General features: G+C 41.8%; 5 protein-coding genes and 1 long non-coding RNA gene across 25 annotated transcripts; 4 read left to right on the top strand and 2 right to left on the bottom strand.

Moving 5' to 3' along the window:
* Positions 1-9,762: 9,762 nt before the first annotated feature.
* Positions 9,763-19,886, top strand: CDC25B (cell division cycle 25B). Of its 3 annotated transcripts, XM_069548071.1 has the most exons (16): positions 9,763-10,674; positions 11,471-11,577; positions 12,224-12,275; positions 14,038-14,079; positions 14,235-14,271; positions 14,525-14,647; positions 14,751-14,873; positions 15,072-15,206; positions 15,655-15,735; positions 15,854-16,033; positions 16,212-16,307; positions 17,010-17,072; positions 17,215-17,313; positions 17,504-17,637; positions 18,338-18,449; positions 18,604-19,886. In XM_069548071.1, exons 1-16 carry the CDS (start codon positions 10,475-10,477, stop codon positions 18,742-18,744), a joined length of 1,725 nt encoding a protein of 574 aa, XP_069404172.1. In that variant the 5' UTR covers positions 9,763-10,474; the 3' UTR covers positions 18,745-19,886. The 3 variants fall into 3 exon arrangements, with proteins under 3 accessions (XP_069404172.1, XP_069404173.1, XP_069404174.1); XM_069548073.1 differs by lacking the exon at positions 11,471-11,577 and having other exon boundaries at positions 10,275-10,674; XM_069548072.1 differs by lacking the exons at positions 11,471-11,577; positions 12,224-12,275 and having other exon boundaries at positions 10,227-10,674.
* A 4,538-nt stretch (positions 19,887-24,424) lies between these two features.
* LOC138417563 (uncharacterized) lies at positions 24,425-27,189 on the bottom strand. Its single transcript, XR_011248199.1, has 2 exons — positions 27,000-27,189; positions 24,425-25,325 (listed from the first exon to the last, which is right to left on the bottom strand). It is a non-coding gene; the product is annotated as an uncharacterized lncRNA (long non-coding RNA).
* A 1,643-nt stretch (positions 27,190-28,832) lies between these two features.
* On the top strand, positions 28,833-32,730 carry AP5S1 (adaptor related protein complex 5 subunit sigma 1). Of its 5 annotated transcripts, none has more exons than XM_069548069.1 (4): positions 28,833-29,147; positions 29,631-29,716; positions 30,150-30,326; positions 31,639-32,730. In XM_069548069.1, the coding sequence occupies exons 3-4, from the start codon at positions 30,154-30,156 to the stop codon at positions 32,066-32,068; spliced, it is 603 nt and encodes a 200-aa protein (XP_069404170.1). In that variant the 5' UTR covers positions 28,833-29,147; positions 29,631-29,716; positions 30,150-30,153; the 3' UTR covers positions 32,069-32,730. The 5 variants fall into 5 exon arrangements, with proteins under 5 accessions (XP_069404170.1, XP_069404167.1, XP_069404166.1 ...); XM_069548066.1 differs by having other exon boundaries at positions 28,839-29,147; positions 29,621-29,716; XM_069548067.1 differs by having other exon boundaries at positions 29,141-29,400; positions 29,621-29,716.
* Positions 32,731-59,973: 27,243 nt separating this feature from the next.
* On the top strand, positions 59,974-71,809 carry MAVS (mitochondrial antiviral signaling protein). 6 transcript variants are annotated; one of them, XM_069548050.1, is made up of 7 exons: positions 59,974-60,088; positions 63,971-64,157; positions 65,070-65,244; positions 65,967-66,139; positions 66,861-67,017; positions 68,854-69,356; positions 70,202-71,809. In XM_069548050.1, exons 1-7 carry the CDS (start codon positions 59,991-59,993, stop codon positions 70,646-70,648), a joined length of 1,740 nt encoding a protein of 579 aa, XP_069404151.1. In that variant the 5' UTR covers positions 59,974-59,990; the 3' UTR covers positions 70,649-71,809. The 6 variants fall into 6 exon arrangements, with proteins under 6 accessions (XP_069404151.1, XP_069404152.1, XP_069404156.1 ...); XM_069548051.1 differs by having other exon boundaries at positions 60,007-60,088; positions 70,205-71,809; XM_069548055.1 differs by having other exon boundaries at positions 60,068-60,309; positions 70,205-71,809.
* Positions 71,810-99,721: 27,912 nt separating this feature from the next.
* Positions 99,722-129,732, top strand: PANK2 (pantothenate kinase 2). 5 transcript variants are annotated; one of them, XM_069548059.1, is made up of 8 exons: positions 100,255-100,627; positions 109,714-109,783; positions 113,644-113,996; positions 119,027-119,280; positions 120,311-120,487; positions 122,670-122,793; positions 125,273-125,398; positions 129,287-129,732. In XM_069548059.1, exons 3-8 carry the CDS (start codon positions 113,889-113,891, stop codon positions 129,335-129,337), a joined length of 840 nt encoding a protein of 279 aa, XP_069404160.1. In that variant the 5' UTR covers positions 100,255-100,627; positions 109,714-109,783; positions 113,644-113,888; the 3' UTR covers positions 129,338-129,732. The 5 variants fall into 5 exon arrangements, 4 of the variants coding, with proteins under 4 accessions (XP_069404157.1, XP_069404161.1, XP_069404160.1 ...); XR_011248197.1 differs by lacking the exons at positions 100,255-100,627; positions 109,714-109,783 and adding an exon at positions 99,722-100,151 and having other exon boundaries at positions 122,670-122,904; XM_069548056.1 differs by lacking the exons at positions 100,255-100,627; positions 109,714-109,783 and adding an exon at positions 99,722-100,151.
* RNF24 (ring finger protein 24) lies at positions 117,354-247,814 on the bottom strand. Of its 5 annotated transcripts, XR_011248198.1 has the most exons (8): positions 247,681-247,814; positions 180,987-181,136; positions 163,272-163,314; positions 161,104-161,145; positions 139,586-139,665; positions 138,305-138,804; positions 134,664-134,730; positions 117,354-118,887 (listed from the first exon to the last, which is right to left on the bottom strand). XR_011248198.1 is itself a non-coding variant. In XM_069548064.1 (6 exons), the coding sequence occupies exons 2-6, from the start codon at positions 181,127-181,129 to the stop codon at positions 138,666-138,668; spliced, it is 447 nt and encodes a 148-aa protein (XP_069404165.1). In that variant the 5' UTR covers positions 181,130-181,136; positions 247,681-247,814; the 3' UTR covers positions 132,839-138,665. The 5 variants fall into 5 exon arrangements, 4 of the variants coding, with proteins under 4 accessions (XP_069404165.1, XP_069404164.1, XP_069404163.1 ...); XM_069548064.1 differs by lacking the exon at positions 117,354-118,887 and having other exon boundaries at positions 132,839-138,804; XM_069548062.1 differs by lacking the exons at positions 117,354-118,887; positions 134,664-134,730; positions 138,305-138,804; positions 139,586-139,665 and adding exons at positions 148,244-150,493; positions 159,726-160,024.
* Between the last annotated feature and the right edge of the window lie 10,906 nt (positions 247,815-258,720).

The raw sequence follows: 258,720 nt of genomic DNA, 5'->3' as shown, positions 1-258,720 counted from the left end.
GTTGAGTGTTAAGCCAGCTTTTTTGCTCTCCTTTTATACCTTCATCAAGAGCCTCTTTAGTTCCTCTTCTCTTTCTGCCATAAGGGTAGTGTCATCTGCATATCTGAGGTTATTGATATTTCTCCCAGAAATATTGATTCCAGCTTCTGCTTCATCCAGCCTGGCATTTCGCATGATGTACTCTGTGAAATTAAGTTATATAAGCAGGGTCTTCTTTCCCAGTTTTGAACCAGTCCACTGTTCCATATTCAGTTCTAACTTGCTACTTGACCTGTGTACAGGTTTCTCAGGAAGCAGGTAAGATGGTCTGGTATTCCCATCTTCTTTAAGAATTTTCCAGTTTGTTGTGATCACACAGTCAAAGGCTTTAGCATAGTCAATGAAGCAGAAGTAGATGTTTTTCTGTAATTCTCTTGCTTTTTCTATGATCCAACAGATGGTAGCAATTTGATCTCTGGTTCTCTGCCTTTTCTAAATCCAACCTGTACATCTGGAAGTTGTTGGTTCACATACTGTTGAAGCCTAACTTAAAGGATTTTGAACATTACCTTGCTATCATGTGAAATGAGTGCAATTGTGGGGTAGTTTGAACATTCTTTGGCATTGCCCTTCTTGGGGTTGGGATGAAAAGTGACCTTTTCCAGTCAAGTGGCCACTGCTGAATTTTCTAAATGCTTCTTTACCTGGCATCAAGTGATGAGAATTTTGCCTTATTGATAAAGTACTGCAAACTTTTTAATGGTTGTATATTGTCCCAACTATGGTTGAATATTAATCAGTGAAGCCTATTGATACACATTTAGGTTATTTTTATAAGCAACACTATAGTTTTAAATGTGTTTGATGATAATCCTACAATCCATATATAAACACTGATAACATCTCAGGGGGTCACTTTCTGTGCTGTTCCATACATTTAGCCATAAATGTATGTGTTTGCACTTACAGAAATAATGTCATGTATGTACATAAGCATACATACATATATACATACATACAAATCCCTGAAACCTCTTCCTCCACCAAATGCATAAAAATGACAAGTTCTTAAAACAATGAATTGTAGTGTTTGTTTGTTTGTTTTTTTCAATCTTAAAGTACCATGAGGAGTAGGCAGAGAGGAAGGCTGTGACCCAGAGGGATAGGCTGAGGATCTGGAGCTTCAAGGAAATGGGTGTAGACAAAACAGAAAGGAGGACCAAAGACAGTGCCCTGGGTTCTCCAAGGTTAAGGGCTCAAGAAAGGCTAACAAGAAATTTGGTAGGAACAGCTAAAACAGTAGGAGGAAATTCACTCTGCTGTGTGTTGTTTTAGTGTGCATTTCTCTTTTCATATGTATATTGGCCATCTGAAGCCTGAGAATTTTCTAGTCATGTCTTTTGCCTTTTTTCTCTTGTATTTGTCATTTTGTTGACTTTTGGGAACTCTTCATATGCTCTGAACATAAAATCTTTTTGTATATTGAAAATACTTTCTCCCAATCTGGCGCTGTCCTTTAACTTAGCCTAAGAAATCTCACAACTGAGCCACTGAGCAACAAATAACGAATCTCAGATATGAGAATTTTAAAAAATCTTTTCAAATAGGCAGGTCTGTCAGTTTTTTCCTTTATTGCTTCTGGATTTGATGTCTTACTTAGAGAGGGTTTCTCTCCCTGCCCCCCTCCTCCCATCTCAACATAAAAAATATCCTTCTAATTGCAAGGTCCAGAAGAAAACTTGGGAGACTTTTTCTCATAAGAGCCAGATCAGTGCTTGGCCCATAATGGGTTTGTGGTCCCTATGCAGAAGTAAATGTAGGTACACCTAGCTGAGGATGTGCGTGCTCAGTTGCTTCAGTCGTGTCTGACTCTTTGCAACCCCATGGACTGTAGCTTGCCAGGTTCCTCTGTCCGTAGGATTCTCCAGGCAAGAACACTGGAGGGGATAGCAGGGATCTTCCCGACCCAGGGATTGAACCTGCATCTCTTATGTCTCCTGCATTGGCAGGTGGTTTCTTTACCACTAGCGCCACCAGCACTCCTTCCCATAAATCCTCAGGAAACCAAGTCGACATTTTGGAAGGTTCTTCCATGTGCACTTATGTCCTCCTACCCCCTCACCTATCCTGGCTTATAATCAATGGATGTTTGGGTGAAATCACTGTGGCTGAGCTTTTTTCTTATTTTCTACTTTGCTGAATTTTCCAAGTTTTCTTCAATAGCAAATACTATAGGTTCTTGAAAATGAAAATGAAAAGTTTGCTGAGAGGCACAAAGAATAGTGATGAGCTAAGAGGAATGGGTATAGGCCTGGTGGGCAACGTTGAACAGCCTGGGCCAAAAGAAAGGAAGGTGGACTGTGGACTTCCCTAAGGTGGAAAATTGGAAAGATGGCACATTTTTGTCACTTTATAAAGGAATCTCATACTCTAGCTATTATCTCCCTATCCACTCCCTATCCTTTGCCTAGCCCTAAACAACCACTCATTTACTTTCCATCTATAAATTTCCCTGTTCTGAACCTTTCGTATGAATAGAATCATATAATATGTATCTTTTATGACTGGCTTCTTTCACTTAGTTTCATGTTTCAAAATTCATCCATTATGTAGCATCTATTAAGATTTCATTATTTTTTATGGCTGAATAATATTCTGTTGTACAGATTTATGACATTTTGCTTATCAAAATGTCAGCTTGATGGGCATTTATGTTGTTTCTACCTTTTGGCAATCATAAATAACTGCTATAAATACTTATTTGCAAGAATATATGTTTTCATTTCTCTTGGGTTATATGAGTGGTATTTCTGGGTCTCATGGTATTTCAGTTCAGTCACTCAGGTGTGTCTGACTATTTGTGACCACATAAACTGCAGCACGCCAGGCCTCCCTGTCTATCACCAACTTCCGGAGTTCCCTCAAATTCATGTCCATTGAGTCGGTGATGCCATCCAACCATCTCATCCTCTGTCATCCCCTTCTCCTGCCCTCAATCTTTCCCAGCATCAGGGTCTTTTCAAACGAGTCAGCTCTTTGCATCAGGTGGCCAAAGTATTGGAGTTTCAGCTTCGACATCAGTCCCTCCAATGAACACCCAGGACTGATCTCCTTTAGGATGGGCTGGTTGGATCTCCTTGCAGTCCAAGGGACTCTCAAGAGTCTTCTCCTACACCACAGTTCAAAAGCATCAATTCTTCGGCACTCAGTTTTCTTTATAGTCCAACTCTCACGTCCATACATGACCACTGGAAGAACCATAGCCTTGACTGGATGGACCTTTGTTGGCAAAGTAATGTCTCTGCTTTTCAATATGCTGTCTAGGTTGGTCACAACTTCCCTTCCAAGGAGTAAGCGTCTTTTAATTTCATGGCTGCAGTCACCATCTGCAGTGATTTTGGAGCCCAGAAAAATAAAGTCAGCCACTGTTTCCACTGTTTCCTCATCTATTTGCCATGAACTGATGGGACTGGATGCCATGATCTTAGTTTTCTGAATGTTGAGCTTCAAGCCAACTTTTTCACTCTCCTCTTTCACTTTCATCAAGAGGCTTTTTAGTTCTTCTTCCCTTTCTGCCATAAGGGTGGTACCATCTGCATATCTGAGGTTATTGATATTTCTCCTGGCAATCTTGATTCCAAGATTGGAATCAAGCTGATTCCAGCTTGTGCTTCTTCCAGCCCAGTGTTTCTCATGATGTACTCTGCATGTAAGTTAAATAAGCAGGGTGACAATATATATCCTTGACGTACTCCTATTCCTATTTGGAACCAGTCCGTTGTTCCATGTCCAGTTCTAACTGTTGCTTCCTGACCTGCATACAGATTTCTCAAGAGGCAGGTCAGGTGGTTTGATATGCCTATCTCTTTCAGAATTTTCCACAGTTTATTGTGATCCACACAGTCAAAAGCTTTGGCATAATCAATAAAGCAGAAGTAGATGTTTTTCTGGAACTATCTTGCTTTTTCTGTGATCCAGCAGATGTTGGCAATTTGATCTCTGGTTCCTCTGCCTTTTCTAAAACCAGCTTGAACATCTGGAAGTTCATGGTTCATGTATTGCTGAAGCCTGGCTTGGAGAATTTTAAGCATTACTATACTAGTGTGTGAGATGAGTGCAATTGTGCGGTAGTTTGAGCATTCTTTGGCATTGCCTTTCTTTGGGATTGGAATGGAATTGGAATGGAATGAAAACTGACCTTTTCCAGTCCTGTGGCCACTGCTGAGTTTTCCACATTTGCTGGCATAGTGAGTGCAGCACTTTCACAGCATCATCTTTCAGGATTTGAAATAGCTCAACTGGAATTCCATCACCTCCACTAGCTTTGTTCGTAGTGATGGTTTCTAAGGCCCACTTGACTTCACATTCCAGGATGTCTGGCTCTAGGTGAGTGATCACACCATCGTGATTATCTGGGTCGTGAAGATCTTTTTTGTACAGTTCTTCTGTGTATTCTTGCCACCTCTTCTTAATATCTTCTGTTTCTGTTGGGTCCCTACCATTTCTGTCCTTTATCGAGCCCATCTTTGCATGAAACGTTCCCTTGGTATCTCTAATTTTCTTGAAGAGATCTCTAGTCTTTCCCATTCTATTGTTTTTGTATATTTCTTTGCATTGATCGCTGAGGAAGGCTTTCTTATCTCTCCTTACTATTCTTTGGAACTCTGCATTCAAATGGGTATATCTTTCCTTTTCTCCTTTTCTCATGGTAACTTTATGTTTAATCATTTGAGGAATGGCCAGATGGAGATCATGTTCTTTTCCGTTCTTTTTTGGTGGCACTGGGTCTTCATTGTGGTGAGCAAGTTGGGCTCTTCGTTGAGGCATGTGCACTTCTGTAGCTGAGGCCTGTGAGCTCAGTAGTTGTGTTGCTGCATGTGGAATCTTCATTCCCTGAGCGGAGATTGAACTTTAATCCCCTGCATTGGAAGGCAGATTAAGTACTTCTTGATTTTTTAAAAATTTATTTGTTTAGTTTTGGTTGCTGCCTGTGGGATTTCTCTAGTTGCAGCACATGGTGTCTACTCTTCATCGCAGTGCACGGGCTTCCAGTTGGGGTGGCTTCTCTTCTTGCATAGCATGAGCTTCAGTAGTTGCTGAGTGTGGGCTCTAGAGCACAGGGCCTCAGTAGTTGTGTTGTGTGGGCTTAGTTGCTCCATGGCATGTGGAATCTTCTGGGACCAGGGATAGAACCTGTGTTCCCTGTGTTGGCTGGAAGATTCTAATCCGCTGTACTACCATGTTCTTTTAATTAGTCTAAAAATTATACCTGTTCTTTGGAAGATATTTTAAAATACAGAAAAATTTTAAGATAAACCATTTAATTACCATTCATTCCACCACTCAGAGAATACCCTTGTAGGATACTTATCTGTGCATATTGTTTTTAATGGGACCACACTTGGCATAATATTTTAGCCCATATTATAAATATTTTCTCATATCAATAAATATGTGCATCAATGAGATTCAAAATTCTTTTAGTCTAGGAACCCTTTCTGTAAGAGACTATTTTCCAAAGCCCAATGAGTAATCATTCCATAATCAGTGGAAAATTCTTAAAGAGATGGGAATACCAGACCACCTTACCTTCCTCCTAAGAAACTTGTATGCAGATCAAGAAACAAGAGAACTGGACATGGAACAACAGACTGGTTCCAAACTGAGAAAGGAGTACATCACGGCTGTATATTGTCACCCTGCTTATTTAACTTATATGGAGAGTACATCATGTGAAATGCTGGGCTGGATGAAGCGCAAGCTGTAATCAAGATTTCTGGGAGAAATATCAATAACCTCAGATATGCAGATGACACAACCCTTATGGCAGAAAGCAAAGAAGAACTGAAAAGCCTCTTGATGAAGGTGAAAGAGGAGAGTGAAAAAGCTGGCTTGACACTCAACATTTAAACAAACTAAAAACAAAGATCATGGCATCTAGTCCCATCACTTCATGGCAAATGGATAGGGTAACAATGGAAACAGTGACAGACTTTATTTTTTTGGGCTCCAAAATCACTGTGGATGGTGACTGCAGCCTTGAAATTAAAAGATGCTTGCTCCTTGGAAGAAAAGCTATGACAAACCTAGACAGCATATTAAAAAGCAGAGATGTTATTTTGCAGACAAAGGTCTGTCTAGTCAAAGCTATGGTTTTTCCAGTAGTCATGTATGGATGTGAGAGTTGGACTATAAAGAAAGCTAAGCACCAAAGAATTGATACTTTGAAACGGTGGTATTGGAGAAGACTCTTGAGAGTCCCTTGGACTGCAAGGAGATCAAACCAGTCAATCCTAAAGGAAATCAACCCTGAATTTACATTGGAAGGACTGATGCTGAAGCTGAAGTTCCAATATTTTGGCTTCCTGATACAAGGAGCTGACATATTGGAAAAGACCCTGATGCTGGGAAAGATTGAAGGCTGGAGGAGAAGGGCACGACAGAGGAGGACATGGTTGGATGGCATCACCGACTCCATGGACATGAATTCCAGTGAGCTCCAGGAGATGGTGAAGGACAGGGAAGCCTAGCATGCTGCAGTCCATGGGGTCACCGAGTCAGACATGACTGAGTGACTGAACAACAAGAATTATTGGGCCTGCCGGGTTTCAAGCATCCCTATTCTCCCAATGCCTGTTCTCTTTAGATGCTTCAGGTATTGCACAGTGTACGGGAACCACCCTCATTGCCCTAGGCCCCTATTGAAGGACACTCAGCTTACTCTTCATTTTTCATTGTTATTCAATATTATAAACATGCATCTGTATGTACTTTTATCATCTTAAAAGAAATTTCTAGAAGTAGGATATTGGGGTTAGAGAGACCAACCTCGGGCTTGGGCCTATTTGAGGTACTAGGAGACAGGGGAGAGGTAAGTGATCTGCTACCTGTTCTTCAAAAACAGTCAGCTTCAGAAAATGAGATTTAGGAAAAGGAGAAGAAGATTTCAATAAAGCCCATTCTGTCCAGCAATTTCTCTTTAGGAATTCATTCTGTGCATATCTGTTGCATCACTTAAAAGCTAATAAATGTACAGCATTAGGGAATTGAGTAAATATATCTTCAAATAAAAGAAAGCAAGGTATAAAACATTGTTTTATATACTGTTTGTAGATTTATAAAAATATGGGCATACAATTGAATATATAGATACACACTGTCCACTAGAGTAGCCATACTGAGCACTTGAAATATGGCAGTTCCAAACTGAGATGTGCTGTGTGTATAAGATGCACATTGGACTTTGAAGGCTTAGTATCAGGAAAAAAGTATGTAAAACATTTCATTAATAATTTTTATATTGATAACATGTTGAAATGATAACTTTAAAAATCCATTACATTAGGGACTTCCCTGGTGGTCACTAGCAAAGTAATGCTCAAAATTATCCAAGTGAGGCTTCAACAGTACATGAACTGAAAACTTCCAAATATTCAAGCTGGATTTAGAAAAGGCAGAGGAACCAAAGATCAAATTGTCAACTTCTGTGGAATCATAGAAAAAGCAAGAGAATTCCAGAAAAACATCTACTTCTGCTTTATTTACTATGCCAAAGCCTTTGACTGTGTAGATCACAACAAACTGTGGAAAATTCTTAAAGAGTTGGGAATTCCAGACCACCTTACCTGCCTCCTGAGAAATCTGTATGCAGGTCAAGAAGCAACAGTTAGAACTGGACATGGAACAATGGACTGGTTCCAAACTGGAAAGGAGTATGTCAAGGCTGTATATATAACATATACACCCTGCTTATATAACATATGCAGAGTACATCATGCGAAATGCCAGACTGGATGAAGCACAAGCTGGAATCAAGATTGCTAGGAAAAATATCAGTAACCTCAGATACACAAATGACACCACCCTTATGGCAGAAAGTGAAGAGCAAGTAAAGAGCCTCTTGATGAAAATGAAAGAGGAGAGTGAAAAAGCTGGCTTAACACTCAACATTCAAAAAACAAAGATCATGGCATCCAGTCCCATCACTTCATGGCAAATAAATGGAGTAACAATGGAAACAGTGACAGACTTTATTTTCTTGGGTTCCAAAATCACTGCAGATGGTGACTGCAGCCATGAAATTAAAAGACGCTTGCTCCTTGGAAGTAAAGCTATGACAAACCTTGAGAGCCTATTAAAAAGCAGAGACATTACTTTGTGGACAAAGGTCCGTCTAGTCAAAACTATGGTTTTTCCAGTAGTCAGGTATGGATGTGAGAGTTGGACCATAACAAAAGCTGAGTGTGAAGAATTGATGCCTTTGAACTGTGGTGTTGGAGAACACTCTTGAGAGTCCCTTGAATTGCAAGCAGATCAATCTAGTCAATCCTAAAGGAAATCAACCCTGAATATTCATTGGAAGAACTGATGCTGAAGTGGAAGCTCCAATACTTTGGCCATCTCATGAGAAGAACTGACTCATTGGAAAAGACCCTGATGCTGGGAAAGATGGAAGGCAGGCGGAGAAGGCGATGACAGAGGATGAGATGATTGGAAGGCATCACTGACTCAATGGACATGAGTTTGAGCAGGCTCTGGGAGATGGTGATGGACAGGGAAGCCTGGCATGCTGCAGTCCATGGGGTCACAAAGAGCTGGACATGGCTGAGCGACTGAAGTGACTGGTGGTCCCTGTGGCTGGGACTCCATGCTCCCAATGTGTAGAGGTGATAGGTTTGGTCCCTGGTTGGGGACCTGGATCCTACATGCCATGGCTGAAGATCCTGCATGCCACAGCAAAGATCCAAGATCCCACGTGCTCCAATTGAGAGCTTGCATAACCAAATAAATAAAAATATTAAAAAGTTCCCAAGCTGAAATTAAAAACAATATATTAGGTTAAATAAAATATTAAAGTTTCATCTGTTTCTTGTTACGTTTTTAAATTTGCCTACTGCTGCTGCTAGAAAATTTTAAATTACCTATGTGTCTCCCATTTTGTTTCTATTGCCTAGGACTGTTCAGACTAAACTTGGGAAGAATATGCAACACATTCACTACAGTGACTGGGGAAGGGTCCTGAAGATTTATCTGGGGTTCAGGATCTACTTTTGTCACATCCCCACCCTCCTCATCCCTCTCAGATGGGACTGGGGTCTTCTCATTCCCTTCCATGTTTCTCCTGGCCTGCCCCAGCCCTCAGTGCCCGGCTCTCCTTTCTGCCACCCCCCTCCCACCCCCGGCTACTGCTCCTTGGCCTGAAGGATTGGAGTTGTATGGGAAGGGGCTCAAGGCTGCAGTGCCAGCATTCTTGAGCTGTGACATGAAAAGCTGGAGGCCACTTCTTCCCTGGAAAGATGGGGTGCAAAAACAGCTTACTCCCCACTAGCTTTTGAGTGCAGCCTTCCCACCACAGTCAAGGACAGTGAGCTCACTAGCACTATCACTAATTAGAAGATGCTCAGTTAAAACCAGTGACAAATTCAGCCTCCCTGATCAAAGAAACACCAATTAAACACTGGCACCAAATTAGCCAAACCATCAATAGGCATTCCATAACTGGGTTCGGAGATTGCTGACACTCTCCTTTGTCCTCACTGCCAAAACTCACGACTAGACCAATCATTAGAGCCTCCTCTGGAGCTGCCGGGAAAAACTGGGCGGCTTGGGATCACATCTAACCGGGGACCCCCGGAAAGACTGGCTAGTTATGTGTCGGCCCCCACCGCAGGTCCGCCTCCAGCACTGGCGGCTCCACGTCCCCAGGAGCTGCCAGTCGCGGGGTCAGGGAAGCTGGCAGAGTAGATGTATCTAGGGTGAATCTCAACTCTATCTTCTGCACAGTCATGTGACCTTGAACGAGTTAATGAACTTCTCTACGCCTCATCGTCTCTGTCGGTAAAGTGGACCGGCGAACACAGACCGCACTGCACAGCTGTATTCCGCAGATTCCTGGAACGGAGGCTCTCATGATGCCAGCCGGTACTTGTAAGTGATGTTAAACGGTGGGGTCCCTCTGAGGCTACTCTACGGAGTTGTTGCATCTCCTGAGGCCCTCTTCCCTGCGAGGGTGGGTAGCTCCAAACCACATACTGAGAATCGGAATTTGAGAAGCCCGGTTCCTTGAACCCTGGCTGGGAGGGAGTGCCGGGGTTAATTCCTTGGTTCCTTCACTCGACCCAAAGCCTGGAACTGGGCGAGGCCGGGCTGGTCCAGCCTCGGCGCCTTCCAACATACTAGCCCCGCCCTCCGTCCCGCCTCTCTTCTTTACTGCGCCCCCATTGGTGGCGTCCGGCGGCGCGGCCGCTGTTATTTTTCGAATATATAAGGAGGTGGAGGTGGCAGCCTCTGCTAGAGGCTTCCTGGGCTGGTGGCTTGTCCCCGTGTCCCTCCTCCCTTCCCCACCCTCCCCACTTCCCTCTCCTCTCTCTCTCCTGCCCCGTTGCTCTTCCTCCCTCCCTTCCCCTCCACCCCGGGCCGGCTCCCTACCTCGCCCAGGCCAGCTGTGCCCGGCGTCTGTCGGTCGCCCTACGCCAGGCCCGCCCGCCGCACCGCGATGGAGCTGCCCCAGCCGGAGCCCGTGGCAGGCTCGGCTCTCAGTCCGGCCGACATGCGCGGTGGCGCCCAGCGTCCTGACCACCTCCCGGGCCTCCGGCTGGGGGCTCATGGCCTCCTGGGGTCTCCGGAGCGCGCGGCCGCTTCCTCGCCGGTCACCACCCTTACCCAGACTATGCACCATCTCGCTGGGCTCGGCAGGTAGGGGGCCCCAGGGATGCTCGGTGTGGGGTGGGAGGCCTGCACTAGGGTTTGGTCCCAGGCCTCTCTGGAACCGGGCATGGATGCCAAACGGAGAGGCATCCCAGACACAGCCTGCTTCAAGGCTCAGGACCGAGCTGTGCTGCTCACACCCTCCAGGTGACTTGTTCTTGGCTGCCACAATTCTCTGGAGACCCTCTTCCCTACCTCCACCATGCTGCCTCCCTAATCTTGGCTCAGATCTCCACCATTTTGCCCCAGGCAGGGGATCCTGAGCCTGGAGGGGGAATTTGAGGGTGGTCCTGTTCCCTCCACCCTCAGTTCTTTCCTGGGGTAAAGGGGTTAAACACTGGTCCTGTTCCCTGAGCAAGTGTGCAGCTCCAGGCTGGGTTGTCCTTGAAGCAATAAAGGCCAAAGGCTTGGCCACTCCTCCAGAAAGGCTTGTGGGTGGGTGGGGACCTTTAGAGTTTAGGGGACGGCCCTCTAGGGCTGTCTGCTGCCCCACCATTCCCCAGGATGGTCCCAGCCCACCTCCTTGCTCTTGCTCTGGGTTCACCTTCCCTGCACCCAGGAGAACCTTTAATCAATCAACAAAGAGAAGACACTAGGGCCTCTGTAGAAGGCCTGAGAAGAGGGTAGATCCTTGATGCCATCACCTCCTTGAGACAGTGCAGTGACTGGAAGGGCCTTTCAGAGGTTGGGGGGCGGGGTGCGGTGTTGGTGGGAACATGGGCCAGCCAGCCCTTGAGCCCCACATTTACCTTTCTCCTTCCCTGGGTCCCTGCTCCCTTCTCAGCGAGACCCCAAAGAGTCAGGTAGGCAGCCTGCTCACATGCCTATCCCTGTCCCGTCGGGCGTCTGAATCCTCCCTGTCGTCTGAGTCCTCTGAATCTTCTGATGCAGGTGAGGCCCAGGGGTGCCAGGGGAGTTTGGGGGGCTACCCGAGCCTCCCCACTTCCCTGCTGATCAGACTAACATCCTCACCACAACCTGATGGGACCCCAGCAGGCTCCCCCTGCTCACTTCTGGTGGGGAATACCACACCCAGCATAGACTGGCTGAGTGATGGGGTGCTGGGTGGGGTCCTCCAAGTGAGATGAGATCTTACTATTTAAAACTAGGCGCCGAAGTCCTAACCCACAGCCCCACCTGGGAGGCAATTAGGCTGAAAGTCTGTCATTTTATAACATTCACTTGCCTTCAGCTTTAACTTTCATTAAAAGCTGTAATCTCTTCTAGGACAAATTATTTTAAATCAGTTCAAGAAAAATGCTTAGCAGAATTTTGGTTTAAAGCCTAAACTTTAGGCTTTAAAGTTTCCATAGTAATAGGTGATTCCAGAGAGAATAGTAAATAGGGAATGGAGCCCTGTGTAACTTGGCAGTGTGTCAGCCCTTGGGGTCTATGGGTGGATTTTGTTTCAGATTTTAATGTGTCAAGACCTAAGATAAAACAGGTTTCCCCCCTTCTCTGAATAGGGTTGGGACATGGTAAGGAAAAGTGTGCAGGAAATGCCACCACTTTCAAACCAAGGCACTCTGTCTCTCAGGTCTGTGCATGGACTCTCCCAGCCCTATGGACCCCAACATGGCAGAGCAGACGTGAGTAGAGAAGAGGGACCACACGGTCAAGGAGGGGAACCTGCCCTTGGAACCTGCCCTTAGTTCCACCCTAAACTCACTAGGGGAGCTTGGGAGAGCAAACAGACCTCCCTGAACCCCTGTATAGGGGCGATCATTGACCTTCCCGTGTCCTGGCATTCTGCTTGTCTCAGGGAAGGGTCTACTATCATGGGAGCAGCTTAGAATGGGTTCAAGACCAGGGTGGAAGGAACAGTAGCCACAGGGAGCCTCTTGCAGGAATACAGGACTGTATGTGCCCTTTCTGCCTATACACATATTTTTCTTTCCTGTGAATTATCACAATTTAAAAATATGGTCCAACTAATTCAAAGTTTTTAATTTACTCTAGGCCAAACAATACAGTTGCTGCAAGCTGGTTTGGCCCTTGGCTCTCCTATCAGTAACCACTGGTTTCAGTGACATTTCACCTGCTGGCCAACCCTTGGAACAGGCCCTTTGTGAAGGAGAGTGGAGAAGTTTGGGGGCTCTGCTCAACACAGTTCTCTGCTTGGTTGTGGGGCATGAGTAGTACCTTCCAGAGCACAGCTGTTCCCATCCAGCTGTTCAGGCCCCAGCATGGAGAGCAGCTGTCAGGCATTACTGGGAACAATGGGCATCCCCGGCCTGGGCTGAAGGACTGTGGATTTGGGTTTAGGGTGGTGGCTGTCTTTCCTCCCATTGCCTTTGATCAGACTGGGCTGGGCTGCAGGTTTGTTCATAAACAGGAAATGGGGAGAGCATTGGGTGGTGGTGTGGGGACTGCAGGTTGGGTTTTGATGAAACACAGAGCTGAACCTGCTTTACCCCTAGGGCCCAGGTGCAGACTGAAAACCAAGCCAATTAAATTGGTCATCCTGGTGCCAGGTTGGCTGCATACAGCCACCCTCGGGGGGTGAGGGGGGGGCGGTGGGTTATCCTCCTGACACTTTAGCCCTCAGTTTCCCACCACCAACACTGCACCTGTCTTAACGGTTACACAGAAAGAGGTGTGTGTGTGTGTGTGTGTGTGTGTGTACACATAGACACACAAAAGCCCTTCCTGGCAGGTGGTCCCTGGTAACATAGCTAGGCTCAAAAGGAACATCTGTTGGAATTCTTTGCCTGCTGGTCTCTTCTAAGGCAGGAGGAGGGGGTGGGACAGAGGCTGGGTTCTAAAATTCCACAGGAGGGAGGAGAGGTTATGACTTTGGACATTTGTCACTAGGGGGTCTGACATGGCAGACCAGGGCTGATCCAGGGGCACACTGAACCAGGCCCCTGTTTTGGAGGAGCCAGGACTATCCCACACAAGGGGAGGGAAGCCCTGCCTTGCTGGTATCCAGGCCCTGGAGACACCCACATTTTCAGGACAAGGCTTGTCATGGGATGGATGGATGCCTTTCCTGGCAGCCATATGGCCCTGCTGAGGTGATTTGCATACAGGTGGAAGGCCTGTGGGCAGGCTGGTGAGACCGTTGCCTTGGTAACTCCTCAGCTACCCCAAGACCTACCCCAGCTGTCTCTGTCACTGCCATTCTTCAGGCCTCTTCCATTCAGGGCAGCTTTTAAAATCCCAGGCTGCCTCTTATCTCCCTCTTCCCCTATACCTGGGCTCATGATAGGTGCTGCTTTCTTCTTACCTCCTCTTTCCCCTGGCCTGAGCTCTGGCTCCCCTGGGCCTTGTGGACTGAGGACCCAAGGCTGGGGATAGGCAATGGGCTGTGAGGAGACCTAGGTTGAATGGGACCCTTCTCTGTCCTAGGTTCGAACAGGCCATCCAGGCAGCCAGCCGCGTTATTCAAAAGTAAGTGCTCTGGCCTTCGTTGCACAGGCTCCCCTGCCCTGTGTGGGTGGAGTAGGCCCCAGGATGTACAGGGCTCTGTGGTGGAGGGGCACCTGGCATGTTCTCCGGCACAGCCTGACTCTCCAGCCCTGAGGTGTCCCCGTTTCCTTCTGCAGTGAGCAGTTTGCCATCCGACGTTTCCAGTCCTTGCCGGTGAGTGTCCTCTGAGGCCCATTGGGAGACTTGGGCCTGCTGGCCAGGATTGTAGAGGGCAGGAGGGACCTGGATTGGCTCTCAGAGGGTGGACTTGAAGCAGTTGGGTGTCCCTTGTCTGGCTATGGGAGACGGGGCTTTGGAGGTGGACCAGGGATCTGGGGGAGTTGGAGCAGGGATGGGAGAAGGTAGGGCCTGGGCTGGCACTAGAGGAATGCAGCCTTCTCTATCTACTGCCCTCCTGGCTGTCTAGGGGAGGCTTCTGGGCCACAGTCCTGTGCTACGGAACATCACCAACTCCCAAGCGTCTGGCACCTGGAGGAAGACTGAGCCATGTGACCAAGCTGCCCACGGCTCTGGGGAGGACAAAGAGAATGTGCGTTTCCAGAAGGCCTGAGTTGAAGCACTTCAGGGAGAGAGGGGCTTACTGGAGTGGTTTTTCTGGCATCTGATCATGCATCCCCCTGTATTGCCCACAGGATGGATTTGTCTTCAAGATGCCAGGGAAACCCACACATCCCAGCCACTCCCGTGCTCTTGGGGAGTGGGCCAGCCGCAGAGAAGCCTTTGCCCAGAGGCCAAGCTCAGCTCCCGACCTGATGGTATACCAGGAGAGCTGACCCATGCAGGGCAGGCATGCACGCAGGGCAGGTGCCTGTGAAGGCAGCCCGGGAAATGGGGGTGATCCTGAGCCCTGAGGCAGTGGGAACCTTATTTCTCAGAAGGTTAGGGTGGAGACTTGTCTCGGGGCCCCATGTTGAGTCTCCTCTGTCTCCTCTCCTTCTTCGTCACCCGTGCAGTGTCTCACCCCTGAGCGGAAGATGGAAGTAGAGGAACTGATCCCCCTGGCCCGATGCCACTTCTCCCTGACCCCCTCCACAGGGGCTGTTGAGGAAGACGATGGATTTGTGGATATCCTGGAGACTGACTTAAAGGTAAACAGGCTTGCCTTGTCAGGCCCCCTACCTCTCCCTTCCTGAGATCTGAAAGAGGTAAGCTCTGAGCTCCTACAACAAGACTATGACCTCATTTCAATGTCAGAAGAAGAACTGGAGGTAACTGAGTCACAGCCTGATCTCTGGCCAATCAGAGAAGAGGAAGTGGCTGGTGCTGCAATGGAGGGTGGATGGACAGGGCAAAGGGAAGCCTGGTCTTCCTGTATCACCATGCTTCTCATATCTATGCAAGTCCCTCTGGCGAGTGGGGCCCCACAGTTTCCTGGTCCTGGGGGCTGCCCTGTGTGGAGGTGTGAGCAGGGTCACCAAGGGCTACTGGCCTGGAATTTTGCTGGGAGAACTGGGAAAACTGCCCTGGAGGACTTGGGGCCTTAGGTGTTGGATCTGTGCCTACGGTGTGACCATACCCTTGCTGATCTGGCCTCAGGAGAATGATGTAGTTCCCCCAGGCATGGAGAGCCTCATCAGTGCCCCACTGGTCAAGACCTCAGAAAAGGAAGAGGAACAGGTGAGCCCCTGGAGAGGCCCCTCAAAACTTGGGAGTGGTGGGGCCCTACCCTCTGAGTGAGACTGGTATGGAAAGCAGGGGCTAGGAACGCTGACCCTAGACCTGCTGCCTCTGCCAGGACCTCATCATGTACAGCAAGTGCCAGCGGCTCTTCCGCTCTCCGTCCATGCCCTGCGGTGTGATCCGGCCCATCCTCAAGAGGCTGGAGCGCCCGCAGGACCAGGATCTGCCTGTACAGAACAAGCGGAAAAGGAGTGTGACCCCTCCAGAGGAGGAGCTGCGGGAGACTGAGGAACCTGTGAGTACCCCACTCGTGGGCTGGGACTGGGCTGGACTGCCACCCTCCAAGTCTACCCTGTAAGCCCTTCTCAGCTGGGTTTGTAGAGGGGGGCAGGGTGCAAGGAAGGGGGATACTAACCAGACAGGGCACTGAGGGACAGCCTCACCCCTGACCCTGGCTGCCACTTGCCTCACAGAAAGCCCGCATTCTCCGCTCAAAGTCTCTGTGTCATGATGAGATTGAGAATATCCTGGACAGTGACCACCGAGAACTGATCGGGGATTACTCCAAGGTACCAGCAGTGGGACCCTCTGGAGGCTCGGTCCCATGTGGCCCCTGAGCCCAGCAACTGCTTCAGTGACTCCCATTCTCCCAGAAGCGCCTTATTTGATCCTTTGCATCTTATCCTGTAGTCTCACCCAGACTTCTCTCTCTAGGCTCTCTTTGATCTCCTATCTCAAATCTGTCCAGGGCATCATTGGTATCTCCACCTTGGAGAAGATTTCCATCTTGCCTGGGGCCTCCTGGGGCCTGCTTGGCAAAGCTTGGGGACAGGAGGCATGGAGGGTTCATAGCCTCTGCTCCCCATCTTCATTTCCCCTTGGAAGCTTGTTTTCTGGGGATCAGACCCTAGAGGCACCTCTTGGTTGCAATGGGAACCAGAGCTTAATTTGAAAGTCGAAGCAGACACTTCCCTGGTGGTCCAGGGGCTAAGACTCCACGCTACCAATGCAGGGGGCCCAGGTTGGATTCCTGGTCAGGGAACTAGATCCCGCATGGCACAATTAAGAGTTCATGTGCTGCAAAAAATCCCACATGCAGCGGTGAAGATCAAAGATCCCATGCAACTAAGCCTGGATGCAGCCAAATAAAACAAGTAAATATTAGAAAAAGGGAAAGTCAAGCAAGTTTGGCTTTCAGACTTGAGGAAAAATTCATTTTTCTCAGGTTCCTAGTTTTGCCAATGTCACTGTCTCTCTCCCCTTCCTTTCAGGCCTTCCTCCTACAAACTGTGGATGGAAAGCACCAAGATCTCAAGTACATCTCACCAGAAACGGTATGCAGGGATGAGCTGTTTTTGGGTTCCTTTGGGACTTCTGTTTGCTTGTTAACCTCCCCTGGAGTCAGGCTACAAGTACTGGGTCAGCCCCTGCCTGCCAGCCTGAACCACTGGGACCCACCTCTGTGGCCTCCTGCAGGTGGTGGCTCTGCTGACAGGCAAGTTCAGCCACATTGTGGAGAAGTTTGTGATTGTCGACTGCAGATACCCCTATGAGTATGAAGGCGGTCACATCAAGGTGAGGCAGGGTGATGGGAGAGGCCCTGAAGACTCATCCAGTTCTGTCCTTCCTCTGCCCAAAGGATGCACCCTCTCATGGGGTAGGATCTGCCCTTCAAGAGGCGGAGTCACTCACCTGAAAGATGGGGGCCGCACAGGGCAGGGTCAGCCACGCACAGCTGTGGCCTGACCTCTGGCTTCTCTGGCAGACTGCTGTGAACCTGCCTCTGGAACGGGATGCCGAGACCTTCCTGCTACAGAGCCCCATCACACCCTGCAGCCTGGATAAGAGAATCATCCTCATTTTCCACTGTGAATTTTCATCTGAGCGGGGCCCCCGCATGTGAGTCCCAGCTTTGCCCAGCCAGCTAGTGCTGCTCCTCACCTTCCCTTCTTAGGCTTTCGGGTGCTAGAACCATCCAGTGGCCAAGAGGCGTGAGCCAAGCCCTGGCCCCTCCTTGATCTGGGCCTCTTATCTCACCTTGGAGCTTGGAGCAGACCGTATCCCTGCTTCCCTGTGCATGACACTGTCCTCCTGTCTCCTCTCATCCTTTCTGTCAGGCCTCTCATCTTCCCTTTGTCCATTGCCGCCATCCCCACAAAACCTAATTCTAACTCTCCAGCAGTGTCCTTAAAATCCAGAGGTCCTGTCCCAGTCCTCAATGACGCTGACCTTCCAGGGTTCGATTGTTCTTTCCTCTCTCCATCTCCTCACCAAGCCTTGTCCAGACCTTCTGACTCTTACCTCTTGAACTTGGTTCACTTGTCTCCCTTCTGCCTTCACTTTCCTGGCCCAGAAGAAATGTCTCGAACAGAGATTGTGTAACTCTCTTCTGAACATAGAGCCCCTTTGATTTGCTTTTGTCTGTCTCCCCACCCTCTTGTGAACCCAGTTAGCTAGACTGAAGTAAAAGTGTTCCTGTGGCTGACATTCCTGCACTCAAGCCTTCTGTGGTTCCCAGAGGAGTGGGTGCAGGGAGCAGGTCCCCTGATACCTCCCACTGCACACCCAGCTCTCACCCCGACACCCCTTCTGGTCCCAGGTGCCGTTTCATTAGGGAACGAGACAGAGCCTCCAACGACTACCCCAGCCTCTACTATCCTGAGATGTATATACTCAAAGGCGGCTACAAGGACTTCTTCCCACAGCACCCGGTACGTCGGGTGGGGGTGGCCATAGCCTCCGTGGGAGGGTTGGGCTACAGGGAAAGGGGTTGACCAGGCAGTAGCCCTCGGATAAAGGAGGACAGGGTCCTCCTTGAAGTTGCCCAGTTCCCCATGTTGATTGCCCCATCCCATCCTGCCCTAGACCTTCTGTGAGCCTCAAGACTACCGGCCCATGAATCATGAGGACTTCAAAGATGAAATGAAGACCTTCCGCCTCAAGACACGCAGCTGGGCTGGCGAGCGGAGCCGGCGAGAGCTCTGCAGCCGCCTGCAGGACCAGTGAAGGGCCAGCAACTGTCCCACCCACCTTCCTTGCTTTGTGCGGCCTGGGCATCAGCCACCCTGTGGCCTCCGGGGCTGAGGGTCTGCTGTCCAGGGAAAAGACGGTGAGGGTGTCCTGTCTGCCTGCACCAGCCCTGATCCACTGTCTCACTCCAGTCATGTTCCATATCCTGGTGACACCCCCACCCTCACTCCAGCAGAGTCCAGCCTGCTGACTAAGTGAGATTGGATTAAGTCTAGCTCAAAGGAAGTATTTGTGTCTAACAGGAGCCTTTTTGGTGTCTTTTTCTTCCTTGTTTGGGTTAACCCTTTGTCTTGCTGTATTCAGAAAAGCCTCTTTTTTCCTAAGAGCCTTGTTTATATGTATGTGGCTGAGAGAAAGCTCCAGCCTCCTAGGAGGAGCCACCGCTACCCTCGGAGTTAGCACCGTGTCCCAGGTGCTAACACACTCCTAAGTATGTGTGCCACACTCCCCTTTCTCCTTCCCGTCTCTCCATGTGAACATCTCCAGCACAGGCATGAGCTCTTCCTCTTTCCTGTTTCGGTGTTGTTTGTATGCTTGATTTCTTTTTTTTCCATCTCAGGATAGTTACAGGCTAAGGTTTAGGTTTTCCCTGTCCAGTTGTTAAAGATACAAATATTCATAACCCACTTGGCCCTGGCTTCTGTGGCTCGGAAAGGGATGTTATTATCCATGGAGGCCCCTGGGTGAGGGTTAAGGCCTGCATCCTGAGCCCACTGGAAACCTAGCCCTCACTGCTGTGAACCCTGGGGGCTGAACCCATGTCAGAACTTGCTACTGTCTCGTCACGGACGGACAGAGGGACGAATGGAAGTGTGGATGGATGGTGGATGTATGGATGGCCATAGACCCACAATGCCTTGTCCACAAACCACTGAACTGAAGGCATTTTGGTGAGTGTGACTGCCTGCAGCAGGAGTATACATGTGCCTGTCTGTAACAAAATCTTTACACTTTAAGATTTGGAGATATTCAAAAGGAAATGTTATGGAAGCAGCTAAACTAAGGCCAACCACCTCTGGATTCTGAATCTCGGGATATGGGCAGGGCTTCTTGAAGGCTCTGCTGAGTCATCTGGAAGGGTCTTGGTTCAATAAAGCACTGAGCAAGTTGAGTAAGTAGCATTGTGTCCTGTGGAGCCCTTAATAAGACTATGGCAGACCCTGATGGTGTAATACAGCAGAGGCAAGTCACCGGATTGGGGCTGGAAGACTCCTGGGGAGGTGGCCTCATACTCTCTTCCCAAGTCTTGCCAAGATTTTGGATTCAGCTTCCCTGTTTCCCTCATCTGGCTTCTCAAGCACTTCTGGGGTCCACCTTCCTAAACTAGCTCTCCATTCTTAAATTCTGCACCAAGAAGGCAAGAATGATGTCATCATGTCTGTTCTCTAGAACTGTCAGTGGCTCACCATTGCCTTCGGAAACCTAAAAGTCTTGTAGCCTTTAGGACCTAGACCCTCTCCTGCCTCATTCCTCACCTCTAGCTGAATTAAATCCCCCATAGTTGCTGTTCACATTTCCTTGTCCTTGAATCTGCAATATTATGCTCAGGCGTGCTCTCCTCAAGCTGCTATTTCTCTTAAGATTCAATTTCAAATGTTAATGCCTCCCAGAAGCCTCCCTGCTCTATTAGGGAAATGACTTTCATTATCCCCAGCACTCCAGCAAAGGTTCCACCACTTAGGAGATGCCAAGGTCAAGGTAAAAGAGTGGGAAAGGGCCGATCTGGGAGAACCAGAAACCTGGATGTGTCAGGAAATCCCCCTGGAATACCACAGCAAATGACTCTCCCACACCAGCCCAAATATGAGCTATGATGGTAGGGGCTCCTTTGCAAATGTACAACTAAGACACTGCCTGATACAGAGTGCTCACGCAACATGTCATGTGTCATCCCCACTTTTTGTTAAAGTTCTACCTTGCTGTGATTATTTGCTCCATTCTGCAGTGGGAAAACAGGCTGTTTCTTGCCAGAGCAATAAGAGACTTGAGAGTCCTAGGCTGAGTCTAAAGGACACTTACCCTGTCTCTAGCTTGTCCCCTCGACCCCAAGTTTCTTAAGCTCCTTGGTCTTCAATCTTGGTCTTGAGCCTGCTGCAAGGGCACAATAGGTAGGAGGGATGATATTGGCCAGGGGGGTGGGGGCAGCGGGGCTGGGCTTCTACTCAAGAAGTGTAGCCCAGAATCCCCCTCCACTGAGCAGGCAGCTGGCAACAAGCCAGCCTTATCTGGGTGAGGGGATTTACCCCAGAAAAGGGAAAATACTTGTGCAGACCCCTGAGAAAGAGGAAGAAGGAGAGGGAGAGGAGAGGGAGAGCCCTGGGCACAGTTCTGAGATTTGCCTGCACCACCCTGAATGCTCAAGTGGTCTGGTTTTATGAGGAGGAAGGCCCCTGGATACTCAAAGGGCACTCACCTGCCCCAGGCCACACAGCAGATACAAGCAGAGTAGATATTCCAGCTGCCCAGGACTCCCACTCTTCACCTTCCCACCTCCGAAAGAGGCAAGAAGGTGGGGCTAGGCTGCCTAACTTCTGCTCTAAGAGTCCTCTTACCACCCTGGCCATGTGGATCAGATCACATGGGGAGGAGAAAGCAATGGGGGCTGAGTGTCCTAACACCATCCAGACTGAGCTAGGTGCTGACAGCTGTGGCTACCTCTGCCCCACTCATAACCCATCACAGTCAGTTGTGATCACTTAGTCTGCCCTAAACACTTACCTAGTGTCTCCTAACCACACCAGGTCACACATTTAGCTCATTTTGCAGGGGAAACAAAAGAAAGGGACCTTGATCAAGTGAGGACAAGAGTCTTCCCTGAGAGAAGGCCTTGGTGCCTGGGCCCGGTAGAGAGGGTGCTAGGGTTCACCTCTCCAATTTGGGTTGGGCCAAGACCTCCCTGTCCTGGGAATTTCAGAGGATAGGGCAGAGGTGCTGCAGTCCCTACCAGAAATAGAAGATATAACTTTATTCCTGGATGATCAAAAAGAGGGGTGGATCAGGCAAGGAAGCGGTTTAAAATCCTGGGCTGTCAGCCAGTTTTAAAGGTTGTTTTGCTTATGCCAAGTCAGGGCAGGAATTCCCACCTCTGGCTAGGAGCCTGGGAGCAGCCACATGCAGCCTACTCACATGGTTTAAGAGTCGCACAGGATCCTGACAGAGTCGGGGCTGGGGATCATTGGATTTGCTTGCTATTTGTCACTTGCAATGACAATTTTAAAAATGTTTTCTTTTTAAATTGGGGAAAGACTGACATTTCCTCAAAGGTACATATCTTAAACATAGGGCACAGATGTGAGAAGGCACCACACAGCTCAACGTGTTGACATGTCTAGCATCGCAGAAGCTTTCCTCCTGCTCTCTCCCAGTTACCTACACTCTGGAGTCACCACTGCTGCTGCTGCTGCTGCTAAGTCGCTTCAGTCGTGTCCGATTCTGTGCGACCCCATAGACGGCAGCCCACCAGGCTCCCCCATCCCTGGGATTCTCCAGGCAAGAACACTGGAGTGGGTTGCCATTTCCTTCTCCAATGCATGAAAGTGAAAAGTGAAAGTGAAGTCGCTCAGTCGTGCCTGACTCTTAGCGACTAGTTGACCTCAACTGTAGTAGATTAGTTTTACCTGTTCTTGAGTTCACACAGTTTTGTGTCTGACTGTTTTCACTCAGCATAATGATTCGAGGTCCATCCTGTTTCTTTTACCAATAGTTTATTCTCACTATATGGATATATTCCTAAATTAAATTGTTCATTCTACTTTTTTTCTTCTGGCCTTTAAATTTTGGGGGGTTGGGGGCTTGCCATGCAGGATCTTAGTTACCCAACCAGGAATTGAACCTGAGCCATGGCAGTGAAAGAGCAGAGTCCTAATCACTGGATTTGTTTACTTATTTGGCTGCACCAGGTCTTAGCTGTGGCCTATGAGATCTAGTTTCCTGACCAGGGATTGAACCTGGGCCCCCTGCATTGGGAACATGGAGTCAGTCACTGGACCACCAGGGAAGTCCCTCCCTAGTCTTTAAATCTTTTAAAAATTAAAGCAAAAAAATAATAATAATAAAGCAAAGATTCACTCTTTTGTGTATATATTTCTGTGAGTTTTGATGGATGTACAGTTTGGTAACTGCCACCACAGTTAAGAGATAGAACATTTTCATTCTGCCCTTAGATTATCTGAGACTATTTCAAGATGGAACTATACCAGGGGTGGAACTGTTGGATCATGCCGTGTGTATTTTCCACATAGATCTCCAAGGTTGCTATACCAACTTAGCTCCCACCGGCTGTGTCTGAGAGTCTTGTTGCTCCATACTTTCATTAGGATTGGTAAATTTTAATTTCTCTCTTGACCAGAAAATGTGATTGTTTATAGCAAAGAGCTCTGTTCACTGTCCAGTGCTGCATGCATCTACATGCCGTGGTATGGCAGTTGCAGGAATTGCAGCCTGTTTTCTGACTCTCCTATGTTGAAATGCTAATATTAATCTTAATTTTTTCTCAAGTCAGATTCTTTAAAAAGTTAAAGTGACTCTTTAGGTCACTGGTTTGTAGGTCACTGGCTTGAGTCCATCCAGTGACCACCGCTCACAGCCATCTAGAAGACTTCATGATTTTTTAGACGTTTTTATCCCTGGGATTGAACACACAAGCACCCTACTTTCCAGAAGCAATAAAACTGTTGGTACAGAAAGGAAGGATGTTTAGACAAGGTCTGTAGTCATGTGGAATCTGGAAACAATCAGGAGAGGGAAGTTGAGCAATGATGGAGAAGTTGCTGTTCTGCAGCCTTGAAATTCATGCCTTGAGAGAATGTTGGATAATATGAAGTTACTCAGCCTATTGTTCAAAAGAGACAGTTGGTTCTGAGACAGAAGCTAAGAAGCATTCCCACCCAACAGGAGCTTGTGTGGATGCCAAGCAGTACTGCTAGGATTGCCTCCTCCCCCACCCTGCCCACACTAGCACTCACACCCCGGGGAAGGGTGGTGACCGCAGCTGCCAGGCTCTGAGTCATCGGGGCCTGGGGCAGCGGGAAGGGAAGGGGCCTCACGTGGCTGGGTCTGAGCTGCCTCGTGGGGCCTCCTGGCTCTCAGCCCTGCAGGAAGAGCAGCCTTTGAAAGGACAAATCACAGACTGCCTAGTCCTTCTGGGGCCTAGCCAAACATAGGGTCTGGGGCTCCCTGAGGGGAGGGTTCTGGAAGGGGCCTTCTGGGTTGGGGTTGGGAATACCAGGGAAGGAGGTTATCCAAACTGGGTGGGAAGGGAGCTCCCAGGGTTAGATTATTGTGGGTAAGCAGGGCTGGGGTTATGGCCTCTAGAAGTTGGAGGTGGGGGCTGCCAGTCTCTGTGGTGACCCTGAGGGGATGGGGGAGAAGGGGACACATGGGGAGAGCATGAAACACACTGAAATGTATGGACAAGGACACCTCACTCAGTACACGTGTGGTATCAGGAATGTTTCTTGATCTCAGTGCCTCAATTTCCTCATCTGCAAAATGGAGATAGTAAAGCCCCGCCATCAAAGGCTTGTGAATTGGATCAAATGAGTTGGTGCATATAAAGCACTGAGAACAGGGCTTGCCTACTCCAAGTGCCATACAAGAGTCTGCTATGGCTGCTATTACTTAGAGCCAACATGGGGATTACAAGACCAGATGGGTAAAAAGGATAATCCTAAAAATGTTTAATTAAAAGAAAGGGGCCAACTTGAGGGTTTGAGCCTTTTCTGCACATGGACATGCCCTTAGTAGGCAGTGACCAAAACCATCCAAAAGGAAAAGGAATACTAGAAGGCAAAATGGTTGTCTGAGGAGGATTTACAAATAGCAGAGGAAAGAAGAGAAGTGAAAGGCAAAGGAGAAAGGGAAAGATATACCAAACAATGCAAAATTTCAGAGAATAGAAAAGGAGAGATAAGAAGGCCTTCTTAAATGAACAATACAAAGAAATAGAGGGAAATAATAGAATGGGAAAGACTAGAGCTCTCTTCAAGAAAATTGGAGATATTAAGGAAACATTTCATGCAAGGATGGGCATGATAAAGGACAGAAATGGTAAGGAAGGACCTAACAGAAGCAGAAGAGATTAAGAAGAGGCAGCAAGAATATACAGAACCATGCAGAATGAATATACAGAAGAATATACAGAATATAAGACCAAAAGGGTCTTAATGACCTGGATAACCACAATGGTGTGGTCACTCACCTAGAGCCAGACATCCTGGAGTGTGAAGTCAAGTGGGCCTTAGGAAGGATTCAGTTCAGTTCAGTTCAGCCGCTCAGTCATGTCTGACTCTTTACGACCCCATGGACTGCAGCAACACCAGGCTTCCCTGTTCACCAGCAACTCCTGGAACTTGCTCAAACTCATGTCCATTGAGTCGGTGATGCCATCCAACCATTTCATCCTTTGTCATCCCCTTCTGCCTTCAATGTTTCCCAGCGTCAGGGTCTTTTCCAGTGAGTCAGTTCTTCGCATCAGGTGGCCACAGTATTGGAGCTTCAGCTTCAACATCAGTCCTTCCAATGATTGAATATTCAGGACTGATTGCCTTTAGGATTGACTGGTAGAAAGCATTAAACAAACAAAGCTAGCAGAGGTGACAGAATTCCAGCTGAGCTATTTCAAATCTTAAAAGATGATGCTGTTAAAGTGCTGCACTCAGTATACCTGCAAATTTGGAAAACTCAGCAGTGGCCATAAGACTGGAAAAAAATTTCATTCCAATCCCAAAGAAGGACAATGGCAAAGAATGATCAAACTGCTGCACAACTGTGTGCATTTCACAAGCTGGCAAGGTTATACTCAACATCCTTCAAGCTAGGCTTCAGCAGTATATGAACTGAGAACTTCCAGATGTACAAGCTAGGTTTAGAAAAGGCAGGGGAGCCGGAGATAAAATTTCCAGCATTCACTGGATTGTGCAGAAAGCAAAGCAATTCCAGAAAAATATCTACTTCTGCTTCATTCATTACGCTATCGTCTTTGACTTTGTGGATCACAACAAACTGGAAAATTCTCAGAGAGATTAGAGTACCAGATCACCTCACCTGTCTCCTGAGAACCTGTATTCAGGTCAATAAGTAACAGAACTGGACATAGACAAATGGACTGGTTCAAAGTTTGAAAAGTATTATGACAATGCTGTATATTGTCAGCTTGCTTATTCAATTTATATGCAGAGTACATCATACAAAATGCCAGGCTGGATGAATCATAAGCTGGAATCAAGATTGCCAGCAGAAATAGCAAAAACCTCAGGTATGCAAGTGATATCACTCTAATGGTAGAAAGCAAAAAGGAACTAAGGAGCCTCTTGATGAAAGTGAAAAAGGAGAGTGAAAAAGCTGGCTTGAAATGCAACATTCAAAAAACTAAGATCATGGCATCCAGTCTCATAACTTCATGGTAAATAGGAAGGGAAAAAGTGGAAACAGTGACAGATTTTTATTTTCTTGGGCTCCAAAATCACTGCAGATGGTGACTGCAGCTATGAAATTAAAAGATGCTTACTCCTTGGAAGGAAAGGACAAACCTAGACAGCTATTAAAAAGCAGAGACATCACTTTGCCAACAAAGGTCCATATGTTCAAAGCTATGGTTCTTCCAGTAGTCATGTATGGATGTAAAAGTTGGACCATAAAGAAAGCTGAGCGCTGAAGAAGTGGTGCTTTCGAACTGTGGTGTTGGAGAAGGTTCTTGAGAGTCCCTTGGACAGCAAGATCAAACTAGTCAACCCTAAAGGAAATAAACCCTGAATATTCATTGGAAGGACTGATGCTGAAGCTGAAGCTGCAATACTTTGGCTACGTGATGTGAAGAGCTGACTCACTGGAAAAAATCCTGATGCTGGGAAAGATTGAAGGCAGGAGAAGAAGGGGAACACAGAGGATGAGATAGTTAGATAGCATTGCTGATTCAATAGACATGAATTTGAGCAACTCACAGAGATAATGGAGGACAGAGTAGCCTGGAGTGCTGCAGTCCATGGGATGGCAAAGATTCATCCACAACTTAGCAACTGAACAACAGCAGCATCTAACAGAAACCCCACATGGCAGTTGAACAAACAAATATATGTGCTCTTCATTCATCAAGAAGTTTCTGCAGTCTTTGGGGACCCAGGCCCCTTACTGTCTCACTGTCTCAGCACCTTGCTTTGACCTTGGGAGCACAAGTTGGCCTATGACACAAGTTACCAAAAGTTGAAAATGGCATCTGAGCCTGCTATACTTACCTTGACACCACCTCCATCTTGGTCACCCCTGACCTCCAGAAGCTCAGGCCAGCTTCTCACTGCTGTCTCCTCCATGTACCTCACACTAGCCTGGGACCTGAGTGGACTCACTCCCTGAGGAGTGGACTGAGGCCAGAATAGTGTGTTCCAGATGTCAGTTGGCCCCCAGCAAACAGTGCCCTCGGTCAGCTCTTTGCTGTAATCAGCTGGCAGACATGAGTCCTGGCTGAGAGTGATAGGGACCAGGAACTGAGCCAATATCCTCCCAGGCTATTGGCTGAGGCCCCACTATCTCTGGGATTGTCCCTCCACATACACAAATATTTACACATTGCATCTGTGACCAGAATGCCCACATGCTCTTGCCAGCACCCAGGCCATCTCCTCTAGCTTCCCTTCCCTGCCTCTTTGCCTGAATTCTATGGCCGGAGGAGGCCCGTCTGCACACCAGGTTCTCTGCCTGAGCTGCACTGCCCTTCTTTCTTCAGTCACCAAGGAGTGTGTTTGGGTTGCCTGCAGGTCGACCTTGTGTTTGGCCCTGGTGACTGAAACTGGGGATCACAGCCAGGGTGTGTCCCATAGGAGACATCAGCACCCTAGGCAGACCCTCACAGTGGGTGTAAACGGGACAGCAGACCGCTAATGGGCAGTCTAGAAGGAAGGCTTCCCCTAAGTTTTGGTCTGAGTACTTTTGAAGGGCTAATAAAGGGGAGGAAAGGGCAGGCCAGGCAGAGGGAATCACCAGTGTCGGGTTCTGAGGCACAGAGCACATCTGGGTAGGTTGCAGCCGTTGACCTGCCGAGAAGTAAAATGATTATGTGTCGGGAGGTAGGGGGCTGGGGAGACCAGGGCAAGCCACGTGGCCCAGAGAAGTCTTCCAGGGCCCCAAACACTTCTAAGCCAAGACTCCAATAGGGAAGTACTTACACACACACACACGTGCACACACGCCTTTTAACATATATTTATTTGGCTTCACCAGGGCTTAGCTGTGGCACACAGGATCTTCCAATGCTTTGGCATGTCCACTCAGTTGGAGGACATGAGATCTAGTTTCCTAACCAGGGATGGAACCCAGCCCCCCGCATTAGAAGCACCGAGTCTTGGCCACTAGACCACCAGAGAAGTCCCCTTTATATACTTTTGATAGCCTCCCTCAAAGAGGGGGCAAGGAAGAAGCTTGATAGAGGCAGGAGTGTGAAAGGAAAAATTAATCGGTCTATAAAATCCTATGGGGCTTCACTGGGGCCCAGTAAATTGACTGAACTGTCAGTGACAGATAGCTGGAGACGGGATTGGGACCAGTTTTAACCGGCCCACTCCAAGCCAAACCCTAATCTTCCCGCCCCCGCACCCCCCACCCCAAGCCCTAGTCTTAACCCATCAGAGGAACACACAACACAGAAGCCCTGCTCCCTCAACTTCCTAACTATGCTTATTTTCCCCCAAGGCTTCATTCTCTGGGCCAAAGTCCAGCAACCTGAATTTTAACAGGTGCCCCCAAGATTCACTGGGGCTTCCCTAGTGGCTCAGACGGTAAAGAATCTGCCTGCAACGCGGGAGTCCTGGTTTCGATCCCTGGGTTGGCAAGATGCCCTGGAGGAGGACATGACAACCCACTCCAGTATTCTTGCTTGAAGAATCCCAATGGACAGAGGAGTCTGGCAGGCTACAGTCCATGGGGTCGCAAAGAGTCGGACAGGACTGAGCGACTAAGCACACACGCATCGCGGATTCCCACGCGCGTGGGCCAGTTTGAGATCCACTGCCCTGCACCTTCAGACCCTGCCTCTTCCGGAAGCTCCACGAGCCGGGTCGCTACGCCCCCTCGCGGCCGCCGGGGAAAATGGCCTGGGACTCGGCTGGTGTAGGACTACCAGTGGGAGCCTCGCGTACTCAGTCAGCGAGTGACCAGCATAGGCCGCACAGTGAACTCGCGGCTAGGGGTCTTTGTCAGACAGTGCAAGTCGCCTACACCCCGCCCTCGGAGCGCATCTCCGGAAATGAGACCTCGCACACCCTAAGAATGTCACGCTCTGACGCGCGCCCGCTATTGGCGTGCGCAGGCGCCCAGGTGCAGCCGCCATTTTGCCCCTTTACCCGAGGGACTTGGCCCGTTATTAGAAGTTTGCAGGCACGAAAGGAAAGGTGAGTACCACGCTTTGAGGACAGCGGCCCGCGGTTGCGGTGCACACTCAGTCCGCCCCACCCCGCCCCACACAGTTGGTTAGCTGGGGGCAAGCAACTACAACCCCCCAGATGCACTGCGCCTCGGGGTTGCGCGAGGCCCGTGGCGAAGGTTGATGACGTAATCTTCTCGTGGCTAGAGGGTCATGGGAGGTCAGCTCAGGTCTTCGGGCTCCGGTTTTAAAGCGCCTTCTGGAACCTTCATTTTTAACAGGTTTAAACTGACGATCTATTTACCCTTAGTCACAGATCCCTGCTACCTTTCAATCCCGGGCTGGTCACTTAGCCAGTCAGACATCATTATTTCTATTTCATGGTCTTTGTTTTGACGTGATCTCAGGCTTACAAATTTCAAGACTGAAAGAAACCTTTTATAAAATTTCTTCTGTAAACTTTTTATAAAGAAGTCCTGTATACGTAATATTCTAATTCAGTTTTTTGCAGATATGATGCTCCTTCACCTGTGTATTTAGAAGTACTTAAGTGTGTATTTTCTAAAAACAAGGACATTCCCCTACATTCAAAACCAGGTAATATTGATCAAGACGATTCTTTAACCTGTAATCCATATTTAAATGCTTCCAGGTATCCCAATAATGCTGTAATTTGAAGCTACCTATTTCTCTGCCAGGGTTGTATTCTTCTGTCCTGTGTCTTTGGCCTTCTTCAGTCTGGAACATCTCTTCAGTGTCCCTTTACTCTGATAACTTAAGAGTTTTAAAAATTCCTGGCCAGCAGTTTGTAGATTTGACTTCGGGGTTGTCCAGGATATCTTAGCCACTAGACTCTGTTGTGGGCAGAGGTGCTGGCCAGAGCTGGGCATGTGTCTTGGGTGGCTAAGGAGGACCAGTGGCCAGCCGCACTGCCCTCCAGACGGAGCTAGGCCAAATGCTTTCTGTGCATTTGCTGGGGTCATACACTCATCTCACTGAAGTGTCTGACTTCTCTGTGTCATCATCCCAGAGCCATGGTCCACGCCTTCCTCATCCACACCCTGCGGGCCGCCAAGGCTGAGGAGGGCTTTTGCCGAGTGCTCTACTCCTGCTTCTTCGGGGCCGAGAATTCACCCAATGACTCACAGCCACACGGTGCTGAGAGGGACAGACTTCTCCGAAAGGAGCAGATTTTGGCAGTGGCCAGGTAACCACACCATCCATCCCAGGCCCAGGGCTTCCTGGTCAGTGATTATGATAGTTTTTCTGGGAAGGCAGAGAAACAGGAGGACTAAGAAGCAGAGAGAAAGTTTTTAGAATAGTGCTTTCAAAGAGTCTTCCCTGTTGTTCACAAGTATTACATGAAAAGGGGTTAAAGAAATAATGCTATTATCATGATTATTTATTATAGTTATTTAGCATTTACTATAACTTTTTTGTAGTTAATATTATTTAGCCTGTATGTAGTAAGCATTTTATGTTCTGAGTATTTCATGGATGTGAACTCATTTTATCTTTGAAACAGTAATTTGAGGTAGATATATTATTCCCATTTTACAGATGAGTATATAGTGAGTTAAAGGAATTTGAAGATTACAGATGAGCTATAGAGAGTCTAGAAAGTGAAAGAGTTGGGATTTGAGTGTAAACAGTACAGATTAAACATGCTTTGAGTGCAGGACTTTACAGGGCCCTTAGTGTGCCTTTAAGCTTTATGAATCCCTAAAGAGGAGAGAGAATGTAGTTTGTGGGAATCTGCACCAAAGGCCTCCTGAAAGCCTGGGATCCAGAGAGTATACAGTTGGGAAACACTGTTCCAGATTGGCTAGCTGGCCTGGGACCTTTTCCTCCCAGACCCAGACTGAACCAACAGGTGCCAGAGTCTCCTGGCCCCTCTGCATTTTGGGTGGAGGGTTAACACTGGGACAACCCTGGGCCAGCCTCTTGTTACCTCTTTGTTTCTCTGGGCCTCCTCCCCTTTATGTGGCACAGAAAACCGAACAGATGTCTTTAAGAGCAGCCTGTACATGGCCCAGATTGAAAGGTGATTTCATGAGAGGTCAGAGGGTGATTTCAAAAGCCTGGATGTCCAAGGGGAAGGTTTTTCTTTTCTATTTGGAGAAGGCTTCAGGATGGAGTGACGGTGTGGAGTTTACAGAAATCCTGGGTTGGATGTAGCTTACACTCCACTTCTCATCTCTTATTGAGATGTTGAGGAGGCCTCTGTGAATCAGTTAGGGGAGGGATCTTCTTCCCCTGATGCCCCTTCCCAGCCCAAGGAGCTGTATTCAGTGCCTGCCTTCTCTTGGTTGCATAGAGTGAAATGGTTCAGGACCTGGAGGCTGGAGCCTAAATTCCTATCTGGGCTCATGCTTTCTGTACTGTGGCCCTGGGCAGGGTCACTGCACTTAGTCTTTCCAGGGCTCAGTCTCTACATCTAGTTAGGGGGATAATGGCAGCTCCTAGCTCCAGGGGTGATCCTGAGGATGACAAGTCCATGACCCACCTGTTTTCCATAGGCAGGTGGAGTCCATGTTCCAGCTGCAGCAGCAGGCTTGTGGCCGGCATGCTGTGGACCTGCAGCCCCAGTCCTCAGATGACCCGGTTGCCCTTCATGAGGCCCCATGTGGGGTCTTCCGCCTGGCGCCAGGGGACCCTTTCCAGGAGCCTCGGACAGTGGTGTGGCTAGGCGTGCTCTCTATAGGCTTTGCCCTGGTGCTGGATACTCACGAGAACCTGCTGCTGGTGGAGAGCACTCTTCGATTGCTGGCTCGCCTTCTCCTTGACCACCTCCGACTGCTGGTTCCAGGAGGTGCCAACCTCTTGCTGAGGGCTGACCTCATCGAGGGCATCCTCACCCGCTTCTTGCCCCATGGTCAGCTCCTCTTCCTCAATGACCAGTTTGTCCAGGGTCTAGAGAAAGAATTCAGTGCTGCCTGGTCCCACTGACCCACACCGGGATGGGAGTCCTCACAAGGTCAAGGAGATGGTGTTAAAGGGACTCACAGTCAGGTAAAGTTTGGCATCTGCCTCCTCCTTCCCAGCCTGCTCTCAGCTCTGGTGTACTGCCACACTCGGAACAAATGGATGGGACAAGCTGGCAGAAAAGGGGTCTGGGGAGAGGGTAGAGAGGCGGAATCACAGAACATCCTGTGCCTGGAGCTACCTTGTGACTTCTTCAGACCTCCGCATTGGGCCAGCCCTGTTTGTCCTTGACCCCATTTTTCCCCATCCCTGCCAGCCAGCCCTCAGTCCACCAGTCCCTAGTGCTGGGGTAGTAAGGAACAGCTACTTGGAATTCAGCCCACTTTCTTCTTCTAAACCCATTGTCATCACAGTACAAAAGGAGTCTCTTGAGACTTTCAGAGTTGGGGAGCTGGCCTCTGCCTTTGCACCTACTTAGGCACCATCATCAAGGATTTTGTTTGTGGGTGTCCAGCCCTGCTGCAGTTCACAGAGTGAGTTGTTCAGCAGAGAGGCTCCATAACTCCTTTAGAGCCAGCCCATGCCCACCAGCAGTCTATGGGAAGAGAAGGTGGTGTCAGGTGGATGTTAGAGATCTGATGATGTTGTTTTCATTTTGAATTAAAAACACCGAGTATGTGATTTCACCTTCTGTTTGTGTGAGTTTGATCAATGCACGTCTCCTGTACTACCCTGAGTTGGGTATCTGAGCCTTTGTGGTCAAGTATGTCCTCAGGAGGCTTCTTGGGAGGTCTCCACCTCTTGTCCTTCTTATCACCTCTGTCTCCTTATATGCCTCCTTTGGATGGTAGCACTTGCTTCCTCTACTACAATGTGGTGAGTTGGTGTGGATCCCTGAGGAGGAGCTCCTGAGACAGGATTAGGTACAAGCAGTTTATGTTGGAGGTGATCACAGAAAGCCCTGGAAGGGGAGGCAGATTATGTGTTAAGAAGAGTAGTTAGGGGGCTTAGTGCACCAAGTGCTTCTGGGGCCCAGTGTACAACAGTTGCCTCTGAATGACCTCACCTAAGGGTTGAAGGACTGTGGTTGTTTGCCTGGAGTTCCCTTCCATTTGATTGTGAGGTGCTCCCAGGGGCAAATTCCGTGGTTCTTTCTATACCAACAAAAAGCCACTGGGCCTACCCTATGGTCAGGCCCAAAAAGTTAAGGGGGGAGGCTACCCAGCTGCTGTAAGGGAGACTTTACTCAGCAGTTCCTAGTGATGGTTTAAGATGATTCAGCGGAGGTCTTCCTTGGTGGTCCAGTGTTTAAGACTCCGTCCTCTTCAGGGTTCAATCCTTGGTCAGGGAACCAGATCCCACATGCCACAGCTAAGACCTGGCACAGCCAAATAAATAATTTTTTTTTAAAGAGTATGAACATTATCTCTCAACTTAATGAACACCTATTACACAAATGATTCAATTGGACAAAACTTCAGTTACATCTATTTTCTTTTTTTTTTTTTTTTTTTAGTTACATCCATTTTCATGATCTACTTGTGACCTGTGAGGTTTGGCTTTCCTACATGGGCAGAATGGGCCCCTCTAATGTGGTCAGTCTGCAGGTGTGGGCCCAGTCTCATGTTTACCAAATGTCAGTTGCCCTTTGGCACCCAGGAAGGACCCACCAATATTCGTTTAGGAGGCAGCATTTGTAGTTGGAGTTTTGCCCTTCCAAGTGGAGCCAAGGCCATCAGCCATGCCATGCCTTCCACTACCACCATCACTGTTGGGACAAGGCCATGTTCTCCACCCTAGGGTGCCACAAATTATGTTCTGTCCTTGAAGCCCTAAAGGGATCCCAGTATGTATCTGCGGCAAGCTATGCCATTGGAAATGTCTCAGAGGCCCCCGTTATGACACCCCTGCCCCTCCCCTCCAAGCTGGTGGTCCTGGTGGAGTGGCTATATTCTTACAAAAACAGGCCCTTTCGACTTTGGTTTAGGGCTCAAGCTTGGCTGGCCTGAAACTTTTCTGCCTATTTTTCAAACTGAACTTGAGGATGAGTTGTTGTTTAGTTGCTAAGTCATGTCTGACTCTTTTGTCATCCACAGTCTGCAGCATGCCAGGCTTCTCTGTCCTCCATTGTCTCCTGGAGTTTGCTCAAACTCATCTCCATTGTGTTGATGATGCTGTCTAACCATCTCATCCTCTGTCACCCCTTCTCCTGCCCTAAGTCTTTCCCAGCATCCATTCCATGAGTCAGCTCTTCACATCACATAGCCAAAATATTGGAGCTTCAGCAGCAGTCCTTCCAATGAATATTCAGGGTTGATTTTTTTAGGACTGACTGGTTTGATATCCTTGCTGTCCAAGGGACTCTCAAGAGTCTTCTCCAGCACCACAGTTTGAAAGCATCAATTTTTCAGTGCTCATCCTTCTTTATGGTCCAACTCACATTTGTACATGACTACTGGAAGAACCATAGCTTTGAACATACGGACCTTTGTTGGCAAAGTGATGTCTCTGCTTTTTAATAGCTGTCTAGGTTTGTCATAGCTTTCCTTCCAAGGAGTAAGCATGTTGAGTTTTAAGCCAGCTTTTACACTCTCCTCTTACCACCTTCATCAAGAGGCTCTTTGGTTCTTTTCTGCTTTCTGCCATTAGGGTGCTATCATCTGCATATCTGAGGTTGTTTATATTTCTGCTGGCAGTCTTGATTCCAGCTTATGATTCATCCAGCCTGGCATTTCACATAATGTACTCTGCATATAAGTTAAATAAGCAAGGTGACAGAGTACAGCCTTAACTTACTCCTTTCCCAAATTTGAACCAGTCCTTTATTCTATGTTGGGTTCTAACTGTTGCTTCTTGACCTACATACAGGTTTCTCAGGAGGCAGGTAAGGTGGTCTGGTATTCTCATCTTTAAGAATATTTTACAGTTTGTTGTGATCCACACAGTCAAAGGCTTTAGTCATAGTCAATGAAGCAGAAGTAGATGTTCTTCTAGAACTCTGTTACTTTTTCTATAATCCAGCAGATGTTGGCAATTTGATCTCTGGTTCCTCTGCCTTTTCTAAATCCAGCTTGTACATCTGTAAGTTCTAGGTTCATGTACTGTTGAAGCCTAGCTTGAAGGATTTTGAGCATTACCTTGCTAGCATGTGAAATGAGTGCAGTTGTACAGTAGTTTGAATATTTTTTGCCATTCCCCTTCTTTGGGATTGTAATGAAAGCTGAAATAAAAACCTTTTCCAGTCCTATGGTCATTGCTGAGTTTTCCAAGGTTGCTGGCATATTGAGTACAGAACTTTAACAGCATCATTTTTTTTTAGGATTTGAAATAGCTCAGTTGGAATTCCATCATCTCTGCTAGCTTTGTTCATAGTAATGCTTCCTAAGGCCCACTTGACTTCACACTCCAGGATGTCTGGCTCTTAAGTGAGTGACCACACCATGAGGATGAGAGTGAGACCTTCTTCTCCAAGAAGCTGTGGGAAGTTGGGGTTAGGTGAGGCTTCTGGTGTTGGTTCCCATCAGGTAGAGGAAACTGATATGCAGAGAACGACAGAGGTGAGACACATCTGTAAGGTCACTGAGTCCTTGGTTTCTGTTCAAGATGTCCAGTTAGTATTAGGATTTTCTTAATCATGCAAGTTTGTCCAGCGCACTTTCTGTATATTCCCACTTTTGCCCCAGGACTTCTGAGCTGGGTTTCCACCACAACTTTTGCTTGCTTCACTTTCATCGAGCCTACCTTGGACCTGACACTCTGCTAGGTGCTATGCAAGGTGAAAGATGACTGGCTTAGATTTTGATTGGGATTGCCTTGAATAGAGGTGGATGAAGCTGGGAAGAACTGAGATCTTGACGGCATTGAGTCTTTTATCCGTGAATAGGGAATATCTCACTACTTATTTACTTCTTAGATTTAAAAAAAAAAATTACTTGGCTAAATTATTTGACTGTCAGATCTTTGTTGCGGGACACAGGATCTTCGTTTCATCATGAGGGATCTTTCTTTTCGGTGCATGGACTCCAGCTGTGATGTGTAGGCTCTCTAGTTGTGTTGAATGGGCTCAGTAATTGCAGTGTATGGGTTTAGTTGCTCTCTGACATGTGGGATCTTAGTTCCCCGGTCAGGGATTGAACCCACATCCCCTGCATTGCAACTGGACTACCAGGGAAGTCCCAGGTCTTTGATTCTGTCATCATAGTTTTCTTCAAGGAGATTTTGTACATATTTTGTTAGACTTATACTTAAGTATTTCATTTTGGAGTGTTAATGTAAATGGTAATTATTCATTTTAAAAATATTATTGAAGACCCTATTACCTGAGAAGCTGTGGGAAGTTGGGGTATTAGATGAGGCTTGTGGTGTTGGTTCCCATCAGGTTGATTTACAGTGTTGCATTAGTTTCTGGTGTACACCAAAGTGGTTCAGTTATATATATCTGTTCATAGATATTTAGGTTGCTTCCATGTCTTGGCAATTGTAAATAGTGCTGCTGGGAACATAGGGGTACATGTTTCTTTTCACACTAAGTTTTCTCTGGATATACACCCAGGAGTGGGATTGCTGGATCATATGGTAACGCTTTTTTAGTGTTAGGGGAACTTCCACACTGTTTTCCATTTGTGTGTGCTCAGTTGCGTATGACTCTTGGTGACCCCACAGACTGTAGCCCGTAAGGCTCCTCTATCGATGGCTACAACTTTGCTGTGATTGTTTATTAGTTCCAAGAGTCTTTTGGTTGATTCTTACAGATTTTCTTCATAGACAATCACATCAAATGCTAACAAATACAGTTTTATTTCTTCCTTCCCAGTTTACTGTGGGGTCCCCCGGTGGCTCAGTTGGTAAAAAATCCCCTGCAATGCAGGAGTCACAGGAGACGCAGGTTCAGTGGCTCAGTCAGGAAGATCCCCTGGAGGAGGGCATGGCAACCTGCTCTGGTACTCTTGCCAGGAAACTTCCATAGTCCATAAGGTTGCAAAGAGTCAGACATGACGGAAGCAACTGAGCACACACTATTTACTTACCTTTTATTTCCTTTTCTTATCTTATTGCATTCCTTGCCTTGTTCCTGATCTTAGTGGGAAAGCTGGTTTCTCACCATTAGGTATGATGTTTCTTGTAGGTTTTTATAGACATTCTTTATCAGATTGAGGAAGTTCCCCTCTGTTTCTGGTTTGGTGAGAGTTTTTATCATGAATGGATGTTGAATTTTGTAAAATGTTTTTCTCTTGTCTATTGGTATGATCATGTGATTTTTCAGTCTGTTGATGTGATGCCATTAATTAATTTTCAAATGTTGAGCCAGCTTTGCATACCTGGGATAAATCCCACGTGACCATGGTGTATAATTCTTTATACATTGTTGGATTCTATTTACTAGTATCTTGTTGAGGAGTTTTGCGTCTGTGTTCACGAGTGATGTTGGTCTGCAGTTTTCTTGTCTGCTCTTGTCAGGTTGTGGTATTATGGTAATGCTGGTTTCATAGAATGAGTTAGGAAGTGTTTCCTCTGCTTTTCCATCTTCAGGAGCAGATGTTAACAAATTGGTGTGTTTTCTTTCCTAAACGTTTGGCAGACTACTAGTGGACCCATTTTGGCCAGCCTTGAATTAAAAAAAAAATTTTTTTTTTTTTCTAAAATTAAATTCTGTGGGATTTGCTTAGTGGTTCAGTGGCTAAGACTCTGCACTCCCAATGCAGGGGACCTGGTTCAATCCCTGGTCAGGGAGCTAGATCCCACATGCCTCAACTAAAAAAGAAAATCCCACATGCTGTAACCAAGACCTGGTGCAGCCAAATAAATAAATATTAAAAAAATTAAATTTTGTTTTCTAAATAGGTAACATGGTTTAGAAATCAAAACGATAAAAACATTTTTATTGAAAAACTTGGTCCTGCCTCCTCATCTACCTTGTTTCACTCTCTGCTTTGTTGGATAATAGCCTTCTAGGTTTCCTGCATATGTTTCTGTTTCTCTTTATACAAATATAAGCAAATGTGTACATTATGTACATATGTACAAGTATGTGTTTTTATTCAATTTAATACTTCCTGCAGTGTTTTCTTACACAGTCGGTTACCTGCTGTATATAGGATTCTGCACTTGTTTGTTTGCCTTAACAGTATATCCTGGTGATGTTTTCATAGTAGTGCATAACATTCTTATTCTTATCCATTGTGTGGATCCCTCGAGAAGGGCATGGCAACCCACTCCAGTATTGTTGCCTGGAGAATCCCCATGGAGCCTGGTGGCCTACAGTGCGTGGGGTCACAGAGTCAGACATGACTGAGCGAATAACACACATATTGTGTGGATATATTGTAGTTCATTTATTTAACAAGCTAAAAATTACTGTGAAATAGTTCAGGTTTAAAAAAAAGTGCAGAGGGGGACTTCCCAGGTAGTCCAGTTGTTAAGACTGTGCTTCTGCTGTAGGGGGTGTGGGTTCGATCCCTGGTTGGAGAACTAGGATCCCACATATTGCACAGCACAGCCAAAAAAAAAAATTTGATATTAGTTTTTAAGTTTTGAATTTTCCTCTCACTGATGCTTCCCTCTCACAAACATCAGAACATTTGGTGTTTTCAGTGTTGATATTTTCTAGAAAATCCGCATCTTAAAAAAAAAAATTTCTTTTTTTTCCTTCCTCTGATTCCCTATTTCTGTACGATTTCTTAAGAACACTATTCCTGAATTCTTGTATGTTCAAAAGCAATTTTTTTTGGAGCCTTTATATTTGTTCTTTTTGCCTGAATACCTCAAGGATTCTTTGTTTTTTAGTATTTTTTTTTCTGTATTTGTAATATTTTTAAAAAATTTTCAAATTGTGTTTTATTTTTAATTGGAGGATAATTACTTTACAATATTGAGATGGTTTCATCAGCATGAATCAGGGAACCCAAAGCCTGTGCTCTGTGACAACCTAGAGGGGTGGGATGGGGAGGGAGGTTCAAGAGGAAGGGGACGTATGTTTATCTATAGAATATGTCTTTTAATATAAACATTGTGATTTTTTTCAAATGTAGATTGAAATCCTTTATTATTTCAGAAACATTTTCCTAAATTATTTTTTTAAATGGCTATTGTATTTGATTGTTTTTGTTCCTTTCAGGCATTTCAGTTAGGCACTACTTGGCTCTCCTTTGCCTATCATGCATAACTATCTTTTTTCTCCATAATCCTGTTAACATGGCAGATCCCAGAAAGCACAAAAAAGAAAGAATACTTCCTGAAGATGAATCTCATGTTTCAGTGAGGCAGGAACTATATCACAGTGGCCTCAATGGACTCAGTTTAGCTTAACCTGGGAGAGAGCCTGCATACTATGAAGTTCATGAGGCTCATGCATGTGACTCAGATCTCTGCCTTCTGGGTGGTTCCAGGTCTTCCACCCCTGTGGAACTGGTCTGTCCCTTAGTATTCCAATACCAATTGCTTGACGTACTCCTTTCCCAATTTTGAACTAGTCCATTGTTCCACGTCTGGTTCTAACTGTTGCTTCTTGACCTGCATACAGGTATCTTAGGAGGCAAGTAGGGTGGTCTGGTATTCCCATCTCTTAAGAATTTTCCACAGTTTGTTATGATCCACACAGTCAAAGGCTTTAGCATAGTCAGTGGAGCAGTAGATGTTTTTCTGGAACTCTCTTCCTTTTTCTCTGATCCAGTGGATGTTGGGAATTTGATCACTGGTTCCTCTGCCTTTTCTAAATCCAGCTTGAACATCTGGAAGTTCATGTACTTTTGAAGCTTCCCTTGGAGAATTTTGAACATTACTAGCATGTGAAATGAGTGCAGTTGTATGGTAGTGTGAACATTCTTTAGCATCTCCTTTCTTTGGGATTGGAATGAAAACTGACCTTTTCCAGTCCTGTGGCCACTGCTGAGTTTTCCACATTTGCTGGCATAGTGAGTGCAGCACTTTCACAGCATCATCTTTTAGGATTTGAAACAGCTCAGCTGGAATTCCATCACCTCCACTAGCTTTGTTCGTAGTGATGCTTCCTAAGGCCCACTTGACTTCACATTCCAGGATGTCTGGCTCTAGATGAGTGGTTACACCATCATGGTTATCTGGGTCATTAAGATCTTTTTGTACAGTTCTTCTGTGTATTCTTGCCACCTCTTCTTAATATCTTCTGCTTCTGATAGGTCCATACTGTTTCTGTCCTTTATTGTGCCCATCTTTGCATGAGATTTTCCCTTGGTATCTCTAATTTTCTTGAAGAGATGTCTAGTCTTTCCCATTCTATTGTTTTCCTCTATTTCTTTGCATGTTCACTAAGGACTTCCCTGGTAGCTCAGTTGATAAAGAATCTGTGTGCAATTCAGGAGACCTGGGTTCAATCCCTGGGTCAGGAAGATCCCCTGGAGATGGGAATAGCAATCCACTCCAGTATTCTTACCTGGAGAATCCCATGGACAGAGGAGCTTGGAAGGCTACAGTCCATGGGATGGCAAAGAGCTGGACAGACTGAGTGACTAACACTTCCACTTTCACTTAGGAAGGGTTTCTTATCTCTCCTTGCTTTTCTTTGGAACTCTGCATTCAGATGGTTATATCTTTCCTTTTCTCCTTTGCCTTTCACTTCTCTTCTTTTCTCAGGTATTTGTAAGGCCTCCTCAGACAACCATTTTGCCTTTTTGCATTTCTTTTTCTTGGGGATGGTTTTGATCACTCCTTGGGGAAAGGAGTACATCAAGGCTGTATATTGTCACCTTGCTTATTTAGCTTATATGCAGAGTATATCATGAGCAATGCTGGCCTGGATGAAGCAGAAGCTGGAATCAAGATTGCTGGGAGAAATATCAATAACCTCATATACACAGATGACACCACCCATATGGCAGAAAACAAGGAGGAACTAAAGAGCCTCTTGATGAAGGTGAAAGAGGTGAAAAAGCTGGCTTAAAACTCAATATTCAAAAAACTAAGATCATGGCATCCAATCCCATCACTTCATGGCAAATAGACAGGGAAACAGTAGAAACAGTGACAGACTTTATTTTCTTGGGCTCCAAAATCATTGCAGATGGTGACTGCAGCCAGAAAATTAAAAGATGCTTGCTCCTTGGAAGAAAAGCTATGACAAACCTAAGAGAGCCTATTAAAAAGTAGAGACATTACTTTGCCGGCAAAGGTCCATCTAGTCAAAAACTACTGGCTTTTCCAGTAGTCATGTACATATATGAGAGTTGGACTCATAAAGAAGGCTGAGCACTGAAGAATTGATGCTTTTGAGCTGTTATGTTGGAGAAGACCCTTAAGAGTCGCTTGGACAGCAAGCAGATCAAACCAGTCAATCCTGAATATTCATTGGAAAGACTGGTGCTGAAGCTGAAGCTCCAGTACTTCGGCCACCTGATGCAAAGAGCCGACTCACTAGAAAAGACCCTGATGCTGGGAAAGATTGAAGGTAGGAGTTAGGGACGACAGAGGATGAGATGGTTGCATGGCATCGCCAACTCAATGGATATGAGTTTGAGCAAACTCCATGAGATGGTGAAGGACAGGGAAGCCTGGCGTGCTGCAGTCCATGGGGTCGCGAAGAGTCGGACATGACTGAGCGACTGAACAACAGTAACAATTGCTTGAGTCCTCATCCTGCCTGAAGTGGGACACTCAGTATTGCCCCAGCACATCATATGTGTCTCATGAGCGTCACTTGTCCTTGTCCTCATCTGCGACATTGTCCCTCTTACTTGGGTCTCAGTGCATGTGACTTCTCCCTCTCCCTGCCCTGATATATTTGCATAGGTGCAGAATACACGTTCTTTGCCTTGATGCCACCAAAGAATCAGATTTTTGAGCACAACAGACTTTTTCTAAACTGTGGGGGATAGTGGACAGTTATCTTATAGGATGACAAAGCAAAAAACTTAAGATTTAGTGTTAGACACTCATGTTTCCTGAGTCTCTTGACCATAATCCCCAAGGGGGTCTTTTTTTTTTTTTACTTTATTTTAATTTACAATACTGTATTGGTTTTGCCATACATTGACATGAATCCACCACGGGTGTACATGCGTTCCCAAACATGAACCCCCCACCCACCTCCCTCCCCATAACGTCTCTGGGTCATCACCGTGCACCAGCCCCAAGCATGCTGTATCCTGCATCGGACATAGACTGGCGATTCGATTCTTACATGATAGTATACATGTTACATTGCCATTCTCCCAAATCATCCCACCCTCTCCCTCTCCCTCTGAGTCCAAAAGTCCGCTATACACATCTGTGTCTTTTTTGCTGTCTTGCATACAGGGTCGTCATTGCCATCTTTCTAAATTCCATATATATGTGTTAGTATACTATATTGGTGTTTTTCTTTCTGGCTTACTTCACTCTGTATAATCGGCTCCAGTTTCATCCATCTCATCAGAACTGATTCAAATGAATTCTTTTTAACAGCTGAGTAATACTCCATTGTGTATATGTACCACAGCTTTCTTATCCATTCATCTGCTGATGGACATCTAGGTTGTTTCCATGTCCTGGCTATTATAAACAGTGCTGCGATGAACATTGGGGTACACGTGTCTCTTTCAATTCTGGTTTCCTCAGTGTGTATGCCCAGCAGTGGGATTGCTGGGTCATAAGGCAGTTCTATTTGCAATTTTTAAAGGAATCTCCACACTGTTCTCCATAGTGGCTGTACTAGTTTGCATTCCCACCAACAGTGTAGGAGGGTTCCCTTTTCTCCACACCCTCTCCAGCATTTATTGCTTGCAGATTTTTGGATCGCAGCCATTCTGACTGGTGTGAAGTGGTACCTCATTGTGGTTTTGATTTGCATTTCTCTAATAATAATCTTTTCATGTGTTTGTTAGCCATCCATATGTCTTCTTTGGAGAAATATCTATTTAGTTCTTTGGCCCATTTTTTGATTGGGTCATTTATTTTTCTGGAATTGAGCTGCATAAGTTGCTTGTATATTTTTGAGATGAGTTGTTTGTCAGTTGCTTCATTTGCTATTATTTTCTCCCATTCAGAAGGCTGTCTTTTCACCTTGCTTATGTTTTCCTTTGTTGTGCAGAAGCTTTTAATTTTAATTAGATCCCATTTGTTTATTTTTGCTTTTATTTCCAGTATTCTGGGAGGTGGATCATAGAGGATCCTGCTGTGATTTATGTCGGAGAGTATTTTGCCTATATTCTCCTCTAGGAGTTTTATAGTTTATGGTCTTACATTTAGATCTTTAATCCATTTTGAGTTTATTTTTGTGTATGGTGTTAGAAAGTGATCTAGTTTCATTCTTTTACAAGTGGTTGACCAGTTTTCCCAGCACCACTTGTTAAAGAGACTGTCTTTAATCCATTGTATATTCTTGCCTCCTTTGTCAAAGATATGCTGTCCATATGTGTGTGGATTTACCTCTGGGCTTTCTATTTTGTTCCATTGATCTATATGTCTGTCTTTGTGCCAGTACCATACTGTCTTGATGACTGTGGCTTTGTAGTAGAGCCTGAAGTCAGGCAAGTTGATTCCTCCAGTTCCATTCTTCTTTCTCAAGATTGCTTTGGCTATTCTAGGTTTTTTGTATTTCCATACAAATCTTGAAATTGTTTGTTCTAGTTCTGTGAAAAATATGGCTGGTAGCTTAATAGGGATTGCGTTGAATTTGTAAATTGCTTTGGGTAGTATACTCATTTTCACTATATTGATTCTTCTGATCCATGAACATGGTATATTTCTCCATCTATTAGTGTCCTCTTTGATTTCTTTCACCAGTGTTTTATAGTTTTCTATGTATAGGTCTTTAGTTTCTTTAGGTAGATATATTCCTAAGTATTTTATTCTTTTCGTTGCATTGGTGAATGGAATTGTTCCCAAGGGGGTCTTATCACTCCTAGTTCCCCCTTGTCCTTGGCCTCCCATCAACTTTCAGGCTGCTCCCTTCTGCTTTATTATTATTATTATATTTACTGAAAACTTTTTTCATTTTTTATTATAAAATATACATAACATAAAGTTGAACATTTTAACCACTTTAAAAAAATTTGTATTTCTTTAAAATTATGAAAGTATAATAATACATTTACAGGAGACTTGGAAAATGCAGAACAAGGTTCCGCTGTATATTACAGTTGTTTTATTTAAGTAGATAAATTAAGATTTTTAGTTGGAGTTTTAATATCAAACTTTCAAAAATTAATATAGTGAATATACAGAGAAGTAGAAGGGTATAGTAGACCTGAAATGCACTGTCAACCAATATAACATAATGAAGATTTATACAATCTTCATAGAACAGGAGGAAACAAATTCTATTTAAGTTCCCATAGACTGTAAACTAGGAGATACTGGAAAATATCCAGGAATATAAAACAAAGGGCAAAACTTTCATGGTCTAAAGGTATTGAAATCATATAGAATCAAAAAAATCATACAGAATCTGTTCTCTTATCACTGTGGAATTATATTAGAAGCCTATCAAAATATTTGAAAATAACCCACATATTTTCAAATGAAATGTGATATTTACCAAGAGAGATCTTCAACTTAGCCATTGAAAGCCTCAATAAAGTTAGACTGAAAAAAACACAGAAGATAACTGCAGAGAAGAAAGCATTTGAATGAGAAATTAGGATCAAAATGAGAAATTAATGCTAAGAATACTTAAAATCCCATGTATTTGGGAATGTCCACTTTTAAATGATGGGTATATCTAAGAAGCCATAACAAGGAAAATTAGAGAATATTTGTAATAGAAATGAAAAGAAAATTTATAAAATTGAAAATGAAAGAATTTATCAGAATTTATTACATGCAGCTAAGCTGCTCAATGCAATTAAATATAGTGTGGATGCTTGAATAAGGTATGCAAATAAATGATGGACACTAGCATAAAATTTTGTGAAATTTGAACAAAATCTATAGTTAATAATACTATATCACTTGTTAATTTCCTGTTTTTTCTTTTTTTTTTTTACAACATAGTATTTCTAATCCGATTCTCAGAATTGGATCAGAGGTTTCAAGCCTGATTCAAATTTTTTTTTTAATCACTAAGATTATAAATTTTCTAGAATTTTAGCAGTAATACTAGATGCCAAAATACTAGGAACTATATCAAAGTTTTGAGTAAATATAAATGAAAAATCTAGCATTCTATTCATACCTAGTCAAACAAGTGGAATCAAAATGTCATAAATTTTTTTAGGCAAAAATTCATAAATTTTCAAAAATATATACATTTGCAAGTGAAAGTTGCTCAGTGATGTCCGACTCTTTGTGACCCTTAGTCCATGGAATTCTCCAGGCCAGAATACTGGAGTGGGTAGCCTTTCCCTTCTCCAGGGGGAGTCTTCCCAATCCAGAGATCAAACCCAGGTCTCCCACATTGCAGGCGGATTCTTTACCAGCTGAGCGACAGGCAAAGCCTAAGAATACTCGAGTGGGTAGCCTATCCCTTCTCCAGTGGATTTTCCTGACCCAGAAATCAAACCAGGGTCTCCCGCATTGCAGGCAGATTCTTTATCAACTGAGCTATAAGGGAAGCCCCATACTCTATTATACATGCTATGCATATATATACAAAAGCTTTTTTACTATGCTTGATAAAGGCTTGAGAAAAAACAACAACAAAAAGAGACGGATAAATTGGAAAACAAACTGAATGAAATAGGAACACTGAATATGAAATAGAAAAAGTGAAACAAATGAGATAAAAGCAAAAAAAATCATCATATAGTCCAGTTGTTTTTAAACATGGATGCTCTTTAGAAACACATACAGAGCTTTGGAGAAAAATAGCGATACCTGGGCATTTGTATTTTTCAAAAAATTACAAGATAATTGTGTATGCATCTGGATTTTAAAAAGCAATTACAAGGTTTTCTATTAAATGGTAGTTTTAGTGATAGATAATTCTCTTATTTTCTGTTGACCAATCGTGATATTGTGTGCTTAGTCATTCAGTCATGTTTGACTCTTTGTGACCCCATGGACTACAGTCCACCAGGCTCCTCTGTCCATGGGGATTCTCCAGGCAAGATACTGGAGTGAGTTTCCATGCCCTCCTCCAGGGGATCTCTCAACCCAGGGATCAGACCCAGGTCTCCCGTGTTGCAGGTGGATTCTTTACCGTCCGAGCCACCAGGGAATCCCATCATGATATTAAGCAAATAATAGGTACATAATAAAAATAGTAATAGTAATTGACAGTTTTCACAGTCAATACCCAAAGTAGAAATAAAAGGTAATTACATTGCAAGCCATAATGGAAACATGATTAACCTAACGATATAAAATAATTACATACAGTTTGAGGGGTTAGGTTGAGTGATGTGGTAAGTGAAAGTGCACACACACACATGTTCTCATCTGCCCAGCTGCTGCTGCTGCTGCTGCTGCTAAGTCGCTTCAGTCGTGTCCGACTCTGTGTGACCCCATATATAGCAGCCCCTCAGGCTCCCCGTTCCCTGGGATTCTCCAGGCAAGAACATTGGGTTGCCAACAGTGGGTTGCCAACAGTGGGTTGCCATTTCCTTCTCCAGTGCATGAAAGTGAAAAGTGAAAGTGAAATTGCTCAGTCGTGTCTGACTCTTCCTGACCCGACGGACTGCAGCCTACCAGGCTCCTCCGTCCATGGGATTTGCCAGGCAAAAGTACTGGAGTGGGTTGCCATTGCCTTCTCTGCATCTGCCCAGCTAGTCTACTCTATTGGATGGTGCATTTAATCCATTTACAGTTAAGGTAATTATCGATGTGTATGATCCTGTTACAATTTTCCTAATGTTTTGGGTTTATTTTGTGTAGGTAGTGAAGACAAGAAGGCGAACTTCTCTTTTATTTCCTGTCTAGAGAAGTTCCTTTAGCATTTATTGCAAAGCTGGTTTGGTGGTTCTGAATTCTGTTAACTTTTGCTTGTCTGGAAAGTTTTTGATTTCTCCATCAAATCTGAAGGAGAGTTTTGCTGATAGAGTATTCTTGGTTGTAGGTTCTTCCCTTTCATCACCTTAAATATATCGTGCCATTCCTTTCTGGCTTGTAGAGTTTCTGTTGAGAAATCAGCTGATAACCTTATGGGAGTTTCCTCCTATGTTATTTGTTGTTTTCCCTTTGTTGCTTTTAATTGTTTGTTTGTCCTTAATTTTCATCATTTTGATTACTATGTATCTTAGTGTGTTCCTCCTTGGGTTTATCCTTTCTGGGACTCTCTGTGCTTCCTGGACTTGGTTGACTATTTCCTTTCCCATATTTTCCTTGCCCTTTCAGCTATTACCTCTTCAAATATTTTCTGGAGTCCTTTCTCCCTTCTCCTTCTGGGACCCCTATAATGAGAATGTTGGTGCATTTCATGTTATCCCAGAGGTCTTTTAGGCTGTCTTCATTTTTTTTTTTCATTCTTTTTTCTGTATTCTGTTCTGCTGCAGTGATTTCCACCATTTTGTTCTCTAGGTCATTTATCCGTTCTGCATCAGTTATTCTGATATTGATTCCTTCTAGTGTATTGTTCATCTCTGTTTGTTCTTTAGTTCTTCCAGGTCTTTGGTAAAAATTTCTTGCATCCTCTCAATCTTTGCCTCCATTCTTTTTCTGAGATCCTGGATCATCTTCACCATCATTATTCTGAATTCTTTTTCTGGAAGGCTGCCTATCTTCACTTCATTTGATTGTTTTTCTGGGGTTTTATCTCGTCCCTTCAAAGATCTGGGACAAAACCTTTTGCTTTTTCATCCTGACTAACTTTCTATAATGTGATTTTGTTTCTAGCTGCTGCAGGATTGTGGTTCTTTTTGCTTCTTCTATCTGCCCTCTATTGGATGAGGCTAAGAGACTTGTATAAGCTTGCTGATGGGAGGGACTGATGGTGGAAAAACTGGGTCTTACTCTGGTGGGCAGGGCTGTGCTCAGTTCAGTCAGTCCAGTTGCTCAGTCGTATCCGACTCTTTGTGACACCATGGACTGCAGCATGCCAGGCTTCCCTGTCCATCACCAACTCCCAAAGCTTTCGCAAACTCATGTCCATCGAGTCGATGATGCCATCCAACCATCTCTTCCTCTGTTGGTCCCCTTCTCCTGCCTTTATTCTTTCCCAGCATCGGTCTTTTCCAGTGAGTCAGTTCTTCACATCAGGTGGCCAAAGTATTGGAGTTTCAGCTTCAGCATCAGTCCTTCCAATGACTATTTAAGGTTGATTTCCTTTAGGATTGACTAGTTTGATCTCCTTGCAGTCCAAGAGACTCTTGAGAGTCTTCTCCAACACCACAGTTCAAAAGCGTCAATTCTTCAGCGCTCAGCTTTCTTTATAGTCAGACTCTCACATTCATACATGACTATTGGAAAAACCATAGCTTTGACTAGATGGACCTTTGTTGGCAAAGTAATGTCTCTGCTTTTTAATATGCTAAGTTTGTCATAGCTTTTCTTCCAAGGAGCAAGCGTCTTTTAATTTTATGGCTGCAGTCACCATATGCAGTGATTTTAGAGCCCCCCAAAATCAAGCCTCTCACTGTTTCCGTTGTTTCCCTATCTATTTAGCATGAAGTGATGGGATTGGATGCCTTGATCTTAGTTTTTTGAATGGTGAGTTTTAAGCCAACTTTTTCACTGTCCTCTTTCACTTTCATCAAGAGGCTCTTTAGTTCTTCTTCACTTTCTGCCAGAAGGGTAGTGTCATCTGGGTATCTGAGGTTATTGACATTTCTCCCGGCAATCTTGATTCTAGGTTGTGTTTTGTTTAGCCCAGCATTTCGCATGATATATTCTACATATAAGTTTAATAAGCAGGGTGACAATATACATCCTTGACATACTCCTTTCCCAATTTGGAACTGGTATGTTGTTACATGTCCAGTTCTAACTGCTGCTTCTCAGTAAAACTTTAATCCAGTTATCTGGTGATTGGTGGGGTTGTGCTCCCTCCCTGTTAATTCTTTGGCCTGAGGGGCCCAGCCCTGGGCTCTGTGGTAGGGTTAATGGTGACCTCCTAGAGGACTTAAACTAAGGGGCCCCTTCCAGGACTGCTGTTGCCAGTGCCTCCATCCCCATGGCAAGCCACTGCTGACCCAAATCTCCATAAGGGACACTCCAACACTAGCAGGTAGGTCTGGTTCAGTCTTCGGTGAGGTCACTGTGCCGTTCCCCTGGGTCTTGGCACACACAGGATTTTGTTTGTGTCCTCCAAGAGTGGAGTCTCTTGTTTTCCCCAGTTCTTTGAAAGTTCTGTAATCAAATCCCACTGGCTTTCAAAGTCAGATTCTCTGGGGATTCCCAGTCCCTTTGCATGATCCTCAGGCTGGGAAGCCTGACATGGGGCTCTTCTCCAGATTGTGAGTCATCCGCCCAGCTGGTATGGGATTTTATTTTATCATGTTGGGCCCCTCCTACTATCTTGTTTCAGCTTCTTCTTTGCCCTTGGACATAGTGTATCCTTTTTTGGTGGGTTCCAGCATCCTCTTGATGGTGGTTCAATAACTAGTTGCAATTTTGGTCCTCTCGCAGAAGGAGATAAGCACATGTCCTTCTACTCTGCCATCTTGAACTGGAAGCCCTTAACCATTTTTGAGTCCAATTTAGTGGCATTAAGTACACTCATATGATTGTATCTATCTTTTTTTTTTTTTTTTGCCAAGCTACACATGCAGGATCTTAGTTCCCTGACCAGGGATTGAACCCATGACCCCTGCAGTGGAAGCACAGTCTTAATCACTGGACCATCAGAGAAGTCCCTATTATATTTATCTTTAGAAGGTTTTCATCATTCAAAATAGGAATTCTATACCCATTAAGCAATAACTCTCTGTGTTCCCTTGTATACCCTCTGGTCTCCAGCACCTCGTTTTTCATTCCTTCTTCTCTGTTCATATTAAGCAGTTCAGGTCTCCATCCCCATCCAACTTGGTTCCACACCTAACTTTAATAGCATAGCTGTGCCCACCTAAAAATGAGAAAGACTATTGTGGGGCTCCATCTTCAGCAGCTCAAAGCGTATTTTGAATTCTGTTTTGAAATCCCAAACTTATGGGATGTGATTAAATTCTCAGGGAAGACTTGCTTTGTCACTAACATACGTAAGCTGAAGAGGATCATAGAAAGGTATATCTTCGAGAGATGAATCGTGTTATATATTCCCCTGAAGAGGCACTATAGCTGTACTAATTTTTTTCTTCTTGGTTTGCATCACAAGCCTTTCAGAATCTTGTTTCCCTGACTGAGGATCAAACTGGTGCCCCCAGCAGTGGGAAGCATGGGGTCTTAATTGCTGGACCACTAAGGAAGTCCCTGTATTAATTTTTACTAGCTCTGTTCACTCCTCTACGATTGCGTGTTTTATTTGTGTGTTTTATAGTTTAATGTTTCTTTTTCCCATCACGTTATAGCCTCCAAGAGGGTTTATATTGTGCTCTTGTTTTCTACATTATACTTACACCTGGCACATAGCAGCCACCCAATATAGAATGAATGAATGAAAATTGGTTTACAGAAGTCTCCTGGGGCCAGAAATTCTGCAACATCACCATGTAACAACTTTTTCTTTCTCCTGGGGAGCAGAGAGAAACAATGGACTGTGTCTGATATCTCTCAAGGTTGGTAGTGCCCAGGATCAAAGGCCCCTTTCACCGAGGATAAGCTGCTTGTTACAGCAAAGGAAGCATCGTGCAACATCTGCAAGTTTCCTGCTGCAAGGTCCCCTGTGTTCAGAAGTTATACTGGCTTGCTTTCACATTTCTGTTAATGAATAGGAGATTTCCCCTCAGTGTTTTGAAAGAGGTCAGAGTTATGATCGACTGTTACTACAGGCCTATAATTTCTGCCCCTAGGAAAAATGAGTAAACAGGTGGGCAGAAATCTTCCTCTTTCTGAAAGTCACCTGGAGATGGCTTTGTCCACCCTAGTTATACAAGCCATATCCGCTTGAGGGCCAAAAAAGTCTTTGGACCAGTAGAGACTCCACCTTCAGCTAGAGCTGGGAGCAGAGCATTTACTATATGGACATTATTTGCGATTGATATTTAATCAGAAGCAAAAGGGCATTAAAACCCTTTGATAGGTCTCTGGCTCATATGGCCCTGTAATATCCATGTAATGAAAACCAAGTAAATCATGGTCAAGAGGAGCCCTCTCTGATCCAGAAAGGTCCTAAGGTAGGTGGTGGATAACAAAACGATCAGTAAAAATAACTTTCCTATGTCCATGAATCATGAGTTAGTAAATGTAATGAAAGGCAAGATCTCACTCAGGATAAAGACAAAAATTATAAAATGCTTAGATCCAATATAATTACAAATACATTTGTCTATACAAAGAAGATGTATGAACTATGCTGAGATGCTATTATAAAACTGGTCGGTGAAAGATTTATGAGCAACAGGATTTTTATGTAGCCTTTCTGTGAATTACTTATTAGTTATAAACGAGGAAATAGTAATTCTGTGGTGGAGAAACTGGAGGACACCCCCTTTATCAAGTGATTGAAGTGAATATCCTTGGTAGTGGGACAAATGGACATCCAGTGCCTCCTGATGTGCAAAAGGACTTACCCTGAATCTGATTAGGAGGATGAAACCAGACAAACCCAAGAAGAGGAAAATTCTGACATACAGTTTTCAAAAATAACAAGGCAATTAAAGGCTGAGGAACTGCTTCATCTAAAAGGAGAAAAAAAGAAACAAGACAACTCAAGGCAATGGGTGATCACAAGTTGGATCCTGAATCTGGAAAAAATTGTTACTGTCAGGACATTATTGGGACAGTGATGGGACCTGGAAGCCCAGGACCCTCAGTGGATCCATGGATAGAATTCATGGGATTCTGCAATTCAGATGAGGAAGAAATGCATCTTTTTTACTAATTACTAGCTAAAATTAAGTTTTAATTGTTCTTTTTTCCACGTTATTATATAAAATGTGTGAAATGCTGCCCAGACTTTGTAGTGTCTTGTGAAGTACCTGCATGTTTTTAACTGATTGCATTTTCAGTGTTTTCTCTCTCCTCTGTGTTGGTGCATAAAGGTGTTTCCCCAACACTACAGATATTTAAAGTGTGCGATTGATGAGATTTGACATATGTATACCCATGAAACAATCACCACAAACATGATAATGAACATATCTATCACTCCTCCCCAAAAGTGTGCTCTGTGTAATTTCCTTCCATTTGAAATGTTGGCTAAAAATGAATGCTATTAGCAGGATCTAAGACTGGGTCACCAAAAGAAATTATGGGTATTTTGGTATTACGATAGAATTGATGCAGATACCTGAGATTATCATCTATGCATGACACTGCTTACATATTTTATTTATTTACTGAAACAATTGTTTAATACTTTAATGTATTTCAGTAGTGAGGTTTTTTTTTTTTGTAACCCTATATATCTTTAAATGCCTTTAAAAACATTTTTCTGGCCTATGAATGTTACCAGATAGCCCAAGGAAACATTGGCCCACACCAAGTTAAGTGCTCATGTTTTAAAGATGAGCAGCTCCGTGTGTAAAGACCCTCCTGTTCCGGCCTGTGTGACTCTTCTGCAGGCCAGTCCCTATCTGGCTCCTTCAAAAGCAAGCCAACCCGTGGATGTGCACAGAACTTTCCTGATGCTTCTTAAAAATATTTATTTATTTGGCTGTGTTGGATCTTAGCTGTGGCACTGGGGCTTACTTGCCCTATGGCATGTGGGGTCTTAGTTCCCTGACCAGGAATTGAAGTCACAACTCTTGTACTGCAAGGCAGATTCTTAACCACTAAACTACCAGATAAGTGGTGGGTCATCTTAATATGAGCAAAGTTCACCAGACATTTGGGGAAAGCCTCCAGTGTAAAAAAGAAACTTTATTTAGTTTTTTTGCAAACAGCAAGAAATGGCTTCAGAGAAAAACCATGTAGGAACATGAAAGAATTTTTTTTTTAAGAAGATGTTTTAATTTTTCTTCTCAGTAATGAGATTCAGGAATAGATCACATCCATAAAGCAACACCAGGAAGAACAGATAATGAGTTCTCAATAAATTGTTGTTCCTTAAAAATCAATTAGAAGATTTAGAAAATAAGGTTAAGGAACCTAAGAAACATGATACAATAAAGGGACAGAAAAAGGTAATACAGGGAATCTTGTTGCTTTGCACAAAAGAGAATCCAGGTACTTGGGATTTGCTAGCTAGTTCCAGAAGTGGGAGACATGGCAGGGTGTGGACTAGTGTAGGTTACCCTAACTTTTCAACCCACCGTTATTCTCACTCTTGCAATGTGGCTTTACATCACCTTCTGGAAAAGGTGGAGTCTATTTCCACTACCCTTGAATCTGGGTTAATCTTGTAACTTGTTTTGGTCAATAGAATGTGGCTGAAGTGATGTGCCATTTGGAGCCTAGGCCTAAAGAGCATTTTTCTCTCTCTTGGAAACCTGCCCAACCACCATAAAAAACAAGCCTCGGCTAGCCTGCTGGAGGATGAGATACCACGTGGAGCTGAGATGATCCATTTCAGCACAACACATCCAAACCAGTCAGTTCCCAACAGACTGGCAACTGACTGCAAAGTCATGAATGAGTCAGAGAAGAACTACCTAGCTAAGCCCAACCTCAAAGCACCAACCCACGAAATGTGAGCTAAATAAGTAGTTGCTGTTTTACTCTAACATTTTGGGGTAGTTTTTTAATCAGCAAAAGTTAACTGATAAAACTGGCTTCCTCTGTCTCCTTACAGAATGCTTTCTTATATTGGGCAGAGGCTACAAAGTAAGAAACTACATTTCCCAGATTCTTTTGCAGCTAGAATTAAAAATACTAAGATCTGACAATTAGATGCCCCACCAGAGTTTGGGGTTGGGGGCAGAGGCCATTTTCTTGCTGAGACAATGCTCACTGCAGGAGATGGAAAGGTGAGGATTTTGAGCCAGTCTCAGTTGCCAGACTCAACCAGATGTTGAGACAGAGTTATGTGGAACTGGAGGTGGCATCTGTGGCCTTCTTGCTTCCGACTGTGTTTATGGTGATGTGCTCTTGAACCCAGTTACTCCAGTGGCAGCCTTCTGACTCCTGCTCCTCCAGTCCCCTTCACTTATTTTGCACCAATTCCTTGCATGAAATTCCTTACTGTGAAAAAATTGAGCATGTCAAGTGTTGGTGAAGTAGCAACCTGGAGCACCTGGAACCATTGATATACTTGCTGGTGGTAGTGTAAAGTGGTGCATGCATTTTGGAGAATTGATTGGAAACTTCTAATAAAGTTAAACATACCTTACCCTATTGTCCAGCAATTAAAAATAATTATTTACTTTTGTTATATATTTTTGATTGCGCTGAGTCTTCATTGCTGTTTGTGGGCTTTCTGTAACTGTGATGCACTGGCTTCTTCTTGTGGCTTCTCACTGCAGAGCTCTAGGGTGCAAGGGCTCAGTAGTTGTGGCTCACAGGCTTAGTTGCCTTGCAGCATGTGGAATCTTCCTGGACCAGGGATCTAACCCATGTCCCCTGCATTGGCAGGTAGATTCTTAACCATTGGGCCACTAGGGAAAATTTTAACCACTGAACCACCTGTCCATCAATTTTTAAATGAGTGCATAACTCCACAAAAAGACTTACATGTGAATATTCACAGCAATTTTTTAAAAATATAAAGCATTTCTATTAAAAATTTATTTATTTGGCTCTGTCAGATCTTAGTTGTGTCATGCAGGATCTTTCGTTGTGCACAAAGTCTCCCATTCTGAGGGATTTCTGTTTTCTTCACTGAGTTCCAGATTCTGGGGGAAGGGCCCTAGGAAAGCAGATGGCAAGAGGGGCTGGATGCAAGTTGGGCACCAAGAAGTGTGACAAGTGGACTTCCCTGGTGGTTCAGTAGTTGAGAATCTGCCTTCCAGTGCAGGGGATGTGGCTTTGATTCCTGATTAGGGAGCTAAGATCTCACGTGCTATGAGGCAACTAAGCTTGAATGTCCCAACTACAGAGCCCTCACCACAACAGAAGATTCTGCACACTGCAAAGAAGATCCTGCATGCCAATTAAGACCTGAAGCAACCAAATAATAATAATAAGTTGATTTAAAAGAAGAGTGGCAGGAAGCTGGGGTCTTGGAGGGATGTGTCTCCAGGGAGGGCCAGGGAATGTCTTCTGCACTGGGAGATGTGTATGAATTTTAGGAACTCCAATTTGTAACTTCAAAGGCATGTCCTACCCATGCACTTATTTTCCTGTTTTTGTCGCAACTCCGAGTAAATGTCTGTTGCCAAACAACTTAGGTCAGTAGTTTTCAGAAAGGAAGGGCAGGATGGCAGCCCCTGAGTGGCAGGTGATGGATGAGCAACATGATCTCCTGAGCCTGATGAGGCCATACTGACCATAGAGGGCTGGATAGCCCCAGAGGAGCTTGGGTGCAGCAGGGAACTGACCCACAAGCTGACACAGACCAAGCCCCTGCCTTCTCCTGAGACCCTTGAGAGGTAAGGTGGATTCATACCAGACCCTTTTATGTCCTTCCTATGCAGCTAGGTGAGGCAACGGTGATTCCACAACTGAAGACTCAGAGGTCTCATATTGCAGAAGAGAAAATACTAGAAGAAAAGACACCAGAGTGTCACCAGTTTTTCTCTGGGTGGTGGCATTATGAATATGAATTTTTATTTTCTTCATCAAATATTTCTGGTTTTCTCCACACTAAATATGTAAGCATATATTAATTTTTTTACAATAAAATTGACAGTGTGAAAAAATAGTTTAAAGAAATGCAGTTTAAAAACTTATCTGAAATGAAATTTTAAAGGCAAGGATTGTATTTTGTTTTTCAGTTTGGAGAGTCCCCTGAAGGGACTTAGACATAAAAAATGTCCCTTTTTGGGGCACTCTGGGACTATCTTTGGGTTTGACTCTGCTCTCTGGTGGGAAACATGAGCTAGGTCGTTGTCGACTTATTACATGTGAGCCACAGCCCTCCTTGGAGCACTGGTTTGGAGACCTGGGCCACTTTTACTAGGGAAGGGGCCTCCAAGGATGCTCTCTGGACTTGCCCTTCCCCTAATAAATGGAAAATGATCAATAAATCCTATTCATGAAATAGGGTGGGATGCAATCAACAGTAAAATATAAATAGCTTGATGATTTTTAAATTTTATTTCACTTAAAATTTTCATTTTGAAATAATTTCAGACTTAGGAACAGTTGCAAAAATAATACAAATGTTCACATCTTATGTAACTACACAGTACAATGACCAAGACCATAAAATTAACTGTAATAGAATATTAATTAATTTCAGGGTCTGACCAAGAATCCCACATTGCTTTTAGCTGTTCAGTCTCTTTATTCTCCTTTAATCTGGAGCAGTTCCTCAGTCTTTCCGTGTCTTTCATGGCCTTCACATCTTTGGAAAGTTGTTCTGTAGATGAGTGCTGTCCAATACACACACAAAAAAAACTAATAGAACTCTCTGTGATGATAGAAATACTCTCTATCTGTGCTGTCCAATATGATAGCCATTAGCCATGTGAAAATAGCATTTGAAATATGGCTATGAGGGTTGAGGAACTGAATTTTACATTTTATTTAATTTTGATTAAAGTGTGTGTGTGTATGTGTGTGTGTGTGTGTGTGTGTGTGTGAAAGTCACTCCATTTTGTCCGACTCTGTGACCCAATGGACTATACAGTCCATGGAATTCTCCAGGCCAGAACACTGGAGTGGGTATCTGTTCCCTTCTCCAGGGGATCTTCCCAACCCAGGGAGGGATTGAACTGGGGTCTCCTGCATTGCAGGCAGATTCTTTACCAGCTGAGCCACCATTAATTTTATTTAATAGTGGCAACTGGCTACTGTACTGTATTGGAGAGCTGTTGAATGTTATTTTGGGTTGTTTACTGTTTCCTCATAATTCACTTCAGATAATAAGTTTTAGTAAAAATACCATAGATGTGATGTTGTGCCCTTTTGGTTCCCTGACAAAGGTGGCAGGAAACCACCTAGATCTGGATTTGTGTGTGTGTGTGACAAAATATATGTAATGTAAAAGTTACCATTTTAATCATTTTTAATTATAAAGTTCTGTAGTATTAAGTACATTTACATTTTGGGCATTCCACCATCCATTTCCAGAACTTTTTCTTCTTCCCCAGCTGAAACTCTCTACCCATTAGACACTAACTCTCCATTCTACAATGCTTCAAGACCCTGGCAACCACCACTCTACCTTCTATTCTATGAATTTGACTACTCTAGATCCCACTCCAGTACTCTTGCCTGGAAAATCCCATGGATGGAGGAGCCTGGTAGGCTGCAGTCTATGGGGTCGCAAAGAGTCGGACATGACTGAGCAACTTCACTTTCACTTTTCACTTTCATGCATTGAAGAAGGAAATGGCAACCCACTCCAGTGTTCTTGCCTGGAGAATCCCAGGGACAGGGGATTCTCTGTTGGGCTGCCATCTATGGGGTCGCACAAGTCGGACACGACTGAAGCGACTTAGCAGCAGCAGCAGATACCTCCTGTAAGTGGAATCATACAGTTGTCCTTTTGTGACTGGCTTATTTCACTTAGCCTAATGCCTTCAAAGTTCAACCTTTTATAGCATGTGTTAGAATTTTTTTCCTTAAGGCTGAATAATATTCCACTGTTTGTATATACTATATTTTATTTTATCCATTCATCCATCAATAGACACTTGGGTTGCTTCTTTTGGCTGTTGTGAATAAGGCTTCTGTGAACATAGATGTACTGTTTGAGTCTCTGCTTTTACTTTGGGTTGTATATCTATAAGTGGAATTCCTGGATCATATTGTAATTCTGTTTACTTTTTTGAGGAACTTCCATACTATTTTCCATAGCAGCTGTACCATCTCACATTCCCACCAGTGATGTATAGGGGTTCCAGTTTCTCCATAGCCTTGTTGATATGCCATTTTGTTTGTTCTGAAATATCCATGCTAATGGTTGATATTTCTATAGACCGAATGCTTATGTCTACTCCTCCCATTCATATATCAAAAACTAATCCCCAATGTGATGATATTTGGAGGTAGCATCTGTGGGAGGTGATTAGGTCATAAGGGTGAAGCTCTAATGAATAGAATTAGTGCTCTTTTAACAGGCCCCAGATAGCTGCCTTGCTCCTGCTGTCTGAGGACACAGTAAGAAGACTGCATTTGTGATCCAGGAAGACAGCCCTTCAGTTTAGTACAGTTGCTCAGTCGTGTCCGACTCTTTTCGACCCCATGGATCACAGACAGGCTTTATCAGATACCTAATCTGTTGGACCTTGATCTTGGACTTCCCAGCCTCCAGTAATAAATGTTTGTTGTATAAGCCACCCAGCCTATGGTATCTTTGTTAGATAGACCCAAATGGATTGAGGCAATATCTCATAGTGTTTTTGAAAAAGCTGTATTTTTTAATGCCCTGCAAGGTCCAGCAGACAGAGGGTGACAACTGCATTTGGAACTCAGTCACCATATTCCCAATAGTTTTCTTGTGAGAATTAGATACGAGGTAACTGAATTTGGGGTGCATAGCAGGCAGGAGTAAACTCTCAAACTAACCAACACTGATCCTGTCTTGGCTAAACAAGGCAGAGGTGGCTTTATCACAGTTCAGGTGTGATATTAACATTTTGTAAATGCTGTATGTTGTGAAATAGCCAGAGTTACTACATAAAGTAATAAAATCTTATCTGAAAGGTGTTCAGGTATCTTTCTACAATTCAGTTTTGGAGCACTGATTTTGGAGACAGTTATGTGCTCAGGCATTTGCAAGTGATCTCAGCCAAACCTCTCAGCCCTCAGTTGTCCTTCTTTATAAAGTCGCAATATAAAATGTAACGACCTTAAGTGTACAGCTGATGCATTTTTGCATATGTGCAAGCCCAGGTACTCACCAGCATATCAAGATATTGAACAGTTCCATCACTCCAGAAGGCTCTCTTGTATGCAGCCCTTCAGCATTCCCCAGAGGTATGAATTCTATTTATATAGATGAGTTTTGCATGTTTTTGAACCTTATCTTACCTTGTGACTGGGAACAGACAGCATGTTCTTTTTGTACTTAGCTTGGTTAGCCATAGTGCCCATTCATCCTGGGAAGATTCATGCTGTTGTCTGTATCAATAGTTCTTGTCCTCTGTTACTTTTCACTACTACAGTACACCAGGTTTGTCTCTCCCTTCTGTCCATGGGCATTTGGGTTGCTTTCAGAGTTTGCCTATTGTGAATAAAGCCACCATGAACAGTATAGTGAGCGTTTCTAGGTGGACTCATAGGTCAACCAGGAGAGGTTGCTGGGTGATAGGGTTGGCATATGTTTAAAAATTGCAAACATTTCCCCAGATCTTTAAACCTCTCTTTAAAACAGGAAAAAATAAACTTCTATGTGGTTATTTTGAGAATATTTAATGGGCCCTAAGATATAAAACTTTAAGTCTGTACCTGGAACAGAGTGGGCAGTCGGTAATTGTCCTTTGGCCCAGGAGAGGAAGGGCGAGCACTGTCGGGAGGTACCGCCCTAAATCCTTGAGCCTAGAGGCCTTTCCCACGCAGCACTCAAGGCCCACACCCTGTGTGCAGAGCGAGCCAACCTTGGCGCCCTTGCCCTGCATATACCTACACATCCCGATCCTGCCTTCTCAGGCCCAGAAAGGGTGTCACTTGGTTAAGCACTCGAACCCTTGTGACACCCGACATTTATTGAACACTGTGTGCTAGGCCCTGTGAGTCCAGGAGCGAACGACATAAAAGCCCTCAACCCTCAAATTATTCCTCGGAGGAGGGTAGCTTCGTGTAGGAAGTGCTGGGACTGAGCCCAGCTCGGTTTCTACTTGGTTTCTATCCAGACCCTAGATTTCCCCCTGGAAGAGAGAAAGAAGGAAAGATCATCTGCCCCTCCGATCACGCAGTAGAAAACCAGGTCAGTTTTGATCCTAGGTCCAGCGCCGATAGGCTTGCCAACCGAGGTCAAGCGCGGGCCCACGCTGACCAGCCGCAACAGCAGGCCGCGAAGCCCCGCCCCCGTGTCTGGCCAATGGCCGCGCGGTCTCGGCCTTTCTCCTCCCTCCCAGCTGGGGAAGGTGCCCCGCAGGCGCAGCTGAAGGCAGGTCGCCGGGTCGCGGCTTACCCAAGGTAAGATCGCCGACTCAGGAGCTCGGTCCTCTGGGCTCAGGGAGCACGGACGGCTTTCGGGGAGGTGGTCCGCGGCGCAGAAGCCGAGTGGGACTCGGAGTCCGTCGGGGCGCAAGAGGCTTAGGGCGCGCGGGGGACTGGGAACAGCATGTCCTAATGCATAGCGGGGTTCGCGGCAGCGAGAGCTCCGCGTGCCGCATCCAGCACCCGGGGCTCTGGAGGTGGGTGGCGCGGACGTCTGCCCGGGCTGGAGGGGAAGTTGGGGCGGAAGGAGGGGGACGGGCTCTGGTTACTTAGTTCCTCCAGCCGTCCGCAGGCCCAAGGTGACACAAGGCTAGGCCTAGCCCGGTTGCGCCAATCTCAGCGGCCGCGCCTTTAGTGGTCGCGACTGCTGCCCTCCCCGGGTCTTGGCTGTTCTCGGCGATGACACCTCAGAAGAGCCTCCTGGCCCTCGGCGGACCTGACCCTGGCCCAGGAATTCTGGATTCCGAGCAGAGGTTGTGAGGCCTCGTCCCTTCCGGGATGGGGGCGGGGGGTGGTGCTCTCTGAGCCTCTGGTGCCCTCCTAGCGGTGACGGTCAGGAACACTCCAGAACACTCCGAGCACAATCTTCCCTGAGACCCGGAAGGAGGTGCCAGGAAAACCTTGGAAAAAACAAAACTGACATCCTTATTTTGAGGACTCAAAAATATCTGGAAGGACCTGAGAACTGGCTCCTGTGGAGGGCAGGGCTAAAACGTCCTCAGACCTGGCCGAAAGGCTTCCATTTCTCACAAGAGAAGGGACTAAATATTGCGTCTTAGGCACACTCTCACTTAGCGACCTCTCCTCACCCAGGCCGTGTCCTTCGCCTCTCCGAGGGCTTGAAGGCAGGGGGCTGTGTGAGTCTCACTTGCCACAGAGGTCTCTATGCCCCCAAGATGTATGGTGAGACATGCAATGAAGCAGCAAGTCCTGGGTTCCAATTCTGTTAGGCCACTGGTCAGCTGGACAACTTGGCATCACTTCTCTTAGCATTATGGCAAGAATTAATGAAAGAAATTTAGGGTGTGCCTGCCTATAGTAGAGGGCTTACGTGATAGCTCAGTTGGTAAAGAATCCGTCTGCAACGCAGGAGATCCCGGTTGGATTCCTGAGTGGGGAAGATCCCCTAGAGAAGGGAAAGGCTACCCACTCCAGTATTCTGGCCTGGAGAATTCCATGGGCTGTGTAGTCCATGGGGTTGCAAAGCGTTGGACATGACTGAGTGACTTTCACTTTGCCTATAGTAGACCTTCAGTAAGTGTGAACAAATATGAGCTTCCTTTCTTTTTGGTGGAGACATCCATATTTTATACATCCATATTTCCCAAACTCTATGCCTTGAGGGCTGAGGCTGGAATGCAGAAGAATTTGTCACTCTCCTGGGGCCTCCCTGGATCCCGTGGGAGGGAAGGAGTAATCTGGCCCCACCACAGAGTTCTCTGTTCCTCTCTTGAAGGCTCAGAGGACCCCCGCCCCACCTCCTTGATCCTCTTGACTTCTGTTGTTGGTTCTCGCTCCACAAGAGGTATAGCACTTGTGGTTGGCAAAGGAAGTCATGCAGCAGGCGGCCATAGGGCCAGTGGGCAGCAGGTAGGCAGGACAGCTGCACCATTTCCCATGTGGCAGGGGACTGGGAGCCTCAGCAACTTTTGGGCACTCTCTGCTTTGCAACACTGTCTCCTAGAGTTCTCACCAAGCTTGACACCCATGTTTCAACTCCAGTCTCCCTCTCTGTCCTCTGCCCAATTCTCTCCCTGAAAACCCCTTTGAATATCTGATAGCATCTCAAGCTTCACTTGTTGAAAATGGAGTTCTGGAGTCTTCTCTGCACCACTGCTTCTCCCCTGGATTTTCTGGCTTGCTAAGTGACACTCTCCATCCACCCAGTGCCTAAGAAGTAATCTTTGATTCTTCTCTCTCCTTCACCTCTCATATCCACAAAATATCAGAATCCAGTCACCTGTCGCCACCCCATGGTTATCATCCTGGCCATACCTGTCATGTATTCCCTGCTGTGACCTCCTGACTTGTCTCCCTGCTTCCATCATGACCCCGCCACAGCCCAGCGTCCTTACAACCACCACAGAAGTCTTTAACATAAATCAAATCCTCTCCTTTTCCTGCTTAGAACCCTCCAACGGCTCCCTGTTTCACTCCAAATAAAACACAAAGTCCTTTCCTATAATGTCCTGCATTAGCAGTCCTTCCCAACCTTCTTGACCTTGATATCTGCCCCTCCCCCTCGCTTTCTAAACCTGGACAACTCCAGTCTACTTTCTATTCTTTAAACATGTCAAGCTTGTTCCCATCTTAGGACTTCTAACTTGCTGTGTCCTATGCCCAAAATACTGATCTCCTTACAGCCAAGAACCATTCAGCTCAAATGTCAATTCAAAAAGGCTTCCTTCCCCACCCCAGTTCAAGAAGCATCCCCATCTTCAGGGACTGTCTCATCTGCTTTATTTTCTCTATAACCTTTATTGCTATCTGAAATCCTTATTTATGTATATTTTTACTGATTTGTCTATCCCATTCTAGTAGAATGTAAATTGGATGATGGCAGAGATCTTGTCTGTCTTATTCCCTACAGCTCTCTCCCATGAGAAAGGCAAATAAGAAACAAGCAGGTACTTCCCTGGTGGTCCAATGGTTAAGAGTCCATGCTACCACTGTAGGGGACACAGGTTTGATCCTAGTTGGGGAACTAAGATCCCTCATGCCACTTGGAGAGCAAAAATAAATAAAATAGAAATTTTTCTTAAAAAAGGAGCAAGCAAACAAACAGATCTATAATTGAAAATTGCGGTAAGTGCTACATAAGCAACCGGCAGCAATTGATTGTATTTGGAGCACTTTTATGTGTGTGTTTTTTTTTTTTGGCCATGCCCTGTGGCATGTGAAATCTTTGTTCCCACCAGTGACCCCTGCAGTGGAGGCATGGAGTCTTAACCACTGTACTGCCAGGGAAGTCCCTGAGGCATTTTAAAATTTCAGGCTTATAAGACTGAACTACTGTATTTTCAGAACAACCTCTCTGAGCCATTTTAGGGGTGAGGATAATCCTGGGAAAGGCTGATAACTTTCCTGGAGTCACACCCAGGAATGGAACTTAGCCTCCTACCTGAAAGTCTGTACATGGCAAGTTTTAATGTAATGATGGGCCTGCAGTCAAGTTCTGGGAAGAACCTGATCCCAGATCCTAAAGACCTCAGTTCTTTGCTCTTCTACTAACTAGCAAGCCCCCTTAATTCCTTGGTACTGCATTTTCTTCATGGTAAGAACAGGATAGATCCTATTATTATGTTGGGTGCCTTGTTCTCCTCCTCCTCTCCCTCTACCCCTTCTCCTCCCCCATTTCTTCCCCTTCCTCCCTGTCTTCTTCCCCCTCAGTGTTCTCCAAAGAAGCAGCCCTGTTGCTCTCAGCAGCTGGGGGCACATTCAGACCTGGGGATGATGAGGCAGGAGCCAGAGCTCTTCCCAAACACTGACCAACCTGATGGGCAGAATTGGGCCCTAGGTCTTCTGAATCTGATTTTTTTTCCCCCATCAGTTTGTTTTTAAGCAAATTCACTGAGGGCCTCTGATACTAAGACAATAATAAAGTAGGATGGTGACTTCCTTGGTGGTCCAGTGGTTAAGAATCTGCCTTCCAATGCAGGGCTCGCGGGTTTTATCCCTTGTCAGGGAACTAAGATCCCACATGCTGTTACTAAGACCCGGCGCAGCCAAATAAAAATGTGATAAAGTAGGATGATTAAAGAAAAAAGCAAACGTTCCAAAGAGGTGGAAAAGAAAGAATTGCCTTTTGTCCAACCCTACCCCCAACCTGGTTGCCATGAATGCTCTGCTTTCTTCCAGCCTTTATTCCTCTCAGTCTATCCACCCTTCATGGGCCAGAGCCCTCTGCCAGTTCAGAACCCAGACAGTGATGACGTTTGCCGAGGACAGAACTTATCAGTATATCCGCAACAATCACAGCAATTTTTGCAATATTCATGTTCTGGATATTCTGCCTCACCTGTCCTGCCTCACAACAAGTGACCAGGTAAGCCAGGGCCCGACAGTCAGGCACTGACTGGGGGCAGGGTTGTGGAATTCACAGTTTCTCCCAGGCCAGGACCAACTCCTTCCTTCTCTGTCATCTGTATCCTGCTTCCCATTCTTGACAGTTTTCTAACCTTCAGAATGACGTGTGACTCAGGGTGTCCTTTCCAACCCTACTGAGGTTCTTGTGTTGTTTTGGTATAGTGCTCCAAAATATAGCACTGAGATTTCTGGGCTCAGGCCCCCATACTCGCTTTCGCTGGAACCTTCTCCATCTCTTGTCCTTCTTCCTGCTTAGTCTCAATTCCTTTCTCCTGGTCATGGGACCCATCCTGGCAGAGTCCCAGGGCTCAGCTTTCAGAGTCCTTGGGAGCCAGATGGTGCTAGCCCCTTTGGCACTTGCTGTGGGCTCCTAGTGAGGTGAGCCCAGCCCCTCCTAGTTTTAGCTGTCTCCACATTGAACCCCGAGGCCTCCCTCTGCTTCCTGCATGCAGATGCTGGTGGTATTTGAGTTTGTGGCTGGTGAAGTTTGGCTCCTTTCTCTTGTATTTTGGTGTTTGCAGGAATTCCTTATCATTTAGTTCCGCTGTAAATGTTTTCTGTGGGTTTCTGCTATCTGGTCACTTGTTTGTATGTGCTAAGCCTTAAGTTTCCTCATCAGTTGAGTAGGGATAATGATAGCATTAAATAAGACAATTCACGCAAAGCCCTGAGAAGAGAGCCTGGGACACAGTAAAGACCTATTTCCTGGGTCTGGGAACTTGGGCTCAAAACTCTGGCCTTGTCCTGGGCTCTGACCCAGCTTCAGATGGCTGCCTCCATCTTGTAGCTTTCTAGGTACCTCCACTTGCAGCTGTGGGGAGGGGGTCAGGGCTACCTGACTTGATCTGGGTGGCGGGGCTGTGTCTTTCAGGACCGACTTCGGGCCACCTATGAGCGCAGGGGGAACCAGGGCACCCTCTGGGACCTCTTCGACAGTCTTCGGCGGAGGAATGGCTGGGTGCATACCTTCATCAGGGCACTGAGGATCTGTGAGCATACTGGTCTCGCTGATGAAGTGGCCCGTGTCTACCAGAGCAACCTGCCACGTGAGCCATGCTCCGTCCAACCCCGAGTTGCCCCGCTATCCCTCAGTGCGCTCTCAATGCTCCCTGCCAAGCCAAGTACTCAGGGGGTCCACTGAGGCCAGGGTCTCAGGGTCTGAGGCAGGAAGAAAACTCACACAAGACCTATATTTCCGATAGAGACAATTCCTGACACACTGCTCAGCCTTAAAAATATCACCATGTTTGCCTTTCTTTCTCCCCACACCCCTTCTTTCCTTCCTTCCTACCTCATCTCTTCATTTGTGGAGATTAACAATTTGTGATTTCCCCAGACACAGCTATGGTAGGACCAGGCATGGTTGGTGGGGGCAAAGGGCAGAGGTTAAGGAAGCAGCTTTAGGTCAAGGGTCAGTTAGTGGTGAAAGCCACCCACAAGGGGGAGAAGAAAGCCACTGCGTCCAGAATGCCTGGGGACAGAGAAGTGGTGACTGCTGATACAGGCAGGTGGTGAGAGGCTTCTGAGGCACCCCCCACACTCTCCCCTCTCCTGCCTGTACTGCTCCTTGCCCTCTCCATCTCCACTCTCCCTCTAGTACCTGCCTCCCCCTTGGTGACACGGGTCTCCTCTGAGGGGTGCCTTCCACCTCAGGGTAGCTTTTGATGCTGTGGGGGAACTGATAACCATGACCTGGGAGCACCCAGGCCTCTCCTGTCCCTGAGAGTCTCCATTTCCTCCTTGACATCATTTTATCTTTATCCTTCAGTGAATCCAAACCACCCTCCAGCCCCGCTGGAGGCACCACCAGTTCCTGCTGAGATTCCAAGGCCCTCCACACGTGCTGTGGCCCCCAGCATCCCTGGCAATGGCCACACAGAGTACGAGCCAAGTTACCCTCTGCCTGTCCAGGATACCCAGCTACCAGAGTCCCTGGGAGAGGTGCGGCCACACGCCTTCTGCTGTTGTGTTCCTGTCTTCGTGCTTCTGCCCACCCAGCTTTCTGGAAGCCCCCCACAGATCCTGCCTAAACTCTGCTCAGAACCCCAAGCTCTCGCAATGTGAATCTGCCCCAGACCAGCTGCCAGACTGTCGACCAGGTCTTCACCACATGGCAGCCTTACCCCTTTGTCATCAGTCAGCTGTGAGGTCACAATTTTGAGGTCTTTGCAATGGTCCATTTGAGATATTGAGCTGAGTCAAGGGATCAGGGTATGACCAGATAGGGGGAGTGAGGGAGCAGGAGGTGGTGGGGTAAGGGATGGATGGTTGGAGCTGTAATCATCACCAGTAAAGCCATGTTTTGGGGAAATATGGCTGATTCTATTGGGATATGATGAATGGGCAGTTAGATGTCCAGGAGACACTGAATCGTGAACTTGAAGCCTGAGAAAGGGTCTGTGCAGTGGCCCCAGAGAGGGAGACTTTTCTTTAGGGCCAGACAGATGAGTAGAGACTCCCCCATACTATGATTTTCTATGAAGGAGGTTCACAGTCACCTGTAGACAGACGTTCTAGCAATGGCCAAGGCCGAGGTAAAGGCTTCCTTGGTCCCGTTCCTTGCGGCATGGACTGTGGCCTGTAGGAGCTGTCTCAAGCACAAGTTGCCCTTTGCCAGCTCCCAGAAGAAGCGACTGCCTTATTCCTATATTCCCTCTTGCAGAATTCAGAGAAAGCCCCACAACCATCCCATTCTGGGGCTGTCCTGAAGAGGCTGGGTGGCCCCCTGGAGCCCTTGTCTGACACGGTGGCCCTCAGCACTCTGACCTCCAGTGTACATCAGGAGCAAGACACAGAACTGGGCAGTACCCACACAGCAGGTATGCGTGGACTCTGGAATTAGAGGGCCTTTCTGACCTCCCAGTGAGGGTAAGCGGGTTGTCCCTGTGGCTTTCTTGGACAGGAGGCAAAGGTGGTATTCCCCAGGGAATGACCTTCCTCAGAGGACATATTGGTTAGTATCTGCTTTGTAAGATAGTCCCAGAACTTGGTAGCTTAAAATAAGAACTATTTATTCAGCTCATGATTGTGTGGGTCAGCAGTTTGGGCTGGCTCAGCTGGGCTGAATTCCCTCTTGTATACACATCAGTTTACATATAAGTTGTTTATGGTTCTTGGCTAGAGCATCTCAGTTCTCTTCCATGAACCTCTCATTTCCCATAGACAAGCCCATTAAATATACGTGAGCCAAGCTCTGTTCTGAGAGAGGGAGAGAGGACTCCTGGGTCATAGGTTCAAAACTGATACAGTTTTCCTCCTGCCTCTTTCTGTGGGACAAAGCAAATTACCAGGCCAGCCCAGCATCGAGGAGTAGAAAGATAGACTCCATCCCTCGATGAGAGGACTGATAAGGTCACATTGCAGAGGGTGTGGATACAGGTAGAAGAAGTGAATTAGGGCCACGTCTGCACTATGCCTAAGGGCCTATATAAGGGATCCGCCAGGACCTAGAGGACAGTGTAAGGGGAGTACAGGGCTAGGCCAGCTGTTGGCAGGGAGCACTGCCCCATCCCAAAGGGGTCTCCAGCTCCCAGCAAATCACTCAAACATTTCAGTGTCCAGAGGAATTATATTCTTCATCATCCAAGGGCCTGGACCCTGACATCAGACGTCTCAGGAGTATAATACTGTCTACTCTGATCTTTCAGGCTGGCATATTTCCTCAACTGAGTTCCACATAACATTGGTGCCCAGCCAGCCCCCAGTGCCCATGGAACAGCCACAAGGCACATGAGCAGTTAAAGGTTCAGAGAAGCCATCCTTAGTGTTCCATGCTCCTGTCACTCTATCTCAAGCATCCTTTTGCACTTGGCAGTGCCAGCCTGCTGTGGAACACCTTTTCAGAAAATACTGCTGTGGACCAGGGAGACGATGGGCACTTTGATTTCAGTATAAGTATGGACACAGGTCCCATGAGATGTTATGGTGGTAGATTTGGGGTAGGAGTAGGGTGGACATCAGAATCACTCCTGATCTTTGTCAGATGTAGGGCCTGGCATGTGTGTTTTCAGAGTTCCGTGGCAAATCCTTATATAACTGCCTTTATGGACCATCACCACCTACTCCGTCCTGCTTTCCCCAGTTCAGGCCCTCCTCCCAGGGATGGTTTTGTCCCTGCACGCACAAGCCCTTAGGCCTCCTAGAAGGGGGGCGGTCACTGGGCCTCTGGTGCCCTATGACTGGTGTGAGCTCTTCTACTTGAGTCATCCTGCTGCCCCTGGTCCTGGCCTCTGATTGTTCCTGCTGAGAAGAAAGATGGCAGTGGGAGAAACATCCAGGATTCTGCTAGTCTAAGCAGAGGTTGAAAGAGGCAGACAAGAGAAAAGAGGGTGTCCCAGGCAGGAGAAAAAAATGCAGAGAGGAAAACTAATAATGATTTTCAGGCTCCTAGACCCTGTTAGAGGGAGGGATCATTTTTCTCTTGTGAGACAACAGGTCAGGGACTGAGAAGGGACAGGACCAAGGATTTATCTGCAACCATTAGGCCTTCAGCCCTGGGATCAGCGACTAAAGGGACTGGAGACTCCTCCATGGGTGGGAGGTTGGATGCAGTAGGGATAGTGTGAGTTGGGACAGAGAGACCCTTCTCTATCCCTCTGATCCAAGAATAACATTCCTGTGGGTTTGTGTTTCTCATTTTCTTTCACCAACTGCAGGCGTGGTCTCCAGTTCCACGTCACTCCATGGGCCTGTGTCTCCGACTGTCTCCTTCCAGCCCTTGGCCCGTTCTACGCCCAGGGCAAGCCGCTTGCCTGGACCCCCAGTGTCAGCTCCATCTGTTGGCACCTCCTCCTCCTCCATTGGCTTGACCTCTGCAGGAGGTGCTGGTGACCAGGCTGAAGGTACCATCTGCTCCAGTGGGGCAGGGGTGCCCAACAACCCTATGACTGCTAGCACAGTGCCCTCCAAGGTGCCCACCAATTCAGCATTTGGAAGCTCAGTGCCTTCCAAGTTGCCCACAAGCTTGAAGCCCCCTGGTGCAATGCCCACCAGTCTAGCACCATCCAGGTTGCCCATCAACTCAGTGCGTTCTGGCATGGTGCCACCCAAAGTGCCTACTAGTGGGAAACCTGACCACAGGATGCCTGCAAGCACAGTGGCCAGTAAGGTGCCTGCCGACACAAGGCTCACCATCAGGAGCAGCAATAGACTCGTGAAGGTGAGTTCTTACCCCTCCCAGCACTGATCCAAGCCTCTCCCCCCAGCCCCTCTCCAGTCTCCATTCTGACTCCAGCCTGATCCAGGGCTGCTTTTTGAGGGAATAGGGAGAACTGAGACCCAATCTCATCCAGACCTAATACCTTGTTCTTTAGAATTAGAGCTGTCAAGTGTGGATGCTTCAGGAGGGTCAGGCTTGCTGAACCACCTCTGCTGGTCATGTGCATTAACCCATTTAGAGCTCACAGCTCCCCTTTAAGCTCAGCAGTGTTATTTTGCAGATGAAGAAACATTCCTGTTTGCCTCAACACCTTGCTCTTCACTGCTGGGATATCTGGCTTGCCCCACCGTGACCAAGGTTTTACAGACTCTAGTCCCAGCCCATCTACTCTGACCTAGTAGCCTCCGCAGTTGCCTCTGAGTCTGCTTATCTGACCCTCCTGCTGCTGTCTGCCTGGAGGAACCAAGTCCATGGCCCAACCTCTGACCCTGTGGCTACTTCATGGCCATCAAGACCAGGCAGAAAGTCAAAGTAGAGCGGACCACACATGACCAAGGGCTCCCTGGGGTAGAAGTGAGTTCAGAAGCAGGCCAGTGAGTAGAGGTCTCAGCCCTGGAGGAAGTCTCACCACTGATGCTCCTGCAGGGCCTTAGTCCCCTCTTCCCCGACTGTCTGCCTGCACCATCAGTGAGTTGAGTCCCCAAGAGAAGATTACCTTTTGGCACTGTGGGCTGGCTACTGAGGGGTTGGGGTGTCAGTTTTTGGCCTGTCCTGGGAGTGGGGCTATCCAACCTGGCTTGTCCCCTACCATCCTCAGTCCCTCTAGTTCCTCCTTTCTTTCCCAGGAGACTCCAGCATCACCAGTGCCCACAGGCACTGCCACTGGAGGCACATCACTCTTGCCAGACAGCAGCTCTGACTGCTGTGGCTCAGAGCTGGAGCTGAGCAAGCCTGGAAGGCTGGTATCTAGGATGGACAGCCAGCCGTTCTCAGGCTGCTCCGCGGATCTCGCCATCAGCCACAGTAACTCCCTGGGCATGGGGCCTGACAATGCCCCCGAGGAGAACGAGTATGTGTCAGAAGACACCATTAGGATCCATGAGAACCCCAGCACCTCCCTCCTGGGGGACAGCCCCGGGACACACACTACCCAGAACTTCCAGGCAGAGGAAGATGGGGAGGAATTGCCTGTGGTCAGGACCTTGCCCTGGGCTCCGTGGCTCGGGGTGGCCATGGCCGGGGCACTTCTAGTGCTCCTGGTTTCACTGTACCGGCGGCGCCTACCCCAGTGAAGCTCCTGGGTCCTTCTTGCCATTCATCTTCTCTCTTTCCCATTGTACATCTGCCTGAGTCACAGAGCCGAGCTGTCTCACCATCCTTGACCCTTTTTTCAGGGCTGGCAGAAGCTGGGTCAGAAGGGAGGCAGGGGGCCACAGGCCTAGTCCTTGGGGGCAGTATTTCTGTCCCATCTCATGCCCTTGGTGGCTCCCCCACCATCCTTGGCTTACCAGGCCCTGGGCTGCTTCTGGTGCTCCAGTCCTCACCCAGCTGGCCATCTGGTTGTTGCCCTTAACCCCTGGAGAAGGTGCTCCCATCTAGGCCTTATCCCTCTTTACCCAAGTGCAAGAATCAGGAGGTGCCACTGGGGACCACAGTGGGTCGGAAACCTTCCCCATCCTGCCTGGTCCCTGCAACCAATAGATGGGGTAGGGGACATTGCTCTAGCCCCCAGTGGCCCAGTAGCCCCCCTGCAGAGCAGCAGGGAGGCCCATCTTTAAGGACTTAGTCCCCTGTCTCTCTGGTTCCCCTCCCTACCACACAAGGATGGGAGGAGGTCCAGAGATTCCCATGGACCCCTGGGAAGCCTGATGAGGTGCTAGACCTGAGGAGCACCTAAAGAGCCCCTCTCCAGCCTCCTCATCCTAGTCTCTGTTCTCTTCAGCTCCCTATGGGGGTTGGAGAGGGAGAACCTGCAGGACAGAGCTCAGGTCAAGGTTTGGATTTCAGCTCCACCTCTTTGTGGGCTGTGTGGCCTTGGCAGATAATCAGACTTCTCTGGTCTTGCTTACCCATGTGGACAATGAGGATTGTGTCTCATCCTTCACTGAATTCTCCTGAGACTGGAGCATACAGATCTTTGTTAAGTGCCTGGTCCAAAGCAGGTGGCCGCTAAATGCTCCTCTCAGCTTTCCCTGCCTAGCCAGGTGGAGATGAGGGCATGAGAGGCAGAGTGCCCAGTGGGTGAGTATACACCGCTGCAGTGTAGGGTAAGTTAGGCCCTGTTCTGTCTCTTACTATCTCTGTGCTCTTGGGCAAGGTGTTAATCTCTCTATGCCTCAGTTTTCTCACCTGTATAATTGGTATGAATAGTAAAATTATGTAGATATCCTATACATCTATACATGTCCTAGTATTGTGAGGATTAAATGAGTTTATCTATATAAACCTTAGAATGGTTCCTGGCATTTTACTTACTGAAGTTTGCATGCATGTTGGTTTTGTTGCTATTCAAACGTGGAGGGGCTGGAGCACTCGGCCACACATTTAGAAGCAGACCCAGCCCCTACTGCCTATGCCCCTTTCATATTTGTCCCTTATTTTGTTCCATGCACTGGGGATTGTTGGGGAGTAAGGAGGGAGACATGTCTACTGGGGCATCTGTGCAGGGTGGCGGCCAGGGTGCCCCCCTGCAGCAGCCAGATGGATTGAAGGATATCCTTGTGAGTGCTTTCCAGGCAGCCATTGCTGGACAAGGGCCAGGCACAGGAGCCTTGGGGAGCTACCCTCATTTCTGGGCTCTGCAAGGGACAGGGACTAGAGCTCTAAGGAGGCATAAGAGTTAGGGTGTCACTGTGGCCCACCCCCAAGCTGTCAGTCTGCAGAGTCCTGCACCCTGCTTTGGCTACTACAGTCTTTCTTTGCACTGCCCTCAGGGACTTCAGCAACCTAATGGCTTCTACCTCTACCTCTGAACTTATCTTTAGCCCTCTCTCCAGGCCGAACCACCTGTACCCTGAAGCCACGAATGGTCCCTAGTGAAGCTGTCTGCAACCACTCCATGTCATCTTTACTCTTAACCAGCCTTCTGGGCTCCTTCTTCCTAGGTACCTAGGTCAGTGAACAATTCATGAACAGGTATTGGTTTTAATGTGTTACCCTCCCAAGATAGCTTTGGGAAAAAGTATCTCCAGAAAGCAGTTTGTAAACCCAAAGAATGCTTCTTAAATTGTAGGATTTCAAACAGAGTGACCAGCTGTTTTGGAGAGATCTGTGGATAAGGTGTGTAGGAAATATTCAGGGAATGTCCTGGCACTTTTCAAATTATGCAGCCCAGAAGTCCTGACTTAGCCTGCATTGTGCAGCATTCCTATTTTAGCTGTTGTAACTAAAATGCCAACTTCAGGCAGGATTAAGATTGGCTGTTGGCAAGGAGAAGGCTTGGAGTAGTTGATGAGATGCATCAGATCTCAAGAGTCCTGGGTTTGGAGTATGGTTTCAGTTGCAGGAGGTTGCATGTAGGAGGGAAACCCAGGCAGGTCCCCATGGCCTGGATGATGTGAAGGGAGTGAGGAAGGACCTCTACACCCAGACAGGGGTCTAGTCACCTATACCTGGAGATGGGGAAGTACCTTCACCTTGGGGTAAAATCAGGGGTGAGGTCAGAGGGCCCTTACCTAAGCATTTAGGGCAGACTTAGCAACAGGTATCTGCATATAAATCTCTCTCCATCTTTCCTCTCCCCTGTTGAAGCATTTCCTTCAAAGCCCAAGAGTCACCACTGCTTCTCTTTCCCTGGGAAACACCTGCCAACTTTGCTTGATGACCCACTGGAGGCAGACTAATACCACGTTCTCACCTTGTTTCCTTTTTTGGACATGGTCAGATTTAGTTGATTCGGGAATTTCTAGTCAGAGAGCAGTATGCCCTTTACTTTTTCAGGCCTTGGATTATTCATAGTCTCTTTTATGAAACTTTTTTATTATGGAAAACTTTTAAGGACACACAGAAGTATAGAAAATAGAATAATTACTCCTCCCCTCCATATGCCCATTGTGCTTTGTACTGTCGCTTCAGTCATGTCCAACTCTTGCGACCCTATGGACTGTAGCCCGCCAGGCTCCTCTGTCCCTGGGATTCTCCGAGGCAAGAATACTGGAGTGGGTTGCCCTGCCCTCCTCCAGGGGATCTTCCTGACCCAGAGATAGAAACTGTCTCCTTCATTGAAAGGTGGGTTCTTTACCACTAGTGCCACCTGGGAAGGCCATATGCCCATTACCCAGCTTCAGTAGTTATGGACTCGGGACTTCCCTGGGGGGCCAGTAGTTAAAACTCCATGCTTCCATTGCAGGGAGCGTGAGTTCAAACTGTGGTTGGGGAACATGCTGTGGTCATGGTGGTGGTTTAGTCACCAAGTCATGTCTTACTGTTTGCAACCCCATGAACTATAACCTGTCAGGCTCCTCTGTCCCTGGGATTTTCCAGGCAAGAATACTGGAGTGGGTTGCCATTTCCTTCTCCAGGGGATCTTCCTCACCCAGGGATCAAACCTGGGTCTTCTGCATTGCAGATGGATTCTTTACCAACTGAGCCACCAGGGAAGCCCCCACATGCCATAGGGTAAAGCCAAAAATATTTAAAAAAAGTAATTATGACTCCTGTCTTGTTCATCCCTGCCTGATCCCTCATTTTTTGTACAAGTTCTTTTTGTAAGTCAGAAAGTGAAGAGTTCAGAAAGTCAAGGGAAAGACTTAGGACAGGAAGATTTTGTAGCCAAGGCCCTTTTAAAAAAAATTTTTTTCCCAAGGCATTCTCCACTTGTCTTTTTAGCCTCAGTGGGTGACATCCCTTTTGAACCAGTTCAGAGTATGAGCAGCACTGGTTCTCTGTCTTAGGAGGAGAGAACCCAAGGAGTTTCCTTCACTGACAAGCTCCTTGAAGCTGTTTGGCTACTGCTCCTGTCCCAGAGAGGTGGGGCCCAATGGGTGTGTCCAATGGCAATTTGCTCCATTGCATTAAGGGTCTCCTTTAGGCTTTCACAGAGCCCTTCCATCTGGCAGAAATTCCCATCCTTGGCCAGATTCAAACTTCACAGCATGTCTCCTGATCTTATAGGAGTCTCCTTGGGATGGAGTCATTCAGGCCTTAAGGTCCCTTGCTTCTTGCCGTACACTATGGTAACGTTCAGGATCCCTGGGCTAATCTATGCTGTGATAACTCATTATGGGTGGAAAGCACATGCTCCCTTGTGCTCCCCTTTCTGCCTTTTTCCCTATAGTCCAGGCTCATGAAGTTCACATTTGGTGCAAGGCATGGTCGGTCACTCAGTATTCCTCACTCCTGCTGCTGCTGCTGTTAATAACAGCAAAAATAAAAAGAGCTACCACTTACCCCATACCTTGTTGCATGCCAGGTACTAGGCAAAGTGCCTTACATGTATTAACTTATTTAGTCCTCGCAATTACCCTATGAAGGGGATATAATTGTGACCCAGTTTACAGCTGATCTGCAAGACCGAGAGGGAGGAAGGGTCAGAGAGGACAATGCAAGGGAAAACTGGCCCCTGAGCCTGAGTTGGATGCTTTCCATGCCCCTGACCCTCAGCTGATCAGGTGTCTGTAAAACCTGGGGCTCCATTTCAGGTGAGATTTCACACATCTCTTCCTGTTGTTCCAAGAACTGCCACCTGCTATAATAGTATAATATTCAACATATAATTTAATATAGTCTCAGGGATTTGTGACAGTATGAATATAATCATATGTGTGTCCAGGCTCAATGGCCTGAGGCTGCATGAGGCGAGGCAGCAGGCACAAGCCGGTCCTCCGGAGGCCAGTTTGGTTTAATAGATGTTGTTAAGGATTCCAGTGTGCCAGGTCGAAGGCCTAAATTGAGTAAGTCAATTGTACCCTTCAGAGCTCAGGAGTGACTCACAAAGTATGGTGGAGACAAATAGGCTTTCATGTCATTTTTTTTTTCCATGTATTTACAACAAATATTTATTTTGCTCCAACTGAGTGCAGAGTATGAGGATAGGCCTTGGAGACACATAGTAATAAAGCAAAAAGCCTACCTTCAGTACCTCCTTCTATCACTTACTGTCTTCAATTTAATTGTGAGTGGCTTAAAAGCATGAGCAGGAGTGGGGTGGAGGGAGAGAAAAATGTTTTGATTAGTCATGTACTATTAACAATTATAACAATGAAATCCAGGAAAACAGTAAAAGTTAGAGCCTCTAGGGAACAAGAAAAATATTAAGTATAAATTTACAGACACCTCCCAGGAAGGCTAAAATGAAAGTGTCTGACAAGATCAAGTGTTGATGAGGACCTCCCTGGTAGTCCAGTGGTTAAGAATCCACCTACCAATGCAGGGCACATGGGTTCCATCCCCTAGTCCAGGAAGATCCCACATGCCATAGAGCAGCTAAGCCCGTGTGCCACAACTTCTGAGCCTGTGCTCCACAAGAGAAGCTACCAAGATAAGCCTGCGCACCCCAGTGAGCCCCGGCTCGTGACAGCTGGAGAAAGCCTGTGCAAAGGAACGAAGACCCAGCACAGCTGAAAAAATAAAAAAAAGATCACATGTTGATGGAAATACAGAGCAATTAAAACTCTTAAACTTTAGGAGGAATGTAAGTTAGTAAAACCCTGTTGGAAAATTGGCAGTATCTACTAAAGCTAAACACATGTATAACTTATGACCCAGCAGTTCTACCTTGGGTGTATACATGACAGAAACAAGAACTCATGTCTACCAAGATATGTGCAAGAAGTTTTCTAGCTGCGCTGTTCATAATAGCCTCAAACTGGAACCAATCCACAAGGCCTATCCATAGTAGAATGCATATATAAGTTGGGGTAAAGTCATACAGCAGAATATTGTTATTGTTCAGTCACTCAGTCCTGTCCGACTCTGCGACCCTATGGACTGCTGCATGCCAGGCTTCCCTGTCCTTCACCATCTCCCGGAGCTTGCTCAAACTCATATCCATTGAGTCGGTGATGCCACCCAAACATCTTGTCCTCTCTTGTTCCCTTCTCCCGGCTTCAATCTTTCCCAGCATCAGGATCTCTTCAAATGAGTCAGTTCTTCGTATCAGGTGGCCAAAGTACTGGAGCTTCAGCTTCACCATCAGTCCTTCCAATGAAAATTCAGGGTTGATTTCCTTTAGGATTGACTGGTTTGATCTCCTTGCAGTCCAAGGGACTCTCAAGAGTCTTCTGCAACACCACAGATCAAAAGCATCAATTTTTCAATGCTCAGCCTTCTTTATAGTCCGAATCTCACTTCCATACATGACTACTGGAAAAACCATAGATTTGGTGATATGGACCTTTGTCAGCAAAGTAATGTCATAGCTTTTCTTCCAAGGAGCAAGTGTCTTTTAACAATGAGTTTGAATGAAAATATTGCTACATACAGCATGGATATATCTTACAGACATGATATTGAGAAACACATCAGTATACACAGAATAGAATATGTGATTCTATTCCTATAAAAAATACAGAAATAAAACTGATCTATGGCACTGAAAGTTTACCTTTGTTACATTTGATCTGGGTGTCGACTTTCATGAGTACTTTGAGTTTGTGTCCAGACTTGCTGTTAGAGATAATGGAGGTAAACCAAGGTCATCCAAGTGAGAATAAACAGAGGCTGTTCATTCTGAGCTTGCAAAAGCACCTACTATCACTTGCATTTGGCAGGGAGGGACTCAAAGACAGGCAGGGACTAGGAAAACATTATGGTAAGTGAAAGAAAGGGAGGGCTTCAGAAGTCCTATGATTGGAGGTTGTTTGCCTGGGACACTGGAGGTTGGCTTAACTAGAAGAGAGGCATCTTATTATGATTTGTTGGGGAGCATATTTGGCTTCCTCTGGTTGGTCCTGAACTGGAAAAGAGGGAAGAGATTGTTGTGGATTGAGAAGAAGGTGGCACACTTTAACCAAGACCTGATGATTCTGGGATGATTGCTGCAGAAGTGGTCTGGCTTTCCAGGCTGGTTACTGCAGACTTCTGTGGTCATATATGGTCTGGCCACAGTCCTTTTGTGTATTCAGTCTCTCAGAGGGAAAGAACTGCTGGAATGGAATGGGAGTGGGCACATACACACTTTATCCAGCTCCCCATCCCTCGCTGAGGTCAGTGGTGCTGCCTGTGAAGATAAGGCCAATGCCTAGAGGACTGTGCTCCAATTCATTGCTTATCTACTGCACACACTAAAGTTGTTTTCTTTAAGGCCTAGCTTAAAGCCCAGCTCCTATTGGAAGTTTCCTTTGAATAGATCCCTCTCACTTATTAGCCTTCCTAATTCTCGTGGCTTACCTCAGATTCTTCAGAGCAAATTCTCATCTTCCTGCCTGCGTTTTGAAAACTTACGTTGACTATCTTCCTTCCATTTACTCAATGCTGTTTCTATAAAAACAGCAACAAAACCAAAATACCCCCTCAACCCCACAGCTTTTTATTGAAGTAAAATATACATGCTGAAAAGGGCACTCAGAGACAGAAGGGAGGCGGTGGGGGAGGCAGCCAGAAGGGTGGTGGTGGAGAGAGAAAATGGAGGGTGGGTGTTGAGAAAGACGAAGAAGGGAAGGAGCCCTGTGTTCTAGTTTTGGGTCCACAGCCAACTTCTGGCATCTCTTTCCTCCCTGGATCCATAAACTGTGAGGCTAGACCAGGTGATGTCAAATTCTCTCTCCTCCAGAGCTCAGTCCCATCAGCCCTTGAGTGTCCTTGGCACAGCCGGGCTGTCCTGGCTTCTTCCCCTGTTGTGTCCCCCCTTCCCCATCCCCAGGTGCCATTGCCATACTGTCTGAATGGCTGACTTCCTAGCAATCAGATGCTGTTTCCTATTTAATCAATTTACTTGTATTTAACATAAGAAGAAAGAAAAATCCTTTCATTATCACATGCAGCTGGAAATGAGCTTCTTGCAGGAGGTCTGTTCAAAGGAAACAGAAAAGAGAGAAACTGTGGTAATTGTTGAAAGAATGCTTTTTTCCCTACTTGCTGTCAGGACAATGTCTTTAGAATTATGGGCACATGTTTGCAGAAATTCAGCTATTATTACCTCTATGACTTAAGATCCTTTAACATTTTCTTTATGCAAGCCCACAGTTCTGAGAATCTACCCTGGCCAGATATCTGCTTCAAGTGAGGCTTCTGCAGTGAATGTAAACAGAACTTTCAATCTGGGGGGCTTGTTCAGGACCCCACCCCTGTTTCCCTCCTGCCTTCACTTTCAAGAATCTCTCAATAGACCGGCACCTCTGTTCCTTACATGTGGCCCTCACCTTTTGGCCTCAGTAGACTCCTTCCTTCCCACCCAGTGCAGGCCGGGGGTGGAGGGGGTCAGTCTCTCGTCAGGATTTTCACCTTCCTTATAAGCTAGTGTCTTTATTTATTTATTTATACTTAATATCAAGTCCATAGAGTGTATTTATTATTTTGGCTCTGCTGGGTCTTCAGTGCTGCACACGGGCTTCCTCTAGTTGTGAGTAGGGGGCTACTCTTCAGTTGCAGTGAGTGGGCTTCTCACTGTAGTGGCCTCTCTCGTTGCAGAGCATGGGCTGTAGGTGCTTGGGCTTCAGCAGTTGCAGCACAAGGGCCCGGCAGTTGTAGCGCGCAGGCTTAGTTGCTCTGCCTCATGTGGCATGTGGGATCTTCCTGGACCAACGATTAAATCTGTGTGTCTGCATTGGCAGGTGGATTCTTAACCACTGGACCACCAGGGGACTCCCATAATCCAGTCTCTTTAAATCATCTTCTAATTACACAGGTAATACATGAATATGTGCTCACAGTAAAAAAATTAAAATTCCAGAGATTTCCCTGGTAGCCTCGTGGATCCCAGCTTTTCACGGCCATGGCCTGGTTTCAGTCTCTGGTTAGGGAACTAAGATCCCGTAAGCTGCACAGCATGGCCAAAAAATAAGCAAATAAATAAATAAAATTCCACAGCTAGAGAAAGAGAAAGACTAATACCATATGATATCACTTATCATATCTAAATAAATATGATCTAAATATTTAAATATTTAGAGTCTAAATATGGAATCTAAAATGAAGTTTATATAGATGAAATAATAGATGCAAACTATTATGTATAGAATGGATAAACAACAAGGTCCTACTGTATAGCGCAGGAAACTGTATTCAGTATCTTGGGGATAAACCATCATGGAAAAGAATATAAAAAAGAACGTATATATGTGTATAAGTGAATCACTTTGCTGTACAGAAGAAATGAACACATTGTAAGTCAACTATATTTCAATTTTAAAAAGTGAGATAAAAAATTCGAAATTATACTGAGTTATATAGGCCAGAGTTTCTCAGACTTCAGTAGAGATACAGATCCTTTGGTGATCTTAAAAGCAAGTGCTGACTCATTGAGTCACTGCGTTTCTAAGAGTTTTGTGACTTAGGACAAAAGAGCAACAATTGATAATGTCCTTCAATCCCTTGCAATTCTGTTTCCTTTTTAAGGGGATTGATAGACATCACTCCTGGCCTCTCTCTTGTACTTCTGTGCCATTTGGTAGTCCTGACTTAATCCCATCTTTGGCCTAGGGCTGGGGATGCTCTCTGAAGTCCTTTTCATAGCAGTTGGGGTGCAGGGCCTTCTGGCCTCTGGCTTTCTCTTCAGCTCCCTGTAGTGCTCCACAAACTATTGTTACCAAACTTAATGAGTCTTTGTTGAGTTGAATTTAGCTCATGCAACAATCAAAACAATTTGGTTATTATTTCAGTTGGTTGAGGGCCCTCTGATTCTGGATTTTTCTTCACCATGTGTAGGATAAGCCACCAATCACTAATGAAATGGAGAAGAGGACAAAGCCAGAGCCCCCCCCCTCGCCCCCCCCCCCCCACACACACACAATGCTACTCAAGACCATTGGTCAACTGACCTCATCATTTATTGATTAAGCAACACTCTACTTTCCCTACTCATCTAAAAGCTAAGAGTATATATAACACAACCTCTGTGGAGGTGTACTCATTAACTAATGCTGCAAGAGAAATTATTCCAAAACTTTATAGCTTAAAACAACACATTTAGTATCTCAGATTCTGTGGGTTAAGATTTCAGGTGCAGGTTTGATGAGTCCTGTGGCTCAGGGTCTCTTACAAGGCTGCAGTCAAGGTGCTGGCCAGGGCTGCAGCTATCTCAAGGCTCAGTTTGGGGAGGATCACTTTCAAGCTTACTCACGTGGTTGTTGCAGGGTTTAGTTTCTCATTGAATTGTTGCTCTGAGGGCTGCACTTCCTTTTTGGCTGTTGACCAGAGGTGGTGCTCAGTCCCTTACCACATGGGTTGGTCCATTATTATTGTTCAGTCTCTCAGTCATGTCCGACTCTGTGCAATTCCATGGACTGCAGCACGCCAGGCTTCCCTGTCCTTCATCATCTCCTGGAGCTTGCTCAAACTCATGTCCATTGAGTTGATGATGCCATCAACCAACTCATCCTCTGTCATCCCCTTCTCCTGTCTTCAAACTTTCCCAGCATTAGGGTCTTTTCTAATGAGTCAGCTCTTCATGTCAGGAAGCCAAAGTATTGGAACTTCAGCTTCAGCATCAGTCCTTCCAATGAATATTCAGGACTGATTTCCATGAGGATTGACTGGTTTGATCTCCTTGCAGTCCAAGGGAAGAGTCTTCTCCAACACCACATTTCAAAAGCATCAATTCTTTGGCACTCAGCTTTCTTTATGGTCCAGTTCTCACATCCTTACATGACCATAGCTTTGACTATATGGACCTTTGTCCACAAAGTAATGTCTCTGCTTTTTAATATGCCGTCTAGTTTTGCTTCCAAGAAGCAAGCATCTTTTAATTTCATGGCTGCAGTCACCATCTGCAGTGATTTTGGAGCCCAAGAAAATAAAGTCTGTCACTATTTCCCCATTTATTTGCCATGAAGTGATGGGACTGGATGCCATGATCTTAGTTTTCTGAATGTTGAATTTTAAGCCAGCTTTTTCACCCTTCTCTTTCACTTTCATCAAGAGGCTTTTTAGTTCCTCTTCACTTTCTGCCATGAGGGTGGTATCATCTGGATTTCTAAGGTTATTGATATTTCTCCCAGCAGTCTTGATTCCACCTTGTGCTTCATTCAGCCCAGCTTTTTGCATGATGTACTCTGCATATGTTAAATAAGCAAGGTGACAATATACAGCCTTGGTGTACTCCTTTCCCAATTTTGAACCAGTCTGTTATTCCATGTCCAGTTTTAACTGTTGCTTCTTGACCTGCATACTGGTTTCTCAGGAGGCAAGTAAGGTGGTCCAGTATTCCCATCTCTTTAAGCATTTTCCAGTTTGTTATGATCCATACAGTCAAAGGCTTTAGTGTAGTCAATGAAGCAAAAGTAGATGTTTTTCTGGTATTCTCTTGCTTTTTCTGTGATCCAGCAGATGTTGGTGATTTGATCTCTGGTTCCTCTACCTTTCTAAATGCAACTTGTATATCTGGAAGTTCTTGGTTCATGTACTTTTGAAGCCTGGCTTGGAGAATTTTGAGCATTACTTTGCTAGCATGTGAAATGAGTACAATTATGCGGTAGTTTGAACATTCTTTGGCATTGTCCTTCTTTGGGATTGGAATGAAGTCTGACCTTTTCCAGTCCTGTGGCCATTGCTGAGTTTTCCAAATTTGCTGGCATATTGAGTGCAGCACTTTAACAGCATTATCTTTTAGGATTTGAGTAGCTCGGCTGGAATTCCATCACCTCCACTAGCTTTGTTTGTAGTGATGCTTCCTAAGGCCCACTTGACTTCGCACTCCAAGATGTCTGGGTCTAGGTGAGTGAGTGATCACACCATCATGGTTATCTGGGTCATGAAGATCTTTTTTGTATAGTTCTGTGTATTCTTGCCACCTCTTCTTAATATCTTCTGCTTCTGTTATGTGCTATAGGGTGGCATGTAACATGGGAGCTTGCTTCATTAGAGCAAGCAAGAAGAAATTTAAATCTCTAAAAATAGAATCAAAATTAAAAAAAAATGGACACAGTTATATATTGGGTTGTTGGCTGAACTACACAGAAAGAAATTATTTCAAATGGCTTTAAACCACAATTTGCTTTTTCATTCCTAGTAGAAGGCATTCTAAGGACAGAAAGGACTGTATAAAAATCTTAAATAGTATTTAGTAATTACATTGTTGATGATATTGATAGTTTTACTCTGAAACTATTATCTATATATTTAAAGATAAAGCAAATAAGTAGAGAATGTTGTTAAGTCCTTTGATTTTTAGGTTAAAAAAAATTAAATAAAAACTCTGTAACCTTAAAAGTGAATGCAAATTAGTATAAATCCATGATATATTTTCTCTTTAAAATTTTCTAGCTCTATCCATCAAGATGGCCTAGAAAAAATGAACAGCCCAGTAGCAATGCTCACTCTGAGTGTCCAAATTGTAGCTTTTAAATACCATGTTCCATTGAAAGGAACAATTACTCCTTGAAGAAATGGCTGATTCAAGATCTGGACTAAAAATTTAGAGTTGAAGTTGGAACTTCTTGTTATACAAGGCAGCTGTTTAAGACTGCTAGAGTCACTTCTTTTGTTTGCTTTTTAAGTTTTTAAAATTAATTAAAAAAATTTTGGTCATGTCGTATGGCATGTGGGATCCTGGTTCCCTGAACAAGGGTCAAATCCATGACCCCTGCAAAGGAAGCATGGAGTCCCAACCACTGAATTACCAGGGAAGTGTCTAGAGTCGTGTTTAAATGACCAAGGAGTCAATCTAAAGGGCAAATATGGAACAATTTGAACTCAAAAGGGAGAGTGACTCTAATGTATTGAAATTCATCAAATACATTTTTAAAAGGCTTAAGTTCATAATAATACTTAAAATAATTCATTGGTCACCTCTAGAAGATGCTAGAAAATAAATTCATTCCAAAATACCATGTTCATTGTCAATAAAAGGAAAGAGTCAATCCTGCATTTTCCATATAAGTTGTACTTCAGGATACCATAGAGTTGATGGAGGGAAGTTTCTTGTTTAATTAGATAGTTCCAGTTAATCAAAGGCAGAAGAGACAACAGAATTAAAATATCACAATTTTGTAGCCCTTAATCAAATAACATATATCACCATTAGGCAGTATCACCAACAGGTAATAGGTAAAACCAGTAGGTGGAAAGCTGGGATGGGGAACTTTATAATGGATGGACCAGGCTGATGATCCCTGAACCAAATCAAGAAGAGATCATAGGGGCTTCCCTGGTGGTCTTGTGGCTAAGATTCCATGCTCCTAATGCAGGGGCACAGATTCAATCCCTGGTCAGGGAACTAGATCCCTCATGCCCTAACTAAGACCCAGTGCAACCAAAAAATTAAACATTTAGTATATGTGATGCTGAAGCAAGCAGTAAACAAATATATTTTAAAAAAGAGGTAGTGATGCAAAGTAGTTAATGTTATGAACTAGAATTTTTCTGTTCTCCTGATGAGATGAATAGGAAGTAAATAGCTCCACCTATGAGGAATTATTTTAAAGAAAGCAAACCTAAATCTAATCAAACCTCTAGCTCTATCAGATTATAAGAACTATAGGGGAGAGAAGAACAGGTTAAATTACAAAAATTCAGCCATCAAGATCCTTCAAACAAACAACCTGGTTTCTTCAATCAATAAAATGCAAAGGAAAAATAGAGGGAAAACCTATAGGTTAAAAAAGATTAAGAGACAGAATGATCAGATGCAATATGTTGACCTTATTTGGAAACTAATTTGAGCAAAACAATTGTTTAAACAAAGACTGACAATAATGTAAGTTTAAACACTGACTGTAGTTAATGATATTGGAAAAATTAATTTTTTGTGTTATAATGTGCTCTGTGAAAGTGTTATAAAACAGTGTTTATCCTTTAAGAGTATCCATAAGAGTACTTATGATGAAGGAAATCTGTGGCAGTTCTAGTGGACAGGTTAGGACCCAGTGCTTTGGGGCCCAGGTTCGATCCCTAATTGGGACCTAAGATCTCATAAGCTGCAACTTGCAGCCAAAAAGAAAATAGAGTATTTATGACAAAGTGATGTGTCTTGGATTTACTTCAAAATAATCTATGCAGGCATAGAAGGGGTAAGGGCAAAGATGAAACAAGAGAGACTATGAATTGAATATTGTTGAAGTTGCATGACAGGAAGTAAGTGTTCATGATGTTTGGCTTTTGTACAGTTTTGATGTTTTCCAGAATAAAATCTTAAGTGTTAATCACTCAGTCGTGTCTGACTCTTTGTGACCCCATAGACTGTAGCCCACTAGGTTACTCTGTCCATGGAATTCTTCAGGCAAGAATATTGGAGTGGGCAGCCATTCCCTTCTCTAGGAGATATTCTCAACCTAGGAATCGAACCCAGGTCTTGGGCATTAGCAGGTGGACTCTTTAATGTCTGAGTACCAGGAACCCACATTTTTTTTGTGTTCTGACAGCATGACTTCCCAAATCAATTTGCTGAAACCAGAGAGCCATGTTCCCATGCCATTTATGGCGGAGTAGAAGGATGTGGGCTTATCTCCTGTGAGAACACCAAAATTGCAGCTAGCTGCTGAACAACCATCCACAGGAGGATGTTGGAACCCATCACTAAAAGATACCACACATCCAGGGACGAAGGAGAAGCTGCAAGATGGTAGGAGGGGTGCAATCACAATAAAATCAAATACCAAGCCTGCTGAGTGGGCGACTCACAGACTGGAGAACAAGGGTAGCAAAGTAGTTCTCCCATTGTGAGGGTTCTAGGGCCCACATCAGATTTCCCAACCTGGGGATCCAGCAAAGGGACTGGAAATCCCCAAGGAATCTGAAACACAGCAGGATTTGATTATAGAGCTTCCACAGGATTGGGGGAAACAGAAATTCCTGGCAGGCACAAAAAAAATCTTGTGTGAATCAGGACCCAGGGGAAAGGAGCAGTGACCCCACAAAAGAATGAGCCACACCTACCTGCGAGTCTTTGAGGATCTCCTGTGGAGGGAGAAAAAGTTGATGCCATTAAAGTGCTGCACTCAATATGCCAGCAAATTTGGAAAATGCAGCAGTGGCCACAGGACTGGAAAAGGTCAGTTTTCATTCCAATCCCAAAGAAGGACAATGCCAAAGAATGTTCAAACTACTGCTTAATTGTACTCATTTCACACACTAGCAAAGTAATGCTCAAAATTCTCCAAGCCAGGCTTCAACAGTATGTGAACAATGAACTTACAAATGTTCAAGCTGGATTTAGAAAAAGCAGAGGAACCAGAGATCAAATTGCCAACAACCATTGGATCATCGAAAAAGCCAGAGAGTTCCAGAAAAACATCTATTTCTGCTTTATTGACTATGCCAAAATCTTTGACTTTGTGGATCACAACAAACTGTGGAAAGTACTTCAAGAGATGGGAATACCAGACCATCTGACCTGCCTCCTGAGAAATCTGCATGCAGGTCAAGAAGCAACAGTTAGAACTGGACATGGAACAATAGGCTGGCTCAAAACTGGGAAAGGAGTACGTCAAGGCTGTATATTGTCACCCTGATTATTTAACTTATATGCAGAGTACATCATGGGGAATGCCGGACTGGATGAAGCACAAGCTGGAATTAAGATTGCTGGGAAAAATATCAGTAACCTCAGACATACAGATGACACCAGCCTTATGGCAGAAAGCGAAGAAGAACTAAAGAGGCTCTTGATGAAAGTGAAAGAAGAGAGTGAAAAAGTGGGCTTAAAACTCAACATTCAGAAAACTAAGATCATGGCATCTGGTCCCATGACTTCATGGCAAATAGATGGGAGAACAATGGAAACAGTGACAGACTTTATTTTCTTGGGCTCCGAAATCATTGCAGATGGTGACTGCAACCATGAAATTAAAAGATGCTTGCTCCTTGGAAGAAAAGCTATGACCAACCTAGACAGCATATTAAAGAAGAGTCATTACTTTGCCAGCAGAGGTCCATCTTTTCAAAGCTATGGTTTTTCCAATAGTCATGTATAGATGTGAGAGTTGGACTATAAAGAAAGCTGAGTGCCAAAGAATTGATGATTTTGAACTGTGGTGTTGTAGAAGACTCTTGAGAGTCCCTTGGACTGCAAGGAGATCAAACCAGTCAATCCTCAAGGAAATCAGTCTTGAATATTCATTGGAAGGACTCATGCTGAAGCTGAAACTCTAATACTTTGGCCACCTGATGTGAAGAACTGACTCACTGGAAAAGACCCTGATGCAGGGAAAGACTGAAAGTACAGGAGAAGGGCATGACAGAGGATGAGATGGTTGGATGGCATCACTGACTTGATGGACATGAGTTTGAGCAAACTCTGGGAGCTGGTGATGGACAGGGAAGCCTGGTGTGCTGCAGTCCATGGGGTCACAAGGAGTCGGACACAACTTAGTGACTGAACTGAACTGAACTGTGGAGGGAGGATCAAAAGTGGCCTTCAGGAAGGACAGGGGCTCTGGCAGCAACAGTCCTGGCAGGCATGTGTTGGCATAAGTCCTTTTTGGAGGTCAACAGTAGCCCTACCACGGGGCCTGTAGACTCCAGGACTGGGTCGCCTCACGCCAAACAGCTAACATGGAGGGAGCACGGCCCCATCCACTCAGCAGACAACTGGATTAGAGATTTACTGAGCATGGCCCTGCCCACCAGAGAAAGACCCAGTTTTCCCCACAGCCAGTCTCCCACCATCAGGAAGCTTGCATAAGCCTCTTATCCTCATCCATCAGAGGGCAGACAGAAGAAGCAAGAACAGTAATCCTATAGTCTCCAGAACAAAAACCACAATCACAGAATGTTAACTGAAATGATCACATGGATCACAGCCTTGTGTGACTCAGTGAAGCTCTGAGCCATGCTGTGCAGGGCCATCCAAGATGGATGGGTCATGGTGGAGCGTTCTGACAAAATGTGGTTCTACTGGGGAAAGGAATGGCAAACCATTTCAGTGTTCTTGTCTCGAGAACCCCATGAACAGTATGAAAAGGCAAAAAGATAACACCAGAAGATGAGTCACCCAGGCTGGTAGGTGTCCAATTTGGTACTGGGGAAGAGTGGAGAAATAGCTTGAGAATGATGTGTCTGTTGGTGAAAGTAAAGCCTGATGCTGTAAAGAACAATATTGCATAGGAATCTGGAATGTTAGTTCTATGAATCAAGTTAAATAGGACTTGGTCAAGCAGGCGATAGCAAGAGTAAACACTGACATTTTAGGAATCAGTGAACTGATGGACTGGGTGAAGGGTATGGTTTTAGGTCTATGGCTCGTGGTCAAGCCTTGATTTTGACAGTCTTGTCCATCTGTTCACAGGGTTCTGTATTCTTCAGGCCTCCCCCTCATCCCCACAGGGGTGACTTCTTACTGGGTGGTAGGTAGCAGAGCAGAAAGGACACACCCCACAAGCCCTTGACACTGGCCCTAGGGAGTAAGGGCCCAGCCAAGCCTCCCCAGTTCCTTCTTTCAAATTTATCAGTGAGACGATGCATTCCTCCTTCTATGGGGAGAGAAGCATCCTTATCTTGTACCACATGGGTAGCTGCCATCTCTGGCCATGCCCAGTGCCAGCCCCAGTGCCACGGATAGCTGTGCACATGACTGGAGCTTACTGGCTCTTAGAGTCTGTCAGGTTTATTTGTTAACTCCCCAGAACCTTAGCTGCTCTGACTTTTGTGGTCTTCAGGAAAAGTAGGTCACTATGCATGCTTCATCCTTGAGTATTGATAGGTGGTTTTGGAAGAGTTTTGTTTTTGCTTTGTTTTACAAATCATTTGATTCCTTTGGGGTTTATAGTCAAGGCCTCATTCATTTGGAGACCTTTGATTTCAAATTCAAGATATTTCAGGCAGAGGCCAATCTGATTTTTCTTCTGCTCAGATAGTAAAAAATATTTATTAAGAGCACTGTACTAGGCCCTCTGGGCTCAGTGACAAATCAGTGACACAGGGTCCCTGCCTCGTGGAATTTCAGTCTAGTAGAGAGCTGAGTGGGAAATGAAAAAAGAAACAAGTATGCAACAGAAAGGAGTTTTAAGTTATTGAAAGCTGTAATGAAGAGTAAATGAGGGAAAGTTTCTTTCTTTCTTTTTTTTTTTTTGGCATCATGACTTGTGGGACCTCAGTTCCTTAACTAGAGATTGAACCTGGGCCCTTAGCAGTAAGAATACGGTGTCCTAACCACTGGACAGCCAGGGAATTTCAAAGGGAAAGTTTCTTTTCTTTTTTTTAACTTTTTATTTTGTATTGAGGTATAGCTAATTAACAATGTTGTGATAGTTTCAGGTGAACAGTGAAGGGACTCAACCATTCATATACATGTATCCATTCTCCCCCAAACGCTCCTCCCATCCAGGCTGCCATGTAACACTGAGCAAGAGTTCTATGTGCTATACAATAGGTCCTTGTTGACTATCCATTTTAAACATAGTAGTGTGTACATGACCATCCTAAATTCCCTGTTTGAAGGGAAACTTTCTTATAAACAATTGCCATATGACTCAGTCTTTGGGATAAAATCACATACACACAAAAAGACTTGTACACAAATTTCATAGTAGTTTTGTTTGCAATAGTCAACAACTGGAAACAATCCAAAGATGCCCACCAGGTGGTGAAAAGAGGTATTTTCTGCATAGTGGAATACTACTCAGCAATAAAAATGAACGAACTACTGATACATCAACATGGATGCGTCTCGAAAACATTATGCTGAGAAAAAGAATTTGGCCTGAAAAGAATATATTCTGAATGATTCTCTATATATGAAAGCCTGGAAAAATCAAATATAACACAAAGAGATGGAAATCAGATCAGTGATTGCCTGGGTCCAGGGGTGGGAATGCTTGGGAAGGGGTACGAGGGAATCTTTAGGATGATGAAAAAGTTGTTTATTTTGGTGATGGTGGCTACATTTATCAAAAATCATCAACCTGTGCATTTAAAATGGGTGGACTTTATTATATAAATTATGCCTCCAATATTTTGGCCACCTAATGCGAAGAGCTGAGTCATTTGAAAAGACCCTAATGTTGGGAAAGATTGAAGGCAGGAGGAGAAAGGGAAGACAGAGGATGAGAGGGTTAGATGGCATCACTGACTTAATGGACACGAGTTTGGGTAAACTCCAGGAGTTGGTGATGGACAGGGAGGGCTGGCATGCTGCGGTTCATGGGGTCCCAGAGAGTCAGACGTGACTGAGCGACTGAGCTGAACTGAACTGAACTGAACTGAAATTTGATCAAAATGCAATTAGAGTAGAGAGGAAGGAAGTGAAAAAAAGAAATGAAGAATGGGCAGGAAAGGGAATAATACCTATTTAGAGGGTGGTGGTGGTAGGATTCTCTGAGGGAGAACTTTTAAGCTGAATGTTCTGCTTAAATGTATCTGCCTGCCAATGCAGGAGACACAGGAGATGCGGGTTTGATCCCTGGTTCAGGAAGAACCCTTGGAGGAGGAAATAACAACCTACTCCAGTATTCTTGCCTGGAGAATCCAATGAAAAGAGGAGTCTGGTGGGCTATAGTCCACGGGTCACAAAGAGACATGACTGAGCTTCTGAGCACACCATGCTATGCATGGAAAGGGCTAAAGGAATAAAGGATGAAGATAGTTGGGCTGGGGTGGGGGAAGGGGTGCTCCAGGCAGGAAGAATAGCAGATACAAAGGTCTTGAGGTAGGGAAGAGAAAGTAAAACTGCTTTGGCTGTGATAGTTAATTGGATGAAGAAGACTGACTGGGAGATGTCTGGCCTACTTAAAGTAACAACATATCTGAGAAATTTGAGTTGCACCCCCATAACCTGCAAACATTAATGATTAATAACAAAGCATCTTCATCTATTCACTGGTACAGGTCCCATAAAGACCTCTTGATACTTTATAAGCCACTCATTTAAGTCAATGTAAGAGGGTAGTTGAGAGTAGTGAAAATAGTTTTCATTAAAATAACTTTCATTAATGTAGATTGGTGTTCTCTTTCAGTGACTATGACCAGTAGTAGGGATTCTGAGAGGAGGGCATAATAGAGAAAGTTCTGCAGAACACTCTATTTGCCAAAATAAAGTAGATATTTCTTTTGTGCATTTCAGTCTCTTCAGCTGCCTGAAATTTAAGGTTCCTTCAGAAATGGATTCTTAGCCCTTATGGTTGTTGTTAAATCATATCTGACTCTTTTGTGACCCCATGGACTGTAGCCCACCAGGCTCCTCTGTTCATGGGATTTCCCAGGCAAGAATGCTGGAGTGGGTTGCCATTTCCTTCTCCAGGGGATCTTCCTAACCCAGGGATTGAACCCTAGTCACCTGCATTTCAGGCAGATTCTTTATCATAAAGCCACCAGGGAAGCCTCAGCCCTTAAGGTAGGAAAGTTATAATTCAGGACATTAGATCTAGGGAGAGGACAGGTAAGTGGCGTTGACAATGAGGGCTTGGTCTCCATCATTATTATTTTAAAGCTCTGGTTTCAGGAAACAATGAAAGCTAGATTAAGAAAAAAGGGGGGGATAGGGTGACTTTAGAAGTGTCTTTGAATGTTATGGAAAGAACCAAGAGACATGCATGTGTTTAGTTCAGGAAAAGATGAAAATAGGCAGGACTGGGAGAGCTGGAAAAGCATTCTGTTTTGATTTGTATATCTGTTTATTCTTGGGTTTATTTGCAGACCAGCTTTCTCTGTTTCTTTGCCTTCATGGGGAATACGGCATTACACTTTCAGAAGTGAGTCCTCATTTCAAAGTGGTAGGGTTATGAAGTATACAAACTTGGCTGTTGGGGCCTAATCTATACAAAGATAGGGGGATTTCTTGGAGAAGAGTGGATGGTTGGAAGCTAGGCAGATACCAAACTTGTTTACTACAAAGATGTTAGTATTTTAAAGAATTTCAAAGTTGCTCTGTTGGCTTCCCAGGTAGTACAGTGGTAAAGAATCTGCCTACCAATGCAGGAGACCTAAGAGATGCGGGTTTGATCCCTGGGTTGGGAATATTCCCTGGAGGAGGAAATGGCAACCCACTGCAGTATTCTTGCCTGGAAAATCCCATGGTCAGAGGAACCTGGTGGCCTACAGTTCAGGGGGTCGCAGAGTCGGACACAACTTAGTGACTGAGCACGCAAAGTCGCTATTGCCACTGTAATTATTTCATTATCAACACATTTGTGTGTGTGTGTATTACTCTGTGACAGGCACTGTAGGTGATAGGAAGATGCAAACTGTTATTTTAGTAGTTCTCATAATCTAGCTGGGATTACTATGTACACCAAGAATTTTAAGACACGGAATTGTTGTAAATGCCATTAAGAGTGACATAACATCTCTTCATAATTAATTAAAATTTGAGATGTTTCCCTTTTTATTATTTCTAGTTTTGTCTATTTGAATAAATTTTTTATTTAGTTAATACTATGAAAGTTCAGTTTATTTTATTTTATTTTTTTAAAAATTATTTATTTGGCTGCACTGGGTCTTAGTTGCAGCATATGGGATCTAGTTACCTGACCAAGGATTGAACCTTGGCCCTCTGCATTGGGCCTACAGTCTTAACCACTAGACCACCAGGGAAGTCCCTGAAAGTTCAGTTTAGTTCAGTTCAGTTGCTCAGTCGTGTCCGACTCTTTGCGACCCAATGAATCGCAGCATGCCAGGCCTCCCTGTCCACCACCAACTCCCGGAGTTCACTCAAACTCACGTCCATCCAGTCGGTGATGCCATCCAGCCATCTCATCCTCTGTCGTCCTCTTCTCCTCCTGCGCCCAATCCCTCCCAGCATCAGAGTCTTTTCCAGTGAGTCAACTCTTCGCATGAGGTGGCCAAAGTACTGGAATTTCAGTTTTAGCATCATTCCTTCCAAAGAACACCCAGGACCGATCTCCTTTAGAATGGACTGGTTGGATCTCCTTGCAGTCCAAGGGACTCTCAAGAGTCTTCTTCAACACCACAGTTCAAAAGCATCAATTCTTTGGCACTCAGCTTTCTTCACAGTCCAACTCTCACATCCATACATGACTACTGGAAAAACCATAGCCTTGACTAGATGGACCTTTGTTGGCAAAGTAATGTCTCTGCTTTTGAATATGCTATCTAGGTTGGTCATAACTTTCCTTCCAAGGAGTAAGCGTCTTTTAATTTCATGGCTGCAATCACCATCTGTGATTTTGGAGCCCCAAAAATTAAAGTCTGACCCTGTTTCCACTGTTTCCCCATCTATTTCCCATGAAGTGATGGGACTATGAAAGTATTAACTTTTAATTTTTTCATTTTGATCCCTATACTGTGGTTGTGCAGGATGTTAACATTAGGAGTAGCTGAGTAGTGGTATATGGGAACTCTGTATTATTCCTGAAACTTTTCTGTAACTTGAAAAATTGTTCAAAATAAAAGTTTTTTTAAAAGCAAAAAAGGTGAGATATTATAAAAGATCAGAAGATTTTCAGCTAATTGTAATCAATGAAGACTTTAAGGAGGAAGTATTATTTGGACTAAGCCATGAAAGTTGGATTGGATTTCAATAAGCAGAAATATGGTGGGGAGGAATTTCATGTTGGATGAACAAAGCCTTAGAGCAGAATAAAAGTAAAGTGTCTTATCTGGAGAACTGTGAAATTTACTTTGCTGCATGTTGTATAAGCATATGAGAAGTAATGAGGAAAAGTGGAAAGATGCCAAATAATGGGGTTCTTTGGATATTAAGTTGTTTGGACTTTACTCTGTAGGCAAAGAAGCCACCAAAACCTTTTAAACAGAGGAGAGATTATAAATAGGACAATGGGGACTTCCTTGGTGGTCCAGTGGTTAACTCCAAAGCAGGGGGCACAGGTTTGATCCCCGATTGGGAAAATAAGATCCCACATGATGTGCAGCATGTCCAAAAGATTTAAAATAACAGCACAGTGGTTTAGTAAGATTGACCAGTAGTCTGGAAAGTAGAAAAACTAGAAGTGGAGCACACATTTAGGAGGTAACTGAAATAAATGACTGATTAGATAATGCCTCTTTGTCCAATATGATAGCCACTAGGCACTGTGGCGTTTGACCACTTGTCATATGTTGAAATGATAGTATTTGGGATATACTGGATTAAACAAAATATAATATTAAAATGAATTCAACCTGTTTCTTTTTACTTTTTAAAACATGGCTACTAGAAATTTTACTTTTTTTGAGGGGTGGGGGCTGTGCGGCTTGTGGGATGTTAATTCCCCAACCAGGGATTGAACCTCACTCTCCACAGTGAAAGCATGTAGTCCTATCCACTGAACCCCCAGGGAATTCCTTAGAAATTTTAAATTACACACATGATTTGCATTATATTTCTATTGAACACTGCTGCCTTCAAAGAAAGAGGGAAATAAATCAAGTTACTCAGGGCAATGGAAATGGTACTATCTTTAAGAGAACTAAGGAAAGTGGGACTGTGAGAAAAGAGGATAAGCTTGTTTTCAGAAAAAAATGCTTTTACATAGATTTATTTGGGAGTGAAATAAGAAGTTGTACTTAACGTTACCTTAAATTGCTCAAGCTTATTTGACCATAGATGGCTTTTATAACAACTATTAAGTGCTGAAATCTTAGTGCTTATCTAGTGTGCGTTGTGTTCAGTCGCTAGATTGCGTCCGACTCTGTGACCCCCATGGACTGTAAGCCACCAGGCTCCTCTGTCCATGGGATTTTCTGGGCAAGAACACTGGAATGGGTTGCCATTTTCTCCTCCAGGGGATCTTTCTGACCTAGGGATCGAACCTGCATCTCTTGTGTCGGTAGGTGGATTCCTTATCGCTGCTGGGAAGCCAATCCACATCAGAGACATTCAGTCAAAGATAAGATAGGCCTTGAGCTTGCAAACTAGGAGAAAATTTCAGTCCTTTCAATACCTGGGAAGGAATAGAATCTTCCATATCTAGGATCTCTGTCCCTCCTCAATAGTAGATTCTGGGCCAGGGGTCAGGCCTTGGAAGACTGTCTAGGAGCTTAAGAACTTCCTGTTCTATATATCTTTGTCCTTCGGGAAAGACTGTAGGCAAGGGTTTCCCAAACTCCCTACACTATTATACTCTGAAAAAAGTTCTTGTGCTTGAAAGAGGCCTGATCTACTCTTTTTATTTCCTTGGCACTAATGGAGTCCAGTGAAAGGAGAAAGAACTTGTGGCTTGACATGCTTGTAATCATATTTTCCTTTTTACTTTCCAGTGATGCTTTACTTTAGTTGCAAGAAAATTCAGTGGAAACTCAGAGAGTCTGTCCCCTGGGTTTTGAAAAGTATTTAAGAGGACATGACTCATTAGGAACCAGAAGACATACTGCGGGTTCCAAGATGGTTTCCAGTGATCCTTTCCTGGTATTCTTATCCTCGTGTATTACCAACTCATATTGGGCTGGTCTGTGTAATATGTAGAATACTGTAGAAATGACAGAATATGACTTCACACGCTAGATCTTAAGACATTGCAACTTCTACCTTGTTTTCTCTTGGATCACTAGCTCTAGAAGCTAGCTGCCATGTTGTGAGGACACTCAGACAATCCTATGGAAATCTCCCATGTTGTGAGAGCTGAGGCCCGCTGCCAACAGCCAGTTTTGTGAGTAAGTCATGTTGGAAGTGGATACTGAAGCCTGTTATGCCCTCAAATGAAAGACGCTAAGCCAGAACCATACAGCTAAGTCACTCCCAAATTCTTGACCTACAGAAAGTGTGATAATATGTATTACTATTTTAAGCTACTAAGTTTGGTGTTATTTTGCCTAATAATCAAATTCCCACACGTGTGTGTGTATATATATATATAAATATGTATATAGTCTCTTGATTTTTCTTGATTTCTCTGTCCTATAACTGGGTGAATTACTCATATATTGGGCTTTCTTCACAGCTCAGTTGGAAGAATCTGCCTGCGATGTAGAAGACCCAGGTTCAATCCCTGGGTCAGGAAGATCCCCTGGAGAAGGACATGGCAACCCACTCCAGTATTCTTGCCTGGAGAACTGAATGGACAAAGGAGCCTGGTGGGCTACAGTCCATGGGGTCGCAAGAGTCAGACATGGCTTAGCGACTAAACCACCAATGTGGTAGAAGTGTGTTTTGAATGACGTTTTGTTGCTGAAATGGCTCTAAATTTGCAAGTCATTACTTTAGAATTTGATTAGTTCTTCTGAAGCACTATGCTTACCATGACCCCTGTTCTTCTTATTCTGGTGTGTACATCACAATATTCACTTCTCCCCAAGGGTAAACAATTGAGAGAAATGATAAAGAACTTAATAACTGAGAGAAGTGATAAAGAACTTACTAATGCTCTCCCTATAAAACAAATTAATAATCACAGAGAAAGAAAACCTCTTACTTGCTACTTTCATTTTCTTTTTGCAAACCGCCCTCCTCCGAAGCTTAATCATGGATTTACTTTGCTCCAAGTCAAATCTTCAATTAAAAAAAAATAAGTTTTACTCAAATACACATACAAAAACAGTGAACATCTTGATGAAATGTTACAAAGCGGATACACTCATGTAACCACCATCCAGACCAAAGAAACCAAACATTACCAGCCTTTTAGAAGCCTATCTGGTATCTTCTACCTACTACTCTTTTTTCACCCCTCAAAGTAACAGGTATTCTGCCTTCTAAATCATTTATTTATTTATTTTATTTTTATTATTTTTTTAACACCGAAAACACTTTGTATTGAGGTATAGCCAATTAACAATGTTGTGATAGTTTCAGGTGAACAGTGAAGGGACTCAGCCATACATATACATGTATCCATTCTCCCCTAAACCCCCTCCCATCCAGGCTGGCACGCAACATTGAGCAGAGTTCCATGTACTATACAAAAGGTTTTTGTTAGTTATCCATTTTATTTTATTTTATTTTTTAAATTAATTTAATTTTTTTACTGTTTAAATCTTTTTTTTTCCCGCATTTTACTTATTTATTTATTTTTATTTTACTTTACAATACTGTATTGGTTTTGCCATACATTGACATGAATCCGCCACGGGTGTACATGAGTTCCCAATCCTGAGCCCCCCTCCCACCTCTCTCCCCATATCATCTCTCTGGGTCATCCCAGTGCACCAGCCCCAAGCATCCTGTATCCTGTATTGAACCTAGACTGGCGATTCATTTATAGCAGTAGGTACGTGACCTTCCCAAAGTCCTTAACTATCCCTTCCTACGCCAGGAACCTTGAGTTCCTTTTCTAAGTCTGTGAGTCTCTTTCTGTTTTGTAAGGAAGTTCTTTTGTATCATTTCTTTTTAGATTCCACATACAAGGGGTGTCATATGATATTTCTCCTTCTCTGACTTACTTCACTCAGTATGACACTCTCTAGGTCCATCCATGTTGCTGTAAATGGCCTTATTTCATTCTTTTTAATGGCTGAGTATTATTCCATTGTTTATATATACCACATCTTGTTTATCGATTTCTCTGTCGATGGACATTTAGGTTGCTTCCATCTCTTGGCCATTGTAAACAGTGATGCAATGAACATTGGGGGTACATGTATCTTTTCAGGCCATGTTTTTCTCTGGATATATGCCAAGGAGTGGGGTTCCAGGGTCACATGGTAGCTGTTTTTTCAGGAATGTCCATACTGTTCTCCATAGTGGCTGTACCAAGTTACATTTCCACCAACAGTGCAGGAGGGTTCCCTTCTTTCCACATCCTCTCCAGCATTTGTTGTTGGGGGATTTTTGATTATTTTTAATTTTTACTTTTCCTGGTTTTGGCACACAGCTTGCAGGATCTTGATTCCCTCACCAGGGACAACCTTGAGTTCCCTGTGGTGGAAGCATGGAGTCCTAACCACTGGACCACCAGGGAAGTCCCTAACATTTTTTATCAATGTTGAACTTCACATAAGTGGAGACATATAGTATGTATTCTTTCATGTATGATTTCTTTTCCCCAATTTATTTACATTTTCTTAACTTAGGATTATAAACACCTTGCCTAATTGTCATTTGTGTCTGCTTCATCTTTTATTTTGGATAAACTCTAATGACAGCTACAGACCGCAAGTCCACACTAGTGAGTGAAGCTGTGTGTATGTATTTGAGACGAGAAAAAGCCTCCCAGTAATTTATTGGAATGTCACTGAATCTGTGCCTTTTGGTTATCATAAGGCAGAGAGTAGTAGAATTTCTCAGGAATCCAGACTGTCAATTTTTCAAGCTGTATGCCTCTGGATAAGTTACATCATCCAAATGTCCCTAGGAGGATTAAGTAACACGTTAAGACATGTAAAGCTCAACATTCAGAAAACTAAGATCATGGCATCTGGTCCCATCACTTCATGGGAAATAGATGGGGAAACAGTGTCAGACTTTATTTTTTGGGCCTCCAAAATCACTGCAGATGGTGACTGCAGCCATGAAATTAAAAGACACTTACTCCTTGGAAGAAAAGTTTTGACCAACCTAGAGAGCATATTCAAAAGCAGAGACATTACTTTGCCAACAAAGGTCCGTCTAGTCAAGGCTATGGATTTTCCAGTGGTCATGTATGGACGTGAGAGTTGGACTGTGAAGAAAGCTGAGTGCCAAAGAATTGATGCTTTTGAACTGTGATGTTGGAAAAGACTCTTGAGAGTCCCTTGGACTGCAAGGAGATCCAACCAGTCCATTCTAAAGGAGATCAGTCCGGGTGTTCTTTGGAAGGACTGATGCTAAAGCTGAAACTCCAATATTTTGGCCACCTCATGCGAAGAGTTGACTCACTGGAAAAGACTCTGATGCTGGGAGGGATTGGGGGCAGGAGAAGGGGACGACAGAGGATGAGATGGCTGGATGGCATCACCGACTGGATGGACGTGAGTTTGAGTGAACTCCGGGAGTTGGTGGGTGGACAGGGAGGCCTGGCGTGCTGCGATTCATTGGGTGGCAAAGAGCTGGACACGACTGAACAACTGAACTGAAAGACATATAAAAAAGAAAGGGTACACATATTTCAAGTGTTGTTTTTGATGTTGGGTTTGTCTTGGCGTCTCAGGTGATGATTCTTGATTCTTCAGAATGGTCTATTGTAGCTCAGATACTTGATGGAAAGGCCCTCAAGCCAAGGAAAACCATATTATTTTTTGTTGGGGGAGGCAGAAACATATGCATCGTTGGGCAGCGAGATTTAGAAGAGTAGCTATGGGTTTTCTTGGTTCTTGTAGGATCCCTATGGTGTAGCTTCCTGCAGGAGACAGAATTTCCAGATTTCTAGTTATTCCTACAGTGAGGGGAGCTAGTTTTGGGTGAACATGGTAATTCTATTCAGCAAGCAAGAGAAAAGCTCATCCTTCTTGTTCAACCTACTACTAGCTGTCTTAACAGGAAAGATGAACACAAGGGGCATTACAGTCTCTGAGGGGAAGCACTTACGATATAATTAGTGAGCCAGATTCCACTAAACTTGACGGGGTGCCTAGGGGAAACAGCGTTGTGGATCATTTCAGGTGTGGGCAACCTATGGGAGAAGAGCTGCTTGGATGGCCCTTCAGTATCTCAGGTGAGTATCTCAGGGCTGGAGGTGAACCACGTTCTCGCCCCCCAAAAGGTGATGATTCAAAAAACAAAAAACCAACTAAAAATCCCCAACAACCCAGGCCCCGAGGCGACCATCAAACCCTTCTACGTCCCGCAGGGCACACCACACAGAAAGAGGGTCCAGATTTCATACAAAAGCCAACCGTACTTCCTGGCTCCCACACCCTCCCTCCTTCACTACAGGAGGGTGGTGAAGGATTTATAACCCCCTCTTTCTTCCAGTTGCCATGGATACCAACCCCAGTCCTTTCATTCCTTCTGGTACTGGGAACAGTCTCTAACGCAGGAGAAATGGAGGGCTATTTACTCAAACCCGCCAGTGGGAGTGCTGGGGGAGGGGGTGGCGGTTAAACAGAGCGCGAAGGACTGGTGGTCTAGACTGCAGCGGTAGAATCAGGACAAAAGCTAAGCTCAGCCGCGGTTCAAGCCCTTTCGTTCGCTAACACCTGCGACCAGACCTTGCGGGACACTGCTGGGCTTAGGGGAGGGGCAAGCCGAGACGACAGGGCGCAGCAGCGGGGTGCGGCTCGGGGCGCGAGGCGGCTCCCGGGAGAGTTCCGGGGACCGGAGCGCCGACCTGTGCACTAGCTCAGGAGCGTGCAGCGGCTGGAAGAAGGTGCAGGCCCCTCCACCCACTTGTCCATTGGGCGGCGGCACCACCACGCTCGGCTCTGCAACACCGCTCTCCACCTCCACCCAGCTAGGATCCCCTCCCCCGCCGTCCTCTGCACCGCCCCGTCCTGGGAGCTTTTCATTGGACGGAGGCGCGGTCGATTCGCCTCGAGTCAGAGAGCCGATTGGACAGGAGGCCGTCGGGCCGCCCCCAACCAGCTTGGATTGGCTTGCTGCGCGTTGGCGCAACGGAAGAGGCGGCCTGGCGAAGGTGCTCTTTTGCTCCGACTGGCTTGCCGCGGAGGAGGCGAAGAGGGGACCAGCGCTGGGGGGCTGGCTCGGGCGGCAGCGGTGGCTGCTGCGGATGGGAGCCGGTTGGCTTGCCGCACCCATGGAGCGCCACGGCAGGGCCGCCGCCACCTCTGCCTCGTCGGCCCGGGAGCCGGTGCCCGGGGGCCCCGATGGGCGGCGGCGGGAGCCACTGCGGCGCCGGGCGAACAGCGCGTCAGCTCCTGCCGTCGGGGCCTCGGCTTCGGCCTCGCCTTCGGCCTCGCCTTCGGCGGAGGGCGTAAGGCGGGATCGGCCAGGCTCCTACAGCGGCGCTACCTCGGCCTCCCGTCAGCGCGTCGAAAGCCTCAAGAAGAAGCGGCCGCGTAAGTGCCCGGCGGGGCGCCTTCGCGCCTCGCCCTGCCCCCTTCCGGCCCGGCCGCCGTTTTTCCCGCGCGCGCCGGCGCGGAGACAGTGCCCCCGCACGGTGGTCCCAGTTGGTGCTTGAGGCTGCAGGCCTCAGGTCCCCCGAACACGCGGGCCTCGTGTTCGGCTCCGTCCGCCCTTTTTGTGCAGTGGTTCGCTCTTCTGCTTCTCAGTTGTCCGAGTGGAGCATCTTTTCTCAGGACCTTTTCTCCGGTTCTTAGCTCCTTGTGCATTCTTTGTCCGAGAATCACATGATTTTTTTCCTCGAGAAGGCTGCTTTTTGACTCTCTTCACCACCTCCCTTCCCCCCACCCCCGAGTTGTTTGAATCACCAATGTCTCTCCAAGACGTTACATCCTTTTTATCTGGAGATTTTGGGCTCAAGGGAGATGGTTGAGTTGTTGCAAGCCTAAAACTGGATCCCGTGTTCTGTGCGGTAAGCTTTGGCTGCTTTTCTTCCCATGAGAATTCGGGTCTTCTCTCATCCAGATCTCTCTCTATTTTCTTACCATCTCATTGCCGATGTTCATAATTCAGTACTGTAGCATTCTGGGCTTTTTAGGGAATTTTTATTTTGAGGGAAAAAGACATCTTCCTGAATATCGTCTAGGCGATTGCACATGCCTTTATCAAAGAATCGGTTTCCCTGTTTTATTATAACGTCTCTTTTTCTGCTTTGTGATCTAGTTCATATATATATATATGTATACACACACACACATATATATATATATTTTTTCCTCTTTACGGGTCTTCAGTTCAAGTCCTCTATCAAGCAGCCATTGCAACTCTCGAAAATATCCACTGTCTTGATACTCTTTCAGGAAACCAGCTTGTTTAAAATGCAGAATTTGAGAGTGAGAAAGTGGCAGTATGTCTTTATTGGATAGTACTTCAGTCTTTATTGGATAGTACCTCAGCCCAACAACCCATTTGCTTTACTCTTCTGTGATTTGGATGATTAAATATTAAATGCAGGTCTAGTTGGCTATGAAAAGTTTGAGAGTTTTCGGTTCTTTTGTCTTTTCCCTGTGTTGTTGAAAGAAAGAAAAGAGATTATCTACTCTCAGCCTATGCCATTTTTAGAGCCTGGTGTTGAGAAGCACCTGATTTTTTTTTTTTTTTTTTTTGAGGTGGAAAGATTTGCTTTATTGGATAGAAAGATTTACTGTTTTTTTTTTTTTTTAAATTTTAAAATCTTTAATTCTTACATGCATTCTCAAACATGAACCCCCCTCCCAGCTCCCTCCCCATAACATCTTTCTGGGTCATCCCCATGCACCAGCCCCAAGCATGCTGCATCCTGCGTCAGACATAGACTGGCGATTCAATTCACATGATAGTATACATGTTAGAATGTCATTCTCCCAAATCATCCCACCCTCTCCCTCTCCCTCTGAGTCCAAAAGTCCGTTATACACATCTGTGTCTCTTTCCCTGTCTTGCATACAGGGTCGTCATTGCCATCTTCCTAAATTCCATATATATGTGTTAGTATACTGTATTGGTGTTTTTCTTTCTGGCTTACTTCACTCTGTATAATCGGCTCCAGTTTCATCCATCTCAACAGAACTGATTCAAATGAATTCTTTTTAACGGCTGAGTAATACTCCATTGTGTATATGTACCACAGCTTTCTTATCCATCCATCTGCTGATGGACATCTAGGTTGTTTCCATGTCCTGGCTATTATAAACAGTGCTGCGATGAACATTGGGGTACATGTGTCTCTTTCAATTCTGGTTTCCTCGGTGTGTATGCCCAGAAGTGGGATTGCTGGGTCATAAGGTAGTTCTATTTGCAATTTTTTAAGGAATCTCCACACTGTTCTCCATAGTGGCTGTACTAGTTTGCATTCCCACCAACAGTGTAGGAGGGTTCCCTTTTCTCCACACCCTCTCCAGCATTTATTGCTTGCAGATTTTTGGATCGCAGCCATTCTGACTGGTGTGAAGTGGTACCTCATTGTGGTTTTGATTTGCATTTCTCTAATAATGAGTGATGTTGAGCATCTTTTCATGTGTTTGTTAGCCATCCGTATGTCTTCTTTGGAGAAATGTCTATTTAGTTCTTTGGCCCATTTTTTGATTGGGTCGTTTATTTTTCTGGAGTTGAGCTGCATAAGTTGCTTGTATATTTTTGAGATTAGTTGTTTGTCAGTTGGAGAAGCACCTGATTTTTAAGTGATGCAAAACTCCTTCATGGTTTTGAACTGCCTTAATTCCAGAGATTCAGCAAATAATCGCAGCCAGGCAGCCAGCTCTTTGTGACTGTTGACTTTAAAGATTCTAAGTAAGTATTGTAATTTGGGTGTTTGCCACAAGTCAGGCACTCTAAAAATATTTTTCATGTACTCTTCTGAAAGCTTTAAAAAACTCCTTGTGACTCCGTGGACGTCTGTGGAATTCTCTGGGCCAGAATACTGGGGTGGGTATTCTTTCCATTCTCCAGGGGATCTTCCCAATCCAGGGATTGAACCCAGGTCTCTGCGTTGCAGGCGGATTCTTTACCAGCTGAGCCACAAGGGAAGTCCGCTAACAGGTGTACTACTGGACAGTACAGAAAGAACAAATGGAAGGAAAAACAATATCTTGTCTATTTCTTTAGGTCTCGTTATCTGAGAGATGGCTTTTCATGATTTTTATAAGGACTAGTGAGTTCATTAAGGGCTTTCCCAGGTGGCTTAGTGGTAAAGAACCTGCTCGCCAACGCAGGAGACACAGGGGATGCAGGTTTGATCCCTGAGTCGGGAAGATGCCCTAGAGAAGGGAATGGCAATCCACTCCAGTATTCCTGCCAGGAGAATTCCATGGACAGAGGAGCCTGGTGGGCTATAGTTCATGGGGACATGACTGAGTGACTTTGACTTCACTTCACACCAGTTAGCTGTATTAACTGCTGATCCCTTCAAGAGTTATGCTTTGGTATTAACTTTGAGACAATTCAATAAAGGTGAGATCTTTGTAAGTTTTACTAAAATTAGGTATAGGGTGGTGCCACCTTTCTTTTGTTTGGAAACCTCATTCTGCTTACCTAAAGGTATAGGAGGCTAGTTGTTATTAGAAATTAGAAAGAGCTGTTTGGTTTATCTTAGGAATTATGAACCCTGACTATAGTCATGTTCTGCCACACATGTTCCCTAGAGCAGTGTGATTCCCAAATCTGTCCTTGTCTCAGACTTAACACCACACATCGCAGTCATTAGAGAGATGGCTAGGTGTGTGTGTGTCTAAAGAAGTTCTTTGAACATTTTAGATTAGTTGGTGTGTGTTTCATAAGTCTGCTGCTGCTGCTAAGTCGTGACCGACTCTGTGACCCCATAGGTGGCAGCCCACCAAGCTCCTTCATCCCTGGGCCTCTCCAGACAAGAATACTGGAGTGGGTTGCCATTTCCTTCTCCAATGCATGAAAGTGAAAAGTGAAAGTGAAGTCACTCAGTTGTGTCCGACTCTTAGCAACCCCGTGGACTGCAGCCTACCAGGCTCCTCCATCCATGGGATTTTCCAGGCAAAGAGTAATGGAGTGGGTTGCCATTTCCTTTCATAGGTCTGAGAGAAATATAAAGATTGGTTTAAAATGATGGAAACAAAGATGCTAATGATAGTAACATAATACTTAGGTGTTTATATTAAACGCTGTGCCAAATGCTTTATAAACATTCTTTTGAGTCTTGCAGTTATTCTCTGAGATGGGTATTTGTGATCTCCAGTTTCCAGATGAGGAAACAGGCTCAAAAATTTTCCCTTGGTCCAAGGCCATATAGAGAGTTAGTAAGGGAGCTGTGTTTTGATTCTAGTTGTGGGTGTCTGACGTCAGACCTGGTGTTTCTTGGACTTTCCCCATCTTGGAAGGTACAGGCGATATAATCCAGAGTAGCGGTGAAATCACTCAGAAGCTAAAAAACAAAAACTCTGATCTGCAGAGAGGTCCAAGAACATCTTTTAATTTTTAAAATTTTATTTTTTTAAGTTTATTTTGGTTGTGCTGGGTCTTCATTGCTGCATGGGGTTTTCACTAGTTACAGCAGGAAAGGGCTACTCTCATTGTGGTGCACAGGTTTCTTACTGCCATGGTTTCTCTTGTTGAGAAGCAGGGACTCTAGGGTGCTCAGGCTTCAGTAGTTTTGGCTCCTTAGAGCGCAGGCTCAGTAGTTTTGGCACGCGGACTTTAGTTGCTCCAAGGCATATGGGGTCTTCCCGGGTCAGGGTTCAAACCGTGTCTCTTGCATTGATAGGTGGATTCTTTGCCACTTAGCCACCAGGGAAGCTCCAATTTAAAAAATTTTATTGAGGCATAATTACATACAGTAAAATGTGCTATTTTGACAAATGTAACAAGAGAACATACGTTTTAATCTGGAGCCCCAGATGTACAGCAGATGTTCAGGAGGTGTGTGGAACTTGGGGATCACAGTGCTTTTTGGCAGTGTTGGGATGAGCTGGATCTTGGAAGGTGATGTTTAAGCATGTGAAGCATGTTTCAGCACTCCAAGGAAAGCTTCCTGACGTGCTGATTTTGAACTCATACCAATTATTGAATGTCCTTAACCTCCATTAGTCTAGAAAATAAAGCTTTTGTTTGTAGCTTGATAGTACTAATCTAGAAAATAGTTAGCTTTTCCTTGGTATTTGAGGGAACATCAGTGTTGTCAGAATGAAACTGGTGCTTGGGTCCTGTGAGGCTGCCTTTTATCTGGTGCAGTGTTTCATCTTCAGTTAGGGAATTAGAAAGGGCCACCACCAGGAGCTCAGGAAAAAAGTTAGATTTCTATTTCTTTGTAGCCCATTTTTGAGGGACAGTTGGAGAGGATGCTTTTTTTTTAAAAAAAATTAAATTTGCCTGCATCTGGTCTTAATTGCGGCACGAGTGTCTTCCCTTGTGGTACGTGAACTGTCTAGTTGTGGCATGGGCTGGGTAGTTGCTGTACTCTGGCTCAGTTGCTCTGTGGTGTGTGGGATCTTAGTTCCTCCACCAGGGATAGAACCTGCATCCCTGGCATTGCAAGGTGATTCTTAACCACTGGACCACCAGGGAAGTTCATTGACTGGTCATTGATTGAGGGATTTCCCTGGTGGTGTAGTGCTTAAGAATCTCCCTGCCAGTGCAGAGAACAGGGGTTTGATCCCTGGTCCTGGGAAGATTTCACATGCTGCAGGGCAGCTAAACCTGTGTGCCCTAGAGCCTGTGCTCCACAACGAGAGATGCCACCACAGTGAGAAGCAGGCGCTGCAACTAGAGAGTAGTCCCCTCTTGCAGCAACTAGAGAAAGCCCTCAAGCAGCAAGGAAGACCCAGCGCAGCCAAAAATAAATACATTAAAAAAAAAGGTATTGAGGTTCTTTGGGCTTAAATTTGTAACCTTGTGAGCTCTTTTCAGGTTTATAACTTGGGGGTATGAATTTCGTAACTTTAAACACTTCTTTCTCAATGTTTTTTCTCTGTTTTTGTCAGCAAGGTAGACTAAGATGTGAAAGTCCTTTATAATGGCTTAAAGTTTGCTTTCTAAAGGTGAAAGCTATCTTGCAGTTTTTAGTTGGCTATTAGGTTTTGTTATTCATACTTCTTGAATGTAAAATTTATTATTGAGTCTGCTGGTTTTATAGTAGATAGTATTTTATAAGTATCTGGTCCCTGAGTTAAACTATTTTGGGAATACTTTTGAGGTCTATCTTTTAATCTGAGGCCAAAGCTTTCTGCTTAGAGCAGCGTAGGGGTTTGGGTTTGCAGTGTCTTAACCATGTGTGGTCTGGTAAAGATGTAGTTCATAATGTTGAAAAACGCACACTTTTATAAATCATATATTTCTCGTTGGAAAGCATTTCAGTTGTTGGCACCTATTATCAGAGTGCTAATGATGATTTTACATAGATTTGTGAGAGAAAGTTTAAATTCTTTTTAGGAAAGTATCCTAAGTCAAGTGCACTTTGTCTAGACAGAGTGCCTTGGAGGAAATATATCATAAAATATGCTGAAGGCTGAAAACAGACTCAAATATCTGTGAAAATTGAAAGTGATAAAATAGGCCTTCATTTAAGAGATGAGGAGTGTGATGGCATAGCAAGAGCTACTTTTCCCATGTCTTTTCTTGCCAGAAATACATAATTTTTGAATGAGAATTCCAGTTATGTTATAGTATATGGGGCAGTCTCTCAGTCATTGACAAGAATCTAACCCCCCTTTGATAGGCTGAATGTTTAGAAATAATGGAATGTATGGCCTGAGAGATTATCAGAGCGCATGCTTCTAATGGACCTCCCATGTCTTTCATTGTCTTTCAGTTCTTATGGGTATGTAAATGGTGCGATTAGTAGTATAATGGAAAATCCAGAAACCAGTGCAGTCTGAAACCAGTGAATAAGGATATGAACTAAGACTCCTTACTTTTTCTTATAGATTGTTGGTCCTCTTTTCCTAAATTATGTGTATTTTTTTAAACTACTTTTTACTTAAAAAAAAATTAACCCCAAAATACGTGTTTTGTGCTCTTAGGTTTGTATAGATACTGGTTAAAAGATACTTGTTAAAGGATTTAGGAAATCTGGGCTTGAGTCCCACCTTTTCCTTTTCTTGACCGTGACCCTGGGCTCCTTCCTTTGTGCTTGTTTCCTAACTGAAAGTAAAGTGGGGTGATTACCTTGCATGGTTATTGTAAACATTAAATAAGTTCATGCAGTGAAGTGCTTGGCTATTAATAGATGATCATTTAAAACATAATAGCTGTAAACTAATGTTTCAACGTTTTAATCTAAGGAAAGGGGAAAAAGACTTAATTTGTTTTAAGCCTTGCAATCGAAAGACCATTGGTGTTAGATATGTCCAAAACTTCAGATTCCAGTGCTGTTGATGAGATATGTTTGTTAGTAGAGTGCTGTGTCTTTGCTATCCACAAGGTTGGCATCGTCTTAAAGTTGATGCTTAAAGAATGGTGCTATTAGTAGGAAAACAGGAATTGAATCTCCTTGCTTCAGTCATACCTAACGTTGTTTTCATGATTGGAGAAACTTTTTATTCTTCCAGTCAGGGCAGTCCCTCATCACTGGGAATGGAGTTTCTGTGGGTATTTAAAAAAAGAAGTAATCATGACTCCCTGCAGCTGAGGTGAATGGCTGCTGGGGAGTCAGCCGCAGTGTTCTCTTTAGAATTGCATTGACATTGTTAGATTAATTTGGGGGAGAATTGGTGTTTAATAGTATTTAAGTTTTCCTTTCTGGAATATGGTATGTCTTCCCATTATTATGTCTTTCAGTATACCATTTTAATAATAGTCGTACATGTTTTAGTATTTATTTCTAAATACTTTGTGGGTTTTGTGTATGCATGACATTTTTTCATTATTTTAGTATTTATTTCTAAATATTTTATGTTTTTATGCATGGCATTTTTTTCATATTGTTTTCTTGCTGGATTTTGCTTATATAGGAAAAGCTATTGATATGTGTGTTTTTTTGGTGTGTCCAGTTAAAAATTTTTAAATTCTGTTGGCTTAATTGATTTATCATAATTTTTATTTTATGGAGTCTTATTGAGATAATCATAGTTTTTCTCCTTCAATGTACTAATGTAAGCAAGCCTCCTTAAGTGGAATTTTAATTGTGAAAACCGTCGTCCTTGCCTTCCAGAGAAGAATCCCTTTTGGCCATGGTGTATTACTTTTACTGCACAACTGGATTCTGTTGTTTAATACTTCAATGTTTTTGCATTTGTGTTGTGGGACACTTCTTTTCTAGTTTTGATGAGGCTAGAATGACTTGAGAATCTTTCTAGATTTGTTTGTGTGTGTGCCCCAGGAGCTGTTAGTGGTTTGCCTGGAAACTGTCAGGGCCTGGTACTTTTTTGTTGTTGTTTGTGTGGTAGATTTTTGACCTTTTAAAAATTTTTAGTGCTTTGGACTGAGTTTTCTACTTCATTTTGAGTCTCTCTTTGTATTCATTTTTTCTCGCTAATCCTTTGTTTATGGTACATTTTAAATTCACTGTTACATATTTGTAAGTTGGCTTATTTGTACAATTTCTGGTTATGTACATTCATCTTCCTTGACTTTTTTTTTGGTCTAAAGAAAAGCTATATCTTCTTTTTCTTGGATATACTTAGCAGAAATTTGTTTGTTTAATGGCTTTTTCAAAGCTTGATTTTACTGATTAGCTCTGTTGTGGCTTTGTTCACAATGATGTTTTTCTAATTACATTTGCTTCTTGCTTTCATCTTTAATAACTTTCTTCTGCTTATTTTGGGTCTGTTTTATTTTTCTAGCATTTCAAATTGTATGTGACATTCTCTTTCATTTAGACTTCCATATTTTGAATACATTTGATATCTAAGGCTAGAAGTTTTCATCTGAGTTCCACCTTGGGTAGATACCCTATTCTTTTTGACACATAGTGTTCTTGTTGTCATTCATTTAAAAACACATTTTGTTTTGATTTCATCTTCAATCTCAGAATTAATAGAAGTGAGTTTGAAGATTTCCAGGTGGATAGACTTATTTCTTTGTGTCTGTTGGGTTCATTTCTTTTTAAGAAAATATTTATTTATTTGGCTGTGTCGGGTCTTCATTGTGGCGTGTGGGCTTAATTGCTCTGTGGCATGTGGAATCTTTGTTCCCCAACCAGGGATTGAACCCTCATCCCTGCATTGCAAGGTGGATTCTTAGTTATTGGACCACCAGAGAAGTCCCCTTAATTTCTAATTTTGAGGTATTGTGGAAAGTGTGTGTGGTTTTGTTATTTGGAATTTTAGATCTGCTGATTTGTAGATTTGATAATTTCTTGTTTTTAATATTTTTTGAATCATATGTCAGGGTCATATGAATTATACTTTTATATGCACTTGACAATTTCTTTTTGTCCCCTTATAATGCTTTTTGTTTTGAATGCTTTGTAGACTTCTAGTATTGTATTTGCTTTCTGTTAATATTTGCTTGATAAGAGTGGAGTAACACTGTCCAGGCATTTGTTTTGCTTACCCGAATTCAGCTGTATAAATGTGACAAAGCATGGGGCTGATGACTCTGCTTACTGCTTTAGTCAGTGAATATGTGATTGCAGGTGAGTTTAGGGATGGTAGACCACTGTTTGGAGGGGCACCCCTTATACTGTGAGCCCTTGATAAATGCATTGTTGGTCTTGAAACATGAGGTTTGACTTTTACTATATCATGTTTCCTAAATATAAGTCAGCTGCTCTAGTGAGGTGCTTAAGATTTTGATTTACTCATTTTTGACTGAATGTCATTTTCATCTGAAAGCATCCAGCTCCTCCTTATGGGACTCCATTGTGAGTGTTTTACTGTTTGTTTACCTTCAACCTATTTGTATTATCTTATTTTAGATGTCTTTTTTTATGTAAGCATATAGTTGAATTCTCTTTGTTTTTGAACTGATTTTTTTCCCCCTAGTTGTTTGAAGGTCATATGTTCATTTTCTCTTCTTCTGGAGTTGCCTGTAAATTTTTAACACATTTAAACCATCACTTCTTTATTCTTGTCTAGAAATAATCAGAATTTATATCTTCTGTTCCCCCACAAGACTGAGCTGCTGCTTGCTTTGGCTTCCCTCTCCTTTCTCTTCCCTCTTCGACTTCCTCTGTTGAAATCATGTAAGTATTTTAGTTCCATGTTGCTTATTTTCCTAAAAGTCAGCACGTATTGCTTCCTGTGCTTATCATTGTTCCTTATAACTCATATCATCTTGGGTGATTTAAAATATTATATTGGAGTATATCTACTAACTGTTTTAGAGAAGGTCTTTGAATAGTAAATGTTGAGCTCTTTTATGCGTGGAATTGTCTTTATCTTGTACTCCCATTTGAGAGCTGATTTGACTGAATGTGAGTTTCAAATTCTTTCCTTATAACTTTGCTAGTGTTCTGTTGTCATCTAGTGTCTGTGTTACTGATGTGAAGTCTAATTTTACCGTCATGTGGTCTATGTATCTTTGTAGGAGTTCACTTTTTTCCTTTGGGAGTTTTTAGGATGTCCTGAAATTTCAATAAGATGTCACTGTAAATCTTCCCTTAATCCCCCCAGAAAGTTTCTAGAACTCCTAAAACATAGATGTTGGCTTTCTGGTTCTGTGTTTTATATATCTACCTTTCTTTCATACTTGAGGCATTTTGGGAGAATTTGTTTCCCATTTGTTTTTTTCTGCATCTTTTTTGTTATTAAATGTATCTGTTGAACTTTATTTTGGAAGTAAATATTTTAACTTTTCTGTTATAAAAGTTGTCTTTATTGAATATAATTTACATATAATTATATCCACTTGAAGTGTACAGTTCCGTGCATTTTGATAGATATATATGGCCATAAACCTCCCCTCTTGCCCCCAACAGTTAAGATTTGGGTTATCACAGAGAGTTTTCTCCTACCCCTGTACAGTCCTTCCCTCTCTCCTTCCCTAAGCCAGTGATTGGCTTTCTATCAGATGCAGAAAGGGTTAGTTTGCATTTTCTAGCGTTTCATATAAATGGACTCATATATTTGCGGAGAATTTTTTTCACTCAGCCTTTTTTTTTTTTTTAAAGTAAGTATTTAGTTATTTGGCTGTGTTGGGTCTTAGTTGCCACTTGCAAAGTCTTAGTTGTGGCGTGTGGGATCTAGTTCCCACACAGGACCAGGGTTCAAACCCGGGCCCCCTGCATTGGAGCCTGGAGTCTTAGCCACTGAACCACCAGGGATATCCCCACTTACCCTGTTTTTGAGAGTTACTTGTAGCTCAGGAGGTAAAGAATCCACCTGCAATGTGGGAGACCTGGGTTCGATCCCTGAGTTGGGAAGATCCTCTGGAGAAAGGAAAGGCTACCTACTCCAGTATTCTGGCCTGGAGAATTCCATGGACTATACAAGTCCACGGGGTTGCAAAGAGTTGGACACGACTGAGCTACTTTCTTATTTATTCTTATTATTACCTTAAGTGTATTGTTACCACCCCCCAGAATCCTTTTTTGGTTTTGAAAGCTTCATATATCATGCAAAAGGCTGGGTTGGATGAAGCATAAACTGGAATCAGCATTGCTGAGAGAAATATCAATAACCTCAGATATGCAGATGATACCACCCTTACGGCAAAAAGTGAAGAGGAACTAAAAGACCTCTTGAAGAAAGTGAAAGAGAAGAGTGAAAAACTTGGCTTAAAACTCAACATTCAGAAAACTAAGCTCATGGCATCCGGTTCCTTCACTTCATGGCAGATAGATGGGGAAACAAGGGAAATAATGACAGACTTTTATTTTCTTGGGCTCCAAAATCACTGCAGATGGTGACTGCAGCCATGAAATTAAAAGATGCTTGCTCCTTGGAAGAAAAGCTATGACAGACTTAGAAAGTGTATTAAAAAGCCGAGACATTGCTGACAAAGGTACATCTAGTCAGAGCTAGTAGTCATCTAGTAGTCATGTATGGATGTGAGAGTCGCACCATAATGAAGTCTGAGCACCAAAGAATTGATGCTTTTGAACTGTGGTGTTGGAGAAGACTCTCGAGATTCCCTTGGACTGCACAGAGGTCTAACCAGTCAATCCTAAAAGAAATCAAACCTTGAATACTCATTGGAAGGACTGATGCTAAATCTCCATACTTTGGCCACCTGATGCGAAGAGTTGATTCATTAGAAAAGACCCTGATGCTGGAAAAGATTGAAGGTAGGAAGAGAAAGAGACAACAGAGGCCGAGATGATTGGATGGCATCACTGACTCAATGTACATGCGTTTGAGCAAGCTCTGGGAGATGGTGAAGGACAGGGAAGCCTGGCATGCTGCAGTCCGTGTGGTCGCGAAGAGTTGGGCATGACAGCGACAAAACAGCAACCCTCCACCCCCAACTAGGAGATTAACATTGATACCACAGACCTTATTTAGATGGGACCAGTTTTACCTTAGCTCTTTTGTGAATGTGTATTTAGTTCTGTGTTCTTTTATCACACGTGTAGATTCTTGCAGCCAAAACCATACTTGGCAATTAATTTCTAATTTTTCTTTATAGCAGCTTATTCATTTTTAAAATTAATTTTTTTATTGATGTATAATTGATTTACAATAGCTTATTTTTCATGGAAGAAATCTCCTTTTACCTTGGTCAATATTTATGATTCTTTTAAAGCCTCCTCTTTGTTCCTGCAACTGTTTCTTCAGATGTTAGTGTCTTGTTTTTGTGGTGTTGATTCCCCTTTTGGTAATCTGGTTTGTAGAGTGATAGTCTCTGGTTTAAGGAATGCTGTTCTGTCAGTGGGTGCACTGTGAGCTTACTCGTCCGTCAGGATGGATTGTAGGGGAGAGATGGGGAGTGTGGCCAGATGTAGGGCTCCCCGCTTCTGGGTGGTAGTAGCTGTGTGGATGCCATACTGACTGTTGAGCTCAAGTGCCTGTGCTCAGTGAAGAATTTGCCTCCTTGGAGGTCGAGGAGGGGAGTGACTGGCCTGTGCAGCTGTGCCAAATGCATTTTCCTGCCATATGACTTACAACTGCACCAGAGCCTGCTTCTGTTTCCCCATGGCAGCTACCCCATTGACACCTTGAATGGAGCACCCCTCTGCTTCCCCCACCTTCATAGCTGCTCCCCATTTTAATAGCGTTTTTCTCTTGAGCGTTCTGGACAGTTACTGCCTCTGTCAGCTTAGTTCTGGTGATAGTGTCACTTCTTGTTTCTCAGAATTACTTTAGAAAATCAATACATCTGTCTTTAGTCATTTCTAGGATTTAAGATGGGAGGAGAAGACGTGTATAGCTAATGCGGTTTTATCTTGATCCAGTCTCCTTAAGGCATTTTTTTGGGGATAGTTTTTTTTGGGATGCTGTGCTGCATGGCACATGGGATCCTAGTTCCCCGATCGGGGCTTGAGCCTGCACCCCCTGCATTGGAATCATGGGAGTCTTAACCACTGAACCTTCAGGGGAGTCTTGGGGTGGATTTTTGGAGATGGATATTTGAGTCACTGGTAAAGAATCCACCTTACCAACGTAGGAGATGCGAGTTTGATTCCTGGATCAGGAAGATCCCCTGGAGAAGGAAACAGCAACCCTCTCCAGTATTCTTGCCTGGGAAATCCCATAGACAGAGGAGCCTGGCCATGGACTCACAGAAGAGCTGGACACAACTTAGCGACTGAACAACAAATTTGGGTCTTAACTTTGAAATACCTGTTCTATTGATGGCCATTTAACCCTGATTGATTGACATTGACCGGTGGAGCGTATATGTTACACAGGATTTGGAATTTCCTCTGCCCATAAGTTGGGTTGGCTATCACTGTGATATTTTTCTTTTCGATGTTTGTGTGTTTTTTTTTTAAATAGATTTGCTTCCAGATCAGACAATCATATTTCTTCTCCCCCAGATCTTTTTGTTTATATTTTGTATGGTTCTTGGAAACCTCAGGGTATGAAATGGTTAATAAGTGTGAATTTAGTTTTCAAGGAGAGAAAAGCTGTTTTGACTTTTCTTTTTCCTTTCCTCATTTAGTTTTTCCTTGGTTTGGCTTGGATATTGGTGGAACCCTGGTCAAGCTGGTTTATTTTGAACCCAAAGACATCACTGCTGAAGAAGAAGAGGAAGAAGTGGAAAGTCTTAAAAGCATTCGGAAGTACCTGACCTCCAATGTGGCTTATGGGTCCACTGGTATTCGGGACGTGCACCTGGAGCTGAAGGACCTGACTCTGTGTGGACGCAAAGGCAATCTGCACTTTATACGCTTTCCCACTCATGACATGCCTGCTTTTATTCAAATGGGCAGAGATAAAAACTTCTCGAGTCTCCACACTGTCTTTTGTGCCACTGGAGGTGGAGCGTACAAATTTGAGCAGGATTTTCTCACAGTATGCATTTTTTAGCTTATATACAATTTATGGTAATTTATTGTTAAAAATAATACCAATAGCAAGTGGTGGAATTGTTTCCATCTCTAATGGAATTTGAATTTTCTTGAGTCAAATTAAGATTAGTGATAGGAATTGCCATTTAGAGATTGTTGTATAGTTTACTTTTTGCCCAATTCAGGTGAGTTGAGAATCAGAACCACTGAAAGCATAGCATTTTGTTGTTATTTTAGTATGAAAAAACAATAAAATTGTAATAAGCAGAGTACGGAACTACCAGTGAGGAGCTAATATCATTGTTTTGAACAACTAAATTGAAAAATAATTTTAAAAAATTAATGTCATTTCAAGTTATAAAGTTGTTTCCAGTCTTATCTACCACATATGTTTTCTTAACCTCCTTAATTGTTTCTTGGCAGTTTTACTATTTAGAAATATGAGGAGCTCGGGTCCAAAGCAGTGCTTTTTCCAGGCCTCAGGGCTAGTCAGAGATGTTGACAGTGGTCTCTGTGCTTAGTTGCTCAGTTGTGTCTGACTCTTAGCAACCCATGGACTGCAGCCCGCCAGGCTCCTCTGTCCTTTCAGATTCTCCTGGCAAGGATATTGGAGTGGGTTGCCATGCTCTCCTCCAGGGGATCTTCCCATCCCAGGTCTTCTGCATTCCAGGCGGATTTTTTACCGACTGAGCCACTGGGGAAGCACCATTCTGTTTAATGCTTTTTGACGTGTCCTGAGCTGCATGCTTGTTACCAGGAGTCCAGACACTAGGGGGAGTGCCAGTGGGCACTTGATTTTGTTTTCATTCAGTAAGTGTCTGTAAGGGCTTGAGGCTAGGTCTTTTGAGGGTGGATGTGGGAATAGATGGGAGAATTGATAAATGAATTTGACTCTGATCTTCAGGGTGCAGTGTAGATTTAAAATATCTTCAGTGACCATGGTTTTTATGCCACCAATGAAGATGTTATTGCAGAGATTCTGTCTTTGCTTATGTTATTTTTCATCCATCCCCCCGCTTGAGTGTCATTGTGTATTTGTGACCTCTTTCTTTGTCCTCTATCTTCTTTCTCCCATAACCTGAGTATAATCATAATATAGGATTGACATGAATTTTTAAAATGAGGTTTTGCTTGAATTTTTCGTGGTTTCTTTTCTACCTGTGAGTTAATGGGAAGATGGCAGGAGGAGAGGAGGTCCCCTTCCTTTGAGGTCGTAGTGGACTCTGGATTGTAACTGATAGGGTGAAACTGATAGGGATCACCACCTCGATGGACATAAGTTTGAGCAAGCTCCAGCAGTTGTTGATGGATGGGGAAGCCTGTTGTGCTGCAGTCCATGGGGTCGCAGAGTTAGACACGACTGAGCGACTGAACTGACTGAAAGAAGAAAACCTACATATTTCTCTAACCTAGAGAGGTGCCTTTGGAGCATATTAAAAAACCATTCAGAGAGAATAAGGGCTTCCCTCATAGCTTAGTTGGTAAAGAATCTGCCTACAATGCAGGAGACCCGGGTTCAATCCCTGGGTCCGGAAGATCCCCTGGAGGAGGAAATGGCAACCCATTCAGGTATTCTTGCCTGGAGAATCTCATGGACAGAGGAGCCTGGCAGGCTGCAGTCCATGGGGTCACTAGAGTCAGATGTGACTTAGCAACTAAACCACCAGCAGAGGTTGTGTGGTGATCCAAGGAGAGAGGCAGAGTAGATTTTAGACCTCAGTTGCCTCCTAGGCTATTGGGGTTTCTAATCTGTATGCATCAGTGCTGTTCTTGAAAGCTGTATGAAAATGAAATGCCTTACAAATCCTGCTTGTGCATTGGGAGTGATGATTATTTAATAAACCACAGTGAAATATTTCTAATAATATGGAGTTTATCCTGTCTCTTTTTTAATGTGAATCAGATTTCCTTGTGTTGAGTTTTCTTGTTGGTACTTAACACCTACATTATGAGTAATTTGATGAAATAACCTATGTATTAGACATATAACTATGTCAATTAGGCTGAGATTCATTAGGAATAATGGCACAACAGGACGGGAAAGATAAAAGGAGGTCTTAGCATACAGTGGCAGAAAACTACTTTGTTTTCAGTTAGGCCACTAGTGTAAAACAATTTAGCTTTGAAATGAAAATGCTGACACTTGAGATTCAAGTGTCAGGAAGTCAAAATTGAATTCATTGTGACAGGGAGGGCATGAGCAGATGAAATAAGGACAACGATGAACATTTTCAAGGGTTTGGGTTTTATCAGAGGAGTGGCTTAATATTCTTAATTAGGGATTAATTAAGGATTAAAATAAAGTTACCTGTTAACTTCCATCTCCTCTGGATCAGAATAAATTGAATATAAATGTAATCAAACAAGAGTTGAATTAAAGTGGGAGGACTTAACAGGGCTAAACTTGGTTGTAAACAGAAATAGTTGTTTTATGGAGTTGAGGCATCTTTGTTGCATATTTGAATAGATATGCTGGTAGCATTTGTTTGAAGGTTGGGGTAGACGTTCATAAGTAAAAAGTGAAAGTTTATATCATCTATCCAAAGTTACCACTGTTAAAGGTTTGTGTATCTTTTTTGTTTTTCTGTGCATGACTGTGTATGACATACACATGGGCATCTAAACGTGGTTTTAAAGATAGGCAGATTGAATCATATTTTATAAAATATTTCTCAGCTTACTTACTTTTTTTGACTTGTCTTGGAGTTCTTCCCACTTCATCTTAACTGAGTAAAGATCCTCTTCATTCTTGGGATTTCCCTGGTGGTGTCCAGTAGTTAAGACTTCACACTTCGACTGCGCAGGGCGTGAGTTCTGTCCCTAGTTGGGGGGCTAAGATCCCACACACTGCATAGCATGCCCAAGAGAAAAACAAATGCGCATAAGGATCCTCTTCATTCTTAATTACTATACAGTGTTCCATAATATGAATAATAATTTAATCATTCTTTCGGAATTATTTAAATGAAGTTAAGTCGATAGCACTTATTTATGTATTTATGGCCCAAGAAAGACTTATTTTACTTATACACCCACAGTACAAATAACGTTCCTTTCTAGTGGTGGTTTCATTGCTTCTTTTGTCCTTTTTATGGACAACATCCAGTAATTATTTACATGCAGTCATTTAGATCATAAAGCAGACAACAGTAACGTTATTTGCCTCTATCACAGGGACTCCAGTATCTGGAATTTTTATTAAGAAGGCTTAATTTGAGTGGTGAATTCTCAACTGTGTGATCTTATGACTAAAAGATGACACTTTTAACTTTTGATTGTGCTGAACTCCCTCCACCCCCTGCAGGTTATCACCAGTTTAAATAGTGAAATATTTTACTTTCTTATTGGACACTTTCAGTCCTTTGTTTTTTTGTCCACACTGTGTGGCATGTGGGATCTTAATGCCATGACCAGGGATTGGACCTGGGCCCCCTGTGTTGGGAGGTGGAATCTTAACCACTGGATACCGGGGAAGTCCCCTGGCCACTTTCAGTCCTTTGGCTGGTTGTTATTAATACAAATTGTGGCCTACTTTAATACTGCTGTGTAGCCTTGAAGGTAGTCTTTGAAAGGCAGATGTTAAGAGTGCTTGTTGCTCGCACCATGTGTTTCTAGGTCCTTGCGTCTTAGATTTCTTAGGATTTGATTTCTGATGGGACTGTGGCCTTAGCTGTGCTCCTGCCCTGTGGTCCCTGTAACAGGTATCTTGATTTCTGCTTGGTTTTTGGCACATTTCTTCAGCTCCTATGGTGGTTTATAGGTAGAGTGTATTGGATCTGTGCGAGCAGGAATCTTGTCAGTCCTTCCCTATATTTGTTGTCTCCAGACAACAAAAGCAGATCTGTTGTGCAGTTCAGTTCAGTGACTCAGTCATGTCCGACTCTTTGCGACCCCATGGACTGCAGCACGCCAGGCCTCCCTGTCCTGCTCACTAACTCCTGGAGTTTACTCTAACTCATGTCCATTGAGTCGGTGATGCCATCCAACCATTGTATCCTCTGTCATCCCCTTCTCCTGCCTTCAATCTTTCCCAGCATCCGGGTCTTTTCCAATGAGTCAGTTCTTTGCATAAGGTGGCCAAACTATTGGAGTTTCAGCTTCAGCATCAGTCCTTTCAATGAATATTCAGGACTGATTTCCTCTAGGATGGACTGGTTGGGTCTCCTTGCAGTCCAAGGGACTCTCAACACTACAGTTCAAAAGCATCAATTCTTTGGTGCTCAGCTTTCTGTATATAGTCCAACTCTCACATCCATACATGACTACTGGAAAAACTGTAGCTTTTACTAGACGGACCTTTTTGGCAAAGTAATGTCTCTGCTTTTTAATAAGCTGTCTAGGTTGGTCATGACTTTTATTCCAGGGAGCAAGCAAGCATCTTTTAATTTCATGGCTGCAGTCACCATCTGCAGTGATTTTTGAGCCCCCCAAAATAAAGTCTGTCACTGTTTTCATTATTTGCCCATCTCTTTGCCATGAAGTGATGTGACCGGATGCCATGATCTTAGTTTTCTGAATGTTGACTTTTAAGCCAACTTTCTCACTCTCCTCTTTCACTTTCATCAAGAGGCTCTTTAGTTCTTCGCTTTCTGCCATAAGGGTGGTGTCATCTGCATAACTGAGGTTATTGATATTTCTCCTAGCAGTCTTGATTCCAGCTTGTGCTTCATCCAGTCCAGTGTTTCTCATGATGTACTGTGCATATAAGTTAAATAAGTAGGGTGACAATACAGAGCCTTGCCATACTCCTTTTCCTATTTGGAACCAGTTTGTTGTTCCATGTCCAATTCTAACTGTTGATTCTTGACCTGTATACACATTTCTCAAGAGGCAGGTTGGGTGGTCTGGTATTTCCATCTCTTGTAAGAATTTTCCATAGTTTGTTGTGATCTGTTCTATAAAGAATGCACAAATAATACACATCAATGAGCACTTTTATGGTTTGTCTTATGTAAAGAAGATGCCTTATTAAATGGAATTTTTATTGCTGTTTGGCTTGTTAAAAAATCTGCATATATTTTTATTTCATTACAGATAGGTGATCTTCAGCTTTGCAAACTTGATGAACTAGATTGCTTAATAAAAGGAATTTTATATATTGACTCAGTTGGATTCAATGGACGGTCACAGTGCTATTACTTTGAAAACCCTGCTGATTGTGAGAAATGTCAGAAGTTACCATTTGATTTGAAAAATCCATACCCCCTGCTGCTGGTGAACATTGGCTCTGGGGTTAGCATCTTAGCAGTATATTCCAAAGATAATTATAAGAGGGTCACAGGTACCAGGTAGGTCTTTTATATACAGGTCATTGTTTATTCTTGATATCATAATGGCTTAAAACTGAGTTTTCCAGGATTGTGTATCAGTACATCTTCAAGAACTTGTTAAAATTATGTGAAAGGTATATTTCTATGGGAGTATGCAAGCAAATATTGTTACTCTTTGAAAATTACGATTTCATGATCTACTTTTCTTTAATCTCTAATCCTGAAGTTTCATTGCCATAGTTTTACAAAATATCTCATCAGCCTCATTGTGCCCATGGTCCCTGTCCTCAGATAGTATATGCTGTGTCTATATCATAAAGTAACCAAAGCTACTAGGTGGCATTTATAGGGAGAGGGCAAGGTAAGATCCAACCTTTGAAACTGGTCTAGATTTTACATGTATACATACACATATATAGCTAGGGGATGTTGTGAGATCTAGAAGTTGAGGTACTGAGCAGTGGAAAGATAATTGGGGGAAGGTAGGTGAAAGGGAGGATTAGGTGGCAGATGAATATAAATACTTTTTGGTTTAAGGATTAGCGATCACTTGAAAAACAGGAGCTGGAGATTGGGATAAACAAGTTTCAAACATGTGTGAGTTAAAGAAAGAAAGGAATAATTTTGAGAGAGAAAACATTTGTGGAGGAGTTCTAGTAGGGTAGAGGGGGCTAAAGACCCTGGATGATAAGACTCTTGGATGAGGATGATGTGGGGCTTGTAGAAAGAGGTGCCACCATGGCCCTGGTGGGCTGATCTGTACCTGAGGCTCCTGGTACCCAGCAGGTGCCCAGCCCACATTGGGAACATGAGGTGGGCCCTGTGTTTTGCCACTTTGTTGGCTTATGTGAATATGTTATCCTCAAAGTGTCTATTAGGCGCTTTGTTCTTATCTTTTCACAGACTTGTTTTCTGCTAGTGGCATCTGCATGATGGAGATGGGGGCAAGCTTGGATTGATACATAAACATGGTTTTCAGTTCATAAATTCTACTTTCCTCTTCTTATGTTGAAAAATGTTTCAGTACTATGTTTGTTTTTAATCACAGTCTTGGAGGAGGAACTTTTTTTGGCCTTTGCTGTCTTCTTACTGGTTGTACCACATTTGAAGAAGCTCTGGAAATGGCATCACGTGGAGATAGCACCAAAGTGGATAAACTAGTGCGAGACATTTATGGAGGGGACTATGAGAGGTTTGGACTGCCAGGCTGGGCTGTGGCTTCAAGGTAAGGGAAGGGGGCGTGTGTGCTCCAAGAAATACAGGATGTACAATGGAATGTTATCAGCCATAAAAAAGAACAAAATCATTTGCAGTAACATGGATGGACCTAGAGAGTCTCATGCTGAGGTCAGTCAGTCAGAGAAGAACAAATACATGATATTTCTTACATGTAGAATCTTAAAAAAAAGCTACAAATGAACTTACCTACAAAACCAAAACAGAGTTGCAGATGTAGGAAATAAACAACGTTATGATGGGGGGCGGCGGTAGGAGGAGGGAGGGGATAAATTGAAAGATTGGGATTGATACATACACACTACTATACATAAAATAGACAACTGGTAAGGACCTACTGTATAGCACAGGGAACTCTACTCAGTACTCTGTAATGTCCTATATGGAAAAAGAATCTAAAAAAGTAGATATGTGTGTTTGTATAACAAACTGACTTTGCTGTACATCTGAAACTAACACAGTATTGTAAATCAATTATATATACTCCAATCAAAATTTTAAAATAATATGGAAATATTAAGTATTGGGTCTGTTTTTTACTCTTTAAATAGCTTTGCATACTATGAAGTCAGCTGTTTAAAGTGTACAATTTAGTAGTTTCTAGTATATTTATAGAATTTTGCAGTCATCTTTGTAATGTAATTTTGGAATATTTCCATCATCCCAGAAAGAAACCTTGTTTCCATTAGCTCTCCCCATTCCCTCCCTCTTCCCATAGTTCCTGGTAAACACTAGTCTGTTTTTTGTCTCTATATGGCATCATACAAGTGGTTTGTGACTGGCTTCTTTAACTTAGCGTAACATTTTCAATGTTCATCCATGTTGTAGCATAAATCAGTACTTTGTTCCTTTTATTTGAATAACATTCCATTGTATTGATATACAACATGTATCTTTTGGGTTTTAACTGCCTTAACAGGTGTACAAGGAAGTCTCATTTTGATTTGTATTTTAATGATGACTAATGATGATCACCATTTTTAAATGTTTAATAAGTTTAATATTTTAATAAACATTTTTAATATTTAATAAGATTTGGCTTATGGGATCTTCCTGGACCAGGGGTGGAGCCCGTGGCCTCTGCATTGTCAGGCGGATTCTTATCCACTGTACCACCAGGGAAGTCTGGGTGCAAGGCTTTTAATACTAAGAAAAGGCACTTGTATACTTGCTTGTTTACTAATTTTAGGTATTTTGTAAATTCTGTAGATTTCACTTTCTGTGTTTGTAACATTTGGTCAATGATAAGATCCCTTTTCTGATTGGTTAGGTTTGTGATCAAGTCATAGTTATTTATGTATCAGTTTTGTTCATCAGGCTTCCCTGGTGGCTCAGATGGTAAAGTGTCTGCCTGCAGTGTGGGAGACCTGGGTTCGATCCCTGGGTCAGGAAGATCCCCTGGAGAAGGAAATGGCAACCCACTCCAGTACTCTTGCCTGAAAAATCCCATGGATGGAGGAACCTGGTAGGCTACAGTCCATGGGGTCGTAAAGAGTCAGACATGACTGAGTGACTTCTCTCTGTGCTCATCAGGTACTTTGAAATACTTGATCTTCTAGGGAAATTGGAAACTCTTACTCAGGGACTCAGCTGTCTGTACTTTGCTTTGCTCAGATAAAGCAATTTGCTAGATGTGAATGTGACCATTCAGCTGAGTGGAACAGCTCTCCAGTTGGGAGCGGATTGCTAATTGAGGCGTGTTCCTGGAATTAAGCCTGGTTTCAGAAGGAGCATGGTGCCTTCAGGGGATCTTAATGTGTGTGCTTAGTTGCTCAGTCGGGTCCAACTCTTTGCAACCCCATGGACTGCAACCCGCCAGGCTACGTAAGAATACTGGAGTGGGTTGGCATGCCTTCCCCCACCTCCTCCAGGGGATCTTCCCAACCCAGGAATCGAACTTGGGTCTCCCCATTGCAGGCTGAACCTGGTGTCAAAGCTGGATTTCATAGAAACCTCAGGGAAGGCCATTTGCTCATTCAGAATGCTTGAATGAATTCTTGAAGTTGTGTTTCTTTTTGAGCAGATGTTCTGTTATTTTGTAATAAAAGTTCGAAGATTTGAACAGTGTTGCCCTGAAAGTTACTTTTATCTTAGTAAAGTAACATTAAGTTCTGTTACGCTGTTTTACCTTTGGTTTAGGAACCAGTTACTTATTTTTTTTTCCATCACAGCTTTGGAAACATGATGAGCAAGGAGAAGCGAGAGGCTGTGAGTAAAGAGGACCTTGCCAGAGCGACTTTGATCACCATCACCAACAACATCGGCTCAATAGCAAGAATGTGTGCCCTTAATGAAGTAAGGGGACATGGATTTCTTTAGTTGCTCTGAGGAAAATACAGAACTTACTATGTGGGCCCCACCTTGTATACAACGTCTGTCTTCTCCGAACAGTGCCTAAATGTAGTTGTAAGTGGTGGATTTTGTTTCATTGGTGTAGTTAAACTGCTTCACATGTAGATTAATCTTAAAAGATTTTTATTTTCTTACTCAAGATAAACACTGCTACTGTCTAGAAGTAGAGCAGAAAGCAGAGGAAGGTAGGGAAGGTAGCCAGTTTTGCAGATAATGGGGACAGTTGGGTGGTGGTGAAGGGTGGTGATGCTGAATAAAGATACCACGCTCACTGTTGACCTCAAGAGTCCCTGGGAATGAATCCAGAGGAAGGCACTGAAGCTGGGAGAAACTGAGTGGGCCGAGGAGTGCCCACCCTGCTCCGCTCCCGCTGACTGCAGCAGAGCTGTCTTTGTGCTTTCAGCTTCTTTACAGTGCTGCCTTGTAGCATTCAGGTCAAGCAGCATTGTACAGGGCTATGAAAGAACTAAGAATGGCCTTCCCTTGGGGATCCAGTTGGTATAACTTGTCCCTGTTTATACACTTTTGTTTAAAATAAGGCTTTTAAATAGATAATGCAGGCATGTGACTTAAAGAAATCTCAAGTTACAAAAGGACTGTCTCATTTTTAATGAAAAAGAGACAGTATTTTCATGAAGAAATTCAAAATATTTGGATGTTTTAACACTTCTGTTTTCTTTGTTGCACGTTCCTTTTCCTGTGCTTATGTATTTTAAGATATTTTAGTTGATGTACATACAATTCTGTTTTTTACTTATGTATTATAAATTGCAGGGTTGTGTATGTGATTTCTTTTTATATCATAAGTCATTCGCATAGAACTGGGCATTTGGTTGCTTGTCAGCGATCACTCTGCGATAAAGCATTTTTTAGTGTGAAACTGTTTCCTTGGATGGATTTATTCTTTTTTTTTTTTAATGTTTATTTTTGTTTATTTGACTGCAGTGGGGTCTTCTTGCGGCGTGTGGGATCTGGTTCCTTGACCAGGGATGGAACCCAGGCCCCCTGCATTGGGAGTTTGATGTCTTACCACTGGACCATCAGGGAAGTCCTTGGATTTATTCTTGATAAGGGATTTATTCAGGAGTGAGATTTCTCATCTAAAGAATATCATACTTGTGGGACTTCCGTGGTGGTCCCGTGGCTGGGACTCCACGCTCCCGATGTAGGAGGCCCAGGTTTGCCGCTTAGTCAGGGAACTAGATCCCACATGATGCAGCTAAGACGTGGAGCTGCTAAATAAAGAGGTAAAATAAAATTTAAAAAAAGAACCCTTGGTTATGAATCTTGATGGATGTTGCCCAGAAGCTTTGCACGAGGGCCACACTGTTTCAGATCATTTTCAGCAGTGAATGAATGAGTCGGTTTTACCACAGCTTGACTAATATTGGGGGTTAGTTAGAATTTGTTAGTTGTTTTGCTGACTTTTTTTTCTTTTAGTGCCTATTTAGAATACAGTTTTATTTAAGGCTGTGTTTTCCACTTTCAGTGCTTATAAAGTACAATGTTATTTCCTTTCCCTGTGCCTATATTCAGCATTGTCAAGAATGCCCAGTTGTTCACTGTAGGAGCTCAGCTTTAAAACTGCCTTGTGCTTATAAAGTACAATGTTATTTCCTTTCCCTGTGTATATATTCAGCATTATCAAGAATGCCCAACTGTTCACTGTAGGAGCTCAACTTTAAAACTGCCTTGGAATTTGCTTGTCCTTCAGTGTTTTGTGTGAAACAGTGCTAAATCCATACTAAGTTGGTGTAATCAAGCTTCAGTGGTGGGCCCAGATGGAGGTGCTCCGCCACCAGGGACGCCCCCAGGCATTCCTCCTGGCTGGCCTCCAGTGCCCTGGTACAGCTTGGTAATGACAGACTTGCAGACTTTTTTCCAGCTCCATCTGCCTCTGTTTAGATTCTTCCTTCACAGGATGTAGTATGTAAGATCTTGGGTCATTCAGACATCCAAGGAAGGAAACTGTCAACATCTAGAGTCTTTGCTAACTTTTAATGGCTCTAAAATTTTACTTTTTTTGCTCATTAGTGAGGTTGAATTTTTTTGTGTGATATTTTCTGTTGTAATTTGCCTGTGTGTTACTTTTCTTCTTTGAATTGGTCTTAGTATTTTTTTTAACTTATCTGTATAAAATTTTGTATTTAATTATAGTTATGGTTTGTCATGTTAATTCAAATGCTTTTCTAATCTTTATTCTCCTGTGACATTTACTGGCATGCTTTGAAGTGGGTTTAGAGTTGTCTGGGGCTCAAATTTAAGTAGCCCTGCATCAACTGAAGTAAATGTAAATACTTTTTTTGGATCAACAGTCAACTAACTAACAGAAATTATGTACATGATACTGTCTTTGGGGTAGCTTTTATGAGAGAACAGAAATTAACGTGAAAACTAATTGCCTTTTTTTTGATGTGCTCAGAACATTAACCAGGTGGTATTTGTTGGAAATTTCTTGAGAATTAATACGATTGCCATGCGGCTTTTGGCATATGCTTTGGATTATTGGTCCAAGGGACAGTTGAAAGCACTTTTTTCGGAACATGAGGTAAGCGGAGTTATTTCCTGTGACATGTTAACCTTCATAAAGGGCATGCTGTTCATGCTATGCTAGAATTTAAAGCAGTACTTATTATTTGTTTCTGTACTTGTATAATATGGTTAACTTTGTTCATGTTCAAAAGCTGTTTCTTACCTGATTTAACGTAAGGTAAATATTTGGTTAATTTCATTGTGAGCTTTAGCAATTTTAAAGAAAGTCTTGACAAACATCCAGCTATATTCCTGATGCCATTTTCTTTTCTGAACCATCCTTTGTATTTTCCCCGTTGCAGTTTGTACTTAGGTTGTAAGTGTACTTAACTCAGTTCTTTTTTCATTTTTTGATGTCAGTTTTTATCATGTTAATATAGTTCTTGTGCCAGTTATTTTATTTAAGATGTATGTCCTAAAACCAACTCCATCAGTAAAAAGCATTCCAGGATTAGAGCCACACTGTTGTAAGAACTTAACACAGAGGCTGTGTGAAAAAGAATAATTGAATTGCTCAACCTGATATCCTGTTTTGGAAAATTGTCTTTCTGACTTGAGGAACAGTAAAACCAGAGCTATGAAAGGGACTTTGTCTTTCCTCCCCTTGGTTTTGGGGCAGTTGGACTCTTTCAAGTGTTACAGTGGATTGTAGATAGTGTTAGCAGGAATAGTTTTCAGAATTGTGTTTGCATACTTACTTTATGATATGAGTCCTTTATGAAGTTTGGTTTTCCTCTCTGGCTAGCCTGTTTGCTGTTTGTCCGTGTATTTTCCATTTTCATTTAGACCTCTGGCTCTAATGTTGATCTCTGTACTTGTGGAGCTCTGATTATTTTAGGTTCTCTGAGTCATGAAATATACTCCTGCCTGCACACTGAAGTCATTGTGAATACTGTTGTGAAAGCTTTGTATAGATTGTTTTCAAGCCTTTCTTTTTCATTGTTCACTATTCTCATCTTACACTTCTTGGCTTGTAACAACCTCTGTCTTTTACTAGATAGTAGCTTGGGTCTGGAGTGGAACTCAGTATAATGGCTAACTTTATCCCTTCTTTTGTTGTAAAATGAAACCCAGATATAGAAAATCATGTAAAACAAAGTGTGTAACTAACTGTTACGACGCTGTATTTCCCCTGCAGGAGGCTCTGGTTTAATCCCTGGACTGGGAACTAAGTCTGCATGCTGCAGGGCATGGCCAGAAATTTAATAATAATAACGAAGTGAACGCCCTTGGCCTCTGCCCTCTGGCTGGCCGAGGGTTTCTGAGTGCTGTGGAGTCTGCTCGCCTACAGTTTCTGACTTTGTCATAACACGTCTGTGTGGCCGCTTTTTTTCCTTTAATTTGCTTTTAATTGAAGAATAATTGGTTTACAGTATTGTTGATTTCTACCATACATGAACATGAATCAGCCTTCGGTGTAGTATGTGCCCTCGTGGAGCCTCCCTCCCACCTCCCCTCGCTCTAGGCTGTCACAGAGCAGAGTTGGGGCGCTCCGAGTCTCAGAGCAGTTCCCCCGGCAGCTTCGCGTGTGGTGGCTCCACCATGTGTGTCCTGCTCTCCCCACCCAGCCCCGTCCACACATCTGTTCTCTGCATCTGCGTCTCTGTTGCTGCCCCGCATATAGATTCATCAGTACCACCTTTCTAGTTTCTATATATATGCGTTAATATGCAATATTTGTTTTTTCTCATTCTGACTTCAGTCTGTATAATAGGGTCTAGATTCATCCACTTAATTAGAACTGACTGAAATGTGTTCCTTTGTATGGCTGAGTAATATTCCATTGTGTGTATGTACCACAGCTGCTTTATCCGTTCATCTGTTGGTGAACATCTGGGTTGCATCCATGTTATTGTAAATAGCGCTGCAGTGAACATTGGGGTACATGTGTCTCTTTCAGTTCTGGTTTCCTTAGGATATTTGCCTCGTAAAGGGATTTCATATGGAAATTTTATTCCTAGTCTTTTAAGGAATCTCCATACTGTTCTTTGTGGTGTTTGTATCAATATAAATTTCCACCAACAATACAAGAGGGTTCCCTTTTCTCCACACCCTCTCCAACATTTATTGTGTGTAGACTCTTTGATGATGGGCATTCTGACTGGTATAAGGTGATAGGTATCTCACTGAAGTTTTGATTTGCATTTCTCTAAAAATGAGTGATGTTGAGCATCTTTTCATGTGCTTGTTAGCCATCTGTTAATGGCTATGGCTATGTATGTCTTCTTTAGAGAAATGTCTTTTTAGGTCTTTTTCCCACTTTTTGATTGGGTTGTTTGTTTTTCTGTTACTGAGTTGTATGAGCTGCTTGTATATTTTGGAAAATAATTCCTTGTCAGTTGTTTCCTTTGCTATTATTTCCCATTCTGAGGGTTTTCTTTTCTCCTTGTTTGTAGTTTCCTTTGCTGTGCAAAAGCTTTTAAGTTTAATTTTTAAATTTTTGTTTATTGTAGTTTTTGTTTTTATTTCCATTACGCTAGGAGATGGGTCATAGAAGACCTTGGTTTGGTTTATGGCATCGGGTGTTCTGCCTATGTTTTCCTCTAAGAGTTTTATAGTTTCTGGTCTTACGTTAAGGTCTTCAATCCCTTTAGAGTTTATCTTTGTGTGTGGCGTTAGGAAGTGTTCTGATTTCATACTTTCACACATAGCAGTGCAGTTTCCCCAGCACCGCTTTTTGAAGAGACTGTCTTTTCTCTATTGTGTACTCTTGTGGCTGCTTTTTCTTTTAAAGCCAACAAATAGAGTGAAAGGGCAGGCCTCTCGTGCGTGGGCACATGTTCTTTGGAGAAGCTTTTCTTGGAAAATAGAACCTTAGTTATCTATAGTATTTCAGAGACCTGTCATATGGTCTGCACTGCAGCAAGCCTTTCAGGACCGTCCCCCTCCTTCTGTGCTCACCTCTCTCTCGCAGTGCGTTACTGTGTGATCGCATCCTTTGGAGACTGATAGATTCTGTGTCATTGTACGATTATCCTCTGATTCTTACTGGCAGTTTCTTTCTGCCAGTATGGGTTTTGTCTCATTTTCTGTTTTCTTTTTAATTTATTCACGTCTTGGTTGTTTTTGACCTAGATTGCTTGCTTCAGGAGATGGTCCAGCATGGTCTTCCTTCAGCTGCTGCTTCTCTGTCTGACATCTCTGCCTTCCCCTCCGGTGCCTCTGTTCTTCAGATGTTGCTCCTCTGACCTCACCCCTCTCTCCATGTTGCCTGAGGGTTCTGTTGTCCTTCTGGCTGCTGCCCTGCTCCAGATCTAGACATCCGGTGGGTGTGGCTGCTTGGCTGCCTCGGGTACCTCAGCTTTGCACATCCTGCATGGAGCTGCCTTCCTTGCTCTCTACATCTCTTGCTCCTGTGTCTTTGTTCTCAGGGGTGGTGTGACCGGATGTGCAGGAGGGACCTCAACTTCCCTGCCACCTTTCTTCTCTTCTTCAGGCCAAGTCTTGAACCCATTCCACCCCATTCTTTGCTCTCCACCTCCAGCCCAACAGGGCCCTCACCCTCTGTGACTTGTCCCTGCTCCTCCTCCATTGCACTTTATGTCTCATCTTCCCTTCATTCTGGAATTATGTTGAAATGCTCCAGGTCCCCATTGCTTCTCATCGCCTCATTCCCCAGGAGATGGCCCAGGTACTGTCTCTTAACCAGAGGTAATGGCCACGGCAGGCCTCAGAGCTTGTGGGGCCCTCACTGAGGGCTCTGGTCTGATGTGCCAGAGTGCCCTCCCCTGCCTGGGAGCTCCTCAGAACTTCTCTGCTGGCCTTGGGCTCAGCAAAATGGGCGTCAGGAAATGAGTGGCAGGAATTAAGGGCCATGTTAGCTTTAATACTAGTAATCATATTTATGGTAATATAAGTAAGTCTAAGGAGAATTGCTCTTATTTTTCTTTCTTTTTGTTTTCAGGGTTATTTTGGAGCTGTTGGAGCACTCCTTGAGCTATTGAAGATCCCCTGACTGTTACCTGGGGCGGGGTTCCTGGAACCTTCCACAGGGGGATCTGTGGATGGACTCTTTTTTAAAGACTTACTCAGTTTTATGATTGTCTACTACCTGAATCAAAGCAAGAAAGGACAAGTGTAATTTTCTAAGTCATCAAGATGAATTCTTAAAAATTCAATCTGAACTAATAACCAGTAAGGAAATATATATGTATTAAAAAAAAAAAAGTGGACCATGTTGGTGAGGATTCTCTGTATTTAAGTTGCTCTTCAGTATAGTGTAGTTTTGAAATTCAGCATCACTCAGTGGAGCTACTTCAGGAGAGAACTGTTCTTTGTTCAGCTGGCTTTGGTTTTGTGTCCTGTTGAATTTGGTAAATATAAGGCAAGCAACTCTGTATTACAATCTAATCACATTTTTGTCAGTGTGGCTTTGGAGAGCGTCGTCTTTGCATTAACTTTGGTGTGTATAGCCTGGTATGAACATTGAAAAGCGTTTCAAGGTTCTGCAAACTTACTGGTAGATGAATTCTTAATTCTGTGCCTGTAACTTCTAACAAGCCACTTTTGGAGGGGCAGTTTCAGGTTGTTACATTGTAGATCCTGGGAAGGTCTGTTTGGAATGACAGGACTTCTGCCCTGGGCAGGATTGCCCTGGGTATTGGACGGATTATGGATGTGACAGAAGTGAATAAGCTAGTAGAAAAAGCATATCTGGAAGGGCCAGACAGAAAAAACAGAGAGGGCCGCTAGTATTGACATCTTTTCAGGGAATGGGGGGAATCTGGTTATTTCAGGCCAGTAGAAAGGGAGGAATGGAGCTGTCCATCGATTAGCTCATGGAGAACAGGGCGGGGCTTCTACTTGCCTTGTGCTTGTTGAAACTGCCTGGGAGTTTGCCTCAGTTGGATATAGTAGTGGAGGGGCTGTATGTGGGAGGCTCAAAAGGCTGCTTGAGGAGAGGCAGATTTTTAGATGGAGGCTTGGTGGAGGTTGGCTTTGAATATTTTGTTTCTGCTGTGCAAAATGATTTAAAAACCTCCTAGGAGAGAGAGCAACATTTGTATGTTCTGCGTCCCTGGTGAAGGCAGTGAAGGTTTTATATAAAGCAGCCTTTGAAACAGAAGGAAATCCCAAGGCTCTCTGGCCTCTTTGTGCCCCTTGGCTTCAGGCGATGAGACTGGCCTGGGAGGGACCACATATGGGAGGCAGTGTTCCAAGGGACAAAGGGGCACAGGAGAGTGGGGTTGGATCACCGAGGGAGGAGGGAGTTTGACCCCACAGTCCCCTCCCTCTCTTGGCTGTTTTCAAGAGTCATGGTCTACCCACCTGCAGGGAGGGCACATCCTGCGTGGGGTCAGCCCAGTGCCATTTCCCAAGGGTGGCCACCTTTGCACACTTTCCTGGGTACATGTAGGCTGTGGTGCTCCTGGCCAGTGCAGGCTGTGGAGCTGGAGGGACACGGGGGGATGGGAATTGCAGCCCAGGGCCATGTGATCAGCTTCCTCTGCTGCTGCTGCCCTTCCTGGGCCTCAGCCTGAGTCACTTCCAGTCCTGTCCTTCTGCCTTCGGCCTGTTCCAACCATGTGCTTGTAGCCCCAACGTCCCCCCGTGGCCGCCAGAGTCAGTGCCACCACCCACTCACTGGTATCATAGTGGTCATGCTTTTTAAGCCCCTTGCACTCCAGATCCTCTTTCCTGCTTCCACTGGGCAGAGGAAGGGAGCCTGCCTAAGCCTGGTTGCTGCCTGTGGACACCCAGGTTGGCCTCTGAGGCCTCGTGGGGTCCTGCCTTTTCTCCTTGGACATAACTGTTCGTGAAGCTGTGCCAGTGCTTTTTGTGGGTCATGTCACGCAGCCCTTGTCATCCCTACCATTTAAACAGAAGAAGGAGCCTGCCCAAAGTCACAGTTAGGATCCAGCAGAGTCCCCTCTCCTCTTATGCCTTGCAGTTGCCTTCCACCTCCATGGATTCACCACTTCCGCTCTTGAGAAACTGCTTCTGTGGCTACACTTTGTGCTTCTGATTAGCCCATCCTTTTACTACAGTGAATCTCATTGCTGAATCTGATGGACATTTCATGTTCTCATCATCTTTAGTTCTGTCATTACAGACCACACTTGCTTTTCCTTCTATCTCCTAGGCCACTTTGTCTCTGCCAGTTTATTCTCCACTGAAGACAGAGATCACTAGCTCTCAGGCTAAATCCTGGATCTACTTAAGCAGACATCACTCTTTGATTTCCAGGGTAGCATGTCTGGCTCAGCCTTTGCTTCTAAGCTCGTCTTAAGGTAGTGACTGCATTTTTCCTTTGCCCCCTTCCCCCTTTTCTTCTGTATCTCCAGGTCTTTATACAGAAATGTCTCCATCCTCTCCCCTGAACCTCCACCAGCATGCTCTCCCAGTTACTGCTACTTCACTAAACTCCAATTTGTAAGATGTGTGGAAGTTCAACCTCTCATCACCACAGGCACCACCCTGATCTAAATCACTGCCCTGTCTCATCTCAGGAGTTAGCCCTTCCAGTCTGCCAGCCTGGGTGGCCTGAGGGTCTCACCCCACACTCCCCCACTAGAGGCAGTGGGCGTGGTAGTGGCTATAACAATGGTCCAGGTGTGAAAGGAAGGTGGCCAGCCTAAGATGGGAGCAGTGTATGGTCAGGTAGAGAGGGGTGTTTTAGTGGGTTTAGAGATGTGGAGATTGGAAGTGGGGGAAGGAGGTTCTGTGAGGGTACTTAGGCTTGCTGGGGGGGGCTTGGTCTTGGGCTGCTTGAATTTTAATGCCAAATAGGCAGCCGGATATTTAGGTTGGAGACAATAGACCTGAGAATGATGTGCATGTAGGTGGGGATTTAGTGAGTCCCAAGGTAGAGTGAGGAAACCAGAGATGGGCAGAGGAGAACACTGAAGAGGGGACTAGCGCAGGGGGCCCGCTGCTCAGGAGACTGGAGGGGAGAGGAGCCCTGCAGGCACCCGCATTAGGAGGTTTCAGAGTTGGCACAGATTTGGTTGCAGGTCATGCATGACCATGAGGAGAGCAGTTTCCCTGAAGCTGTGGAGCCAAAGTTGAGCTGTGCAGAGGTCCTAGTGAGTGAGGGTTGGTGAGTAGAAACAGTAGCTGCCACAGGATGGCTTTGGACTGAGATTTTGTTTCTCCTTCAACAGAATAGTTGGTATTTCCAGGCCTGGGATATAGCTAGAGGAGTGAGATGTGGGCTGGTTCCACCATGGCAACCCTCCTGAGTATTGGCATCTGCGTTTGGGAGACTGCTTGACTGTGTCCCCGCCCATCTCCGGTGCTGAGGCCAGGGTGGCAGGGAGCCCTTGGCCTCTCCCCTACTCATCCCTGACTGGCGCCCCATACCACAAGGAGACAAGCTGGCTCCTCTGTCAGTCACCTGTTGCTGGTGATCAGTTCCATTTGTTCAGAAGCACTTACCTTGACTTTTCAGCTCTTGCCACATGGGCTTAAAGGGAATGTGGGTGACCAAGGGTATGTATGTGCTCAGCACAAAGTATTTTTAAAATCTGCTTTTTATTTACATTTAAGTCAATTACATGCATGTTTTATTTTTTAAACAAGTAATTAGCAAAATGCATTAAAATTTTAAAATAGCAATTAAATATACAAAAATATATAGCTTATAAAAAAACTGCAAATGTTTAAAAATATTCTGCTGCAGAATTCATAGTGTACAAACATGTCTATGAAACCTGAGGCTCAGCATTTCATAAACTTCTTTTTTTGAAGGAGTTATATACAATATCTAGTGAATAAACCCCAGTAGGCTTAAAACTACAAGACTGATATCCCCTCTTTCTGGCAAAGATCTGTCAAGAGACCAAGAGAGGACAGTTCAGGAACACTTTCTTGGAAGACTGAGTTATCATCAGGAAAGAAACACTAGCCCCATCTTATTCTCCTGTTCTAGGCCTGAGAGGGAAGGATGGATGGAAGGATGGTGTGCACCTGGCCTGAGATGCAGATTTTCCAGGCTTATACTAGCTCAGGGAACTGCGAGGGGCTTCATCGAAGTATAGCCAAGGCCCTTGACACTGGTAGGTATGTGTCTCTGGAGCAGGGAGCCCCTGGCTGTATAGCCACAGAAGTGATTTCTGGGTTGGTAAGCAACACGTGCTGATGCTTGGTCTAAAAGTGGAATAAAACTCTGCATCTTGCAACAATTCAGGCTGTGAAGCTGAACTGGGACAATAACAGATTTAATGAATAAGCCTCTCTATTTTCCTCCTCATGTTCCAATCAAATGGAAGCACATTCTGTGGCACACGGGAGCCTTCATTAATCTAGACACCAAAGGAACGTGGCCCAGCATTTTCCAGTTATCAACTGCAGATTTCATCAGAATTTAGACACATTCATCTCCTTTGCTCAAATTCCTAAATACTAATAATGAAAGAGGTTCATTGATGGAAGAAGGGTGGTTTCACATATAGTTCCTTTCCAAATTTCTGGTCACAGGCTTAAGTTACACTTTTAATCCAGGGAATCCCTGGGCTGCTGCTGTGGGTGGCAGGATACTGGGGGGAGAGGGGGTAGAGGTGGGTAAAGAAGGAGAGGCACAGGTCGCTGCCCCTACCCCCAAGGGCTGCCTGGAGGAAGCTTTAACTTTGATCTGCAGAGGGAAGAATGAACTTTTTAAAAAAAAACTGTTGGTGGGGTAATTTCTCATTGGCTGGAAAAAATGTTGGGTGAGGAGAAAATTCTGTGGGAACATTTGTTCTTTAGTGTGTGCACAGAGTGGGGAGGGAAAGGGAATAGGTTCATGAACTTGAACATGGACATTCAGCTATGAGGCAGCTGACCACCTATTTGCTTAGCAACATTTGAGACATCTGCCCCACAAAATGAATTGCTCAGCCTGCTGCTCCAACTCCCGCCTCAGAAACATGGGTCTGCCTAAGAAACCATGGCAGTTGTAGCCAGATGTCACTGCTGGGGTGTCAGTCCTCGCTGGAAACTGGGTTGGGGGCTGGGGTGGGCCTGCAGCCTGCGCTGCTGCTGCTCTGGAGTGTCCTGCCAGACTCAGACATAGGCTGGGGACTTCCCTGGTCGTCCAGTTTCTAAGACTTCGCTCTCCCAGTGCAGGGGGCCTGGGTTCAATTCCTGGTCAGGGAACTAGATCTTACATCCCACACCGGGGGGAAAGAAGAAAAAAATGGTTGTGCTCTCTTGTTATTTGGGCATCTATAGTTAAGAGTCAGGGAGGGACTGAAGTTCGATTTGTGTAGGAAACGAAGATTTCATCATGCTGCAATCAGTGGAAAATATGCCTTATTCAAAAGGAATGTAGTTACAAAAACATCCCCCAATTCTGGGCTCACCTTTTACAGATATTCTGACTTCTGGGATGGGTCTTCCCATGACTACGAATGGTTGAGTAGTACTTGTCTGGTATTACATAAGTGGAAAAAGAAAAAAATTACACAGTTGATTCTTGAACAGATGGATTTGAACTGAGGTCTACTTACACATGGATTTTTTTCAATAAATACATTCTACATGGTCCAAGCTTGGTTGAATCCACAGATGCAGAACCACAGATATGGATAGCTGACTGTCAGGTTACATGCAGGCCATACAGGGTGTCAGCACACCTAACCTGTGTTGTTCAAGAGTCAGCTGGGTATATAATATAGATACATATACACACACATACCCCTACATACATGTACATGTGTGTGTACTTGCTTGTATATGCATGAATGAACAGGGAACCAGCTAATAGTGTGTACTCAAGGGGTGGGAAACTTGGCTTACTGGAGTTCAGGAATGCAAGGACGACATAACTTTATGATTTGTGAACCACGTGAAGGGATTACCTATTCAAAGAATGTAGAAGGAATATTCAGCACTGAGTGAAACCACATTGAGGAGCACAGTGGGCAAAGGTAAATGGAAGTGACTGAGGCAGATCAGGAGGGGAAAGGGAAGGGAGCCAGGTGAACTGGGGCTCAGTGGAGAGCCCCTAAATCTCAGGACAACAGGGGAGTCCCACGTGGCTAGCATGATGTCACTTAGTAGCACCAGCTCCTATGACCCCCCCAGGCCTGCCTGCTGGGCTCCAGACATGGTAGTCAATGCCCATAACGGCTGGTGGGGACACCCTTAGTACACCTGGGTGAGCAGCGAAGGAAACAGGCTTTGAGAGGCTAACTTGTAGAAAGGCACATGGCTAGTGAGTGGCAAGGGGGTGGCTGAAAAACCTGAGCAGCTTTTCTGTCCAGAGCTCTGGGGATGTCTCCTTGTGTGCATTTCATAATTCCCAGAAAACATCTCAGAAACAGTTACTACAGTTGTTCAAAGTAACTTAAGAGTAGAATCAGGCCATGAAGATGATAGGCTTTGGAATAGGGATGTGGAAAGAAAGGATCTTTGTTAAGAAGAGGGCATTTAGCCACGGTGGGAGGTCCTCAGTAGCCCTCAGCCCAGAACTCTCCATGGGCTACCTGCTCCTATCTGACCATTACTTTCTTGGCCTGACCAAATCTTTGTACCTACTCGGCCAGGAATCAGGTCAGGCTGGTTTTGTTTCCTGTTCCTGCAGCCAGCTGAATTCAGCTGTACCCCTAGTAACAACTAGATAATGATTGACCCACCTGTGGAGTTGAGTTGAGGCTAAGTTCTGCTCCTCTAGCCCATGGTACACAAGCCACACTCACTCTGAGCTGCTTAAGACATGTTTTAAGACCAAGTTAAAAAACCATGTCACCTGCCAGCTGCCCAAAAGCAGACCAGAGTCCTCACACAGGTTAACAAAAGGTGAATAACTCATGGAGATAGGTCTGGACAGGGCAGCCTCACTGAGCTGTGAGCCTGATGAAAGAGTATTAAGGAATCTTTAACTTTAATAGTGGAGGTTTGACCTTGTCCCTCACACAAAACTGATTTTAATCAGAATTAAAGGAAGATGTAAATTAAACCCTGGCCACTCAGTTAATGTGGGGAGCAAACATTTGTGTTGCGTTGTTATGAGGCGTAAGAATGCATGAGTGACACTGGCCGTGTTCCAGTAGGACACTAAGCCAGCAAAGCGAAGATGGACACTCGGCCACTTCAGTGTCAGGCCCCACCTTAGTGAAGAGCTGAGTTTTTAAAAGCCCTGCACGTTCACAAACGCTGAGATTACTACAAATACAGGGACTTTGTGAGCCTGTCTCCTTGGTACTGACACTGAAATCCTATGAAAGCTGTGAGATGAAAATAATTTGCAAGCACAGAACACAAGAATTCCTCCTCTGAAGGGAAAGATTCTTTTTCCTATTTGAACTCTTTAACGAAGATGTGACATTTGTCCCAAGGCTGTTACATGAAAATGTGAGTGTTGGCTATTAATGAGGCAAGTCCAGAAGCAAGCCTACCTCTGACATTGGTCACTGAAAACATTTCACTGTAAACTGAGTGCTTTCCAGCATTCAATTCTATTGTGCTACAAATAGTGAATGCAGAAACAGGGTGAAAGTAGGAGCGTACAAATAGTTCTTTTCATGGGTGCCAGACAGGCTAATAAGGCTTTCATATAAAAATATTCCACACTTCCCTTGCCCTGTTTAAAGAAGCAGTCCAGCTGGCATACCACAAATAGGTCACATAGGGTACAGCCAATTCTGACCAATGGATTTGTAATTTTCCGAACTGGATTCCGCCCAGCACTTTTCTAGGCTAATGGGAATTTTCCTCCTCATCTGGTCCCAGCCATCTGAGCCAAGGATAGGTTCCCTCTCCCATCCTAAGACAGTAGAGGCTGGATTCCAAAAATATTCCTGGAGACATTCCCTGAACGGAGTAGCAAAGTTTCCTCCAGCCCCGCTCCGTGTCATAAACGCTGCATTTCCCATGAGAAGCTGCCCCTAATCACACCTGTGGGGTAGAGCAGAAGCAGTGCTGTTGAGGAGGCCACCCCTAATCTGGAAGGAGGTGGAGAGCAGGGCTGTGGAAGAGAACTTGCTGTCTGACCCAATGCTGCTTCACATAGTGAACTTATAAAGTAGTCATGAATCCTGCTGGACTCTGAGTCATTTCTAGAAAAGTAGGACAAAGAACCAAAGAGCAGCATGCGGTTTTTCTCCTGTAACGACACTCTCAACTAGTTATTGTTAAGTCTGAATACTGAGGCACACGCCAATGATGAATAGCCCTGCAGGAGCTTCCTGAAACTATTAACAATTGCAGGTGCCTCCCTGGCTTCAGAATTACATAGGGTTCTTATTTGGGATGCTTTAAATAGTTAAGATGTCAACGACAGGCATTTTCTCTTGAGGAGAAATAGAGACAGGGAAGGGAAGGGAGGGAAGAGAACAGAGGGCAGGACAGGGAGAGGCAAGGGGTTAGCATCCTCCTCAGCTCAGCAAGGCCAGGAGGACTGGCCCATTATCAGAGAGATGCTCCTTTCCGGAGCCATGTGAAAGGCTCACAGCAGCTTCCTACTGGGGCAGTGGGCCAAGACTGGCAGCTACACTGGAGCCACATTGTATATGTGGGGATGTGGGCAGCACCCTGGGGCCCTCGGGTCATACAGGGACAGCATGGGCTCAGAGACCCGCCCCCTGCTGGGGCTCCTGATGGTGGCTTGACTGTGCCTCACTGGTGAGTAGGAGGGGAAATAAGAGGAAATGGCTTTTGACCAGACCTTTCCAAGCACATCTACTGTTTTTAGCTCAGATGATTTGATAAGCAAATGTGAACTTGAGGAAGAATCCGTGGTGGCAGGTACTGCTGCTGTGTTGTAACCAAGCCCCTGGGTTTCCAAGATGGCCTTATCAAAGGAACACAATGTGAACAGCCTTGTTGGCACTGCCTCCGGCATTGCAACCAGCTGTGCTTGGGCTGAGGTAACCGCTGTTTTCACTTGGCTTAGAGGCTGCTGGGAGGGTTTGCTGCTGCAAAGGTGTGCAGGGTCTGCAGAGAAGCTCATGTGTTCCCAGGGTGTGTGTGTGGGGGGAGGGTAGGGGCTTTAAAGACCTGCCTTGAGTTCCTTTCTGTAACACTTGGGTTTATCTTCCCTTCTGGTTGATAAAAGATTCATCTTGGCATGGAGATGAGTGTCTGGGAGACAGAATGTAATGGAGTTAGCAAGAGATCCTCATGAGGTTTCTTGAACCAAATTGTGGGCTCATCCATTCCTCTTGGCACGGGGTAGTGTCAGAGTACTTTGGTTGTCACAAGACGCAGAAGTCTGGGTTCCCAGCCTCGCTGGCCCGAGGGTTCTTTATGAGACAAGGAAGCAGCAGCTGGTGCTCCTGCGAGAGCAGCCAACACAGAGACCACTTGTGTTCCTCCCAGCTCTGCTCCTCCCAGATCCTGCAACAGTTTGATCCTGTGGAGAGCTATACAATGTTCTCTGCCCCGGGGAGGGGTCCCTGTAGGGGTCCGCGGTCCTGCTTACTGTGCAACTGGGCCAGCTGCAGAACTGGCATGTTGCACAGTGGACATACTTTGCGAACTTCCAGCCATTTAATAAGGCACCTGCAGAATGAGACGCCACAAGAGGCAAGATGTCAGTCCCGAGTCTGTGGCACCACCTGCCCACACATCTCACATGCTGAACATGTTGGAAACCCAGATCTGGGGAGTGGAGTGAACAGCCAGGTCCCAAAGAGTTCTACCACTGGGTGGAGAATGCATTTCATTCTCTGGAGGAACCAGAGACTCCAGTTTTCCAAGAGGCTACAGTCAGCATATATCCTCAGTCATCCATGACTTCTTAAAGAATGAAGTACACTGAGGAGGGTGGTGGGAAGGAGGAGGAATAGGTTTTCTAGTACACATACAAAACATAGAATTGTAAGAGAGGGAGGGATATTAAACATGTCTGTAGGAAGGGGGAAGATATGGTCCTACACTACTACTTACACTGACTTATTTATTTTGATTTAAAATAATTATGGTTTTGATTAAAATAAACTTTTAGGAAAGGAAATTCTTACTGAAAAGTTCCAGTAAAATAGCTTTTTATAGCCTGTGTCTCCAAGGAGGTATGGGCTTGTCTGACTGCCTTAAGTCCTGCCTTGGTAGTCATGTTTCCATTACCCTGATCCCTCCTAATGTCTGTCTGTCTGTATCTTTGTCTCTTACACACATGCACACACAAATACAAATGCCACTCAGTAGGGTGCTTTCAGCTTTCTACATTACAAACTAATCATGAAGTCATCAAGCTTGTCTGCCACTGCCCCAAGCCCATGGGTGAGTTGGTCAATGTACCTCAAACTCAGGTCCTCTTAAATAATCCCATGCCAATACTCACTTTCTGTGGAAGGCATGCTTACATGGACAAATCCCCAACTCATCTCGAGGCTTGAAGTCTTCTAGACACACTGCACAGAGCTGAAAGACAGATTTGCAAATGAGGCAAAGTATCTGCTAAGTCATTGCCCAGGCCAATGTAAAGTGCAGACCCCTGAGACCCAGCCATTTGAAAGGACTTTCAGTATCCCACAAGTCTTTGAAAGAAACAGGATCAAATGGGCAAGGTCTTCTGAAGAAGAGTCTCCTGCTCTTCCTGCACATATCTCAGAATTTGAGGGCAGATGGGAGAAGACAAAGCAAGAGGCAGGTTCCTTTACTTCAGTCCATCAGAAGAGTCTGACTTAGGTTTCTTCGTATCAGATAGACTGAACATAATTTTTTGTGCTGTGCCAAGGAGCTGACTTTTTGTAGGAAATGCTCTGCCTACTAGCAGTAGAGCCCCTGAAAGGACCTCGGATCCTGAGGCAGGTGCTGGGGCTCTCCTTTTTCTGCTCTTCATAATGTGGAATCTGTAAACCATAGCACAGCCTTTGGTAATATGCTGCTTGTAGTTCCTGGGGTCCCTTACTCTGACACTGTCCTGTCAGTGTCTGTCTTTGTCATATAAAAAGTGATTCAGGAGTCACTGAATTTAAACTTAGGAAAATGTACAGATGGGGCCAGGATTGCTCTGATAGGTGGCTAGCCTCAACTGCTTGGAAAGAAGCCTTATTCAAACCCAGATGCTGGGTTCCAACCACTTCTTCTTCAGCACTTACCAGGGCCAAGGGACACCAAGTATCGTCCCATTTACTCAATTTACAGATGGGGAAACAGAAACTCAGAGCAGTAACCATGTTGCCTGGAGGCAATGCAGTTGGTGAGTGGCCAGGCCTGGGTGAGAATCCAGGTCTGTAAACACTTTGATTTGCCCAAAGCTTGAACTCCTCCCTGCTTGCTTCCCTGTCCATCTCCAGCGGTCCTGGTTAAGCCATCACCATTTCTTGTTCAGACTGCTGACCAGCCTCCCCATCACCCATTTCTTAACCTATAATATGTAATCCAATATTCTTAGGTTTTGTGACAGGACATGTGGCTCTTTGTGCCCTGTGGCCAGTGCTATGAATGTTGGTCTTCCATCACCCTTCTCCACAGAACTCTCAGGGCCTTGTGTAACAAGATCTTCACAGGAGGAGGAGAATGGATAAGTGTCTTATCAGTTTGGATTACTGCTGAGACAGCACGAGAGGAGGGAGGAGAGCAGGACAGATGGCTGGCCTCGGCTGGGACACCCAAGCTCTGTGACTTCTGCCATCGTGTTGCCCCTCAAGCTCTCTTCCTTTATCTGCAGGGTAAGGACATTATGTGCCTCTCCCTCCCTCCACCTGAGACTGTCATCATGTCATCAGCTCAGGTTGGGGGCAGGCCTGAGGAGGTAGGAAGGCATTCTACCGATACCAGTTTTTATTCATATTTAAATTTAGTGATGGGAACACTATTTTCAAGCCCATTTTTGTTTTCTGGAGGAAGGTTAAGAACAAGCTGTGGGTAAAGATGAGAAACTAGCAGTTTTGGTCTTGGGCTTCAGCTTCCCATCTGTAAAGGGGGAATGATGTTCCCACCTCCTACACTGTGTGAACAGGTCCTCTGGCCTTAACATCGAGCTTTCTTCCTGGCATAACCTTCTGGAAAAAAAAACAAACATTGAGGACTGCTGGCTCTGCCTTGTAGAGATTCAGTGCTGATCCTACCAAAGGGCAAGATGATGGATGAGTCATTCATTTTTATTTGGTTATTTTCCCAGAATCCAAAATTAGATTTGTAGCCTTTTCAAATGGAGTTACTATTAATGGCTATTATGTTCTTTTAAAAAAATTCTAAAACCATAGTCAACTTGAAAAAAAAGAACAAGATAAACTCTGACATGTTAAGTGCTAAAGGTGACCAAAAGCCAAGGGCAGTCATGATGAGAGAAGCTTAGATCTGACTACTTAGCAGTTCCCTCAAGGGTCAAACTAATTTTACAAATTTACAGACTGTACTTTGCAAATAAGCTTTATTCTGCAGTATTTCAACGAGATTGTTTTTTTTTCACTCCTTCTTTTAAAATGGAGATATAATTCATACTCCATAATATTCACCCTGTAAAGCATACAATTCAGTGCATGCTAAGTCACTTCAGTTGTGTCTGAGTCTTTGCAACCACATGGACTGTAGCCCATAAGGCTCCTCTGTCCATGGGCTTCTCCAGGCAACATACTGGAGTGGGTTGCCAATTCCTCCTTAGGGGATCTTCCTGACACAGGGATTGAACCTGGGTCTCCTGCATTGCAGGTAGATTCTTTACTGTCTGTGCCACCAGGAAAGCAATTCAGTAGTTTTTTTTTTTTTTTAATATATTCACAGAGTTGTGCAACCATCACCACTATCTAATTTTATGTCAGCAAATTTGGAAAACTCAGCAGTGGCCACAGGACTGGAAAAGGTCAGTTTTCACTCCAATCCCAAAGAAGGGCAATGCCAAAGAATGTTCAAATTACTGTACAGTTGTGCTCATTTGACATGCTAGCTGGTGGCTCAGATGGTAAAGAATCTTCCTGCACTGCAGGAGACCTGGGTCGGGAAGATCCCCTGGAGAAGGAAATGGCTACCCACTCCAGTATTCTTGCCTTGAGATCTCCATGGACAGAGGAACTTGGGACTACAGTTCATGGAGTCACAAAGAGTTGGACACAACTGAGCGACTAACACACTCATACATGCTAGCAATATTATGCTCAAAATCCTTCATGCGAGGCTTCAGCAGTACATGAACTAAAAAATTCCAGATGTATAAGCTGGGTGTAGAAAAGGCAGAGGAACCACAGATCAAATTGCCAACATTTGCTGGATCCCAAAGAAAGCAAGGGAATTCCAGAAAAACATCTATTCCTGCTTCATTGACTATTCTAAAGCCTTTGACTGTGCAGATCACAACAAACTGTGGAAATTTCTTAAAGAGATGGGAATACCAGACCACCATACCTGTCTCCTGAGAAACCTGTATGCAGGTCAGGAAGCAACAGTTAGAACCGGACATGGAACAACAGACTGTTTCAAAATTGGGAAAGGAGTACATCAGGGCTGTGTATTGTCACCTTGCTTATTTAACTTACATGCAGAGTACATCATGTGAAATGCTGGGTTGGATGACTTATAAGCTGGAGTCAAGATTACCGGGAGAAATAACAACCACCTCAGATATACAGATAATGATGGCACTCCAAAGGCAGAAAGTGAAGAGGAACTAGAGAGCCTCTTGATGAGGGTGAAAGAGGAAAGTGAAAAAGCTGGCTTAAAACTCAACATTCAAAAAATAAGATCATGTCATCTAGTCCCATCACTTCATAGCAAATAGATGGGAAAAAATGTAAATAATGAGAGGCTTTATTTTTTTGGGCTCCAAAGTCACTGCAGGTGGTGACTGCAGCTAGGAAATTAAAAGATGCTTGCTCCTTGGAAGGAAAGCTATGACAAACCTAGACAGCATATTAAAAAGCAGAGACATCACTTTGCTGACAAAGGTCCGTCTAGTCAAAGCTATGGTTTTTCCAGTAGTCATGTATGGATGTGAGAGTTGGACCATAGAGAAAGTTGAGCACCAAAGAAGTGATGCTTTCAAATTGTGGTACTGAAGAAGACTCTTGAGATTCCCTCAGACTGCAAGGAGGTCAAACCAGTCAATCCTCAAGGAAATCAACCCTGAATATTCATTGGAAGGACTGATACTGTAGCTGAAACTCCAATACTTTTGGCCACCTGATGTGAACAGCCGACTCATTGCAAAAGACCCTGGTGCTGGGAAGGATTCAGAGCATGAGAAGTGGGCAACAGAGAATGAGATGGTTGGAGAGCATCACCAACTTAATGGACATGAGTTTGAGCGAACTCCAGGAGATAGTGAAGGACAGGGAAGCCTGGTGTGCTGCATGCAGTTCATGGGGTCGCAAAGAGTTGAACATTACTTAGTAACTGAACAACAACAAGTAAGCAGTCACTATCCATTCTGCCTTTTTCCCCTGGTAACCACTGATTAATTTCCTGGCTTAATGTATTTGTTTATTCTGGTCATTTAAAAATGGACTGGAATCACGAAATGGCATTCATACAATGTGTGGTCTGTTGTGTCTGTCTCCTTTCACTTAGTATGATACCTTCATGGCTCATCCATATTGCAGCATGAATCAACACCTCATTTTAATGGCAAGATGGTATTCTGTTATATTGAATATACCACCTTTGTTTATCCAGTCATCTGTTGATAGCAACTTGGGTTGTTTCTACCTTTTGGCTATTGTGAATAATGTTGTTCGAAACAAGTGTACAAGCATCTGTTAGAGTTTTCAATTCTCTTGGAGTTTTCAGTTAGGAGTAGAATTGCTGGATCATACGGTAACTCTGTGTTTAAGTTTTTGAGGAACTACTAAACTGTTCTCCAAAGTGGCCAAACCATTCACATTCCCATCAGCAGTGTATTAGGGCCCCAATCTCTCTGTATCTTCAGGTTATTATATCTTGTTGATTTATATACAGTCTAGATGGTATGAAGAGATACTTTATGTTTGAACTGGATTGCCCTAATGACTAACAATGTGTTTATTGACCATTCATACACCTTCTTTGGAGAAATGTCTTTTCAGATTCTTTGCCAATTTTTTAGTTGGGTAATTTTTCTTTTTATTTTTGAGTTGTATGAGTTTTTTATATATTCTAGACACAAATCCTTTATCAGATAGCCAGCTGACTTTGACAAGGATGCAAAAGAGTTTCTGTGGCAGAAGGATGGCCTTTTGGCAAATGGTGTTGGAGCAACTGGACATCCAGAGGCACCAGAAGTATGATAGGATCCCTAAAGCAACCAAAAAAAAAAAAAACATTGGTAAACTGGACTTCATCAAATTTAAAAACTTTTATTCTATGAAAGATCTGTTAGGATAAAAATACTGGGAAAAAGTGTTTGCAGATCTTTTAAATTTTTAATTAATGAGTGAATGAATGCCTGTGTTGGGTTTTTGTTGCTGAACATATAGGTATAGGCAAGTGGGAGCTACTCTTTGTTGGCATGCACAGGCTTCTCATTGTGCTGGCTTCTCATGTTGCAAAGCACAGGCTTTAGGCATGTGAGCTTCAGTAGTTGCAGCACACAGGCCCTAGAAAGCATAGGCTCCTGTAGTTGTGGTGCATGGGCTTAGTTGCCCTGCAGCATGTGGAATCGTCCTGGAACCAGGGATTGAACCCACATCTTCTGCATTGGCAGGTGGATTCTTTTTTAAATATAAAAAAATTTTAATCAGAGGATAATTGCTTTACAATGTTGTGCTGGTTTGTGCCATTCATCAACATGAATCAGCCATAGGTATACATATATCCCTTCCCTCTTGAACCTCAGTAGCACGTAGATTCTTAACCACTGAACCACCAGGAAAGTCCCAGATCTTTTTATTTTGTAGGCTTTTTATTATTGAGTTGTAAAAGTTATTTATATACGCTGAATACCAAACTTTTCAGATAAAAGATTTGCAAATATTTCCTTCCTGTGATTTGTCTCTTTACTTTCTTGATAATGTTCTTTGAAGCACAGAAGTTTTAAGTTTTGATGAAGTTCAGTTTATCTAGGTTTTTCTTTGGCTGCTTGTGCTTTAGGTGTCATACCTAAGAAACCACTGTCTAGTCCAAAGCCATGAAGATATATATTTATGTTTAATTCTAAGAGTTTGGTTATTTTAGTTGTTACATTTAGGTTTTTGATTCATTTTTGAGTTATTTTGTGTATGGTGTGAAGCAGGGCTCCAATTTCATTCTTTCTTTTCTTTTGTAAAAACTTTTATAGTTAAAACCCCCAATATGACTTCTAAGTTATTATTTTAAAAACTTTTATTTGACTATAGTAAGAATAATATAATCAAATCAATATAATTCAGTCAACATCCTTTGACTTATTTTCATTTCCAAGGAAAGAAAAATACTTTGCACATGAGTAAATATTAGCAAGTTGAGCACAAAGTTATATATGATGACCGATTTCATTCTTTTGTGTGTGGGTATCTAGTTATCCCAGGACCATTTATTCTCCCCACTTTTTCAAATTATGGGAGTAAGGCAACACATTTACAAGAGACTTGGAAAATACAAAGTTACATATAGTTCTATATATTATAATTATTTAAGTAGATAAATTAAGATTTTAATTGGAGTTTCAATATCAAACACTCAAAAATTAATAGAATGAAAACACAGAAAAGTAGAAGGATGTAGTAGACCTGAAAAGCCTTATGAACCAATTCAACATGATTAAGATTTATACAATTTTCACACAACAGCAGGATACAAATTCTATTCCAGTTCCCATAGACTATAAACTAGGAGACACTGGAACATATCCAGAGACATACAACAAGGTGCAAAAGTTTCATGGTCTAAAGGTATTGAAATCATATAATCTGTTCTCTTATCACTGTAGAATTATGCTGGAAATCAAAATCAAAAGATACTCGAAAATAACCCACATATTTTCAAGTGCAATGTGACATTTACCAAGAGAGACCTTTGACTTAGCCATTGAAAGCTTCAATGAAGTTAAAAGACTAAAAAACCAGAGGGCGATTGCAGAGAAGAAAACATTTAAATGAGAAATTAGTATCAAAATGAGAAGTTAATATTAAAAATACTTTAACAAAATCCCATGTTATTCAGAAATTAAATGTCCACTTTTAAGTGATGGGTGTATCTAAGAAGCCATGACAAGGAAAATTAGAAAAATATTTGTAGTAGAATAAAAATGAAAAGAATTTATCAGAATTTGTTTCATGAAGCTGAAGCTGCTCAATGCAGCTAAATACAATGTGGAATTTTAAATAAGCTATGAAAACAGATAATGGACACTAGCATAAAATTTGGTGAAATTTGAACAAAATCTGTAATTAATAATCCTGTATCACATATTAATTTTTTTTTACAACAGAGTATTTTTTTTATATTCTCAGAATTGGATTAGAAGTTTCAAGCCTCATTCACATTAAAAAAAATCACCAAGATAATAAGCTTTCTAGACTTTTATCAGTAATACTAAGTGGAACTCTATCAAAGTTTTGAGTGAATATAAATTAGAAATCTGGCATTCTACTCATACTTAGTCAAACAAGTGAAACCAAAATGTCATAAAATTTTTAGCTAGGCAAAAATAGGATCCTAAGTTTCTTAAAATGTATATATTATATATACTATATATATACATATATATACACATATACACACACACACAAAAGCTTTCTTACTATACTAGGTATTATGAAAGAACAGAGGAGAAATTGGAAAACATAAACTAAATGAAATGGCAATACTGAATATGAAATAGAGAAATGAAACAAACTAGATAAAAGTAAAAGATCATCATATAATCCAGTTGTTTTTAAAGATAGCTGTTCATTGGAGTCACATCCAGAGCTCTGGAGAAAAAACAATACCTGGGTATTTGTATTTTTCAAAAAATTCCAAGTAATGTGCATCTGGATTTTAAAAAGTGATTACAGGTTTTTCTATTTCATGGTAATTTTGGTGATATAGGGTTCTATTATTATTATTTTTTTGACCAATCATGATTTAATGGTACTAAGTGAATAACAGTTACATAATCACAACAGTAAAAGATGATTATTAGTTTTCACAGTCAATATCCAGACAAAAGATAATTACAGTTGAAAGCCATAATGGAAACATGACTAACCTAACAATATAAAATAATTACATACAATTTAGGGGATTAAGTAGAGTGATGTGGTAACTGGAAGTGCTTATGACATGCATATGTTTTCATCCATCCAACAAGTCTATGTCCTGTGGTTGGCACATTTAATCCATTTACAGTTAAGGTCATTATCAATATGTATGATCCTATTACCATTTTCTTAATTGTTTTGTTTTTTTGTAGGTCTTTTCCTTTTCTTGTGTTTCTTGCCTAGAGAAGTTCTTTTGCATTAGTTGAAAAGCTGGTTTGGTGGTGCTGAATTCTCTTAACTTTTGCTTGTCTGTTAAGCTTCTGATTTTTCCATCAAATCTGAATGAGTCTTCTTGGTTGTAGGTTCTTCCCTTTCATCACTTTAAATACATTGTGCCATTCCCTTCTGGCATAGATTTCTGTTGAGAAATCAGCTGATAACCTTATGTGAGTTCTCTTGTATGCTATTTGTTGTTTTTCCCTTGTTGCTTTTAATATTTTGTCTTTAATTTTTGTCAATTTGATTACTGTGTGTCTCAGTATGTTCCTCCTTGGGTTTATCCTTCCTGGGACTCTCTGTGCTTCCTGCACTTGGTTGACTATTTCCTTTTCGGTGTTAGGGAAGTTTTCAGCTATTAGCTCCTCAAATATTTTCTCGAGTCTTCTGTCTTCTCCTTCTGGGACTTCTATAATGCTAACGTTGGTGCATTTAATGTTGTCCTAGAGGTCTCTTAGGCTGTCTTCATTTTTTTCCTCTATGTTCTGCTTTGTGGCAGTGATTTCCACCATTCAGTCTTCCAGGTCACTTATCCATTCTTCTGCTCCGTTATTCTGTTGATCCTTCTAGTGTATTGTTCATCTCTGTTTGTTTATTCTGTAGTTCTTGTTGGTCTTTGGTAAACATTTCTTGGATCTTTTCCATTCTTTTTCTGAGACTGTGGATCGTCTAAGCTATCATTCTGAATTCTTTTTCGAGAAGATTGCCTGTCTCCATTTCATTTAGTTGTTTTTCTGGGCTTTTATCTTGTCCCTTCATCTGGGACATAACCTCTGCCTTTTCATTTTGATTAACTTTCTGTGATGTGGTTTTCGTTTTGGTGGCTGTGGGATTGTAGTTCTTGCTTATTCTGTCTGTCCTCTGGTGGATGAGGTTAAGAGGCTTGTATAGGCTTCCTGATGGGAGGGACTAGAGGTGGGAAAAACTAGGTCTTGCTCTGGTGGGCAGGGCTGTGCTCAGTAAAACTTTAGTCTGATTGTCTGCTGATGGGTGAGGCTGTACTCCCTCCCTGGCAGTTTTTTGGACTGAGGTGACCCCATCCTGGAGTCTATAAGCTAGGGTTAATGGTGAACTCCAAGATGGCTCATGTGCCAAGGGACACCTCTTTGGACTGCTGCTCCCAGTGCCCCTATCCCTGCAGCGAGCCGTGGCCAAGGCCACGGAGACCCTCCAGCACTAAGCAGGTAGTCTTCTATGAGGTGACTGTTCCTTTCCCCTGGGTCTTGGCACACATAAGATTTTGTTTGTACCCTCCAAGAGTGGAGTCTCTGTTCCCCCCAGTTCTGTGGAAGTTCTGTAATCAAATTCCACTGGCCTTCAAAGTCAGTTTCTGTGGGGATTCCTAGTCCCTTTGCCAGATACCCAGGCTGGGAAGCCTGACATAGGTCTCAGAACCTTCACAACAGTAGGAGAACTTTTTTGGTATTACTGTCCTCCAGTTTGTGAGTCACTCACCCCATGAGGATGGGATTTGATTTTATGGTGACTGCAGCTCTCCTTACCATCTTGTTACAGCTTCTCCTTTGTCTTTGGACATGGGGTATCTCTTTTTGGTGGGTTCCTGCATCCTCCTGTAGATGGTTGTTCAACAGCCAGTTGTGATTCTGGTGCTTTTTGCAGGAGGAGATGAGCACATGTCCTTCTGCTCCACCACCTTGAACCAATCTACAGCACCATTTGTTGAATAGACTATTCTTTTCCTATTGAATGTCTTGGCACCCTTGTTGAAAATCAATTGACCATAAATGTATTGGTTTATTTCTGAACTCTCAATTCTATTCCATTGATTTTTATGTCTATCCATCTGCTTGTATCACACTGTCTTAAATACTGTAGGCTTGTGGTAAGTTCTGATATTGGGAAGTGTGAATCCTCCAGTTCTCTTCCTTTTTGAGATTGTATTTGGCCATTTGGGGCTGTTACATTTCCATGTGAATTTTAAGTTCTGCTTGTTAATTTCTACAAAAAAAGGGCAGCTGTGATTTTGATAGGAGTTGTGCTGGTTTTGTAAATATTGGGGGGAATACTGCTGTGTTTAACAATAGTAAGGACTTCCCTGGTGGTCCAGTGCAGTGGTTAAGACTCCACCTGCCAATGGACACAGGTTCGATTCCTGGAGACTCCACATACCACAGGGCAGCTAAGCCTGTGCACCACAGTTTGAGCACCCTAGAGCCTGTGCTCTGCCACAAGGGAATCCATTGCAATTAGATGCCTGTGCACTGTAACCAGAGAGTAGCCACAGCTAGAGAAAACCTGCAGCAGACATCCAGCACAGAAAAAACAAACAAACCCAAAACAGTAGGTCTTCCAAGTCATGGATACAGGAAGTCTTTCCATTCATTTATGTCTTCTCTAATGTCTTTCAATGATGTTTTATAGTTTTCAGTGTACAAGTCCGAGCATCTTTCTTTTGTCAAATTCATTCCCAGGAATCTTACCCTTTTTGGTGCCATTACAATTGGAATAGTTTTCTTAATTTCATTTTCAGATTGTTCATTGCCACTACAAAGCTGATTTTGTATATTGATCTTTATTCTGAAAAATTTCTGAACTCATTTACCTCTTGATTTTAGGTGGATTCTTTTGGGGTTTCTGTAGCTACAAAATCATATCTACAAATACAGTGTTACTTCTTACCTTCCTATCTGGATGCCTTTTACTACTTTTTCCTGCTCAACTGCTCTGGCTTGACTCCTCCAGTATAATGTTGAATAAAAGCGATTAGAGTAGGCATCCTTGTCTAATTTCCTCTTAGGAGGAAAAGCTTCCAGTCTTTCAATAAGTATGAAGTTAGTTGTGGGTTTTTCATAGAAACCTTGATCAAGTTGCAGAGGCTCCCTTCTGCTCCTAGTATATTGAGTATTTTTATCCTCTGTGATCCACCTCCCAGAATACTGGAAATAAAAGCAAAAATAAACAAATGGGATCTAATTAAAATTAAAAGCTTCTGCACAACAAAAGAAACTATAAGCAAGGTGAAAAGACAGACTTCTGAATGGGAGAAAATAATAGCAAATGAAGCAACTGACAAACAACTCATCTCAAAAATATACAAGCAACTTATGCAGCTCAATTCCAGAAAAATAAATGACCCAATCAAAAAATGGGCCAAAGAACTAAATAGACATTTCTCCAAAGAAGACATATGGATGGCTAACAAACACATGAAAAGATGCTCAACATCACTCATTATCAGAGAAATACAAATCAAGACCACAATGAGGTACCATTTCACACCAGTCAGAATGGCTGTGATCCAAAAGTCCACAAGCAATAAATGCTTGAAAGGGTGTGGAGAAAAGGGAACCCTCTTACACTGTTGGTGGGAATGCAAACTAGTACAGCCACTATGGAGAACAGTGTGGAGATTCCTTAAAAAATTGCAAATAGAACTGCCTTATGACCCAGAAATCCCACTGCTGGGCATACACACCGAGGAAACCAGAATTGAAAGAGACACGTGTACCCCAGTGTTCATCGCAGCACTGTTTATAATAGCCAGGACATGGAAGCAACCTAGATGTCCATCAGCAGATGAATGGATAAGAAAGCTGTGGTACATATACACAATGGAGTATTACTCAGCCCTTAAAAAGAATACATTTGAATCAGTTCTAATGAGGTGGATGAAACTGGAGCTGATTATACAGAGTGAAGTAAGCCAGAAAGAAAAACACCAATACAGGATACTAACACATATACATGGAATTTAGAAAGATGGTAATGATAACCCTGTATGCAAGACAGCAAAAGAGACACAGATGTATAGAGCAGACTTTTGGACTCAGAGGGAGAGGGAGAGGGTGGGATGATTTGGGAGAATGGCATTGAAACATGTATACTATCATGTAAGAAACGAATCGCTAGTCTAGGGTTTGATACAGGATACAGGATGCTTGGGGCTGGTGCACTGGGATGACCCAGAGAGATGTTATGGGGAGGGAGGTGGGAGGGGGGTTCAGGGTTGGGAACTCATGTACACCTGTGGTGGATTCATGTCAATGTATGGCAAAACCAATACAGTATTGTAAAGTAAAAAAATAAAATTTAAATAAAAAAAAAGAAATCATAAAAAAAAAGAATGTTGAATTTTGTCAAATGCTTTTTCTGCATCTATTCAGGTGGTCATGTGTTCTCCCTACCCCTTTATTCTATCAATTGGGTATATTACATTGACTGATTTTCCTTTGTTGAACCAACTCTGTATTCCTGGGACAAATTATAATCCTTTTTATATGCTGCTGATTTTGGTTTGCTGGTGTTTGTTGAAGATTTTTGCAACTATATTCATAAGTGATACTGATTTGGAGCTTTTTTCTTTTTTATGATATCACTGACTGGTCCTGATATCAAGATGACACTGGCCTTACAAAATGAGACAGGAAATCACTCTTCATTTTTCAAAGTCAAAGAACAGATCCTATCAGCTCTGTCAGAAATTGGGCTAGGACATACATTTACTGATTGGTCATTGCATAGATACTTGAGTCCATTTGTTTTACATGATAAAAGGCAGAAAGGTCCTTAACACATTATTGACTAGAGATATATTAATTCATCTTTTCTTACCTGAACATTATTGACCGGAGATGTATTAATACATTTTTTGAGAGTGATACAATTAACATTACCATGTGAAGTTGTTAGAGTTTAAAATTGATCAAGGGTTCATTATACAACGTAAGATTGTCATGATCATTCACATTTTGCTCTGTTGGATTTTTCTTCCAACTTTGTGTATGTTATAACTGCAAGTTTATTACCATAAAATTTTCAAAAATGACACATTGTGAAATTTTGAGTAAATAAGAATTTTCCAGTAAATTTTATGCAGATACTTTCTCTGTTGTCTGTGCAACATATATAATAGTGTATCAGAAGATGATTTTTCAGAATACACTTCTAATTCAGATATGAATATTCAGTTCAGTTCAGTCACTCAGTCATGTCCGACTCCTTGTGACCCCATGAATTGCAGCACGCCAGGTCTCCCTGTCCATCACCAATACCTGGAGTTCACCCAAACTCATGTCCATCAAGTCGGTGATGCCATCCAGCCATCTCATCCTCTGTTGTCCCCCTCTCCTCCTGTCCCCGATCCCTCCCAGCATCAAAGTCTTTTCCAATGAGTCAACTCTTCACATGAGGTGGCCAAAGTACTGGAGTTTCAGCTTTAGCATCATTCCTTCCAAAGAACACCCAGGACTGATCTCCTTTAGAATGGACTGGTTGGATCTCCTTGCAGTCCAAGGGACTCTCAAGAATCTTCTCCAACACCACAGTTCAAAGGCATCAGTCCTTTGGTGCTCAGCTTTCTTCACAGTCCAACTCTCACATCCATACATGACCACTGGAAAATCCATAGTCTTGACTAGATGGACCTTTGTTGGAAAAGTAATGTCTGCTTTTGAATATGCCATCTCGGTTGGTCATAACTTTCCTTCCAAGGAGAAGCGTCTTTTAATTTCATGGCTGCAATCAGCATCTGCAGTGATTTTGGAGTCCCCCAAAATAAAGTCTGACACTGTTTCCACTGTTTCCCCATCTATTTCCCGTGAAGTGATGGGACTAGATGCCATGATCTTAGTTTTCTGAATGTTGAGCTTTAAACCAAATTTTTCACTGTCCTTTTTCACTTTCATCAAGAGGCTCTTTAGTTCCTCTTCACTTTCTGCCATAAGGGTGGTGTCATCTGCATATCTGAGGTTATTGATATTTCTCTCAGAAATCTTGATTCCAGCTTGTGCTTCTTCCAGCCCAGCGTTTTTCATGATGTACTCTGCACAGAAGTTAAATAAGCAGGGTGACAATATACAGCCTTGATGTACTCCTTTTCCTATTTGGAACCAGTCTACTGTTCTGTCCAGTTCTAACTGTTGCTTCCTGACCTGCATAGAGGTTTCTCAAGAGACAGGTTAGGTGGTCTGGTATTCCCATCTCTTACAGAATTTTCCACAGTTTATTGTGATCCACACAGTCAAAGGCTTTGGCATAGTCAATAAAACAGAAATAGATGTTTTTCTGGAACTCTCTTGCTTTTTCAATGATCCAGCAGATGTTGGCAATTTGATCTCTGGTTCCTCTGCCTTTTCTAAAACCAGCTTGAACATCTGGAAGTTCACGGTTCACATATTGCTGAAGCCTGACTTGGAGAATTTTAAGCATTACTTTACTAGCATGTGAGATGAGTGCAATTGTGCGGTAGTTTGAGCATTCTTTGGTATTGCCTTTCTTTGGGACTGGAATGAAAACTGACCTTTTCCAGTCCTGTGGCCACTGCTGAGTTTTCCACATTTGCTGGCATATTGAGTCCAGCACTTTCACAGCATCATCTTTCAGGATTTGAAATAGCTCAACTGGAATTCCATCACCTCCACTAGCTTTGTTCATATTGATGCTTTCTAAGGCCCACGTCACTTCACATTCCAGGATGTCTGGCTCTAGGTGAGTGATCACACCATTGTGATGATCTTGTTCGTGAAGATCTTTTTTTGTACAGTTCTTTTGTGTATTCTTGCCACCTCTTCTTAATATCTTCTGCTTCTGTTAGGTCCAGACCATTTCTGTCCTTTACTGAGCCCATCTTTGCATGAAATGTTCCCTTGGTATCTCTAATTTTCTTGAAGAGATCTCTAGTCTTTCCCATTCTGTTGTTTTCCTCTATTTCTTTGCACTGATCGCTGAAGAAGGCTCTTTTTGCTAGTCTTTGGAACTCTGCATTCAGATGCTTATATCTTTCCTTTTCTCCTTTGCTTTTGTTCTCTCCAACAAAAATGACAAAAACCTTAGTGATTGATTCTGATATGGAAAGTGAAAATGAAGCTCGTGGTGCTGCAGAAGACTTTACAGGTGTGTCAGGTGTAACTATTGAATGTAATAACCTGAAAAGTGTTAGTGAGACAACAGAACTGATTTTTGGCCAGCCAAAATAAAGGCATTAGTTTTGGCAAAAATCCACTAGTCAATAGCAAGTTAAAAAAAAAAAATAGCAAGTTAACTGACAGCTCGTTATAGAATAGAAGGGAGCTGGCATTCCAGAGTAATTTTTGCAGCTTGGGGAACAGCAGAAGCTTCAAGTTTGTGGGTACAATAGGGGCATCATAACATGAAGGCTCCAGACTAAAAAAGATAAAGGGCCACCTTTTTTCCTCCATACTCAGAAGTTGGAGGATATGTCCATTCTCTTCAACTTTTAAAACCTCAACTGCTATAAAAGCAAAACAAGGAATAACACTTACCTTACCTAACCTAATTTTTTTATAGTGTGAGTTCCCTTGCTCCTGAGATAAACTATATGAAGAAACAGACATCTAATCCTGCCACCTGGAATACATGATTACATTTTTTTTAACATTGACATTATACTCATAAATAAAACAACATCAAGGGAAAATGGCTTTGGGGGCCACAGCACACTGGGCAGAAGACTAATTTTCTAGTGCTCACAGAGTACATGGTCCCTTAGATGCCCAAGAAGGAAGGGCTTGACATTTTCCAAGGGGCTGACACAATCTGTAAATTTACCTCAAATGTGAGCTAGGGAATGGAGAGTCACATGGGGAAGACAATGTCCTACAATGAAAATGACCCACAGCTTATGTAATTTAGCCAAAATGATTTTCTTTTAAATAGACAATCATTCTTTGATGGTGGTAGTGGACAATAATTATTATACTTTTCCTTGAATAGTTACAAGGATAATCATATATTTGCAAAGGCAGCATTCCCAATTCAGAGGTGTCATTTAATGTTGGAATCTGAAAGCTATGAAAGCAACCTACACATGGCTGTGCTGCTCAGGAGAGATCTGACTTTCTTGCTCCAAACAAGTACAATGGGCAGGCCCTTCCATGGCCTTCATGTATCCGTGTTCTCAGCCCATACTGTCCTAGCCTCACTGGCTTATGACTTTCTCCCCTGTGGGAACAGTGCTCTGAGGGAAGGGAAGGACTATACTCTACTCACTCAGTCTCTAGGGTCCTGAATATTGTCAGTTCCCCATACATGCTTTGGGCTTTTTTTCTTTTTAAACAATTTTTTACAATGTAAACTTGGGACAAACCTCAGTTGGGTTCTAAGTATTTATAATTTAAAAATAAATTTCAGTAATGTGATTTATAAGAAGATTGATCAGTAATCTCAGAAAGATGAGTGGGTTTAAAATCTCCTCCCACATAAGAAAGGGAGATAGCAAAACTTGTAGCAACAGAGTCACCTCCTCACTCGACCAAAGGGAAAGGAGTGGGCTTGTGGGGAAGTGAGAAGGAAAAGATACTCTTTAAAAAAAAAATTATTTCATTTATTTTTGGCTGTGCTGGGTCTTTGTTGCTGCCCAGGGGCTTTCTCTAGTTGCAGTGAGTGGGGGCTACTCTAGCTGTGGTGTGCAGACTTCTCATTGCTGTGGCTTCTCTTGTAGAGCATGGGCTCTAGGCGCTCTGGCTTCAGCAGTTGTGGCACTTGGGCTCAGTAGTGGTGCTGCATGGGCTGAGTTGCCCTGTGGCATGTGGGATCTTCTTGGACCAGGGATCAAACTGTGTCCCCTGCATTGACAGCAGATTCTTTTTTTTTTTTAATTAAAAAATATTTATTTTATTATTTGGCTGTACCAGGTCTTAATTGTGACCTGTAGGATCTGGTTCCCTCAAGAGGGACTGAACCCTCTACTTTGGGAGCATAGAGTCTTAGCCACTGGACCACCACGGAAGTCCCTAAAATTTTTTTTAATGTTAATTTTTAAAATTGAAATATAGTTGATTTGCAGTGTTTCAGGTATACAGCAAAGTGACTCAGTTTTTTATATATATGTGTACGTATATGTATATAGATATTAAAGGTGGCGCTAGTGGTAAAGAACTTGTCTGGCAGGCAGATTCTTAACCACTAGACCATCAGGGAAGTCTGGAAAAGATGTTTTTAACTTCCTTTTACACAAGGGGTGACTTCATGGGGTTACCTTCCTAGAGTCTCTTCCTGTGGAAACTAAGGTAGAGCAAGGCCATAGCATGTTTGCTACATGACTCCTCATTCACTCTCTGCCTGACCCAGGAGTTTTCCTGGTCCTTGTGCAGCTAGGATCCTAGCTGCTGAGATGCAGGAAGTAGATTCTCCTTTCCTTTATGCAATATCACCCTAACAGAAAAGGGAATGGACCCAAACGTGCTCAAATTTGGAAGCTACATAAATGTCTGTATCACTGTATTGTAATGTTGTAGATACAGGCCTAAGGTTCTGACTGGCCCACATGGCCACAGAAGGTGGATGGGGCCTTCTCTGGGAGAGTGGCAGGATAGAAAGAGTACAATACAGAAAAAATATTTGAAGAAATAATAGCTAAAAAGCTTGGTGAAAGACAAATCTACATATTTATGAAGCTGAGTAAACTCCAAATAGGAAAAACCCAAAGAAATCCATGCTGAGACAAATCATAATCAAAATGTTGAAAACAAAAGGCAAAGAAAAAAATCTTGAAAGCAGCCTGAGAAAAATGACACATTACTGACAGGAGACCAGTGAGCTGAATGACTACGTTTTTCTCATCAGACACCACAGAGGTCAGAAGGAACAGGCACAACATTTTAAAAGCGCTGAGGGAAAAGAAATGTCAACCTAGGGATAAAGGTGAAATGAAGATATTCTCAGCTGAAAGCAAAGTAACAGAATTCATAGCCAGCAGATCTGCTCTAAAAGAATTGCTAAACCAGATTCATCAGATAGAAGGAAAATTACATAAGAAGGAAACTTGGAACAAGAAACTATTTTTCCCCTCCAGAATTCTTTAAAATATATCTAATGGTTGAAAGTAAAAAATACAACACTGTCTGATGGGATTTTCCATGTATATAGATGCTATATACTTACTATATATAGGGGTAAAAGTAAAGATCTATATGGAGGGAAGGTTTCTACATTGCAACTGAAGTGCTAAAAAACTGATTCTAGGTATTTATTTTGTAATCCCTAAGCAACCACTACAAAATTATACAAAAAGATAAAATCATAATATGATTTTATGAATGTTTAAATGACCCAAAAGAAGGTAAGAAAGGGAAACAAAGGAATAAAAAAGAGGGGGAAAAGCAGATGATAAAAAAGAGTTGACCTAGGTCCAAACATAGCAATAATTGCATTAAACATAAATAGTCTAAGCACATCTATTAAAAGATAGATTGGCAGGGTGGATTAAAAAACATAACTATATGCTGTTTATAAAAACACTATTTCAAATATAAATAGACATAATGTGTTTACAGATTAGATGACTCAACATAGTAAAGATGCCAATTTCCCCCTAACTGATTTACATATTTAATGCAAATAATAATGAAAAAGCAAGATGTTTGTGTCTCTGTGTGTGTGTAGTTATAGACAAGTTGCTACTACAATTTACATGAAAGAGCAAAGGAACTAAACCAGCTAAAACAGTTTTGGGAAAAAAAAATAAAGTTGGCAGAATCATATACCTGATTTTAAGACTTGCTATAAAGGTACAATAATTAAAACTGTGGTACTGGTGAAGGGAAATAGGCACAAAAATCAATAGAACAGAATACAGAATATAGAAATAGACTCATAAAAATATGGCCCTTTGATTTTTGATAACGGTGAAAAAAGATTTAATAGAGAAAGCAACCACTCACCATAACCAGATCTGGGGATACTGTGGTGAACAAATCAAAGACTAAATGCAAATGACAAGGCTCTCAGGCTTTTCTTAAAACTCAGATCTGGCAAAAGCTGGCCTATATTTCCCTGGAGCTGAGTGCTGACAATTTCTTTAACACAAGACCTTGCATTCCCCAGTGTGTCACAGCTTCCAGGGCACCTTTCTGTTTCTCTTGATACCAAGATTCCATTAGATGTAATTTATTATCCCACTTACATGACTGTCCTATTATTTTCTCTCAGAAATCTGTTTCTCTGGATCTATGTCTCTATTAAAAGATGGAGGAAGAAAAGATAAACAAGGAAGGCTATGGGTTTTAAAAGAAGGTATTTTTTCTTTACAGAAGGGCAATATATTCTCATAATTTTAATATGTACACATCATCTCCTTAGTTTCACATGTTGAGTGTTGCTTGACTCCTAGACTGGTAGAACAATGTAAACAAAAAGTGATATAAATAATTGTAGCTGTAGAGTGGTCTAAGAAGTTGGAGGAGTGGGTGGTGTTTGGGCAGCTGAGTCTACAGGTCCCAGGAAGGTTCCATTAGGGGAGCAAAAGCCAAGAAGAAGCAATTGTGCAATAGCGGACCCCTCAAGAGCTTCTCACTGTTACTTCAGATAACACAAGGCACCCTTCTGTATACTCTTGTGTGACTCTCATTTATAGTCTTCTGTAACAGATGGGTAATGTCTTAAAAGCAGAGATTAATTATATTTCTTTGTGTCTCCAGGGTTTATTACAATGTCTGATATGTTTTATGTATTCAGTAACTTTTAAAATTACAGTTGACCCTGGAACATAATGCAGGGGGCTATGGGTGCTGACCCTCCATGCAGCTGAAAAATCCAGGTATAATTTCTAGTCAGCCCTCTGTATCCATGGTTCCTTTGTATCTTTAGCTCATCTGTATCCACAGATTCAAACAACACAAAGAAGTTTGACAAAAAATAGTTTCAACACAAAGAAATGCATCCAAAAAGAACCAAATGAATTGTGAAAAATATATAATCGGCCTCTGAAAACAGCTGTACAGCCAGGTTGGGTTTTCTTAGTTACAGTGAAACTGGAATTGATAGGTGCAGCTGGGATAACAATTCTGATACAAAATGATACACCACAATGTACTTATTCAGGATAAAAATTCTAAACTAATGGGTCAAACCAATAAGGAAGACTTCTATTCCTGACAAACATGGTTATTCAATATTGTTAATGTGTGTTAGAATTTGATCTTTTCAATTATGATCATCAAAATGACCCCAAACAGAAGAGGATCACTTTCTATTACTGTTTTGGGAAAATTTTTAAAGTCAAATAGTAACTGATGCTTGAGTTTAATCCATGATTAGGTCTGAAATGCTGTACAGATTCTATACCAGCTGAGCTACCAGGGAAGCCCAAAGGGCGTGTTGCCTCCCGGATGGGGAACCCTGGTCTCCCGCATCACAGGCGGGGATACTCACCACTATGCAATGAGGATGGTGTACCATATCAACTCTTTGATAAAATATATGCAGAAAGAGCAAAGACGCAGTGTGTGTGTGAGTTGCTCAGTTGTGTCCAACTCTGCGACTCCATGGACTGTAACCTGCCAGGCTCCTCTGTCCATGGAATTCTCCAGGCAAGAACACTGGAATGGGTTGCCATTCCCTTCTCCAGGGGATCTGCCTGATCCAGGAAATGAACTCAGGTCTCTTGCATTGCAGGCAGATTCCTTTTTACCGTCTGAGCCACCAGGGAAGCCCAAAAAAGCAGCAGATGACTTCAAAGTGTTCAACAATAACATAAATCATTATTTTTATTATTATTCAAATACTTTTACAAATTAACTCTCTTTGAAGAGATAGCAATGTAGCTTCACCACAGTTAGGTTATATAAAACATAAGTATTATAATGTGAAGCTTTTCAAGTCCTTACTTTAAACACCAATTAAAAAACTCAGTAAGGGTAGAAGAGATAGGGCTCTAAAAATAAAAATTCTGAACATCTATAATCAGAGGCAACACAGGAATAAAATAAACAAGAATTATTATAGATTATTTGTCTTAAGGTGTACAGCAGGACACACACACACTTTTGCATTTAATTTAGAAAGCATAACAACATAGTGAATATCCCAACCCCACAACCTCATCACTAGGTAACTGCAAGAGTTCTTATCTCTCCTTGTATGTTCTTCCCCATTCTATCTTTCCATCTCACCTCCCCAAATCCCCACTGTCATGAAGCAATCACTGCCTTTTTTGTGGCATTGGTGAGAAAAAACTGGGAACATTTTTAAGAGTGAAATTAATGCAAGTCACCTTGAGTAGAAAAACTTGTTTAGATCTGTCTCCTACTCACATAGTATGGACAGAAAGCAGCATCCCTGCTGCTATGAAATCTTATGTTGGCAACAACCCCATTAAAAATGAGTTATTTTACTCCCTTGTAAGTCTTTACAAAATGGATTTTTATGTGACCTCACCTTGAAATATTATATTAAGCTGATCAAAATAAGCCTATTTTTTTCCCAGCTTCTGAAAATAAAGATGTTTCAGCATACCACAGCATACCATTTCTATTAGAATATACTTAGTGGTGGTGTGTGTGCTCAGTTGTGTCTGACTCTTTGCAACTCCATGGACTGTAGCCCACCAGGCTCCTCAGTCCATGGAATTTTCCAGGTAAGAATACTGGAGTGGGTTGCTATTTCCTACTCCAGGTGCTCTTCTGACCTAGGGATCAAACATGAGTCTTCCATGTCTACTGTATTAGCAGGCGGATTCTTTACCACTGAGCCACCTGGGAAGCCCCCAAATATACTCAAGAACAGATTAAAACACTTATAGGCGACTTACCTCATGTAAATTCAGTTCTTTTACTTTTTCTTTTAATATAACCTGTAAGACAAAAATGTATGCTTTTATGCCTGTTTATATCTGTAATTTAAAATATGTCTCATTTTACTCACAAATATTTTTCTTTTATATTCTTGTGTATATAGCTCATATCACCTCATTTTCAGTAATGGGGAGAATCTCTTTTACAGTTTGAGACAGAACATTTCAGCAATATTCTTTTAACTTGAGCAATGGTGAAATATTCTTACAGGCACTTTTAAAATCTCTTTGAGAACAGATTAAATTCTGAGAGACAACATTAATACACACCAATCTGGAGTAATTGCTAATATGGGGGGAAAGTAAATGAGATTGCTTGCCTCATGATTTGGTAAAACACAGTTTTGACTCATGGGACTGACTGGTAATTTGTAAGAGAATGAAAGGTAAGGTCAACCTTAATTTTTGAAGCTTTGCTTATTATTACACATCACTATCCTCAGAAAACTTTAGCTCTATCTAGAGTTATATAAATGGGCTTGAAATTCATCCAGGTGTTGTCCCTAACCTAACTTTACGGAGACTGCATGCATGCATGCGTGCTCAGTTGTGGCCAACTCTTTGCCACCCCATGGACAGCAGCCCAACAGGTTCCTCTGTCCATGGGATTCTACCCTAAGAATATTGGAGTGAGTTGCCATTTCCTCCTCCAGGGCATCTTCCCAACCCAGGGATCAAATCCCTGTCTCCTGCATTGGTCGGTAGATTCTTTACCACTGAGTCACCTGAGAAGCCCAAAGGAAACCATAAACAAAATGAAAAGATAACCTACAGACTGGGAGAAAATGTGTGTCACAACTGACATTTCAGTCACAAATGACGTGACTGAAAAGGGCTTAATTTCCAAAATATATAAACAACTCATACAACTCAGTAATAAAAAACAATCCAATTGAAAAATGGACAGAAGACCTAAACAGACATTTCTCCAAAGAAGACATACAGATGGCCAACAGTCATGTGAAAAGATGCTCAACATTACTAATTATCAGAGAAATGCAAATCAAAACTACAATGAGTGCCACCTCACACCAGTCAGAAAGGCCAGCATTAAGAAATCTACAAATAACAAATGTTGGAGAGGGTGTGGAAAAAAAGGGAATTCTTCTATGCTGTTGGTGGGAACGTAAGTTGGTGCAGCCACTAACTGTGGAAAACCGTATAAAGGTTTCTCAAAAAACAATCTGAGACAAAATTGAGCCAAACAGATTAATTCCATTAGAAAACTAAGACATTTATCTCTGTAAATGAATCCTATGGGACCCATGGAGAAGAGTGGGGTTACCTATGAATATCAGTGTGGACATCTAAGGAACTCACCAATGAGCTCAGATTTCAAAGCAACACAGACAAAAGATGGACAAAAAGATATGTTATTCTAAAATGATGACATGGTTCTGTAACATCAGTATCAGCAAGAGTAAAGACCCAAATAAACTGAAGTTTGTGCCCTCCCTTCTTCCCCCCTCCCAAACTACTAAGAATGACAAAAATAATTTCAAAGGAAAATTAAGGAACACCTAGGCCCACTGTTTGGTGTCAGTGGTAAAATATTAATGGAAGACACATGGAAGAAAAAAAAAAATTTACGGGCCTTCAAGAAAAGCTAGATTTATTACCTTAAAGAACAAATCAGCAAAGGGACAGTACTAAGGGCAAGAAATTAACAACAATGACAGAAGTATCTGGACTTCTCAGTGGTATGATGTGAATTAATATTTAAAGTAAAAGGGGAGGAGATGAGGTCAGTATAATACAACTGGTTACCTCCAAGGAACTAGTATGTCTTTTAACAAGGAGGAAGGTAAAAAATTCATTTACTGGACCTCTGAACTCCATTAGAATAATAGTAACTTTAGGATTTTAATCTACAACATTTCCCTTTAGCAAAATGTTTGCCAGAGTTCCCTGTTAAATTGTATTATTTTATCATTTGAACTCTCTATAACTTCAAGTAATACTTAAGAATACTTAAAGTGAAGTGTATTGTACTGCAAACTGACAAGCAAAATGCTAAAATGAACACAAGCAAATCCAGTTTCAGTTCAAAATATGCGTGGAAATCTGAGCCCTCATTATTTGGTGAAAAACAAGATCAAAGCTAGTCTTAAGTAAATCTCTCTCACCTGTTTGTAGGCATAAAATTCTTTGTGTGCTTGATGTCTTAGCCTAAAAGACAGAAATGAGCAATACAATATTGAGATTTCCATATGACTTTGAAAAAAATTTTAAACTTCCTATTTTTGGTATTAATTTGTATCATTTATGGTTTAAAATCTAGAATCTTTATTCTAGAATACACTTAAATGACATACCCACTACTATGTTATGAGAAAGAGACCAGTGAACCATAAAACATTATCCAAACATATAAGATCAAGTACAATCTCATTAAAATCTAAAATATTTTAATGAAGCCTCAATTCTTTTTCTATTTATAATATTTAATATATCACATTTTCCTTAATTAAAAATTGAAGTATAATATACATCTAATAATGAACAAAAGACTCAAGAATACACATGTTAAAAAAATTTAATTATACACACTAGTTTATCACCCAGATCAGTACATAGAACATTTCCAGCATCCCTGAAATGACTCTTCCCAATCAACATTCACCCCTAAAACTCCTAATTTTTATCACTGTAGATTAACTATGATTGTTTTTGACCTTCACATAAATGGGTCATTTGGTGTATACTTTTCTGTGTTGACTTCTGTCAGTCAACAATTACTTGAGAAATGCATCCATGTTGCTGCAGTAATTGTTATTTTTGACTGACATAGTGTTCCATTTTATGAATAAATATGAAACTATCCATTTCACTGTTGACAAATATTTAGGTTACTTTCAGTTTGGGGCTATTACAAATAAAGCTGATATACAAATTCTTCTGCATGTCTTTTAGTGGACACATAGACTCATTTCTGTTGAGTGTATACCTAGGAGTAGAACTGCTGCTCCAAAGTGCTTGTACAAATTTTACTTCTATGGGTAGGTAGTATACATGAAAGTTCTAGTTGTTCCACATCTTTGCCACAGCTTGGTAAGGTCAGTTTAAAACTTTCTGGCCAGTCTTCCAGGAGGGAATGGCAAGACATACTTAAAAGTGATGAAAGAAAATAACCTACAGCCCAGATTACTGTACCCAGCAAGGATCTCATTCAAATATGAAGGAGAAATCAAAAGCTTTACAGACAAGCAAAAGCTGAGAGAATTCAGCACCACCAAACCAGCTCTCCAACAAATGCTAAAGGATATTCTCTAGACAGGAAACACAAAAAGGGTGTATAAACCCAAACCCAAAACAATAAAGTAAATGGTAACGGGATCATACTTATCAGTAATTACCTTAAACGTAAATGAGTTGAATGCCCCAACCAAAAGGCAAAGACTGGCCGAATGGATACAAAACAAGACCCCTCTATATGCTGCTTACAAGATACCCATCTCAAAACAAGGGACACATACAGACTGAAAGTGAAGGGCTGGAAAAAGATATTCCACGCAAATAGAGACCAAAAGAAAGCAGGAGTGGCAATACTCATATCTGATAAAATAGACTTTAAAACAAACGCTGTGAAAAGAGACAAAGAAGGCCACTCCATAATGATCAAAGGATCAATCCAAGAAGAAGATATAACAATTATAAATATATATGCACCCAATATAGGAGCACCGCAATATGTAAGACAAATGCTGACAAGTATGAAAGGAGAAATTAACAATAACACAATAATAGTGGGAGACTTTAATACCCCACTCACACCTATGGACAGATCAACTAAACAGAAAATTAACAAAGAAACGCAAACTTTAAATGATACATTAGACCAGTTAGACCTAATTGATATCTATAGGACATTTCACCCCAAAACAATGAATTTCACCTTTTTCTCAAGTGCTCATGGAAACTTCTCCAGGATAGATCACATCCTGGGCCATAAATCTAACCTTGATAAATTAAAAAAAATCGAAATCATCCCAAGCATCTTTTCTGACCACAGTGCATTAAGATTAGATCTCAATTACAGGAGAAAAACTATTAAAAATTCCAACATATGGAGGTTGAACAACACACTTCTGAATAACCAACAAATCACAGAAGAAATCAAAAAAGAAATCAAAATATGCATAGAAACTAATGAAAATGAAAACACAACAACCCAAAACCTGTGGGACACTATAAAAGCAGTGCTAAGAGGAAAGTTCATAGCAATACAGGCATACCTCAAGAAACAAGAAAAAAGTCAAATAAATAACCTAACTCTACAACTAAAGCAACTAGAAAAGGAAGAATTGGAGAACCCCAGAGTTAGTAGAAGGAAAGAAATCTTAAAAATTAGGGCAGAAATAAATTCAAAAGAAACAAAAGAGACCATAGCAAAAATCAACAAAGCCAAAAGCTGGTTCTTTGAAAGAATAAATAAAATTGACAAACCATTAGCCAGACTCATCAAGAAGCAAAGAGAGAAAAATCCAATCAATAAAATTAGAAATGAAAATGGAGAGATCACAACAGACAACACAGAAATACAAAGGATCATAAGAGACTACTATCAGCAATTATATGCCAATAAAATGGACAACGTGGAAGAAATGGACAAATTCTTAGAAAAGTACAATTTTCCAAAACTGAACCAGGAAGAAATAGAAAATCTTAACAGACCCATCACAAGCACGGAAATTGAAACTGTAATCAGAAATCTTCCAGCAAACAAAAGCCCAGGTCCAGACGGCTTCACAGCTGAATTCTACCAAAAATTTCGAGAAGAGTTAACACCTATCCTACTCAAACTCTTCCAGAAAATTGCAGAGGAAGGTAAACTTCCAAACTCATTCTATGAGGCTACCATCACCCTAATACCAAAACCTGACAAAGATACTACAAAAAAAGAAAACTGCAGGCCAATATCACTGATGAACATAGATGCAAAAATCCTCAAAAAAATTCTAGCAATCAGAATCCAACAACACAATGAGGTACCACTTCACACCAGTCAGAATGGCTGCGATCCAAAAATCTGCAAGCAATAAATGCTGGAGAGGGTGTGGAGAAAAGGGAACCCTCCTACACTGTTGGTGGGAATGCAAACTAGTACAGCCACTATGGAGAACAGTGTGGAGATTCCTTAAAAAACTACAAATAGAACTGCCTTATGACCCAGCAATCCCACTTCTGGGCATACACACTGAGGAAACCAGAATTGAAGAGACACGTGTACCCCAATGATCATCGCAGCACTGTTTATAATAGCCAGGACATGGAAACAACCTAGATGTCCATCAGCAGATGAATGGATAAGAAAGCTGTGGTACACATACACAATGGAGTATTACTCAGCCCTTAAAAAGAATACATTTGAATCAGTTCTAATGAGATGGATGAAACTGGAGCCGATTATACAGAGTGAAGTAAGCCAGAAAGAAAAACACCAATACAGGATACTAACACATATATATGGAATTTAGAAAGATGGCAATGATGACCCTGTATGCAAGACAGCAAAAAAGACACAGATGTGTATAGCGGACTTTTGGACTCAGAGGGAGAGGGAGAGGGTGGGATGATTTGGGAGAATGGCATTGAAACATGTATACTATCATGTAAGAATTGAATCACCAGTCTATGTCCGATGCAGGATACAGGATGCTTGGGGCTGGTGCATGGGGATGACCCAGAGAGATGTTATGGGGAGGCAGGTGGGAGGGGGGTTCATGTTTGGGAACGCATGTACACCCGTGGCGCATTCATGTCAATGTATGGTGAAACCAATACAGTATTGTAAAGTAAAATAAAGAAAAAATTAAAAAAAAAAAAGAGTCTAGAGACAAAGGTACTTGTGAAACCACTTAAGGGAATAAACAGTTTTAAACCTTTCAGACCTCACACTGATGTATCAACAATAAAAGTTAATTACCTATCATTCTGATACATTCACACAGAGATCTATATTTGGCAAAACACCCTGGCAACATTTTGTTAGCCTAGCATATTTACTGTGCCCGTCTGAAAGTAATAAAAATGGCATTTCTGAAAAACTATCCCATAATTCAAACTATTCACTGCCCCCACCCCCCGAGCACAGGAGATTTCCCTGTAAATCTTGAGAAAAATTTCTCCCTTGTAAAAAAAAAAATAAATAAAAATAAAACTTTTTGGCCAATCTGGTGAGTGTTCGGTGATATCTCATTTTGGTTTTCTTTTTCTTTTTTTTTGATGTGGACTTTTAAATATATATATATATATTTAAAATATTTTAAATATATATATATATATATAAATTATTATCATTATTATTTTGGCCATGCGGCATGTGAGATCTTAGTTCCCTGACCAGGGATTGAACCAGCATTCCCCTGCAGTGGAAGCGGGGAGTCTTAACCAACTAGACTGCCAGGAAAGTCCCTGATGTGGACTTTTTGAAAAAAATCTTAATTGAATTTGTTAGAATACTGCTTCTGTTTTATGTTTTGTTTTTTTGGCTACAAGGCATGTGGGATCTTAGCTCCCTGACCAGGGACTAAACTCACATCCCCTGCATTAGAAGGTGAAGTCCTAACCACTGGCCTGCCAGAGAAGTACCCTCTCATTTTGGTTTTAATTTTGCATTTCCCAAATGACGTTTAGGACACTTTCATATGCCTGTTGCCTGATTGGATACTTCTTTTTGAGGTGGGGCAGTGAAGCAGAAAAGGATAGCTTTATTGTTTTGTCAGGCAAAGAGAGACAGGACAGGTTTCTGCCTTGAAAAACTATGTGTCTCAACCCCAGAGAACTTGATGAGGGTTTTTATAAGGGCTCAAAGGTGGTATCGAACAAGATGAGGGTGTGAGCAGGGCTTGCACTTCTGTAATCTCAATAATCCTGCAGTGCAGGAGACCTGGGTTTGATTCCTGGGTTGGGAAGATGTGCTGGAGAAGGGATAGGCTACCCACTCTAGTATTCTTGGGCTTTCCTGGTGGCTCAGCTGGTAAAGAATCCACCTGCAACGTGGGAGACCTGGGTTCTGTCCCTGGGTTGGGAAGATCCCCTGGAGAAGGGAACGGCTACCCACTCCAGTATTCTGGCCTGGAGAATTCCATGGACTGTATAGTCCATGGGGTCGTAGAGTCAGACATGAGAGACTTTCACTTAATCTCATCTCAGGTGATGGGTCTCCTAATCCTGATGGGCTTCACTGGTCCCTTTAATCTTGCCTCACTGGTTTCTCGGCTGCTGCTCCTCCTTTGATTAGCATCTGTTTTAATCCACCCTTTGGAACTCAGGGAAGGTCATGGGAGACTGAAGTCTTGCCTACAAGAAACAGGAGACAGGGACGGGACATATGTATACCTATGGCTGATTCATGTTGATGTTTGACAGACAACAAAATTCTGTAAAGCAGTTATCCTTCAACCAAAAAATAAATAAATTTAAAAAAAAGAAATGGGAGACAGAAAGGCCTCCATCCTTGGGAGCCCCATAGGGCCCTGCCTGGTTTCAAGATCACACCTGGTCTCTGGATGTAATGAAGCTCTGCTTCATTACAATGAGACTTTAAAGTTTCATTGCAGAAAGACTTTAGTGAGAGAAAGTAATCGGTAAGAAGTGGGTTTATTTAGAGAGAAACACACTCCACAGACAGAGTGTGGGCCAACTCAGAAGGTGAGAGCTGCCTGGATATATTCTTTTATGAAATGCCTACTCAAGTATTTTGTCCATTTAAGAAAATGAGTTGACTGTCTTTTCCTTATTGATTTGTAGAAGTTCTTTAAATATTTTAGATGCAAGTCTTTTGTTGGGTACTGCAATTATTTTCTCCTACTCTATGGCTTTTTTCATTCTCTTAATGTTATCTTTTGATGAACAACAGCTTTTAATTTAATAAGCCCAGTTGGGTTTCCCAGGTGGCTCAGTGATAAAGAATCTGCCTGCTGATGGAGGAGACTCAGGTTCGATTCCTGAGTCAGGAAGATCCCCTGGAGGAGGAAATAGCAACCCACTCCAGTGTTCTTGCCTGGATAATGCCATGGACAGAGGAGCCTGGCAGGCTACAGTCCATGGGGTTGCAAAGAGTTGGACAGTGACTGAGCACCCATGCACCAGTTCATCAACTCTTCCCTGTTTATAAACTCTTTGCAATGACATCAGTTCTTTTTGTGTGCAGTTAAGGAAATCTTCATCAACCTCCAGATCATGAAGATAATCTTGTGTGTGTACTGTGAAAATAATTTATTTTACCTATCACATTTAGGTTTATGATCCATCTGAAATTTGTATGTATGACATGAAATAGAGGTCAAGATTCTTTTTACCCAGATGCAGATTTTCATTTGACTCATTTATTGAAAAGATCCTTCCCCACTGTGTTGCCATGATGTATCTGCTGTTTAAGTCAGACTAGTATGTGGTTCTGTTTCTAGAGTTTCTGTTCTGTCCCATTGGTTTATTTGTCAATTCTTGTGTACTAGATTGAACAGAGACCCCTCAAAATTAATATAAAACTACTTCAGAATGTAACCTTAACTGGAAATATAATTTTTGCAGACTATATTAGTTAAAATGAGGTCATATTATGATGAAGGTGGACCATAAACCCAATATGACTGTTGTTCTTAGAGGAAGATGAGAGGACATACAGAGGCACAGGGAAGAAGGCCAGGTGAAGACAAAGGCAGAAACAGAAGTGATGCCCCTACCAGTCAAAAAACATCAAGGATTGCTGATAACCACCAGGAACTAGGAAGAGGCAAGGAAAGATCCTCCCCAGGTAGCCTTCAGAGGTAGCATGGCCCTGCCAACACCTTAATTTTGAACTCCTAGCCTTTAGAACTGTAAGAGATTAATACACTTCTATTGTTTTAAGCCATCTAGCTTGTGGTTCTTTGTTATAGAAACCCTGGGAAACTAATGCACCTTGTGTCAATACCATGCCAGTTAAAAAAAAATAATAATTTTGGACTTACAGGAAAGCTGCAAAAAATATCAGAGTTCGCATATACTTCTCTCCCTAGTTTTCCAATATTCACATCTTATACAACCATAGTACAATGATCAAAAGCAGGAAATTAACACTGATATTTTGATATTAATACTCATACAGTATTAACTAAGGAGAAGGCAATGGCACCCCACTCCAGTACTCTTGCCTGGAAAATCCCATGGGCAGAGGAGCCTGGTAGGCTGCAGTCCATGGGGTCGCAAAGAGTCGGACACAACTGGGCGACTTCACTTTGACTTTTCACTTTCATGCATTGGAGAAGGAAATGGCAACCCACTCCAGTCTTGCCTGGAGAATCCCAGGGACGGGGGAGCCTGGTGGGCTGCCATCTATGGGATCGCACAGAGTTGGACATGACTGAAGTGACTTAGCAGTAGCAGTATTAACCAAACAGATTTTATTTGAATTTCACCAGTTTTTTCACTAATATTTTTTTCCTATCTTGTGATCCAATTCAGGATCCCAGCTTGCCTCTAGTTACATCTCTTTAGCTTTTACTAATCTGTGACAGTTCCTTAGTTTTTCCTTGTTTTTCAGGATTCTGATGTATCAAACATGATCACTTGGTTATGGCAGTGTCTACTGGGTCTCCCCATCGTAAAGTTACTATTTTCCCCTTTGCAACTGATCGATACCAGTTGCAAATATCAGTATCAGTTGGGGGAGAGATGTTGAAATTATGAAAATTTATTTTTTCTCAAGCTTGTGCCCACTGATTTTAGCATCAAGACATCCTGCTTGCAACAATTCTGTATTGTCTGCCTAGCGGTGGTTTCATGGTTTCCTAATTCCTTGTCCATTAACTGGGATTATTCTGTAAGGAAAAGATGCCCTTTCTCCCTCATTTGTTTATATCAGCATGGACTCATGGATTTTATTTTGCTTTACAATACTGTATTGGTTTTGCCATACACTGACATGGATCCACCACGGGTATAGATGAGTTCCCAATCCTGAACCCCCCTCCCACCTCTCACCTCCCACCCCATATCATCTCTCTGGATCATCCCCGTGCACCAGTCCCAAGCATCCTGTATCGAACACAGACTGGTGATTCGTTTCTTACATGATAGTATACGTTTCAATGCCATTCTCCCAAATCATCCCACCCTCTCCCTCTCCCCCAGAGTCCAAAAATCCGTTCTATACATCGGTGTCTCTTTTGCTGTCTCGCATACAGGGTTATCATTACCATCTTTCTAAATTCCATATATATGTGTTAGTATCCTGTATTGGTGTTTTTCTTTCTGGCTTACTTCACTCTGTATAATCAGCTCCAGTTTCATCCACCTCATTAGAACTGATTCAAATGTATTCTTTTTAAGGGCTGAGTAATACTCCATTGTGTATATGTACCACAGCTTTCTTATCCATTCATCTGCTGATGGACATCTAGGTTGTTTCCATGTCCTGGCTATTATAAACAGTGCTGCGATGAACACTGGGGTACACGTGTCTCTTTCAATTCTGGTTTCCTCGGTGTGTATGCCCAGCAGTGGGATTGCTGGGTCATAAGGCAGTTCTATTTGCAATTTTTTAAGGAATCTCCACACTGTTCTCCATAGTGGCCGTACTAGTTTGCATTCCCACCAACAGTGTAAGAGGGTTCCCTTTTCTCCACACCCTCTCAAGCATTTATTGCTTGTGGACTTTTGGATCGTAGCCATTCTGGCTGGTGTGAAATGGTACCTCATTGTGGTCTTGATTTGCATTTCTCTGATAATGAGTGATGTTGAGCATCTTTTCATGTGTTTGTTAGCCATCCATATGTCTTCTTTGGAGAAATGTCTATTTAGTTCTTTGGCCCACTTTTTGATTGGGTCATTTATTTTTCTGGAATTGAGCTGCATAAGTTGCTTGTATATTTTTGAGATTAGTTGTTTGTCAGTTGCTTCATTTGCTATTATTTTCTCCCATTCAGAAGGCTGTCTTTTCACCTTGCTTATATTTTCCTTTGTTGTGCAGAAGCTTTTAATTTTAATTAGATCCCATTTGTTTATTTTTGCTTTTATTTCCAGTATTCTGGGAGATGGATCATAGAGGATCCTGTTGTGATGTATGTCAGAGAGTGTTTTGCCTATGTTCTCCTCTAGGAGTTTTATAGTTTCTGGTCTTATGTTTAGATCTTTAATCCACTTTGAGTTTATTTTTGTGTATGGTGTTAGAAAGTGATCTAGTTTCATTCTTTTACAAGTGGTTGACCAGTTTTCCCAGCACCACTTGTTAAAGAGATTGTTTTTAATCAGTACTGGACCTTTGTAACAAATTTTGGAGTCTGGTAGTGTAAGTCCTCAACCTTTGTTCTTCTTAACTATTTTGGTTATTTTGGGGCCTTTGCATTTTCATATAAATTTCATGAGCTCATCAATTTCCACAAAAAACCTGTTGCGATTTTGACTGTGATTGTGTTTAATTTTTAGATTAACTGGGGAGAACTGACATCTTTGTAAGATTGAATTTCCAACCTATGAATATAGCATACTCTATGTATTAAGTCTTCTATCTCTGTACACATTTCTATGTATAACACTTACATATCCTTCACTAAATTTATTCCTAGGTATTTGATAATTTTTGATTTACTGTAAATGGTATTTAAAATTTTTAAAATTCTAATTCTTTGTTGCTACTACATAGAAAAAAATTCAATTTTTGTACATTGATCCTGTATCTAGTGACTTGCAAAGTTCACTTATTAATTCTTAACAGCTTATCTGCAGAAGTTTTTGGATTTTAAAATATACAATTATTTTGTCTGCAAGCAGTAACATAACTTCACAGATTTTGTTCTTTATTCTTTATTTTACTTTTTTCCCTCTGCACTGGCTAGGACCTTGAGTACAATATTAAATAAAAGTGGTGACAGTGAATGTCCTTATCAATAGTTCACTATTATTACAATGTTTTCTCTAAATTTTTTGTAGATATCTTTATTCAAATAAACAAAGTTCCCTGTATCCTAGTTTTAGATTAAAAAAAAATCATGAATAGGTATTAATTTTTGTCAAGTGCTTTTTTTTTCCCATCATACTTTTCCTTTTTACTATTACTGTGGTACACTGTACTGATTGATTTTCAGATGTTAAAACAACCTTCATTCCTGGAACAAAACTCCATTTGGTTGTGATGTACCACCAGTTTGCACACCCTTGAATCTGATTTACTAATATTTTGTTCATGAGAGAGATTAGTTTATAATTTTCATTCTTATAATGTCTCTGTCAGGCTTTGGAATCAAAATTAATGGCCTCATTATTTGAGTTAAGAAATATTTCTTCTACTTCTGTTCTCTGGAAAAGTCATAGAAGAGTAGTATTTTTTCCTTAAATGGAGAAATTCACTGGTGAAGCTACCTGGCTTGCAGTTTCTTTGTGGGAATGCTTTTCTTATTAGATATATAGTTATTAATACTTTCTATTTCTTCTTGACTCATTTAAAAATACTATCATTCTTTTACTTGTATTCATATAACACACAATTAACCATCCTAAAGTGTATAATCCAGTAGTACTTAGTATAGTCACAACATTGTGAAACCACTCAGTTCAGTTCAGTTCAGTTCAGTCACTCAGTCATGTCTGACTCTTTGCGACCCCATGAATTGCAGCACGCCAGGCCTCTCTGTCCATCACCAACTCCCGGAGTTCACTCAAACTCACGTCCATTGAGTCAGTGATGCCATCCAGCCATCTCATCCTCTGTCGTCCCCTTCTCCTCCTGCCCCCAATCCCTCCCAGCATCAGAGTCTTTTCCAATGAGTCAACTCTTCGCATGAGGTGGCCAAAGTACTGGAGTTTCAGCTTCAGCATAATTCCTTCCAAAGAACACCCAGGACTGATCTCCTTTAGGATGGACTGGTTGGATCTCCTTGCAGTCCAAGGGACTCTCAAGAGTCTTTTCCAACACCACAGTTTAAAAGCATCAATTCTTCGGCGCTCAGCTTTCTTCACAGTCCAACTCTCACATCCATATATGACCACTGGAAAAACCATAGCCTTGACTAGACGGACCTTTGTTGGCAAAGTAATGTCTCTGCTTTTTAATATGCTATCTATGTTGGTCATAACTTTCCTTCCAAGGAGTAAGTGTCTTTTAACTAGTTCACTTTAATTTCAAAACATTTTTGGGCTTCCCTGGTGGTCCAGTAGTTAAGAATATGCTTTACAATGCAAGGGACACCAGTTCAATCCCTGGTTCAGGAAGAGTCAGGCTGTGGAGGAACTAAGCCAGAAAGCTGCAACTACTGAGCTCATACACTGCAACCACTGAAGCTTGTGTGTTTAGAGCCCATGCTCCACAAGAAAAGCCACTGTAATGAGAAGCACACTGCAATGAAGAGTAGCCCTGACTTGCCACAACTAGAGAAAGCCTGAGTGCAGCAACAAAGACCCATCACAGCCAAAAATTAAAATAAATAAATAAATCTTTAAAAAAACCCACATTTATTCATCAAAAATATCTGGTACTCATTAAGTAGTTGGTCCCCATCCCACCTTCCCTGCTTTCTGTCTCTATGAATTTGTCTATTATAGATACATTACATAAAATAAATCATACAACATATGACCTTTCTGGCTTTTCATTTACTATAATGTTTTCAAGCCTCTTTCTAGTTATAGCAAGTATCAGTACACTGCTACTTTCTTATGGCTGAATAATATTTCACTGTATGTATATGCCACAATTTGATTATGCATTTATCTGCTGATGAGCATTTGGGTTGTTTACACCTTTTGGCTCTCATGAATAATGCTTTAAACATAGTATACAAACTTCCTTGTGGACACACTTCTTCATTTGTCTTGGGTATATACCTAGGAGTGAAATTTCTGGGTCTTATGGTAATTCTATGTTTAACTTTCAAAGAGTTGATGAACTCTTTTTCACAGTGACCATACCATTTTACATTCCCACCAGCGATGTATGAGTGTTTCTATTTCTCCATATCCTTATCAACACTTATCATTTTCCATATTTTTGACTATAGCATCTATCTGTTGTGAATTTTGTTGTGGTTTTAACTTACATTTCCTTAATGACCAATGCTGTTGAACATCTTTTCATGTGCTTGTTGACCGTCTATATATCTTCTTTAGAGAAATGGCTATTTAAGCCCTTCACCTATTTTTTTAAAAAATATTCATTTATTTAGGCTGAGAAGCTGTGGTGGCTTCTCTTGTTGGGGAGCATGGGCTCTCGGCCACACAGGTTTCAGTAGTTGTGGTGTTTGGGCTCAGTATTTGTGGTGCATGGGCTTTAGTTGCCCTGCAGCATGTGGGATCTTCTTGGACCAGGGGTTGAACTGGTGTCCCTTGCATTGCAAGGTGGATTCTTAACCACTGGATCATCAGGGCAATCCCTTTTACTCATTTTTAAATTCAGCTATCTTCTTGCTGTTAAGAAAAATCTTATTTTTCCTTATTTTCTAAAATTAAGGAGAATATGTTTAAAAAAAATTTATAATGCATTTTGAAAGCCTAAATAGGTAACATTCTTCCTTAGTTTAAACTGTTTTACAAAAAATTAAGGTTAGACATAAGAATAAATCTTCCTCATGTCTGACACCACAGTAGATTTTTAATAGAACAATCACCATTAAATATGCATAATAATAGTACTATGCTACACTAAATGTAAAATAACACCAGTAATACAGTCATTATCCCTGGGAACCTCAGTCAAAAGCAGTCACCAAGTTTCAGTTCAGTCGCTCAGTTGTGTCCGACTCTTTGCGACCCCATGGACTGCAGCACACTGGGCTTCCCTGTCCATTGCCAACTCCTGGAGCTACTCAAACTCATGTTCATCAAGTCGGTGATGCCATCCATCCATCTCATCCTTTGTCATCCCCTTCTCCTCCTGCCTTCAATCCTTCCCAGCATCAGGGTCTTTTCCAATGAGTCAGTTCTTCCCATCAGGTGGCCAAAGTATTGGAGTTTCAGCTTTAGCACGAGTCCTTCCAATGAATATTCAGGACTGATTTCCTTTAGGATGGACTGGTTGGATCTCCTTGCAGTCCAAGGGACTCTCAAGAGTCTTCTCCAACACCACAGTTCAGAAGCATCAATTCTTCAGCACTCAGCCTTCTTTATAGTCCAGCTCTCACATCCATACATGACTTCTGGAAAAACGATAGCTTTGACTATATGGACCTTTGTTGGCAAAGTAACGACTCTGCTTTTGAATATGCTATCTAGGTTTGCCAGAGCTTTCCTTCCAAGGAACAAAGGTCTTTTAATTTCACAACTGCAGTCACCATCTGCAATGATTTTGGAGCCCGAAAAAATAAAGTCTGTCACTGTTTCCATTGTTTCTCCATCTATTTGCCATGAAGTGATGGGACTGGATGCCATGATCTTCGGTTTTTGAATGTTGAGTTTTAAGCCAGCCTTTTCACTCTCCTCTTTCACCTTCACCAAGAGGCTCTTTAGTTCCTCTTCATCTTTTGCTACCACGGTGGTATCATCTGCATATCTGAGGTTATTGATATTTCTTCTAGCAATCTTGATTCCAGCATGTGCTTCATCCAGCCTAGCATTTTGCATGATACACTCTGCATATAAGTTAAAATTAAATAAGCGTGGTGACAATATACAGCTATGATGTACTCTTTTCCCAATTTTAAACCAGTCCGTTGTTCCATGTCTGGTTCTAACTAGTGCTTCTTGATCTGCATACAGGTTTCTAAGCAGGCAGGTATGGTGGTGTGGCATTTGTTCACAGTAAAATTTCCTAAAGTGAAGTGAAGTTGCTCAGTTGTATCTGACTCTTTGCAACCCTGTGGACTGTAGCCCACCAAGCTCCTCTGTCCATGGGATTCTCCAGGCAAGAATACTGGAGTGGGTTGCCATTTCCTTCCCCAGGGGATCTTCCCAACCCAGGGATCGAACCCAGGTCTCCCGCATTGCAGGCAGACACTTTAACCTCTGAGCCACCAGGGAAGCCCCAAAATTTCCTAAGGCCCCCTTAACTTCACACTCCAGGATGTCTGGCTCTAAGTGAGTGATCACATGATTGTGGTTATCCAGGTCATTAAGACCTCCAAGGATCAGTTTTTCCATTTTGGTATCAAAGGTTATTAGAATTTTGAGTCTTTGCACTGAATCTGTTGATTGCTTTGAGGAATACTGCCATATTAATAATATCAAGTCTTCCAGTTCCTGAAATCTTTCCATTAATTTAGTTTTTTTTAAATTTCTGCAATATTTTATAGTTCTCAGTGTATAAGTCTTTCACCTCCTTGGTTAAAGTTATTCCTAGGATTTTAATTCTTTTGGATGCTACTGTAAATGTTTCATCTATTTCCTTTTCAGATTATCCCTTGCTGGTGAACAGAAATATAACTGATTTTTTTGGTGTTACTTCTATATTCTCAAAGTTTGCTTGTCTGTTACTCCTAGATTTTTTTTTTTTTTGTGTGTGTATATATTCTATGGGATTGTCTATATATAGAATCAGGTCATCTTCAAAAAGAGACAGTTTTACTTCTTTCTTTTCAATTGAATACCCTCTATTTCTTTGTCTTGCCTAAATCTTCTGGCTAGAACTTCTAGTACAATGTTGAATGGTAATGGTGAAAGTGAGCCTCTTTTTTTCTTTTTAAATGAATATCAATGCTTTTATTTTTTTCCCCCACTGTTTCTGTTGAGAAATCAGATCCTTTTTTTTTTTTACAAAAACCCCCACAATGACAGGTATCTACCACTATGCTGTGCTTAGTCACTCAGTTGTGTCTGACTGTTTGCAACCCCATGGACTATAGCCTGCCAGGCTCATCTGTCCATGGGGATTCCCCAGGCAAGAATACTGGAGTGGGTTGCCATGCCCTCCTCCAGGGGATCTTCCCAACCCATGGATTGAACCCAGGTCTCTGGCACTGCAGGTGGATTCTTTACCATCTGAGCCCCCAGGGAAACTCAATGGAGTGAACTAGCCATCCATGCATGAGATGGAAGAAAAAGAAGGAATGCTACTGAGAAACTGTAATGACTACTTCATTCAAACGGTTATTCAGCAAAGTCTGAGATGCTTCCCAAATGAGAGTTACTCAGTTAACAATGACTCAGTTTATCAAGGAACAGGGTATGACCACTACTACAAATCTATTAAGATCCAATCTTGTTAGTTTTAAGCTAAACATAACATTTGCCTGATTGCAAATACTATCCTCAAAGCACTATCAGTCCTCCATCGTACCCTTGGTGTGCTCAGTTGTGTGCAACTCTGTGATCCCACGGACTGTGGCCCACCAGCTCCTTTGTCTGTGGAATTTTCCAGACAATACTGGAGTGGGTTGCTATTTACTACTCCAATCATACTCTTATTATGATGGAAATAATCAGAATAAGCTGAATAAGAAAAAAAAAGAGAGAGAGAGAAAGCTGATTCACTGTGTCACAGAAAAACAAAATAACCAAAGTCATAGCAATTACATGCATACATATATATGTATAACAATCACTGTGCTGTACACCTGAAACTAACATGACACTGTTAACCAACTATATCCAATATACAATTTAAACATTTTAATAAATAAATAAAACATACATGCTTTTACTGGATATGCTAGAAATACTCCTTATGGATAACAAAATGAAGATGTCCTAAGGGACTTTCCTATGGTCCAGTGGTTAAGACTCTGTGCTTCTAACGCAAGGGGCTCAGGTTCAATCCCTGGTAGGGGAACTAAGATCTCACATACTACGTGGCATGGTCAAAAATAAATAAATAAATGAAGATGTCCTAGACCATGCAAACGAAATCCACCATTATAGGAACATATAAAATAGCCTTACTGATCTACACATTCTTGTGCTCCACCTGTTCATCCTGCCCTCTCCCCTAGCTCCTGGCATCAAGTGATCTTTTTACTGTCTCCATAGTTTTACCTTTTTCAGTATGTCATATAGTTAGAATCATCTAGTATGTAGCATTTTCAAGTTGGCTTCTTTCACTTAGAAATATGCATTCAAGATCCCTCTATGTCTTTTCAATGCTAGCTGAATAACATTCTATTATCTAGATCACTACAATTCATTCATTCAATGAAAAATATCTTGGTTGCTTCTAAGTTTTGGTAATTATGGTTACAGCTTCTTTCTACAAACATCAGTGTGTTGGTTTTTGTGAGGATGTAAGTTTTCAAATATTTTAGATATGCCATGTAGCAAAATTCTCTTTTTACAGAAATTAATTTCTCTCTCTTTGTGTATATACGTGCATGCATGCATGTATGTAATACTTGCTCTTAGTCATGGACTGTCAATCATTTTACAAGAAAACACTCCCCGCCAAAAGTCCACTTTTCTGTGGTTTGTTGAACTTCTTTATTATTATTTTTAAAATTTTATTTATTTATTTTTGGCTGTGCTGGGTTTTTGTTGCACGGGCTTTTCTCTAGTTGTGAGCAGATGCTACTCTCAAATTGCAGTGTGTGGGCTTCTCACTGCAGTGGCTTCTGTTGTTGTGGAGCATGGGCTCTAGAGTGAGCAGGCTTCAGCAGTTGCAATTCCCAGGCTCTAGAGCACAGGCTCAACAGTTGTGGCTCATGGGCTTAGTTGCTCCATGGTACGTGGGATCTTCTTGGACAAGGCTGGATTATGTATCACGGAGCCACCAGGGAAGCCTTAACGAATATTTTAGATTGCACTATTTTATCTTGCATTTGCTATGGCAGATGCATTTAACAGAAATATCTTTTTGCTATTCTTCCAGGAAACATTCTAGTAATAATAAATTGTGACTTATTTAGCCATTCCCTTCTCTGGGGATCTTCCTGACCCAGGGATCAAACCTGGGTCTTCTGCATTGCAGGCAGATTCTTTACTATCTGAGTCACCAGGGAAGCTCGAAAGGAGGTAAGAATGGGGAATATTTTGTTTTTCTTAAGTATTGGGTTGACAAAAAAATTCGTTTGTTTTTTTCTGTAGCAACTTATGGGCAAACCTGAATGAACTTTTTGGCCAACCTAACAGCTTGCTATCTGTTACTAAAAGAAAAGTAAAGTAGGTTCTTGTCTTCATTTAAAAAATCCAGGTTCAAAAATGTTTTAATATTATAAATCAACTGTACTTTAATAGAAAAGTTTTAGAATATCCTTAGTGTACAAATCCGTCCTTTTGAGTGTGATTATGAAATTCTGAAATGGTTATTTTGGAAATGAAGCCAATATGATTGGCGATAAAGCTGATGAAGCCAAATGAAGCCGATAAATATGATTTATTTTTATTTTTTCAGTGGTTAAGAGCACATGCTCTAAGGTTAGACACAACTAGGTTTGGGTCCCAAGTCTAACTAATTTTTTATCTGTGTGACTATCGAGAAATTATTTAACTTCTGAAAAATAAAGATAATAAGGTTACCCTGTTAACCTTGTTAAGGTTACCCAGTGCACACACAGCACAGGGTCTGGCACACAGTAAGTATCTAATAAATATCGATTCCTAAAATGTATCGAAGTGGTAAAGAATCTGTCTGCCAAGCAGGAGATGAGGGTTCAATCCCTGGATTGGGAAGATCCTTTGGAGAAAGAAATGGCAACCCAATCCAGTATTCTTGCCTGGGAAGGCCCATGAACAGAGGAGCCTTGCAGGCTACCGTCTAGGGGGTCGCAAAGAGTCAGACATGGCTTAGTGACTAACAAAAATTTATAAATATTATATCTATAAATATAATATTAAAGAGAATGAGCTAGTTGTGGAGGATTTGTGAGAATGAATGAATCATGGACTCACCTTAATTTTAGAACATTTGTTAATTACCATAGGTTTAACACACTTTAAGGGCAAAAGCTGATTTATTATTGACTGCTTAACATATATTAGGGCAACATAGAATGAAAATTGATTACCTAATCAAGTAGCAACAGAAGAGTAAACTAAGGATGAAGACAAATATAGCAGTGCCGAAAACCACAATATATATGTTGAGTGGCAGGTTCTGGAATCCAATATTAGGCATCCTGAAGTTGTAATGTGGGAAATCCGAGCTCATGGATGAACTGTGGGGAAACAAAGGAATGAAAAAAAATTAGGTTATAAAGACTAAGAACCATGATCACATTATTTTGTATAATACATGTATAGAGGAACATTTTTTCATAAGGCTTGATCCCATTTAAAACAATATGATAGATGAGGGTTAATATCCTTGCTATTAATTCATTTATCACACCACAAATACTTATCTAGTACTTACTATGTATCTGGCATTATTCCAGAAGTTTGTGATCCTACCTAAAATGCTTTACAAAAAGGTATTCACAGGTACTTCACTGAAATAAAGGCAATAATCAATAAATACATGAAAATGTTCACCTCAAAGAAGTGGAAAGGGAAATAAAAGCAGTTTAAAGATTTTAAAAAACTCTTAAGCTCTTAAAGTAATAATATTTATAATGCTAAAATACTGGAAAAAACTTAATGTCTCACAAGAAGATAATGATTAATTATATAGAGTCATATGTTACAATATTATTTGGTCATGAAAAGCTGTTTTCATTAACTTTGAAATTTTAATAAACATATGCAGGAAAAATTAAGCAATATATAAATTGTATACAAAATATGATCCCAATTTGGTGGATTACATATGTAAATACACGTGTATATGTAGGTGTGGACATGTGTGGCAGAAAAAAGCCTTAAAGCTAACATAGCAAAATGTTTTTTTTAACTTGTGTTTTTCTCTTAACATTTATATTTTATTGATGTATAGTTGACTTACAGTGTTTCAAGTGCACAGCAAGGTGAATACACACATATATTATTTTTGAAACTATTTTCCATTATAGGTTATTACAAGATTACAAGATATTAACTATACTTCCCTGTGCTATACAGTGAACCTCTGTTGCTTGTTGCATATCTTTTTTTAAAAATTAGAAATCTAGCACTCTATTCATACTAAGTCAAACAGGTGGAATCAAAATGTCATACATTTTTTAGTTAGGCAAAAATTCATAAGTTTTATAAAATATATATATTATGCATATTATGTATATATAATATGCAAAAGCTTTTATACTACATTTGATAAAGGCTTGAGAAAGAACAGCAGCAAAAAAAGAGATGGGGAAATTGAAAAACATAAACTGAAATGGGAGGGCTGAATATGACAGAAAAAGTGAAACAAACTAGATAAAAGTAAAAGATCATCATATAATTCAGTTGGTTTTAAACATGGCTGATCATTAGAAACATATCTAGAGCTCTGGTGAAAAAAAAAGCAATACTTCGGCACTTGCATTTTTCAAAAAATTCCTATATAATTCAGATATGCATCTGGATTTTAAAAAGTGATTGCAGGTTTTTCTATTACATGGTAATTTTGGTGATATAGAGTTCTGTTATTTTTTTGTTAACCAATCATGATACAATGGTATTAAGTGAATAATAGTTACATAATCACAATAGTAAAAGATGTTTATTAGTTTTCACAATCAATATCCAGAAAAAAATAAAAGATAATTATAATTGCAAGCCATAATGGGAATATGATTAACATAATATAAAATAATTACATACAATTTGGGGGGTTAAGCAAAGTGATGTGGTAAGTGGAAGTGCATACACGAACATGTTTTCATCCACCCAGCCAGTCTATGTCTTTTGGTTGGTGCATTTATATTTAAGGTAATTATCAATATATATGATCCATTTTCTTAACTGTTTTGCGTTTATTTTCTCTTCTCCTTCTCTTGTGTTTCCTGCTTAGAGAAATTCCTTTAGCATTTGTTTTAAAGCTGGTTTGGTGGTACTGGATTCTCTTAACTTTGGCTTGTCTGGAAAACTTTTGATTTCTTCATCAAATCTGAAGGAGAGTCTTGCTGGGTAAAGTATTCCTGGTTATAGGTTCTTCCCTTTCATTACTTTAAATATATCGTGCCATTCCTTCCTGGCTTGTAGAGTTTCAGTTGAGAAATCAGCTGATAGGCTGATGGGAATTCTCTTGTTGCTTTTAATATTTTATCCTTGTTTTAAATTTTTGTCAGTTCGATTACTATGTGATTTGGTGTGTTCCTCCTTGGGTTTATCCTGCCTGGACTCCCTGTGCTGCCTGGACTTGGTTGACAATTTCCTTTCCCATGTTAGGGAAGTTTTCAGCTATTATCTCTTCAAATATTTTCTCAGGTCCTTTCTTTCTTCTCCTTCTGGGACCCTATAGTAAATTCACCCTACGGTGTGAATGCTGGGGCATTTAATGTTGCCCCAGACGTCTCCTAAGCTGTCTTCATTTCTTTTCATTCTTTTTTTTTATATTCTGTTCTTCAGCACTGATTTCCACCATTCTGTCCTCCAGGTCACTTATCTGTTCTTCTGCCTCAGCTATTCTGCTACTGATTCTTTTCACTGTATTATTCATCTCTGTTCTTTAGTTTTTCTAGGTCTTTGGTAAACATTTCTTGCATCTTCTTCATTATTTTTCCGAGATCCTGGATCATCTTCATTATCATTATTCCGAATTCTTTTTCTGGAAGTTGCCTATCTCCAATTCATTTAATTATTTTTCTGGGGTTTTATCTTGTCCCTTCTTCTGGGACATAACTTTCTGCTTGTTTAAGCCACTGTGGGACTGTGGTTCTTCTTGCTTCTGTCTGCCCACTGATGGAGGAGGCTAAGAGACTTGTGTATGTTTCCTGATGGGAGGGACTGGGGGCGGGAAAAACTGAGTCTTGCTCTGGTGGGCAGGGCCTTGCTCAGTAAAACTTTAATACAATTATCTGCTGACGGGTGGGGCTGCACTCCATCCCTGGTAGTTGTCTGGCTGAGGTGACTCAGCCCTTGGGTCTACAGGCTCTATGGTAGGGTTTATGGTGACCTCCAAGAAGGCTTACACCAAGGGGGACCTTCCTGCCCCACTGCTGCTGGTGCCCCTGTTCCTGTGGTGAGCCCTTGCTGACCCATGCCTCCTCAGGAGACTCCAACACTAGAAGGCAGTTTTGGTTGTCTCCTATGGGGTCACTGCTCCTTTCCTCTGGGTCTTGGTGTGGGCAAGATTTTGTTTGTGCCCTCCAAGACTGGAGTCTCTGTTCCCCTCAGTTCTGTGGAAGTCCTATAATCAAATCCCACTGGCCTTCAAGATCAGATTCCCTGGGGATTTCCAGTTCCTGTGTTGGATCCCCAGGCTGGGAAGCCTGAGGGGGAGTTTAGAACCATTATAACAGTGGGAGAACTTCTTTGGTATTATTGTTCTCTAGTTTGTGGGGCACCCACCCGGTGGATATGGGGTTTGATTTTATCATGATTGTGCCCCACCTACCATCTCACTGCAGCTTTTTCTTTGTCTCTGGATGTGGCATATCTTTTTTGGTGGGTTCCAGTGTCCTTCTGTCAGTGGCTGTTCAACAGCTAGTTGTGATTTTAGTGCTCTTGCAGGATGAGATGAGCGTGCATCTTTCTACTTTGCCATCTTGAACTGGAAGCTCCAATATATCAAAATGTTAATAATGGCTTGTGGCTTACTAGTCATTTTGATTTTCTTCTTCTTCTTTTTTAAACACTTTATTAAATTAGATTATGGGCAACTCCCTGATGGTCCAGTGGTAAGGACTTTGTGCTTCCATTGTAGGAGGCATAGGTTTGATCCCTGGTCAGGGAACTAAGATCTTGCAAGCTGTGCGGTGTGGTGAAAAAAAAAAAACAAAACTCCCCTATTTTATAGATAAGGAGTTTTGGTCACATAGCCATGACTGACCAAGTATGTATGGGGGTCAAGGACTCTCCAACTCCAAAGCCAGTGCCCTCAGGCTATATGCTCTAGTGTGTATAATCAGAAAACAGCAAATATTGTTTAAGCACTAAAAGGGGACTATTTCTGCTGATTAGTTTAATAATACTTACTTATCACTATACAGTTAAAATATCATGAATGAAGGTTGCCCCCTTCTTTAGGCGATAAGCTATAGTGATAAAGTTGCTCATCATACCTTCATGTTAGAATCTTTCTTGTCATTTTGATTCACTAGAAAATAAAGAGCAACTGCCAGGCTTGATTATCAAGACCCATAATGGTAACTGGATTACAACTACTGCCAAAATCAAAACAAAATAAAACCCCATCAAACAAAATGATTCTACTTTTATTAATAAAAGGCACATTACAAATGTGTTTGCAAATCTTTAATGTCCCTTGTTGGTTCCTGGAAGAGTATATTTATATTATAGACAACATTGAGATCCTGACTGGTTGTATCAGAAACCTCAGTGTTATTATAAATTTAATTTCCAACTTCTAATACCTTATACCAGGAAGTCAATAGCTGCAAAGAACTATTTCATCTCATGGAAACTCCTAAGAACTTCCAGACATAAGTAATGTGTAATATTTAGTTATGAACATTCAGCCATTTTCTGCAGATTTTATTCAAATATATAATTTCCTTTTTCTTACACTCAAATCTTCTTGGAAGAGAAAGCAGTAGTTCAGGAGTACTTTACCAAATATATCTAGCACACATATTGTACAGCTCTAAGAAAGTTATAGCTGTGCAAACTTAACTCTTCCACATTGCTAATAGGGCTTCATTTGACTCCTGCTACAGTCAAGACTATCCCTCAATCCTTTAGAAATACCCCTCAGTAGACAAATTTTGCTTGGTAAAATAATTCTCACATTAGGAAATATGAGATTAAATGCACATGTTGGGAAGACTAAGAGAAAAAATAGGCAAACAGGTAGAAAAAGGGACAGGTTTGCAGTCAGCAACTCTAGATATTGTTTCCAGAATGTCACTAGGTAGATGTCAATATTTGGTCAATCTGTATACCTCACTGGGACAATGCTTCAAAGGATTCCTGAAAGGATAAAATAGTGATAGATACTGAAGTATTTGAAAACTCTAAGAGTTAGGACAAAATACTAAGGACAAAACATGTATGTGTGCGTGTGCTGTTTACAATAGCCAACACATGGAAGCAACCTAAATGTCCATTGACGGAAGAATGGATAAAGAAGACGTGGTACATATATACACTGTAATACTGCTCAGCCATTAAAAGAATGAAACTGTGCTGTTTGCAGCAACATGGATGGACCCAGAGATTGTTATAATGAGTGAATGAGTCAGGCAGGGAAGAAATATTGTATGACATCCCTTATATGTGGAATCTAAAAAGAAACGATATAAATGAACTTACTTAAAAAACAGAAAGAGGGGTTTCTCTGGTGGCTCAGTGGTAAAGAATCCATCTGCCAACAAAGGAGTTGCAGGTTTGATCCCTGGTCCAGGAAGATTCCACAGGCAAGGAGCAACTAAGCCAGTGCACCACAAGTATTGAGCCTGTGCTCTAGAGCCCAGGAATCACAACTACTGAGCTGCAACTATGAAGTCTATACACCACGACTACAGAGTAGGCACTGCTCGCTGCAACTAGTGAAAAGTGAGCAGCAACGAAGACCCAGCACAGCCAAAAATAAATAAAATTATAACCGCCCCCCCAAAAAAAAACAGAAAGAGACTCACAGACTTAGAGAACAAACTTATGGTTGTGGGGGAAGGGGAATGATGGGGTGGGGAAGGATAGGGAGTTTAGGATGGACATGTACACACTGCTATTTTAAAATGCATAACCAACAAGGACCTACTCTATAGTACACAGAACTCTGCTCAATGTTACATGGCAGCCTGGATGAGAGGGGAGTTTGGAGGAGAACGGATACATGTATATGCATCGCTGAGTCCTTTCACTGTTCACCAGAAACTATCACAACACTGTTTGTTAATCATTTATATATCAATACAAAATAAAAAGTTTTTTTAAAAAAGAATATACTGTACAGTGCAGGGACTATGTAATGTTATACATAATAATATCTCAATTTAAAAAAAATGTTTGCCAAAAGAATCAGAGAACCAAAAGAGTTAAAATCTTTAAGTAATAGAAATAGCTACAAAATATATTCTTATTTAAAATAGGATAGTTTAAGTGCTACAAATGCATTAATATAATGCATCTAGGATCTTTTCTGTACTTGGAAAATAAAAAGCAGCCAATAAATTGTTGATTATTACTGTTAAAAATGTGTTATTTTTATCAGATGACTGACTGAGAAGTGCCTTAGTGAAAGCAAAAACACTGTTAAGATATATGTAAAGATTTGCTAAAACAATGATACAAATGAATTTTCTTACAAAACAGAAAGAGACACACACTTAGACAATGAACTTAGAACTGCCAGGGCAGGGGTGGTGGAGAGTGATTGGTAGGAAAGAAGTGGGGAAGGATAGTTAGGGAGTTTGGAATGGACATGTACTTACTGCTATAATTAAAAAGGTGAACCAGCAAGGATCTACTGTATGGCACATGCAACTCTGCTCAATGTTATGTGGCTGCCGGATGAGAAGGCAGTTTGGCGGACAATGGATACATGTAGATGTATGGCTGAATCACTTCACTGTTCACCTGAATCTATCACAATGTTGATAATTGGCTCTACCACAATACAAAATAAAAAGTTAAAAAAAAAGTGTGTGTACATTTTGGCAAGGGGTAGGGGAGAGGGATGGAGAAGGAAATGGCAACCCCACTGCAGTGCTCTTGCCTGGAAAATCCCAGGGACAGAGGAGCTGCATGGGGTCGTCAGACACGACTGAAGTGACTTGGTGACTTCACTTTCACTTTTCACTTTCATGCACTGGAGAAGGAAATGGCAACCCACTCCAGTGTTCTTGCCTGGAGAATCCCAGGGATGGGGGAGCCTGGTGGGCTGCTGTCTATGGGGTCGCACAGAGTCAGACATGACTGAAGTGACTTAGCAGCAGCAGCAAGGGAAAGGGATGACATTTAAAAAAATAGTAGATAACATAAGAGGTGCCCTGGCAAAGATCAAATCTCTATAAAGGTTTCTACCAAACCAATTGCTCCTTCCTCAAGGAACTCCTCTGCACACACTGCCAACTTGTGCCAACACACATAACTTGTGCCAAACTGGCCACCAGAGGCAGGAAACCTATCCTGGCCAAAGGCAATCATATAGGCCAGCTGGGAGTGAGCCAGTGGTGTGAGAATCTCACCCTGTAGGGGTCCTTGTACTAGGTGGCACCACCAACAAACTCTGGGGTAATTCTGAATGGAGATACAGACAGGGAGTACTAGAGGTAGCACTGTCATCAGAAGGAAGAGATGTCTGCCTCAGTGCTCCTGGAGGCTGGCTGTTTCTTAGGAGTCCTCCATTCTCACAGAGGAATGGGGGTTGACAGGGGATATACTGATGTAGAATACATTTTAGGAATCCCTACCCTTTCTTCTGGTAAATGGAATTGCTTAGCTACAACTGATCTATTTCCCAACAGTCTAAGTAGATGGTATATTATTCCAAGATGTTAACCTGGTCTAGATATATTAATTTTATAATATTTTCATTAGAATATTTTTGGCATGAATATGAATAATTAAAAAAATAAGTCAATCTTTAAAAAGAAAGCTACTATTCAAGATCCTCATAATAAGCTAAGTATTCTTTGCTATTTAGCTATTACAAATGTAAAAGTTACTTAGTAACTGCTCTTTGTGGGAATGAAGAGAAGAAATAGAACATATAGTACACTGTTGGATCTTACTTGGCACTTCTGACTTCATTCACATGAAAGTCTTTTCCTCCTTTATGCAATTCCATAGTCCCTGAAATCTCTAATCTCAGCGTAAATTTCAAACTATCTAATAAGTTTATTAAAAAAGGAAAAAGACAGAAATATCTGAGTTTTTTTTTTTTAATCAGCAATGGGATTTTTTTTTCACCAAGATACAAAAGGAATAGATATTTGGCCCCACTGAAGACCTTAGCTTAACAAAGTACACCATAGTTAGATGGGCTGCAGCAGGTGTTTTGTTGAAGTATGTTTGGTGGCCTCATTCTTCTTAGACCAGTTTCTGACCCTAGTCAGCATCCTCCCAGTAGCCAGTACTCTACTTTTGTTTTAAAAATGCTCAGAAAAAGAAGAGACACTGGTCTTTTCTAATTATGCTAGTAATTAGATTGCTGTATTCATTAACTTATGGTTTATAAAGCATTAAAGGCCATATATTTCTTATAAATACAAGACATTCAAGGAAAACTTTCTAAGAAAAATTATTTTAGACTTTGTTAATCTTAAAAAAACAGATATGAATTCATATTAAAAATGCACCTATGTGTATAGGTCAAGGAATTTGCACAAATGAATATGGCCTTGTTGCCACTACTCTAATCAAGATGCAGAACATTTCTTTATCCCTAGAGAGTTCCCTGTACCCCTTGGCAGTTAATCACCACTCCCAACTACTGATCTGATTTCCATCATTACAGATTAATTTTCCTTATGTTAGGATTTCATATTTAAATGAAATCACATAGTATGTATTCTTTTGTGTTTAGCTTTTAGTCTCTCAGTAGGTGAGAGACTCTTAACAAACAGCTCTATAAAATAATTCATGCTATATCCCTGGTTTGTCCTAGTTATTCTATTATCCACAACTGGTATCTCCTAAAGATCACTAACTTCATCTTTGAATGTATCAATTTTATGGTTAGTTTTTAGGTAGTTCTTTTTTTAAAAAAAGATTTATTTATTTTAATTTTTGGCTGTGGTAGGTCTTTGCTGCTGTGCATGGGCTTTCCCTAGTTGTGTGAGCTTCTCATTGTGGTGGTTTCTCTTATTAAAGAGCACAGGCTTCAGGCAAGTTGGCTTTAGTAGTTATGGCTTGCAGGCTCTAGAGCACGGGCTCAGTTATTGTGCAGGCTCACCTACTGTGCTCCAGGGCATGTAGGATCTTCCTGGAACAGATATCAAACACCCATCCCCTGCATTGGCAGGTACAATCTTAACCACTGGACCAGCAGGGAAGCCCTGGATATTTATTTCTAAAACAAAATTCCTGGTTATCCTATTTAGGTGTCCCTTGGACTGTCAAGGAGATCAAACCAGTCAATCCTAAAGGAGATCAACCTTGAATATTCACTGGAAGGAGTGATGCTGAAACTCCAATGCTTTGGCCCCCTGATGCAAAGAGTCGATTCATTGGAAAAGACTGATGGTGGGAAAGATTAAAGGCAAAAGGAGAAGTGGGTGGCAGAAGATGAGATGGTTAGAGAGCATCATTGACTCAATGGATGTGACTCTGAGCAAACTCCAGGAGACAGTGGAGGATAGAGAAGCCTGGCATGCTGCAATCCACTAAAAGTTGGACACAACTTAGTGGCTGAATAACAACATTATTTTCATGGAAGAACATTTCACCATGTCCTTTACATGGGTGCTCCTTTCCATTTTAAGTCTTTCTTCAGTGCAATACTTTCTACCTGTTATTTTTTTTAAAGTCTTCAGCAGAGGAAATGTATAGCTTGATTCACTCATCATATTTTGCCTCGGTCAAAATCTAAGGCAAAGCAGGAACTCCAAGGTGCTCAAGACTGGAATGGTGAAGCCCCTTTTATGGTGAGATATCTGCTGATATGGGCATGTCTCCTGGGGCCAAGGGAACACAAATTCAAGCTTGCAGCCTAGCCTAGGTGAGTTCCTGCGTTAAGCCAGGAGGTAATATAAAGAAAGTGGATAAACACAGTCTCTTTCATTTACACTGTTGTTCTTTGATTATTTTCACTGTTTAATTCCATATAATCATGAAAAAAACCCTCTGCATCTATTGTCCTATACATCTGTTCATAGGAAACATGTATAACTAACAAGCACATAGTCACATAGTCAACAAGAGAGTCTGAAATGCAGTAATTGGGTGCAACTTCAAAAACGACAATGATCTCGGTTCCTTTCCAAGGGAAACCATCCAGCCTCACAGTAATCCAAGTCTATGCCCCAACCGCTGATGCCAAAGAAGCTGAAGTTGACTATGAAGACTTGCAACACCTTCTAGAACTAACACACACAAAAAGACATCCTTTTAATCATAGAGAATTGTAATGTAAAAGTCAAGAGATCCCTGGAATAACAGGCAAGATTGCCTTGGAGTACAAAATGAAGCAGAGCAAAGGCTAACAGAATTTTGTGAAGTAAGCGCACTGGTAATAGCAAACACCCTTATCCAACAACACAAGAGACAACTCTACACATGGACATCACCAGATGGTCAACAATGAAATCAGACTGATTATGTTCTTTGCAGCTGAAGATGGAAAATTTTTATACAGTCAGCAAAAACAAGACCTGGAGCATACTGTGGCTCAGATAGTGAGCTCCTTATGGCAAAATTCAGGCTTAAACTGATGAAAGTAGGGAAAACCACTAGGCCATTTAAAAGAAAGTGAAGTCGCTCAGCCGTGTCCGACTCTTTGCGACCCCATGGACTGTAGCCTACCAGGCTCCTCTGTCCATGGGATTTTCCAGGCAATAGTATTGGAGTGGATTGCCATTTCATTCTGCAGCGGATCTTCCTGACCCAGGGATCGAACCCAGGTCTCCCGCATTGTAGACAGATGCTTTACCGTCTGTGCCACCTAAATCATGACCCTTATACAGTGGAGGTGACAAAGAGATTCAAGGGACCAGATCAGTTCTTCAGAGTGTGTGAAGAACTATGGACAGAGGTTCGTAGCACTGTACAGGGGGCAGTGACCAAAACCATCCCAAACAAAAAGAAATGCAAGAAGGCAAAATGGTTGTCTGGGGAGGATTTACAAATAGCTGAAGAAAGAAGAAAAATGAGAGGAAAGGGAGAAAGGGAAAGATACATCTAACTGAATGTGCAGTTTCAGAGAACAGCAAGGAGATAAGAAGGCCTTTTTAAATGAACGAGGCCAAGAAATAGAAGAAAACAATAGACTGGGAAAGACTAGAGATCTCTTCAAGAAAATAAGAACAATTAGAACCAGACACAGAACTACAGACTAGTTCAAAATCAGGAAAGGAGGACATCAAGGCTGTATATTGTCACCCTGCTTATTTAACTTGCTTGCTGAGTACATCATGTGAAAAAGCCAGACTGGAAGACTCAAAAGCTGGAATCAAGATTGCCAGGAAAAATACGAACAACTTCAGATAAGCAGATGATACCACTCTAATGGCAGAAAGTGAAGAGGAACTAAAGATCCTCTTGATGAAAGTGAAAGAGGAGAGTGAAAAAGCTGGCTTAAAACTCAATGTTCAAAAAACAAAGATGGCATCCAGTCCCATCACTTCATGGCGAATAGATGGGGAAAAAATGCAAAGAATGGCAGATTTTATTTTCTTGGGGTCAAAAATCACTGTGGATGGTGACTGCAGTCATAAAATTAAAAGACACTTGCTCCTTGGAAGAAAAGCTATGACAAACCTAGACAGCATTTTAAAAAGCAGAGACATCACTTTGTCGACAAAGTTCTGTATAGTCAAAGCTATGGGTTTTTCCAGTAGTCATGTGTGGATGTCAGATTGGGACTATAAAGAAGGCTGAGTACTGAAGAACTGGTGCTTTCAAACTTTGGTGCTAGAGAAGACTCTTGAGAGTCCCTTGAACAGCAAGGAGACCAAACCAGTCAATCCTAAAAGAAATCAACCCTGAATATTCATTGGAAAGACTGATGGTGAAGCTGAAGCTCCAATACTTTGCCCACCTGATGTGAAGGGCCAACTCACTGGAAAAGACCTTGATGCTGAGACAACTGAGGGCAGGAGAAGAAGGGGATGACAGAGAATGAGATGGTTGGATGGCATCATCAACTCAATGGACATGAGTTTGAGAAAACTGCATGAAAGAGTGAAGGACAGGGAAGCCTGGTGTGCTGTAGTCCCCTGGCTTGCAAAGAGTCAGATACGAGTTAGTGACTGAACAACAACAAGAACGATTGTTACCATTGTGGAAAACTTGGCAAAGTATACAAGAGATCTCTGTATTACTGCCTATGAATCTACAATTATTTAAAAAAATCAGTTAAGAAAAAATGTTTCAAAATTCAAATAACAAATTAAAATGAAAAATATCCATTTCATATAAAAATTCAGGAAAAAGGATGTGAAACATATAGAAAACAAATAGCAAATGGTACATAAATCAAGCATAGTAAGAATAACATATATGTGAATCAACCACTCCAATTAAAGGCAGCCATTGGCTGACTGGATTAAAAAAAAGCAAAAGCAAAACCAAAGCCCCAAACCCATAAAACAAGATCTAGCTACATGTTTTTTTTTTTTTTTAAAGCAAAAATTGTACTTTATATTCAAAGACATAGGATGATGGAAAAAGCCACATCTTGCAAAAAATATACATATGAAAGATAGAGTGGCTATGTCAATATAAGACAAAATATACTTTAAGACAAAAAAATTTACCAGACAAAGATGTTTTACAATAAAATAGTCAATTCATCAGTAAGAGAGGTCAATGTAACAACTGATCCCCAAAATACAAGGCAAAAACGGACAAAATTAAAGGGGAAAACAACTCAACAATAATAGTTGAAAACTTTAATATCTCATGCTTAATAATAGGTAGAACAATCAGACCAAAATTCATCAAAGATAACAAGAGTTAACTAACACTATCAACCAACTTGACCTAACTAGCACTTAAAGAACACTCTACCTAATGAGCAGAATACACATTATTCTTAAGCATAACTTGCAGTCATAGACTATGGTAAGCCAGTGGCTGGCAAAAAAGTTTCTTAAAGGACCTCACAGTAAATATACTAGGCTTGCTGCCTATATAGTCTCTGTAACAGCTACTCAGCGCTTCTCCTCTCAGAAGCAGCCATGGATAGCACTTTAATGAACAGGCATGACTGTGTTCCACTAAACTTTATTTACAAAAACAAGCAGGTTGTGCTTAGCTTGCAAACTCCTGTGCTAGGTCATAATATAAATTTCAATAAATTTAAAAATGTTGAAACTCAACAAAGTATGTGCTCTGATCATGACAGAATTAAATTAGGAGTCATCAAAAGGATGCACAAGTAAGAAATACAAGTAAGCATATGAAGCAAGCACATAAAAGGATGCTCTACATTCAGCACAGGGAAGCCTAGTGTGCTGCAGTCCATAGTGTGCTGGGGTCACAAAGAATCAGACTGAGTGACTGAATGACAACTACAACCACGTCATTAGAGAAATGCAAACCAAACCATAATGATATACCACTTCACATCCACAAGGATGGGTATTTTGAAAACAGCACAGAAAATAATAAACATTCGTGAGGAGACTGGCACAAACCCAGACATATAGATCAAAGGAAGAGACTAAAGAGCCCCCAAATAAACCTACACACCTATGGTCAATTAATCTTTGACAAAATGGACAAGAATATACAATGGGAAAAAGACAATCTCTTCAGCAGGTGGTGTTTGGGAAGTTGGACAGCTGCATGTAAATCAATGAAGTTAGAACACATCCTCACACTGTACACAAAAATAAACTCAAAATGGCTTAAAAACTTAAATATAATACAGGACACCATAAAACTTCTAGAAGGTAATACTGGCAAAGCATTATCTGACATAAATTCTACCAATATATTCTTAGGTCAGTCTCCCAAGGCAACAGAAATAAAAGGAAAAACAAACAAATGGGATCTAATCAAAGTTACAAGCTTTTGCATAGCAAAGGAAACCACAAACAAAATGTAAAGACAAACTTTTGCTGGGAGAAAATATTTGCAAATAACGTGACTGACAAGGGCTTAATTTCCAAAATATACATAGAGCTCATGCAACAGAACAACAACTACAATGAAACAAGTAACCCAATAAAAAAATGGAAGAAGACCTAAAGAGACATTTTTCCAAAGAAGATACACAGATAAACAACAGGCACATGTAAAGATGCTGAACACTGCTTATTATTTGAGAAATGAAAATAAAAACTACAATGAAATACAACCTCACACCAGTTAGAATAGCCATCATTAAAAAGACTGATAACAAATACTGGAGGGGAGGTGGAGAAATAGAAATTCTCCTACACTGTTGGTAGGCGGTAAGTTGGTGCAGCCACTATGGAAAACAGTACACAGCTTCCTTAAAAAACTAAAAATAGAGTTGCCATATGATCTAGCAATACTACTCCTGGCATATAGGCAGATAAAACTAACTAACTCAAAAACATACATGCACCTCTATGTTCATAGCAGCACTGTTTACAGTAGTGAGGACATGGAAACCTAAATGTCCTAATGTCCTTTGACAGATGAATGGATAAAGAAGATATAGTACATATATACAATGGAATATTACTCAGTCATTAAAAAGAATAAAATAACATCATTTGCAGCACTTAGATGAACCTGGAGCTTATCACACTAAATGAAGTAAGACAGAGAAGTTAAAAAAAAAGCTTTTGAAAATAGAAAGTTAATAAAAAGATGTGGTATATATATGTATACACACACACACACAAACACACACACACACACACACAATGGACTACTACTACTCAGCCATAAAAAAGAGTGCAATAATGCCATCTGCAGCAACATGGACAGACGTAGAGATGATCATGCTAAATGAAGTAAGTCAGAAAGTCAAAGACAAATACCATATGCTATGACTTATATGTGAAACCGAAAATATAGCACAAATGATCTTATCTGGGTTGCCAAGGATGACAGGAGTTGGGGCAAGGATGGAGTGAGAACTTGGGGTTAGCAGATGCAAACCAGTATATACAGAATGGATAAACAAGGTTTTACTGTATAGCACAGGGGACTATACTCATTATTCTGTGATAAACCATAATGTAAAGGATTATGGAAAAGATTATAAAAAAGATTTATATACATATATATATAAAACTGAATCAATTTGCTATACAACAGAAATGAACACAATGTTGTAAATCAGGCATACTTCAATATAAAAAAAAGAAACTGGTACACCAAGGAAAAAAAGGGAGATCACAGCAAAGGAACCTGTTCACAAAATAGAAAAACAACCTACTGATTGGGAGAAAACATTTACAAATGATATGGCCAATAAAAGATTAATAATCAAAATCTGTAAACAGCTCATACAACTCAACATCAAAAAAACCTAAGCAATCTGATTAAAAAATAGGCAGAAGAGACCCAAATAGACTTCTTTTTTCAAAGAAGACATACAGATGGCCAACAGGCACATGAAAAGATGTTCAACATTGTTAATCATCGGAAAAATGCAAATTAAAAATACAATGAGATATTACCTCACACCTGTCAGAACAGCTAGTATCAAAAAGAACACAAGTAACAAATGTTGGCAAAGATGTGGAAAAAACGAACCCTTGCACACTATTTGTCAGAATGCAATTGGTGCAGCCACTATAGAAAACAGTATGGAGGTGTCACCAAAAGCTAAAAATAGAACTACCATGTGACCCAGCAATTTCATTCCTGGGTCTTAATCCACAAAAACACTAATTCAAAAAGATCCAGGCACCCTAATGTTCACAGCAGCATTATGAGATTATAATATATGATTATGTAATTGTGTGCAAGTTATGGAAACATCCTGTCCATCACAAATGAATGGATAAAGATGTGGTGTGTGTATACACACACACATACAGACAATGGAATACTACCACTCAGCCATAAAAAAGAAGGAAATTTTGCCATATGCAACAACACAGATGGACTTGGAGAGTATTATGCTAAGTGAAATAAGTCAAGCAGAAAAGACAAATTATGATATCAATTATATGTGAAATGTAAAAAATAAAATTAATGAATACAGCAAAACAGAAATAGACGAGATACAGAGATAAAAGTGAGTGGTTACCAGTGGGGAGAGAGAAGGGAGTGGGGCAGGATAGCAGTAGGGGATTAAGAGGTACAAACTAGTATGTATAAGATAAATAAGCAACAACAATATATAGTTAATAACTATAAATGGGATATAACCTTTAAAATTTGTAAATCATTATGTTGTACACCTGAAATATATATAACATTTTATATGAATAAAAAATGTAGTATATACATGCCTCTAAGGCTGGTGATCTGTGAAGTTCCCACCTTCTGTTAGAGCTCTCTCCAGAGACTAGGACAGGACCATGATGTGGATGTGCTAGCTTGCACTCGTGCTGGTGGCAGTCACCTGGATCCACTAAGATTCAGTCATCTTAGGACTGAAGACAAGACGGTGGGATAAAAGAATTTGAGCTCACCTCTTCTCACAAAAACACCAAAATCACCACCAACAGATAAACAACCATCAACAAAAATGACTGGAACCTACCAAAAAAGATATTTTACATCCAAAGACAAAGAAGCAGCCAGGAAACAGTAGGAGGGGCACTTTCACAATACAATCGAATCTTAAAACTGCCATGTGGGCAACCCACAAACTGGAAGATAATTATATCACAGAGGTTCTCCCACAGGAATGAGAATTCTGAGCCTCATGTCAGGCTTTCCAGTCTGGGGGTCTGGTGTTGGGAGGAGGAATCCCCAGAGCATTTGGCTTTGAAGGCCAGCAGGGCTTGGGTACAGAAGCTCCATAGGACTGGATAAAACAAACACTCCACTCTTGGAGGAGGGTTCATGTATACTGGACCTGGACCAAAGCAGTGACTCCATAGGAGTCTGAGCCAGACCTACCTGTGGGTCTTGGTGGGTCTCCTGTGGAGGCAGGCATCAGCTGTAGCTCACTGTGGGACAAGAACACTGGTAGTGGAGGCCCCATGGAATATTCATCTACATGAGCTCCTGGAGGTCACCATTTTGGCACTGAGACCTGGCACCACCCAACTGCCTGATGGCTCCAATACTGGGACACCTCAGGCCAAGCAACAGCCTGACCCATCACAGACAAGCTGCAAAAAGTTGTCTTGAGCCCCTGGCTGCCTCTAAACACATCCCTTGACATAGTCCTGTCCACCAGAGGGACCAGACCCACTTCCACTCACCAGTGTGCATACATCAGTTCCATCTACCAGGAAGCCCACACAAGCCCCTGGACCAACCTCACACACCAGGAGGCAGACATCAGAAGCAAGAGGAGCTACAAATCTGTAGCCTGAGAAATGGAGACCACAAACACAGAAAGTTAGACAAAATGAGACAGAAGAGAAATATGTTCCAGATGAAGGAACAAGATACAACCCATGAATAACAACTAAGATTCATAGTAACAAGAGTAAAGATGATCCAAAACCTCAGAAAAAGGATGGAGGCACAGTACAAGACAATACAAGAAAGGTTTAACAAACAGCTAGAAGATGTGAAAAACAGAGTTGAACAATACAATAATTGAAGTTAAAAACACACTAAAAAGAATCAATAATAGAATAAATGAGGCTGAAGAAAGAATAAGTGAAAAGACAGATTGATGGAAATCACTGCCACAGAACAAAATAAAGAAAAAAGAATGAAAAGAAATGAGGACAGTCTAAGAGACTTCTGGATCAACATTAAACATACCAATATTTGCATTATAGAGGTCCCAGAAGGAGAAAGGAGAAAAGGGCCAGAAAAAATATTTGAAGCAGTAATAGTCAAAAACTTCCCTAAATGGGGGATAAAACCACTCACTCAAATCCAGGAAGTGCAAAGAGTCCCAAGGAGAAACATTCCAAGACACATATTAATCAAATTGACAAGAATTATAGACAAGGTGAAAATATTAAAAACAAGGGACAATCAACAAATAACATAGAAAGGATCTCAATAAGGTTAGCAGCTGATTATTCAGCAGAAACTGCAGGCCAGAAGGCAGTGGCACAATATAGTTAAAGTAGTAAAAAGGAAAAAACTACAACCAAGAATACTCCATCCAGTCAGGCTCTCATTCAGATTCAGTGGAGAAATTAAAAGCTTTACAGACAAGCAAAAGCTAAGAGAATCAGCACCACCAAACCAACTTTACAACAAATGTTAAAGAACTTCTCTAGGTGGAAGAGACAAGTCCACATCTAGAAACAAGAAAACTATACGTGGGAAAGCTCATTGGCAAGGTAAACACACAGTAAAGGTAGGGAATCATTCACACACATATATGATATCAAAACCAGCAATTGTGGGAAGAGGTCAAGTACAAATGTAGGATATTGGAAATGCATCTGAAATTAAGAGACAAGCAACTTAAAACAATCTTGTGTATATACAAACTACTATACCAAAACCTCATGGTAACTACAAACCAAAAGTCTACAATAGATATACACACACAAAAGAAAAAGCAATCTAAACATAACATGAAAGATATTCATCAAGTCATAAGAGAAGAGAGCAAAGGAGCAAGGGAAGAAAAAAAGACTTACAAAAACAAATTTGAAACAATCAACAAAATGGCAATAAGAACACACATATTGATAATTACCTTAAATGTAAATGGATTAAATGCTCCAAACAAAAAGAAACAGATGGGCTGAATGGATACAAAAACAAGGCAAATGGATACATGCTGTCTACAAGAGTCCTACTTCTAATCTGCTGCTGCTGCTACTGCTAAGTCCCTTCAGTCCTATCAGACTCTGTGTGACCCCACAGACGGCAGGCCACGAGGCTCCCCCGTCCCTGGGATTCTCCAGGCAAGAACACTGGAGTGGGTTGCCATTTCCTTCTCCAACTTCTAATCTAGAGACATACAAAGTCTGAAAGTAAGGGGATGGAAAAACGTATTCCATGCAAATGGAAACCAAAAGAAAACTGGAGTAGCAATACTCATCAGACAAAACAGACTTTCAGTTCAGTTTAGTCGCTCAGTCGTGTAAACCTCTGTGACCCCATGAATTGCAGCATGCCAGACCTCCCTGTCCATCACCAACTCCTGGAGTTTACCTAAACTCATGTGCATAGAGCCAGTGATGGCATCCAGCCATCTCATTTTCTGTCGTCCCCTTCTCCTCCTGCCCCTAATCCCTCCCAGCATCAGAGTCGTTTCTAATGAGTCAACTCTTCACATCAGGTAGCCAAAGTATTGGAGTTTCAGCTTTAGCATCAGTCCTTCCAAAGAACACCCAGAACTGATCTCCTTTAGAATGGACTGGTTGGATCTCCTTGCAGTCCAAGGGACTCTCAAGAGTCTTCTCCAGCACCACAGTTCAAAAGCATCAATTCTTCAGTGCTCAGATTTCTTTATAGTCCAACTCTCACATCCATACATGACCACTGGAAAAACCATAGCCTTGACTAGACGGACCTTTGTTGGCAAAGTAATGTCTCTGCTTTTGAATATGCTATCTAGGTTGGTCATAACTTTCCTTCCAAGGAGTAAGCATCTTTTAATTTCATGGCTGCAGTCACCATCTGCAGTGATTTTGGAGCCCAAACAAATAAAGTTTGACACTGTTTCCACTGTTTCCCCATCTATTTCCCATGAAGTGATGGGACCAGATGCCATGATCTTAGTTTTCTGAATGTTGAGCTTTAAGCCAACTTTTTCACTCTCCTCTTAAGACCATTAAATGAGACAAAGAAGGACATTATACATAATGATTAAGGGATCAATCCAACAATAAGATGTAATAACTGTAAATACATGTGCACCCAACATAGAAGCATCTCAATATATAAGGCAAATGCTAACAACCATAAAAGGAGAAATCAACAGTAATACAATAGTAGTGGAGGACTTTAACATCTCACTTACACCAATGGACAGAAAATCAAGAAGGAACCATAGGCCTTAAATTATACATTGTACCAGATAGACTTAACTGATATCTATAGAACATTCCATCTGAAAGCAGCAGAATACACATTACTCTCAAGTGCACATGAAACATTCTCCAGGATAGATCACATTCTGGGCCACAACCAAGCTCTGGTAAATTTAAGGAAATGGAAATCATATCCAGCATCTTTTCCAAGTAAACACTATGAGATTAGAAATCAATGACAAGAAAAAAAAGCTGTAAAAAAACACAAACACATGCAGGTAAATAATATGTTACTAAACATCCAATGGGAGAAGGCAATGACACCCTACTCCAGTACTCTTGTCTGGAAAATCCCATGGATGGAGGAGCCTGGCAGGCTGCAGTCCATGGGGTTGCTAGGAGTCGGACACGACTTAGCGACTTCACTTGCGTGCATTGGAGAAAGAAATGGCAACCCACCCCAGTGTTTTTGCCTGGAGAATCCCAGGGACGGGGAAGCCTGGTGGGCTGCCATCTATGGGGTTACACAGAGTCGGACACGACTGAGCGACTTAGCAGCAAACATCCAATGGATCACTGAAGATGTCAAAGAGGAAATTAAAAAAGTACCTAAACAACCTAGCTTTACACCTAAAGCAAAGAGAAAAAAGAGAACAAACAAAAACGAAAGTGGAGGGAAAGAAATCATAAAGATCAGAGCAGAAATAAATGAAATTGAGACAAAGAAAAAAACAGAAAAGCTCAATGAAACTAAAAGCTGGTTTTCTGAAACAGAGAAACAAAATTGATAAAACTTTAGCCAGACTCATCAAGAAAAGAAGGGAGAGGGTTCAAATCAATGAAATTAGAAATGAAAAAGGAGAACTTAAAACTGACACCACAGAAATACAAAAGATTATAAGAGACTACTACAAGCAACTATACGCCAATAAAATGGACAACCTAGAAGAAATGGACACATTCTTAGAAAGGTATAATCTTCCAAAGACCGAACTTGGAGGAAACAGAAAATATGAATAGACCAGTCACAAGTACTGAAATTGAAAGTGTGAAGAAATTTTATTTATTTATTTTTGGCTGTCTGGGTCTTCATTGCTGTGTGGACTTTCCTCTAGTTACAGTGAGTAAGGGCTCCTCTCTAGTTGTGGTGCATGGGCTTTTCATTGCAGTGGCTTCTGCTGTTGTGGAGCACAGGCTCTAGGGTGGGTGTATGTGCTTCAGCAGTTGCAGCATGTAGGCTCCGTAGTTGCTGTTCCTGGACTCTGAAGCACACACAAGCTCAACAGTTGTGCTGCACGGACTTAGTTGTTCTGTGGCATGTGGGATCTTCCTGGATCAGGGACTGAACCCCTCTCTCCTGCATTGGCAGGAAGATCCTTTACCGCTAAGCCAAAATCTATGGTATGGAGAAGAGATCTAAAACTGTTTTTCCAAACAGTCATTTATTCCAATAGCATTTGTAAGATTTTTTTCTCCACTGTTTTAAACTTGTACTTTTTCCACAGAGTCACTTTTTATACATGCCTGGGTCTGTTTTTGGATTTTGTAGTCTGTTTTTTTTTTTCCTGTTCATGAGGACCTGGATCAACACTCAAAAGTTTTGTTTTAATATAACTTAAGCATAAGGACAATATTTCCGTCATTACCTTTTTAATATTTTCAAGGCTATTATTACACAATCTTTTCCAGATAAACAATTAAAAAAATATCCTGTTGGGAAGTTTACTGAAAGTATATTAAATTTATAGCTTACTTTAGGGAGACTGGGTCTTTATAGCCAGATACATGATATGTTTTTCATACATTCTAGTCTCACTTTATGGCTCTCAGTAGATTCTCAAAGCTTTAGTCATACAAGTTTTACACTTTTTGTTAGTTTACTTCAGTTATTGTATATATTTTTATTGTTAAGATTGGGAACTTTTCTCCATTATATTTTCTGAGCTGGTTATTCCTGGCATGGAGTAAAGCTACTACTTTCTGTATTTTTACTTTGTAGCCTAACCTAAAGAAACTTTTAGGGCAGGTGTAACTAATTGCCTGCATAAAAATAAATCTTTATAAAGCACCCACAGAACAACACTCATCTCTGAGCAGTGAGTACTCCATGAAAAACTAGCTGCAAAAACACACTGAGTCAACTGAACATAGTGACTTTTTACTTATATATCACCGAATACAACTTTTATTCTGAAATAACTGATTTAGAGATCATCTTTTCTGGCAATAAAATAAGAAATTGTCAATTTGTGAGCTGGATGAATCCAGAGCCTGTTATATAGAGTGAAGTAAGTCAGAAAGAGAAAAACAAATATAGAATATTAATACATATATATGGGATCTAGAAAAATGGTACTGATGAACCTATTTGCAAGGAAGGGATAGAGACACAGACTTAGAGAAAGGAATTGTGGGGACAGTTTGGGAAGGAAAGAGTGGGACAAACAGATAAAATAGCATCAACATATATATACTACTATGTGTAAAGTAGACAGCTGGTGAGAAGTTACTATATAACTCAAGGAGCCCAGTGTGCCGCTCTGTGATGACCAAGATGGGTGGAATAGGGGGCAGGCTCAAGAGAGAGGTGATGTGTGTATAATTACGGCTGATTTATGTTGTTATACGGCAGAAACCAACACAATGTTATAAAGTGATTTTTCTCCAATTTTAAAAAAAAAGACTGTACCCAAATAGGACAGTGCCCAAACACTGTGCTTTAGAAGATGTAATTGTTTTATTTTTTAATATATGTTTTTCAAAGCATATAGGTTTGTCAAAGCTTTCCTTTCAAGTAGCAAGCATCTTTTAATTTCATGGCTTTTTGTTTATTCATATATATATATATCTATATATCTTTTGTATCTTTTAAATTTAAAGTAAAAAAAAAAATCTGTGAAAAACTTGACCAAAATTTGTCTACAGCTGCATATAAAAGCTAGCTGAGACAATGTTACTAAAGGAATTTAACAAAGAAAATGTTAGTAGGAGTCCATCTGTATGGAAGCATAAATTATATATATATTTAAGCATATATTTTCTGCCATTTCCAGAGTGTGACAGTTAATTTCAAACAGTTAGGTCCCCCAGAAAGCATCCCTACACCAGTGAATAATACTTCACATGTCACAGAGAAACACTTCTAACAACCACCTATGTTTATTCTAATTCTAAATTCACCAAAGTTATACACTGTTTTAAATTCTGTTTTCCTAACATGACTTCCCTAGTCAACATTCAAGTTTACCTGAAAATTCAATTTCTCAAAGTGAATCTATAAATTGGCAGTCTTGCGAATTTTGTAGCAAGAGTATTCTAGGCTTCAGTTAGCTCTGAGTAAAAGGTAAGGTTGCATTTCTGTATATGTCAGAGGCCCAGACCCTAGAATGCAGCAACTTGAGTGGACTGCCTGCACTGAGAGGTTTTGTTCCTGAATACTTAAGCTGCCACTCCTGGATGATTCCACTACCTCACTTCCTTCAAAGTGGTCTAGTCTCCACTCCTTACATTTCAGAAGTTTCCTCTGAAGGAGAAATCAAAAGCTTTATAGATAAGCAAAAGTTAGAATTCAGCACCACCAAACCAGCTTTACAACAAATGCTAAAGGAAACATAAGAGAAAGAAAAGGCCTATAAAAACAAATCAGAAACAATAAAATAAATGGTAACAGGATCATACATATCAATAATTACCTTAAATGTAAGTGGACTAAATGTTCCAACCAAAAGATACAGATTGGCTGAATGGATACAAAAACAAGACCTCTATACATCACGCCTACAAGAGACCCACCTCAGACTTAGAGACACATACAGACTGAAAGCAAGGGGCTGGAAAAAGATATTCCATGCAAACACAAATCAGAAGAAAGTGGGAGTAGCAACACACATATCAAAAAAAACAGACTTTAAAATAAAGACCATTACAAGAGACAAGGAAGAATACTACATAATGATCAAGGGATCAATCCAAGAAGAAGATATAACAATTATAAACATATACATGCACCTAACACAGGAACACCTCAATATGTAAGACAAATGCTGCTGCTGCTGCTAAGTCGCTTCAGTCATGTCAGACTCTGTGCAACCCCAGAGATGGCAGCCCACCAGGCTCCCCCGTCCCTTGGATTCTCCAGGCAAGAACACTGGAGTGGGTTGCCATTTTTTTCTCCAATGCATGAAAGTGAAAAGGGAAACTGAAGTTGCTTAGTCATGGCTGACTCTTAGCGACCCCATGGACTGCGGCCTGGCAGCCTTCTCCATTCATGGGATTTTCCAGGCATGAGTACTGGAGTAGGTTGCTACTGCCTTCTCTGAATATGGTTCTGAATAACCAAGAAATCACTGAAGAAATAAAAAAGGAAACTGAAATATACCTAGAAACAAATGACAATGAACACACATCTCAAAACCTATGGGATGCAGTAAAAGAACTGCTGAGAGTGAAGTTCAGAGCAATATAAGCCTACCTCAAGAAACATCAAATAAACATCCTAACCTTATACCTAAAGTAACCAGAAAAAGAAGAACAAAAAAACTCCAAACTTAGTAGAAGGGAATAAATTATAAAGATCAAAGCAGAAATAAATGAAAAAAGAAGTGAAGGAAAGATCAGTAAAACCGAAAGCAAGTTCTTTGAAAAGATAAACAAAATTGATAAACCAGTAGCCAGACTTATCAAGAAAAAAAAAAGAGATGACTCAAATCAATAATACTAGAAATGGAAAAGGAAAAGTTACAACAGACAACACAGAAATACAAAGGATAATATGAGACAACTATGAGCAACTATATGCCAATAAAATGGACAACTTGGAAGAAATGGACAAATTCTTAGAAAAACATAAGCCTTCCAAAAACTGAACTAGGAAGAAACAGAAAATATGAACAGACCAATCACAGGCATGGAAATCAAAACTGTAATGAAAAATCTTTCAACAAACAAAAGCCCAGGGCCTGATGGTTTCACAGGTGAATTCTAGCAAACATTTAGAGTATAGCTAACACCTATCTTGCTCAAACTCTTACAGAAAATTGCAGGGGAAGGAAAACTCTCAAAGTCATTTTACGAGGCCACCATCACTCTGATACCAAACCAGACAAAGATGCCACAAAAAGAAAATTACAGGCCAATATCACTGATGAACATAGATGCAAAATTCCTCAACAAAATTCTAGCAAACAACAACACATTAAGGAATCAAACAACACATTAAAAAGATCATACATCATGATCAAGTGGGCTTTATCCCAGGGATGCAAGGATTCTTCAATATGCACAAATCAATCAATGTGATACACTATATTAACAAACTGAAAGATAAAAATCATATTATCTCAGTAGATGCTGAGAATGCTTTTGACAAAATTCAATACCCATTTATGATAAAAACTCTTCAGAAAACAGAAACAGAAGGAATATACCTCAACATAATAAAGGCCATATATTACAAACCCACAGCAAACATTATTCTCAGTGGTGAAAAACTGAAAGCATTTCCTGTAAGGTCAGGAACAAAACAATCACACCACTATTATTCAACATAGTTTTGGAAGTCCTGGCCACAGCGACCTGAGAATAAAAAGAAATAAAAGGAACCCAGATTGGATAAGAAGAAGTAAAACTCTCACTGTTTGCCAATGGTATGAGTCTTTACATAGACAACCCTAAAGATGCCACCAGAAAACTATTAGAGCTAATCAGTGAATATAATAGAGTTGCAGGATATAAAATTAATACACATAAATTCTTTGCACTCTTATACACTAACAGTGAAAAATCAGAAAGAGAAATTATGGAAAGAATCTCATTCACCACTGCTACAAAAAGAATAAAATACCTAGGAATATACCTACCTAAAGAGACAAAAGACTTGCATGCAGAAAACATTAAGACAATGATGAAATAAATCAAAGACAACACAAACAGATGGAAAGATATACATCTTGGATTGGAAAAATCAATACTGTGAAAATGACTATACTACCCAAAGCAATCTACAGATTCAATGCAACCTCTATCAAACTACCAAAGCTATTTTCCACAGAACTGGAACAAAAAATTTCAAAATTTGCAAGGAAACATGAAAGACCCCAAATAGCCAAAATAATCTTGAGAAAGAAGAATGGAGCTGGAGGAATCTATCTTACTGACTTCAGACAATATTATAAAGCTACAGTCATCAAGATAGTATGGTACTGGCACAAAAACAGAAATATAGACCAAAAGAAGAAGACAGAAATCCCAGAGAAAACCCCACACGCCTATGAACACCTTATCTTTGACAAAGGAGGCAAAAATAACAATGTAGAAAAGACAGTCTCTTCAATAGTGGTGGTAGGAAAACTGTGCAGGTATGTGTAAAAGAATGAAATTAGAATACTTTCTAACACCGTACACAAAAAATAAACTCAAAATGGGTTAAAAACTTAAATGTAAGATGAGAAACCATAAAACTCTTAGAGGAAAACACAGGTAGAAGACTCTCTGACATAAACCACAGCAAGATTCTCTATGACTCACTTCCTAGAATAATAGAAATAAAAACAAATATAAACAAATGGGACCTAGTTAAACTTAAAAGCTTTTGTACAGTGAAGCAAACCATAAACAAGGTGAAAAGACAACCCCTAGAATGAGAGATGAAAACAGCAAATGAAACAATCAACAAAGGATTCATCTCCAAAATATACAAGTGGCACATGCAGCTCAATACCAGAAAAACAATCAACCCAATCAAAAAATGGGTAGAAGACCTAAACAGACATGTCTCCAAGAAAGACATACAGATGGCTAATAAACACATGAAAAGATGCTCAACACTGCTCATTATTAGAGAAATACAAATGAAAACTACAATAAGGTATCAGCTTACACTGGTTAGAATGGCCATTGTCAAAAAATCTATAAACAATAAATGCTGGAGACAGTGTGGAGAAAAGGGGACCTTCTTGTACTGTTGGTGGGAATGTAAACTGATAGACACTATGGAGAACAAGATGGAAATTCCTTAAAAAACTAAGAGTAAAACCACCATATGACCCAATAATCCCACTACTGGGCATATACCCTGAAGAAACCATAGTTGAAAACGACACATGTACCCCAGTGTTCATCATAGCACTATTTACAATAGGACATGGAAGCAACCTAGATGCCCACTGACAGATAAATGGATAAAGAAGTTGTGGTACATATATACAATGGAATGTTACTTAGCCATAAAAAGGAATGCATCTGAGTCAGTTCTAATGAGTTAGATGAACCTACAGCCTATTATACAGAGTGAAGAAAATCAGAAAGAGAAAAATATTGTATGTACTGATGAACGTATCTGCAGGGCAGCAATGGAGATGCAGACATAGAGAACAGAATAGTGGACACAGTGGAGAAAGGAGAGGGTGGAACAAATTTAAAGAGCAGCACTGAAACATATACATTACAATATGTAAAATTAGATAGCCAGTGGGAATTAACTCCCTGGGTTTCACACAGGGAGCTGAAACCTGGTGCTCTGTGACAACCTAGATGGGTGGGAGATGGGAGAGAGGTTCAAGAGGGAAGGGACATATGTATACTATGGCTGATTTATGTGATGTATGGCAGAGACCAACACAATATTGTAAAGCAATTATTCTCCAATTAAAAATAAAGAAATTAAAAAAAACAAAAAATGATGTGGATAATGTTGATCATCTCTACTGGAGGAAAAAATGCTACACATTAAGCACATTACTCATTATATATTTAGCTAACAATCCTGATCTTTATTAATAAAATGCTTTGTAGCATTAAAAAAAAAAAAGGAAAGAAACAATGAGATTTCCCTGGTGATCCAGTGGTCAAGAATCCACCTGCCAATGTAGGGGACATGGGTTTGGTTCCTGGCCTGGGAAGATTCCACATGCCACAGAACAACTAAGCCCATGTGCCACAGCTACTGAACCCGTGCTCTAGAGCCCACGAACTGTAACTACTGAAGCCCACAGCTCTAGGGCCCACGGGCCACAACTAAGCCTGCATGCTACAACTACTGAAGCTCATGATCCTAGAGCCTGTGCTTTGCAAGAAGAGAAGCCTGTACACTGCAACAAAGAGTAGCTCCTGCTTGCCACAACTAGAGAAAAGCCTGTGCACAGCAACAAAGACCCAGTGCAACTAAAAATAAATTAATTTTAGAAAAAGAAAAGATAAGAAAAAATATACAAAGGAAGATATGAATAACTAAAAAGATGTATCTGCTTCTTGGTTGTGGAAATGAAAATATTAGAAAGAAAGCAATTTCCTTAAATCTATAAATTTAACGCATGCCAATCACTTCAGTCATGTCCGATTCTTTGTGATTCTATAGACTGTAGCCCACCAGGCTCCTCTGTCCATGGGATTTTCCAGGCAAGAATACTGGAGTGGGCTGCCATTTCCTCTTCCAAGGGATCTTCCTGACCCAGGGTCTGAACTCACATCTTTTACATCTCTTGCATTGGCAGGCATGTTCTTTACCACTAGCACCACCTGGAAGATCCATAAATTTAATGCAGACACAATTTAAAAATTCTGACAATTTGGCTGTTTCTGGAGAGAGGAGGGTGGTTAGAGAAGCTAATTTTGGTTCAACAGGAAAAATGAACATGAAAGAACAGCCAGAAATGTCCCAAAGAAAGGAAAAACCTGTGTTATTACCATATAAATCGACAGGTTAACAGGACACGACAGAGATACAGTTGTTAGTCATAGCTGCTGTTTGCCAAATATCTTCAGTTTTCCAACTAGGCTCACTTATGACTGCAATTCTTGGCTCTTTTATAGTGGGTGAGGCCATGAAGTGAATACTTGTCAACGAGTTGTCAAGGGAATGGATATTTGTTACTTTCAGGCTAAGCAATGTGTATGTTGATGGAGTAAGACACTCCAGAGCCCTCTTTTCCTTAGCCAGGACAACTGGCAATGTTCAAGATGGTGGCAAAGAATTGATGCTTTTGAACTGTGGTGTTGGAGAAGACTCTTGAGAGTCCCTTGGACTGCAAGGAGATCCAACCAGTCCATCCTAAAGGAAATCAGTCCTGAATATTCATTGGAAGGACTGATACTGAAGCTGAAACTCCACCTGATTGGCCACCGGATGCGAAGAAGTGACTCATTAGAAAAGACCCTGATGCTAGGAAAGACTGAAGGCAGGAGAAGGGGACAACAGAGGATGAGATGGTTGGATGGCATCACCGACTCAATGAGTAAACTCCAGGATGTGGTGATGGACAGGGAAGCCTGGCATGCTGCAGTCCATGGGGTCGCAAAGAGTTGGATACAACTGAGCGACTGAACTGAAGATGGTGGCAGCCCTGTTAGCCTAAGTTTTTGAGTAGGAGATGTGGTGCAGAGCCCCTAAACAACCCTTAGGGGGCATGTATCAAAGGGAAAGACATTTCTTATTATAAGCTATTAGGATTTTGAGGTTGTTTGTTACTAAGACATAATAGCCTATCCTGGCAGATACAAGAAAGTTGAAGAGCAGCCCACATTCAAGTAGAAAACTAATATGTCATAAAGTTGATATTACCCATTAGTGAGAGAAAGCACTTTCATAACACATTTTTAGTGAAACTATCAATTAGTAAAATTGGCAGCCTCCATGAGAGCAATTGAGCAAAATTATGCAGGGACTTACCCACTGACCTAGCAATTTCACATTTAGAAATTTATCTTTCAAATGTGTTTACATGTACATTCAAAGTATTCTTGGAGAGACATGGTGAATGGTTTTGAAGCAAGATCTTACCTTCTTGCCCAGAAATTGAACCTGAATAGCCTGGATGACAAACCAGAAATCCTAGCCACTAGTCAGAGTCGGACATGACTGAAGTGACTTAGCAGCAGCAGCAGCAGCAGTCTATCTGGGGCCAGAGGCTAGAAGCAAAGTTGCCCTGGTTCTTGCCTCTTGAAAGCAAAAATGTTTCAAGGAGGTAAAAATTGTAAAAACAGGTACAAAGTTTATTATTAGAAGCACAATACAACATGTGGGAGAGCACACTGGAGAAGTATATTCAAGGCAGAAACAAAACAGGAATACACACTCACAGAGAAATGGTGTGGATGTCCTCCTTAATGAGGAGTGCAGTAAGTTCAGTTCAGTTCAGTTCAGTCACTCAGTCGTGTCTGACTCTTTGTGACCCCATGAATTACAGCACCCCAGACCTCCCTGTCCATCACCAACTCCTGGAGTTTACTCAAACTCATGTCCATCGAGTCGGTGATGCCATCCAGCCAACTCATCTTCTGTCGTCCCCTTCTCCTCCTGTCCCCAATCCCTAGTGGTTAAATTTTGTTTTCCTCTGGCCAATTATCTCTTCTTTTCCACATCTGACCTGCCCTAGGACTCTTTCCAATATGAATATGCATCTTTTGTCAAGATGAATTCCAGTGCAAAGGCTAAAAGGAGTATGGGCACACATATTATGGTATGATACCCCCTCCCTTTTTGATCACCAAGGAGCCTTCCTGAGTATGTGTAGTTAGGGAGATTTCCTTGACCTCAGGAGTGATAGATGTGGTCCTTTTATCTCTTTATTCCAGCAGACTTCAGCTCCTGCCATTAACTTTGTCCTTGGAGTGTCCAGGGAAAACAAAGTTCCAATTTACTCTGCATGACAAACTCCAGCAACTCAGCCCAGGGGCCTGTCTACTTTCTACCTTAAATGACACACATGTACCAAGGTCTTCTTTGCAACTTTGCCTTTAATAGCAACAGGCTGGAAGCAATCTAAATATGCAACTGCTAACCAGTTAACTTTGATGGTTAGAGCATATAACCATAATCTAATTCAACAATTATTTTTAAAAGTGTTATAGATTTATAGATTTGGCAGTTTCCATTACAATATTACTATGTAAATAAAACAAAAACAAGGTACAGAACAGTGTATGTGGCATATTACTAGTAATGTAAAAAGAATTAAGAGAGAAGCTAGTTTTGCATATGTCTAAAAAGTCTCTGGAAGGGAACATAAAAAACTGGTACTGGTGATTGCCTCTGACAGGGCTGGGAGGAGACTGACTTTTCACTGAATACATGCTTATGATACCTTTTGTATTTTATAGTATGTACATATATTACATATTACAGAGAATAAAATAAAATTTTAATTGTAAATGGAAACAGAAAGAAAGGTTCCCTGTGTTGTCTGTAGAGTTTTGAAAGGCTTTCTTGAGCTCAATTCTTTTTTTTTTTTTAATAATTTTTTAATTTATTTTTGGCTGTCCTGGGTCATGAGTGCTGTCCAGGATTTTCTCTACTTATGGCAAGTGGGGGTTACTCTCTAGCTGTAACGCGCTGGCTTCTCATTGTGGTGGCTTCTCCTGTTGCAGAGCACAGGTTCCAGGGTGTATGAGCTTCAGTAGTTGCTGCATGTAGGCTCAGTAGTTGTGGTTCCCGGGTTCTAGAGCACAGGCTCACTAACTGTGGTGCACGGGCTTAGCTGCTCCACAGCATGTGAGATCTTCCCACACCAGGGATACCTGTGTCTCCTGTATTGGCAGGCAGACTCTTTACCACCAAGCCACCAGGGAAGCTCTCAAACTCAATTCTTATTTAAAAGACTTGGCTGAAAATCCTGGCCTTTTCTGGATAGAATTGGTGAGAAAAATTTTCCACAAAGATTATTAGATATTTCATAAATATCCTGTAGCTGTCTTAAATCATCATTTGCTTAGATAAGGTGATTACTGAAGGATAATTTTCCTCCTTTACAATCATGTGTATATAAATTGCTTCTTCTCTAAGTTGTCTAATGTCTCTAGAACAATATTAAAAATAACATTAAGAGTGGGCATTCTTGTCTTATTCATAATCTAATGAGACTGCTGTTTCATCAGTAAATAAGATGTATATAGCTTAAAACAAACACATTTACCATATTAAGAAGTTTCCATCTATTTCTAATAAACTACTTCTTACTGAATTGGAAAACACATTCTTTGAGGATAACAGATTTTACTTACTCATTTTATCAACTCAGTAACAATTAGTCTTTTTAATATTTCTCTCTACTCAAAAAAATCACTTAAGGACTACTTATGAGTAACTCTGACTTCACTTGAAGATTTTCTATTTCTTTGACCTCTTCTGGTCTTGGCTTTAGATTGAGATTTTTGAAAAAGCACTTCATTGATCTCTGTGAGGCTGCTTTATTGAAGTGAGTAAATCAATAGACATTAGACACAGCACAGAGAATAATTAAGATCTAATTGAAGTCATACAGCAGCTCTTTACCAAATATCAAATCAGAGCACTAACCATCTGAAACATGGACTTAGAATTAACTTCACATCTCTCAAGTGTAGATTTAAAAAAAAACAAAATTTCATCACAGACAGTTGGCAACACTACTTAAATATTTTCACTGAGCTCCTTGCTTTCAATTTGTTACAGAATAATTTACTTTTGGAAATGAACTACAAGGTTAGAGGTCTCATAATTGGTAGGTTGGAGACTGTATCTTTCCGAGGTCTCTCTTGAAAATAACTCCACAGATTCCATTGAGAGTTTTTGCCTTAAATTTCAGTAAAACTAACCACCTTGGGGCTTTCATATTTGAAATTCTCTTCCTAGGGTCATGCCTTTCAGAGCAACAAGGTAAGCAAAACTGACTTAAATAAGTAAAAAAATGTGCCTGTAAAATTTCTATATTAAATAGACTATAATTTTTGGCTTACTGCTTTGTGTTTCTTAATCATATTGGTTCAAGTTCAAACTGATTGTTAATAATACAATATTCAAAATATCAAAAGCACAATTATAAATATATCACCTATAGATTTTGAACTGAACTGATAGATTTTGACTGCACTCAAGGCAGCAGTACAACTTCAGTTCAGTTCAGTCGCTCAGTTGTGTCCAACTCTTTGCGACCCCATGAAACGCAGCACGCCAGGCCTCCCTGTCCATCACCAACTCCCGGAGTTCACTCAAACTCACGTCCATCGAGTCAGTGATGCCATCCAGCCATCTCATCCTCGGTCGTCCCCTTCTCCTCCTGCCCTCAATCCCTCCCAGCATCAGAGTCTTTTCCAATGAGTCAACTCTTCGCATGCGGTGGCCAAAGTACTGGAGCTTCAGCTTTAGCATCATTCCTTCCAAAGAAATCCCAGGGCTGATCTCCTTCAGAATGGACTGGTTGGATCTCCTTGCAGTCCAAGGGACTCTCAAGAGTCTTCTCTAACACCACAGTTCAAAAGCATCAATTCTTCAGCGCTCAGCCTTCTTCATAGTCCAAATCTCACATCCATACATGACCACAGGAAAAACCATAGCCTTGACTAGACGGACCTTAGTTGGCAAAGTAATGTCTCTGCTTTTGAATATGCTATCTATGTTGGTCATAACTTTCCTTCCAAGGAGTAAGCGTCTTTTAATTTCATGGCTGCAGTCACCATCTGCAGTGATTCTGGAGCCCCCCCCAAAATAAAGTCTGACACTGTTTCCACTGTTTCCCCATCTATTTGCCATGAAGTGATGGGACCGGATGCCATGATCTTCATTTTCTGAATGTTGAGCTTTAAGCCAACTTTTTCGCTCTCCTCTTTCACTTTCATCAAGAGGCTTTTGAGTTCCTCTTCACTTTCTGTCATAAGGGTGGTGTCATCTGCATATCTGAGGTTATTGATATTTCTCCCAGCAATCTTGATTCCAGCTTGTGTTTCTTTCAGTCCAGCATTTCTCATGATGTACTCTGCATAGAAGTTAAATAAGCAGGGTGACAATATACAGCCTTGATGTACTCCTTTTACAATTTGGAACCAGTGTGTTGTTCCATGTCCAGTTGTAACTGTTGCTCCCTGATCTGCATACAGAGTTCTCAAGAGGCAGGTCAGGTGGTCTGGTATTCCCATCTCTTTCAGAATTTTCCAGTTTATTGTGATCCACACAGTCAAAGGCTTTGGCATAGTCAATAAAGCAGAAATAGATGTTTTTCTGGGACTCTCTTGCTTTTTTGATGATCCAGCGGATGTTGGCAATTTCATCTCTGGTTCCTCTGCCTTTTCTAAAACCAGCTTGAACATCAGGAAGTTCACGGTTCATGTATCGCTGAAGCCTGGCTTGGAGAATTTTGAGCAGTACTTTACTAGCATGTGAGATGGGTGCAATTGTGCGGTAGTCTGAGCATTCTTTGGCATTGCCTTTCTTTGGGATTGGAATGAAAACTGACCTTTTCCAGTCCTGTGGCCACTGCTGAGTTTTCCACATTTGCTGGCATATTGAGTGCAGCACTTTCACAGCATCATCTTTCAGGATTTTAAATAGCTCAGCTGGTATTCCATCACCTCCACTAGCTTTGTTCATAGTGATGCTTTCTAAGGCCCACTTGACTTCACATTCCAGGATGTCTAGCTCTAGATGAGTGATCACACCATCGTGATTATCTGGGTCGTGAAGATCTTTTTTGTACAGTTCTTCTGTGTATTCTTGCCACCTCGTCTCAATATCTTCTGCTTCTGTGAGGTCCCTACCATTTCTGTCCTTTAATTGAGCCCATCTTTGCATGAAATGTTCCCTTGGTATCTCTAATTTTCTTGAAGAGCTCTCTAGTCTTTCCATTCTGTTCTTTTCCTCTATTTCTTTGCATTGATCGCTGAAGAATTCTTTCTTATCTCTTCTTGCTATTCTTTGGAACTCTGCATTCAGATGCTTATATTTTTCCTTTTCTCCTTTGCTTTTCACCTGTCTTCTTTTCACAGCTATTTGTAAGGCCTCTCCAGACAGCCATTTTGCTTTTTTGCATTTCTTTTCCATGGGGATGGTCTTGATCCCTGTCTCCTGTACAATGTCACGAACCTCATTCCATAGTTCATCAGGCACTCTATCTATCAGATCTAGGCCCTTAAATCTATTTCTCACTTCCACTGTATAATCATAAGGGATTTGATTTAGGTCATACCTGAATGGTCTAGTGGTTTTCCCTACTTTCTTCAATTTAAGTCTGAATTTGGTAATAAGGAGTTCATGATCTGAGCCACAGTCAGCTCCTGGTCTTGTTTTTGTTGACTGTATAGAGCTTCTCCATCTTTGGCTGCAAAGAATATAATCAATCTGATTTCGGTGTTGACCATCTGGTGATGTCCATGTGTAGAATCTTCTCTTGTGTTGTTGGAAGAGGGTGTTTGCTATGACCAGTGCATTTTCTTGGCAAAACTCTATTAGTCTTTGCCCTGCTTCATTCCGCATTCCAAGGCCAAATTTGCCTGTTACTCCAGGTGTTTCTTGACTTCCTACTTTTACATTCCAGTCCCCTGTAATGAAAAGGACATCTTTTTTGGGTGTTAGTTCTAAAAAGTCTTGTAGGTCTTCATAGAGCCATTCAGCTTCAGTTTCTTCAGTGTTACTGGTTGGGGCATAGACTTGGATAACTGTGATATTGAATGGTTTGCGTTGGAAATGAACAGAGATCATTCTGTCGTTTTTGAGACTGCATCCAAATACTACATTTCGGACTATTTTGTTGACCATGATGTACACTTAATCTAGGAAAAATTACTGCAGGAGAGTCACTCTAACGTATTCCAAACCGGGGAATCTTTTTTTCTTCAAACAATTCTTTAGGCTATTAATCAAAATAAACAATATGCAAAATGTTTTAGAGAGCTGATGACTAGCTTTCACATACATAATTATGAATATGCTGATACATCCTGTGTTATCTTCAATGCCTTAGAGAAAGAGGCCCAAGAAAGGCCGATACTGCACCATAATTCCCAATTTGGAACAGTGAAAAAAAAATGTTTAAAAAAACTTTTAATTTTGAAATAATTTTAGATTTACAGAAAAGTTCACAAATTCCCATATACACTTCACCTAGCTTTCCCTCATGTTAAAATCCATCCCCTGATTTTTTTTTTTTTTTTGGCTGCTCCGTGCAGCATGCTGGATCTTAGTTCCCTAATCAGGGATTGAACCCACACGCTGGGCAGTGGAAGCACTGTCTTCACCACTGGACTTCCGGGGAAGTCCTCCCTGATGTTAAAATCTTACATAGCCACACTACAATGACAGGAAATCATAGTAATGTACAATACTATTAACTAAACTTCAGACTTCGCTCAAATTCGACCAGTTTTCCCACTAATGTCCTTTTTGTTTTCAAGGATCCAATCCAAGATCCTACATCACACTTAGTTATGTCTCTTTAGTCTTCTTCAATCTATGACAAAGAACTGTGACTTTTAAATTAAAATTAGTCAAGGTTAATTTGATTCTGAAAAAGTCATGGTATTTCTGGAAACAGCATTTAATACTGAAAACCTGCCTTGGGAATTGCTGGGTCTATGTGATAATCAAGAAAACATTCCAAAATAAAGAGCTACTAAAAAGCTACAGTGGTCTTACAGATGGAAAAAAGAATCACTTGTTAAATAAATAAGAAGACTTTGCTGAGACAGTCTGAATTGCTCAGTTATATTTAACATACCTGTCCACAGAAAAGAAGTCAACAATCAGTTATAACTCCCTGGAAAAGCACAGGGTACCAGATAGAAATCAATACAACTCTGTTTAACAGAGTAGTCATGAAAGATTAATTTGTTTTTAAAGGACCTGAATGGGTTCCATCTACAGATAAGGGAACTTAATAACTAAATTCAAGTATACACAAGGTTATTAGAAGGCACTAAATTCCCTTACATATGGGCTCTCTTTTCTAAACTATAGCATAAAAGTTGCTGAGTTGTGGGTGACTCTAATTGAAACCCTTATCCCTTTGGAAGGAACATAATCTCTACATACTATTTAAGCTACTCAGGGAGAAGTGGCAAGATGGTCCTCTAAAAACTTGGGTAGGTTACCTCCTATTCTTGAGGATTCTGGGTTGGAGCACATTAATTATAATGATGAAATATAAATATAATTATACTTTACTAATGAATTCTGTTACCTGAAAAAGTAATGGTTTTTTTATAATTCCTATTGGAGCTTAGAATCAATCCCTGAAGAGGAAAGATTAGAAGATATAACTGTGTATTAAAACCGAAACAAGGAAGCTTAGTAAGTCACAAGCAAATCTTGAGTGATCACTGTGGATGGTAACTGCAGACATGATATTAAAAGATGCTTGCTACTTGGAAGGAAAGTTATGACAAACTTAGACAGCATATTAAAAAGCAGAGACATCACTTTGCAGACAAAGTCTGTAGAGTCAAAGCTATGGTTTTTCCAGTGGTCATGTATGGATGTAAGAGTTGGACCATAAAGTAGGCTGAGTGCCGAAGAATTGATGCTTTTGAACTGTGGTGCTGGAAAAGACTCTTGAGAGTCCCTTGGAATGCAAGGAGATCAAACCAGTCAATCCCAAAGGACATCAACCCTGCATATTCACTGGAAAGACAGATGGTGAGGCTCTAATACTCTGGCCACTTGATGTGAAGAGCTGACTCACTAGAAAAGACTGATGCTGGGAAAACTGAAGGCAAAAGAAGAAGGAACAGCAGAGGATGAGATGGCTAGGTAGCATTACAGACTCAGTGTACATGAGTTTGAGCAAACTCTAGAAGACAGTGGAGGACAGAGAAGCCTGGCATGCTGCAGTCCACGGAGTCACAGAGTTGGACATGATTTAGCAACTGAACAACAAAGAAAAAAACGAGAACAAGCTAACAAATAAAAAGTTGAAGATTCTGTTAGCGTACAGCCTTAAAAACTAAGAGAAAACAATGTCTTTGTGGTTTAAAAATTTATCAGTCAGGAAATGAAGGTAAATCGGAAGGATCCATGGCAGTAAGTGGGCTCCACAGAAGATGCCATGGCAGAGGCATTGACTTCAGACTTGAGCTTAGCCACACCTGCCACTAAGACTGGCAAGTCTAAATTTTCACACGTATAAAATGAGGATAGTTACAACATCTGTTTCTGAGGGATGTGCCTAGCATATAGTGAGTGCTTATCATCACTAAGGTCTCTTGGTTCTTTGGTGCAAGATTAGCATTGGGGTTCGTGTCTAAATTTTCCTGAGCCAGAGCCTGAATTGCTGGCTAGAATTGGGCCTGAGTCACATTTCCCTGGCCATTCTGGTTCAGATACAGATGTTTGAGACTGGGCTACAAGTGGACTCCTTTCTGAATCGACTCAGATACAGCAGAGAATTTTAGGAACAGGAATTAGGTTAGGTACATTTCTTCAATAACGATTTCCAGATGGGTAATTTGTATAAGTCAAAAGCCTATCCGTTTTTGGATCTTAATTTTGCAGAATGAAAATTCTATATCTATAGCCTTAAAACAGCATCTAACATGCTTATGATTAACTCAGCAAACCCCAAATAGTTATGAATATAGCAAAGTGTGCATGTTGCCAGATAGTTTGACACTCACAGTAGCCTTAAGTTTCTAGAGATTACTAAGCCTGGCCTGAAAGTCTCTGCCCTTTGTCTACTGGGAATCATTTTGTTCTTTAAGAAAGAGATGAGAAAATATCTTTAAGATGATTTCAGGCAGTTAATGGAACAGATGAGACAACGGCACAGGTAAAATATCTTATTTCAATATTCTGGGGGGTGAGTCTGGTTCTGCTGATTTTGTATTTTCCAAAATTCTAAAAAAAAAAAAAGACAATCATTTCATAATAGTGAATAATTCTCCACTAAATAGGATTTTAAAGGTCAAGATTTGCTTTATCATCAGCCCTGAAATCTCATATATAAAAACATGTTATAAGACCACTACTCATGCAAAGCAGTATTATTTTGATTTTATAGATGGTACAAATTTGTGATTTTTTTTCCCTCCTTCAAGATCAGGAATGAGATGGGTGGCTCAGGTCAGATGAAGCCTTACAAGGTATATGTTCCCAGTAAGGTTACTGTACATCTAGGGTTGGGTCTATTCTCTGCTTAATCAATTTCCCCCAGCATTACTGGGCTCAGTGGGAAAAATTTACACTAACTAAATTTGTATGAGGCTGGCTCATACATCATAATATCAACTGATGAATTCAAACCAGGAAATGTGTCTAGTGGTTCTCTCTTGGAAGATCTTGTGATAACCCCAATTTACAGAAAAAAGAATAACATTCTTAACAGATGTTTTATTATATTGTCAGTTTTTTTCTAAAGGACATTTCCATTTAGAGAACCAGTATCAGCAACTAAAAACAGAAGCATCCTTCTTTAGCGGAAGAAATATATGGCATATATTCCTTGATTTTCCTTTCTATATATCTGGACAGCAGAGACACACCTTCCCTCCAATATCCCTTCTCCTTTTCTCCCACTGTAATCACAGTTTTTAGTTTCCCAGCTTTTCTTGCAGCTGTACATGGCCACGTTTCATGGATTCATACATGATGACTCCCAAGGAAGTAACTGGGAATTATGCTTAGTAGAGCACTGAAGGTATCATCCACCATATTCTGTTTTATTCCTTTCTCCACCCTGTAATGTGGATGCCATGATATTGCTTAATAAGAACATGGTTTACACTCAAGGGGAAAACAGAGTACTAAGAAAAAGGGGATAAAATGGTAAAATGCCATCAAATTCCCTTCATAATACCATCAAGTTCCCTATCACATCAGTGCCAACTCTTATATGCATAAGAAATAAATTTTAAGCTTGTGTGAAACCAATTGTTTTGGATTTTGTTACTCACAGCTGAACCCATCTATCTAATATACAGGTGTTCTGGATGAGTACTATTAAAAATTATTTGTATTAATAGATATTGGTAAAAGGCAGACCATCTATCTTAGCTCCAGTTCAGAAAAATATGATTTTTGCTAAAACATTTCATTAGCTTTCTGTCATGATACCACATTACTTGAGGCACAGAGAGGCTGGGTTTTTCAAATTTAAAAAGCTGATTTTTAAATTTTTTAACTGCAGCCACAAACTTGGCAAAAATATGCTCTGAGGATTGTATTTCTATGTATCCTGTTTCTAACAATTCACTTCTACTAATATATAATCATTGTTTATCACCAAATAAAATACCTAGCACTTAGCTCATCAAGCTCACACAAAAATTAAAAATGTAGCATGTAACAACAGACAATTGTATGTAACTTGTAGCATGTGACCACAGACATTGTATAGTGACTGAATTATGTAAAATCCTCAGCAGGAAAATTAGTTACAATTGTAAAATAGCAAATAAAAATAATGGTGGTACAACAGTTTTAGTTAAATAGTCCCATAGAGTTACACATTATTATAATCATACATTATTAATGTACATCAAGGCAGCAAAAAAGAATTCTGGGACATAAATCTTTCCGACATTTATACTGAAACACCATTCTTTGTTTTGCAGCCACAGTGATAACTGTTTATAAGGCTTTTCTCATCATTTCTGACTGAACACCAGTCATGTGACACCAATCAACTTTCTTTATTTAAAAAAAGTCACATTATCTCTTCTTATAGGATATGTTGGTGTGCCTCTAAAAATCTTACTGTAACAAAAAAGGGATGTACTTCTCTGGTGGTTCAGTGGTTAAGAATCTGCCCTGCAGTGAAGGAAAAATGTGTTCAAGTCCTGGTTGGGGAACTAAGGTTACACAGGCTACAGAACAACTAAGTTTGCATGCCACAACTAGAGAGCCCATATGCTGCAACAAAGATCCTGCATGCTGCAACTAAGACCTGATGCAACCAAATAAAAGTATTCAGAAATCAAAAAGGGAACATGGAGAGAGCTTGAAAACATCATGCCTAGGTAAAAGATGCCAGTCAAAAAGGATCACCTATTATTAAAGATTTTAAAATTTAAAAAATAAAAAACTAAAAAAAAAAAAAAAAGGATCACCTATTGTATGATACCATTTATCTGGTCCTTTATAGAAAGCCCAGAATAGGCAAATCTATAGGAAGAGTATGTTAGTAATTTCTCAAGGGTGGGAATGGTGTATGTGGGGGGATAGTGGCAGTGCTGGGAATGATGGCTATGTGAGTAGGGCTTCTTTTGGGGATAATGATAATGAAAATTCTAAAATTGATTGTGATAACAGATGCACAACCTTTTGAATATGCCAAAAACCACTGGACTGTAAAATTTAAATGAGTGAACTATATGGGATATAAACAACATCTCAATAAAGCTGTTAAAAAAAGGAGTGGGATAGTCTTAGCCATAGCAATCAGACAAGAAAAAGAAATAAGAGGAATCCAAACTGGAAAGGAAGACATAAAACTGTCACTGTTTATAGTTGACATGATATTATACACAGAAAATATTAAAGACATCACCAGAAAACTACTAGAGTTCATCAATGAATTTGGTAAAGTTGCAGGATACAAAATTAATACAAAGAAACCTGTTGTATTTCTATATACTAACAAAGAACTATCAGGAAGAGAAATTAAGGAAACAATACTATATACCATTGCCTCAAAAAGAATCAAATACCTAAAAATAAGTCTAACTAAGGAAGTAAAAGACGTGTAGTTAGAAAACTATAAAACACTGATGAAAGAAATTGGAAGATGACACGAACAAATGGAAAGATATACCATGTTCATGGATTTTTAACAGACAATGACAATACTGTCAAAATGACAATACTGTCAAAAGCAATCTATTTTTCACAGAACTAGAACAAATAAATATAAAATTTGTATGGAAACACGAAAGACCTTGAATAGCCAAAGTAATCTTGAGAAAGAAGAGCAGAGCTGGAGGTATCATGCTCCCAGATTTCAGCACAAAGCTACATTAATCAAAATAGTACAGTATTGGCACAAAAAGAGACACACAGATCAATGGAATAGAATGCATGCATGTGTGTGTGCATGCTCAGTCATGTCCAACACTTTGTGACCACAGAGACTGCAGCTCGCCAGGCTCCTCTGTCTGTGGGATTTCCCAGGCAAGAATACTGGAGCAGATTGCCATTTCCTACTCCAAGGGATCTTCTCGACCCAGGGACCAAACCCACATCTCCTGTGTCACCTGCATTCTTAGGTAGATTCTTTATCACTGAGCCACCTTGGAAGCCCATGGAATAGAATTGGAATGTGCTCAGTTGTATCTGCCTCTTTTTGATCCCATAGAATGTAGCCTGCCAGGTTCCTCTATCTGTGAGATTATTCAATCAGGGATACTGGAGTGGGCTGACATTCCTCCTCTAGGAAATCTTCCCAACTCAGGGACCAAACCGGTGACTCCTAAAGCTCCTGCACTGGCAGGTGGATTCTTTACCAATGGGCCACCTAGGAAGCCATGAAATAGAATAGAGAGCCCAAAAGTAAACCCATGGATTTATGGCCAATTAATCTATGACAAAGAAGGCAAGAACATACAACAGTGAAACTATTGTCTCTTCAATAAGTGGGGAAAACTGAACAGCTACATGTAAAAGAATGAATATTTTCTCATACTATATGTAAAAATAAAATAATAATTGATTAAAGAGCTAAATAGAACACTGGAAACCATAAAACTCCTATAAGAAAACACAGGTAGAACACTCTGACATAAATTGCATATAATTGCATAATATTTTTTTTGATCTGTCTCCTAGGCAAAGGAAACAAAAACAGAAATCAACATGTGGGACCTAATTAAACTCAAAAACTTTTGCACAGCAAAAAGCATGACAAAAGGAAAGCAATGACAAAACAAAAAGACAAACTAATGGGAGAAAATGTTCACAAATGATATGACCAATAAGGAGTTAATATCCAAAATATATAAATAACACATGCAACTCAACATCAAAAAAAAAAAAAAAAGCAATCTGATTTAAAAATGGGCAGAAGACCCAAACAGACATTTTTCCAAAGAAGACACAAAGATGGCTAATGAGCACATGAAAAGATGCTCAACACTACTCATCACCAGAGAAATGCAAATCAAAACCACATTGAGATATTACCTCACACCTGTCAGAATGGCTATCATCAAAAAATACAAAAATAACAAATTTTGGTGAAGATGTAGAGAAAAGGGAATCTTTGTACACTCGTGGTAGGGATGCAAATTGGTGCAGCCACTATGCAAAGTACGAGGTTTCTCCAAAAACTAAAAACAGAACTACATTCAGTTCAGTTCAGTTCAGTCGCTCAGTCATGTCTGACTTTTCGCAACCCCATGAATCACAGCATGCCAGGCCTCCCTGTCCATCACCAACTCCCGGAGTTCACCCAAACTCATGTGCATTGAGTCAGTGATGCCATCCAGCCATCTCATCCTCTGTCGTCCCCTTCTCCTCCTGTCCCCAATCCCTCCCAGCATCAGGATCTTTTCTAATGAGTCAACTCTTCGCATCAGGTGGCCAAAATATTGGAGTTTCAGCCTCAGCATCAGTCCTTCCAATGAACACCCAGGACCGGTCTCCTTTAGGATAGACTGGTTGGATCTCCTTGCAGTCTAAGGAACTCGCAAAAGTCTTCTCCAGCACCACAGTTCAAAAGCATCAATTTTTTGGCATTCAGCTTTCTTCACAGTCCAACTCTCACATCCATAGTGTCTAGCAATTTCACTCCTAGGTATTTACATAACAACAACAACAAAAAAAACCCACCAAAACACTAATTCAAAAAGATACATGCATTCCAACATTCACAGCAGCATTATTTATAATAGCCAATATATGGAAGCAATCTAAAGTGTCCATCAACAGATGAATGGATAAAGAAGATGTGGTCTGTATACACAATGGAATACTACATCATAAAAAAGAATGAAATCTTGCCATTTGCAGTAACATGGATGGACTTGTAGGGTGCTGCTGCTGCTGCTGTTGCTAAGTCACTTCAGTTGTGTCTGACTCTGCGTGATCCCATAGACAGCAGCCCACCAGGCTCCTCTGTCCCTGGGATTCTCCAGGCAAGAATACTGCTGTGGGTTGCCATTTCCTTCTCCAATGCATGCATGCATGCTAAGTTGCTTCAGTCGTGTCTGACTCTGTGCGACCCTATGGACAGCAGCCCACCAGGCTCCTCTGTCCACAGAATTCTCCAGGCAAGAATACGGGAGTGGCTTGCCATTTCCTTCTCCAATTTAATTGCTAAGTCACGTCTAACTCTTTGGAGCCCCATGGACCATAGCCATTCAGACCCCTCTGTCCATGGGATTTCCCAGGCAAGAATACTGGAGTGCCATTTCCTTCTCCACGCAGGGAACTATGCTAAATGAAATAAGTTGCAGAAAAACAAATACTGTATGTCATAACATGTATGTAGAATTTTAAAAAATACAACACACTAGTGTTGTTGTTGTTCAGCTGCTAAGTCATGTCTGGGTCTTTGCGATCCCATGAACTGCAGCACGTCAGGCTTCCCTGTCCTTACTATCTCCCCAAGTTTGCTCAAACAAATGTCCACTGAGTCAGTGATGGCATCCAACCATCTCATCCACTGTTACCCTCTTCTCCTCCTGCCCTCAATCTTTTCCATTATTGGGGTCTTTTCCAATGAGTTGACTCTTAGCATGAGGTGGCCAAAATATTGGAGCTTTAGCTTCAGCATAAGTCCTTCCAATGAATATTCAGGGTTAATTTTCTTTACGATTAACTGGTTTAATCTTCATGCAGTCCAAGGGGTTCTCAAGAGTCTTTTCAAGCACCCACAGTTTGAAAGTATCAGGTTTTCAACACTCAGCCTTCTTTATGGTCCAACTCTCACATCCACATGACTACTGGAAAAACCATAAATTTGACTATATGGGCCTTTGTTGGCTTTGATGTCTCTGCTTTTTAACATGCTTTCTAGGTCTGTCATAGCTTTTCTTCCAAGGAGTGTCGGGGTCCAGCCCCGGTGGATCCAGGGTGATTCGAAGGCGGGGGGATGGAGTCGGCGTCTTTGGAAAAATACATATTTAATCACAGATATAGAGAGATTAGAAATGGATAGTGCAGTAGGAAGATTAGTGGAGAAAAGGAGGCTGAATAACTTGGATTACATGGAATAGCATCCATGCTCCAGATGGGAATTCAGCCAGAAAAACGGGAGCAAGAAAGAAGCGACATGGGGGAATCAGTCTTTCCGGAAACTGGTCCGATTTCTTTATTTTTGGGTTTGCTTATATACCTTTTGTTACACATAGGGATGAATACAGAGTCACGCGGGGGTCAGCAGTCCTGACCTTTGTCAAAATCAGGTGCTTCACATAAATGTATAAAAAAAAAGGTCTTTAGGAATATTACATCATCTTCTGGCCATGAGTGAGACCTGCTGACATTTTATGATCCTTTCTTTCTGATAACCAAAAAACTTATTTCTTCCAAGGGTGTTTTTTCTTAAACCAGGCACCACCCTCCAAATAAAGTTACATTCCTATAGGGTGAGGGTGTAGTGAGTTACAATCAAGAAAGGAATTTATTTAACCCAAGGTTAACATGATTAGTCTTAAAGGTTAATACTTATTTCTCCTATATGCTTAAAGGTTAATACTTATTTCTTCCTATATGCTAGTTATATTCATTATAAGGGTAGGGAACATGGAGATTTAGCAGCAAACATCAGCCCAACAAATGAAAATCCTTTCACCAATGCTCCCCTTAAGATCTATTTAGTCTTAAGATAGTGATAAAGTTACATTTTTACATAACAAGGACACAGTGATTTATAATAAAGTACAGGGATCTATTACAAAAGAGAAAATCCATTCACTCAAAAAGCCTAGTATTGCTAACATCAAAAACTACTATATTTCCTTTTCTATATTCCAAATACATTGATTAATATATTCCCAGGTGCCTAAGGATATGGAGGCCTGGCGGCAATCATTGACTCAACAAGAAGAAAAAGCCCTATGCTAATTAAGACTCTCAAAATACTCCAAAACTCTCTGTGCTGTTTATGGTTGAGAGGTAGTAAACAATCATGTGGCAGGAGTATGGATAATCCTGTCACACAAGCTAGTCTGTCAGCAGAGAGGTTTGACCTGAGACATCCTTGTCCCACCCAGAGCAGGGAATTAGCAGCAATTATTGACGCAACAAATGAAAAACCCTTCACCAATATAATTCCTAACCAACCCATTATACTAATAATTTCTAACTCCCCAAAAGATTTTGCCTTTAGTAAGTCTAAAACATCTCGTGCCTCTCAGGTTGGGAGGCTGTAAACAATCACATGTGGCCCGACAAACCTATACAGGCGGGCTAGATAACCTTCAGAGGAGTCCGTAAGCTGAAACACTCTTGTCACACCCAGGAATTTTTATTGCCTTGGAGCTGCACGTTTACTCCTTCTCCGAGAGAAACAGTTATGGGGGAGAGCCCCCCATAAAGTCAGAGGTGTAGGTGAGAGCATAAAACAGACTCTGGTTTTGGGGTTAGATGCTCGGGAACAGGGGGTTTCCTGAGGCTTGATCACGCCTTTGCGTATGCCAAGCTTCCTTCCTCATGACCTTTGCCATGGGCGGAGTTCCTCACGCTGGCCCCCGGCAAAGGAGCAAGTGTCCTTTAATTTCGTGGCTTCAGACACCATCCACAGTGATTTTGAAGCCCAAGAAGAAGAAATCTGTCATGGTTTCCAATTTTTCCCCATCTATTTGCCATGAAGTGATGGGACCAGATGCCATGATCTTAGCTTTCTGAATGTTGATCTTTAAGCCAGCTTTTCCATTCTCCTTTTCACTTTCATCAAGATGTTCTTTAGTTTTTTGCTTTCTGCCGTTAATATCATATCATCTGCATACCTGAGGTTGTTGACATTTCTCCTGGCAATCTTGAATCCAGCTTGTAACTTATCCACCCCGGGATCTCACATGGTGTACTCTGCATGTAAGTTAAATAAGCAGGGTGACAACACACAGCCTTGAAATAGTCCTTTCCCAACTTTGAATGAGTCTATTGTTTCATGTCTGGTTCTAATTGCTGCTTCTTAACACTGTATACAGGCTTCTCAGGAGGCAGGTAAGGTGGTCTGGTATTCCCATCTTTTCAAGAATTTTCCACAGTTTGTTGTGATCCACACAGTTAAAGATTTTAGCATAGTTATGAAGCAGAACTAGATTTTTTAAAGGAATTCCTTTGCTTTTTCTATGATCTAGCCGACGTTGGCAATTTGATAACTAGTTTCTCTGCCTTTTCTATATCCAGTTTATACATACGGAAGTTCTTGGTTCACTTATTGTTGAAGCCTAGCTTGAGGCATTTTGAGCATTACCTTGCTAGCAAGTGAATGAGCACAATTGTGTGGCAGTTTGAACATTCTTTGGCATTGCCCTTCTTTGGGACTGAAATGAAAACGGACATTTTTCAGTACTGTGGCCACTGCTGAGTTTTCCAAATTTGCTGGCATACTGAGTGTAGCACTTTAGCAGCATCATCTTTCAGGATTAGAAATAGCTCAGCTGGCATTCCATCTCCTTCACTAGCTTTGTTCGTGTAATGCTTCCTAAGACCCACTTGACTTCACATTCCAGGATGTCTGGTTCTAGGTGACCACACCATCATGGTTATCTGGTTCATTAAGACCTTCTTTGTATAGTTCTTCTGTGTATTCTTGCCACCTCTTTTTAATCTCTTTTGGTTCTGTTAGGTCCTTGTCCTTTCTGTCCTTTATTGTGCACATCTTGGCATGAAATGTTCCCTTGGTATCTCTAATTTTCTTGAAGAGATCTCTAGTCTTTTCCATTCTATTGTTTTCCTCTATTTCTTTGCACTGCTCATTTAAGAAGACTTTCTTATCTCTCCTTGCTATTCTCTGGAACTCTGCATTCAGTTGGGTATACTGTTCCCTTTCTCCTTTGCCTCTCACTTCTTTTCTCAGCTATTTGTAAGGCCTCCTTAGATAACCACTTTGCCTTCTTGCATTTCTTTTTCTTGGGATGGTTTTAGTCACCACCTCCTGTGCAGTGGTGTGAACCTCCATCCATAGTTCTTCAGGCACTCTGTCTACCAGATCTAGTCCTTTGAATCTATTCATCACCTCCACAGTATAATCATAAGGGATTTGCTTTAGGCCATACCTGAATGGCCTAGTGATTTTCCCTAATTTCTTCAATTTGAGCCTAAATTTGCAATAAGGAGCTGATGTCAGCTCCAGGTCTTGTTTTTGCTGACTGTATAGAGCTTCTCCATCTTTGGCTGCAAAAAATATAATCAATCTGTATTCAGTATTGACCATCTGGTGATGTCCATGTGTAGAGTCATTTCCTGTGATGTTGGAAGAGGGTTTTGCTATGAACAGTGTGCTCTCTTGACAAAATTCTATTTGCCTTTGCCCTGCTTCATTTCGTACTCCAAAGCCAAACTTGCTTATTACTCCAGGTATCTTCTGACTTCCTATTTTTGCGTTCTAGTCCCCTATGATGAAAAGGACATCTTTTTTTGGTGTTAGTTCTAAAAGGTCTTGTAGGTCTTCATAGAATTGTTCAACTTCAGCTTCTTCAGCATAGTGGTTGAGGACAGACTGGATTACTGTGATATTAAGTGGTTTGCCTTGGGAAATGGACAAGTCACTCTGTCATTTTTGAGATCGCACCCAAATACTGCATTTCAGACCCTTCTGTTGACTGTGAGAACTACTCCATTTCTTCTAAGGGATTCTTGCAAACGGTAGTAGATATAATGGTCAACTGAATGAAATTCGCCCATTCCCATCTATTTTAGTTCACTGATTTCCAAAATGTCGATGTTCACTCTTGCCATCTCCTGTTTGACCACACTGAATTTACCTTGATTCATGGACCTAACATTCCAGGTTCCTATGCAATATTGTTCTTTACAGCTTTGGACTTTACTTTCACCACCAGGTACATCCACAACTGAGAGTCATTTCCGCTTTGGCTCAGCCTCTTCATTCTTTCTGGAGCTATTTCTCTGTTCTTTCCCAGTAGCATACTGGACACCTAACAACCTGAGGGGCTCATCTTTCAGTGGCATATCTTTCTGCCTTTTCATACTGTTCATGGAGTTCTCAAGGCAAGAATACTGAAGTGGTTGCCATTCACTTCTCCAACGGACCACAGTTTGTCAGGCCCTGACTAGCAGGGACATGTCCTTCAGCCACTTCACATAGCTGGATGGTATGCTCGGTGCCCAGGGTGTCCCACCACTGGCCTCGTTGAATGTGTCACCCTTCATTGGCTGTTGGATGTTGGTCGATGTGCCACCTGGGAGCCGAGGCAGCGGCCCTGCTGGAGTTGCAGGAAAGAGGGTCTGGTGAAGGCTGGAGCTGATGTTGGAGGATGCCCAGGAACAGAAAGTTCCCTGGCCTCACTGTTGCTACTGGCCACTCGGGGGCTGATCTGCCACCCAGGAGCAGAGTGCACCCTGGTCTCTTAACTGCCATTTGCTGCCCTGGGGCTGATCCATTGCCCCAACACACTAGTGAATATAACAAAACAGAAACAGACTCACAAACTAATGGTCATCAGTGGGGAGAAGGAAGCAAGGAGGAGCAAGATAGAGGCAGAGGATTAAGAAGTACAAACTACTATGTATAAAATAAATAAGGTACAAAGAAATATTTGTACAGCACAGGGAATATAATCAACATTTTATCATAACTTTAAATGGTATATAATCTATAAAACTTTTGAATCACTATGCTATATATCTGAAAGTAATATAATACTATAAATCAAGTATACCTCAATTTTTTAAAGTTACTTCCTGAAAAAAAAGGGAAAGTATATAGTACCATTAAGAGGTAACAATTTCTTTTATCATTTGACCACTACTGGAATGGAATGTCTAAACAGCCACAGTTAGGCAGCCAGGTTGAAATGGCAGCATAACTGGTCTCATATTTATGAAAAGGACAGAACTGAGTAACAGAAAAGATTGTTCTTGTGTTCCCTTTCCATTGCTCCACCCCTTGCCTAACAACAACAATCACTAGGGCTGTACTTTATTAAAGGTGATAAACTATACTCACAATAACTTCTGAAGTTACTCAATTATAAATTCAATAATTTTTAAAGATTCCATTGTAGTTATTCCTTTTGAGGCTAAGAGAGGTAGTACTTCACCAAAGCCAAACAGTTAATAAACAGTAGGGCCACATAAGGGCTCCCCTGGTGACTCAGATGGTAAAGAATCAGCCTGCAATGCAGGAGACTGGTTTTGATCCCTGGGTTGGAAAGATTCAGCCCCTGGAGAAGGGATTGGCAACCCACTCCAGTATTCTTGCCTGGGAAATCCCATGGGTAGAGAAGCCTGGCGAGTTATAGTCCATGGGGTTACAAGAGTCAGACATGACTTAGCTACTAACACACAGGGCCACTTAAGTTACTTAAATCCCAACTTAAAAAAAAAAAAAAAGAAACAACTTACTTAAATGCCACATGCTTTCCGCCACATCACCTTATTTCTTTTTTGCCTATATAAAAATAAACTTGTAACTTACTGTGTAAAAATATATGCTTAGGGTTTAAAGAGTTAGAAGTTAGTCTGAATAAAATCTAAATGCAGCCTCTGCTCTACTGATTTCATTGCACTTGTGGTTAGTTATCTTAGCCTGAAAAAAGTCCTGAACTTCCTTGTGAAGAGTCAATTTTCTTCAGCTTTACAGAAACCTTTAAGTCAGATAATATATACAATGTCAGAAAAAGAATATTAAAATTACAACCTCAGATCTAATAAATTCAGATGTTACCCATATCATAACTTCATTAAATGAAGTGGAGTTATTCAACAAGAGTGTCTTACCATGAGACGTGGGATTTCTATAAATTCAGATTAAACAATACCTGGCACTTAAAAGATACTCAATAAATATTATTGGGAACTGGACAAAGGCTGTATGGTGGGGCACAAGCCCAGAGGCTTCTGGCTGCAAATGAGGGTAAGGAGACAACACAGTTGAAACACATATTTCCAGAGGGTTCTCTGAATAAAAGAAAAGTGAAAGTGAAAGTGAAGTCGCTCAGTCGAGTCCGACTCTTTGCGACCCCGTGGACTGTAGCCCACCAGGCCTCTCCATCCATGGGATTCTCCAGGCAAGAATACTGGAGTGGGTTGCCATTTCCTTCTCCAGGGGATCTTCCTGACCCAGGGATCGAACCCAGGTCTCCCACATTGCAGGCAGATGCTTTAACCTCTGAGCCACCAGGGAAGCCCATATGAAAAAAATGTTTTTGTATTAAATTTTGTATTGGCATATAATTAATTTACAATGTTGTATTAGTTTCATGTGTACAGCAAAGTGATTTATTCATACATATATTCATTCTTTCTCAGATTCTTTCCTCATAAAGATTATTATAGAATACTGAGTAGAGTTCCTTATGCTATACATTAGGTCCTTGCTAGTTATCTATATATAGTAGTGTCTGCTTGTTAACCAAGCTCCTGAATTATCCCTCCCCACTACCTTTTCCTGTTGGTAACATAAGTTTCTTTTTTGACATGTTTTGTAAATAAGTTCATTTGTATCATTAAAAAAAATTAAATTCCACATACCAGTGATATGGTATTTGTCTTTCTCTGTATGACTTACTTCATTTAGTATGACAATCTCTAGGTCCATATATGTTGCTGTAAATGGCGTTATTTCAAATCTTTTCATGGTTCACTAACATTCTATTGTATATATGTACCACATCATCTTTATCCATCCCTCTGTTGATGTTTGATGGACATTTAGGTTGCTTCCATGTCTTGGCTATTGTAAATAGTGCTGCAATGAACTGAGGTGAATGTATCTTTTCAAATTATAGTTTTCTCTGGATATATGTCCAGGAGAGGGGTTGCTGGATCACATGGTAGTTCTAATTTCAGCTTTTTAGGGAACCTCGATACTGTTACACATAGTGGTTGTACCAATTTTTTAATACATTGCTACCAACAGAGTTAGGAGAGTTCCCTTTCCCCCACATCTACTCAGCATTTATTTGTAGACTTTTTGATGATGGCCATTCTGACTGATGTGAGGTGATACCTAACTGTAGTTTTGATTTGCATTTCTCTGATAATTAGTGATATTGAGCATCTTTTCATGTGCTTTTTGTCCATCTATATGTCTTATTTGGAGAAATGTCTATTTAGATCTTCTGCTCATTTTTTGATTGGGTTTTGTTTTTGATATACAGTGTGTGAGCTACTTTATTGTATATTTGAGAGATTATCCTTTGTTGACTGCTTTGTTTGCAACTATTTTCTCCCATTCTGTGGGCTGTCTTTTCATTTTGTTTACAGTTTCCTTTGTTGTGCAGAAGCTTTTAAGTTTAATTAGGTCCTGTATATTTGTTTTTACTTGCACTACTCTAGGAGATGGATCAAAGAAGATATTGCTACAATTTATGTCGAAGACTGTTCTATGTTTTGCTCTAAGAGTTTTACAGTGTCTGGCCTTACACATAGGTCTTTGATTCATTTTGAGGTTGTTTTTGTGTATAGTATTAGGGAATGTTCTAATCTCCTTTTACTTGTAGTTTTCTCAGCACCACTTACTGAAGAAACTTGTCTTTTCCCCACTTAATATTCTTGCCTTCTTTATCATAGATTAACTGACTGTAAGTGTGTGGGTTTATTTCTGGGCTTTCCATCTTGATCTATTGATCTGTATTTCCATCCTTGGGCCATACCATACCTGTTGCTTTGTAGTAAAGTCTGAAGTCAGGGAATGTGATTCCTCCAGCTCTGTTATTCTTACTCAGGATTTTATTGGCTATTTGGGGTCTTTAGTGTTTCCATACAAATTAACAAAAATTTTTGTTACAGTCTGTTAAAAACGTCATTGGTAATTTGATAAGGATTGCAGTGAATCTGTAGATTGCCTTGGGGAGTATTGTCATTTTGACAATATTGATTCTTCCAATCAAAGAATATGGTATATCTTTCTGTTTATATGATCTTTGATTTCATCAGCTCCTTATAGTTTTCAGAGTACAGGTCTTTTGTCTCCTTAGCCATGTTATTTTCAGGTATTTTATTCTTTTTGATGGGATGGTAAATGGGATTGCTTCCTTAATCTTTCTTTCTGATCTTTCATTGTTAGTGTAGAGGAATGCAAGAGATTTCCATGTATTAAGTTTTATCCTGCAATGTTACCAAATTCATTATTGAGTTCTAGTAATCTTCTGGTAGTATTTTGTTTCTGATTTTAGGGAGCCTGACTTCAGCTTTTCACAGTTGAAAATGATGTTAGCTGTGGGCTTGTCATATATTGCCTTTATTATGTTGATATAGGTTCCCTGAATGCCCACTTTATGGAGACTTTTTATCATAAATGGATGTTGAAGAAGTATGTACTTTCTTCTTTATCTGAATAGTGAAAGCAGCCATACTACTCAGCACCAAGCATAATGACTTGCATAGAGGAAGTGTTTTGAAATCATCTGTTTTAATTCAATAGGTAGGGAAATGTAATTTTCAGCACTAAAACCATTTTGGAGTCCTGATGAGGAATAATCAGTTCAACTGACTAAAAATGATTATACTGATTTTATCTATGGTCTTTTGAGGCATCCCTCTATAAAGGTATTCTTTATCTTTCAGAAAAGACCTGTAGTACTATTATTTTAAAATAAAACAGCATAATCATAGCAATATTTTGCCGACGGACAAATCATAATAGCACATACGTTTAATGATCTCTCAAATATGATTAGAGGCTGTCTAGAGATGGTTATGAAGCTAAAAACACCTGTTTAATTTTCATTTGATATCAAAGTTACTTTCCCCAGAATACACAGATTCAGGAGATAAATAAACACAACTGGCTTAAAGTAAAATGAAGCAAGAAAAATAAGTAAGGCTTTATATTTACATGACCTTATTCAGTAATTTTACTGAATAAGAATGTCAAGACATGAAGTTAAACAAGAGGTATTATGAGAAATAGTAATCAAAGGATTTTTTCCCATAAGTACAATTTAAAGAAAAAGAATGATATTCAATGAAGAATTCTCCCTGCCTTTGAAGATATTTAAGCATTAATTCTATAATACATAACCTTGATTTCTTTAGTCTAGACACAATCTCATGAAAACACTCACCACATGTTAGGGATATACTATGTGAAAAGCTCAGTCTAAGAAGAGTGAATGGTTTAGACATTCAGGGGCTGGGTCGTGCTGACTCTGGAAATCTTTCAATTTTAAAAACTAATTAAATAAGAAATTGAAGTACAGATGGTGTACAATAGTATATAAGTTACAATCGAGTGATTCATAATTTTTAAAGGCTATTTATACTATAAACTACTCCATTAATAGTTATTACAAAATATTGGCACTATTCTCTTCCAATTTTTAAATTTTAATCTAGTTAGTACTCTTTCCTCTTTGCTGCTTGATTTTAACTTATAAAAGCCTTTCATTTATCTTTATTTGTAACTTTCAGAGCAGAGTGTACATTCTCAACTGTTAAAAAAAACAAGGACTTCCTTGGTGATCCAGTGGTTAAGAATCTGCCTTCCAACGCAGGGTACATGGGTTTGATCTCTGGTTGGGGAACTAAGATCCCACAAGCTGCAGGCCAACTAAGCCCTTGCATGGCAACTGGAGGAGCTTGTGTGCCAGAACTACTAAGCCCATTTACTCCAGAACCTGTGCTCTGCAACAAAAGAAGCCCACGTGCCACAACTAGAGAAAGCCTGCATGCTACAACAAAGAGCCCACATGTGGTAATGAAGACTCAGAGCAGCAAAAAAAAAAAAAAAAATAAAAAAAAAATCACATTTTACTACAGTACTCAGAAGTTCATTGTATATTTATTAAAACAAAAGATTACACAATTCCTTTTATCCTGATTCAAATTCATTATCTCTTATCAAGAACATTAGCAGTGTAAGATTACTTGGCAGTCTCTCATACAAAATGTATTTCAGAGTAACCCAAAACAGTCTTAGTTGATGATACACAGGTCTTTCTTTATAGAACTCCTGATAATAAATGTAGAAGAGAGGACAGGAGAAGAAAATCACCATTTTGGGATTTCCTTGGTGGTCCAGCGGTTAAGAATCTGACTGTTAATGCAGGGAACATGGGTTCCATCTCTGTTCTAGGAGGATCCCATACGCTAAGGAGCAACTAAGCCTTTGCCCCATAACTACTGAGACTGCACTCTAGAACCCATGAGCCGCAGCAACTGAGCCCACGCACCACAACTACTGAAGCCCTCCTGCCTAGAGCCTGTGCTCTGCAACAAGAGAAGCCACCACAATAAGGCCAAGCACCGCAACTAGAGGGTAGCCCCTACCGGCTGCAACTAGAGAATTCCTGCATACAGCAATTTAGACCAGTGCAGCCAAAAATAAATAAATAAATAAAAATTAAAAAAAAAAAGAAAATTACCATTTTGCCACAAAGGATGCTGACATGACCATCAGTGTGGTCTCTCAGCATCACTAGAAGTGAGGTAGCCAGAACTACCCCACTACCCCAGCAGGACTCTGGATGTGATGCAATATTAAGCATCTCCTAAGCATTCTTGCCAAAAAATTTAAATCTGTTTTAATCAAATCCAAAATATGAGAAATTCCATAAGACAATTGACCTGGTTCCTATATCTAGTCCATGACACACAAAGAAAAAGTGGGGAGAAAGGAAGGAGGAACTACCCTAAATCAAAACAGGCATGAGGCACAAAAGGACCAAACATGATCTGTGGACTCTGAAATCCTGGTGTGAACAAGTCATCTCCGAAAAATGATATCCTTGAGATAATCAGGCAAACCTTAACAGCATCTAGCTATTAGATGATACCAAGGAGTAACTGTTAATTTTATTAGGTATGAGAATAGCATTTTGGTTCTGTAAGACAACATCCTTATTTTAAAAAGATGCATATAGAAGTATGTCAGGAAGTATTTACAAAAATGCCTTGGATTTGCTTTAAAATACCTCAGCAAACAAAGTAAAAGGAAAAAGGATAAATGACATATTTCTGAAGAACCTCATTAGCAAAGAAACCTGAAAAATAGTATAGGTCAATAATAAATGGATCAATGAAAAAATTAACGCTGCAGTGCTTATTAAGATACTGAATGAGTTATATGGAAAATATCAATTTTCTCTTTGTATCATATGGTTAGTGCTAAAAATTGTGCTATAAAGCAAATATCCCCCACTGCTCCACAAATTCACACACTGAAATCTAATCCCTAGTGTAATGGTATCTGGAAGTGATTAAGTGTTGAAGGTGACACCCCCAAGAATCGGATTGATGCCCTTATATAAGAGGCCCCAATAAAAAAAGACTCTAGGGTGGGGGGTTCATGTTTGGGAACGCATGTACCCCCGTGGTGGATTCATGTCAATGTATGGCAAAACCAATACAGTATTGTAAATTAAAATAAAGGAAAAAAAATTAAAACAAACAAACAAACAAAAAAACTACCAAAAATTTATCCAATTTTTTGGATAAAAAAATAAAAATAAAAAAAGACTCTAGATAGCTTCCTCACCCCTTCCATCACAGGAGGACATAGCAAAAAGACAGCGAAAAATACTATCTATGCACCAGGAAGTGAGCCCTTACCAGACACTGAAACTGCTGGTCTTGGATTTCTGAGCCTTCAGAATTATGAGCAATTTCTACGGGTATTTTGTTATAGCAGCCAGAACAGATTAAGACAATCTGACACCTGTGAAATATAAAGTTTTATTCCTGAGGTAGGTTATACTACTGAAAACCCATGGCAAAGACTAAGAAGTTTTACAGGATACATTGAGAAAATTTTTTTTAGGAATCTAACTTTTTCCTCTCCTCAAAACTGTGGAGTTTATATAATTCTGGAGTTCTAAATAGATGGAAGCAGTGAATTGAAATAGAGAAAACTGAAACACAGAAAACAGAAATCACAGTTTGCATCTTGAACAGAACTGTGCGAGCTTTGGATTATCCAGGTGGACTCTAAACCCAATGACAATGTCTTTATAAGAAAGAAAAAGAAGACCATGTGAACATGGAAGCAAAGAATGGAGTCATGTAGACAAAAACCAAGGAATGTGTGGAGCCACGAAAAGTTGGAAGAAGCAAGGAAGGAGTCTCTCCTAGTTTTTGGAGGGAGTGCAGCAACTCTGTTGACACTCTGATTTCATTCAGACTTCTGGCCTTTCAAACTGTGAGAGACTAAATTTCTACTGTTTCAGGCCATCAATTTTGTAGTAATTTGTTACAGCAATGCTAGAAAACTATACAGCCTCTTTGCTGTATTCTAACAAATCATTTTTATTTACCTCACTTTTATTTACTGCAAAAGTTCTATAACGGATAATTACTTCAAGAGTATCAAAAGAAATAAAAAATGTATACGCTCCCCAAATCTTTCCTTGTTTGCCAACCATTTTCTACAAAGGTCTCTAAATTTCCCTTATCAATAGTCTTTCAGGGAATTCCCTGGCGGTCCAGTGGTTAGGACTTGGCACTTTCACTGCAATAGCCTGGGTTCTATCCCTAGTCAGGGAACTAAGATCTCATAAGCCACTTGGTGTGCACCCCCTAGCCTAGACTGTTCCAAAAGTCCCAGAGCAGGATACCAAGTGAAAGTGAAAGTCGCTCAGTGGTGTCTGATTCTTTGCGATCCCATGGACTGTAACCTGCCAGGCTCCTCTCCATGGAATTCTCCAGGCCAGAATACTGGAGTGGGTAGCCGTTCCCTTCTCCAGGGGATCTTCCCAACCCAGGTCTTCCACATTGCAGGCAGATTCTTAAGCATCTGAGCCACCAGGGAAGTCCCACCTGAATAGCAAGATACCAACTGAATAGAAAAGATCTGTGTTCTTATGAAAGTTGACAATATCAACTGAGACATGTGGTGGGTTGGAGAATAAAAGCCTGGGTTCTAAACCTGACCCAGCTGACTATGTGAACCTAAACAGCTTACTGCTTTGACTTTTTGCTTTATCATTCATTAATAACCCTTTGAGAGATGCTGTAAGGAGTAAAGAAGAAATGCGTGTGAAGATTCTGACGTTGTCTAGTTGCTAAGTTGTGTCCGATTCCTTTGCAATCCCATGGACTGTAGCCTGCCATGCTCCTCTGCAAGAGGAGGATTTTTCAGGCAAGAATACTGGAGAGGGTTGCTATTTCCTGCTCCAGAGAATCTTCCCAACTCAGGGATCGAACCCACATCTCCTGCATTGGCAGGTGGATTCTTTACTACTAAGCCAACTGGGAAGCCCAAAAGATACTGACATGAAAGGTTTTTACTATAGGTTAGCTAATGCGAAAGATAATTTCTGGGTACTATATTGCTTCTAGCTATTGATATACTGTTCTATTATATTAAAAAAATCTTACTACCGCAAAATTTCCTCTGGACTGCTTTCAAGGACAATTAATAAATTTAGGTAAAATCTTTTATTTAATTATAGCCAAGCATGAAATTTCCAACACACTTCTGAAGAAGTTTCACAATTTCTTTTGCACTAAAGGAAAAGAATGAAAGCCTACACTTTTGATTTATGTTTTCACCAATTTTCCACAAATTATACGGCTCATACTTTGATGTTTGCCAAACTTTTTCTCTCAGTCTAAGATGAAGAGCTTATTTGGATATTTCAAGTTCATACCACCGAGCAAAATTTTTCATGCTCAGAGTTAGGAGAAAACAATAAAGAGGTACAAGTAATTTATAATATTTTGGTTTGCCTAGATGAACTTAACAAACAGGTAATACAGCACCATTCAATCTCCAAATTAAAAAAAAATTAAAGATAACATAAAGCATACTGATAGACTACTGGTGAAGTTATTAACTTTGAGAATTCAATAAACACTGTCATCAAATGAACTACTCATTATACCTACAGTGCCATATTTGTACTTCTTTTGTTCTCAATTAAATAATTATAACATTAAGTTTGCTAGAAAAGAACTGTATCTGATACAAATACCTGTCTAGTTAGGAAAACAAATAATAGACAAAATGATTTTAAGACAACATGTATAATTAATGTTCTACAGAAGCCACAAACTTCTATAGTTGCTAAAATAGTAAGCAACTCAAAATACACCTAACAGCATTGAATCCATAAAAATTCAAGTTGCATTACACTTTTTCAGAGCAAAATCACTATGTAATATGAGGTTTACTTGTAATGCCATCTAAAAAGTAGCTTCCTTTCCTTGCCATTCAGGTTTGTTCCAACTCAAATCCATGGAGGTATAGAGCAACTATCTGGTGTCATACTGTCTTTACAGCAGGTGGAGGGCCTAGGCTGACTTTCCCAACCAAAAGTAAGGCCACTGGTCAGTTGTTCCTAGGCCAGCTAGTATGGAACAGTGTCTGATTCCTACCTTCAGAGCAGATAAAGCTCAGTCAGCTGGCTTTCAAAGGACTGCCTGCACTAGTGTTCACATTTCTTTTCAAACCATCTGGCATTCTTTTTCTATCTTAAATTTATCTAACACTACATTCTAATGTCTGAAGTGCTCAGATAATTGGAGGTGTCTCTAGGTAGGTGCCTACCTAGATAAGAAAAAGGCAGAGTAACTGGTAAGTCAATTACTTTAAGAGACAATTTCTAAAATTAAAAATCAAGACAGAAACTAAGGGGTATAGACAATTCAACATGTGGAAAAGTTTTAAGACTCCCTTGGGGCTGGCTGGACACAACTCTCCCTACTTTGGACTTCTATTAATACATAGCCTGTCTTTATCCCTCAATGAGGCCTGCAGAATGGATTTCGTATTGTATCATATATTTATCTTCCTAGCTAGCTAGTAAGTGAAAAGAATAGTATCTTATAACTACTTAAAAAAATCTGTTGATGACATACTGGGTGTTTTAAAAGTTTCATTACCATAAATAAGAAAACTGAATGAAAAATAACATGTTAACACAAAGAAGCAGCCTCACCTCTGGGCAAGCCAAATAAACAAAGTACAGAACTTGGCTTAAAATAAATATATTTTGTCAAGTTATCAAAATGATTCTCAGTGACCAAACTTCTGGGAAGTGCTAGGGGGTGCTCATCTGTCAATGAAGATCATTTAGTCAATCTATTGATATTATGTGGGGGTAATGTGGGGAACAGAGGAGCAAAGAATTAGAAAAAAAAACTAAAAACTAAAAACTAAAACTAAAACTAAAACTAAAAAACTAAAACTAAAAACAGGAGAGTCATATTCATAGTCAATATACTCTAGGAGATATAAATACTTCAAACAAAAATACTACAGTGACAAAAAAGAAAAAACACAAAACTACAGTGACCAAGTCAGATCAAACATTAGAAACCAGAGAAGAGTATACAAACAATAACTGTAACTATTTTCATTGTATTAGCCACCATGTCAAGTACTGGGTTTAGCATTTTACATGTTATCTCACTTGACCCACACAACATATGAGGTAGGTACTTTCTTATTTCCACCTTGCAGATGAGGAAACAGAGAGGTTAATCTGCCCAAGGTCACATGGCAAAAAGTGGAAAGAACTAAAATTCAACTCCAATCAGTCTGACTGATCAATCAATCCAGGTGTAAGACTGCCAATTTAAATTATACTTAGGAAAGAACAAAATGTAATGTAACATAGGTAAATTCAACCATTAATACAGTCTTCATAATTTTTCAACTTTCAAGTGTGGCAAAAAGTAGAGAATAATTTTAAAAATAAATGAAAATTGATTTTCTTGTTAGAAATTTTAAAAAAAAGAGCTATTCCACCAGGTTAAATATGTCAGTTATGCCTTTTTTGCCCATGTACTGGGTAGGTACTTGTGTCAATTGCTGTCCTAGGAACATAGTGGTAAACAGGATAGATGAGGTCTTGCTTTTCTGGAGCTCACTTTCCAGTGGAGGGTAAGAGACAAAAAAATTCATTCAACAACAGAATTTCAGAGAGTGACACACAGTACAGAGGAGATAGGGAGGAAAGGTGTAGACTACTCCTTTGAGACATTTACCCATGAAGGTAAACAGAAAGAAATGGATGTAAGGCAGGGGAAAGTTGTTTTAATTTTTTGTTGATTTTAAAGATGGGCAATATCAGAGTATGTATGTATGCTGATATTGATGGTGCCTTGGAAAGTTGTTGAGGATGTGAAAGAGCACAAAAGCAGAAGTCAAGTTCTTAACTAGCTCTGAGGGGGAGTAAGGTGGGGAGGCAAGTTGGTGTCTGATGGGAAGAAAACAGAAAACAAGGATTCTAAGCAAGGTGGATTTATAGATTTGGTGAGGAGACGATGAGAAGTAACTGATAACTTTTAAATCCTCAATGAAGTATATAGCCTACTTATCAGCATAGGGACGGGTGGGTTGCTTATGAAGTTAAAGAGTGTGGAGAGATTAATATGGGCAAAAATTAAGAATTACAATTTATTAAGTATCTGGCAATTTTCTGGGGGCAGTGATGAGAGTAGTCCACTTCAGATTTTTAGTCCTGAATTTGAAGTTCTCTAGTAATATTCAACTTATATGATATGAGCCCTTGGAGAAAGCTAAATGAGGAGTAAAGTAGCTGTAAATAGAAAAAAAATTCATGGGCTAAAAAATATTTTAAAATATGTATCCCTGCGATAAACACTAAGTCACTGACAATGTCCAAACAAGCCCTGGTCTATGTAACTCCATTTGCCTCTATCTTCGTATCACAGAAATTCTTGCAAATAATGTGTTTGTCTTAGTTAGTCATGACGTATTTAATCATGAAGCTTATAGATTTTTTTTTTTTTTGGTCATAAATGACTCTATCACTTCCTAAAGCAGATTAAAAAAAAAAATGCAACTGATGGTCTTCATGTTGATTCCAGAGATGATTACATTTCAATGCTGAAAGACACTTTCTCTGGTATTAACTGATATTTCTAGTCAAAAGTAAACTGAGGACTTCATTTAAAAGTAAAATAAATAAATAAATAAAGCATCCCCTCAAGGTGGATTATCCAACTGTATTCCTAAATGATGATGTTGGCTCAAGACCCAAAACATCCTGGGAAGCACAGGCTGTTTGCACAGGTTCAAGGAGAGGAAACAAAGATCGCACCTCTTGATGGATGCATGTCAACATCATGAAGAATAGCATACTAGGTGAGACAGTATGTATGTCTGTGTGCACATACATATAGATATTTGGGGAAATATTATCTGCCCCACAAGCAAAAGGAAAGAAAAAGGAACACCATGAAACACCATTTTGAGGAACACCATGAAATATCAGAACACCAGGGATAAATAGAAGATCCTACAGTCTTTCAGAGTGGGAGGGAAAAGAGAATGGGGATTACAAATGGAAGCCTTCAAGAGATAGACACTAATTTTCAATCTAGAATTCAACATCCAGTGAAACCACCATTCAAGTGTGAGGGTAAATGAAGACATTCAGACATGCAACTTCTGAATTCAGGAAGAAATTTCAGAGTTTGTAGATGTTCTTTCTCAGGAAGCTACTAAAGAATAAGGAAAACACAGGATCCAGGAAATCAAGGATGCAACATAGGAGGAAGGCAAAGAGAATCACAAGAAGATAAAAAGGGAGGTCCTATAAGACAGATAGGAAATAGAAATGAAACAGATTATCTGAATATATTGAAAGATGATCATTTCTGTCATAAAATTTGAGGAGAATTTGTGACTGGTAAATAGAAAACTAGGCAAATGAAGAACAAACAAAAGTGGCAATTATTTAACTCAGGAGAAATAAAGTTGTACAAGAAAGAAACATAATAGGTAATACATATCCAATACAGCTCATCTGTGAATTTAGTTACACTGCCACAGTCATATAAATACTGAATACTGACTTAACTGGAAACTGTAAAGTATAGATATGAGGTGGCGGGGGGGGGGTGGTTGAAGGATGGTTATGTGGAACAATTAAGTACTCAACTTCCAAACTAGAACTCCGTGGATAATATACAAAGGTAGAAAATCAAGGAATTGCAGTTTAAACACTGAAAATGAAATAAACATAAAGGTAAATGCTAGAAAGAACTGCTAAGAATTCAAAATAATTGAACCATATGAAACCACTGATTTTTGGTAACTCCTCAATCTAAAAAAAAAAAGGCAATTTCATATAGTTTAAGCTGCTATTAGGTTAGTGCAAAAAGTAGTTGTGGTTTCAGACTGTGAATTTTAAATCATTATAACTAGGCTCAAACACATCTTTATTAATCAAAATAGGAACCATTACAATCAACACATTTTTATCAACAAGAAATAAGTTTTTTTATTCTTGTTGTGTAAAAATCTGTGCTTTGGGATTCGATAAACTTTTGGAAAGCATTTTCTGCTTCCTGCTGGTTGTGGAAGCATTTTCCCTGGAAAAAGTTGTTGAGATGCTTGAAGAAGTGGTAGTCACTTGGCAAGAGGTCAGGTGAATATGGCGTTTGAGGCAAAAACTTCATAGCCCAATTCATTCAAATTCTGAAGCTTTGGTTGTATGACATGTGGTCAGGTGATGTTGTGGAGGAGAATTGGGCCCATTCTGTTGACCAATACCAGCTGGAGGCGTTGCAGTTTTCAGTGCATCTCACCGATTTGCTGAGCATACCTCTCAGATGTAATGGCTTTGCTGGGATTCAGAAAGCTGTAGTTTATCAGATAGGCAGCAGACCACCAAACAATGACTATGACTTTTTTTTCGGTGCAAGTCTGGCTTTGGGAAGTGTTTTGGAGTTTCTTCTCGGTCCAACCACTGAGCTAGTTGTTATATAAAATCCACTTTTCATTACACATTATAATCTGATCGAGAAATGGTTCATTGTTGTTGCATAGGATAAGAGAAGACTACACTTTAACATGATTTTTTTGATTTTCAGTCAGCTCATGAAGCACCCACTTATTGAGCTTTTTCACCTCTCCAATTTGCTTCAAATGCAGAATGACTGTAGAACGGTTGATACTGAGTTCTTTAGCAACTTCTCACATAGTTGTAAGAGCTTTGATGATTGCTCTCAATTGGTTGTTGTCAACTTCTAACGGCCAGCCTCTGTGCTCCTCATCTTCAAGGCTCTGTCTCCTTTGCAAAACTTCTTGAACCACTACTGCACTGTACGTTTGTTAGCAGTTCCTGGGCCAAATGTGTTGTTGATGCTGCAAGTTGTTTCTGCTGCTTTACTACCCATTTTGAACTCCAAAAAAAAAAAAAAAATCGCTGGAATTTGCTTTTTGTCTGACATCATTTCTATAGTATAACATAACCACATTTATTTAAGAATGTATTCCAATATCAAATGGCAAACTTCAACAATGCAAAATTGTAATTACTTTTGCACCGATCTAATAATATATTATGATAAGATTATTACTGATTTTAGAATAAACTGTCATTTGAAACAGAAAACAATTAGTATCTGGCTGCACAGCATATAGGAACTTAGTTCCCCCACCAGGGATCAATCCGTGCCCACTGTAGTGTAAGCAGAGTCCTAATCACTGGACCACCAGGGAATTCCCAGAAAACAATTACTGACAGAATGCTGGGAGGATAATGTATCCCAATTTGGGTGACAAAGTGTCATCATATCGGAGAAGGCAATGGCACCCCACTCCAGTACTCTTGCCTGAAAAATCCCATGGACGGAGGAGCCTGGTGGGCTGCAGTCCATGGAGTCGCTAAGAGTCGGACACGACTTAGCGACTTCACTTTCACTTTTCACCTTCATGCCTTCGAGAAGGAAACGGCAACCCACTCCAGTGTTCTTGCCTGGAGAATCCCAGGGACGGGGGAGCCTGGTGAGCTGCCGTCTATGGGGTCGCACTGAGTCGGACACGACTGAAGCGACTTAGCAGCAGCAGCAACATAACAATATTAGTATTTCTAATGAATATAAAGATTACATTTATTAATAAAACAGCATATAACCTATTTGGCAATACAGATACTACTTTGGAATTTTTCTTCAATCATCATCCTACAAAAATGCAAAACTATGGACTGGTAAAGATTTCGATTAACAGAATGCTGAATAACAAGGCCAGGATGTTTTTAGTTTCCTTTGTTGGTACAAACAACAGTTAAGTCATGCTTGCAAAATTAAAGTTGCCCAATTTTGTAGTACTATGCAAGCCTATTTCAGTGATAATTCCGGTTACACTACGCTGTTTATTTAAGACTTCCCCTTATGATTTGTTTTAAAAGGCTTCCTAAAAGAGAAAAATCTTTTGCAGGCAATTCATAAGTTATTTGGGTTGCTTCAGTATTAGTGACACTAGTTAATGTAATTAGTGAAGCACTCATTTATTAGTTGCCTTATTTTGAGTTAAATTCATAAAAATTTTTATTTAAATCTGACATCATAACACCAAAATTTCAAACTGAAAAATCAACTTTTATTAATTTTAACTTTTACAAAGAAAGAATTTGATCATGCTAACATAAGGTAAGATTTTTACCAAGAATAATGGATCCTGTTCCAACCAAATGGAAAATTTCTCTTTCAAATTAAAAGCAAATGTTTGTAACAGAGGGAATATACATAAACAGATGCTATGGAAGACTGCTTAGTTTCAACTTCATTTTGCCGAAAACTACCAGGAATTAAAATACATGTTATTAAAAATAACCTTAAAGGGAATCTTAAAACTGAATCAATTCAACTATTCATATCCTCTAATTAGCTCCTCACTTTTTTTTTTATTGCTGCTATTCTGAATCAAAAGATCATAACAAAAGTATATTAATATTTGGAGGTATGTTTCTTACAACTGAGTTTAGCTAATATCCTGTCACTCTGCAAAATTATAAGGGTACAAAAAAGAAACAGCAAATGCAACCAACTATCTTCTTAAACTTATAAGATCTAGTTTAAGAGAGAAAAAGGTCCAAGTGAAACAGCAAGGAATAGCTGGCGCTATTATAACTGCTTCTTTTTAATTGGTCCATATCAGCTGTGACTCCTCATAACTTCACCAAGAAAACAAAGTCAGGCAGTCAGTCTCCACAGAGCCAAAGTCTGTGGGAAACTGCGGCACTTCCTCCTCTCTCTGGGGATGAGGACAAAAAAAAAAAAAGGTGTTCTGTTTTCCAATAGTCCTGTAAGAGGTGCCACTGAGCTGGGCTGCACAACCAGACAACAGAGGACAGGAAAATTCAGATCAAAGCAAGAGCGCATGCCAGGGAAATATGCAATAACACCCTTTGCCAAAGAATTACGGGTGAAAAAAAAAAAGCAAGGAGGCGGGGAGAACCTGCTGGACCACCTTCTTATTAACACAGGGAGGCAGGAAGAAACAAAATCTGCCTGTACTGAGGAGCTGAAAAAAGTGTCCTAGATATACTGGAGCATTTCTATAGACACGTTGTGTCTATATCAATATACAGACATAATTATCAATTAACTAAAAAGCAGTGTTCTATACGTACTATTCTCATGTACATATACATGAGTATGTGACCACTTACTAACACCCAGAAAGCAAGTGTTCTGGATATACTGAGAATATGGACATATATTGAGAATATAGACACATATTTTCAGTTAACAAAACCCACTGGTTTTGCAGCAAGAAACAAAGAAATACTGTTTGAAGGAATGCCAGAGACAGAACTGGCTGAAGATCTGATGAAGGAATATGTCTTTTTTCCCTCATCCCCTTTGATCTCCGATTCGCTCATTTCAGAGGTCACATACAAACCATTAAGTCTCTGGAAACAAAAGAGGGGCCTTAATTCTCTGGCCTGTGGAAGCACACACGGCCCCCCACTCACAAATGAGGCCAGCACCTGACTTTCATTAATGAGTAAGCGAGACAAGAGATCTCATCCCAGACCACTGCTTATACCCAGGGACAAACGGGCATGAGACAGACGCCACAAAGAAAGGGGAGGAGCAGACGGGGACCAGGAAAACACTGCCACGCCGCGCCCCCCCAAGGCGCGTTCCCACGGCCAACAGGGAGGCAGCAGTCTTCGCCATCCTCGTCCTCGCTCCGGGCACATCCCAGCAGCTCCCACGCCCGGGGACCAGACGCGGGGCACAGGCTAGCTGGGCGCACAGGGCGCCGCGAACCTTATCTCTGTGGTCTCTCGGTGACAGCTCCGCGCCTCCCTTTGTGCGGGACTCACCCTCCTGTTCGTGCGCGGACCCTCTTCCGCGCCCCTCCCGGCCCAGGGCCGCTGTCCTACCCGTCCCAGCTCCCGGCCGAGGCGCCGGGAGTGTGAGTTGGGGAGGCTGGCGCGGGCCCACGGTCTCCTTAGCATCCCGAACCCGGACCTGCCCGGTCCCTTACTCCCCAAACCAGGGGGCGACGGCGTTCAGTGGCCCAACCCTCGCTTGCTTACTTACTCTGTCGTGCCGGCAGCGGCGGCGAGCGTGCTGGGACGGTCAGCTCCGGGCAGTAAGCAGCGGGCGTCTGGCTGACCGAGCGCGGCTGAGGTGGCAGCGGCAGACGGCGCGCCACAGCCCCGGCGAGGGGCGGGCCCAGCGGGGGAGGGGCGGGCGCCGCGCCTCTCATTCATGCAGCGGGGGCGGGGTGAGGGAACCCGGATGGCCGGGAAGCCCCGCCCACCTCCCTCAGTTGGCCTGTGCTTCAGAGTCCGTAGTGCGCAGGCGCGGCTCTCTGGAGTCCCGAGTCTGCCTCACCCGCTGGGGATATCCTAGGGAGGAGTTGCGGCCTTCTGCTTCTTATATTTAGTAGTTTTGCTCGACCTATAAAGTTTTAAAGTGAAAAATTGGAACTGCCACCTCTCCCTAGCATTCAGTCCACCAGCATCACGGGGACACAGAGTGGCATGAACAAGGAAGGCACCGCCCTTTCCTCCAACTGCTTCATCTGCAGCAGGTCCTCTCAGACCTCTGAGACCCAGAATCTGCCCAAATAGTGGAGAGCAGCGTGTGCAAGAAAGAGTGCATTACTTTATTTGCGTTGACCTAGTCTGTTCAGTCCCCAGCTCCCATTTCATACAGCAGGCAAAAAGCTGTGGTACATATACACAATGGAATATTACTCAGCTGTTGAAAAGAATACATTTGAATCAGTTCTAATAAGGTGGATGAAACTGGAGCCTATTATACAGAGTGAAGTAAGCCAGAAAGAAAAACGCCAATACAGTATCAGTTCAGTTCAGTTCAGTTACTCAGTCCTGTCTGACTCTTTGCGACCCCATGAATCACAGCATGCCAGGCGTCCCTGTCCATCACCAACTCCCGGAGTTCACTCAAACTCATGTCCGTTGAGTAGATGATGCCATCCAGCCATCTCATCCTCGGTCGTCCCCTTCTCCTCCTGCCCCTAGTCCCTCCCAGCATCAGAGTCTTTTCCAATGAGTCAACTCTTCACATGAGCTGGCCAAAGTATTGGAGTTTCAGCTTTAGCATCAATCCTTCCAATGAACACCCAGGACTGACCTCCTTTAGGATGGACTGGTTGGATCTCCTTGCAGTCCAAGGGACTCTCAAGGGTTTTCTCCAACATCACAGTTCAAAAGCATCAATTCTTTGGCGCTCAGCTTTCTTCACAGTCCAACTCTCACATCCATACATGACCACAGGAAAAACCATAGCCTTGACTAGACGGACCTTAGTTGGCAAAGTAATGTCTCTGCTTTTCAATATGCTATCTATGTTGGTCACACCTTTCCTTCCAAGGAGTAAGCGTCTTTTAATTTCATGGCTGCAGTCACCATCTGCAGTGATTTTGGAGTCCAAAAAAATAAAGTCTGACACTGTTTCCACTGTTTCCCCATCTATTTCCCATGAAGTGATGGAACCAGATGCCATGATCTTCGTTTTCTGAATGTTGAGCTTTAAGCCAACTTTTTCACTCTCCTCTTTCACTTTCATCAAGAGGCTTTTGAGTTCCTCTTCACTTTCTGCCATAAGGGTGGTGTCATCTGTATATCTGAGGTTATTGATATTTCTCCTGGCAATCCTAACGCATATATATGGAATATATATGTCTCCCTGTATGTGAGACAACAAAAGAGACACAGATATATAGAACAGTCTTTTGGACTCTGTGGGAGAGGGTGAGGGTGGAATGATATGGGAGAATGGCATTGAAACATGTAAATTATCATGTGTGAAACGAATTGCCAGTCCAGGTTAAATGCATGATACAGGGTGCTCAGGGCTAGTGCACTGGGATGACCCAGAGGGATGGGATGGGGAGGGAGATGGGAAGGGGGTTCAGGATGGGGAACACATCTACACCCATGGGGGATTCATGTCAGTGTATGGCAAAACCAATACAATATTGTAAAGTAAAAAAAAAAAAACCAAAAAACAAAAAACTTACCTTTGAGGTGTTTGACTTCCCTGGTGGCTCAGCTGATAAAGAATCTGCCTGCAATGCAGGAGACCAGGGTTTGATCCCTGGGTCAGGAAGATTCCCCTGGAAAAGGGAATGGCAACGCACTCTAGTGTTCTTACCTGGAGAATTCCATGGCCAGAGGAGCCTGATGGGACCCCAGTTCATGGGATTGCAAAGACTCGGATGTGGCTGTGCAACTAATACTTGGGGGCCGGGGGGGGGGGGTGGTGGTTTAGCGCATCCTGTAACAACAAAGCCTAGGGTCAATCTAGTGCTGCCTCAAGAGCAGAAGATGTGTCTTTTCTTTGGCACAGAGTGTATTCTCAAGAGACACCCTCCTGTTCCCAGCTCCTCGGCTATGCTATTCCTGGGCCACAGAAATCTTTGGTGCTGTTGGGAGTCTACAACAGGCCTCATAGTGATCTCATTTGAGGTGCTTCAGTTGAGTGTGTGGGCACTGCAGCTGAGGGAAGTTAGAGGAATGATTGTCCACTTTCCCTCAGTTTCCCCCTTTGATGTTCTCCTTCTGTTGCAGGGAAGAGAGTGGGGTGTGTGTGGGTGTGTTAGGGGAAGAACACTGACTGAAACTGCCCACCTTGGCCAGACACCATAGTGACCATGTGCTGCTGCTGCTGCTAAGTCACTTCAGTCGAGTCCAACTCTGTGTGACCCCATAGACGGTAGCCCACCAGGCTCCACCATCCCTGGGATTCTCCAGGCAAGAACACTGGAGTGGGTTGCCATTTCCTTCTCCAATGCATGAAAGTGAAAAGTGAAAGTGAAGTCACTCAGTTGTATCCGACCCTCAGCGACCCCATGGACTGCAGCCCACCAGGCTCCTCCGTCCATGGGATTTTCCAAGCAAGAGTACTGGAGTGGGGTGCCATTGCCTTCTCTGAGTGACCATGTGCATGAGTTGTTTTACAATGGGAGGTCCTGGTAAGTATGGAACTAATAAGCCACCACCAACTGAAAGAGTTTAGGAAACTCTTCTCAGTTTCCCAAAAGGAGGCACCACGTGTCCGACCACCTCCCAGAATCCTTCTTGCTGACATCTGTCTTGGCTGAACAATGCGTGCACCACCAGGAAGGACTCTGAGTCAGAATGATTGGGCAAAGACGACCCGGAAACTAATCCCATCACCATAAAACACTGCAAGCTAAGCATCTCTCCTGGTTTCCCTTACCCTACTGCTCTCCAGTAGCATATTGGGCACCTAATGACCTGAGGAGTTCCTCTTTCGGTATCCTATCATTTTGCCTTGATAGGATACCAAAAGAGGAACTCCCCAGGTCATTAGGTGCCAAATACTACTGGAGATCAGTGGAGAAATAACTCCAGAAAGAACAAAGGGATGGAGCCAAAGCAAAAACAATACCCAGTTGTGGATGTGACTGGTGATAGAAGCAAGGTCCAATGCTGTAAAGAGCAATATTGCATAGGAACCTGGAATGTCAGGTCCACGAATCAAGGCAAATTGGAAGTGGTCAAACAAGAGATGGCAAGGGTGAACATCGACATTCTAGGAATCAGCGAACTAAAATGGACTGGAATGGGTGAATTTAGCTCAGATGACTATTATAATTACTACTTCGGGCAGGAATCCCTCAGAAGAAATGGAGTAGCCATAATGGTCAACAAAGCAGACCGAAATGCAGTACTTGGATGCAATCTCAAAAACGACAGAATGATCTCTGTTCATTTCCAACGCAAACCATTCAATATCACAGTTATCCAAGTCTATGCCCCAACCAGTAACACTGAAGAAACTGAAGCTAAACGGTTTTATGAAGACCTACAAGACCTTTTAGAACTAACACCCCCAAAAGATGTCCTTTTCATTACAGGGGACTGGAATGTAAAAGTAGGAAGTCAAGAAACACCTGGAATAACAGGCAAATTTGGCCTTGGAATGCGGAATGAAGCAGGGCAAAGACTAATAGAGTTTTGCCAAGAAAATGCACTGGTCATAGCAAACACCCTCTTCCAACAACACAAGAGAAGACTCTACACATGGACATCACCAGATGGTCAACACCAAAATCAGATTGATTATATTCTTTGCAGCCACAGATGGAGAAGCTGTATACAGTCAACAAAAACAAGACCAGGAGCTGACTGTGGCTCAGATCATGAACTCCTTATTACCAAATTCAGACTCAAATTGAAGAAAATAGGGAAAACTGCTAGACCATTCAGGCATGAACTAAATCAAATCCCTTATGATTATACAGTGGAAGTGAAAAATAGATTTAAGGGCCTAGATCTGATAGATAGAGTGCCTGGTGAACTATGGAATGAGGTTCGTGACATTGTACAGGAGACAGGGATCAAGACCATCCTCATGGAAAAGAAATGCAAAAAAGCAAAATGGCTGTCTGGAGAGGCCTTACAAATAGCTGTGAAAAGAAGACAGGTGAAAAGCAAAGGAGAAAAGGAAAAATATAAGCATCTGAATGCAGAGTTCCAAAGAATAGCAAGAAGAGATAAGAAAGAATTCTTCAGCGATCAATGCAAAGAAATAGAGGAAAAGAACAGAATGGAAAGACTAGAGATCTCTCTAAGAAAATTAGAGATACCAAGGGAACATTTCATGCAAAGATGGGCTCAATAAAGGACAGAAATGGTATAGACCTAACAGAAGCAGAAGATATTAAGAACAGGTGGCAAGAATACACAGAAGAACTGTACAAGAAAGATCTTCACGACCCAGATAATCATGATGATGTGATCACTAATCTAGAGCCAGACATCTTGGATTGTGAAGTCAAGTGGGCCTTAGAAAGCATCACTACGAACAAAGCTAGTGGAGGTGATGGAATTCCAGTTGAGCTGTTTCAAATCCTGAAAGATGATGCTGTGAAAGTGCTGCACTCACTATGCCAGCAAATCTGGAAAACTCAGCAGTGGCCACAGGACTGGAAAAGGTCAGTTTTCATTCCAATTCCAAAGAAAGGCAATGCAAAATAATGCTCAAACTACTGCAATTGCACTCATCTCACATGCTAGTAAAGTGATGCTTAAAATTCTCCAAGCCAGGCTTCAGCAATACGTGAACCGTGAACTCCCTGATGTTCAAGCTGGTTTTAGAAAAGGCAGAGGAACCAGAGATCAAATTGCCAACATCTGCTGGATCATCGAAAAAGCAAGAGAGTTCCAGAAAAACATCTACTTCTGCTTTATTAACTATGCCAAAGCCTTTGACTGTGTGGATCACAATAAACTGTGGAAAATTCTGAAAGAGATGGGAATACCAGGCCACCTAACCTACCTCTTGAGAAATCTGTATGCAGGTCAGGAAGCAACAGTTAGAACTGGACATGGAACAACAGACTGGTTCCGAATAGGAAAAGGAGTATGTCAAGGCTGTATATTGTCACCCTGCTTATTTAACTTCTGTGCAGAGTACCTCATGAGAAATGCTGGACTGGAAGAAACACAAGCTGGAATCAAGATTGCCGGGAGAAATATCAATAACTTCAGACATGCAGATGACACCACCCTTATGGCAGAAAGTGAAGAGGAACTCAAAAGCCTCTTGATGAAAGTGAAAGAGGAGAGTGAAAAAGTTGGCTTAAAGCTCAACATTCAGAAAACGAAGATCATGGCATCTGGTCCCTCACTTCATGGCAAATAGATGGGGAAACAGTGGAAACAGTGTCAGACTTTATTTGGGGGGGGCTCCAAAATCACTGCAGGTGGTGACTGCAGCCATGAAATTAAAAGATGCTTACTCCTTGGAAGAAAAGTTATGACCAACATAGATAGCATATTGAAAAGCAGAGACATTACTTTGCCAACTAAGGTCCGTCTAGTCAAGGCTATGGTTTTTCCTGTGGTCATGTATGGATGTGAGAGTTGGACTGTGAAGAAGGCTGAGCGCTGAAGAATTGATGCTTTTGAACTGTGATGTTGGAGAAGACTCTTGAGAGTCCCTTGGACTGCAAGGAGATCCAACCAGTCCATTCTGAAGGAGATCAGCCCTGGGATTTCTCTGGAAGGAATGATGCTAAAGGTGAAGCTCCAGTACTTTGGCCACCGCATGCGAAGAGTTGACTCATTGGAAAAGACTCTGATGCTGGGAGGGATTGGGGGCAGGAGGAGAAGGGGACGACCGAGGATGAGATGGCTGGATGGCATCACAGACTCGATGGACGTGAGTCTGAGTGAACTCCGGGAGATGGTGATGGACAGGGAGGCCAGGTATGCTGCGATTCATGGGGTCGCAAAGAGTAAGACACGACTGAGCGACTGAACTGAACTGAACTGCTCTCCACCTGGGGTTCCTGTCCCAATAAACTCTCTTGCTTTGTCAGCACATGTGTCTCCTCGGACAGTTCATTTCTGAGTGTTAGACTAAGAGCCCAGTCTTAGGCCCTGATTGGGGGTCGGGGTGGGTGTCCCCCTTCCTGCAACAAATGGCGAGTCTCTTCTTTGCTGTGACTGACATCCTGACCACTTGAGGTACTTGGGGACTAGCTTGCCTGCTGATGGACCAGACCAGTGGCCGCAACTGGACCCTTTTTACCCTGGTCTCCTCCTGATGCAGACAACTAGCCAGAGTGCCAAGACTGGGTAAGGAACAAGAGACTTTATTGACCTCTTGCCTCCCCTCTCTCTTTCCTCTCTTTAACTCTTCCTATCCTATCTTTTTTTCCTAGTACTCCAGTCTTGGATGCAGGATTCTGGTAGAAGAGCCTCAGCCTGAGCTGAGGATTGGAGGCTGATCACCTCCTCTTGGCAGGAACTCGAATTCTGGTTCTGTTCTGTTCTGGTCTGGTTTCTGGTAGGGCCGAATTCCAGTTTTCCCTTCTCTTGGAGGCTCAGGGTAAAATCCCTTAATGCCTGGGTATCTGCAAGAGATATCAGAAAGGCCACCCATTTTGCTCCCTCTCCCACCTCCTCCCTTCTTCCTTCAACCTGGCTTCCTTTTCTCCCTTTGAAATCTTTGAAGACTGGAGATATTTTCACTTACTCTGTTAGTACTTGGATCTGAAGTTCTATGTCTCTACAGGATGTTTTCTGAGAGACTGTAATCTTGTATTTAAGGGAGTGTCTGATTAGGACTGCCAGGTCTATGTATGTGTTTTACACTCCATGTTCTGTGTTGTAATTTGTGATGGCCATTTGGCTTTGTGTGGCCAACGTTTGGTTTAGACCTGTGGCCATTTTGTTAGAACTTGATTTTCTTTCCCTGCGCCTTGAGACCAGGGCCCTCAGGAACACTTATGTAGATCATCTCTAACTCCTGAGACTGAGGAAAAATGGGAAGAAGACTTTAAAAATTTTATTTACTCCAATTATTATTTATAAACTAGTACATTTTATACTGTAATATCTAATTCATGACTAAGTTTAGAAATGAAGCTAGATCTCACGTTGTATCTGTCTGAATATGTGTCTCCCTTGTTATGTCTTTGTCTCTGGATAGTACTTAATTATTTAATTGGCTTAAAAAATATAAGTGCTTACAAAGCAAACAATTCTAAATTAAGCTAAATGAATTCTGGATTCATGTGAATTGGGAAATATTCAGTATTAAGTTAATACCTGGTTTTTCAAACCGTCAATAAGTATAATACTTCATTGTACCTAGGTTTGAAGTGAAATGAAGTGAAGTCGCTCAGTCGTGTCCAACTCTTTGCAACCCCATGGACTGTGGACTCCCAGGCTCCTCTGCCCATGGGATTTTCCAGGCAAGAATACTGGAGTGGGTTGCCATTTCTTCCTCCAGGAGATCTTCCCAATCCAGGGATTGAACCTGGGTCTCCGGCTTTGTAGGCAGATGCTTTACCATCTGAGCCACCAGGGAAGCTGTACCTAGGTTTACTAGAGGTCAAATAAGACTGTATTCTGTTACAAATTTGTCAGCCAGAAATGTACCTCATTGTGGAAAATACTTTAGGGAAACTAAGATGTGTTTTCAGTAGAAGAAGTTATAAAAAATTACTGAAAAGAATTATACGTGATTAGGATTTTCTAAAATTGGATTAAAATTCATTGGGTAAGTGGATTTCATTAGGAATGACTCAGTTATAGGGAAACTGGTTAAAACCAACTAGGTCCAAGATGGTGGAATTGACTTTGACTGGACTTTGAGCCTCTGTATGTACATCCATTGTAAGATATCAGCAGGCTAAGTGACATACCCATCAGCATTGGCTAGATCTGACTGAATGTTCTAAACCCTTTTGATTTTTTGGACAAAATTTCCTAAATCAAATTCTATTAGTTCTTTTGACCTCTAGCTACCTTTGGGATGCTTCAAAGGGCCCCTGAAACATCCCAAAGAGAGATGTTAAATTAATTGGGTTTATTTGGTTGGTTAAATTACATGGGAAATATTATCAGATGAGCAATAAATCCTCTCAGGTTATATTGTATGATAAGTATAACTAATATAGATATCCTAGAAATTATATGGATTTCCTAAAAGTCTGACATGTTCTGGTATTCTAAGGAGAAGCCTGATGACTTTACAAAGGTTAACAGAAGAACTGAACTGGTAAATATGGTTATAACTTTTATGGTTTCTATCCGAAAAGTGGGTTTGAATCTGTGTTTTCTGGGAGTAGGGAAAACCTTCCCCTCAAACTAATTATGACAATAATTTGGTAAAATTACACTTTATAAACAGATGGAAACATCTATCTTGTCTACCTGACCACTTCAGAGATTGGAAACTCTTAGGCTTCCAGTAACTTTATCAGATAAGTTAAGAAGGTTATGTTACTAACAAGTACAGAAATTTCAAGGAATTTTTAAGACCTTGAAAAGAGAGGAATTCACATAGATTTGTTAGGTGAAATCTGTGATAAGCCTTTGGCAAAACTTTCCTATCCCTGAAAGGTTTTGTTTGAAAAGTTCAGCCTGAGACTCTATAAAAGTTTCAGCAAAGTAAAAACTCTATGATCAGTTATGGTTATATATATCTTCAGTCCAAGTTTATTGAGACCAGACCTATTTCACAAACAAACTAGTCTTAATTTGGTTATATTTGGTAAAAATGAGGGTGATTTTAGGGAGAAAAGGATGTTTCAATGAATGTTAAATCCCAGTTTGTTAATAAAGGTCTGTATCTACTAAGATTCATTTCTTGGATAGTTCTTTGCTGTTAGGGTATATTAATTTAAAATTTAATTGAATTATTAAAAGATACCCTAAATTTGTTTCTGAAGCTTATTTCAGTAACCTATCTTTGGACAAAGATCAGATGCCTCACAACCCACAAACAGGACTGGAAAAAGACATAATTTAAGAGACTGTCTCCAACCTGGAGGGAAGGACCTTTTTATCAGAGGAGAAACTGTACTACACCAGGACGAGAAAAAGACATCAGAAATAAACAGCTTGCCCAAGATGCTGGACCTGATTTGTATAATCATTTATAATGTTTTCTTGACTTCTTGGACCTTTACATATAAATTAAATATTTTTTTTTGTCATAGGCATGATCCTATGCTAGTTTTGGAAATCAATCCAGTTGTTGGGATTGTGGCCAATTACCTGTGTGTGGTTCTGGGTTATCTTGGTGAATTTCTCTACTCCAATGCTCAAATTGGTTGGCCCTGAAGACATTTACTTTAAAAGGAAAGTTATAGTCATGTATAGGTCACTATTGATATTACTAGATGAGATCCCCTCACCTGGCCAATAAAGCCTGCTCTGACCCTGGTCATGAACTTGAGTTTTCTTCTATTACTAAAGCTCAATTAGAGCAACAAGCAAAGTTTCAGCAAAGGAAAAAATCTCCCTCAATTATGGGATGGATTTATATAGATAACACCAGGCTATGGCAATTTAGGTTTAAAGTCACCTGTATGTTGGGAAGAATTATATTATACTAATGATAATCAGTCTAAAAACACTAGAAAACTGGGCTTTGTGCCTTATAGACAGTGCCAATATACAATTTCCCTAGAAGATAAAGATTACAGAATAGTCTAAGTCAGATGACCTGGGATATACTGCTGCTGCTAAGTCACTTCAGTCGTGTCTGACTCTGTGACCCCATAGATGGCAGCCCACGAGGCTCCCCTGTCCCTGGGATTCTCCAGGCAAGAACACTGGAGTGGGTTGCCATTTCCTTCTCCAATGGGTGAAAGTGAAATCGCTCAGTCGTGTCTGACCCTTAGCAACCCCATGGGCTGCAGCCTACCAGGCTCCTCCTTACTGGGCTACATCTAATGGAAGCTCTTAGCTTAATTCTTACTTATGACTTTACTAATACTGCTGGCTATGTTATTTGTATTTCGCCTGTTTTACAAAATTGCTGATTCTTACACTGCCATTGGAGAAGGAAATGGCAACTCATTCCACTAATCTTGCCTGGAAAATCCCATGGATGGAGGAGCCTGGCAGGTACAGTCCATGGATTCACCAAAAGTCAGACGCAACTGAGCGACTGCACTTTCACATTTTCATTTTCACACTAGGAGCAAACCTTGGAGAAGGAGATGGCAACCTACTCCAGTATTCTTGTCTGGAGAACCCAATGGACAGAGGAGCCTGGCAGGCAACAGTTACGGGGTTGCAAAGAGTCAGACAGGACTGAGCGACTAAACAGCAACAACCATGCCAGATGTGTGACTGAGTCTATGAAGAAATAATACATAGTTGCATATGAGATCAATGATGGTAACAGTGTAACTCTAGATACCGGAAGAAGCAGTAAGAGGGAATGTTTTCCTGGACCGAAAGGCTAGTAAGAACAGGTGGTCCAGAGAATTTTGGATACAATTTTATGGGCTAGTTCAGTAACAGCACATTGAATGGCCTGTCAGCAAAATCTTTGTCAGACCTGAAAATGAGCATTCTCACCACTGTGGTATGAAATGGTCATGAAATGCCCCCCTACCCCCAAATCATGGTCAAGTTTATGACCAAGGAGGAACCCTGCCAACTGGAAATTGGCACTTGCCATTTACCTCTTCAAAGATTAAATCGTGGCCACTGCAGCTGCTGACCTTCAATTCCCTTGAAAGGAATTCAGGGTAAAAATCAGTAATAAGGCACTCTGTGCTATGGGAAAAACTTGTGAACAGGCCTTCAGATAGTTAGATCTTTTCAGGAG

This window comes from Ovis canadensis, chromosome 13, assembly GCF_042477335.2.
Source record: "Ovis canadensis isolate MfBH-ARS-UI-01 breed Bighorn chromosome 13, ARS-UI_OviCan_v2, whole genome shotgun sequence".
In the NCBI taxonomy this organism is placed as follows: domain Eukaryota; kingdom Metazoa; phylum Chordata; class Mammalia; order Artiodactyla; family Bovidae; genus Ovis; species Ovis canadensis.
Note: the sequence above shows the minus strand (reverse complement) of the source record. Positions and strands in the feature narration are given on the sequence as shown.

Bases quoted from the DNA above. Each gene is read 5' to 3' on its own strand.
- CDC25B (XM_069548071.1), top strand. From the start codon at position 10,475: ATGGAGCTGCCCCAGCCGGAGCCCGTGGCAGGCTCGGCTCTCAGTCCG. The intron at 12,276-14,037 runs GTGAGTAGAGAA...TCTCTGTCCTAG, and splicing joins CCCAACATGGCAGAGCAGAC to GTTCGAACAGGCCATCCAGG. The intron at 16,034-16,211 runs GTGAGTACCCCA...CTTGCCTCACAG, and splicing joins TGCGGGAGACTGAGGAACCT to AAAGCCCGCATTCTCCGCTC.
- AP5S1 (XM_069548065.1), top strand. From the start codon at position 29,026: ATGTCACGCTCTGACGCGCGCCCGCTATTGGCGTGCGCAGGCGCCCAG. The intron at 29,148-30,149 runs GTGAGTACCACG...TCATCATCCCAG, and splicing joins TTGCAGGCACGAAAGGAAAG to AGCCATGGTCCACGCCTTCC. The intron at 30,327-31,638 runs GTAACCACACCA...TGTTTTCCATAG, and splicing joins CAGATTTTGGCAGTGGCCAG to GCAGGTGGAGTCCATGTTCC.
- MAVS (XM_069548050.1), top strand. From the start codon at position 59,991: ATGGCCGCGCGGTCTCGGCCTTTCTCCTCCCTCCCAGCTGGGGAAGGT. The intron at 64,158-65,069 runs GTAAGCCAGGGC...TGTGTCTTTCAG, and splicing joins GCCTCACAACAAGTGACCAG to GACCGACTTCGGGCCACCTA. The intron at 66,140-66,860 runs GTGCGGCCACAC...TCCCTCTTGCAG, and splicing joins TACCAGAGTCCCTGGGAGAG to AATTCAGAGAAAGCCCCACA.
- PANK2 (XM_069548056.1), top strand. From the start codon at position 99,863: ATGGGAGCCGGTTGGCTTGCCGCACCCATGGAGCGCCACGGCAGGGCC. The intron at 119,281-120,310 runs GTAGGTCTTTTA...TTTTAATCACAG, and splicing joins AAGAGGGTCACAGGTACCAG to TCTTGGAGGAGGAACTTTTT. The intron at 120,488-122,669 runs GTAAGGGAAGGG...TTTCCATCACAG, and splicing joins GGCTGGGCTGTGGCTTCAAG to CTTTGGAAACATGATGAGCA.
- RNF24 (XM_069548062.1), bottom strand. From the start codon at position 181,129: ATGAGCTCGGATTTCCCACATTACAACTTCAGGATGCCTAATATTGGA. The intron at 163,315-180,986 runs GTAATCAATTTT...TCTGTCTTTTAG, and splicing joins TTCTGTTGCTACTTGATTAG to GCTAAGACATCAAGCACACA. The intron at 161,146-163,271 runs GTGAGAGAGATT...TTTGTCTTACAG, and splicing joins AATTTTATGCCTACAAACAG to GTTATATTAAAAGAAAAAGT.